Source organism: Notamacropus eugenii, chromosome 6 (genome assembly GCF_028372415.1).
Source record: "Notamacropus eugenii isolate mMacEug1 chromosome 6, mMacEug1.pri_v2, whole genome shotgun sequence".
Taxonomy (NCBI): domain Eukaryota; kingdom Metazoa; phylum Chordata; class Mammalia; order Diprotodontia; family Macropodidae; genus Notamacropus; species Notamacropus eugenii.
This window is the reverse complement of record NC_092877.1, coordinates 3,181,020-3,404,307: the sequence shown is the minus strand read 5'-3', so window position 1 is coordinate 3,404,307 and position 223,288 is coordinate 3,181,020. Positions and strand designations below refer to the sequence as shown.

At 42.8% G+C, this 223,288-nt stretch overlaps 4 protein-coding genes and 3 long non-coding RNA genes across 25 annotated transcripts; 3 read left to right on the top strand and 4 right to left on the bottom strand.

The window, feature by feature from the left end:
- Nucleotides 1-13,894: 13,894 nt before the first annotated feature.
- Nucleotides 13,895-36,227, bottom strand: MTCH2 (mitochondrial carrier 2). 2 transcript variants are annotated; one of them, XM_072617539.1, is made up of 13 exons: nucleotides 35,910-36,227; nucleotides 31,421-31,505; nucleotides 31,146-31,252; nucleotides 24,234-24,260; nucleotides 23,962-24,033; nucleotides 22,409-22,466; nucleotides 22,094-22,145; nucleotides 21,662-21,721; nucleotides 20,250-20,343; nucleotides 18,289-18,336; nucleotides 17,445-17,512; nucleotides 15,563-15,638; nucleotides 13,895-14,107 (listed from the first exon to the last, which is right to left on the bottom strand). In XM_072617539.1, the coding sequence occupies exons 1-13, from the start codon at nucleotides 35,994-35,996 to the stop codon at nucleotides 14,021-14,023; spliced, it is 921 nt and encodes a 306-aa protein (XP_072473640.1). In that variant the 5' UTR covers nucleotides 35,997-36,227; the 3' UTR covers nucleotides 13,895-14,020. The 2 variants fall into 2 exon arrangements, with proteins under 2 accessions (XP_072473640.1, XP_072473641.1); XM_072617540.1 differs by lacking the exon at nucleotides 24,234-24,260 and having other exon boundaries at nucleotides 35,910-36,174.
- A 470-nt stretch (nucleotides 36,228-36,697) lies between these two features.
- On the top strand, nucleotides 36,698-61,918 carry LOC140509723 (uncharacterized). 2 transcript variants are annotated; one of them, XR_011968897.1, is made up of 3 exons: nucleotides 36,698-38,274; nucleotides 49,179-49,228; nucleotides 61,681-61,918. It is a non-coding gene; the product is annotated as an uncharacterized lncRNA (long non-coding RNA). The 2 variants fall into 2 exon arrangements; XR_011968896.1 differs by having other exon boundaries at nucleotides 39,953-49,228.
- On the bottom strand, nucleotides 44,684-118,175 carry AGBL2 (AGBL carboxypeptidase 2). 16 transcript variants are annotated; one of them, XM_072617526.1, is made up of 21 exons: nucleotides 117,688-118,175; nucleotides 116,631-116,740; nucleotides 115,571-115,634; nucleotides 101,491-101,625; nucleotides 99,781-99,879; nucleotides 92,762-92,947; nucleotides 91,606-91,713; nucleotides 88,807-88,957; nucleotides 86,274-87,056; nucleotides 84,985-85,141; nucleotides 83,148-83,274; nucleotides 81,686-81,786; nucleotides 76,222-76,340; nucleotides 73,057-73,123; nucleotides 61,268-61,387; nucleotides 60,493-60,588; nucleotides 57,244-57,316; nucleotides 52,401-52,739; nucleotides 49,057-49,099; nucleotides 47,526-47,606; nucleotides 44,684-45,777 (listed from the first exon to the last, which is right to left on the bottom strand). In XM_072617526.1, exons 2-21 carry the CDS (start codon nucleotides 116,661-116,663, stop codon nucleotides 45,465-45,467), a joined length of 3,195 nt encoding a protein of 1,064 aa, XP_072473627.1. In that variant the 5' UTR covers nucleotides 116,664-116,740; nucleotides 117,688-118,175; the 3' UTR covers nucleotides 44,684-45,464. The 16 variants fall into 16 exon arrangements, 15 of the variants coding, with proteins under 15 accessions (XP_072473627.1, XP_072473624.1, XP_072473626.1 ...); XM_072617523.1 differs by lacking the exon at nucleotides 117,688-118,175 and adding an exon at nucleotides 117,152-117,395; XM_072617525.1 differs by lacking the exon at nucleotides 117,688-118,175 and adding an exon at nucleotides 117,155-117,395 and having other exon boundaries at nucleotides 116,631-116,756.
- Nucleotides 118,176-118,268: 93 nt separating this feature from the next.
- FNBP4 (formin binding protein 4) lies at nucleotides 118,269-143,753 on the bottom strand. 2 transcript variants are annotated; one of them, XM_072617520.1, is made up of 17 exons: nucleotides 143,352-143,753; nucleotides 141,649-141,744; nucleotides 137,481-137,617; nucleotides 137,042-137,228; nucleotides 136,356-136,503; nucleotides 136,115-136,235; nucleotides 134,635-134,973; nucleotides 132,832-133,042; nucleotides 131,546-131,670; nucleotides 130,391-130,495; nucleotides 128,910-129,043; nucleotides 127,745-127,932; nucleotides 122,633-122,940; nucleotides 122,342-122,486; nucleotides 121,260-121,555; nucleotides 120,083-120,240; nucleotides 118,269-119,389 (listed from the first exon to the last, which is right to left on the bottom strand). In XM_072617520.1, exons 1-17 carry the CDS (start codon nucleotides 143,713-143,715, stop codon nucleotides 119,299-119,301), a joined length of 3,153 nt encoding a protein of 1,050 aa, XP_072473621.1. In that variant the 5' UTR covers nucleotides 143,716-143,753; the 3' UTR covers nucleotides 118,269-119,298. The 2 variants fall into 2 exon arrangements, with proteins under 2 accessions (XP_072473621.1, XP_072473622.1); XM_072617521.1 differs by lacking the exon at nucleotides 143,352-143,753 and adding an exon at nucleotides 141,861-141,961.
- Nucleotides 143,754-153,183: 9,430 nt separating this feature from the next.
- Nucleotides 153,184-200,379, bottom strand: NUP160 (nucleoporin 160). Its single transcript, XM_072617519.1, has 36 exons — nucleotides 200,242-200,379; nucleotides 198,450-198,558; nucleotides 194,818-195,028; nucleotides 194,327-194,549; nucleotides 193,478-193,556; nucleotides 192,671-192,785; nucleotides 191,981-192,139; nucleotides 190,975-191,052; nucleotides 190,673-190,770; nucleotides 190,314-190,398; nucleotides 189,157-189,225; nucleotides 181,959-182,042; nucleotides 181,483-181,653; nucleotides 181,181-181,280; nucleotides 180,656-180,821; nucleotides 180,015-180,142; nucleotides 179,749-179,909; nucleotides 178,731-178,864; nucleotides 178,239-178,309; nucleotides 177,947-178,106; nucleotides 176,659-176,728; nucleotides 173,420-173,518; nucleotides 172,966-173,085; nucleotides 168,121-168,216; nucleotides 167,882-167,976; nucleotides 167,709-167,805; nucleotides 167,507-167,612; nucleotides 164,758-164,918; nucleotides 161,982-162,042; nucleotides 161,534-161,644; nucleotides 161,251-161,374; nucleotides 160,804-160,905; nucleotides 159,366-159,507; nucleotides 155,185-155,310; nucleotides 154,406-154,510; nucleotides 153,184-154,195 (listed from the first exon to the last, which is right to left on the bottom strand). Exons 1-36 carry the CDS (start codon nucleotides 200,342-200,344, stop codon nucleotides 154,109-154,111), a joined length of 4,206 nt encoding a protein of 1,401 aa, XP_072473620.1. The 5' UTR covers nucleotides 200,345-200,379; the 3' UTR covers nucleotides 153,184-154,108.
- A 249-nt stretch (nucleotides 200,380-200,628) lies between these two features.
- LOC140509719 (uncharacterized) lies at nucleotides 200,629-203,973 on the top strand. Its single transcript, XR_011968894.1, has 2 exons — nucleotides 200,629-201,004; nucleotides 203,691-203,973. It is a non-coding gene; the product is annotated as an uncharacterized lncRNA (long non-coding RNA).
- Nucleotides 203,974-205,619: 1,646 nt separating this feature from the next.
- Nucleotides 205,620-222,712, top strand: LOC140509718 (uncharacterized). Its single transcript, XR_011968893.1, has 3 exons — nucleotides 205,620-205,692; nucleotides 220,308-220,397; nucleotides 221,817-222,712. It is a non-coding gene; the product is annotated as an uncharacterized lncRNA (long non-coding RNA).
- Nucleotides 222,713-223,288: the final 576 nt, after the last annotated feature.

Genomic DNA, 223,288 nt, shown 5'->3' with positions numbered 1-223,288 from the left:
GCTACAAACAGCAGATGCTCCATAGATGTTTTTTGAATGAATAAACACATAGGTGACCTTGGACAAGTCACTGACTTCAGTGGGCCTTGTCTTGAACCCCAGCAGAGCCGACGTGCCAGACTCTATAAATGTCAAATGCAAGCCAAAAAGCGGGCTGAAAGTCTGTCCGAGAACATGCACAAGGCCATTTGTTGAGCTGCCCAGTGGCCCAAAGGCAGCAGGGAGGAACCAAAGAGGCCACGGGGCCCATTCATTCTTCCTAAAGATAAGGAGCATGTGTGGAGACAAATGGACAAGAAGCGCAGAGGGGCTGGGATTGGCAAAGGCACAGAGATTTCTGGCTAGAGGGGCATCCCAGATCCTTTGAAGGATCTGAGGATGCTTGAAGGCAAGGAGGAACATAGAGAAAGCAGAGGGGCAGCCAGCTAGGGCCCTGGGGGCTTCGGGTTTGGGTTAACTCCTTCATTTCCTGAGGCTGCTGGATCACAGTCTCCCTACAAAGAGCAGCTTTTATTACTCCCATCCCACCCCAGAAACATCCACTCAAGTCTTACTGCAAGGAATGCTGCATTCTCTAATGGAAGGCTGTGCTACTGGGGCATGAGCTCTCTCTGGGCTAGAAAGACTCCCAGTAGTGCTCCGGTGGGGGTCCGAGGACCAGATTACTTCAGGTGAGACCTCCTCTTACTAGGCTGAGCGCAGACTAGGTGATGGATTTTTCAGCCACACCAGCTTTCTTTTAAATTCATAGAAGGGTTGCCATCTGCACTGGTGGATTGAGTGCCCATATATCCCAAACTCAGATTGGAGGTATTGAAATAGTAAGGATATTGAAGACTGGAGTGATGAAATACCTTCCCAAAGTCCCCCCAAAAGGGGACTTTGCTAACACTCAGTTCTGGACTGGAATTGGGTCGCTGAAGGCTCAAGATTTCCATCAGGGGGATGGAGACAACAATGAAGGTGGAAGGTCTGAGAGAATACAGATAAATAAAGGATGAGAGGGTTCCTATGATTACTGCCCAAAGGATCACCATCCCCTCAGTCACCCAGACTCCTAACTTGGGATCATCCTCAACTCCAGATTGCTCTCATGACAGATCCAACATCTTTCCTCTCCATCCCCTTTTCTCCCTGCAGTTGTCACTCTGGCACTGGCCTTTGTAACCTTATGCCCAGACTTTTGCAAGAGCTTTCCAATTGGTCTCTGCCTCAAGCCTCTCTTCCCTTCAATACAACTTCCAAAGGTCTGTCTAAGAGATTTTCCTAAAGCCAAGGCCTGATCATGTCACACACCACTACCCACAACCCTGCACTCAAGAAACTCTAATGGCTCCCTTTTACCTCCTGGATCAAATATAAAGTGCTTGGCACTGAGAGCCCTTCAAATCTGTCCCCTTCCTATCTTTCCAGTCTTAAACTTTTCCTCCTGTCTCTAGTCTACCTAGACTGCTCTTACTGTTCCTTGAACATGGTGCCCCATCTCCTTTCTGACTTATCACTGCCTATCTCATGTGCCTGTAACACTCCTGCTCCTTACCTCCACCTCCTGGCTTCACTGGCTACTTTTAAGATTTGGCTCAAATCTCACTTTCTAGTCTCCTCTCTCTCCCCACACTGCCAGTGCCTTGCCTCTGCCATGCTCTCTTGTTTACATGACACAGATCTAGAATGTACGTTTTTTGGTAAGTTGTCTCCCCAAATTAAAACATGAGCACCTTGAGAGCAGGGACTGTGTTTTTGTCTTTCTTCATGGCTCTAGGGCTTAGCACAGTGCATGGCACATAGGAAGTGATCATCTAATATTTCTTCATCATACATCTGAAGAGGTTGAGACAGTTTAAGATGGGGCAAAAGATAAACTTCTCCACCACATGAAGCAATCATTCTGGATTTCTTCTATCTATGGGTGTGCGTGTGTGTGTGTGTGTGTGTAGAGGGGAGAGAGAGAGAGAGAGAGAGAGAGAGAGAGAGAGAGAGAGAGAGAGAGAGAGAGAGAGAGAGAGAGAGAGAAGACAGAGATACAGACAGACAGAAAGAGAGAGCAGGCCCATTACAAATGGGAAGGAAGGTAGGGGAAGGGACAAGTAGAAAGAGGGATTGAGACAGCTATAGATAGCTGCTGTACAGAAGTTGGATGTAGTAGGGGCTAAGGAAGAAACAAATCACAGAAAGTTTCACTCAGATAATCTCTGTTGGAAAGGATCTTAGAAGTAATTGATTCCAACTTCTCCAGGGCTCCCTGCAGGAAGTCTCTCTGTGGGATACCTGAAAGGAGGGGGTGGTTCCTTAGGCTGTTCCTGAACCCTTTCTTTGATGGGAGCTGAAGGAGATGGTGATGGAGACAAGGGTAAGAAGGGTCAGCACTTGGTGGAAAAGCTGGAGTCCTTCCAGACAGTCTAATTAAATCCCTACAGGAGCCTGCCCTGGGCATCTGAGCCATGTGGTCCTTTCTCTTCTCCATAGCAATGACTCTCCAGGGAGAGGAAACCAGGGCAGAAAGGATGGGTCAAGGGCAAGACAGGAATATATGGGACCTTCCAGAGAGTGAAGGTGCCAGGTCAGGGGAGAGCAGTTTGTAGCCCAAGGAAGGAGTCCTTTTTCAAGGCGGTGGAGCGTGCCCAAACTAGGAGTTATGGTGAGGAGGGATGAGACACTTAGACTTGTCAGACAAAATCTACCTTGTCCTAAAAATCCTGGAGCCTGATGCAAGACCAACATGAGACTAGCCTGGCTGACTCTGGGTCAGGATCTGGATGAAGGTCCCTTGTTAAGCACAGAAAAGCAGCCAAGAATGATTCAAGTCCAATTCCTCCTTATACCCTCTTGCAGAGGACCAGGAAGACGACTGTGACGTTGTAACTTTTTCCTTTGTTATTTTGAACTCAAGGATGTGTCATGGTAGAGGGGTAGGGTTGCCCTATAATGATAACGAACTGACCTTAGAGTGAGAAAGGTTTGGGTTCAGATGCTGCCTCTACCACTTCCACTGCCTATGTATGATTCTGATCAAATCATCTGACCTCTCTTTCAATGTCCCAAGACAAGTAAGACTGTAAATTACAGAGAAGTTATGTTCTATATAGGTTGATTATACAACCTCAACTGGGCCCTCACTGCTGCTAGGCAATCTTACTATACCTCCCTTATCTCTCTTATATCCCACTCTCTTCCAAACCTTCTCCTCTCTCCTCCAACCTCCCTCCAGCCTCTCAGCTGAGAACCTCCCCTCATATTTTACAGGAAAAAAAATGAAGGCCCTCTTCAGGGAGCACCCTCTTCTCCCCTCTTCCTTATTTCCTAGCATTCAAGAGTTCACCTTCTGTCCGTCTCTCCTCCTTCTCTCCTGTTTCACACGATGGTCTTTCTCCTTGCCAAGGCTAAGCCCTCTATCTGCTCAAGGGATACTATTCCATCTTGTCCCTTTCAACACAGTCTCACTTCTCTTCAGTCTCTGTCTACTGAATGTTTCGCTGCTGCTTACAAAGCATGTCACCCCCATCCTCAAAAAACCCTCACTCCATCTTTCCCTGCTAACTATCGTCCTAGATCTGCACTGCCCTTTGTGGCTGAACTCCTTGGAAAGCGTGTCTATGACAAATGCTTCCAATTTCTATCCTCTCCTCTCTTTTTAACTCCTTAAAATCCAACTTCTGGCCTGAACTATCATTCCACCAAAACTGCTCTCTCCAAAACGACCAGTGATCCCTTATTTGACACATCCAATGGCCTTTTCTCGTCTTCATTTTCCTCACTCTCTCTGCAGCTTCTGACACTACTGACCACTCTGTCTTTCTCGATATTCTCCTCCTTCTAGGTTTTCAGGACAACGTTCTCCTGCTTTTCTTCCCTCTCGGACCTTTCCTTCTCTGTCCCCTTTGCTGCATCCTCCTCTAGCTCACTTCCTCTAACCACAGGTGTCCCACAGTTCTGTCCTGAGCCCTCTGCTCTTCTCCCTAGTTGATCTCCTCAGCTCCCATGGATTTAACTGCCATGTCTCTGCTGATGGTTTTCCAAGCCATCTATCCCACCCCAGCCATTCTGTTGACTTCCAGTCTTGCATCTTCCACAGCCTTTTATACATCTCAAACTGGATGTCTGGTAGACATCTTAAACTGTGCATGTACAAAACTGAACTCATTGTCTTTCTAAAGTCTCCCCTGTTTCCTATTACTGTAGAGGGCAACACCCTCCTTCTAGTCCAACAGGCAACCCCCATATCCAAGCTGGTGCCAAGGTCTGTTGATTTCACCTCTGCAACATCTCCCAAGTGTGCTCCCTTCTCTCCTCGGCCCCACCTCTGGTGCAGGCCCTCATCCCTCACACCTGGACTATTGCAATAGCTGTCGATGGTCTACCTGCCTGATCTCTCCCCACTCCAATTCATTCTCCATTCAGCCACTGAAGTGATTTTCCTCTGGAGGAGAAAGTGAGGCTGATGATGTTGCACAGCCCTTCCCCCATCAAATCCAAGTCAATGGCAAGTCATGTCATCCTTCCCTGATGTTGTGGTCCTCTTTGAAAGCAAAGATCAAACACAGCAAGAAGAAATTTTCCTAAATGAATGTCCATTCACTCCACCTCCTCCCAACTCCCATAAATGTTAGTGTGTCCCCATCCCCTCCAGGATCAAACACAGAATCCTCTGGCATCCAAAGCCCTTCTGAACTTGGCCTCCTCCAGCCTTTCCAGTGTTTTTATATCCTGCTCCCCAACCTGAAACACCCAGTGACCCCAGCTTCCTGACATTTCCATAAAGAAGACACTGTCCGCATTCTTGACTCGGTGCGCTTTGTCCGGCTCTCGCCCAGGCCTGGAATGATCCTCCCAGCTCCCCTGGCTTCCTTCAAGTCCCAGCTAACATCCCATCATCTACAGGCAGCCTTTCCTGACACCTCTTATTTCTAGGGCATCCCCTCTTGGAATTATTTCCTATTTATCCTGTATATAGATTGCATGTGTGTGTGTGTGTGTGTGTGTGTGTGTGTGTGTACACACACATGTTTGTTTTTATCCCCCTTATTAGATTGTGAATTCCTCAAAGGTAGTCTGTTGACTTTTCTTGCATCCCTAGTCCATAGCACAGTACCTGGCACACAGTCACAACTTAATTTTTATTTGTTGACTATCCAGTAAAATCACAGGCACATACATTCATACACTCACACACACACACATACACATACACTCTCACACTCACACACACATACATATACACTCACACACACATACTCTCTCTCTCACACACACACATTCTCACACTCACACATACACACACATTCTCACACTCACACACATTCTCACACTCACACACAAACATACACATATACTTTCACACATACAGACACACACACACGCTCACAGCATGGCCTGTATTTGCTGAGAAGTAAGCACACTTACAGCCCTGATTTTAGGCAGCAGGGCCAAAGAAGGGATTTCATTAATGTGTCCTGGACCTCGAAGCCCAGGTCCGGAGAGACAGTGGTAGCAGTGAGAGGCCGATAGGAGGAGCCAATGAGTCAACAGCGGGATTTGCAGGTAGACGGCAAGGAGGAGAGGAGTCTTGGGATCAGAGGTCAGCCTCCATTCCCTTCACCCCATCTGTTGTAACGACATTCCTGCACCTTGGGGGCCTTATGGGAAGTGTGCTGGTCTTAGAGCAAGGAGAGACTGGCTGGAATAGGAGGTCCTAAGGCTTCCTGACACACCTGATTGTTTCTCCATCTGTAACATGGGATGATAACACCTGTCATAGACCCTTGGAAGGTTGGCAGCGAGGCTCAAGAGCCAACGTGTGCAGGGCATTCCAAGAACCTTAGTGCAGCTTTACACTGCAATAAAGTTACTGTGCTAAGACTTTTAGAGCACATTGGGCAAAAGTTCTCTGCAAATGTGAACATGCTGGTATTAGATGTTTTGGGTCTCTGTGGAGAGCAGAGAATCCCTGGCGAGGGTGGCGGAAGTTTCTATGGCAGAGATTCTTCATCTTTTTTTATGTCATGGACCTCTTGGCAGTCTAGAAAAGCCTTTTCTCAGAATAATATTTTAAAATGCATAAAATCAAATACATAGGATTGCAAAGGAAACCAATTATATTGAAACAGTAATGAAAGTATTTTTTAAAGCCCAAAAGAATGGAAACCAAGTCAGACAAGTTAAATGACTTACCCAGGCTCACCTGACTAGTAAGTGTCCAAGGTCAGAGCTGAGCTGTCTTCCTGATTCTGAGCCCAGAGCGCTCTTGCTCTTTTTTGTGCCTCCCAGCTATCTCTGAGATGTGCCCCAAGCCCTGCACGTTAGACCAGCCTCTGACAGTCAGGTGCCTCTTCCGGTGTTCATCCTTCTTCTCCCTTCTTTCACTCAGTGCGATAACTGTCTCTCCCTCTGTTTCTCTGCCAATCTCTCCTCTCTGTCTCTGTCTCTGTCTCTCTATTTCCCACCATGTTTCTGACTCCCATTGATTTTTAAGACTTAAGAGTGGGAAAGACAAAGGTGAGTGAGAGGGCAGAGATGGGGGGTGGGTTGGAATAACTGTCCTCTGATCCTTCTGGATACTTCCAGGAAATGCTTCCCCCTCCCCTGCCTCTTTTCCTCCAGACCCGATCTCAGTTAAAATAGCCAGACTCTCCCTCCCTGGTCTCCCTGGAATGTTGGTGGCTGGTTTCCCTGCTCCTGTCTCTCTGGGATGCCTCCATGGTCTTTGGTCTTTTTCTTGGCTTGGAGTTCCCAGTCTGGCAGTACTGATAAATATTCCTCCTCAGGGATGTAGTAAGTTGATTCCAGGACAGTTGCAACTGAACACAAATTTTAACAAATGCTTATCAGTCCCAGACTGAGATCTGGAGCCAGAGTGTTTGAGAATTGAAACCTAGCAAGGAAAACCACTGCTATTACCATCATCACTACAGGATCCCAACTGCTCCCACCTAGGGACCATGTCCCATGTCCCATAGTTATTATTATTCACCCCAATAATAGAACATTATTATAAAATAGAAAATTACTATATAAAATCACACCCTCTTGTCATCTCCTGTTCTTGCTTGGAGAAAAGCTGGTCAGTTCTGCCTCCAGGCTATGCAGGGTCAAGGTTGCTGATCTGTCATGGCAGTGATTTTCAATCTTTTTTGTGTCATAGGCCCCTCTGGCATGTTATATATACACACTTATGTATCCCTTCTCAGAATAAGGTTTTTAAATGCATAAAATAAAATACTCAGGACGGTAAACCTACTACATTGAAACCAATTATACTGAAATAGTTAACATTAAAAAGAAAAGTTCACAGACTCCTTGTTGAGAATTCTTTTGTGGTGGGAGCACGATCTGAAGCCTTCTCCCCTTCCCCAAGTTGGGCTAGTTTTTCCTTCAAAGGTATTCAAAACTATTCTTGAGATTTAATTGGCTCAGGGGACTAAAGTCTCAGGCTGGTAACATCATGTCTTGGCCACTTGAGAACAAAACAGCCATGAAGAACTCAAGTGGACTCTGATGGCCGGTCAGAAAACAGTGGAGAAGTCAGGCAGAGCGGGTTAGCTCAGCTGTATCAGCTCTTACTGAATGTCCTTCTCCGGCTGTGGCTAAGCAAATCTTTTGTTAACTGTCGAATGATTTAGTGTCTCAGTTCAGTCCGGTGTCTAGCATAAATGACCTGGATGCTAGCTCGAGTCAGGCACAGCCCAAAACAACTCTGCTTACAGGTTAAGATTAAGTTAGTCACTCAATCAAGCAAACCTTTAGTAGGCATCCAGCATGCTCCAGACTTTGTTAGTTACTGAGGATTCAAGGACAAATATGTCACATTATAGGGGGAGACAGCACTACATATAGAAGTACACACAGTGGTTGTCTAGTCATTTCTGACTTGTGACCCCATTTGGGGAGATTTTCTTGGCAAAGATACTGGGGTGGTTTGTCATATCCTTCTCCAGCTCATTTGACAGATGAGGAACTGAACTGAGGCAAACAGGGTTAAAGCATCTGCCCAGGGTCACACAGCTGGTGGCTGAGGCCAGATATGAACTCAGGAAGTTAAGTCTTCCTGCCTTCAGGCCTGGCACTCTATCCACTTTGCCACCTAAAAGGTAGTTTTAGGGAAAAGACATGAGAAGCTGGGGTAGACCGATTAAGGCCTTAAGTAGGAAGTGGCTACATTAATTAAGGTGGCCTTTGAACTGATCTTTGAAGGAAACAAGGAACTTTAAGAGGTCACAGTGCATGGTTTCACACATGGGAGACAGTCTGTTCAAAGGCATGGAGATGGGAGATGGGATGTCATATGTGAGAAAAGCAGAAAAGCTTCCATTTTGGCTAGATAAAAGCTAAAAGGACATAAGGCTATAAAAGTAGACAGGAACCAGGGTAGTAAAGGATTTCCATTTGAAACAGAGGGTTTGAATTTGATTTTAGAGTAGAGGTTCTTAACTTTTATGTGCCGTGGACTGCTCTGGCAAATTAGTAAAGATTTACTACTGGGCCCCTTCTCAGAATATTTTTAAATGTATGCATAAAACAAGATACACAGGATTTCAATTATACTTAAAGTTTTCTAGATCTATATTTGTACATATTTTTAAAAGTTCATTGACTCCAAGTTAAGCACCCTTTATTCTAGAGGTAACAGGAAACCAATGGAGCTTACAAGATGTAAATTGTAAATTGTGCAAGGGAGCGAATCGCCAGGAATGTACTCTAGGAACATGACTGTAGCTGGCTGGAGGACAGAGGGACCAGGGAGAGAATTTGGGGCAGGGAGAATAATCGGGAGGCGACCTAGGACAGAGGCCTTTGTAAGTGGATGGAAGGGCTTGGATACCTTTTAAAGGTTCTTATTGCTATTCTGATTATACCCCCTCAGCACCAGTATCTTTTGACAGGGGCAACTTCTTGGGAGATGGGGGCCCAATCGGAAGTCCAGAAACCATGGAGATTCAAACTCCTGGTCTCCTCACCCTCTGAGGTTCATTGAAAACCTCAGTTACAACAAAGACACACAGGTGATAGAATCATAGCTCCTGTGGGGGCTGTTTTTGGCTTCTCTTCTGGGTGGGCACCCTCTGCCTTTACTCCTAAGCATGAATCCTACAGCTGAGCTGAGAAATCAGGAAACAAGTAGCGGACAGGGTGCAACGTGTATACCTATTGATCTGAGGTTACCAAGATAAGGCCTGTGTTGGGGGCCAAAACAATGAGGTAGAGAATAATCTTTGAGATGGGTAGAGGGATAGTGAGGCATAGGATGGCTAGTTAGGATGAAAAACATCTGGGTAAAAGACCTAGGCAGCTCGGGGGCATGGGAGATAATATATATGTAGCACTACATGCCAGATAGTACACTGCGTTCTACAATATCTGCTCCTTACAACAAGCCTAGCAGGTAAGTGCTATCATACTGCCATTTTACAGATGAGGAAATAAAAGCAAAGAGAGGTTCAATGACTTATCCAAGGTCACACAGTTAGGAAGCCAGATTTGAACTCTGGTCTTCCTGGCCCTAGGCCTAACACACGTTGCAACTAGAGTCAAGAAGACTGGGGCCAAATCCAACCTCAGTTACTTACAAGCTGTGCGATCCTGGGCAAATAACTTAATTTCTATTTGCCTCAGTCTTCTCAATTGTAAAATGAAGTTACGAACACCTCTCAGGGCTGTTGTGAAGATAAAAGCAGGCATCATTGGTGAAGTGTGCCGCGTGTTGGCTATCATCACTGTCACTCTCAGTTGCTATTTTTAAGTTACCATCGTTTATGGAAGGACAAACCATGGCAGACACTGTGTTCTTTGTTCTCTCTTAGGTTTGTTCCTGAAGAAAAAGAATTTTGAAATGTCAATGTCAGGAAGAAAGCTTCCTTCACAGGAAAAAAAACATGGTTCAAACAGTAATTTACCATCTGACTGTAGAGAAAATAAGAGAAAAAGATAGATGAGGAAAAGAAAATTAAAGGAGAAATTACTGTATTAAGTGACTGATCTAAAGTTTCCAAAAACTTCAGGTCATTATTCCTCAAGATCAAAAATTTGATGAAATGGTCAAAGGAGAAGCCAAAATGTTTTAAAGACTTAAGACCTTTTGATGAGGCTGCATTGAAGAATGCAGAGGTGTGGGTAGGAGAGGCGAAGGGGGGAAAAGAGGAAGAGAGTGGGGGACAGAGAGAGAGAGAGAGAGAGAGAGAGAGAGAGAGGGAGAGGGAGAGGGAGAGGGAGAGACGGAGGGGGGAGAAAAAGAGGGAAGTTTTGTGCTATATGCATATATTATCTTTTGTCTTTGAGTTGCTGATAAAAATGTTAAACGTTAAGACGAATACAAACTTCAGCACCCCACTGAAGATCTCCTTTAGACTGACATCAGAACACCAGTGACCATTTGACCAGTTTCAAATTTATACAAATTCTATTATTGTCTAGTTCACATCTTTCTGTTTTTCATAAAGCATGAGATACTTTTATCAAAGGGTTTGCTAAAATCTCAGCAAACTAGATCCACAGCACTGCCCTGATCTGCCATTTCTCTCATCAAAGAGAAAGGAGGTTAATTGGAATCCCCTGTCCTACACTGGCTATTTGTGACTTGGCTCCCTCTTTATACTGAAGTCTAAAATTTTCTCAGCAATTGAAATCACTCTCACTGGCTGGCAGAACCTATGTTCTCTTATAAAAAATTGGGAAAGCATCTGCCCCTTCCCAGCTCTACAGCACTTCTCCTTCTCTGGACCCTTTCAAAGATTGCCAACAATGACCCGGTAATGACATCTGACAGTTCTTTCAGTAGCTGAGGATGCAGTTCAACTGGATCAGGTGACTTGAATTCATCATGGGCATCAAGGTTCCTTGCTCATTTCTATTGGGTATTAACTCCCTGGTGGCCATTTTGGGTTTTGTCCGTTCTGGTCCTAAGGCCATTCTCCTTAGCAGAAGAAAACAGATTAGATTGGTACAGTCCTACTTGTACGGTTGTGACTGTGGTTAATTATTCGGTCTACCTGGTCAGAGAAGTCCTATTCCTTCCTTGAATTTGTCCGTTCCCTCCCCCCTCTCCCCGCCACTTGCGCTTGGCATTCCTTGCCAGGCTGTTTTCTGAGCTCTGGCACCCCTGATGATATTCTAGTGCTCTGCCATTTTTGTATGCATTACCTGTTCTATTTTCTGTACTTCCCTTGAAAATTGAGTCCCTGTGGATTCCTGAGCCTAGCTCCATAAATTCCCGTTTTCTCTATCAGAATTGCTTCCTTTTGCATCTCATTTCATTCTCAAGTTTCCCTCATGGGACTTGAGTCAGTGGAATCCTATCCTTCTTCTGAACCTTTCGCAATCCATGTTCCCCAAATTTAGGGCGCATTTAAGACCTTGCCAGGCATTCTTCTCTATTACAAACACATGGAAGCGAATGTCACCTTCCCTTCAGGCTCTTGGTATTTCCACCCCACCACCCAGTTTTTTTCTTTTTGCATAGAGTTATCTCTTCTTGGTCCTTCTACTTAAAGCCAAAGGCTCTGGCAGCTATATCAATAAATCACGTTTCTAGTTATATATATTATACCATGCCTCTGTGCCAGAACTGGTGTTTCACAAACGCATCTATTTACTCTCCCTGTCCAGGTGGTCTGTAATAGACCATGAAGACGAAGGATTTTTTTTCCCCTCCTTCCACTTCTCTTCACCCAAATGCTCTCCATTTTGCCCTCTGGTTCCAACGTTTCCTCACATGAATATACATTAGTATATTAATGAAATTTTAAGCTTTAACCATTTTGCAAGTGTTTTGTAATACTACCAACTTATAAAAACATTCAAAAGTTCATTTAAAATAGTTCGCTAAAAGTCAACATAACCACCATCTTGTACTCTATGTATCGCTCGTCAATTTTTGCACTTTGTAAAAAACTTTCACTGGCTGCTGCTCAGGGACTTGCCTGACCGTAAGGATTGCCTTTGTGATTCTAGCCTTAGGATCGTGATGAACAGGACATTTTAGAAAAGGTTGGGAATGGAAAAAGCTTTAAGCAGCACTGCCTAGGACAGCTAGCTTCACAGTTATGTTTACCTTAGGCAGGTTTTTTCCTCATTATAATTTCGTAACTGTCACAGCATGTACAGTTGGGCTTTGCTTTCTCGTCTTCTACCTGTGCTGACTCATGATTTCAGAGCACTCATCTGACTCTCCTCCCTAGACAGCCAGCCCAGCAGAGATCAGACAGACCTGGTCTTCTTGAGGACTATTTATTAGTGAAAGCGCTGAACTGATTCGAGGCTAGTTGTGACCTTTGTGGCAGGGCCTGGACTCCCAGATGGAAAGTAGGCTCTAGTTTCATCTGGAATTTAATCTCATGAAACCCTGACACCATTGTCCCCCAGGAATGCAAGCATATTGTATTTGGTTTTCTTTAACTGTCAATCAGTTCTGTACTGAAGATCCCATTACCCTGAAGCAGCAGCATCTAGCAGTTTTCAGCCCTGTACTGCCAATGAAAAACTGTAGCTAACCCCAGAATTTTGCTAGCAGATTCTAGTTTATGGCTCATTATCTCATTCAGATTTATCCATACATGTTGTGCTAAAGTGGTCCGTTATTTTTAGAAAACTGCATTTGCAGGGTAGTTATCAGAACTCATGTTTCCTAAAAGAGTCAGACTTTTTATGGTGCTATCTTGAGGCTTCCTATAACATCAGAGGCTTAGGAAGCTTTTGATTCTGGAGCTAGCTTCATGTAACAGTACATACCTTTCATGTAATCCCATTTAGAATGTTGGGAAATATGACACAGGCAAAATTTTTTCGTAAGAAAGCAAAACCTAGATGCCCTCTGGTGGAAGACAGGCTACAGTTAGACTGCTCCTAGAGCTAAGATCACATGGTTTTTTCTTTTGGTTTGGCAATGACCCATAAATTTTTCAGACATGTGACACCACTGGTAACATCAAATTTTCTTTAGTGAATTTTTCTGGATCTTTTAGATGTATCCAAAACACAGAAAAAAAAAAGAGCTTAAGTTTTTTAGAATTTTATTTTTCCATTTCCTTCTAAAATGTTCTTTGTTCTGTAAATTTCTGTAAGACACTTGGTTGTGGGTCACACCATGCCAGGTTATTGATGTTTTGGCAAAGAAAATCTTGGTAGTGGAGAAAAAAATCTACATTATCAGATTCACTATTACCAAAATCCTTTTTAGAGTGTTTAATTAGGAATTAAAACTAAACCACTCCCACCCGCCTTTAAACAAAATGGTGGAGGAGAGAAAGAAGAAAAAAAAAGATCACGTACAGTTAAAATCAAATCATAATGCACTGTTGGGTACGGCAAGGACAAGCTCGCAGAGGACCACAGACAGCGCTGTAGCGTTTTTCTAATTTGTGTTTTCTACTTTACGGGGTTTGCAGTGGAGCTTACAGGGAAGGAGCTTTATTGTACCTCATTTTGGTTAAAGGAATTTAAAAATAACTTTTGCTCTTGTGAACATGTGTCTCTCAAAACTCACTTCCATTTCCATTGAGTTGTACAGAGCAAGGGGTAGACCCAGAGAAACTCAAGTTATTCAGAGCCATGTACTGGGAAGCAGGCTTTGTAGGGACCTCACCATCTCCTCGGAAAGAGTTCACAAGAGGAGAATAATAATTCATCTCCTACAAAGTTGCTTTATTAATTTTTCTGAAGTTTCACAAGTTGCTCAGAATTCTTGTTCAGAATTTAACGATTCTTTATTCTTAAAAAGTTTAAAATCAAGGCCTATACTCCATAATAACCTGCCTATTCCTCTAGAAAAGGGCCATTTGGCTTTATGTAAATCATATCTAAACCCAAAGCAAAAATCACCCATTTCAGGAAAAAGAATCACTGGGGAATCTCAGCCATAAAGCAGCCTGCACTGGGAAATGAACAAACGAGGCAGACACCAAAAACCTCCATTTTCCCAAGATTAAATGATTATTAAAAAAAAGCGCACCATACTGTATAGAAATCAACATTCTCTCCCATAATTCTGTGCATCTGGGACTACAGAAATGTCATTGCCCTTTCCCCAACATCTTCAAATTAACATCCTCAGGTCACAGCTGTAAGTCTTCCCAAAGGGCACCTTCCGGAAAAACAAGCTATTTCCACGACTCATGTTTCCCTGGAAAAAAATTAAACAGATAAATAAAACTTACAGTGAAGGCCATGAGATCAGTCAATCCAATTGGCAAAATGAGAAAAGATACAATAGACCTCTTGGAAATGCCATTAAATGGTCAGGGTATACAAAGGATCCATTCCCACAGAACAGAAAGCCAAACCCTCTGCCTAATGGTGACAGGTCAGATCACCAAATGCAAATGAAATGCCACTCTAGCTCGCAGAAGAGGTTCTCCCCAGCCTTTATAAAGCTGTTGGTGCTATGGGGGTATGTTTGACTTGTGCATCTTACTATCTGTGCTGGGTCCCTTCCAGCAAGAGGTCAACTAGAGGTGCCCCCTAGGCTCTCCTCACAGGCCTGGCCTTGCATCTTCTTCTGGAGCTGGCTCAATTTCTCAGGTCACTCTGAGGAGGTATAAGGGAACCAAGCCACAGGGAGAACTGAGCACCCCTTCATTTTTACTTTTCTACCTGGGGGCTAGGGGATGACTCGCTAGAGAGAGAGGGGTAATTACAATGATAAACTCTCCCTCCCTAAACTGGAGACAACAGTAACAGTGAGTTTTTTGCCTAATGCAGGGAAGAGGTATGTGATCCCTGAAAACAGGGGGGAAAGTTACTATGAAGGTTTTTTCAGCAAAATATTGTAGACTTCTGTTCTCAGAGGTCAACGGACTTCTCTCCCGGGACATAATCAGTGAGACTTGATGTATCCTACTCATTTTTTACAGACTGATCTCGAGCTTTGTGAACCAAGGCCTGCTCTCACATCTATCACAAGTGAAACAAAATAATGCAACAAAGAACTTTATCTCCTGTCTTCCTAATCTTGTGTCTTATTAACATCTGAGAACTATTATGGTAAGAGAATTCCTTCTTTTTAATAGGCTTGCTGTTCAACAGTGGCCATGGTTACAGCGAGGCCGGAGACCTGAGAAATCACTGCTCTCCCAGCATCCCAATACACCGACTTTGGTTCTCAGAGGTCATCTGGTGCCCTGCGTACTAGACTGTACTTAGAGACAATGCAGCCCAGCTGTCACTGATCTGCTGCAACAAATAAAATGTAACTTCCAGTGCCAGAAATTTCTTACCTGCAATAATACTTAGCCTATAATAACTGTTGGAGAAAGAAAAAAATTCTAAATCTCCATTTGATTCGAAGTGGGAGGGAAACAAGTGCTTAGTGACCAAGATCCTTTCAATAACCTGGGCATCTAATGAACTGACCCCTTATAGGTTAATGTCCTTTTAAATAATATTCTATGGATTATTTCTCCTATCTCTTGTTTGTGATTTCTAAGCATGACATCCACCCCTTCTGCCAGGTCAGACTGAACGCCACTCCAGTTAAACAAATGACAGATTGGTAGCTACAGGTCAAACTTGTGTGAGAAGGAGGGATTGTGTTAAGAATACGGAAACGCTGGTTCCAAAACTGAAAGAGAAAGACTACCTCTTTTTGCAGCATGCACCAACAGTCTAACCAGGAAGAGTAAACTGGGGCATAAGGAGGGCTTCCACCAGCAAGGCTGAAAGAGAGAGAAGCTCAGTTAGCCATCCACGTCTCTGGGGAGCTTGGCACCCTCTAGCCCCTAGCTCTGCTCACAAAGGTACAGAAGGAGATGCCTGTTGTGAGGAAACAAACTTCACTAAAATGGAATAGGTGGACCAAGTCTTTTACAAATGAATCCACAGCTAGCAGACACTTGGCTCATTTCTAGGACCACCTGTGACCCTCTTCCGCAAGAACAGCCCTGTACAAGGGAAGAGAAAAGGGGGAACTTCAGCCCTTGGGAGCTCTGCACGAGGCTCTGAAAACATTTAAGCACAAAAGGCTTAAAAGACCCAGGCGGCCATGCTGTTCACATTCAGACAAGACGCCAGCCCCTTCTGCTTTGGCAGTATCTGGAGGGAACGTTCACAAAGCCTTCCTCACATCTGAGCTACCTTAGACATCACAAAATGGGCTAAAGTCCCTTGAACACCAAGACCCCATTTCCTTGGCTCTCATCCTGTTTGATAAAGGGCATGTTGACAAGGAGAGCTCTGCATTGGGCACAGCACAAGGACAGAATGAAGAATTAATACAGATGCAAATGACGACTAAGTCAGAAATACAAATTCTGGAGGGCCACTTAGCAGGCAAAAGTTGGACATGGAGAAGGCTGGCCACAGGGAGATGAATGCTTCATGGGGGCTAACTGAAAAGGTATAGAGGTTGTCATCTGTGTGCGTGGAGGCACTGTCCATCCAGATCAAATGATGGATCCCTGAAGTAAAGTGATACAATGTAAGGGAAGGAGGAGAAAAGGCAATGAAGATGCTTTTCCCTTCAAACCTAGTCCTTCCACAAAGTTCTGTCTGACTGAGGTTCCAACCTGATACCCACAAAAATAAATCCCCAGCCCTGCTGATCACCCAGCTATCATTCAGAGGGGCGATCCCACCAACTGTGATCCCAAGCAGGCAAGCTGAGTGAGCCGAAGCAGTAGGGCACCGTGTAGGAGAGACAGGAGGCAGTATGTGCCAAGCAAGTCAAACTGGTCCCCATTTCCCTTGGACCTTGATGGACATACACCAAGAACCTTGGGCAGAGTCAAGCTTCCAGGCCCCTGCCTACAGCCATCATCCTGGGAAGCATCCCCTGCAGAGATGCAGATCAGTCACTGCTCCCATAGAATCTACAGCCACACCTGCTGAGGACCCAGAAAAGTTCTGGCTATCAAAAAAGGCTTAACATTAAAAATGGCATCATTTTATCTATGGAAATGACATTAAAGGGTATTAGCACCTGCTTTGCCACTGTACCCGGAGGATCATGGGACCTTTCAATCTGACTTGAAAGCTGAATCATCCCTATGTGCTGTCAGCTCCCCCATGGGAATGGGAGCTCCCCCAAAGCAGGCCTGTCTTGCTACTCTATGGGTATCTCCAGTGTCTGACACACGCAAACTGGCTGATAACCCCCTCCCTCTTTCTCAATCAGAAGGAATATAGCTGTCTTTTGTGTACCTGAATTGATAAGAAAAACAGAAGAATTAGCTTGCCTCCTTTAGAGTGGGAGCTCCTTCAGGGAACAGACCCTATAAACCATTTTACATCATACAGCACCTGGCGTATTGTGAGTGTTAAGAGTTTGCTGAATGTGCTCCTTGTCAAGTCATGCACAGCCATCTCCTAATAACAGCACAAATACCAAATCAGGGACCAGAACTCACAATAGGCTTCAATTACAAAAGGAAGATAATTGCTTAGGGAGGAAAAAACTGTTCTTTCCAAAATTCCCATGAGGACCATGTCCTCTGACTACTTACTTACCCACAGCAGTTACTTACCCACAGTTGTTGACCGCCATCAGGTTGGAGATAAGCACAAAGGGGTAGGTCAGCATACTGGCAAAGAACTAGAACACCAAAGAGGAAGAGGATGGCAAAGCTTTTGGGGCAGCTTTAACTTTCCACCAGCTATTCTGCCTCTGTCCCTACCTCTCAATCAAAGGGCCTGGGGTATGCTACTTGCACTTGGGGTAAACAAGAAAAAACGATTATTCATTCTGAGCATGGGGATGAGAAATATAGGACCTCCTAATGAACGTTCTATCCATCCTTCAAATCCTAGCCATTTGTTAGCAGCAGGAAGTCAGTCCTTGGACCAAATTCTGTATTTCCTCACATAGAGATCTCTGTTGTATGATCAACAGTTTCATATGTAGAAAAATGCTTTGTAACACATGGAGTAAAATGATATACAAATATAATTAGATATCAGTAAAAACTTCAGTCTCTTGGCTAAACACATGAATGACCTTTTTCAGGTCAAAAAGATGCTGGTTTAGTTAGGTGATATTTTAAAGGTACCACACAGATCAAGATAAGGAAAATTCTTCAGCACTGCAGTATCAGGAAGCTGGCTCCCTCAGGCCAGAGGGTCATTCACAGAGCTGTAACACTAGGCTAGCAGAGGTGGACAGGCTGATTTTCTTTAGAAATGGTGTGGATTCAATCATAAGATTTAAGAAATAGAGGTGCCACTATTAACCTGCAAAATATCAACGAATGCAGGAGGAAATTCCCTAACAGACATGTGGTGGATGACTCCTTCAAACACTCTCAACATTGTCTGGATGATAAAAACAACGGTCTGTTTCTAGGCTGCTGAGAGGAAGAGGAACAAACTTACTCCAGTGACAGCCTGGGAATAACTCTTCATTTCATTCATGGTGGAAACCTAAAGAAGGGGAGAACCTTTAGGACAAATGATAACAGGTGACACTGTCATATATCCCACACCTCACTGACTACTACTTTTCTGCAGTCTTCCAAGCAGATTTTAGAGGTAAAGATATTACAAAGCAGCAGTAAGATACGATTATGATTATTCGGATCCATGTAAAACAGCAGACAAACACACGTCAGGTCACAAGTGATTTCGATGTAGAAGAATGAGGACAGAATGTTTAAAAGACGAGCTAACCTTTACCTAGAGGCAACACAGTGACACGGTGGATGGAGCACTGGGCCTGAAGTCACAAGACCTGAGTGCAAATCCAGCCTAAAATAGCTATGTTACCCGAGCAGGTCACTTACTTGCTCTCTGCCTCGGTTCCCTCAACTGTAAAATGGGACAGCACCTGTGTCCAGGGGTGAGGATCAAAGGAGATGTTTGCAAAGTGCTTACGGCTGTGCCTGGCATATAGCAGATACTTGTTCCTTCTCTTTCCTATTGATCAGAATTATAATTTCTCTAATAACAGTATTCATTTTAAGACAAATAGGCCTACCAGAGGCAGATCCATCATATGGGCCTTTTCCTCAAGTGATACACAAATTCAATCCACATCTGATCATGGATTTGCTTTGACATTTTCTCATATACCCATAGGGCATGGGGTAACTGGGCAGTTAGGTGGATAAAGTGCCAGGCCTAGAATGAGGCAGACTCATCTGGCAGAGTTCGAATCTGGCCTCTAGACATCTACTAGCTGTGTGATTCTGAGCAGGTTACTTCCCCGTCTGCTCATGACCTCATCTGTTACATGGACTGGAGAAGGAACCAGCAAACCACTCCCACGTCTATTCCAGGAAAGCCCCAAATGGGGTCATGAAGAGACTGAAATGACTGAACCCAACAACAGAGAAACTGTCACAGCACCATCATGCCATAGAAGGGCACTTTACTTACACTCTGTAAGTGCCTCCTAAAGGAGGAAATGTATGGGAGACGCTAACTCCCCAAACTCCTTCAAGCAGAGTCGGAGTTCTTAACCTGTTCTCCATGGGAAGATTTCAGGGGAACTGAGAACTTGGAACTTTTCATATTGAAGTAACTGTGCCGTCTCAACATAATTGGTTTCCTTATGGCTTTGATTTTACACATTTAAAAATATTCTGCAAAAGGGCCCATGAGTTTCACCATTGCCAAAGGAGGCCACTACCCAAAAGGTTTAGAACCTCTCCTCTTATGTAGAGGTTTTCAAAGAACCCAAGGAAGTGAGAGATTCTTCAGGACTTCTTCAAAATGCACCAGAATCTCAACATATGCTTCAACTGCCTTAATTTTCTCCTTCATATTAAAGGGAAGCTCAGCCTACAAGTGGTTTGGCCAGATTGATAGAATCAAGCTCTTGAAATCCCCTTATTATTCCATCTTCTCCAAAGATTCTTGGCTTCCCCCAGACCCAGTGACTTTCCATAGTGGTTTTTGAAGCAGCCAAGTGGCCTGGTACACTGAGTGTTCTACCTGGAGTCAGAAAAGCTAACATCTGACTTGACACTCACTCTGTGACCTTGGGCAAGTCACTTAGCCTCTGCCTGTCGCAGTTCCCTCAGATGTAAAAATGGGATTAATAACAGTACCTATCTCCAAAGGTCACTGTGAAGCTAAAATGAGGCATGTATAAAGTGCTTTGCAAATCTTAAAAGCGCTACATAAATTCTAGCTATTATTTGCATAATCTTGAACCAGTCCCACATCATAGCAAGTTCTTGGGAATCTTTGGGAATTCTAAGGCCAAGAGCGTAAATTTCTCCATTAGCTCATGGTAGTTCAATGATCATTCTGTTTCTCTTTCACTAACTAGCCATTATCCATACCTAACATCTGGGTCAAGTCATAGTTTATGCAGGTTCTACACAACCTACCCCACTCTCCAGTGCATAGGTATTGACGAGGTAGGCCAATGAATTACAGAGCCACAAGGAAATGATGTCCCCCAAGAGACGAGGAATAAGGCCCCTGCCATAAAAAAAAAAAAAAAACCAAAAACAGGTGACAGTTTAGAATAAAGACCAAAGAATGCAAAAATCTACTAAGTGTAGTCACATTTCAGATAATGTTTTGAATTTTTCAAAATTAGATCCAGAGAAATCAATTAACTTTGTGTAATTTAAAAAATCTGAACCCAAAGAGCAGAAAGCAACCATAAACTGAGCACATCTTCACCTAATTCACCCTTCAGGAAATAGAATAAATAGAGACCAAAATATGGAAGGTTGATTTCCAAAGCCTTAATTCCCTTTTTAAAAATTAGAGGTGAAACAGATTTCCTCATACTCTGCCTGTTGGTCTATCATGTTTATTACTATTAACTACATTTTTTGAGGTAAAAAAAATCTGTTAGAGGCTTAAAAAGGGATCAGATATGGCTTCTGCTCAACACATTTTTCTAAATTTAACATTAGATATGAAAAAGAAAAATCATGAAGAAAAAGAACTTTATGTAAAGAGGGTGACTTTTAAAATGACACCATGAGGGGCCCACATGAACCTAAGTATGTCTTCCTTTAGAAGGTTTTTAAGAAGGAAAATGGTAAATTCTCCAGCAAGGGCTTAAGAGTTGGGCAAAAGGGACCCTTAGAACCTTCTACTTCTTCTGGATAAATAAAAACAAATATTGCTAATAAAGAAGGGCAAATTCCTTCATTTTCCTACCTATAGGACCCCTCACTGGAAAGGCACAAGCTGACATTTACGATGAACTTATTTTAATGCATATTTATTCAGGACCAAAGGATTAATTTTGGGTGAAAAAGCTGAAATCGTGGCCTATTAGGTCAATGGGAATTTGAGTTGGTGTTTGAAGGGTACTTAGAGTAATCTGAATCTTGAGTGTACGTTGCGTAGGCAGAGTGAGACCCAACTTCTCAGAAATGGCCGAGTTGGTTTTGTTCCCTATGTAGACTTGTTATAAGGATTTTCCTTTCAGTTTTTTTGGGGGGGAACTGGAACAAGGAAAAGGGGACTATCAATAGCATTGTAAAAAAAAAACAGAATAGAGAGGTCACTGAGGCATTTAAAACGCACAGAAAGAAGATTAGAAGGAAACATGAGAGTGATAATGCAGTCATCACACCTTAAAAGAAGAAGCAGGCTATAGACTTTCATGGTTTTCAGTACAATCAGAATGTTATTTGGAGTCTCTCCAAAGTTTAAACTTTAAAAAAAAGATTGCATTCCATCAACAGACTAAACTCTCACTGTCCTAAGAGCTCCCTTTTGAGATTCCCCACTCATGCTAAATTACTTCAGCAAAATCCCTTCAGCATCAACTCACGCAAAGAATCCTAGGAAGCCCTCCTCTCGGTAAATGGTTACTATGGAGTCGCACAGTCCGCTGGACGAGGTAAAGAGAGAAAAAAAGCAAAACGTCTTGTTATTTTGGAGACCAGAAGAAAAGCACTTTGGCTGCCGACACTGATAAAGCTGAAACTTCAGGCCTGCTCCACACATCTCGTTCCCTAAGACTCTTACATGCGCTCCTTTAAAAAACCTTGCCTTTCTGGCATACCCACAGAGAAAACAAGCAGCAGGAAAGGCAGCCTCACTCTCCCATGTTGTGGTCCATCATTCACTCAACATTTATTAAGCACTTACTACATACCAGGTCCTACAAAAGGCAAAAGACAGTCCCTGCCCTTGAGGAACTCCTAGTCTAATGTTTATGTGGAACAAGTCACTTTATGAACATGGGGCACAAGGCACTTACCAGTATTTGGTCTCTCTGCCAATGAATTGTACCATAGACCTCAGGGTGATCACTGCAGGACAGAGAAGAAAGACATTGGTAGGAACTTACCCTGAAAAACAGCTTATTCCACCGAGAGAGGCTTAGCTATCTGGGTATTTTGGGGTAAAAAGAAAACCACAATTTCCACCCCCAAACAAAACCACCAATAAATCCTCAGCTGAAGCCACGCAGTAACCCTCCTGAGAGGTCAATTCAGAACAGGAATATTAGTAGAATGTATACCGTTTCCCACGCCAGTAGATTTCTGTGACCACATTATACCAAGAAACATACCATGGAAGGGATGTGTGACGAGGGTAGCGGCAGAACGTGCCATCATCTCGCGAGTCGTCTAGAAAGAATGGACAGACATTTCTGAAACCTAAATTCTGACATTCAAAAGTTGTATGAGATCAAGTGTGGGTGAACACTGTACTATATGAAAAGGCGTGAGGCGAAATAGTGCTCTGGCCCTGGAGCCAGGAGAGGATACAATAGAGTATTCTGTCATTCGAGCATACCTTTCACTCATGGATTTCAATGATCTTTTTTAGTTATTCCTCAAAATATCTCTGCAAGGCCGGTTCCCGTTATTTTCTCAATTTTATAGATGAGAAAAACAAAAGCAAAAAACAGGAAGGGTCACCAGCATGTAATCACAGAGCGAGTCCTGAACTCAGAGCGTGAGCGCATGCTCATTCTGAGTGACTTTCAATCAGTGCAGACACCTCTAGCACGCAGGCATTCTTTTATGAGTCTCCAGGGAGAGATGTAGTAGCTCCCACCAGGGCTGTGCTACAACCCTACAAAACGAAGAAACTTGGAGCTGCTGAATCTGGCTGTCATGTGTAGAGACAGCAAAGAAGAATAAACTCTAATTCCTAGGTAAAAAAAATCCCAGGTTTGGAATATGCTAAGTTTATCTTATAGCTTTTTGCAGAGATGTGTCCTTGGGATTAATAAGAAGACAGTCACTGTGTAAGTCACAATCAGCTGGATGAAAGACTTTTGGAATCACCCAAATATAAGAGGGAATTTATCAGAATAAGATCATACAATATAAAATAGGTCAAGGTTAATGATTTTTTTTTTTGCCAGTAACAGTACTTCTCATTTTAAATAAAATTTTATAAACAAAGTATATGAAAACAGGCCAACCATCTGTTTGATAAACTCCTAAGTTTTACACTTTGGATGTTGAATGCTAAAACCCAACTCCAAGACAGTATCTAATACCCAAACAAAAAGGAGAAGCTCTTTTGGGAGCATGGATAGGCAAAATGGAAATTTCTTTAGGGAGAGAAGGGTAGGAGAATGGGCAGTAGTGAAAGGGAGACCCTAAACTTGTCCAGTGCTACAAAAGCATTTCTAGAGCTATGACAGTTAGCATGTCTAGGGCCTCATACTATCTTTAAACTTTTCTCGAAGATTTTCAGTTCTCTCAGGACAATTTCAGTAGCAATATAATTCTAATAGTTTAGACAAAGTGGTCTCTTTATGGTTAATTTTGGTTGAATGCATCTTTTTTCCTAAAACAAGAAGTATTTTTCCTGGTTCTTTCACAGTTAAGTAGCATTGCTAAGTCAAAACCAAGCTAATGGTTTCATTCTGAAGAGACTAATGAATGACACTGGAGTTACAAACAACCAAGGGCACTTATTCAGGAGGCCTCCCAGGGCCAACTCCTGTTCTAAGCACTGGAAATCCAAAGACCAAGAATGAAACAATTACCCCTTGCAAAGCGAAGCTTGAGGCCTTGAATCAGACACTAATTACATGTCTGAGGGGCTACTGATTGTATAGATATTACAGGAAAGTTTTGTCAAATATCTAGGTTCATCTCCTACCTCCTTGATAACCCTGTCAAAGCTGGATGGAGCATCTTTTTCTGAAGGAGGTGAAAGTCCTTGTTTTAACTCCTGTGAAAAGAGTAAGAGAGTTAGGCTTCTGCTGGCTTTAAACAGAGTCATTCAGACGGGTGTCTACTCCATAGGCCAGCAGTTCACTAAGAACTTAAAGACAGAATTATTGTGCCTTCTCCTAAAGGGAAGGGGCAGGGCAAGCAGCAGTAACAATTTGCAAGGACAGGGTTCATGCATAAAAATCAGCTCCAACATACCTCAGCCTTGTCACAATCCTGGTATCGCTACAGGGGAAAGGGGAAAGAAAAAGAGGATTTGCGTTACTGTAAAATCCTGTGAGAGAAGACACAAACACAAACTGTATTGGTGGTGGCGGGGCTAGCTAAGATGTCATATGTACTCTCCTAACCACATACTGTCCTTGGTCATTCAATCAATGGTTATTGCCAACCAAGTAGCTGGAAACAAACTCTGTGAGACTGACAACACTGCCAAATTTGGTGTATGGGTCTTGGACAGAGACTAGACATACATGCCAAAAGCTGGTGAAATTAGACAACAAAAGTCATTTTTCTCTTCTGGAAAGAAGAGGATGAACACCACAGAGCAAAGCTCTACTCTGGGATAGGAAGAACACCGATTTCCAAAGTCTGATCAGCTGGAATCATGGAGCTAGTGAAACTGCTGTGATGCCTGAAAGTTTCTAAAGAAAGAAAATAACATCTCCACCCAGAACACACAATGATTTCCTTTGATCTTCCAAACAGCCCCACAAGGTCTAGAAGTTCCAAAAGACCAGTCTCAGGTCACATGGCTATTGCCAGCCAATACACGAGCTCTGGTATTCCGAGTTTTGGCTGGTATATAATCCCAGAGAAGGCAGTACAGAAGGACTAGTTTCTCAGATCGTTAAGATTTTAGAAAGATGAATTTAGACATGCCAAAAGAAAAAGGACGTCAGAGGATTCTGGGGAAATGGCAGAGGAGGTCAGAAAACTTTCAGCTCCCCAATTTCCTCCACTGAACAAAGACAAAACATTGCCTCAGAGGGAAAGTAGAGCAAAGCAGTTGTTCTCCTAAAACAAAATAAGAAGACCCCAGGACAGACCTGACCTCCAGGAGCAGTGAAGTACAAACACCTCTAGGACAACTCTGTGGAATCACCAAAAAACAAGCCCTGGGCACAGCTGGGGTTCGGAGGCAGCCTCAGCCTTAGAAACTTTCATCTCACCAACTGTGGGCATATGACCACAGAGAAGATCGAAGGACCTTTTGTGGTTGAGGGATGTGCCAAGCACAGCTGTGCTGATCAGACACATTACTGGGCTGGGCTGTGGCTGTGGGGAGAAGGAGCTAGCACACGCCTGAGGAGTGCAGTAGAGAGGAGTGAGGGGGACCTTGCTGACTGTGGGCCCTGGAGGAGAGCAGAGTCCCTGGTTTCAGTTCCAGGGCAGAGAGAACAGTTGTAGTTTGCAGCCACGTGAGGGACCACAGGGAGTAAGAGGACTGGGTGGGAGGATAGGGGGGCATCTGGTGCTCTCTAGCTCTGGCTTAGGAATGGGAGAGGAGCCCAAGGCTGAGCCTCAAGACAGACCTCAGAAAAGAACAGTAAGAAGGACCTGAGGCTTGGGGCATTACTCCTCATACCTCAGGAATAGAACTTGATCACGCTAATAGGTGCAAAAAATAAAACCAAAGAAATAAATAAAAAGGAGCAAGGAAAGGAAAGAACCCCACCATAGATAACTACTATGAGGACAGAGAAGATAAGGGTTCATATTGAGAGGAAGATAATGGAGGTAAAAAAAAGCCACTCCTTTTTCAGTGAGAAATGTCAAATGGTCTCAATACAAAAATATTGCTTAGAAGCACTTAAAAAAGAACTTTAAAAATCAAGTAAGCAAGATTGAGGGAAAATTAGAAAAAAAATAATCAATCCAAGAAAGTCGAGAAAATTATGAAAACATGTCAATCAACTTGAAATAGAGAACCAAAAACTTAAGGAAGAAAATAATTTCTTGAAAATCAGAATTGGGCAAAGGGAAGTTAATGACATTCTAAAACACAAAGAAATAATACAACAGAATCAAAAGAATGAAAAAATAAAAGAGAGTATGAAACATCTCATCAGAAAAACAACTCATCTGGAAAATAGAAGAAATATCAGTCAGTCTGCCTGAAAGTTATGATAAAATAAAGAATCTTGATACAATATTACAAGAAATAATCAAGGAAAATACCCTGAAGTTCTAGAACAAGGAGGCAAAGCAGAAATAGAAAAAAAAAAAACACAACAAACCACTGATCACCACCTGAAAGAGATCCCAGGACGAAAACTTACAGGAATATCATAGCCAAGTTTCAAAGCTCTTAGGTTAAGGAGAAAATACTGGAAGCAATAAGAAAAACAATTTAAATACCGTAGAGTTACAATAAGGATCATACCAGACCTAACAGCTATTATGCTGAAGGACTGTAGGTCTGGGAACACTATATTTTGTAGAGCAAAAGAGTTGGGGCTATAAACAAGAGTAACTTACCCATCAAAATTAAGGATAATCCTATGGTCATTTAATGAACCAAGACTGTCAGGCATTTGTGACAAAAACAGTAGAAAAAATTCAACATGTAACATCCAGAAAAAATACAAAGTAAACGTTAAGGACCAATTATCAGGAAGTCAATAAGGTAACATTGTTTACTTCTTGTGTACGAAAATATCCTAAGTTCTAATGTAAGTAATTTTTTATTTGGGTGGTTTGAAAGAAAGGCCTTTATGATGGGGTGATTCTTAAAAAACCTGTACAGGGAGAAGATAAAAGGGAGCAAGTATCTTATACAAATGAGGCAAAAAAGGAAAAACTGAAAATGGAGAAAGTAGTAGGATGGGTGGCAGGCAGTGCTGAAACCTTAATCTCACTGTGAATGGGTTAAAGAGGGAATAACATCTATACCCAGAAGGGTATAAAAGCCTTCAATATTCAGGAAGAAATTAGAGGGCAAGGGGATAGGGTGGGAGAGAGGATAAGGGAGGGATTCTTGGAAGGGTGGGTAGATGAAGGAATAGGAGGGCAAGGCAGCGGGTAGAAGGAAACCAGAGCAGTAGTGGGGAAAGACAGAAATAGGATAAGAATGAGAGTCAGGAAAAATAAAAATGGGAAGGAAGAAACATAGACAAGTAATTTCAGCTTAGAAGGTGAATGCGATGAATTTGCCCATAAAATGGAAACCAACAGCAGATTAAAAATCTGAATTCAAGAATATATTGCTTTCAGAAAATGCTATAAAAATGAGAGATACACACAATTAAGAAATAAAGGTCAGCAGCAGAATTTATTATATAAAAAAGCAGGAGTAGTAATCAAGATTTCAGACAAAGTTAAAGCTAAAATAGACTTAATCAAAAGAGAAAGATAAGGAAACTCTGCAATGTGTCAGTCATATTACTCAGTATTTTTTTAGACCATTTAAAATAGCTAGACAGTATGAAATATGAGAGCCTACCTGCCAAAACAGATACAGGAACTATATAACGTAAACATAAAACACCTTTTATACAAATACAGTTAGAGCTAAATAACTGAAGTAATATTTATTGTTAGTGGGCAGGTAAAGCCAATATAATTCTTCAAATGACAATGAGTATGATTATAGATATCTATGTATATGTATGTATGAATGTACGTATATATCTTTGTGTGTGTATATGAATACACATGTCCATCCATCCATCCATCCATCCATCCACCCACCCACCCACCCATCCATCCATCCATCCACCCACCCACCCATCCATCCATCCATCCATCCATCCATCCATCCATCCATCCATCCATCCACCCACCCACCCATACATCCACCCATCCATCCACCCACCCACCCATCCATCCATCCATCCATCCACCCATCCATCCACCCATCCATCCATCCATCCATCCATCCATCCATCCATCCATCCATCCATCCACCCACCCACCCATCCATCCACCCATCCCGGCCCTTCATTGCAGCCTTTCTGGGGAAGGGGGAAAAAGAACAAAGTAAAAAGCACACAGCAGAGAACAGAAGAAAACTTCCTCCCCAGGAAGGTGGCTCTGAACACAACGTGCAGCATCAGTCACACGGGCTTTCCGGAAATGAAAATCAACAGCTGTATATTTCTAATCTTCTCGTACATTCTGCTGTGCATATGGCAATACCTTTTCTCTTCTCTTTTCTACTGAAGTTTTAGTATTTAAGTTTAAAATAAATAAAAAGAAAAAAGTACAACCTACAAAGAGGACGCCAGGAAGGGCCTAGGACTGAGGAGCTGCATCATGGCACCATCAAGTAAGTAATCAAGTCACACTGGACACTGCACTTATTTCTTTACAATCGCCCACTCTCAGCTCTGACAAAGATAGAAAGAGGTAACACATGAATGCAAGGAAGGCAAGTGCAAGGATCCCCGAGGCTCAGGCAGAACAAGGGAAGGCTTCTAGACAGAGGCCTGAATGTGGAATGAGGAAAACGCCAATGCAGTCCTTCGAGATGCTGGGCAAATCACTTCATGTGGGCTCGAGAATCTGCTGCCCCGGGCTGCAGCGAGGAGTCAGTGACGCAGCGCTTAAAGCGCGGCACATCCTAACATGCCACAGAAATGCTAGCGATTACCGCTGTTGTTGTAAAATGATATTGTTGGAAAAATGTTGGAAAAATAGCCCAAGGTCAGCCCTCTTTACCCTCCATCTGAGAGCGGAGGGAGCCAGAGATGAAAGAACAACGTCGAGATGAAATGGAGTTGTGGCTTTCTGTCACACTGCGCTCCCTCCCTTAGATCCTGTCCTAATAGTCTGATTGCCTAAAAACGTCTGTTTACTTCTGGACTTTCCTTTTCTACCAAATATTTATCTGCGTCTTTTACATCGTTCTGGCCCTGTTTCGGTGCGTGCTTGGCCTAGGTATAACACAGTAAAAGCTGAAAGTCACTCGATACCAGAGTCTTTTCTTCCTCTTTGAGGGCAAAGCTGCCTTGGACACTGACCACACTGACACTTCACTGGGCCATCATCTAAGGCATGTGGGTCCCTGTGGCGCTGCATGTTGAATGAGAAAACCACAAACTAACATTATCTGTTTTATTACATTTTTATTCACTTTGTCAAACATTGTAACTACATTTTAATGACATTTTAATCTTTAAACAAAATCCAAGTAAAAAGACTATAGCTCCATGTGTATGCTATGCCCCTCCCATACACACCCACCCACTCACAATAAAAGATTTATGCTACAGGTGAAAAGATGGTTCAATGTTAAGAAAATAACTGGCATAATTAGGTTAGTAATATTAAAAACAAAGTACCTAAAACACACAATTACACCAAGACACAGAAAAAAAGCCTTTGACAAAGTATAACGCTTACTTATGCTAAAATTCCTGCAAAGCATAAGCTATTTTTATGATGATAAAAAGAACCTAAAACCCCAAACTAGTATTATTTGAAGTGGTAAAACATGAATTCCCCAGTGCAATAATGAAGCAAAGATACACCCTTGCTGCACCATTATTCACTTTAGTTCTAGAAATGTGATAAAAGCCAGACAAAAGAAACTAAACATATAAACATAGATGAAGAGTAAATAAAACTATTCTTATCTGCTGATATGATGATTTGCTTCAAAAACTCCAGAAGCATAGAAATTAATTACAGTTAAGAGCTCCAGTAAAGAAACAGAATGCAAAATAAGTCACTAGCATTTCAATATAACAAACTCCAAGAGCAAATTAAAGGAGAAAATTAATATCTACATATACATATCTACAATACACAAAAACATCTGGGAGTTTATGAAGACACACTCCAGATATATAAATACAATTACAAAGCATCCCTCAAAGAAATAAAGAATGATTTGAAGACCTAAAGGGTTAGTCACTGGCCATCAGTGGCCCAGGTCAATATAATAAAAAAGATGGCAGTAAGGGGACAGATTTAGTGCTGTACCAATTACGCTACCAAGACAATAATTTATAAATCTAGACAAAATGATAATAAATTCCATTGGAAGAAACTGCAGTTTGAAGCTGCAGAATCTTGAAGGAAATAATGAAAAAAGTAGGAATGAAGACTTTTGGATCTCAAATTATACCATAAAGAAACAAGCACCACATGGAGTGTGATATTGTGGAGAGAGCAAGCTCTCTTGGAGTCAAGAAAGCCTGAGTTCAAGATCCATTTCTGACACACACTGTGTGACCCTGAACACTTAACCACTCTATGGCCTAGGCAACTCTTTAAGACTAGGAGCTGCAGAGCAGCATTGCTGCTCCGCACTGGCAAAAGGAGTTTCTTCACCTGGGAGGAACAGGCTAGATAAGGAAAAATCAGGAAGAAGTGAATTCAGTAACCCAGTATTTGATAAACCTGAAAATAACTCACCTTTTAACAAGAACTGCTGGGAAATTTGGAAAGTAATTTGGCAGAAATTAGACTTATGCCAACCTATGATGCCACATGCCACAATAAGCCCCAGATACATTCATCATCTGATTATCAAAGAATATACCACAGATAATGGTACAACAGAACAAGGGCTTTGACTAGCATTTGTTCTTACCTAAACAAGAGAAAGATGTGATCACAAAAGACAAAACGCATCATTTTAAATTCAAAGAGATCAAAAAGTTCTTGCACAAACAAGATCAATGATGCAAAGAGACCAGTCTTTCGGGAGGCTGTGCGGAGTAAAGGATAAAGCACTGGTCTGGACATCAGAAAGACTTGGCTTCAAATCTCACCTTACATATTTACTAGCTGTGTGATTCTGGACACATCACTTAACTTGTCTTGTTTCTTCATCTGTAAAACAATGGCTTAAATCTATGTTCCTACAATCTCATTTCTAATGTCCAAGATACGTAGGGAACTTAAAGATGTAAGCAAGGTAGCCATTCTCCAAGGGATAACTATCTTTCAGTCACTGGAGGTGAAAGGAGGAACAGATGTTTCACATAAATGTCAAACATCTATAACAGGTGGAAGGAGAAAAGCGACAGGGGAAAAGGTCATGGTTACAAATGTCCTCAGGGTGTGCACACATAACAATTTCTCCACCTGATCAATACCGCAAGTTATGTAGAAAAGGCTGTTTACATATACGTGAAAGTTGTTTTTGAATTCACTTACCTGCAGAACTTTACTGTGGACCACAGTTCCAATGGCTCCAGAGCACAGTCTGGGAGTTAAGCCTTTAAAGAGCCCGCTTTTCCCATCGATATTCATAATATGTTGAGCTAAGAAAACAAGCCAAATACTTAGATCACAATCTGAAGGAATTTCTACCTATAGACAGAAAAATCCAAAGAAAGGAATCTTCAAGATGGGTTCAGGAATTCTAAATTCTCTTTTGCTCCCTTTCAGGCTGACAGCTATCCATCTCAAAGTGAATAAAACCAACTTACCATAACAAAAGAGACCAGGGAGCTGACAGACTTGCCGCCCAAAAATATTTCTTCCCAAAGTTGGAGGAAGAGGCTCGTATCCCACCTTCAAGAGTTAAAAAAAAATGTTATTATGGCCTTGAAAAGAGAGTAGAATTAAGTTTAAATGTTGCTTTACAACTAAAGATGAGATGTGTTTCTTTAGCCAGTAATGGAAGAAGATTAACATTAAGCAAAACCACAGTGAACAGTCAACTTTAGACTGGAGGGAAAGTAATTTTGTTTCAAGAAAGCTATACAGAACTGCAGAAAATGTGATAAGTAGTCTCCAAAGAAAATCTGGAGTCTTTTATGTTTGGAACAATAACCAAAAAACCAAAACCAAATGAAAAACAGCTGTTAAGTCAACTAGAGAAATGAGAGCAAAAATTTTAAATTCAATTAGCAAGACAGTCAAATTGACTAGATCTGAAGGGCAAATTGTGACTAGAGGTAGAGGAGGTCATTTTAGTGTGGACTGTCGTCTCATTTCTGTAATCTGTTCAGTTCTGAAAAGTGCTAAAAGGATACTACTGGAGACAAACAGACTGTGGGTTATGGGTCTCATTTTCTACTATCATGATTGCTAAATATTTTTGTCTCCCTGAAAGTATAGCCAGGCATCTTTTTTTAGGGTGAATACTATTCCCCAATGGATCAGTAGTCAACAGATAAAAACAAACAATTCTCAAAACAAGAGTTACAAAACCATGAGCAACGATAAGAAAAACTACAAAAACAAGGGAAATGCAAATCAAAATAAGGCTAAGGTTTCATCTCACACCCAGCAAGATGACAAAGGTAACAGTGGATTGTGCAGCTGTGCACTGGTCTAACCATTCTGGAAAGCAATTTTCCCACACACTAAGAAAGTGGCTAAAATGTCCATATCCTTTGACCCATAGATTCCATAGCTGGGCTTTCCCCACCAAGGTCAAAGACAGAAATGAAAGTCTTACCTAAAATAAAAAAATTCTTTGCTTTGTGGAAGCAAAGAAATACAAATAAAACAGAGACCCCCCCAGTCAGGAGCTGGGATAACTTATCTAGTGTGAAGATAATGGACTTTTAGTATACTATAAGGAACAACGAATATGAAGAATTCAGAAAATTCATGAGAAGGAATATAAACCGATGCAAAGAAGTACCCTGAACCAAAGCAACGTATACAAGGACAACAATGGACACAAAAATAAAAACCAAACCAGAACACTGTAATGATTCAAACCAATCTTGTCACAGGAAAGGCTGAGAAAATGTATAATCCTTCCTTTTTTGGGAGTACTATGGGGGTAAAAGACTTGGGTTACGTACTGGCTGGCCTTCCTGAATCTGCTTTATTCTTTCTTTTCCTATTATTTACTATAAGCGATGGCTTGCTAAGTAGGAGAGAAGAATATGTTTGGAAATAAGGATTTAAAAAGAACATCAATAAAATTTAATATTAAAAATAAAGCACATACTGATCATTTAGAATTTCACCAAATTTTTGAGAAAATTGGCAGCACAAATGTTATAAAATCAAGGTTAGTAATGAGTCTTCTACTTCCAGAGGCATGAATGTCAATTAGAAACTATCAACCCTATGGGGCTGCTCTTCATTGAGAGAGGATCCAAGGCTTTTCCATTAGCTCCGCTGCTAACAAATAGACTGTACATTGCTCTCACTTCCACATACGTCCTATCCTGCCATACATGCTCTGTGATTTTGTATATACCCAATTTCAAATACAATGTGGAGTCCAAATCTTTTCTTCTGAATCTACCCTATGGTGCAAATAAACCCTGGCACTGTGGAATCTAAACCCACAAATGTCAGCTTTTGATAGACAACCTGAATTAATTTCAGCTTAAGCCAAAGAATGTTGAAATGTGATTCTCTCCAACATGGAACTCAGGTTCATATTCCCAAGACGTACGACTTGGAAAGCACTTTGTAAACTTTAGTCATGTCAGATCTATTAAGCAAGACATCTTTATTAAGCACCCACCACACGCAGGACACTTCTCTGGCTGCCAGGAAACGTCCCAAGACAGAAGGACCCAGTCCCACTCACCCTCAGGAGTGGACACTCTACACACAGGACAAGAGGCCCAGACAAGTATGCACAAGGGACAAATAGAGTGGACATGAGGTAACCTCGGACGGAAAGCCACTGATGAGCCACTGAGGAAGGCCTTGCTCCCGAAAGGAAGCTGGGGACTCCAACAAGTGGACAAAGAGGGAATGGGGAACAGCTAGTACAAAGGCCCAGACAACGGAGATGAAGTCTCCTGAGTGAGGAACAGCATTCTGGTTAGATCTCCCAGTTGGTCAAAGGGAGTAAAGTGTCAGGAGACTGGAGATTTAGGAAGGGCCACACAGAAGATCTTCAAAGGCCAAACAGGAGGGTCCTCTCTGACCCTAACAGGAACTCATTTCATTTTTTGAACTATGAGGCTTTCTCCCCACTCCCTATTTCCCCCAGCCTGGAAACAAAAGAAAAGCCAAATCCCTACAACGAGTTCAGCCAAGCAGAAGAAGTCTCCAAGTTGCTCCCTGGCCCCGCAGGCTCCCCCTCTCGGCAGGGGGTGCCGATCCAGAACCACCCTGCCAGGTCTTGGCCCGTTGCAGACTCCTTTCCGGACGCCATCTCATTCTCCACGTCCCGCACTGGGGCTTGTTCAGCCCTCCACTCCCAGCTCCTGGCCACCACCAGGGCCGCGGGCAGGGCTGCACTTCCTCGCTGTTCCCCAAAGGCACCCCGCACACGGGCGTCCGAGCCCCCTTCCGAGCTCCCCGACAGCGCCCACCTGCCTGCTTTCCCCGAGCGCTTCGACACTTGGGTCTGAAGCTCGGATCTCTTCTGATTCGCATCTCACCAATCGCTGCCACCCAAGCTTCCGGAGTTGGGGTGTTCGTGGGGGCACGGCACCCCGCAGTACTTCTAGGAGACAGGCGGTGAGGACGGCGGAGATCGGGGAAGTGACCGGAGCTAGGACCTCGGGGGACGGCAAGAACGGGGACCCTCCCGGGGGACGCGAGGAGAAGAGAACGAGCGTTCAGACTGAAGTCAGGCTTGGCTGAGATGTCAGCCGGGGAGAGGGCGCGCCTGGCAGCGGGACCCGACACAGCACACAGCACGGGAGCTGAGATGTCAGCCGGGGAGAGGGCGAGCATGGCAGCGGGACCCGACACAGCACACAGCACGGGAGCTGAGATGTCAGCCGGGGAGAGGGCGAGCATGGCAGCGGGACCCGACACAGCACACAGCACGGGAGCTGAGATGTCAGCCGGGGAGAGGGTGCGCCTGGCAGCGGGACCTGACACAGCACACAGCACGGGAGCTGAGATGTCAGCTGGGGAGAGGGCGCGTCTGGCAGCGGACCCGACACAGCACACAGCACGGGAGCTGAGATGTCAGCTGGGGAGAGGGCGAGCATGGCAGCGGGACCCGACACAGCACACAGCACGGGAGCTGAGATGTCAGCTGGGGAGAGGGCGAGCGTGGCACCGGGACCCGACACAGCACACAGCACGGGAGCTGAGATGTCAGCCGGGGAGAGGGCGAGCGTGGCAGCAGGACCCGACACAGCACGGGAGCTGAGATGTCAGCCGGGGAGAGGGTGCGCCTGGCAGCGGGACCTGACACAGCACACAGCACGGGAGCTGAGATGTCAGCCGGAGAGAGGGCGTGCCTGGCAGCGGGACCCCGGGAGAGGGCGCGCCCCCGGGAGAGGGCACGCCTGGCAGCGGGACCGACACAGCACAGGACTGAGGGGAGAACCAAGGGAACAGTGTCAGTGCCCGCAGCGAGTGCTGGGCAGTACCAGCGAAGGAGAAACTCGGGGGAAAGCTCAAAGTACTCAGCGCTCCAAAGGGGGCAAGCCCGCGCCGGCTCTCGGTGACTTTCTCGAACCCCGGGGCAGTGGGGCGCCCACGGGCTCCCAGGGCAGAGCAGAGAACAGATCCCGGGCACCCGCTGCCATTTCTGAGCGCGCTCCTGGTGCCCACACGGGTGCCTGGCTCCAAAGCCTGCCACGGACCGCAGCAGCCAGAAGGGCGACGGCCCCACGGCCACGGTGGCCCCACGGCCACGGTCACTCGGCGCCGGCAGAGGGGGGAGGGGCCGGGTCTTACGGCGCTTTTACCTCTTTTCATCATTTTCTTTCCGACTGAAAGGAAAAGGGAAGCGGGGGGAGGGTCCCCGTCCGGGCGGTCTCTGAGCTGGGCCGACGGGGAGAACCCATCACACCTTCTGGATCGGGTTCGGAGGCTCCTGGGCCCAGAAGGGGCCGGGCCGGGCCAGGGCCCCGGGCAGGCCGCGCGTCCCTTTCGCAAGGTCCCCTCAGGCCTGACTTTATGGGGCCCAGGGAACCAGGGATGAGGCGCCCCGGGCCTCGGGGCAGGCCGGGGACGGGGACGGCAGGCCGGGGACGGGGACGGCAGGCCGGGGACGGGGACGGCAGGCCCGGCGGCGGCTCCTCCTACCTGTACGAGCACCTTCACGTACATGAGCGGCTGCGAGAGGATAGTGAGGCCCGAGCCCAGCAGCACCTGACTGGCCGCCTCCGCCATGATGGCACCCACGGACTGAGCGACGGACTAGCGGGCTGGCGGACCAAGCCACCGACCGACCGGGTCCCGGATCACGTGCCGGGGCCGGCGGCTTCGCTGACCCGCGGAGCGCGCACGCACGCCCTCTCCCCGCCTTCCGCGAGCGGCGGCGGAGGCGCGCACGCAGGACCCGAAGAAACGGCGGCGCCTCGCGAGCCGAGGGGAGGAGGCGAGGCCTGTGGGGCGGGGTCGCCCCCTGGGCCCGTCCCCGCCCCCTGGGCCCGTCCCCGCCCCCTGGGCCCGTCCCCGCCCCCTGGGCCCGTCCAAGCCCCTGGGCCTGTCCTCGCTTTGGCCCCACGCGGCGGGGCGGAAGGCTACTGCGCTTGCGCGGGGCAGCAAGGGGCGGAGCGAGGCCTGAGGGAAGGAGGAGCCGTAACCGCCATGGCGGGTAGTTCACTTGGCCGCTAACTGCCGGACAGCTGGAAGAAAGCGCTCCCGGCCCTTCCCCCGGAGAATCACGAAGATAACCGCCTTCCTCCGGCGTCAGTCCGTGGGCCTCACTCGAGGATCCCCATTCCTCACCCAGGAGCGGGCGAGGAGCCCTTCTCCTGCTGCCCAGGCCTTCCCGCCCAAGCGGAGGCGAGCCGCGGGGGGCGCTGGGCGGAGCCACGTGAGGGGCCCGGGGGGCCCCCGCCCTTCGCTAGCGAGCGGCCGAGGTGACACTCGAACTCGGGAGTTTGGGCTCCCGAGGGCGGCCGTGGGAGCCAAGGGAGGGCCCCGTGGGGTTGGGAGCGTGGAACGTAACATCACCAAGCCCGTGCCCCGTCGGGGCTGCCCTTGCCCCCCTTGGGCGCCGGGCCGTTAGAGGTCTCAGCGGGGCCCGGGCCTTGAGGCTGCGCCCCCACCTCCGAGCCCGCCCGCGCCTTGCCCTCTGGGTGGGTTTCCGCGGCCCCACGAGCGCCGAGGCCCGGTCAGTGACGCGTGTGTTTGGCCCAAGAGCATCGCGAGGACCCCAGAAAACCAGGAAAAGGGGGCGGTGTGAAGGCCGAGCTCTCCTCAGGAGGCGGGCCTTCCTGCCATGTATTTTGTGCCCCCCTTGCCCGGAACATGTTTCTAAATGTGGAACAAGCGCAGAGCTACGCAGGAAACCAGTCCTATTAAAACATGGTTTCCAAGTGTTGTTTTTCAGAAGTTCGTAGGGCCCGCGTGGAGGGCGAGGGTGCTGAGGCGCGACGTCCCTGACGTCATCCCTTGCCTCTCCTGTTCTGTGCGCAGGCGCGCTTTGCCGCGTATTACACGTGGCTGAATTACTTGGGTCTGCCTTGTGCTGACACGATGCTGTCAGTCTGCCCTCGTCCAGGCAGTGCTCGCGGTGAGTCATCGGCAGTCAGGCTTGTAGCGGTCAAGGCTTTTATCTGAGCAGGAGGATTCCTTTAAAGCTGCGCCGGCAGAGCGCTAGCAGACACGGTGACGTATCTGGGGTGTCTGAGGGGGTGCCCGAGGAGAGATCTGGCGGGCTTCCCAGCCTTGGGGGGTTTTGTGACGGCGGAGACGTTGCCCAGGACAGCCTGCCTGTCCCTGCTTTGCCAGCGCCCCCGTGGAGGACGCCGCCGTGGAGGGTGCCCTCGTGGAGGGTGCCCCCGTGGAGGACGCCCCCGTGGAGGGTGCCCTCGTGGAGGGTGCCCCCGTGGAGGGTGCCCCCGTGGAGGACGCCCCCGTGGAGGGCGCCGTCGTGGAGGGTGCCCCCGTGGAGGGTACCCCCGTGGAGGACGCCCTCCGCCGCACGCTGACCTGGCGCCTGGACATCGGATAGCCAACGTTTTCTCAGTTGCCTTTCCCTTTCTTTTTTTGGTATCAGCAAAGTCTGAGACGTTTTTTCTTTACCTGTTACCTCTCTCTCCTCCAGATGTAGGTGACTGACCCTTCTGCCCCTCAAAGGTGTGTCACTCCAGGGTAGGTCCCTTCAACATCTAAAACCTTCAGGGTTAACGTTTCTCCATCTGCCTTCTCTCCAGAGTCCGAGTGTGGCGGTTCTGCTGTCCGTGGTGCTGACAGCTTGTTACCCAGACTGGGCAGATGCGTCTTTGTTTTCACCTGACCCTCCGTTTTCATCCTCAAATGCCCTTGGGATCACTCTTCACCCAACTTTGTTTTGGGAAGTTTGGATCCCTTTTGGAGCTTACTTTAAATTGATCTCACTTCTCGGTTAAGAGAGAGGTGATACCGCACACAACCTCCCCGCTTCCAGATGTTACAGATGTGCAGGACCGCCTTCGGATGCTAGGTCTCTTCTGGGCAGGTAAGTTGTTTGTTGACTAGGATGCTTTCTAAGGATCTTATTACTTTTTATCATGGAAGTGGGTTTATGTCAGTTAAACTCCTGTCTGAGATTGTTGGGGTCTGGATTTATACCCTTTTTCTGGCTACGCCCCATTTTTCATTGTGAGTAACTCGTTTGAATGGTTTCAGCTGGGTGCCGCTGTCTTTTGGTTTTGGCTTTTCTAGCTTTCTGACAGTTTTGAGGGTCGCTCTGATAAACAGGTGGGCTGATTATATCTAGGTAGCTCATTCAGGTAGGACTTCTATACTAATAATGGCATTTCCTGTCAAGGTAGAATCAACTTCATTTTCTTGGACCTTTTTAGGTGCTTGCCACGCTGTCAAGTGCCTAATGCTTATTTTCTTGAAGTATTCATAATATATAAAGGTGAGGCTTTTGAACAGTCTAATTCTTTTTGACTTCCCTCATTTTTCCTGATGCATGTTTTCCCATATACATTCTCACCTATGCTTCCCTTTGCATTGAAGATACCAAATACCAAAGTATAGATTGATTTGATTAGGAGAAAGGGAAACTTAGTGACTTCTATTAGAATTTCTGCACCATCTGTAAGACAGTGGTACATAAACTGCAGTTTTTCATGGTAGTCTTTTTGCAAAAACTTACGTAACATATCCAGTAAGGTGACAAAATGTTCCATGAGGTGTTATTTTAATTGTCTTTGGATGCAGAATAAAACCAGCTCTTCCAGTTTCCTTACGTGAGAATCTGTGAGCCATTCTCCTATTTAATGACAACTTCTGGTTTTGTTTAGTGAGAACATGAAGATTGATATGTCTAGTTCCTCCAGTAATATGTATACTTGGTATAGCTTCTATTCTCTCATTAGGGTAGCAACAACCAAGTTATAGATCATTTAAATCTGTGACTCTGGATAATCCCCACTTTGTCACCATCTGCTGTTATTGCCGAAGAAAGGGAACTGTTCAGGAATGAGCACAATTTAAAGTGTGTGTGTGTGTGTGTGTGTGTGTGTGTGTGTGTGTGTGTGTGGTTCGCCATTGCCAGTCATCAGTAATCATTTATTAAATGCATACTATGTCCTGACACCGTGATAAGTGCTGTGGAACTATTGCAAGTCACAAAACAGTTCCTGCTTTCAAGGAACTGACATTCTAATGGAGGAGACAACGTGTACCAACATTTAGGTCCATAATCTATGCAGAGACCAGGATGAGGATCTCAAGGTAGAAGTCTGCAGCAGCTGGGAGTACTGAGAAAGGCTTCCTGCAGAAGTAGCGAGAGAAGCCAGGGCAGGGAAGAGGCTGAGCTTACAGGCATGGGACTCAGCTAGGGCCTCTTGGTGATAAACACCCTCAGTACTTAGCTACCACATGCCATCTGTGGCTAGAACTGTACTTGAAACCTTTCCATTGTGACAGAACCTGCCAAAGCTTTGGAAAACCCAGGGTCATGACCTGCATGCCTTAGTGGGGTGTCACAATAGGACTTTTTGGTGAGTGAGCTGTTACTATAAAAATTATGTCTTCCCAGCAACCTTTTCTCAAAAACACAAAAATACTTCTCTTAACACTATACATATATAGTATTATAGCACTATGTAATGTTACTGTTGACCTAAATTAATCTGCACCATTGTTCTCCCATGGCTACAATATACTCCTTCCTTATATAGGACTTTCTGCATCCTTTCATCAAAATTCAGCTCAGGTACCACATCAAGCAATGCTCTTTCATCAAATGTTCCCAGAATATTTTGGACTTCTCTTTTGCCTTCATCCCATTCTATCTTGTATTATCATTTTCTGCATACTTGGCATATCTCACCTCCTCCTGGAGACTTTTAATTTCCTTGAGGACATAGACCATCGCCATTTGGCTTTCTACCTCTTTTTATCTGCGGGGCCTACCACAGTAGTGCCTTGTATACTTAATGTCTGTTGAATTTAATTATTGAGGACAGAGATTGGCTTTAACAAAATATCACTCTTAATCCAGTGTCCTACAAGTTGAGGATGTTATTTGACTCGAGGTCAGGTGATGGAAGGATATTATCATATTTTTTTGAAAACTTAAATCTATGAAGATGGCGGAGTAGAAAGACACACATACGCTAGCTCCGAACCCACAGCCCATAAAATATATGTAAAAAAGAACTCCCAACAAATTCTGGAGCAGTAGAAGCCACAGAACAACGGAGCGGACGAGATTTCTGTTCCAGAGAGCCCTCAAAACGTCTTGCAAAAGGTCCGTCGCGCCCCCCACCCGGAGCCGAGCCCAGCCCTGCCTTGGCCGCGCGGCACTGAGAGGAACAGATCCGAGCAGGCTTCAGGGACAGAATCTCCAGCTGCCTTGCAGGTCCCTCCACCCACGGGCCCCAAAGGTTGGTGAGAGGGTCTTCTCAGCGTGCGGAGAGGGAAGTGGGGTGCCCCCATAACTCAGGCCTCTTTGGAAGGCAGCAGCGGAGGCGGGAGCAGACCAGGGCTCCCCAAGCAGGGAGGAGCCCGGATCCATTGTTGAAGGTCTCTGCATAACCCCCCTGAGGGAACTGAGCCCTGAGGCGGCCCTGCCCGGACCTAACCTGAACACCTGAACTTCATCTCGCACTGAATAGCAGCCCTGCCCCTGCCGAAGCCCTGAGGCTGGGAAGCAGCATTTGAATCTCAGACCCCAGGCACTGGCTAGGCAGATCTGGAGGCAAAGTGGGTGTGAAGAGAATACTCAGAAGTCAAGTCACTGGATGGGAAAATGCCCAGAAAAGGGAAAAAAAATAAGACTACAGAAGGTTACTTTCTTGGTGAACAGATATTTCCTCCCTTCCTTTCTGATGAGGAAGAACAATGCTTACCATCAGGGAAAGACACAGAAGTCAAGGCTTCTGTACCAGCCCACTCAATGGGCTCAGGCCATGGAAGAGCTCAAAAAGGATTTTGAAAATCAAGTTAGAGAGGTGGAGGAAAAACTGGGAAGAGAAATGAGAGACATGCAAGCAAAGCATGAAAAACAAGTAAACACCCTGCTAAAGGAGACCCCAAAAAATGCTGAAGAAAATAACACCTTGAAAAATAGGCTAACTCAATTGGCAAAAGAGGTTCAAAAAGCCAATGAGGAGAAGAATGCTTTCAAAAGCAGAATTAGCCAAATGGAAAAGGAGGTTCAAAAGCTCACTGAAGAAAATAGTTCTTTCAAAATTAGAATGGAACAGATGGAGGCTAATGACTTTATGAGAAACCAAGAAATCACAAAACAAAACCAAAAGAATGAAAAAATGGAAGAGAATGTGAAATATCTCATTGGAAAAACAACTGACCTGGAAAATAGATCCAGGAGAGACAATTTAAAAATTATGGGACTACCTGAAAGCCATGATCAAAAAAAGAGCCTAGACATCATCTTTCATAAAATTATCAAGGAAAACTGCCCTGATATTCTAGAACCAGAGGGCAAAATGAGTATTCAAGGAATCCACCAATCACCGCCTGAAAGAGATCCAAAAAGAGAAACTCCTAGGAACACTGTGGCCAAATTCCAGAGTTCCCAGGTCAAGGAGAAAATATTGCAAGCAGCTAGAAAGAAACAATTCAAGTATTGTGGAAATACAATCAGGATAACACAAGATCTAGCAGCTTCTACATTAAGGGATCAAAGGCCTTGGAATAGGATATTCCAGAAGTCAAAGGAACTAGGACTAAAACCAAGAATCACCTACCCAGGAAAACTGAGTATAATACTTCAGAAAAATTGGTCTTTCAATGAAATAGAGGACTTTCAAGCATTCTTGATGAAAAGACCAGAGCTGAAAAGAAAATTTGACTTTCAAACACAAGAATGAAGAGAAGCATGAAAAGGTAAACAGCAAAGAGAAGTCATAAGGGACTTACAAAAGTTGAACTGTTTACATTCCTACATGGAAAGACAATATTTGTAACTCTTGAAACTATTCAGTATCTGGGTACTTGGTGGGATTACACACACATGCACACGCATGCGCACACACACATAGAGACAGAGTGCACAGAGTGAATTGAAGAGGATGGGATCATATCTTTAAAAAATGAAATCAAGCAGTGAGAGAGAAATATATTGGAAGGAGAAAGGGAGAAATGGAATGGGGCAAATTATCTCTCATAAAAGAGGCAAGCAAAAGACTTATTAGTGGAGGGATAAAGAGGGGAGGTGAGAGAAAAACATGAAGTTTACTCTCATCACATTCCACTAAAGGAAGGAATAAAATGCACACTCATTTTGGTATGAAAACCTATCTTACAATACAGGAAAGTGGGGGAGAAGGGGATAAGCAGGATGGGGGGGATGATGGAAGGGAGGGCATGGGGAGGAGGGAGCAATTTGAGGTCAACACTCATGGGGAGGGACAGGATCAAAAGACAGAATAGAAGTAATGGGGGACAGGAGAGGATGGAGGGAAATATAGTTAGTCTTATACAATACAACTATTATGGAAGTCATTTGCCAAACTACACAGATTTGGCCTATATTGAATTGCTTACCTTCCAAAGGGAAGGGTTGGGGAGGGAGGGAGGAAAAGAAGTTGGAACTCAAAAGTTTTAGAAACAACTGTCGAGTACTGTTCTTGCCACTAGGAAATAAGAAATACAAGTAAAGGGGTATAGAAAGTTATTTGGCCCTACAGGACAAAAGAGAAGATGGAGACAAGGGCAGAGAGGGATGATAGAAGAGAGAGCAGATTAGTGATAGGGGCCATTAGAATGCTTGGTGTTTTGGGGTGGGGGGAGGGGACAAAAGGGGAGAAAATATGGAACCCAAAATTTTGTGAAAATGAATGTTAAAAGTTAAATAAATTAAATAAAATTTTAAAAAAAATTCAAAAAAAAAAAAGAAAAGAAAATTTAAATCTATTTTACCACCCTGGGGCATTCACACGGCAATTTAATACAGTCTGCTTCTATTAAGGAACTTTAAAAAAAATTTATAACAAGTTTCTTTGGCAAAGGTTTCATTTCTCAAATATAGGGAAAACTGCGTCAAATCTGTAAGAATACAAGTTATTCCTCAACTGATAAATCGTCAAAGTGATTTGAACAGGCAGTTTTTAGAAGAAGAAAAAGCTATTTATAGTCATATGAAAAAAGACTCTAAATCACTATTGATTAGAGAAATGCAGCTTAAAACAACTTTGAGGTACTACCTCACACATTGATTGATATGCCAGAAATGTAGAAAAATTGGGACACTAATGCACTGTTGGTGGTGTTGTGAACTGATCCAACCAGTTTGGAGAGAAATTTGGGACTATACCCAAAGGGCTATAAAACCATGCATAGTTTGATCCAGCAATAATAGCACTACTAGATCTGTATCCCAAAGAGGTTTCCCATACGTATAAAAATATAGCAGCTCTTTTTGTGGTGCTAAAGAATTGGACATTTAAGGGATGGCCATCAGTTGGGGAATGACTGAACAAGTTATGGTATATGATTGTGATGGAATACTATTGTGCTACAAGAAATCAGGATTGTTGCAAAGAGAAGGGAGCAGATCCAAGGAATACTGTATACGGTAATGGCAACGTTGTACGGTGATCTGCTGTGAAGGGCTCCAGTATTCTGAGCAATACAGTGATCCAAGACAGTTCCAAAGGTGTTAGGATGAAAAATGCATCTGTCTCTAAAGAAAGAACTGATGAAGTCTGAATATAGATTGAAGCCTACTTTTAAAAGTTTTTTGGTCTGTGTTTTCTTCTGCATCGTGGCTGATATGGAAACATGTTTTGTATGAACCTTCAGTTCAGTCATTTTTCAGTTGTGTTTGACTCTTCATGATCCCATTTGAGATTTTCTTGGCAAAGATACTGGAGTGGTTTGCCATCTTCTTCTCCAACTCATTTTACAGATGAGGAAACTGAGGTGAACAGGACTAAGTGTCTTGTCCAGGGTGACACAGGTAGTGTCTGAGGCCAGATTTGAACTCAGGAAGATGAGTCTTCCTGACTCCAGGCCCAGTGCCACCTAGTGCTCGTATGCACAATCTATATCAAATTGCTTGCTTTCTTAAGGAGGGCAGGAGAGGAAGGAGGGAGAGAATTTGGAACTCAAGATTTTAAAAAGGAATATTAAAAAATTTTATTTACATGTAAAAATTTTTTAAAATTACCCTTTCTCACGGGAAGACCTGAGTTCAAATCCAACCTCAGACACTTACTTACCTGTGTGACCTTGGTTACTTAACCCTGTTTGGCTCAGTTTCCTCATCTGTAAAATGTCAAACCACTCCAGTATTTTTGCCAAGAAAACCCCAAATGGGATCACGAAGAGTCTGACACAAGTGAACAACAAAAATGATTGTTATTTAGCCTTTAGTACATCTTGGTGCCTCATATTAAATAAGAATAATTGGTAGTAAGGAGATTGACATAAAAACAGTATTGTTCAGAAGCAAAACAGGACTTTATTAAAAAAAAAAAAAAAAAGGACAGTTAGAGATGGCTTACTTCCCTAGAGAAACAATTGTATTTCAGTGCAGTGTGATAAGAAAAATACATTTCCTGAACAGAGAGGAAAACAGTGCTTGTCAGAAACACAAAACGATTGAGTCCTGAAATGGAAATGACTTCCTTGGTTGTCTTCAAGCACAATTTGTTGGAGGAATTGGATTTGCCTGGGAATACAGAGGACAGCGTTAATGTAGATTCAATTGATTGTGACATAAGATTCTATTTTCAAATGATCCTTATTTGCTTAGTTGGAAAAATGAAGCTCCTCATGAAGGTACTTGAGAAAAGTCCTACACCCCAAACCCTCACTTTGGGGGAGAAGACACAAACATTGGAGATGTGATTGTTATGAAAAATAATTGAAGGAAAAACAAAAAGCAGAACACTTCAAAATACTTTTCTGGAACGGGCCCACAGATTCCTGCAGAGAAGTCTCTTCCTCATCTTGCCTCCTCCACCTTGAATTTGGAAGTTTTTCAGAATAATTCCACCGTTAGGGGAAGGTTACAAATTGGACCCTCTTTGCTTTTACATTAACCCGAACCTGGTATCTCAAGTGAGAGAAGTTGTCAGCAACTTTTTCCTTTGAAGTTTGTATAAGTGGCGACAGCAACAAGTGAAATTTGCCTTCTTTTCAATATCCTTCATAACTTGCCTTGTGAGTGTGTCTTGTGAACTGAAGCATTCCTCCAGAGGATATTCCTGCATCATGCTGTCAGAATCTGTCCGTAATACAGTCTCCTACTTCGGAGAAGTTCAAGATTTTCAAGCAACTCATTGTTCTTTTGACATCTTTTTTGGATATTACTGGAGATGTGAAGTCATGTTTTCTTTTTGGATTAAGGTTCCCCCTTTTTCCAAGTAGACTGTGCTGATCTTTCTTAGTCAGGCTAGGCCTTCCAGGAAGTTTCCATTTTTTTTTCTTCCTTTTCCTTTTTACAGGATTCTGAGGGATCTTAGGGATCAGAGAGAAAGTTTTACCCAGCAGCATGGACATAGAAGTTACTTTTGGAATCCAGCACAGGGACCTGATAGAAAGGCACAAATAATTGTCCTTCAGCCTCATTCCTCATTTTCACTGTAGCTCCCCCATCTCCCATATAACAAGGAGGCCCCTTCCAAATCTGCCTTTGCATGGGGGTGGGGGTGAGGAGAGGTTTATCTTGATTGGGGAGATGCTAGCCTTCATACTTGAGACCACATGCATTCTCAAGGCCATATAAGGCTTCCCTTCCCCATCACCCCCCTTCCTAGTTCACAGACTGCTCTTGGAAACCTCAAAGATGATCTGATTTGGGCATCTTAACTCTTTGTCACCTGGACACAATTTTATCAGAGCATTTAGAACCAGATAGGGCCTTGGAATTAACCTAGTCCTAGCCTAAACCACTCATTTTCTAGAGGAATAAATTGAGTGAGGAAGAGTAGTAAAGTGGTATCAGACCCCAGATCTCCTAAGTGCAAGTTCAGTACTCTTTCCATTGGACTCTGCTGCCTCATACGCAGTATCCATGTTTCTCCCAAGACCCTGCGTGATAGGTAGATTTCTAAAGTCCCCAGAGATTAGAACAGAAACGAAATTAGCTTCACTAAGGAGGAGCTAGCTCTGTGTCACCCACAACTAGACTTTCATATTGTGAAAAAGTTGAATAAAATCATATTAGCCAATGGAAAATTGTGTTTGTTAGGGCTCACTTTCTTCTGAGGAACTACTGTTTAGTTTTCCCCAAAGTCTTATGGCTAAGAGTGAGGCTGCGGGACAGAGCATTGAAAAGAATGCTGCTGCCTGCTTCCTTCCCTGCTTGGATTCTTAAAGTGCAGACAGATTGGAGGTGGGAGAGGAGGCTGAAGGACTGAGAGGCCAACTTGATCTTTGAAAATACTGGCCAATATCAATCAACCCACTGAAAATGTCTGAATTAGTAAGAGTTGATCCTATGAAACCACAGCCAACTGTTGGGTATTACTGGTAACTAGTGGGTTGAACAATACAGCGTCATACAACCAGGTACCACGCTCCTTATTACTGAGAGCCTTTGGGTGGCACACCATCCCAGCCATGGATGTGTTACATCAATCTCCAGGAAAAGGATAAATCTCCATGGTGTAACTAAGGCAGTCATCTGGATAAAAAATGTCTGCTGTCCTCAAGCCTGTGTTGTAACCCTTTCAGTGGCAGTTACAAGGAGGGCTGTAAGAAGAGAAGGTTGGGGTTAGGGTTCAAGTTATCCTTGGATAATTCATTTTCCCCTATCCAGAACCAGGGGCGGGGTTTTGGGGTAGCATTGCCAGCTAGAAGGAGGGAGGGGAGGTGACCATGCCTTCTAAATGGAAGGCAATGAAAGTATAGAACCCATGAAGATAACGGAGGAACCTCTCATGAACTGTTTGGTTTTTGTTACCTGGTGCAACAAAAGCCTAAGGCCTTAAGTACTGGATCAAGTTACTTTAAATGAGAAAGGAACCTAAAGTAAAACTGACAAATAGCTATGAAAAAAAAATTTCTTGGAGGAAAATTCAGATGTGAAAAAGATCCTGGGGGTCTGAGAGGGAGAGCCACACACACCATTTTCTCTTAACTCATATATTGATATAGGGTTATTTTAATTTTCTTGGAATTATCAAGGGCTTTGAAGCATATAAGACATTTCAATTTAATACTTGAACACATTAAGTAACATGGGTTTTGTATACTAATAATATTTCGACATTCCAAATCCAAAAAGGCTTCTGGAATAAAGTTATTACCATGGAGCCAATGGGAGTTAACACTCACTTTGTTATATTCTTAAACTCCAGGACCCAGGTGCTCCATGAGCCTGCTTTTCCATCTCTGTTACTGGAAGACAAAGGCTTCCTACAGCAAATTAAAAAAAAAAAGAGGGAATGTCTAAAGGACTGGTCTCCTCTGGAAACAAATGTTATGGGTCCACTTGCTATAGAGACTATGTAGAGGGAAGCAAAGAGCAAAGATTCTTATTCCCATTTTATTGTTGAGAAAATGGAAGCACCCAGCGGGAAAATGATTTGTTCAACACTCTGACTGGATTGGTCAAAGAACCCAAACGGAACAAGGGACAGCTGGCTCCAAGGTCAGCCCCCTGTTACCCTCGCTGCTGCCTTTCTGCTCGTGGTATATGCACGTAATGGTTCATACGGGATAATACAGTTAGCTCAAGCCAACTCATTTCATATGTGTATGAGGCTTTGGGAAGTGAGAATAGCTATTCTCAAATCCCACAGATTCCTGAATTCTTGATTCTGGAGTTGAGTGAATTTGTGTAGCAAGTCCCAGGATAGGGAAAAGCCTTTTGAACACAGGTTCTAAAGAATCTGGAAGCAAAGTCATCACAAAATAACTAGCATTTATTGGCTGTCGTACAGAAAATAGTGACTCTTCCCCCACAACCCACTACCCCCAGGACAACTTTTTTTTTTTAACATTTTACTCAACTGCCAGTAATTTAATTTGCCTCATTGAGATTTCTGGCTTCATTTTTCCCTCCTGTCTGTTTGCGACTGGAGTATTCTAACACAGTAAGAATGCCTGATGCTGCAAGTACTGTCTCCCTCCTGCCACACATATCCATTGTCATGATCCACCATTCGGTTTCCTGTCATCTTTGTTAAGTCCCTGGTTAGCATCACATGTTCAGCATCACAAGCTCAGCTCAGGTGGTGCTCAATGCAGTTTTCCCTGTCTCACACGGGTGATATTTGTATTACTGGATGATGCAGGAAAATCCCGAGGCTTGGATGCTGTGGGTCGCAATCCCGTATAATGATTATTAACCAGCAGAGACGGTAATTAGTACCCAGTATACCAACATGTAATTTATAATCTCATAAAAGGACACTGTTAAATAATGGTGGTGACTGATACGTTTCTTCTACACAGTACTTCATATTTTTAAAAGTACTTTCACGTAATCATCAATGCTGACCCTCCTAACCCAGTGGGTAGGGCAGGTACCCGCTTACAGATAAGGAGGCTAAGAGCTAGCTAACACGGCTGCTTTGTGGCCCAGTGGTGATGGGAGCCTCTGCCTCTTTCCACTGTGCCATTGGTGTCAGGCCTGTGCGCATTTGGGCTGCTTAGCAGTCGCTGCTAAGATCAGGAGCCGTATCTGGAATAGTTTCACCTGACTGACTGGGAGCTGCATCACGCCAGGTCAGGCCCAGAGACATGGCAGACATGATAAATGGTAAGTGGAATGAGGTGAAATTGCTTGGGCTGTCTATCCATGGGCAGTAACTACTACTACTATGGAATGCAAGATCAATCTTCCCGCAGAGCTCTGTAGTACCTGGATGTTATCGTAGATGAACTTTGTGATGGTATCCACTTGCCTGGATGGAGTTGGAGAGAGGAGACAGACTCGATTAACATGGAAAAACAAACCAAGACTTTGTATTGCCTCTTCTACAGAATACAGTGCACCATGTGTTCCAGGATCCTTTGGACTATGCATGTGACAGGTGAGAAATTAAGATTCTTCCAATCACAAACATCATAATAGGTTGAAAGAAAAATATTTTATCCTTAGACCTATTCTTTTAGCACCATTCCAAAAGAGACATTCACTCCTTGCCACAGAACTTGTTATACAGTGCTAGGCATACAGTAGATGCTCAATATTTGTTTCATTTGCTAAACAATCATTTATTATGCACCTACTTTATGCAAAGCAGAATGCTAGGCACTGATTGGGTGAATGAGGGAAAAAGGTATAAAATAATCGTCAGGAAATGGTTGCTGTCCTTAGGTTACAGTGAACATCATCCCAGGACTCTAGACTCTGTTTATCTTTAAGGATATAGTTATTTAAGTACTCAGATTTTTTTTTAGCTTCAAGATTAGCAACAGGGCTCATACACCTACATATTCCACCTTAGTGTATGGAGGGGAGAATTGAGCCCATTAATGATTTAGTATCATGGAAGTCTTTATTTCCTATATTTGTAGGGAGAACTGACAAAGTGGCATCTTCCAATGGGTGCCTGATTCAATGAGGTACAGGCCCTAGTGAAGAATGTTAGTGTATCTCTGACATCTGGACCTTTAGTCCAGCACTATTGGACACTGAAATATTCCAGGGTTGGAGGGAGAGGAGAAAGAAGCTTTAAACTGGTATAATACCTTTACTAAGTCCTGTCTTCTCCAAGAACCCTTGAGAATTACCTCCTTACTGTGACGAACCGTAGTCATCACTGGATTTAGAGCTAGAAGGAGCCTTAGAGAACTTGTCTAAACCCTCATTTTAGAGATGAGGAAACAGATCCAGAAAAGTGAAGTGACTTGCCTTTGGTCACACAATTAGGAAGTAAACAGAGGTGGAATTAAAACCCAGGCCTCTCCCTTCTCTGAAGGCCCATAGCACTTAGTGAATGTTTCTGTGTGAGTGGCCTCTCTCCCAATTATATATGATGTGAAATGGCAATGTGATGCCTCCTTTCAGTGTAGATGAGCTATCTTGGGCTTAAATGTCAAAATAAGGATCCTTGAGAATCTCACCCTAGAGGAGACAGAATAGCAGACTAATGCTAAAGCCTGGACCTGAGGTGATGCAGGGCATTAAGCAGGAACCAAACCAAGAGGTGACTCATAAATTGGAGAAAAAGAAACAAGGTTATTAGCATAAACATTTCTAGCCAAGGAAACTAGAAAATAACTTGACTTAGCCAATGCAAACTGACTGAATGTGACCTACTTTGAGGGTCTGGGAAAGAGATTTCTGGTCAGGGAACCCAGGGATTAAGATGCAGCCAGGGCAGATGGCTGTGAAGAAAATCATTTTGACCTGAAATTGGGAGTTTACTCAGAAACGACCTTGTTTTCCTTAAGAACCAAGTAGAAATTTTGAAAAGCTAAAAGGAAAGAATTCAGACTCTGTTAAGCACCAAATCAACCTGGACTCTAATTGTTCTGTGTGAGTTGCCTATCGAGTTTTGATGGTGTGTTTGATCTCAAGAACTGCACACTGTAGTGGTCTGCATGACAAACAGCTATTAGAGAATACAAGGTTCTGAGGGGCATAATGTTGCCACAGAATCTCAGGCTCTTAAGAGTCATAAAAGACCTCAACTCTTTTAGACATCTATCTAGCCCAGGGGAGAGGAACCTGCAGCCTTGAGGCCCTTTAGGTTCTCAAGTATGGCCCTTTGAATCCAAACTTCCCCTGGATTTGTTCTGTGAAGTTTGGATCCAGTCAAAGGGCTGTTTGAGGACCTAGAGGGCCACAGGTTCCCTATCCCTGGTCTAGCCTAATGTTTTCCATACTGACAGCTGATGTTCCACATGCTATAGACAGTTCATGAAAAAGCTGATGCTAAATATGTAATTAGGTGCCTCTCAAAAGAGGAGGAGTCTGGGACCTGGTTGGCCCATTGAAAGACTTGTTAAATGGGAGAAGAGAGGCAAGAAGGAAAGCCAGGGGCTGGCCCAGGCTAGGGTCCTGAGCGCTAAAGGAGATCAAGGTAGCGGAAGCAGGCGCAGAGCCAGGCCTGTATTTGGCATGCGTCCTCGCCAGCCCAACGTGAGAGGGGAACTGGAGGGAGGAAGTCAAGATCAGGGCCTGAGCCACTCTTCCCCTTCTTGCCCCTCAAACAGCCAATGCTACTTCTAACTTCATTTCAGGGTCACTGCAGAGAAGGAGGCCTGTATTGCCTCTGCTTTTCCCTTTAACCTAGCCCTTGGCCCTCTCTTTCCCCCTTGACGAGAGAAGGCAGGGAAGGAGCCTCCTGTGTGTTTACTGCTTTCTTTCCTTCCCTCCCAGTCACACTCCACACAAACCTCGTTTAGAAAGGATTTCCCCCTCCAGCAGAAACAAAGAGCTTACTTGGTGGGGTTCATAGGCCCAGACTATCCCTAAGTTGTAAATCAATCCCTTTGCTTTCTGATAGACTGGCCAGAATGCCCTTGTTTCCAAAAACAGCAGGTGACTTGGTTATGAATATTCCATTTCCCAAAATATACAAGGATCAGGCTCTCAAGGGAAGCCTATGCCCTTTCACTCCAGTATTTATGAAGGCAGTCAATACAGTTCAAACCAAAAAGTTTTATGTAAATTATTTTGAGAAACACTGACCTGGTCCAGCAGTCTCACCGGACAAACTAGGAAACTGGCACCTAACGAAGTGAGGCCACACAGCCAATTAGGGCCAGAACTGAGCCTTACAGATAAGGCAGACAAAAGAGAGCCAAGAAATTCTAGAAGCTTAGCTTTAGAACTGAGAGATCCTTAAAGGTCATCTAGTCCAACTGAAGCTCAGAGACTGAAGCGCTTCATCCATGGTTACACAACTATTTAACAGGATCAGGAGAATGGGAACCCAGGTCTTCCCAGATCCCAGTTCCAACAGTCAATCCATCCATCCCTTATACCTCTGCTGCCTCTCAAGGGCCAAGGCCAATACATTGTCCTCTAAAGAAGAGATCTCTCATTGTTCCTTAGCTGGTGACACTTTCAGCACTTGTCCTGGATGTGGGCAGGCATCTGGTTTCTCTCTGTCCTTGGGGCATCAGATCCTGGGAGAGAGAACTCTTGGTGTGTAGGGGGAGCTTAGATACCCACAACTGTTCCTGACTGACAACTCATCTGCAAGAGTCTGAGAAAGCTGCCCTAGACAAAAGAGAGGTGAAGTAACTCACCTGTAGTCACATTGCTAGCATATGTCACCGAGATCTTGAGGCCAAAGCTTGCTGACTCCAAGGTTGGCCCTTGGTCCACTACGCCACATGCTCTCGTCACTATCATGCCTATGAAATAATTACCTTGCTGAACCAGACTACGAAAAGCTGCCTGTTTCTCACAGCTCTCTTGGCTCAGCTGCAGAAAGAGTGGAGGGGGGTACTGCTTAATCGCTAAAGGAGTCTTGCTTCGTTCTGAAGGTGCCGACGTGATAAGTAGAGGCTGATGATGGGTGATGTCTTGCTGCATTAACAGATAGTTTTGGTATCTGCACATCTTTTCCTTCCAAGGATACGCTGCTAAGAAACAAACAGAAATGTCATCTGTACCATTTACTGCTAATCTGGAACAAAGCCTGGGACATCGAGTTTGTCTTTGTAATTTACAAAATGGCCAAGTCTGTTTGTTCTAAGAGACGTCTCTCACCCAAGGCCAGTCTTTCATGTGCTGAAAAAATGTGTGTCCTTTGACCCAAGACAACCATAATCTAGTGGGATGAGAGAAGCCTGACAAACTCTCCCACTGCAATGCAAGGGCTTCTCAGGTGGTGTGAACCACCCTAGCTCACAACTCCAACCTCTTGAGGAGACAGTTAAAAGCACTGTAACCTGAGCATTCCAGAGCAAACACATGTAGCAGGACTCCACGATTTAAAACCTTTTTTATGAGAGGCAAACTTTGAATTGGAAAAAAAAGACAAAACCTTTGTTTCCTCTAAGAATCTATCTAAATAGGACCACTCAATGTAAAGGTCAGGTCAAAAAGGTTTTCTTTTGTTATTACATTTGCTTCCATCACTTTACACACATGCACACACGAACACATGAGCACGTGCGCATATTTAGGTCTTTGGGCCAACTTTTCTGTTCTCAAGAACAAAAATTGGGCTTTATAGGTGGTAGTGGTGAGGCCATGTGGTCCAAACAGTGAGGCTTCTGCTGGTGGTGTTTCCCTGAGATTCAGAATAGAGGCATGCATTTTCCAGCCCTTTCTAAAAAAAATAACAATAACTCTTTATTAAAAGTGAACTTAAAACAATATTATGAAGTAAGAGACTGAATGACAATATACGTGGACTAAGACAGAAGGGGACACTTTAGCACTTTCCATTCACTCATGCTTGCCTCATTCCTGAAAAGAAACAGTCAGAGGTACAATTTAGTTCTTTTCTCCCTCTGGGGACCTGGAGAAGTTGCTTAACTTTTCTAGGCCTCTGTATTCTCATCAATAAAGGAGGGGTTGAGATCAGAGCTGGGGCTCTGGAACCTTTCTTGTGGCCTGGGTTTCCATGACAGTCTGTGAAGCCTCTGGACTCCTTTTCAGAATCATATTTGTAAACACATAAAATACTAGAACTAGAAAGGAACCCAATTACATTGAAATATACTTATCAAAATAGGAAGAAAACAAGTTCACGAACCCCACATTAAAGAGCCCAAAGCCTCAAGACTAGATGATCCCCACAGGTTACCTCCTAGCTCTAAATTCCATGATTCCATCCATCTTAAACTTCATTCGAGCCAGGGTCTTATTCCTGGACTTGATTAGAAGGCGGGCCACAGTGCACAGAGTGGTGGGCCTAGCATAAGGAAGATCTGAGTTCAAATACAGATGCAGGCACCTGGGCGGGTCAGTTAACCACTGTTTGACTCAGTTTCCTCAGCTGTAAAATGGGGATACAGCACATACCTTACAGGGTTGCTGTGAAGATGAAATGAGAAAATATTTGTTCCAAGTGCTCAGTATAGGATCTGGCTGCGTAAATGTGTATTCCTTTCCTTTCTCCTTTACTGAATCCTTAAAATGGAACCGAGAGCTCTTATCTTTAGTTTATTCTCAGTTTTCAGGCTGTTAGAAATCAAAGTATTTCCAGCTTGTTTTCCATACCTTGAAGTAGCTAACTAAATTTGACTGATTTGCTAGAGTTTATGAGTGAGATTTTTTTTTCTTCAGCTTCTATTTGGGTAAAGTAGAAGATTTCTGGACTAATGATGATCACGATTATTACCCAAATACTGTCGGTGCTCAGGCATTTCAGGCACGTCTGACTCTCTGTGACCCCACTGGGAGTTGCCTTGGCAGAGATTGTGGAGTGGTTTGCCACTTTGTTCTCCACTTCATTTTACAGATGAGGAAACTGAGTTAAATCAGGCTTTCTGACTTCCAGGTCCTGCACTCTATGCACTGTGGTGCCCCCAGCAGCTTCTCTAAAGCAGAGAAAAACACTCTAATCAAGTGTAGGGAGGAGACTGGATTGATGAAGCTTAAGATAGAATCACCAAATTCAGAATTAGATGTAACCTGGGGGATCATCTAGCACTCTCTCCACTGTGCCACCCAGCTGCCCTCAATGATAACAAAGATTTTTGGACCAATAATAATGATAAAAACCCAGCTGTTTTCTATGAGAAATTTCAGAAAAAACAATACAAACTATGCCATATATTACTACAAGCTGCAAAAATTTTACAAGCAGCTACTGAATATCTAAAATGACATGTACTTGGAATACTTGAGAGAATATGCCCAAATGCAAATGGTTTAATCTTTTCAATAGGAATATTATACCAAAGGTAAAACACCAGTTTAAATAGATAGAAAATCTACAAATTTATGTCAACAAACCAAAGACAACTACTAGGTTAGAGAATGAGTAAGCAGAACGTAGAATTTTAATTGAATCATAAAAGCAATTACATTATTTCCCAGGATAACAGAAGCAAAGTTAAAAACTGAATCGTACATGAGTTACTCACTCTCTTGAGAGGTCTACCTTGCTTTAAGCACACCTCTACAGGATAACCAGATCTATGAAAAAGAGGAACTCAAGAAGTGGGCTAAGTATAAACCAGACAGGAGGATTCACCACAGGATTTTTTAAAGTAGCATACTTTCTAAATACATATGTCTTGTTACACAAAAATTTGATTTACACACTACTTTTAGGAACAATTTATTACATAAAGCAAGGCAGACTTCTACTGGAGTTCAGTAAACATTCAATTCAATTCCCAAGAAGGAAATTTTTAAGTACATCATGGTCACATTTAGTCTGATGGAAAATAATCCATAAGATATAATCCTGGGAAATATATAGATGAATTAAAAACAAAATGTAAAATAAGAGCATGGTCAGTTCAGAGCAAGTCCACTGGAATACATAAGCAGAATCCTCCCATGTGTGATGGCAATCAAAATAGGATCTTTTGCTGTTTTGGTTTTAGTATAATCAAGTGCCTCTGATAGTATTTTGCCCTTATCAACCAAGAGTCTTTACAAGGAGCAAAGTACAGAAACAAGAGTTTCTTTAATTAGAAAGTGTATGTATTTGTATTGTTAATTATTTTAATGTAATTCAAGATCTTTCCCACCCATTGATGGGCCTGCCCATTGTGAGAAGCTTGATTAGGGGAGCTATTTTGTAGGAGGGTCTCAAGTACCTTTTGTTTTTTCTGTTGAGGCACTGGGTCAAAGGGCTATGATGCCCTCCGACTCTAAAAAAGGTATAAATACTCTGAGGGTGAGGTTTTACTTTGGGGCTTAGTTTTTGGTAAGAATGTTTGAGTGCCAGAGAAGCGCGCTCCCCCCCAGCTTTAAGAACCCAGATGTTGGGTGCTTCCCTCTCTGCTAGGGTCAGACAGCTGTACCTGTTTGTTTAATTACGGTCAGGCAGATGAAGCCATGTCTGTCGATTACTTTGGGGCTTACTGATGGGAAGTGTGTGTTTGGCCAGATGAGGACTCTGGGAAGATGTAAGGAGCCCTCTTGGCTTTGAGAACCCAGATGTCGTGCTTTTCCCTCTGGTAATTATGGTCAGACGTTGGAACTGTCTGTTGAAGTCAGATAGAGGAATCCATGTCTGTTGATCTTTTGATTTCTCTGTATTTTCTTTTAAATCAGGGTGCTGACTCCCTGAACTAACTGAATGATGTGTGTACTTGGTTAAAGGAATGATACATGTGCTTGATTAAAGTAATCACTTTAACCCCCTTGAAAGTTGCCTTTCCTTTTATGAATGGAGATCTAAGAACCTGTGATAGCAGGCCCCCTGTGTATGGGTGCTTCCTGCTATACCATGTTACATAATGCATCCCAAACCAAACCAGTATAGCTACCAGGAAATAGCCACGGGGTGTTAATTGTAATGCAGAGCCTTAGGGTCTTGGAGGTCTACCTGTGTGGGTGAAAGGAAGTCTGGGACAGAGAGAAGACTTGATGCGTCCGTCCTTAGACCTGATTGGCCTTGATAATGTTTAATATAAAATTTTGGAATAATCTCTTTGTTCTTTCTGAAGCAAACTCAGAGAATGCCTCTTCCTATGTCAACAAAAGCCTGCCAGGGCTGACTTAACATTCCTTAAGAGACCTTTAACCTAAGACACTATCTTGAATAATGGGACGTTTTCCATATCTTAATATTTGTAGACATATACTATGTTATGGCATGTTAATGGTAAAGAAAACACAGACATCTTGGGTCGTAATTTCTACGTGAAACTTTGTCAAACTCTGTTATCTTATTGTATTTACAACCTATGCAATTAAGAAATTCCTTTACTAATGTTCTAGTTAGTCACTTAGGGAGATCATAAATCTGAAGGACACAGAACACTTCTTTGTCCTAAAAACATATTTAAGGCTGCCCAATTCTTTGTATTGGTAGCCAGAACATTTCTGGCTCCATAATGCATTATGTTACCGTTTTCTTTAACAGGGAATTGATTACTTAATTAAGTCATAAAATGTGTGCATTTAGCCTGTTGCCTTTTCTTTAACCAAGTTTTCAGGTCAACAGCCTCATACCTGAAGCTGCCTCGTGACTGCTGGCCAGGTCCTTCCTCCGAGGATCTGGAATTTTAAAACTGGATTTCTTGCCCTGTGTGAACAAAATATTGAAGATTTAATTCACTTTACACTGAAGGTTCTCCCTGTGTTACAGGCTCAGCTCAGGTGTCACTTTCCCCCAATTGAAAGTGAGTTTTCTGCCCCCTCTTCTGCTCCCCAGATTTCTCTTTAGCACTGACTGAACTTCTCTTTCCCAAGATCCCTTGCTCTCCTTTGAATCTAAGGTATCTGTGAGAGTGGAGCCTGTGTCTGTCTCTGGATCCCCAGGGCCTAGCACAGCGTCTCACAGGCAGTAGGTTCTTCATTGATGACTGCTCAATTAAACTCAAATAAGTGGAGCAACTTCTGATGTTACAGCTGGGCCTGGGAAGGGTTAACACGAGTTACTGAGAGGTGTTTGCATTCTTTTTTCAAGTATCTACTGTTCAATATACTTTGTAACATAACTTCAGCCTTGGGATTTCCAGACAAAAGGCACACCAAGAGCTGGCTACTGGGCCCTTCCATAGGTCAGTGGGAAGTCCCGGGTAGAATCCCATTCCCAAGGATCAGAGAAGCCAGGCTTGAGGCAATGGTGTTTAAATGCAGACTGACTTAGCACTGGCTATTAAAATGACAGCAAAGAAGAGAACAGGAAGAATTTTCACCTGTAGAAGGAAAGAGGTTATCCCTTATTTCAGCTGAGCTCCCCTTAAGGCTTTTAATAGTTTAAAGGCACAGATATCTCTTGTGATGGCCTAGTAACTAGAAATTTAAAAAGCCCCACCCCAGTTAGACAAAGACAACATCCCTGCGACAGCATGAGCCCATCCTGTCGCTCCTCAGTGCTTCGGGGCTGCTGCCGATCCCAGAACCCTTTCAGATCTGCAAAGGGCTTCATTTCTGACCTTCCCAGCAGCCCTGTACAGAGGGGCTGCGCATTTTATCATCCTGCAGGAGGCAGTGTGGGGCGTTGGGAAGAGGGCTATATTTGGGGTTAGAGGACTTGGGTTAAAATCTTAGCACTTATTACCTGCATGACCTTGGACAAGTCACTTGTCTTCAGTGAAATTTTCTTTAGCTTCATCGAATGTAAAATATGGAGGCCAGACTAGATGACCTCAAAAATCATTTCTACAAGCTTGTAATTACCCATTTCATAAATGAGGAAACTGAGGCTCAGAGATGTTAAGTGACTTCCCATAGCTAGTAAATGTCAGCAGTGGGTTCAAACCCAGGACTCTGCTGGCTCGAAGCTCAGAATTCTCCCTGCTATACCAAGCTCAACTCTAAAAGGTATGGCATTTCATGGCCTAATTTTGGGTAACACTTCAAGTATCTCTCAAATGACACAGACCAAAACCTCTCTGTCTCTTTATAAACCATCTTCATGCGTTGCTATGGCCACCAAAAATCTGCTTCCTCCTGCCCAGCTCTCTGGAGATATGCCTCCTCATACTTAGGAAGGCTGAGCTTTGCATCTACCAGGGTCCAAGTACGGTCCAGTTCATCCTTGCTGTTCTAACCAGAGCCTCTGCAGCATGGCAGGGCCTGCCAAGGCTTGTGCTTGGCTGACTTAGCCTTTGGAAACCCAGGCTTACCTCCCCAGCAGGATGAGAAATCAGAGCATGGCTGTTGTTAATGTGTGTGTGTGAAAAGGACCATCCCCTCTGAGCCATGTTATGAAAAGCATGGAATGCTAGGGCGTGAGCCAGAAGAGACCTGGCCTTCATCGTGCCTCTGATATTTAACAGGATGACCATGGGCTACTTACTTAAACTCTGTGAGGTACAGTCCATCAGGGCAATAGTGATCATGTACCTGTCAAACCTATTTAACAAGGTTCTTATCAAGACCAAATGAGAAAACATATGTCTTCGATATCAACTACTGGGAATTATCTGTTGCCCCCTTTTCTCACTTTAGGCTGGTTGGCTTCCTACTGCCCCAGAGCATGCTGGGAGGCTATTTTCCATCAGATGCTAAGTGCTTAAAGAGTGCAAATCAACTTGACTGTAACGTAATTTGGAGCATATATCTGGCCCCCATTCCCAAATTTCATTAAAAAGCCAAATGTAAATGAATTTTGGCTTATCCATTCTTTGGGGTGAAGTACCTGTGACTTATCTTTATTCATAATCAGAGAGATGATGGGCAATTTTGGTCAAATGAGGGGGCTATCTTTGTTTCTTCCACTTAACTGCAGTAAAAAAACATAGTATGTAAAAGAAAATAAATTATATGTTCCATTTAATCAAGTGTGATTAGTTTGAAAATAGGCATGTGCCATTTAAAATGCGGATCAATCGTCTGTGATGTAGAACACCATCGAGAGAGTGAGATACAAAAATGTGAAACCAGATGAGAGGTACTCCAGCTATATGTGAAGCCAGCCAGCCTGTCTGGGTCCTTCATAGAATGTGGCTGGGATTCTTAGAGTAGCCTGGAACTTTCTTATGTTGGGTAGAGAGTACAATTCAGCAAAGGACAGTTCATCTTGGATCCTACCAAGAAGGTTTAGTTCTAACAGAAGTATAAAAAGTTAGCTATACCTGGCCCTGGAGAAGAGATGACAAAATGTACCTCCTTCCTTTCTCTGAAGTGGGGGCGTGGAATTATGGGCGCTGAACTCTGCACATAGTGGCAGGCTTAGTTGTTGTGCTGATTAATTTTGCTGAACTGGTTTTTTTTTCTTCTTTACTATAAGGGAGGATTAATGGGGGGAGGAAAGATGGATATATATACACATATATATTGTGTATATATATATGTATACATGAAGATTATGTAAAAATAAAAGCTATCAAGTTTATTTTTTAAAAAAATAAAGGTATCTATTAACTGTAAACTAACGCCATGCCACAGATTCCCAAGAACAGCGTTCAAATGAGGTCCCAGTGTCTTACTGATCCATTTCTGCTTGCCCATACTTCTGTTTCCAGAATACATTAATTTCCTGGCAGTCTTCCCAGCCCAGTGTTTGGGCCCGTCTCCGCTCTGTCCTTCCCTTGCTGGGTAACCTCCTACCCAAGTCAGAGCCTGGGCCTTTTCCTGGGCTAAAGGACCTGTTGGTGTTCATCCACCCTCCTTGCTACCGTGTGATGAGGAAAGCACTTTGTAAGTCTTAAAATCCTAGAGAAATGGGTGGATTCTCAGCAGGGAGCTTTCAAGGTGAACATATTTTGGGGCTGCTGGTCTTGTGGAGAAATATTCTAGACCAAATCTTACCTCATTAAATTTTGAGTTGTCATTTTTCACCCGGGCCTCTGGACCTTTGAAGAAGATGGATTGTTTTTTCTGCATGGTGGTAAATTCCGTTTTTTCCTAGTACAATTGATTGGAAAGAGCCTGTTTTAAATTAACCTAAAACACACACATACACAAATTCCTATCTTTGATATCTGAACCTTTGCAATTTCGGTCATTGAAAAGTGAGATTAAAAAAAGGCCACAGTGACAGGCTCTCTGGGCCTGCCTGTGGAAGGAAGGCCTGTGTTTCCCAGTCCCAGGCCTTATCAGAACACAGCGTCCCTGGGGACCTAGCATGGAGCCAAAGGCCAAACTTGCCACACCTGGGGCCCAGTACAGGCTGAAGTGAAGGGGCTCTAGCTAAGATCTGATCCAGAGGTGCCAGTAGAATCCCCTAAGCAAGGAAAGGCTTCTGATTCTAGACTTGATTTTTTTTTTTTAATGCAAGGAAACCCCTTTATCCAAGTCAACAGCAAAAAACAGGAACTAGAGAAAGTGTTTATTTGATAGTAAGTCTACCAGGCATTGCAGAGTGAAGGAATTCTCCCTTTGGGTGCAAGACAGCTGAACTCAACCAAGAGAGAATCTGAGCTCTCCCCCAAAGGAAAACTCCCTCAAGTCTTTGCTAGAGAAACAAACTGGGGATGGATCAGGATGTGATTCTCAGCTGGACTTCCCTTTAGCATTTCTGCCTATTCTTTCTTTGTAACTCTGAAACTAGGTGGGCCAAGTACCCAGTCTATATTTTTCTTACTTGGCCATCTTCTGTTAACTTGAACTCCTGGATTAACCTGTTTTTCTGATGCTTCTCATTTCTTTGCTTTCTGGTCTCCAGTGGCTTCTTTTTCTTCTTTGGTTTCTTTTTCTGTTCAAGCTACTCCAGAAAAGAAAGAGAAAATCTTCAAACATTTATAATCCTGCAACTAAGTGGGTATTTATGACTTTTTGCTTAGGAGACCCACTCTGACAGGGCTCTGACAACACAAGTGTGTGAACCAACAGAAGAAGTAGTAAAGGGAGATTGAGTAAATATTGTTCTGATGACTTTGCTAAACCCCATGATCTTTTCTTCTTAAAAAATGTGAAGAGCTTTTATTATGTGGTTTTGTTTCTCTTATACATATTTGTTGAGTCTAAATTTATAGTGTTTTTCTTTATTCTAAACAGGAATTATCAACAAAAAAATACAAGAAACTTCAATACACAAGGAAACATTTTAAAAGAATTGAACATGAATCTATGAACTTCATTATTTAGAGATTGTTTTGAAAAATTAATGTAATAAAATTAGTGACAATTTTAAAAATTGTTTTGATGTAAATTAACATTCAACAATAGCATAATTTAACTTGCTTAATAATGAAATGAATTTCAACACACAAAATATAAGAGCTCAGTGCTGTAAGATTCTAGTGTTCTTTGTACATTCTTTGTCATTTCCTTTTCTACATTCAGGTCGTAGTTGGGGATGGCATTCTAATAAAGCTATCCCCAGCCCCAATATTCTAACTTCCTAACCTTCCCGCTGAACAGCAGGTCCACTGCACCTACCTAGCCACTTACGCCACTCCTCCCCTCCGCCCAATATTTTAACTTCTTCATATAGGCCTCACTGCTCACTAGAACAACAGGTGTGTCTGGGAACTTGTACTTCTCACGGAAAGAGCAGGCATGTTCATGGGATGGGATCCCAGCTACTGCCTCTAGCTAGCCATTGCCTCCAGACCCATTCCTCATTTTCCCACAGAAACAGCTAGTGTGTCCATGCACTCAACCACACACACATCCATCTAATCTCAGACAGGACCACAATACTCAGCCAGTCAGAAAGCAGCACCACCAGGATACTCAAGCAGGATGTGAACCCCAAAACAACAGAAGGAACTTTCCCTAAGTAGGCATCTGTGCAGTAATACTAAAAAAGTGACCTAGAGAACTTTGGACCTAGAGAAGCTTGTTATAATATCCTTATCATATATGTGTACCACCCCAAATGAGTTTTTCTGGATGCATTGTGGGTAATTGCATGTGGCTAGGACCCCTCCTCTATTACCTTGTTGTTGTGTTGTGTGTTCGTTTTTCATTTTCAAAGACCATGCCATCAGAGAAATGATGACATGACTTGCACTTGACTTTGTTTAGAGTGAGAGAGGGCTGTGCAGGGTTACTTTCTCCTCCTGAGCCATCTGGATCCAGTGACCAGATATTCCTCAGGATGACTGGAGATGGCCCAGGATGCACTGGGAGACCTTGGCCTTTTTAAGCTAGGCCTTTACACATCCTCACTTAGAAGGAGGTAACACCCATTGAGTGAATAGGCCTCTTTAAGAAGTAGTCAGGGAATGGCCCTTATAATGAGCAAAATAAAAGAAAAAAATAACTAAATCAAACGAATCCTTTAACAAACATTCATAATCTCTATTACATAATTGCATCTTTATCCTATAAAAGTCCATTCTGCTTTTTCTGAAGTTGCTCATCTCAGTCTCAATAAATGCCAAGCTTGGATCAGAGGGGGTTTGACTGAATCCTTGGAGACGGCTCCACCACAACATCTCATGAAACAGCCAGTTCTTGGTGTCCCTGGGTGGGCAGAGCCTAAGCTACAACAGTGGGTGTTTAATCTTTTTGGGTTGCTTTCTTTTTTTTTTGTCCTATTCCATTAAGGGTTTTCTAGAAAATGATGGACGAACACACATACACACACACACACACACACACACACACACACACACACACAGATTTAAAAAACATTTTCATTCTTGTTGGTCTTCATTGCATTATGGTATTCCATTACTTGAATGTTCACAATTTATTTAACGATTCCTCTCTTGGTGGATATTTATCTCACTTCTACCTTTTTCGCAACTAAATTAAAATAATTATTTTTAAAGAGAGTCTAATCAGTTCTCTTTAATAATAACACATGATGCACTGATCCAGAACAGCACTGAACAATACTGACCATTACTCCTTGGAGACCGTGACGCAATGCTCTGACTACCTGAGATCCCACTAGCCTAAGGAGTGTCCGTTGAGCACTTACAGTTAGTACTTACTATGGGTCATTCTCCCATGGTACTGTAGGTTACAATACAGAGATAACTGTTGTTGTTCAGTCATTTCAGTTGTGTCCAACTCTTTGTGCCCCGATTTGGGATTTTCTTCACATAGTTATGTGGTTTGCCATTTCCTTCCCCGGGTCATTTTACAGATAAGGTAACTGAGGCAAACAGGGTGAAATGACTTGCCCAGGAAGTGGGCACATAGCTGGGAAGTGTCTGAGGCCAGATTTGAACTCAGGAAGATTAGTCTTCCTGACTCTAGGCCTGGCCCTCTACCCACTGTTCCACCTAGCTGCCTCTATTACAGAAATAAACTCTATGTTGGGCCATGTCTGTGCCTGGGCAGGCAAATGAGCTGTATAGCTAAAAGAGTTTATTAGTTTGGTACTACAAGATTGTCCTAATAGCACACGAAATACAAGACTAGCATTTCTGGGTCCCTACAATGTGGTGCGGCTATACTGATGAGATGTAGTAAATTTACCAAAACAAATCTTTAGCTTATTAAATTAGATGTCTCAATTTAATAGACAAGGTGGTGCAATGGATAAGAGTGCTAGTGCAAACCCTGTTTGCCTCAGTTTCCTCATCTATAAAATGAGTTGGAGAAGGAAATGGCAAACCACTCCATTATCTCTGCTAAGAAAGCCCCAAATGGTATCATGAAGAGTCAGATAACAACTGAAAAATGACCAAACAACAAAATTTAATTCCTGGAAACTATTCTAGAAAGTTATATTAAAGGGATGGCTAGTGAATCTCTGGAAAAGGAGGCAGTGATTCCCAATGAGTCATGTAAAACTAAAACTCATATATTTTTATTTTGAGTCACCAGACTTAGAGAGTGTGGTATGTTAGCAAAGTGTGATGAATGCTAAAATTCAGAGCTGTCTTTGCAGTCAGGGAGACTTGTGTTTAAGCCCCTGCCTTACACACACTCCTGGCTGGGTGACCTTGGGTAGGTCATTTAACCCATCAATGCCCTGGGCAACTTTCAGAGACAAAGTTACAGAAAAGCCTCCAACCTAGGTTAGAAGAGGGTTTTTCCTCTGCCAGGAATTTCCAGTGTTGTCTCAGGTTCCCTCCCTATTCCTACTAGATCAGGAGATCAGAGCAAGATTGTAGATACAATTTACCAAGATATTAACATGGAATTTGAAAAACATTTCTGATGCTTTTCCTGTGAATATGGAGAGGTATGGACTAGGTGACAGTATTGTTTGGTTGAATCAGGGCTAGTCAGTGATCATGCCCAAAGAGGAGTCATTGGTTTGATGTCAGTTTAGAAAAGGTCTCTAGTGGAGTGCCCTAGAGATCTCTGGCTGGGGGTGTATTCCTAACACAGTGAATTACAGAGGTGAGACCCAAAAAGATCTGATAGGTTAGAATGTTGGCTAAATCTGTTCAGTTATTCAGTTATGTCTAACTCTTTGTGACCTCATGGACCATAGCATGCCAGACCCTTTTATCCTTCTCTTTTTCTTGGTGTCTGTCCAAATTCATGTTTGTTATTTCCATGACATTATCCATCCATCTATATCCTCTGCCGTCCCCTTTTCCTTTTGCCTTAAATGTTTCCCAACATCAGGATGTTTTCAGTGAGTCCTGTCTTTTCATTATGTGGCCAAAGTATCTAAACTTCAGCTTCTGTATTCAACCTTCCAATGAATAGTATGACTTGTTTGAAGTATTGACTGATTTGATTTCCTTGCTGTCCAAGAGATTCTCAAAAGTCTTCTCCCCCATCACAATTCCAAAGCATCAATTCTGAGGTGCTCAGCTTTCCTGACAGTCTTACTCTCAGAGCCATACATTGCTACTGGAAAAACCATAGTTTTGACTAGACAGACCTTTGTTGGCAAGGTAACATCTCTGTCTTATAGATTAGTCATAGCTTTTCTTCTAAGGAGCAAGTGTCTTTTAACTTCATGGCTGCAGCTGTTATCTGCAGTGATCTTTGAGCCCAAGAATATAAAATCTAACCGTGTTTTCATTTCTTCTCCCTCTCTTTGCCAGGAAGTGATGGGACCAGTTGCCAGGATCTTCAATGTTTTGATGTTAAGCTTCAAGCCAGCTTTTACACTCTCCTCTTTCACCCTCATCAAGAGGCTTCTTACTTTCTCTTCACTTTTTGCCATCAGAATAGTATCATCTGCATATTCAGGATTGCTGATATTTCTCCCAGTAACCTTAATTCTGGCTTTTGATTCATCTAGCCTGGCATCTCACATGATGTACTTTGCATGTAAGCTAAATAAATAAGATATATTTATATATCTTATTTATATATCCAGTCTTGTTGTACTCCTTTTTCCAATCTTAAACCAACCAGTTGTTCCATGTTTGGTTCTAACTGCTGCTTTTTGACCCGAATACAAGTTCTTCAGGAGACAAGTAAGATGATCTGGTACACCCATCTCTTTGAGGACTTGATACATTTTGTTGTGATCCACACAGTCAAAGGCTTTAGTGTAGTCAATGAAGCAGAAGTAGATTTTTTTGGGAACTCCCTAGCTTTTTCCATAATCCAGTGAATGCTGGCAATTTGGTCTCTAGTTCCTTTGCCTCTTTAAAAACTGGCCTGCTCTTCTGATAATTCTCAGTTCACATATTGCTGAAGTCTAGCTTGCAGAATTTTAAGTATAACCTTGTTGCCTTGTGAAATGAGTGCATTGTTCAGCAATGTGAACATTCCTTGGCATTGCCCTTCTTTAGAACTGGAACATCAACTTCTCTTTTTCAATCCAGTGGCCATTGTTGAGTTTTCCAAATTTGCTGGGATACTGAGTTCAGCACTTTAACAACATCCTCTTTTAGGATTTTAAACTGCTCAGCTGGAATTCCATCACCTCCACTAGCCTGACTGTTAGCAACACTCCCTAAACACTTGACTTTATTCTCCAGGACTTTCCAATCTGGCTCTAAATCTGTGACCACAAGAAGGTGAAGATCTCTCTTGTAGGGCTTCTTGCCACCTCTTCTTAATCTCTTCTGCATCGGTTAAGTCCCAACCATTTCTATCTTTTATCATGCTCATTTTTGCAGGAAACATTCCCTTGATAACTCTAATTTTCTTCAAGAGATCTCTTCTCTTTTTCTTTCTATTGTTTTCTTCTATGACTTTGCATTCTCATTTAAGAAAGCCTTATCTCTCATCTCTGCTCTGGAATTCTGTGCTCGGCTGGGCAGCCTTTCCCTTTCCTTCCTCCTGCTGTTTGCAAAGCCTCTCAGCTACTTTGCTTTCTTGCTCTTTTTACTTTGGAATATGTTTTGTTGCTGCCCCTCCCGATGCTGTGGACCCCTGTCCGTGGTTCTTCTAACTCTGTCTAACAAATCTAATCCCTTAAGTCTGTTCTTCACTTCATATTCATAAAGGATGTTATTTAGGTCATTCCCATACAGTCTGATGGTTTCCCCTACTTTCTTCAATTCAGTCTAAATTTTGCAATAAGAAACTCACAATTTGGGCCACAGTCAACTCCGGGTTTTATTTTAACTGTAGAATTTCTCTACCATTGGCTGAAAAGTATATAATCAATCTGATTTCTATATTGACCACCCAGCGATGTCTGTATGTAGAGCCACCTTTTGGGTTTTGCTATGACCACTAGGCTTTCTTGACAAAATACTATTAGTCTCCACTCTGCTTCATTTTGTATACTAAGGCCAAATTTGCCTGTTATTCCAATATCTTTTATTTCCCTACTTTAGCATTCCAATTCCCCATGATGAACGTGATGGGCTTTTTGGGTCTTATTTCTAGAAGATGTTGTAGATTGTCATAGAACTGATCAACTCTGGCCTCCTTGGCATCAGTGGTTGGAGCATAGACTTCTATTGTTGTGATACAGAATGATTTGCCTTAGATTTGAACAGATATTCTATCATTTTTGAGATCATGCCCCAGTACTGCTTTCCTCAACTTTTTATTGACAATGAGGGCTACTCCATGCCTCCTAAAGAATTCTTGCCCATAGTAGTATATGTAATGATCATTATCCATTTGGTCCACCGACACCCAAGATATTGCTATTTAATCTTTCCACCTCCAGCTCACCTTGGTTCATAGATTTTATATTCCAGGTTCCTTTGCAGTGTTGATCTTTACAGTCTCTGATGCTGAGTTTCCTTTCAGCTTTGGCCCAGCCCCTTCGTTAGCACTGGAGTTACCTGAGGTTGCCCTTTGCTCTTCCTTAGAAGAGTGTTGGACACCTTCTGATCTGAAGGGTTCATCTTGCAATGTCATCTCTTTTATCATTTTAGTGCTGTCCATGGGATTTTCTTGACAAAGATACTAGAGTGGTTTACTGTGTCCTTCTCCAGTGGCTCATGTTTCATCAGAACTCTCCACTATGACCTGGCCATCTTGGGTAACCCTGCATCACACAGTTCATTGTTTCATTGAGCTTTGCAAGCTCCTCCCGATGATAAGGCAGTGATGGGAGGCAGGGGGGGACCAAACCTATTAAGATTAAATTTGGTAGTGTAGATAGCAGAGAAAGCTAAAGCAAATCCATTTTGTCTGCAGTTCCTCTATCTCATCTCTGATCCTGGTTTGTATGGTAAACCCACTCCCCTTCACTATCCCTGTGGCCTTCCTTACTGCTGAAACAAGGATGGTCCTATCTATTAAGGCAGGATTACATGAGATAGCTAATCTGAAGAAGAATCTTTTCTGCTACTGGTCCAGCAACGGGCCTGTCCAGTTATGGGATAACACATCCCCTATTCCTTCCCCACTAGCCCTCAGTAACAGGCCCTGTCCAAACTTAAGGTCATCCATACCCAGTTCACCTCCTGTCTGAACTAAAACCTATATAAGCTTTGTCCTTTTATTCCATTTGGGAGGCTTTGCCCTGTGGGTGGGGTTCTCTTGTTGGTGAACTCAACAAACCCTTATTGGTCTTGGTTATGGTCTTGGTTTGCGGTTATACTTCTGGTTCTGGTTTGTTGTGACACCAACAATTTTGCCCATGGTAGATACACAGGTAAAGTCTCACAGCTGGCTTCAAAAACTCAATACCACTAGTACAAGATGGTGACAGCATGACTAGATAATTCATCTGAAAAAGATTGGGATTTCAGTGGACTAAACCTCAATATGAGTTAATGGTTTGATGTAGCATTTAAAAAATCAACACAATTTGAGGCTGCATTTCTAGAAGCATAGTGCCCAGGTCTAGGGAGGTGATAGATCCATTGTCCTCCAGCCTCATGACATAGAAGGATCAGGTGATAGAACTAGGGATCCCTAGCTTGGAAAAGAGAAGACTTAGTAGGGATCCACATGATAGCTGAATTTAAATACCTGAAGGGTTATCTCATGGAAGAGGAGCTACAACTTTTTTTGTTTGACCTCAGAGGCCAGAACTCAGAATAGTGGTAGAAGTTATGACAAGGAAGCTTTCAGCTTTATGTCAATGTAGGGAGCAAGATGGATCCAAGTGAGGTTTTGTGAGATGCAGCTGCCCCTTATTGTAGGGAGGAGGAACCAGAAAGGACTGAGTCCTCTCCGCAGCTCCTCTCCCTGGCCTTACAGAAGGAAACAAATTTCTCAGCAGTGACCCCAAAACAGAACATGCTGCCTCCTATTCAGAGACTTCTAACGAAGACTAGATGACAGCTTGTGAAGGGGATTCTCTGCCTGGTACAGGCTGCATGAGATGGCTTCTCAAGTCCCTTCCCACTCTTGAAATTCTCTGATTCTAAGGAGACTACAGGTGAAGACATAAAGGGGTTCTGAGGTAAGGAAAAGGGGAAATGCAGAACTCATGAGAGATGGTCTCAAAATCAGACAAGAAATGAGATAAGAGATGGGGCAGCACCAAAGCTGGGGGCTTGAGGTAGTAAAGGTTTGGAATAGGCTCTTTGGAGATGGTGACAGAGAGTTAATCAGAGAAAAATAGAAAGCTTGCTGGGCCTCCCTCAGGGGCTTTGTTGAAATGGTTAATTTTAGAGTCAAGACTATGAAGGGAGAAAAGGAAGCCCAGAACAGAGGGTATGGTTTGGGAGAAAAGTGAGGGATGTGGTTTGGAGGTCATGGTGATGACAAGAACTAGACAAAGGGAGAGATGGGAAGACACGGGATTGTGATCAGAGAGCTTCTCACAGTCTGAGATGTCAGAGATGGAACAGTTTCAGGAGATAGGGAAATTTAAAGTATGCCCCCTCTGTGCTTAGAGATGAAAGATGGAGATAGAATGATGGGAGTCAAGATGACTGATGACCTCAGAAGCCAGGGTCATCACTCTGAATGCTGAGGTCACTGAGGGGGAGGTAGGGTGGAATAGGCTAATGGAGTCGGGGCAAAGAGGAATATGATGGGCCAGGTATCGAGGAACAAAAAAGAGTGGCATCAAGTCCACAGAGCAGAGCAGGAAAGATCTGGATGAAGCAGTTTAATCAGAGGGTGGGAACTTGCAAGGAACACGGTGTCCAGAGAGAGAGTGGCAGGGGGAGGGGCTGAAAGCAGGCAGTGTGCCCACTTCCACTCCCTGTCTTGGGTATTGGGGAGATGAGTCAGCACCCAGTGGCCAGGGTTGCAGCACCTTCAGGAGAGAGTGAGGTTTCAGGTATGATCAGGAGATTCAAGGCATGGAAGAGCATGAGACTGAGGATGATGGAACATACCAGGTTTTTAGTAAATGCAAGTTGGCTGACAGAACAGTCCAGCAAGGATTCTACATGGCACAATGGAAAGGAGAGGCAGTAGGAGGACAGAGGGCTAAGATGGGCTGAGAATGCCAAGAGGGGAAGATGGAAAAAATGATTTTCACCAAAGCCAACAGCAGCTCTCAACTAGCAGGGGCAGAGGAGCAGGAAGTAGACATTTCCTTGCTACAGGGCAGAGTTGAGGGTCAAAGATGACAAAAGTTGTTCTAATGGGAACATACACACGTGAAGAAGCATCTCCCTGAGTGGCCCAGGCAAGTTTCATGGTCTATTAAATGGAAATAAAACTTCTAGACCTACTTTGCTCAAAAAGAATTTGGAAGAATAAAGTGGCCTGACAGATGGAAGATGTGTTGGAGAAAGGCAGTGCCAGATGACGCATTCCTGGGGCACTGCCCCCAGGGGCAAAGGCCATGAGGCCAAAGAGTGTTTCCGTGTGCTCTTTGCTCTCTGCACAGTGCCTTGCTCATATTGGAGACTTAATAAATGCTTCTTAAATTTAACTTTGTTGAATTTCTTAGCAACCAACAGCTAGAGAAATAGAACCACAGTATTTTAGAATGGAAAGGAGCCTTGAAAGATATCCAGTCCAACACACACTTGAACGAAAATCCCCTCTAAAACTTAATTAACAAATGATCCTTAGATGCCCTCCAGGAAGGTGAAACTTATTACTTCCATGGGTGTCGCCAGTCAACTAGCATTGATTAGGTGCCAGGCACTGTGCTAAATGCTGGGCAGATAAAGAAAAGCAAGAGCTCCCAGTCTAATGGGGAGAAAATGTGCAAACAACATTACCCAGGTAAGATCTAGGTCAGGCGTAGGGAATCTGTGGCCTCGAGGCCACATGTGGCCCTCAAGATCCTCAAATGTGGCCCTCTGACTGAATTCAAACTTCACAGAACAAATCCCCTTAATAAAAAGATTTGTTTGGTAAAACTTGGACCTAGAGGCCTCAAGGCCACAGGCTCCCCACCCCTGATCTAGACTGTGCAAGTTGGAGATAATCACTAGAGGGAAGGTGCTAACGCTGGGGGCCTGGGAAAGGCTTGTATAAAAGGGGGTTTTATCTGAGCCATGTAGGGAAGCCAGGAGGGAAGGTGGGCATTCCAGGCACGGGGGATAGCAGCCAGTGTAAATGCTCATTCCACTTTTGGAAAGTTCTGCTCTTTAGGAAGTTTTTTCTAAATCTTGATACACAGGTCTGCACATCCATTTTTGTAAATGTGGTATTTGTGGTTTTTATAGAAGAGATTAAAATTGCCACATTCTTCTTGTCTGGGGTTTTTTTTACAGCTTACAAAGCTCCAGCAGAATCAGGCTCTGCTTGGCGCCAGTAGGAAGATTTAGGCTGACGTACCAAAAAACCCATTCATGTTGTGCCCCATCCCAGAGTGTGATGGGCTAGCTGATCAGTTGTCAAGCGTATGGTAGAGGGGATGCTTGTTCAGGTACAGACTCGAGCAGGAGACCTTGGAAGGTCTTTTCTGCTCCGCCCTTCTGGGATCTGTTCGGGTTCTACAGCAATGCCTTTAGAGGACTACGTGAAGCATCTCGTGTTAAATATCTGTAGCACATAAATTATAAAACTATTCTGTTGCTCCCAGGTCTCATTTTCCATGTGGGGAAGTACATTAAAAACATTTTTGTAGTTCAAATGAAAATATTAAGTAATAAATATTGCTCAAATTGAAACTCCTCTTCAGACTTTTTTCTCTTTCTCTCAGACTATCTTCTCTCTCTTAGGAAAGTATGACAAATATGACTTTAGAATGTCTTATATTAGAGACATAGCCAAAGACACGAGGGGATTCTACTGTTTTGGACGTCTCTCTTGCTAAGTTAGAAATGGATGGATTTAAACTAATGATAAATTAATATAATTTTATAAAAATTATTTCTAAAATTAGACTTGTGCCTAAATACAGAGTATAGAATCAAGATTTTTTTTCTTCAATATGTAAGAAAATTTAAAGAAAGTCTATGAAAAAGCATAAGTTTGAAAAGACTAAAATCAAGCACTTAAAAATATAGATGGAGTGAAGACTTTTTAAAAAACATCATAAATGTGTCATTTTTTCATGACTCATATCACAAACCAGAATTTCCTACTTTCCCTAAAAATGTCTCCTTGGAGCCATATAAGATCATTGGGAGAATGGGGACTTGGTGAAATCTGCCAATAGCCTGAGTTTGGCGGCAAGGATCCTTGTCCTTGGGGCATGACCCTTCTGGTTCCCCCTGAGACACTGTTCTTTCCTAGGACCCCTCCTACTGAACTGCTCTCCTTTATCATTCATTCCCTTCCCCCCATCCCCCTGTTCTCTTAAGCTCTGCTATCTGGCCTCTTCTCTGGTTCGTGGTCTGATGACCCACCCTTCCATCTGTCCACCTGGTTTTTCTCACTAAGACTTCAGCTCCATATCCCTAACTGCCTGCTGGATGTATCTACTTAGATGTACAAAGGGGTTTAAAATTTGAGATGTTCCAAGTGAAACTCTGAATATTCTGCCCAAACCTGCCTCTCTTCCAAACTTCACTTATTTCTCAAGGAATGAAAGGAAGGAAATGATAAGGCTGGAACTGTCAACCTCGGTGTTCAGTAAGTCTGCATTCCCATTGTGATAGGTGTTGATGGATTCAAATATTGAATCTTGGCCTCTTGGAATGTTTAAAAATAATTATAATGTCCTCTGTTGTAAGTATGCCTTCGGAGCATGAAGGGAAGACCAATCCCAAAAGATCGCCTCCCACTGTCCTAGGCTCTGGCTCTCCTTGGGTTCAAAGCTCCAACGCCATCTCTTACCTTTTCTGTCACATTCAGTAAATGAACAGGAAGCCCATCGGAGAGGGAGCTGTCTGAACCACTTGTGCTGTTTCAGAAAAAAAAGTCACAAATGTTATTTGCCTTCTACTCAGACTTATAACACTTGCATATTCTCTACAGTATTATTTGTTTCTTGTTTGTGGTTACCCCAGAAACACAGCTGACAATTGGGACCTCCCAAGCTCACAGACCACAGAGCTGGACGGCCCCTCAGGAAACACCCAGAGCAGGGGGATCAGCTGCCATAATGCACAACTTCCCTGGTGCTGCCCAAACCAGATTAAAATATCTTCAGGAAAAGCTTTTTAAAAAAATATACAACACAACACAGATAATGCTAGTTTAGTTTTCTGAAGAGAAAGTGCACCCAGGTCCACTGAAGAGAAGTCCCTCAATTTGTAAGTGACAGATCTAGGATTCTAATTAGTCTCTAATTCCAAATGCAAAGCTTTTTCTATTGTGCCACGTCTCTTCATGCACCTATGGATGGACAGACCGGGATCTCGTGCTATGGAGACTACCTAAGGAAGGTGATGTCTAGTGTGGTGGTGTAGCATACTCAGAGGGACTCCTGTGGAGGAAACAAGGTCACAGTATAGCAGAGTATAGGGACCCCAAGGCAGCAAAGCCAGGGAGGGTCTCCTACGGGCCCTGTACCTGCCCCCAACATCTAGGGCGCCATAGTGACTCTATGTACCTGATATAAACCAACCTTGAATTCTCTTCAGGAACCTCTTCTACCATGCTAGGGAATTCTTAGGGTATCCCACTTATCTTTCCCTAAGGCTTTTATCCTTGGGCAGCAGCAGGCTACAGTACCCCCAAGTCTCTACCAGCCCTCCAATCTGGTGTGTCTTTTAGGAATCCTGTGGCCTCAGGGGAATATCTGTAGCCACACAAAAAAGTGTAGTCGTTGAGTAGAAAGATGAAGATGAGGAAGAATGCACATCAACAGCACAAGCATGGCAGGCATTCTTCTCACACGGGCTGTTCCCCCAAATCTCTCCCATCCAGCCCTGGCTGCTCCGTTGGACTGCGGTAACACAGCCTATCGTCCCAACCTCATCAATAGCTGTGTCCAAATTGTATGGTGAAGATGAGAAAAAGGCTTCCTACTGACCTGAAGAAGCCCATTTCTCTGCCTCCTAGATTAAATCTTTGGGGAACGTTCCTTCTGGAAGATGCCTTCTGGGCTAAATACTTTAAATCATCTTAGGATCTGGAAAATGCCTTTTGGAATTTGGGTGGGAGAATGGGAAGCCTGGGAATGGTGGTCTTCTGATAACAGGGGCCTCAAGGGGTGTGGGGACTACATTTCCCAGTAGACTTTGCAGTCTACTCATGATAATATGAAGCATGTCTTAGTGAGCTCTTTTCACCTCAGTCGTTCTCAGGCTTTATTCTTTCCCCCAAAGCTGTTTATCCCAGTTAAAAAAAAAAAAAAAAGAAAAAAGCATTCTGCCTGGAGTCATAGGAGGCCTGGGTTAGAATCCTCTGTTACTATGAGCAAATCACTTAACTTGTTTAAAGCTGTTTCCTCATCCATAAAATGGGTATCCCGATAACCGTACCACCAACCTCACAGGGTTGTTGTGTTTATTGCTGAGCATGGGATTGCAGCAGCACGCACTGAGCTGGGCCATCTACAGCTCTAGGGCCATCTACGGCTCTAGGGCCATGGGTGACCTGGAACCCGGTTTGACTGGAGAGCTCCCAAATGCCACACACACCCTCCAAAGGGAGCAGAAAATCCTCTCAGGGACCAGATAATTCCCAAGAACACTTTTGTAATAATGTCATGACAGTGCTGGCAATTACGGTTGTTCTTTCTGGAGCTGAGGGATCAGGGTCTTCCCTTCTGGATCCTGGGCACACCCAAACCTCTGCATTCTAGCAGGAGAAAACCCTCTTTTCACTGCTCCTCCCTTAAGAAAAAAGACAATTCCTCTCATTCTTGAGCAAGCCCTCAAGGCTTCTTCCATGGTACAATCAGGCTGCTTATTCTCATTACAGAGATAGCACATACAACTTCAACTTATTAATAACTGATCCATATTTGGACCAATTTAAAACCATTTTGGAATATGAATGAGTTCGGACCTAAACATCCCTTCTGATGATTTCCTTTTTACATGCCCATTATGAGTTTTACTGAACTTTCACATATCAAATCTTGCTGTTTCTTGGATTGTGAGTGGATAGAATTGAGAACCCTGTCCAGTGGGCTTCCGACTACTATCTTTAGCATAATTCACATTTCTATGGTATTTGTAAGTTGACTTAACACTTTTCTCTTTTCATCTGACAAGTAAAGAGATAGGCTGTGAGAGATGCCACGTTGGGCCCAGTCTGCTCCCCACTAAGTGTTGGTCTCTACTTCTAATCCTGAGTGTGCTTCTGCCTGCTCAGGCTGATCTGGCTTAGTCTTCATGATGGATTCATGAGATGAGAAGTCTAGCTCTTTCTTGTTTGTAAAAAGGGGCTGGGACAGATGATGTTCAAAGTCTTTCCCAGTTTCACCCTGCTAAGCTTCTATGATTCTCCCTTTCAGTTCCTCAGAAAAGCTATATGAGGAACATGAGAGAAAAAAGCTTTCCAATCACCTTTCTTTCCCCACTGTCCCTGAGATTTGGCACTTTGATCTTTCAGCTGTTGGCTGCCAGTCTGGGCAGCCTTAGTTAATGATTTTCTGTGTGCTTCTAAAAGAGGGAACAGGCAAGTTAACCATTGTGGCATCTTTCAGAGAAAGTCAAGCCACACACTGCAAGCTCTGCTCCAGACAGGTTTGTACCCAGCTGGGTTCTGGAACTGGCACCAGGCTGTTTTGCTGGGGCACAGAGGGGAGACTGTCCTCTCCTTGAATAAATCCATGGAGTAAGCCTTTGCGTGGCAATGGTAGTGGTAGTGGTGGTGGGGCGAGGTTTGAGGGAGTTTTATTGCTGATCTACAGGTTGAGGAACTGGGTTAATGAATTCTTAACTAAGCACCCTGGAATCCTCCAATTATCCTTCCCCAATACATCTGAAATAGCTGCTTAGGATGTTTTCTTGGACTCTAGGGTCCCATTTTGACTAAGAGTTAAGGCAATATAATAGAAATATAAATAATTTATCTTATTTTTTCTCTGACAATGGAAAGTATTACCTAGATTCAATGTCAGACAAGGAGATGTCACTCCAGTTGCCATCCAAGTCCATTTCTTGTCCAAGTTCTGAGAATTTCTTATAGATTTCCTCTTTAAGTTCTGTTAAACATTGCACAAACTATGGGACAGAAGGCAACAAGATTGAATGAGATAACATATGTAAAACTCTTTGCAAACTTCAAAACACTAAATAAATGCTAGTTATGTAAAAAAAAGATTTGTTTTTGGAAACTTGCAAAAATAAGCAATGCTTCAGGAAGAACTTTGGCAAATCCTTTCACAAATTTTTCCTGGAAATAGTCATTGGACCATGGTTATTTGGATACTTATCAAACCAAGAGTACTAATATTATTGAAAAGGTAGAGAGGGCAGGAACAAAGTGAAGAGTGACCATTCCAGATTTCATCAGATGACAAAACTGTCATAACGAATCTTCATTCAATACTTAATTTTGTCAATATTTTTACCAGCACCACTGATAGAGATCACACCCCTGCTTAAACCTGTCCAGATGGTCTTCAAGGGTTTCTATGGACAAATGTTCATTACCTCTGTCTCATCCGTGGTCTTTTTTCATTAACCAGTATCTTAATTTCACTGCTGTGACTCACCTGAGTTTGAGGTGCTACTGATATGTGACAGAAATGAAGCTAAGGGATAGATCAAGTCAGCGTTATTATTATGGTTTACGCTGCGTTTATGTGACGCTTACAGAAGCGGCCAAATGGCGCAATGGATGAAGCACTGAACCAGGAATCAAGAACACTGGAGCTAAAAGTCTGGTCTCCTACTCACTAGCTGCATGACCCTGGGCAATGAGGATGAACACGGCATCAAGGTCAACCACCGTACTGATGAGAAGTTCTTCAATTTGAAAAGTCTACAAGCCAAGACCAAAGTAGAGGGAGTGTTGGTGCATGATTTTCTGTTGGCAGATGATTGTCCACTCAATGCAGCCTCTGAAGCTGAGATGCAACAAAGTGTGGCTCAATTCTCTGCTGCCTGTGCTAATTCTGGTCTGATAATTAACACCAAGAAAACACAGGTGCTCCATCATCTACCACCACACCATCCATACGTGGAGCCATCAGTTATAACAAATGGAGAAGTCTTGAATGCTGTGGATAAGTGCACTTACCTTGGTAGTGTACTTTCCAGGGATGTACACATTGACAATGAGGTTGATGCACTCATTGACAAAGCTAGCTCAGTGTTTGGGAGGCTCTGAAGAAAGGTTTGGGAGAGAAGAGGTATTAGACTGACTACCAAATTGAAAGTCTACAGAGCCATTGTGCTGACCTCATTGTTGGATGCCTGCGGAACATGGATAGTCTACCAGCGCCATGCTAGGAAACCGAATCGCTTCCATTTGAACTGTCTTAGGAAGATTCTGAAGATCACCTGGCAGGATAAGGTACCAGACACTGAAGTCCTTGCCATTCAAACTATGCTTCAGAGAGCACAACTCTGATGGGCTGCTCACGTTGTTCAAATGTAAAATGTACATTCACCAAAAGGACTATTTTATGGAGAACTCACATGAAGTAGACGATCACATGGTGATCAGAAGAAGCGATACAAGGACACTCTCAAGGTCTCTCTCAAGAACTTTGAATTTGATTGTGAGACATGGGGGACACTGGAACGGGACTGCTCGGCATAGTGTGCCCACATCAGAAAAGGTGTTGTGCTGTATGAGCAAAGCAGAATTGAAACTGCACAAAGGAAACAGATTTGGAGTATCCACCCCAAACGTTCAGGAAGACAATCTGTGCCCAATCTGTGGTAGAGCATTCCGAGCTTATGTTGGTCTGATCAGCCACAGTCATACACATTGAAACTTCACTTTATCATGGTGATGTCATTTTGGTCCTCTTCAAGAATGAAGGACAACAACCAACCAACTGATCCCATTACCATGGTGTCCACCTGCCATGGCTTTTCAGGCATGTGGATGATATTTGGAATGTTTCAAGAGGGTGGAGAAGAAGGTGAAAAGAAGGAAACAACATGGACACCTTTAGTAGAAGGGGGCTCAAAATCATGCCATGGTAGCTTGAACATGCTGTTGGTGCAGACCTAAGTGGTATTAATATTCTTTAATAGAAACATCTGGTGGAATCTAAATGGGGTCTGTATTAGCCTTTAGCAGCCCCATGACCATATCGAGTTTACAGCCCTAAAGGGTGGGCTCAAAGTCCTACATTGTCTGGAATGGAAGGTCAGACAATTTTTATATATATGAAATATATGTACAAATATGTACAAATGTATGTACAGATACATATATGTATATATATATATGTACGGGTATGTGTACATGTATATGCATGTATATGCACATATACATATATATAGTACATGTGTATGTGTATACACATGTCCTAATCGGTTCTGTCATGATCAAGTAATTGATGATAATGCTGACCAAAGCTGGATCCAATTCAACTTGGTGCCATTCTGGATCCTCATCTTATCAAAAACTGCAAGACAGAATGTTGGCTTCGATGACCTTCAAGGTCTCTTCAAGCTCATAAATTTGGTGATTATTATATCCTATTATTACAATGAGATCTAAAGTCCTCCCCGCCTTCACTCTGGAGGGTGCTTTATTGTAATCTTTCTTCCTTATCTGTTAAGAGTTAATGATTTCTTTGTGTGTTTGGTTTGGCTTTCCATCTTTAAGGGTAGTGTTTACCATATCATTACTCATTTAGGGAGTATTTGCTGCTAAATGTGGGTGAATGGGAAAGACATACTGGTCACCTCTCTAAGACTGGAATTAGCTCCATGAACCTGGAACACAGTGTGACCGAATTTTAATTATGCAGGTTCTCAGATGCTGAACGTAGAGTCCATTGCTGGGCTCATACTCATAGCCTTTCTAGTTTGATTGTCCCTGGCAGAATTTGTGTACCACTGCCACAGTCTTCAAGAACTTACAGTTACCATGACCATAAAAATGAAGATACTATCAAATTCTACAAACAAAAACCACCCTTCTAAAAATGGTGAGGTTCCTACATTATGCCTGTAACCTTTAAGCTGACTGCACATGCTTTCGCGAACAGGTACTACTCATGGAAGGAACACTGGACTTGGCGTCAAAAAACCTCCGCTCCAATGTGGTTCTCTTGTTTACAAGCTGTGTGACTTCTGGGAGTGTGTCTTCTCCCATCCCTGGGGTTCACTTTCCTCTTTTGTGACCTGAGGGGGTTGAACTTGACCTCTGTGGCCCTTCCCAACTCTAAATGCCAGTGAGCATATAGCAATACAATTATTGTTTTTTGTTCTTTTTCTGCACTCAACAAACATCATTAAACAATCATCTCTACACACGCAGAACGGAAAAAGAGTATTGGACAAGTAGTTGTGACTTTATTCTGACAGCCTACGACTGAAAAAAGAACAGAATACATTCAAGATGTTAGTCTCGAAGTTGTGCTGCTTGCCTCAACGTTACTGTCAACGCTAACCTCTTACTTCCTTCTGGCCATTTTTGATTCGTGTGAGCTCCATGATGCCATTTTTCATTCTCTCCTTTCCTTTTCCTTTTTTTAAAGCATTCCTATTGCTAGTCTCCTTCTCTGAATTCCTGCTATTCCTCCCCAACCGGATTTAGACATAATATGATGGTTTTAATTGCAATTTCTTGAGTTTCCTGTCTCCCCTCCTCCTCCCTCAACAACTCAGGTAAGACGTGAAAGAGTCTGAAGTAAACAGTGACCTTACAGATCACTAGCCTTAGAGTAAGAGGCTCTAAGATAGAATCCCACCTCTACTAATTACTGCCAGAATGAGGAATTTCAGTTTCTTCATCTGTAAAATAAAAATGCTAGACTAAAATATCCAGATCCTAGGGTTTTTCTCATTAAAATTCCCCTGCCTGAGTGCTCCTTCCCTTCCCAACTGATTCAAACCTGTTTGCCTTTCAGCTCCAGGAGAAAGAAAGAAAGAGAAAGAGAGAGAGAGAGAGAGAAAGAGAGACAGACACAGACACAGAGACAGAAAGAGACAGAGAGAGGGAGAGAGAACTTGTCTTAGAATCCCCAGGATCCTCCTCTTTGACACAGGAATACAGTGCAATAGGGCAGCTGGGTGGTGCAGTGGAGAAAGCACCAGTGCAGGAGTCAGCAGGACCTGAGTTCAAATCTCACCTCAGACACTTGACACTCACTAGCTGTGTGACCTTGGGCAAGTCACTTAACCCCAACTGGCTCATCCTGGATCATCTCCAGTCATCCTGATGAGTATCTGGTCACTGGATTCAGATGGCTCTGGAGAAGTGAGGCTGGTGATCTACACAGCCCTCCCTCACTCAAAACAAAGTCAAGTGCAAGTCATGCCATCATTTCTCTGACAGCATGGTCTTCTTCGGCAACGAAGGATGAACACACAGTGCAATAACCAAACCAGGGTGTGACAAGAGTGGCCTCCTTTCACATCTATGGCCTATCTACCATTTGTTTGTGGAGAGACAAGGGGAAGAATGCAGTCAGTCCTTTGAAACGAACACTGGACATGGCACTGACCAGAGTTCTGATGTCCTTCAATGTTGTCTCCTCTATGTGATCTCAGTCATTTGTAAACTGTTCTCTTGCTTCTGTGCTTGAGTCACTCTGTCTCAATTCGTACAAGTCTCCCCAAATTTCCCTGAATTCTTCATAACTGTCTTCTTACAGTGCAATAATATTCCATCATCGTCATACGCTACAACTGGTTCAGCCATTCCCAAATGACGGGCAGCCACTTTGTTTCAAGTTTTTGCTTCTAGAATAGCGCTGCTAACAATATTTCTGAGACTTTTTATTTTGCTTTTGAGCAACTTGGGAGATATATACACATATGCATATACACACACACACACACACATATATATATATACATGTGTGAGTGCATAATACATATATATGTATATTACATATAATGTGTATGTGTGTATGCACATGCATATTTGTATCAAACCACAGTTCTATGCTTGGATAAGCTAATTAAAATGTCTCCTAAGAGAGGTGAAATAATGCATATTATCACAGTTATTAAGTGCCTAGTATGTGCAGTAGCGCTCAGTGCTAGAGGAGGTACAAAGTTGAGATGGCTCTTGCCCTCAATGAACTTAAAGTAATAAGTCATCAGGAGATATGAAAACAACATGGAAACTCTCTCTACTTTAATATCATTGGGTTTGAGTCTCCTGTTACACTCTGAGAATATGTTTTCAGAATCATTTAGTGATTCAACGTTTGGGGTAGGTTTAGAATTACACTTTCTTTGCCCCCCGTCCTGTATGGAGCAGCCTGGGCTTGGCTGCCTCCAAAGCAGGGCAGTGAAGAGGAATGGGATCTCCGTGTCACAGGAACAGAAAGCAGCCTGACCAAATGTTCTCGTAGCTCATCAAGGCCTTTACATTTAGAACTAGAATTCTTTCTTTTTGACTCTATTGAATAAAACAAGCTTTTTACCTTAGTGCGGTCAGGATCACAGAAATCAAGAAGCGTGTCACAGACGTGATAACCGAGGGATTTCAGATCCTCAGTGTTAAAATGAGTATCCCTTTTTCTGCCTGGAGAAAAACCGTGAACATCAGCTTAGGAAGCTAATTTTTGCTGAATAAGCATGATACAGACATAATCCAATAATTCCTCTTTGAAAATCCCCTTCTCCCCAGTTTTCCCACTACCTGTCTAACCATTCCTTCTCAAGTCTCTTTTGCTGATTCACCATCCAGACTGGTAGTGTTAAAATCAACTAGAAACAGGGGCCACTAATCCATACATAAAGATCCCTGTGGGTGGGATAATGACTTAGTTTTAAAGTGTAATATTACCTGTCTTCATCTATTTTGTTAAATATTTCCCAGTTCCATGTTAATCAGTACCATGTCCCCTAAGTGTGGCTGTTGTTTCTCTATGCTCTTTCCTGGGCCCCTGATTCTTCTTCACTCACTCTGCATCAGTCTCTAGCTGATCAACTAGTGCCCCCATGAGTTTCATTATTGTTTCTATGCCAATCACTCTCAAATCGTTACATTCAAGTCAAGTATCTCTCCTGAGTTTTAATCCTATATTACCAATTCCAGTTGCTTAGTTGACATTTCAAACTGGACTTCCTTGGAACATCTTAAAAAAAATACCATCCCTAGATGCCCACCAATTGGGGAATGGTTGAATAAGTCATGGTATATATTTGGTATGTTGTGCTATAAAAAATGGTGAACAGGCAGACTTCAGAAAAACCTGGAAAGACTTCTATGAACTGAGGCTGTGTGAAGCAAGCAGAACCAGGAGAACATTCTACACAGTAAGAGCCACAGTGTGCGAGGGCGGTTTCTGATAGACTTAGCTCTTCTCAGCAATGCAAGGACCTAAAACAATTCCAAAGGACTCAGGCTGGGAAATGCCGCCCACACCCAGAGAAAGAACTGTGGAGACTCAACGCAAGGTGAAGCAGACCATTTCCTTTTTTGTTTTGTTTTTTTTCTTTCTCATGGTTCTTCTATACAATATGACTAATATGAAAACATTTTTAAATAGGAATGTATATGTACAGCCTATATCAGATTGCATACCTTCTCAGGAAGGGAAGAGGGGAGCGAGGGGGAAAAAACTTAAAACTTAGGGGAAGTGAATGTTGAAAACTAAAAATAAATTAACTTAAAAAAAAATACCACCCCTAAGTACAAAATATCGTGTTCTCCTAAAGATACAGTATTCCTTTTTTTTGGGTCAGGCTAAGTATTTCCTAAAATAAAAAGGTTTTATTTCATTATTATTATCAGCGTTAGTTCAAGTCACAGGTGGATGGCCAAGCATTTCTTTAGGTAAATGTAATTTAACAACATTGAAATCATGCACGTCCTTATAAAGTCTCTGGCTTGGCCTGACCTTGTAATGTTGGGGGACTGATGTCCAAAGAAGTTCTTACCTAATGTTGACCCTGCAAAAGTCGACTCCATCGTGTAGCTGTTCAAGATTCCCATCCGCCACATCACAACTCGTCCAGTCCCTTCTTTGCACTTGTGGACTTTAAAATTACAACTCCGGAAGGAGAACTGAAGAGAAATCCCACTCCTTGGTTAGTGGACAACATCAAGAACATGCAACAACAATTGTTTTTGTCTTTACATTTTCAGTTCTGACTTCCTGATGGGAACACAGCCCCTTCTGTGATGTTACACAGATGGATTACCTTATCAGAGATTTGTCATTACTTTTTCTACTTTCATCTTGTGACACCCTTTGCTCCAAAAGCAAGCTCTTTACTAACATTTGACAGTCCCCTAGGGCCCCTAGGGCCCCCTATATCTCCCAAGACATCTAAAGTCACTCCTTCTGTGGCCTCTCTGCCCAGCCCTCTGGCCTACTCAAACCATCCCTGAGGGTGTCTTGTGCATGGCCACCATTTTGAATGAATTCTATCCTTTCCCCCCAGTCTAATGCCATTCCCCGCTCAAGGTCTGGCTCAATTCCAATCCCTTCGGTATCAATGTTCCAGACCACGCCAGACTTTGAGAAGACCTTGTCTGTAAGGTGTTCTATAGAATTAATGTTTTATATTATTAATTCTCTGTATCCCTTGAGTTATTTAGCACAGTGCACAGAATCATAGAATTTTAGCATTTTATAATATGAAGGCACCATAGAAATCACGGTCCTGTACAGAATCATAGAATCCGAGGGACCACAGCAGACACCTAATCCAACCCACACAAGGAAGAAATCTCCACTATAAAATATGGGATAAGCAGACATTTAACCTCTAACTGACGACTTCAAAGAGGGAAAATCTGTCCCACCTTGAAGCGAGCCATTCCTCCTTAGGACCATCTGGATCAGTTTCCCTGACGTCAGTTCTGAATGTACCTTTCTGTAGCATCTACCCATTGCCCTTGGTTCTGCCCTCTGGGGCAAAAAGGAACAAATCTCATCCCTCCTCCATGTGAGCCCCTGCCAGCTTCACAGATGAGGACAGCAAGCATTCCATAAGTTTCACAGTGGTTGGCCATGCTTCACTAGCTCACGTGATGAGATCCTTTTATATAGGAGGTCTGTACCATTCAAAGACATCTTTTATTCTAACCAGTTACATGTCACAGAATCCATTGCCAGACATCTATACCTTTTCAGCCTGGTAGGATCTGCTCAAGTGTGTGGTTCAACTGTGAGGCCTTCTAGAGGGTCACCTCACCAGAATGAAACTTCCAATTAGCTATGTAGTAGAGGCTCAACCTACTGCTTCCTTTTCATTTGATATATATAGTAAAGATCCCCTTGTAGGTTCTTAAAAATTGGATTTTCACTTTCAAATTGTCATATGTTATTTCCATACACATCTCCCTCAGCCACAGAGTTGTTTCTGAAGAGAGCTATAAACGGTTTATTATCTGGAGTCTTTCTTTTCAGTCCCTCAGCGACCTTGTCATGATTTGCCAGACTGAGGCAGGTATAAGGGTGTTTCAGATCATATAACCTTATGAATTTACTGATACCTATCATGTAATCCCTTCCTCTGGGGCCATACAGAGGCTGGGCATAAGTCAGAGCTCTTTACCTACTAAAAGTGTAAGCATTTGTCCCAGGTGAAATGGCTACTTTGATTCTTGGAATCTCACTTGGAAACAATCTTCTAGCCCCTAAGGAAGTTTTTGCTGGGACTTCTACTTCTAAGAGGATAGTCCATGAAATGTAGAAGCAACAAGGTCGGAAACTCATGACAAGACTTCACACTGGGAGGGGCCCCTTCTGGCCCAGCCCACGCTCACCTTGTCTGGGGCATTTTTGCTCAGCATCAGAGGGAAGACTCGCTCGTGCAGCCATTGTCTGCGGCTGGTGCTGTTACAGCCATACAGGAAGATGTTGTTCTTACGACTGTGCCCGTGGAAATCACAATAGAGCAGGACCTCCCGCTCTTCAAGGACTCTGTGGGATGAAGGCTTCATCAGACACAACCCTTGAACTCTGGCCTTTGCCTCATCCCCTTTAATTATTACACTCCATTAAACCGTGTCATCTGCCCAGCTCTGTTAGATTTCCAAAGGTCATCTCCCTCACCTTCCTAGAAACCATCAATGATTCGCATGAATGAATCAATGAAAAAAACATTTATTGAGCAATTACTATGTGCTAGATGCCATACTAAGGGTTATACAACTCGACAAAAAGAGGCCGTTCCTGCCTGGAAGGGGCTCCCAATCTGAGAGGAGGTATGTGTAGGAGAGTGGTGGCCAGGAAGGTGTCACAGAGAGGGTGAGACCCTTTTCAGAAGTAATGATGTTAACTTAAATCCTATGCTCTGAGCTAAAGGTGGGGTAAAGCTGCATCAATAACAAGAAACAGAATAAGTATTTAATGTGTGCAAAGCGTGGTGCTAGGTGCTGAGGGAAGGCCAAGCTCCTGCTCTCATGGAATTTACAATCCAGTCCAGAGGCCTGATCATCGGCACCGATAACCTCAGTATAAAAGGATACACACTAAGCATATTAGGGAGGTGGAGGCAGTCCGGGTCTAGTAATGATGAAGACAGGTAATGCTGACTAACCCTGGCTTATGACCACCACTGAAGGCTGCTCGTACGTCCTGTTCCCTCCGTCTGAAATGCTTGCCCTCTCTGTGCCAATGTGTCCTTTCCATCCTCCTGCTCCACAGCCTCCACAGACCCTGGGCAGGATAAGCAGGCCACCCACCCTGCATGAGGTCCACATTTTCTCCAACCCTTGACTTACAGACAAGTGGATGTTTAAAGGGTCTACAGAATGTGCTCATAGGCATTTTCATTTCATTTGGTCTTGTCTCTGTTTGATAAGATACCCTAAGGGAAGGGCCTTATGGGTATTACTTCCTCAGCAAAACCAGAATTGCCCTGTATGGTATGATCTGTGTACAGCTCAGACAGCCTTGGCTGACTAATCTATCACCCCAGCTGGTGGCTATCAGGGCATAATATGGGATGTGCCAACAGCATTTCAGTGAAGCCAGCTTTCATCAACCAATGAGATCATTTTTACAAACAGAGTATACTGAGAGACCGACAGAAAAAACCTGTCCGCCTCACCTCTTGATCATATTCCTGGTGTGCCAGATACAGGGGAAAGATTCTTTCAGAATGGTCTTGTAGTGCCTGTTCAGGTCCCTGCCTGCCAATGAACAGCGATAATTCCCCACGATCACGCCATCTGGATTAAGCATGGGAACCACCTTAAAAATGAAGATGTCTCTGAGGAGATGGGCATCAGGGGAGTCTCCGAGGATAAAGTCTAGGAATCCTTTCATCATCCAGGAGCCATTGCTCTCCCCAGGATGGACTCGGGCACTCAGAATGACCGCTTTCTTCGCAGCGGCCATTTCCAAGTTCTTGGATGGGTTGGTGATGGTGAGCAGATAGACGGTATTGCCTGCAAGGCTTCTGCACAGAGTTCTGAGCTTGCAGAACTGAGACTGGATGGGATTGTTGGCCACTGTCAGCAAGTAATACTGCAAATCCGTGTACGTATAAGGATAGAAGTGTGCAAAGTAGCAGGTGTCCTGGTCATGTGGAAAGCGAACGGTCCATGTGAGGCAGTAGAAGGTGGGCTGGCCCTCCTCTGCACTCTTTCTGTAGTACTTGATCTCATCTCCTGCTCTCCTCCAGCCAATTCTCTGGGTCCGGGCATCCACCTCAGAGTACAGGAGAGGCTTCATCCCTACGGTGTAAAGGCTCTTGGGTTTTAGCAGATTGACGATGGTGAAGCGATACGTGATTTCTTTTCTGGTGTTCTGGACTCGGAAATAAAACCACTGTGTGTGCTTGCTAGTGTAGAGATCAGTGCGCAGGGTGAGTTCATACTCATAGGTGTCTCTGTGAGGGAGAAAAGCAAAGGAGGTCAGACTCTAAGGAGGGTGAGTGACAACTCTGATTATATACCTAGGAAGTGTCAGGAGGGAGATCCAAGGCCAGTTTTTCCTGATTCTCAGTCCAATTTTCTACTTAGTAGTCAACTACTCCATCCATTGCCCTCCAGGACAGGGACTGCCTCTGCTCTACTTGCTTTTGCATCCTCAGGGCTTGTCCCAGTGCCTGCTCATAGTAGGTGCGCAATAAGTGTTTGACTGACTGACTGCAGACTGTGCCGCCCTTCTTTGGCATTTGCTTTGGTCCTCGGGATGTTTTCATGCAGGTATAACAGTGACAGGTTTTTTTTAAAAAAAGTCTACCCATAATACTGTCTGCCATTTACACAGTGTTTTATATTCAGTATGAGCCCTTTGAGGTCCATTGTACATTTATTGTCTCCATTTTACAGAAGAAACCAAAGCATGGAAAACTTAAGTGACTTGTCCAAGTAGTGCAGCCTGGCGGATCCTGGCCCCTTCTTCCAGGAGAAGAAGGGAGACCAGGGACAGAAACAGCTTAAATAAAGCTCTAGCCCAGTTTATCCTTATCCTCTGCTCCTGAAGGGTACACTGAGGTGCCTGGATCTGCTCACTCTAAGTTGGTGCATTTGTAAAAGGCTCCCTTTAGGCTCCCCTTGTCTACTTCAGTATAAAGCCCCAAAGAACCTAAGCCCCTTGGGTCACTCCAATTAGTCTGAAGTTCTGGGAAGGGCCAACTTCCTGTGTTGCAGCTATGTGTGTGGCTTCATTCTGCAGACACAGAAAAAGGCTGGAACCTGTTGGGCCTGTGGTGAGATAGAAGCACACATCTCCTTATGTAAGATGAGTATGAATATCCCTCCCTCAAGAATTACTGAGAACCTGAACCTTTGGATTAAATCAGTCTATCAAAGACTTTATACCAGGTGTGAAAAGGCCTCAATTGATTGACTGAATTGAGGTGCTTAGGCCTTGAAGTGTTTAACTGAGTGGTCCAGGCACTCTGTAATTCCTGAGGCCCAAGCCCCAACAGACACACACACATGCATGCATGCACACACGCACGCACACACATGCACACCTATCCTTCTTCTGTTTCGGTGATGGTTTGCATGGTATTAGGAAATTTTGTAGTTCCATGAGAGATGAGTGTGCTTCTGTCTCTCCTCAATGAAGCTCTAGCTCAGACTGATTTACCAAGATTACCCAGTACATGGCATGGCCAGGAATCAACCTCGGGCATTTGTCTGGGGACCACATGCAGGGCCCTTTTGCCTGCACCATGGAGCCTCCTTTCAAAACAGCTTCAGAACTTATGAACACGTCATTTACTTTGAAAATTTAAGATTGGTGTTATATAATTTTGATTTCTTAGGGATAAACTGAAAGACTTCATTCCTGGTTTGCTTCTATTTTTGTGAGGACAGATGGGAACATGACTATTGTATGTGGGAGCCTGGAAATAGAATATGAAAAACAGTTGCCCCCAGAGGTGGAAACTAAAATGAAAGAAAAGTGAAACGTCTGAATGTGGTCCGTATCTATAGCTTGGCTGGGGCAGGGAAAGGGAGACTTGCTCTTTTCAATTTTTTGAGAGAAAATGAGGAAGATCAGTAGCATGCGGCTGCCCTTAGGAAATGTGACAAATAACAGCTTTTCCTTTGATTTCTACCTGTCTTTCCACAGCCCTTCCAAGTATCATCCCTCTCCAAAACTTCCTTTTCATTATTACTCACACTCTGATGGCTTTCTGCAAATTCCCACTCTCAAACCTCGACTCAAACAGCAGGGTATCATCTTCTGGTCCTTGCAAATTGACAGAGAGTTGCTTGATCAATCCTCGTTTGCCTCCTACTCTGGAGCTGGTGAAATAGGAACCTGAGGGGGCTGAGAAAATGGACAGACTTAGAAGTTGGGACAAGCCATCTTCTCTACTTACAGAAAAACTTAAGTTGACAGTTATCCAGGTTATGGCTTTTGATCATCAGGGTCAAAGTTCAAAGAGCTGTGATTTTGTTGGGGTGGGTACTCCCTCTGCTGACACAGTTCATGGCCCCTCTATGACTAAGATGGTCTCCAAGAGTTCCTACTCCTGAAAAATTCAGTGGTCTACACTTAAGCTTGGTGATGAGCTAGTCTTATGTTAGTGCGGCTGGTCTTCAAAACAGAGACCAAGTCTGTCACCAGGTACATGCACAACATCTTTCTAGCTTGGTAGAATCTGTGCTCTGCTGGCACAAGCTTTGAGAAGTCAGGCTATCTCTGGGCCATGGGAGCTGGTTTTAGTAATAAGAACACCAAATGTGTCACTAGAAAGTCCTGTATTCATATGAAGCATTTATATTGCAAGAATAAGGAACAGAAGATGGAGGGTTCCTATGAAGTTGAGACTTCATGGGCTACTCCAATTTTTGTACCATTACATGATAGGTTTTACTTAGAAAATCCTAGAGAACCAGCAAAGATTGAGACTACAGCAGCAAAGTTGCCCAGATTCCACAGAATAACAACAAAACACAGGAGGCAATAATCACAAAGAAATTCTCCTTCAAGGTAACTAGTATAAGAAGGACTGATAGACACAGAGCAACTGTGTCAGCTTGTCTGATGCAAATTCCCCAAGTGAGAAAGGCTGGAGACTGTTTCCTGGAAAGTGGTAAGGATGTGTGACAGAAGTATCTTGGACAGACTTGGACATGTGTAGACATTCTATAACTGGTTCCATCCTGTTGTCTATGTAGTTACGAGAAGTCTTTCTTTGATTGGATGTGCAGCTGGACCTGTGTTTTCAGAAAATCACTTTGGTGGCTAAATGGAGGATGGATTGGACTGGAGAGAAACTTGGGGCAGGCAGATACCTCCCACCCTCAGGTGATGAGGGTCAGCACCAGGGTGGGAACAGTGTCGGAGAAGAGAAGGGGGTATATTCAAAAAATGTTTGTAGCATTATCGATTTTATTATGTTGCCATGGCCCAGGCATGAGGACAGAAAATATTCCTCCAGGCATGTGAGTTGTTTTTTATCTCTTTAAGGTGCACTTTGTAATGGTAACTACATAGGTATTATATGTGCTTTGGTGGGTGGGCTCCCAGATACTTTATTCATTTTGTAGTAGGGTGGCACGATGGTTCCCCTCTTAGCCTAAGTTAGCCTTTTTTTCTTTTTTTTTTGCAAGGATCGTGGGCTACCTTACTGTAATGCTATGGACCTTCAAGTCACAGTATAGCCCAATCACAGAAGAACCAAAACCGCAGGTGAGGTAAAGAAGATAAAGACTGACTGACACAGGAGGTGTGGAATGTAGTGTGTTATCCACAATGACACATCTGAGATGTAGCAGGAAAACATCCTCATGGTCAGCAAAGGTGGCGGGTCATTCCTGCTTCCACAGGAGCAGGGGATACTGGACAGATGGGCCAAGTTCTGCTCTGGCAGGCGTGGAATTTTATACAAACTAAAGGGAGGTTGTCAAAGTGTTGTGTAGCGTCGATGGGCTGCCATCAGCAAAGCAAGCAGAAGCAAGCACTGAAGTCTGCCTATATCCTTTGAGTGCTGGATAGGCCCGAAACTCAGGAAGCATCCTGATCTCCCAAGCATCCAAACTGCCATTTCCCAAAAGATCAATGGTGATTCATACTGAATACCTGAGTCAACTGTAAACATGGATAAACATGGATACATCATGGACTAGAGAAGTTGGCGTATCTACTCCATCAATTCTATGTGTGCTTAGGGCTGCTATTAGGCATGAAGACTTGCCCACAAGAGGTGGCAACACCAGGAAATGTCCTCTCCAGCAAAGAAAGACTGAAGAAGGAGGTGAGGTAGTCATGCAGTAAGAGCAAGAGACAAGAGATGGCCAAATCCAGTGCTGGCCATCCAGCATACTAAGTGCCTGAAGAGAAGGCTCTGGCATGTTGGCTACATCCTCTATGGGTTAAAATAGAAGGCCATGCACATGACTGGCACAAGATAGAATGTGGGAGAATGACATGAAATCTGTACCATTAAAGGCAGTAGTCCCAGCATTGAAATCACAGCTCCAATGAGGGACTGATAGATTTTATTTTTGTTTTAAAATATGTATTTTATACATGTTCTCTTAACACAATAATCACTTTTTTTATCATCCCCACCAATTATCTTCCCTTTAAAAATAAGTAAAACCATATTGATGTGTCTTATAAAAACTCACAGACCACTGGAAAGTGAAATACCAAGAGAAGGGAGGGGGAAGGAAGGATGAAAGGTGGTATCCCTGACTGAGCAGAGAGACAGAAAGAGCAGGTTTCCTGAAGACAGTTCCAGTGAGATTACTTCAGAGAGGAGGAAGCCACAATACGGGCTTATAACCAAATAACGACAACAACCACAACAATTTTTTGCAGCATAGTAAAAGTACCAAGGCCGACCTCTCACAGGTATCAGTACTTGTGATCAAGCTGCTCATCCAAAGATTCTTCACTAGCTTTTCATACATGTGATTACAGATTTTTCTGTCATAATGGAGCCCTTTGGAGGAAAATGAGGATACCTGATTCAATGTGATAGACCACTGTGCCTTTTCCCTCTCCAACAATTTCTGGCACCTTCTCATTTCCTGTAGGCTGATAGAAGTGCTCAGGCTTGGGTGGGACCCACTCTGAAAGGAGACATCCAATAGGAACATGCAGTCAGTAACCACCTAAGAGACATTTCACAGCACAAAGAACAGAAGTTATGCAAAACTCGACCAAAATTACTTGGCCCATTTCTGCAAGAACCAAAACAAAGACTTCTTTTCTCTTTCAAAGTATTCCCCTTGGCAGCTCATACACATGGCATTATTTGTTCTTCTGTGAAGGACGCTGGGACAATAAGGCTTTGAAAACTCACTTGTGATAACTGAGGACAGCGGAAATGACTTTTAGAATGGATGCTCAAAGTGCATTTCTCAGGAAGAGTTTAGAATTCATTGGGATTTCTAGAAGGAACCAAGAAGAGAAGACACAGCAGGGACTGAGAGCACCTAGGGGCTACTAATTGGGAAGTCTGCAGAGGTGCAGAATGTGAGGAGTGCTTGAACTTCATAGGGAAATACTGATAAGTACCCAGGTGCAGAGCATCCCACTAGGCCATCCAATCCTCCTTGCTTTCCCTTCCCAGTTGACAAAGCAGCTCTCTGATCACCAGGTCAGTTTCCCGGCTACTTTGGTCCTGGAAAGTGCAAATATTGCAAAGTGAACCCTAACATGAGAGTAGAATAAATTTGTAGTCTGGTTTATTATCAGTTACTTGTAAACTGGAAATAACGTGAATCAATTTGCCAGAATACCAAAAGTATGGGAAAGTGGGCCAAGGATAAGCTTTGGAATCTGGAAGCCCTGGATTCAAGTGCTGCCCTTGATGAATACAGTGTGACCTAGGCAGGTCTCTTGATCTCTCCCTGAGCCAGGCCCCTCCCTAAGACAACACTCTAAGTTACTAGAGCGCTGGCCTTCATCAGGCGAGGGAATTTCCACAGCAGGAGATCCCAACACCAATTAAGTCACAGGACTTGACATACAGATAGGTCACCTCTGGATAAATGATAACCTTGACTTTCTGACCTGTGGTGATCCCTCTAAGTGAGAAGAAATTGCCACTTTTTCCTGTACTTAACAGAAGCCCATTACTGCTAACTCAGGAAGTAGCCATACAAATTAGATTACCAATATGATGAATATTTTCCTTGATGACTTCACATTCTATGGGCCATCGTGGAGCCTGTAGAAACCCATCATTAGAGAAGAAAGCAAAGAGATTTCGGGGTTCTCGGAGACGTGGGTTTCCTTCACCAACCGCATCAAAGAGCAGTTGGTTGCTCTTAAAAAGTGAGGTATCCAACAAAAGGGAACCTGTTAAGAAAAAGGGACAGAGTAAAAAGCTCCCTTCCCAATTCTGAGATATCTAACCCTGAAAATATCAACAGCTTGGTGGCTTTTTTTTTCTATAAAGGATTATGGAAATCTTAGCCCAGGCATGTTTTTCTAGGTCCCTCATTAGAAGGAGTGAGGGGAGTGTAGAGTGACTTACGTGCCAGGGGCTACACTAAAAACTTTTACAAATGTTATCTCATTGGATCCTTACTGGGGGGTAGGTGCTATCCTTATCCTCAATTGACAGTTGAGGAAACTGAGTCAGACAGCAGTTAAGTGACTTGTCCAGGGCCCGAGGCCGATTCTGGATTCAGATCTTCCTGACTTATTCCACTTCTTCTTTAATATTCAGAGGTGGGTCCAAAGTAGATTTTTAGGAAAACATAAATGGGCTGTGTTTGATGTTATACAAATTTCCCACATGTATCCTGCAGTACCTGCAGTAACCAATCATTTTATTGGGACAAAAGAAAATTCACAGAACTCTGAAAAGTTCCCAAGAACTCACCCACTTCTCTTTATTCTATCTAATAGTAGGAGTTTAACAAGAAGGACTGTCTTTGGTCTGGTGTAAGTGGATGCTAAAGGCCTTTGTAATGGTTTAAGCAGCTTTTTTCTTTTGCTAAAAACGTATCTTTTCCTGCCCACACATTCTACTAGATCTCCAAACTCTGGGTCCTGCAGCTGGGGGGAGACCATATATATATATATGTATATGTCATCTATGGAATTGTGAGTCGCACATGTCCATCACTTACGGATGGGGTGTGTCACACTCCTGAGTGGCTAAATGAACTGGAGTGTGTCTGTTGGTCCACAGCTTTTTCATGCAGCAGTCAGCAAGGTGCCCCAAAATTCTTGCAACAAATGTAATTCCTCAGCTATATATTTTAAAAACAAAATGCTAAGCTACAACTAATTTATGAATATCAAAAAGAAGAGTGGGAATTTTTTTCTGTGGAGGAACATACATAAGTAAAAAGCAACTGAATTATTTCTTTAAAAGAGAACTCACTGTCTACCTGCCAAAACAAACTCAGAAACTGTATGAACACAAGTACAAAACACTTCTCACACAAATAGATCTAAATAACCGGAAAAACATTACTTGCTCATGGGTAGGCTGAGCTAATGTAATAAAAATGATAATTCTACCTACATTATTTACTTATTCAGTGCCATATCAAGCTACCAAAAATTATGTTATAAAGCCAGAAAAAAATAATAACAAAATTCATCTGGAAGAACAAAAGGTAAAGAATATCAAGGGAATTAATGAAAAGAAATGTTAGGGAAGGTGGTCTAGCTGTACCAGATTTTAAATTGTATTATAAAGCAGCAATCATAAGAACTACTTGGTACTGGTTAAGAAACAGAGTGGTGGATCAGTGGAATAGGTTAGGTATACAAGACACAATAAGTCAATGTCTATAGTAATCCACTATTTGATAAACCCAAAGACCCCAGTTTCTGGGATAAGAACTCACAAGCTGACAAAAACTGCTGGGAAAACTGGAAAATAGTATGGCAAAAACTGGGCATAGACTAATATCCTACACTGTATACCAAAATAAAGTCAAAATGGGTACATGATTTAGATATAAAGACTGATACCACAAGCAAACTCAGAGAGCAACGAATAGTTTTCCTGTCAGATTTATGAAGAGCAGAAGAATTTTGGACCAAACAAGAGAGAAAGAACATTATGAAATGCAAAATGAATAATTTTGATGACATTTTTACACAAACAAAGCCAATGCAACCAAGATTAAGAAGGAAGCAGAAAACTGGGAAAGCACTTTTGCAACCAGTGTCTCTGATAAAGGCCTCATTTCTGGCATACATAGAGAACTGAGTCAAATGGATAAGAAGACAAGTCATTCCCCAATTGATAAATGGTCAAAGGATATGAACAGGCAGTTTTCAGAGGAAGAAGTTAAAGCTATTTTAGACATACAAATCAAAACAACTCTGAGATACCACATCAGACTTGTCAGATTGGCTAACGTGACAAAACAGAAAAATTATAAATGCTGGAGAAGATGTGGGAAAACTGGAACACTAATGCACTGCTGATGGAGTTGTGAACTGATTCCATCATTCTCCAGAGAAATTTGGAACTATGCCCGAAGGGCTATAAAAATGTGTATACCCTTTGATCCAGCATACCACTTCTAGGTCTGTATCCCCAAAAGATCATAAAAATAGGAAAAGGACCCACATGTACAAAAATATTTATAGCACCTCCTTTTGTGGTGGCCAAGAATTGGAAACTGAGGAGATGCCCACCAATTGGAAGTGGTTGAACAAGTTGTGGTATATGAATGTAATGGAATACTATTGTATTATAAGAAATGATGAACAGGCTGTAATGGCAAGCAAAGTAGTATTTGCTGCTGTTTTTCTGGATTGAGTTTGAGCCAATCAAGTGCCTTTGATTGAATCAAGAGTCTTTGATTGGAAAGAAGCAGAGCTGAGAGAAGCCGGCTAGGGGAACTTGCTTGTGGGGAGGCCTCACAGAAAGAAGGTTTGTGATGTCGCTGCTCTGTCTGTTGGTCTGTGTTAACTCCTCAGACAGAAGCCCTATCTGTTGCTCTTTATGAGTGAATTGAGATGATGGAGCTGGTAATGTGTATAAATATTTTTATAGCCCTGTTAAGTTTTGTTTTCCTAGAAGCAGAAGCTGGGGGCAGTAGCCCCTGGAGCCACAGGAAGAGTTTGAAGTGAACAGTCCCCCTGAGTTGAGACAAGGAGTGGGAGCAGAGCCTGCATGTGAACTCAGGTGAGTGCTGGGAGTTGCCAGCCTGGAAGAGGAGCCTCAAGTCAAGATAAGAGAGGACTACTTGTACATTGGGAATTAATTATAGAGATTGTTCTTACAGTGACCTAGGGATGGATGGTGTGGTGTTCTCTGCTACACCTTAAAGATGCATTGTGCCAGGGAAGATCCTATCAAGGGACCCTCTGACTTTGAGGATTCAACAATATATGCTATGCACCACATGACATACTGAGTGTTATGAAATATACATATATGTATTAGATGATATGTTCTGCTTAAGGATGTCGCTATGAATGTTATGCTTTATTGAACAATGGTTATTTTATTGGTGAATAGAGAATTCATTATACTGTGCGATTAGACCCTTAAGATTATTCATAGCAGCAGTCCTCAGGAACGCCATGATTGGCGTTACGCAGGCTGGCTTCAGAAAAATCTAGAAAGACATATGAACTGAGGTTGAATGAAATGAGCAGTAATGAGAACACTGCACATTGACAGCTACATTGTGTGGTGACTGACTTCGATAAACTTAGCTCTCCTTTTCTTAATGTATTCATTTTATTTATTTTTTATGCTCTACAATCACTACCATAAAACTTACATTTTTTTCCCCCTACCTGCCCCCTGCCCCCCTCCTCCCTCCCCGAGACGGCATGCAATTCTATATAGGCTCTACACATACATTCCTATTGAATACATTTTCATTATATAATGCTGTGTAGAAGAGCTAAAATAAACGGGAGAAATGATATAACAAACCAAAACATAATACACACACACACACACAAATGATCTGCTCCATTCTGTGATTGAATTCCACAGTTCTTTCTCTGAATGTGGAAGGCATTTTGCCTGAGAAGACCATTGGGAATTGTTTTTTTTAATGTCCTTGCATTGCTATGAAAATCCAAGTCTACCAGAAAAAACTCTCGCACACTGTGATCATTGCTATGCACAGTGTTCTCCTGGTTCTGCTCCTTTTTCTCAGCATCAGATCATATAAGTCTTTCCAGGCTTTTCTGAAGTCTTCTTGTTCATCATTTCTTATGGCACAATAATATTCCATTACATTCATATACCATAATTTATTCAGCCATTCCCCAATGGATGGACATCCCCTTGATTTCCAGTTTTTGGCCACTACAAAAAGTGCTGCTATAAATATTTTTGTACATATTGGACCCTTTCCCATTTTTATAATCTCTTGGGGATACAGTCCTAGAAGTGATATTGCTGGGTCAAAGGGTATGCACATTTTTGTAGCCCTTTGGGCATAGTTCCAAACTGCTCTCCAGAATGGTTGTATCAGTTCATAGCTCCACCAACAATGAATTAGTGTTCCAACTCTCCCACATCCTCTCCAACATTTATCATTTTCCTGTTCTGTCATGTTTGCCAATCTAATTGGTGGGATGTGGAACCTCAGAGTTGTTTTGATTTGCATCTCTCTAATCAAAAGTGATTTAGAGTATTTTTTCATATGATTATAGATATCTTTAATTTCTTCCTCTGAAAATTGCCTGTTCATATCCTTTGACCATTTACCAACTGGGGAATGACTTGTATTGTTGTATATTTGACTCAGTTCTCTATATATTCTAGAAATGAGGCCTTTATCCTCAAGATTAGCTATAAAATTTTTTTCCCCAACATACTACATCCCTCCAAATTTTGGTTGCATTGGGTTTGGTTGTACAAAAACTTTTCAGTTTAATGTATTCAAAATTTTCCATCTTGGACTTCATAATGCTTTCTATCTCTTCTTTAGCCAAAAATTCTTCCCTTCTCCATAAATCTGATAAATACACTATCCCTTGCTCCTCCAGTTTGCCCATGATATCAATCTTTATACCTAGATCACGTACCCATTTGGACTTTATTCTTGTGTAGGGTGTCAGGCATGCGTCTATGCCTAGTTTCCAACACATTGTTATCCAGTTTTCCCAGCAATTATTGTCAAACAGTGAGTTCTTATCCCAGAAGCTGGGGTCCTTGGGTTTATCAAACAGGAGATTGCTATATTCATTGCCTACTGTGTCTTGAGTACTTAGCTGATTCCATTTCTCTACCCTTCTGTTTCTTAGCCAATACCAAGTGGTTTTGATAATTGCTGCTTAATAATACAGTCTGAGATCTGGTAGCGCTAAGCCACCTTCCCTAGCATTTCTTTTCATTAGTCTCTTTGATATTCTGGACCTTTTGTTCTTCCAGATGGATTTTGATATGATTTTATCCAGCTCTAGAAAATAATTATCTGATAGTTTCATTGGTATGGCACTAAATAAGTAAATTAATTTAGGTAGAATTGTCATTTTTATTATATTGGCTTGGCCTACCCATGAGCAACTGATGTTTTTCCACTTACTTAGATCTGGCTTTTTTTGTGCAAAAAGTGTCTTGTAATTGTGTTCATATTGGGTTTGTTTTGGCAGGTAAACTTCCAAATATTTTATAGTGTCTACCCTAGCTTTAAATGGGATTTCTCTTTCTATCTCTTGCTGTTGGACTTTGTTGCTAACATATATGAACGCAGAAGATTTGTGCGGGTTTATTTTGTAACCTGCAACTTTGCCAAAGTTATTTATTACTTCAAGTAGTTTTTTACTTGATTCTCTAGGATTCTCTAAGTATATCATCATATCATCTACAAAGAGTGATAACTTAGTTTCTTCTTTGCCTCTTCTTATTCCTTCAATTTGTTTATCTTGTCTAACTGCTACAGCTAACATTTCTAGTATCATATTGAATAACAGTGGTGATAATGGACATCCTTGTTTCACCCCTGATCTTACTGGAAATGCATCTAGCTTATATAATGCATGTAATGCTTGCTGAAGGTTTTAGGTAGATACTGCTTATTATTTTATGGAAAGTTCCCTTTACTCCTATTGTTCTCCAGTGTTTTGTTTTTAATAGGAAGGGGTGTTGTATTTTGTCAAAAAACTTAGCTCTTCTTAGCAATACAAGGATCTAAGACAACTCCAAAAGACTCATGATGGAAAATGCTGTTCACATCCTGGAAAAGCACTTGGGAGTCTGAATGCAGAGAGAAGCAGACTATTTGCTCTTTGTTTTTGTTTTTTATTTCTTGTGGCTTCTCCCATTCATTTTAATTCCTCTTTACAACTTGACTGATGTGAAAATATGTTTAATAAGAATGTACATGTAGAGCTTTTATCAGATTGCACACTGTCTTGGGGAGGGGGAAGGGAGGGAGGGGGAGGAAATTGTAAAATTCAAAAGCTTATGGAAATGAATGTTGAAAATTAAAATTAAATTAGTTAATTTTTAAAAAGAGAACTTATTAATTTAAAAAAGAATCTATATTAAAAATTTCTGCCATTAAAAATATAGCTACCCACTGGACAAGTCACACAGGCCATATCCTATTGTATACTGCCTCTCCTGCCTAAGCAGAGATGAAAGATAAACAAGGTACTGTTCAGTGGAAGGAAGAATGGTTCTGGAGTCAGAGATCTTAGGTTCAAATCTCTCCTCGGATCTCTACTAAAACTGCTTGACCTTAGGCAGGTTACTTAATCTCTCTGGGCCTCAGTTTCCTCTTCTGAAGTGTTAGAATGCTGCGGTCCTAAGGTGAGCCCTCATCAATGCTCGCTATCTTTGGTGACCCCTGCCATTCTCTACTTCTTCCTGTTCTCCTATGTCAGGTGCCCTGGGGTGAGATCCTGTCTCTACCCTAATCTGCCTGGTGGCAGCTTCCTGGAGTTTTAGCTTCCTCTTCTGTAAAATGGGGGTGATGATACCAGCGCCTTCTGCCAGCAGGGGTCACTGGGAGGAAAGTGCCCTGTCTACAGACATGAGGTCAGACCGCCTTCTTTTCTAATCCTTCTAACTGACTTTCTGGCCAATCAAAATAAGAAAAGATAGCAATAACCTCATTTATACTTTCAGCAAAACTTATTCACACTAATGCACATCTTCTTCTCCCCACTAGGAGTTACCTGAATGAATCTAAATATTATAAATTCAAGTTCAAGTTTTCTTCTAGCCAGACTGTTCAACTTACTGTCTTGGGAAAATGAAGATGATCCAGGCTTGAAGAACCATGTATTGGTTGTCTCCATGTGGGACACGAGCCCAGTCGTGGGGGAAGCACATGAGTTCCCTGGCACAGAGGATACAATCAAATTGAACAAGTTTTCAAGGGTTAAAGAAAGGTTATCTAATTCAACAGCCGCTCTAAACCAGCATCCCCTGCCCTTTTTTGAACTAAATGCAGCTCACGTACAGTAAAATTGTGACTGCCCAGGCTAATGGTGGAGAATAATGATAAAGACAACTACGAGCCAATGATGAAGCGATCATTTCACTGTCCTGCTCCCCTCCTTGGGTCTTTCCTTCTTGCTCACTAGTCTGGCATGGCTATTACTTTCAAACCTGTCTGGAATTCTTTTTCCAAGTTGAATTCCAAGGTTGAATTTCCAGGCTGTTGACCAGCACTGGCCTTATCAACTGCTAATCAATCACAAGCACATTATCAGGGCAGCTAGGTGGCGCAGTGGATAGAACACCAAGCCTGCAGTCAGAAAGACCTGAGTTCAAATCCAGCCTCAGACACTTACTAGCTGTGTGACCCTGGGCAAGTGACTTCATCCTGTTTGCCTCAGTTTCCTCATCTGTAAAATGAGCTGGAGGAGGAAATGGCAAACCACTCCAACATCTTTGCCAAGAAAATCCTTTATAGGGGTCATGAAGAGTTGGACACGACTGAAAAACAACTGAATATGTGCTAAGAACTGTGCTAGGCTGTGGGGATATGAAAAAGGACAAAAAAGTCTCTGCCCCCTAAGAGCTCCCATTCTAATGGGGAAAAATAACATGTACATAACATGTGGATACATACAGAAGAGACAGGAGGTAATCTCAGAGGGGAAGGTATGAGAAGCCAGGGGACAGTGAAAGGCCTCCTGTAGAAGGTAGAATTTGGGCCAAGTCTTGAAGGAAGTGCACAGATGTGAGTCAGAAGGGAGAAGGAAGAACCCTCCAAGCCCAGGGCAGAGAGAGCTAAAGTGAAGGGGGAGAGGACATGGAACAGAAAGTAGACCAGTGAAGGTGGAACACATGCTGAATGGAGGGGAACAGTAGAAGACGTCCAAAAATGCTGGCAGGGACCAGGTCGTGAAAATCCTTAAATGTGAAAAAGTCCCCTTCAGCAGCTGAGTGGAGATGGAATGGAGTGGGGAGGTCTGAATAAACTGTAGTATCTGAATATAATTAGGATATTATTTTGCTATAAGAAACGGTAAAATGGCTGGTTTCAGAGAACACTGGAAAGACCTGAATCTCAAACTGATGTAGTCTGAAGTGAAGGAACCCAGGTAAGGAATTTATACAATCATAATAACATTCTCAAGAAAACAATTCTGACTTAAGACACAGAGATGAATTCATATGTAGAATGAGAAACATATTTTTGAACATGGTCAATATGGAAAATTGTTTGCTTCGTAATTTGTAATATAAGTGTTACACTGACATAGTGTTCAAGAAGCTGGCATCACCTCTCTGTGTGGAAGGGCTGGGAGAGATACAAAGATAAACAGCCCTCTCGTAAACCCTGCTCCCCAAATTCTTGACAATGACAACCCAATAAGGGCCACTGCTGGAGCGGCAAGAGCAACTGGTCCTTAGGCCAGTTCTGCAGGCCCCAAAGGATGGTTCAGAGGCCCTCTACCTGCTGAGAGAGGCTTTGGCTCACTCACTCCTTACTACTTACATATTAGCTTCTCCTCTTGCAATGTATCCTGATTCAAATCATTTCTTTTCCGGAGATTCCCGTTGAACAGGCACTGAGGAGGCCTCTCCCACGCATCCTGATGTTTAGTAGCATTTGGTAAGCCATCACCTTGAGCTAAAAGCAAACGTTTAATTAAGGGGGCTGAAACACTCATGACATGACAGACTTAAGCTTAGTACGATGGAAATGGCCCTCCTATTGTTACCAGTAGAATTAAAGTCTTGCCAACATTCCAAATTGCAATCGCAGTCTTCATGGAATCATGTGGCAGAAGAAAAGGGAGCTGACATCTAAAGGTCAATCAACCTCAATTAATTTTTGATGATGGCCCTGTAGGGAGTGGATTAAATTAAAATACGGGTCACAAAAACAGAATGAGGCTCACTCTGTCATTCTAGAACCATAGGGACTTAGAGATCACAGAGATCAAAATTGTCTAACTTCTCCAACGTTGAATTTTCTCTACAATCTACCTGACAAGTGGTACCTACTCTCGTTCCCCACAGCAATTCCTCTTCCCTCACCTCCCTCCCCACTCTTACTCCTCTCAATAGCCATGCCCCTAGCTAAGAAGCCAGCCTCCTCTTCACTGAGGAAACAGCGGCCATTCTAGAGGTGCTTCCCTACTTCTGAATTTCTATGGGTTCAGTCTTTCTGTTCCTTGCCAAGGTTAATTCTTCTATTAGTGCTTTAAGTTCACTTCCTCCAGGGATTTGCTCCAGTAGTGAATCCCTCTCTCCCGGTTCTTCAATCTTTACCCTGTTGGCTCCTTCTCATCTGGGTACAAATGGATTTTCCAACCCTAAAATAAAGAACCTCTTTATCATCCCACCTTTCCTTTTCACTGCCAAATCTGATTCCACCAATTCCTCAATATCACCCACTCCCCAAATCTCTTAAACTCTCTGGCTTTGGGACCCATCATTCTATGAAAACTGCCGTCTCAAAGGGCAGTTACATGCAGATAAGTCAGAAATCTACGTCTGTAGCCCTGTAGAAAAGAATATCCAATTCCATACAGAATCCTTCCACCTGAATCTCCCAGTGGAATTTCCCTGTAGCCAAATCTAAAGGCCTGTTCTCAATCACCTTCCTTGAGCTCTCTTCACAGAGATAACACACTTCGAACAACTCCCCCAGTGTCTTTGGCTGGCTTCTCTTCCTCTTCATGACCAAAGTTTGATCCCTGGTGATCACAACCTTGCCTGTGGTTTCAACTATCATCTCTCTCATAGGAGAACTAAGTCCACAACTACAGCTCATAACCACCTTGCTGTGTTAAAGACCAACACTGCAAACTGCTTACAGGAATGTCCCACTGACACTGAAAATTAAGCATGTCCCAAATGGAACACAATCCTCCCCAAAACCTGTTCTCCTTAATTTTCCAGTTTTGTTAACTGCACCATCACTCCCCATTGCCTATATTCAGAACTTGTTTTCTGTGACGTTTTCACCTTGCCTTCTCCAACCGATTAGTTGTCAGTCCTAAATGTTCTGACTTCATGGTTCATTCTGTTCTCTCCCCCATGTTACCTTCCTCATTATTCAGGGTTTCATCCAGACTATAGGGATGACCATCTATCTGGTCTTGCTGTCCCTAATCCCTTGGCCCTTCAATAAATCCTTCAGACTTCTGCTAGCCTTACCTTCCCCAATGATCCGAGAATGTCAATATTCTGCTTAACACAGTTGAATGGCTCCCTATCATTTATCAAAGGAAGATCAAATTCCTTAGCCTCATACTCAAGACTTTCCAGAATATGATGCCCCTCTACCTTTCTATGCTTGCCTCCCACTACTCCTCTGTACTATGCTAGTCCAGCCAAACTGGACTACTCCTTTATTCCCCCCATCCAGATCTCACCTCTAAGCCTTTGCTTGTTATGTTCTATATACATGAAATGCCCTTACCACCTCTGCCTCTTAAAACCTCACCGATGATTAATAGGACAAATTAGGTACACAACCTAAGGAAGCAAACAAGCATAGTACCATTAAGTTCAATAAGTCTCCCCAAATCTTGAAATAAGGATCTACACTATTTAACAAAAATGTCTGAGAAAACTGAAAAGCAGCCTGGTAGAAATTAGGTACAGACCAGCATCTCACACCAAATACCAAGATAAGCTCCAAAGAGATGTATGACTTAGACATAAAAGGTCACCTCATTAACATAATAAAGAAACAAAGAAGAAAATGACTTTTACAACTATGGATAGGTCCGTGACTAAACAGAGGACAGACAAAATCATAAGATAAAATGAACGATTCTAATTGCCCACAATTAAACATATTTTGCACAAACAAAATCAATGCAGGTAAAATTTGAAGGAAAACAGTTAATTGGGGAAATATATAGGTATGTATGTGTATATCTACATATATTTATCATAGGCATGTGTATATATGTATGTGTGTATATGTGTATGTATGTTTGTATATATATATATATATATATATATATATACACACACACAGACTATACACACACACACACACACATTCAAAAGAAGAAATCCAAATTGTTAACAACCATATAAAAAAATGCTCCAAATCACTAATAATCAACAAAATATAAATGAAAATAATTATGACTTTCAACCTCACAACCATCCAATTGACAAAGATGACAAAAATGGAAAATTACAATTACTGAGGAACTAGGTTGCTTCAAGAAAACGGTGAAGCTGTGACCTGGTACATTCTTTGGAACTGTCATTCTGGAAAGCAATTTGGAATTTAGCAAAATCACTAAAGTATATATATTCTCTGACCCAAGAATACCACTAGTAGGCTTATACCCCAAAAAGACCAAAGGAAAGGGGAAAGGATCCATATGTATAAAAATATGGTAGCTTTTTTTTTTTATAATAGCAAAGAACTGAAAACTAAGAGGGTGACCTTCAACTGAAGAATGGATAAAAAAAATCATGGGTATGAATATAATGAAAAATTACTGTATTGTAAGAAATAATGCAAGAAACCATTTCAGAAAAATCCAGGAAGACCTCGGAGTGAAGTTAGAGACCAAGAAATGTCTACAGTAACAACAATATTGTAAAGAAAAACAACTCTGAAAAGCTTAAGAATTCTGACTAATCAACAGCTAAGCCCAGTCCCGAGCACTGGTGATGACGCACACTGCTCCCCTCCTGAAGGAGAGCAGATGAACTTCAGGTGCAGAATTTTCACACATTTTCAACTAGAGACAATGCTGGAATTTGTTTTTTGATTGCATGTTTGTTACAAAGGCTTTTCTTTTTCTTTTTTTTTTCATAGGAAGAAAGGTAAGAAAGAGGGAGAGTTGGCACAGGAATGCCTCCTGCCCTCAAAGGAAAAAGAAAGAGAATTTAAGTATTTTTTTTTAATGCACAGAAGACACAGAAAGACCAGAGGAATTACAGACAGGAGGACAGCTTGGAAGATAACATGAAATTCCACAGGTAGGTAGATAGGTAAGAGACACAATACACACATATATACACATACATAAGGGTGTAGATAGCTAGCTATTCAGGACAGAGATTTATAGTTGTTATTTCACATGCAGTCTTTTTCCTGTCCTACGATGTACAGGGAAATCTTTCTTTGGTTTGGCTTTTCCTCAGTTGCCAAGTCCTTTAGGGAAACTTATTTGATTCCTTCAGCCAAAGACAACCCTTCCTTCCCACCCTGAATAGCCAAGTCAGCATGCATTATTAAGTGCCTACTGAAAGCCAGGCACTGTGTAAGTGTTGGGGATACAAAGAAAAGCCAAACACAGTCCCAGTTCTCTAGAAGCCCACAGGTCGATGGGCAGGATGCCATGCGCAGACAGCTGTGTGCAACAAGATATGGACAGGTAAAGGTGGGGATAACCTGAGAAGGAAGCACCAAGCTTGAGGGAAAGGCTTCTGGCAGATGCCAAGAGGTGGGGGGAAGAGGAGGAAGAACGTTCTAGACATGGGCATGGCCAGCCAGTGAACATGCACAGGTGCCACGAGACACTGACATGGGTGAGGAGGAGCAAACAGGCCTGGATCGCTGGATCACAGAGTATGTGGAGGGGTGTAAGGTGTAAGAAGACTAGAAAGGTAGCATGTGGCCAGCTAATGAAGGTCTTTAAAAGACTAACAGGATTTTATATTTGACTCTGGAGGTAACTGGGAGCCACTGGAGTTCCATATAGAAACAATATTGGCTATTATAATTGATTGAATAACATTTGGTTTGGGCAGCTGGCTGTGTGACCCTGGGCAAGTCATTTCACCCAGTTTGTCTCAGTTTCCTCATCTGTAAAATAAGCTGAAGAAGGAAATGGCAGAGCACTCCTGTCTCCTTGCCAAGGGGTCACAGAGTCAGACACAACTGAACAACAACAAATTTAGTTTGAAACTCTCTTATGTATTTGTTATGCATCTATCAGTAGAGAGGCAATGTGGGAGAGCACAGAGAACACTGGCTCTGTAATCAGCAAACCTGGGTTCAAATCCTGCCTCATTTACTACCTTTGTGATCTTGGGCCACTCACTTGACATCTGTGCTTATCTGTTTTAAGAGTGGCACCAGTTCAGAGAGGCCTGGAAAGACTTACATGAACTGATGCTGAGCAGAAGGAGAACTTTGTGCACAGCAACAACCACAGTGTGTGATGAATTTTTCTGGTAGACTTAGTACTTCACTGCAATGCAAGGACCTAAAAAATTTCCAATGGACTTTTGAGGCAAAATGCCTTCCACATCCAGAGAAAGAACTTTGGAATTTGATCACAGAATGAAGCAAACCATTTTCTTTTGTAATATGTTTTATTTTGTATTATGATTTCTTCCATTCATTTTAATTCTTCAATGTAGCATGACTAAGGTGAAAATGTACTTAATGGGAATGTATGTGGAGAACCTATGTAAAATTGTATGCTGTCCCTAGGAGGGAGTGGGGAGGGAGGGGGGAAAGAGGGGTGATAACGTTAAATATAAAATTTTGGAATAATCTCTTTGTTCTCTCTGAAGCAAACTCAGAGAGTTTCTCTCCTTTGTCAACAAGGCCAGCCAGGGCCGACTCTGCATTCCTTGAGAGACCTTTGACCTGGGACACTGTCTTGAATAATGGGACATTTTCCATATCTTATGTTAATGGTAAAGAAAACACAGACATCTTAGGTCGTAATTTCTATTGCACTTTGTTTACCCTTTCCTATGTCAGTTATCTGTTTAGGGCAGGAAGCCTGCCACTCACTAGTGGTGGGATTTCCTTCTTTATCACCGAGACACATGTTTACCCAGCTGGAATCCCAAGGCCTGACCAACATTACTTTGTTAATTGTCTTGTCTTTCTAAATTTATGATTTGTTCAACTAGGAGAGCTCCTTTCTCACGGCAAAATGTATATAGGCCAGAAGATTTCTGCACTGGGTAGCCAGAACATTTCTGGCTCCATACTGCATTATGTTACCGTTGTCTTTAATAGGGAATTGATCAATTAATTAATTAAATCATAAAATGTATGCATTTGGCCTATTGCCTTTTCTCTCTAACTAAGTTTTAAGGTCAACAGGGGAAAGGAGGGAAAAAATCTAAGATATGTGGAAGTGATTGTAGAACACTGAAAACAAATAAAATAACTTAATTTAAAAATGTTACAAAGAAAAAAGAAAATGAACAGGAAAACCTGTTCAAGATTTAAAAAAAAGAGTGGCAACTGTTCAGTTGTTTTCAATAATGTCTGACTCTGTGACCCCATTTGGGGTTTTCTTGGCAAAGATACATTTGTCATTTCCCTTTCCAGTTCATTTTACAGGTGAGGAAACTGAGGCAAACAAGGTGAAGTGACTTGCCCAGGGTCACATGGCTAATAAGTGTCTGAGGGCAGATCTGAACTCAAGGAGATGAGTCCTCCTGATTCCAGGTCCACTCTACCCTCTGTGCCACCTGGCTGCTGGAGAGTGGCAGGGGCATCCCCCCAGATGCCATGTCCTGATACATTTATCAGATGAGAATACATCTCAGCTGAGGGCAGGGCCCAGGGTTTTGCCTTTCTCTGCCTCCCCAGGGTCTGGCACACAGTAAACCCTTGTAGATAATGCTGATGATCGCGCTCTAGGCAGGTCCAATGAGAAGTCTGTTTCTATTGGCTCCCGGACTTCGTTACTTCCTCTGGGGCTTGCACAAAGTCAGGAGCACTTTCAGAACGCAGGAAGTCTGAGCTGATGACTAGAGAGAGAACATTCTAGCCAAACCCAAGAAGGAACTGCAAGGGAGGAGGAGGAAGTGGGAAGCAGCACCTAGGCCCCTCCGCCCGCATCTTGGCTGGAGCATGACCTTGGGAACTCTGAAGGGTCCAGAAGATTCTGGACTTCATATCAGAGTTCCAGCAGCCCCCCTGGACCAACTGGCGGCACTGTCTGCATTAGTGGCCAGGGTGGGCCAGACGCAGCTTCAAGGCTCTACAAAGAGCCCAGCAGAAAACAGAAAGGACTTCATATCCAGGAGGAACACCTTGAGGCCTCCAGCCAGGGGCCTTCCAGGAGTCCCATGAGCTCTCCAACCTGGAGCCCGCTTGCCCTGGGGCTCAGGACAGACTTGTGGAAAAGGGTCGAAGATGTGGGAGGGGGATTTTGTCCCAAACTATTGTATTCTACTCTTGCTGAAGCTAAGTCTGACTCCTTCCTAGACCGGGGACAAGGAGCCGCCTGGCTCTGAAGGCCTGGCCTACCTACGGAGTCAGTGTTGGGGAGGGATAGGCCTGCATGCTCTCTGAGGTCCCTTCTAGCTCTATGATCCTATATAGATAGCTGCCTATATGTTATTTCTTTAGGGGGGCACCGTGGATCATGCGCTGGGCCTGAGGTCAGGAAGACCTGAGTTCAAATCCAGTCCTCTAACACTTACTAGCAAGGAAACCCAGAGCAAGTCACTTAACCTGTGTCTGCCTCAACCGTGAGGTGTGGATGAGGATAACAGCCTCACCTACCTCCCACCGTTATTGTGAGGATCAAAGGAGATGATGAGGTGCTTGGGCCCTGGTCTCTGTGGGGGTCTCACACCCTCCTTCCAGCCCTCATCAGAGATATCTGTGAAGTGCCCAACATCGTGCCTGGCACACAGTAGGCATGATATAGTGGCTCAGTCCTTTCCCCTCTTTTCCTCTACATATTGTACTGTAAACTCGATGAGGACAGAGATTGTGTTTCACTCAATGTTTATTCTAATATAATGCTCTACACACAGGAGACATTTAAAAGGATTTGCTGAAGTTAAAAATGGTCATTCAGAACTGTTTGTGCCAGTCTTCATGATGCCAGGGAGCTCAGCACTTCTGAAAGCAGCCTGTTCTATACTGGGATCACACTAAATAGGATGTTTTTCCTTACAGTAAGTAACTGATGAAAGCTGGCTGAGAAAGGGCAAAGTCCTGAGTCCGTAAGCCCATCCCTAGAGACCTATAGCGGACTACAGAACAAATCAAGATACAATACCGAATTGGTCGGTAGTTATGTCTTTCCACAGGTAGAAAGAAAATGATTCACAGGAAATCTCTGTCTCCCCACCTGTCTTTTCTGTCCAACCCTCCCTCTCCCCCTCTTCTTTCTATCCCCAGCCTTTCTTCCTCCTTTTCCTTACTGTCTCCTGCTTGCTTCTCCTTCCCCCTTTCTCTCAGGCCAAATGTCTTTCCCATCTCCATGGTCTGTTAGACACCACCAAATAGGAAACCCCCTATTAAAAAAACTTGAAGCTCTAGGAGGCCCCTCCCCAGATTTTACTCTTTTCAGACAAAACCACTCAAAATTGGGGGCTGAGGGTGAAGTGCAGAAGCCAGAAGCAGAGGAGATGGCTAAGGTCAACCTGGGGTCAGAGGGTCACAGGTGGAGAAAAAGTCTTCTCACACACCAATGAATAAAAGGATGGCGGGCCAGACTGTATTTGATTTTACTTGCCTAGAAAGATTTTTAAGAGTACAGACTTATAGAGAAACATTTTAAACCTTTGGAGGGCATCCTTAAATGCATATAGTCCGTTTATTTACAGTTATTCAATCAATCAAATCAATATAACTAGTCTAAGAAGGAGTCAAGTGGAAAAAATTTTGTGTGAAAGAGGTATGATAAAAATCTGATATGCAAGATCTACGGAGGAGTGACACAGATATATCAGACGTAAGAGCCACTCCCCAAAAGATAAAGTGGTTAAAAGTTTTCAGAATGAATGCAAAACATTGACAGCTAGATGAAAAAATGCTTTAAGTCACTAACATTTAAAATGCTACTTAATCAAGGACATCCTTGGTGAGGAATGAAGGTGGGATATTTCATGTGATATTCCAGATGTTTACAAACATCACAGAATTGAAAGAGATGGAGAACGTAAGATCCCATGGTGCCCACTGTTTGTGGACTCCAAAAAAGCATTTGATTTGGTAAAACAAAATGCTGCCTTAAAGGCTCCCCTTCAACAGGGCATCTTACATACGTCAACGGTATACAAGATTTTGGCAGAAATAACTTGCTTGATGACACTCTGGTCATTAATACAAAAGAATCCTACCCAGTAGAATCAAAGGCTGTTTTACAGGCTCTTTTACAACAGAGTTCCTCATTTGTACAGCAAGATCATTAAAATTACCTCAAAAGATGTAACAACAGAAAAATCTCTACTTAATAACTCTCTGATCATAAACATACGGCAAAGCAGACAACAGGGAGATGTGTATTTGACAAAAGTATCTACCACTGTGATAGAAGAGGGCCAGCGTAAGGCCAAGGTCAAGGAATCCAAGGAAGGTGAGGGCCTCCAAATGCTCCTCATTGTAGAGACAATGTGTTGACTGTATCAAATCTCAAGTGACTGCAGAACCTTCTATTAGAAATCTATTGTCATTCAAAGAATTTTGGCTTGCTCATCCACACAGGAAAGACCATACGGATGAAAAATGTCTATAGCTCAGATACCACTGGTTAGTGCTTGTTCTTTGTACTAGGAGAGGACCAAAATGACGTCACTATGTTGAACACAAACTCAAGAGGCTCTGACACAAGTCAGGCACAAATAGTCTGTCTGAGCATTTGGGATGTCTCTAGATATGCGCATCTCACATTTCTTTTGAGATACTGCAATTGTTTTGCCCATAGAGAATAGTGCCTTCTTTGATTGCGGGCATGCCTTGTTGAGTGGTCCTGTGCCAGTGTCTCCCATGTCTCACAATCAATTTCAGAGTTCTTCAGAGAGACCTTGAAAGTGTCTTAATGCTTCTTCTGGCCTTTGGGTGAGCTCTTGCCTTGTGTGAGTTCTCTATATAATAGTCCTTTAGACCAGCACTTCTTAAACTGTGGGTCGTGACCCCATATAGGGTTGTGAAAAATTTGGCAACGGTAAAAGGTTTCTGAACACACAACCCAAAATTAATGAAAAATCAAATGTGTGAATGAATCTGAGGTGTTTCAGGTGTTTGCCTGTGTTGTATCCTGCAACTTCCCTGCAGCCTTGGTTCTGAATACATAGCATTCACATTTTGCATTTCTCATGCCCTTAGGTCAAGCAATACCAACCAACACTTCCCTAAACCTTAAAAGGGATCACAGGTGGAAAAAGTTTAAGAAGACGTGCCTTAGACAGATATACATTTGGCATTCCAACGAGGACTTCCTAAGACAATTCAAATGGAAGTGATTCAGTTTCCTGGCATGATGCTGGTATACTGTCCAGGTTTCACAGGAATACAACAATGAAGTCAGCACAACAGCTCTAGAAACCTTCTGCTGATAGGTAGCCTAATACGTCTTCTCTCCCACATTTTCTTTCAAAGCCTCCCAAACACTGAGTTAGCTCTGGAAATGTGTATGTCAGCTTCATCATCTATGTCTACATCCCTGGAAGGTATACTGCCAAGGTAAACGAATTTATGCACAGTATTCAAAATTTCTCCATTTGCTGTAACCAATGGTTCCACTTACAGATGGTGTGGTGTTGACTGGGGGAGAACCTCTGTCTTCTTGTTGTTAACTGTTAGGACAAAATTAGTATAAGCAGCAGAGAATCAATCCATACTCTGTTGTATCTCAGCCTCAGAGGCTGCACTGAGTGCACACCAACTCTCCCTCCACTCTAGTCTTGGCTTGTAGCCTTTTCAACTTAAATAATTTACCATCAGTGCAGCAGCTCACCCTGATGTTATTTTCATCCTTGATGAAAGGTATCTGACAACAATGCCGAAAACGTCATACTAAAAAATACGGGACCAAGCACACACCCCTGCTTCACTCCATTGGTCACTGGAGAAGCACAAGTGCATTGTCTGTTATCTACAACCTATGCAAACATGCTGTTAGGAAACTGGCATATGATACTTACTGAAAAACTTCTCTGGGTAACCAGATTTTGCCATGATCTTCCACAAGACCTCACAAAGGCTTCAGTCAGATCGACAAACATGGTATAAAGATTCTAGCTGCTCCTGGACAACCCTGGAGCTGTCGGCAGCAAGCACCACATACACCTTTCCTTGGCCCTTTCTAAAGCCACGCTGGTTCTCTGGTAGGTGATCATCTTCCAGGTGAAGGATCAGCCAATTAAGGACGACTCTGGCAAGAATCTTGCCAGCAAGGTCTAAGAAAGAGGACAACCCCTCACCCCCCAACCCACCCCCCTTGATTATCACAGGACAATCTATTTCTTTTTCTTTTATAGAGATGAACAATGGTGGTGTCCTTGAGCTTCTGGGGGACAGCCTCCTTTTGCCATATAACCCAGAAGATTTCAGTCAGCTTTTCTACAAGCACTGGATCCCTCTGTCTTTAAATTTCAGCTGGACTAGAATCAGCATCAAGCACTTTGCCACACGAGAGGAACCTAACGGCATTCAAAATCTCTTCTGTTGGAAGGTCAGTTAGGGAGGGACTGACTTCAATCTAAGGTTCAACAATGGTTAATGAAGGTTTGTTGAAAAATGCTATGGAAGTGTTCTGTCCATCTCTCCAAGATTGTGTCCTCGTACTAATCAATGTGGTTCCATTGGCTCTGAGTAGTTGAGATGCACTATAGATCTCTGGCCCATAAATAGCCTTTGGGGCATCATAAAAGCACTTTGGATTGTTACTATCTGCATAAAACTGAATTTCATTGGTCTTCTTACTGAGTCACAAATTACATTTTACTTTGGATGGAGTTAAACGCTGCCTTCTTAGAGATGGACAAACTAAACTGCTGGTAAACCCCGTGGAATTCTTGTTTTTCTTTTAGCAGCTTCTGATTTTCCCCATTCATATTTGGGTATATTTGGTACAGACAATACAGAGAGACACTGAACTGGACCTAGAGTCAGAGAGGAGAAGGAGAAGAACAGGTTGGATTGCTTCTGGGCAGCAGTGAAGTCTTGGTACTCACCCCAAGTTCCCTATAATAGCCAAGGCCTATCTTTTCAATACAAACATTTTACTGGTGTTGGTATAAGGTACTAAGACCTTGGATACTGCTGCTCAACACTAGCATCACCCAAAGAGCAACAGGAAGGTACACGGCGGTGAAAGCATGCTGCAATGAGGTGTTCTGAAGGAGGACAGGAGTAAGGATGTGATCAAGGAATAGTATGACAGAAAGATGGGCTGATCACATGGTGAGAGTGAGAAAGCACAGGTGATGTCTGGAGTGCTGCTCTGGCATCCTCTTGATATTGGGAGAAAGGGAAGAAGGCCTCCAGCAACACTGCAAAGAGCCCTTGGGGTGAACTTTTGAGAGGACATATACAGGGAGGAATTCCCTATAGACGGTGAAGTCCTCTAGATATCTGTTTTCAGATAACATTGTGGTGATTCACATAGCTTCAAACAGAGCGTGCTCTCCTGGATGACGTCTACATCTATTCAAACAGTCTGGCCTGACTGTTCACGCTGGAAAACCAAGAATGTCTATTGTCCATATTCCCATCCTCTCTTTAGACTACATGTTACAATATAATAGGAAGACAGTACTTCAGTCTTAATTCTTTGGTCCCATCTAAACAGAAAATCTTGTCAATACTTAATCACTGCCTTAGTCTAAAATACTAAGAGAAGGAAGAAGTCCTTGATTAATTTAGTGAACAGAAGTAGCTAGCCCTTTGGTCAGGTGGTGAGGAGAATTTGCAGTGGAAATAACCAAAAAGAGATTTCTGACTCGTCATCCACTTCAGATGGGTGCCTTGGGACCAGAAGAGGAGAGTCTATCCTAGGAGGAGATCAGGCTGGCTTACATGGAAAAAATCACCAAGTTCTTTTACTGAGTTTAAATTTCTTTGTGAGACAAAAACCCATCATTTGAATAACAATGTTATTACGGTATTATACTAATAACAACGATAGCCTACGTCTCTGAGTCATAGGATATTAAGGTTTCTGACAAAGTGAAAAGAGCTACTACTCAGATGGCAATGGATGGGCACCTACTGGGAACCGAAATGCAAATGGGGAACAATGACGGAGGACAGGAGGAAAGCATGCCATTAGCTAACGGTGTGAGTGAAAAAGACAACTGCTTGGCGAGGATGTACTCCATCAAGATCTTCACTGTGTAAGGGGAAACCAAGGGAGGCCGAATTTGTTAGGTTGGTCAACTGTGACAAATTTATGGGAGAACTTGAACAAGAGTTCCACAGGCTGGGCGCAGGTGTGGGCATGACCACTGGAGAGCACAACCATTCCACGCACTCACAAATCCACCTGAGTATTTGGGTATCTGTATGTAGTGTGCACAGTCTTTCTCCAAAGTCTCACCATGGCATGAAGGTGCTGCCGTGGGAATGAGCATGGCATAGTGCACCGGACACTGGGCTTGGAGTCACAAAGAGCTGGGTTCAAAGTCTCCCTCAAACATTTACTAGCTGTGTCATTCTTCAGGGGCTGAGCTTCTTCATATGTAAAGTGAAGGGATCAGACCGGAGGGCCTTTTGGCTCTTCCATTTCTACATCGATGGACTACTGGGGAAGGCTCTGTCTGAGACAGAGGACAGGCAGAACTGGACAATCCTCTGCCCCCTTCTTTAGGTCACATACCCTCTAACCAGAGGCATCCCACAGGGTTCTGTCTTGGCCCCTCTTCTCTGGTCCCTATATACCAAACCTCACTGGGGGAGCTCATCATCTCCCGCAGCTTTAATTACCATCTCTACGCTGACAATTTCTCCCCAATCCCTCTGCTGGTCTCCAATCTCGCATCTCTAACTGTCTATCAGACTGGATATCCAGTAGACATCTTAAACTTAACATGTCCAAAAATTATCATTTCCTCTAAATCCTACCGCACTTTAAATTTCCCCATTGCTGTTGAGAGCAACACCATCCTCCCAGACCCTCAAGCTCACAACGTAGAAGTCATCCTGTATCCCACTTAAAGTGCATGAGATTTCAATTGAGAAGTTTGGAGATCTTCCAGATGCTCGGGTCCAACCCAGAGAAACCACAGGACACAAAGAGCTCATGGAAAACCTTGGACCGGAGACTTGGTCTCCTGACTTTCCTGTGCTTTTTTCTTCTCTCTGTCAATCAACCAATAAACAAACCAGTCTCTGGCCAGTGAAAAGGTGACATTATTCTAGAATATATCTGAAAGCAATTGTTATTCCCATATTAATCCTCACAACCACATTATCTCATTCATTCCCATCTCATTCATATCCTCTAGAAATGAGCATTTGGTATAGCCTGTGTCCCAGCTTATCAAACTTTTAATGGCTAGTAGGATTTTCTCAAAAGTTGTTAACAAGCAAGGTACTCAAATGTAAGAACATTTGTAAGAATTTATATTTTTGAATACAAAAAGGGTGCGCTATTGGCAGCCCCACTGTCCTACGTATCAGCAGGCATAACAGCAGGCATTGGGCAATTCAACAAATGTTTGAATTGAATTCAATTGAATTTTTGGAGGTGTGTCTTCACTTTTCAACCTTATCTGTGAGTAAGAACCTGTGGCAGCTCCCTTGACCATGCTTTTCTCTCTAGGTGCTGGATGGGACTGCCACCTTTTGGGCATATAATGAATGAATGACAGTGTACAACACTTAGGGATGGTGAGAAGGCTCTGCTCAATGAGCCCTGACAAGCTTTATTTCCTACCTTTGAAGTATCCATAATACTGAAGATGATGGTTCATAAAGGCATCATAAGGATCTTTGAAATTCTAGGAAAGGAAAGGACACCTAGGTCAGGCAGTTTCCTTCTCATGAGGGCAAGTGTTTAAAGAAGTTATGTACGACTAAGGCAGTCGGGGCAATGAACACAGAGAGTCTGGGTCAAAAGATGGGGTCCCTGCTCTCACTCATGATTGTAAGCACCTCCCATCTAGGAAAGGCAGAGGACCTTAGCTGGTGAGGAGATGATAATAGTAAATATTGTTCACAGCACTGCTTGGGGTAGTTGTGAAGATTAAATAATGTCTGTAAAGAGCTTGGGTGGATAGAGGGCTGGGCCTGGAGTCAGGAAGATCTGAGTTCAAATCTGACCACAGACACTTACTAGCTGTATGAACCTGGGCAAGCCACTTAACCTCTGTTTTCCTTAATCCATCGGAGAAGGAAATGGCAAAATGAGCCAGTATCTTTGCCAAGAAAATCCCATGGCAGTCGATTAGAACACACCACTTCATATTTTTCAGGAACCTCCTCTGATCTGCTTTTTGGACTCCGATGTTCATGTAGTATTTCTTTCTCAAAACCTTAAACCCAACTCACTGTGAAGCTCATAGACTGGACCACCATAGGTCCCTGCCCAAGCTCCACTTAATGGCTGTACTTTGGGCTCTCCTGGCTTAGAGCAATGTCAATAAAAACTGTCTCTGGAACAGCAACCCTGAGGGTCTTCCCTTTCCAGATTGATTCTGGAGCGCCCCCCCCCCACTTTTCTTTCTAATTAAAGAGGCTACTCCTTGACTCTTTTTTCTAAAGATGCCTATTCGTTGAATGGGCATTACCTCACTCAACGTGAGAACCTAAAAGGGCCGTGGTCTCCCTTTGCATCCGGAGCCATCTCTCGGTGTCCTGATAAATGGGCCCAGATGGCTCCGCAGCACAAAGTCACGTCATCGTTGGCTGATGTCACCGTCCTCCTCCAGAAGGAAGGACAAACAGGACGGCCGCATCACAGCCAGGACTCCAGTCCCAAGGCTGGGGGCACTCACCTGCTTGACCTCCCTGGCTCTTACTGGATACATGGTATCTTGTCTCCAGCTCCAGACTAGTCACGCCAGGGGATCCGGCCTTCCATCCCAAGCTTCCAAGTAGGCAGCTCCTTGTTATGAAAAGAGCTACAGTGCCGACACATGACAACCCGAACCCACGACTCCCTTTTCTGGCCACCCCTCACCCCCCATTCCTTCTGAGTTTAGGAAAACACGGGGTGCCCCAGGATGCGGCAAGGCTGGGACACCCCCTAACATGGCTGTGGGTGGGGAGGAAAAGCATGCGCCTGCCCCGCTCCCACCAGAGCCCTGAGCCCCCAGTCCATTTCCCCACCTCACCGCTAGGGAAGAGATGGGGGGCGGGGGGCAGGAGGGGATACACGTGATGGGGAGCAGGAAGGGCGGGAGGATGGGAGGAGGCTCCGGATCAAGGGGGCACGCAGTCAGGTTGAAACCGAGACCCCACATCTGGAATCTGGACCCGGGGCCCTGGGTTCGAATCCCGACGCTGCCCCACTTACTACCTGTGTAACCTTGGGCAAGTCCCTGGCCCTCTCTGGGCCTCAGTCTCCCCATCTGTAACATGGGGCAAGCTCTCTGAGCTCCCTCGCAGCCCTAGCCCTTGGGTGGCCCAGGCTCTGCGAGGGCTTCGTGCAGGAGACCCCGGGTTCCGCCCCTGGCACCGGAGGCTCCCGGACCCCAGCGCTGAACCCCGAACCAACACCCAGAATTGCCCGGCAACGGCGCGGCGAGCCCGGAAGCACAAGGCGCAGGCGCGCGCGCCGTTGCCGTGGGAACCCAAGGGAGCGTCCTCCGGGCCCCGCCCCCTCGTGCTGGGATTGGTGAGGGCGGCGGCGGCAGGCCGCCGTGCGCGGGGCACGCCGGGAGATTTGAATGGAGGGGGCGGGCGCGGCGGCCTGAGGCCCGGCTCGTTGGCTCGCCGTGCGTTCACCGAGGCTCCGAGCAGCCCGTAGCGGCCCCCCGCCCCTCCCCGGCCTGGCGCCCGGGCCCGGGCCCTCCCGGGGGCCCCGTGTGCCCCGTGTGCCCGGGCGCTGACCCAGAGGAAAGCGGGAGCGAGAAGTCGGGCTCCGTTGGCGTCTGCCGGGGCGACGTTGGGTGTTGGCTTCCTCCAGCGGACCGCGAGGCATTGAGTGCCGAGGCTTCCTGCACGTGTCCGACGCCACGGCCCACGGGGGCCCACGGGAGCCCACGGGAGCCCACGGGGGCCTCGGACGCCCTCTGCCTCGGTCCGCTCCTTTAGCACATGAGGGAACTGAGGCTGCCCGGCCCTTCCTACGGGGCGCACGGTCCGAGAGGGGCCCCTCCCCCACCCAGGGGGGTCCCTAGGGGCCCTGCCGCCCTATGGCAGGTGAGCAGCGCCCAGCCCCTCCCCAAGTTGTTAATACAGAAGCCCCGTTCTTCACGGCCAGGCCTCTGCGGTTGGCCCGAGCATCCTTCTGTCAACATAGCAACATTGTTTCCACAGGGAAGAGCGCTCCGCATGGAAACAAGTGATTAGCAACTGTTGCACGCTGGGCAAGCCGGGCGAGCTGGGCACTGCTCGTCCTGGGAGCTGATGCCTGACAACAGGCTGGTTACGCAGCAATGGAATTAAGAGAATCACAAGGATCGCTTGCATCAGAAGTATAAAAAGATTTTTATTAGTGCATATATACAAATTTACAAAGTCAAAAACTGGAGAAATACAAACAGCTTTAAAACACAATTTGCTTTTCCTTCAGTTTAAAGACAGTGACTTTTTACCTGATTGTGTGATAAGGATACAAAATAAAGAAAGAACAGGGAACCGCTGTTTAAATACTGGAATCTTTACAGAGAGTAAGTACAACGTAGACAGAAGGAAGGTGCGCTTGAGAACGGGGTAAAATGGAGACACAGACACATTAATCTGGACTCAACTGCTCCTGACATACTCATTCTGCTAAGAGCAAGGGATTAAGAAATCCACCTTTCTTTACCCAAGATGTTACACGGCATTTGTTGCTGCTTGTGTAAAATTCTAAACCCAACCTCCACACAAGTACCTACATGAGATGAGTACATTCAGCTCTAGAATCTCTGTGGACAATAACCACTGGGAAGAGTGTAGATACTTGTCATCATGGAAGAAATATCAGACCAGGGGACTGTGGAACCTGAGTGGCAGGCAGTCTGAGGCTGGCAGCACAGGCCAGAAGCAAGGAACAAGCTTTTTGGAAAAGAGAAGAGAGCTGCTGCCTTCTGCTTAATTGCACTTGTTGGGGACAGATGGGCAAGGGCTCCAAATTGGAAACTATTCCATCTGGATGAACCCTCGGAGCTCTCCACCCTCTCCCCCTCAGCCTGGTGAGCATTTCCTTCCCACCATATGAAGCCTGCGATCAGGAAACTGTTCCTCAGCCTCAAACTGACAAAGGGGCGAGTTAGCCTACACACAAAGCAGAACTGGCCAAGGCAGCGGAGGGAGTCCAAAGGCCTGGCCCTTTAAGTGCAGCCACTATGACTCCAATTCTTTTTAGGGAGGGAAATCTTGGTTTTGCACATGTTCTTTCATCAATCCAGGAAATTCAATGCTCTCTCCCAAAACATTTACAGTTTATTCGACAACAGTAAAACTGGTAAGACTCTTAACTGTACATAAAAATAAAACACAAATGACCCAAATGAATTATGTGTTTGAAGCTGTTTTTCTCCTCTTTAGTCGAGCACGCCAATCCTCGGGAAGGGCCTCAAAATTAGCATTTCTCTCAGCCATGCCACTGTGGAAACAAGAGACAAATTACTTCACCAGAAAGAGAAAAAAGCATGACGCTCTTTTATTCCTGGGCAACGGGAACTTCTCACAGACTTATGTCTGAGAAGATGGAAATAGTAGAAGCCCTGAGAGGTTCCGACCCTTTCAATCCAAGTGGAATCTTGTGCTTGTTCCCTGCCCCACTTCCAGCAACACAGAGATGAGCTTCCTATGTGCCCAACACCAGTGGAGGGGCCGAGGACACAGACAAAAACCAGAAAGACCTTGTCCTCGAGGACATGAGAGTCCATGTGAGGGGAGGGGAGCATCTCTCCTAACTTCTGCTGGAGGAACAAAATCTGTTTATGTCACAGGCTTATTGGGCTTTTCACCTGAAGAATGTTCTTTGCGTGTGATGGCCAAGACTACATTTCAAGATCCTTCTCATTATCCAGTAACAGGTTTTTGTATCATTTCTCCATCTAGCCTTTAAGTGAAGAGGTTAATCCTCTTCACAAGGCATAGTCAAAGCCATTCAAGCAGGTGCCCAAACTTCCAAAAAAGCCCTTTACAAAAATGTCATGTCTACATGGGGCCTTGAACACCAGGAAACACCTTTATATGCAAATCTACTTAGAAGGAAAAGGTAAAATCCAGGGCGGGGCTGCAGCCTGAAAGATCCAACGACAGACAGACAAACAGCGTGCCGGCCCCGCACCTGACTAGCTGCTGCTGCTTCCACTCTTCGATGCGCCTCTGGGATAGCGACTCCCGGTCCTCGTCGCTGGAGCTCGAATTCTCCTCCTCATCCAGCTCCCGCTGGATGCTCTGCCACTTCTTCACCAGAGATGGCATTTTGGTTTTACTCTTCTTTCCCTGGAAGAGTCCAATGGAAAATTTAGGAAAAAAAGCTGTGGGAGGAGAAGATAAAAGCACTGACTTGAAGAATGGGGTTTTCTCCCCTGCTGACAAGGCAAGAAAGCTAAAAACCAAGGAGGAAAATCCACAGACCCTGGTGGCCAACACGGCTGCTGAGCTACAGATCGCTGGTATTGTTCCACTAGACAACAAGAGAGCCCCTGAATTCTACAGAAGACCCAAATGGCTCCAAGAGTACTTGGACATCTAAGACAAAAAATGGGGGATTAATTGGAGACTTGAAAGAGGCCAAAGATCACTGTCTGAATGGGATTAGGACAAGTTTTATCAAGAAAGTCAACTGAGCTTTGCAGGATTTGAAGAATTAAGAGTTGGGGGCACTGACAGATGTAAGTTCTGGTAAGAGTAATAAATAGTTTGCTGAGTGTAGGACAGATGAGCCTGTTCTGAGAAGAAATACAAGGCTTGGTTAGTTTAGCCTTTGTCTACAAAGGTAACTACAACTTATTTTTCTTGAGCTATACTTCAGCCTTTATCATTTAAATAATTAGGATATTCAAGGCAACAAAACAGTATCATCCTAACAAGAAGCACATGAACTTGTGTGCGTGGGCACACCCACCCCCCAAACTTGGTTTTTCACGGAGCTGTAACCCTCCAGAATGAACATCTGTCTTCTGTTTCGGAGCTGGCCATTTCTCTGACTTCCTAACATGGGAACTTATTCCCTCTCCCAAACTGCCCTATGCTGCCTTCATCTCCTCAAAGCTCTTCCCATTCTTCTCTACTGCCTGCTAAATCAAGGTCACATTACTTTACCCAGTGTTCAAGGTCTTTCCCAATTTGGTCTCTTGCTTTGCAGTTTTATACCAGCTCAGCACCTTCCTATTACCTGTAAAGTTCCCACCTACCAAATTCCTAAGTTATACTTTAAATCCGAATTCTATAACACAGTTTTCTAGTCAAAGTAGCCAGATGTCATTTCTATAACCCAGTTTTGAATTCATGTCCTATACCTTGTCCTTTTTCCCCTTTCTGCTTTTTTCTGGGGGTGGCATTTTGGGAGCAGGTGGAGGTGGAGGCTCTACAATGCTAGCAGTGCTCAGCAGGCTTCGAGATGGGACTGGCTGTAACGTGGGAACAGTCATTCTAACTGGTAAAGGACAATCAGGATAAGACACGACAGCAGGAGATGCTGCTAGCCCCAGGTAACTTGACTGTAGGCCTATGCCTGTGGCCTGGTGAGTGGTCCCTGATGTTTGATGAGCGACATCTGAGGCTTGTTGGTGGCTGACATTCACAGTCTGGTGACCTAAGAGAAAAGTATCATAAAAATCACAAACAACAGCACAAGTGATTAAGCAGGGATTCTGAGCTGAACAGAGAGTTCTGGAACAAACCTCTACTTACTCACAGTCTCAGGCTACCCTGTGGGGTACTTAAGAATCAAGTACAGGATGAAAAGAAAAATCTTGTTTCATCTTAACCTTTCTACTGTCCAGTACAATTCAGAATAGCTAACTGATCTCTCCACTTTAAATTAGAAAATCTAGAGAGTCAGTTAATCAACAGTATGGATTGTGTGTGTGTTTGTCCTTCGCTGCTAAAGAAGACCACGCCATCAGAGAAATGATGACATGACTGGCACTTGACTTTGTTCTGAGTGAGGGAGGGCTGTGCAGGTCACCAGCCTCACTTCTCCTCCAGAGCCATCTGAATCCAGCGAGCAGATATTCATCAGGATGATTGGAGATGACCCAGGATGAGGCAATTGGGGTTAAGTGGCTTGCCCAAGGTCACACAGCTAGTGTGTCAAGTGTCCGCCCCATGGATTATATCTACTGCGTGGGAGACGTGGGACAGACAGGGCACAGCATGTATTCAAGCAGTTTTTAGTCTTTTCCCCAGCCATACTGCTGACTGGTGGCAAGGTCAGAACTAACATTGAGGTCTCTCCTGACCTCTGTACTGCTATGCCAAAGCTGCTGATATAGAGAGCCAAGGACTTAAAGTTGATTTAAAAAGTCCTTTTGGATTTGAAAATTCTAAAAGCAGCTCCTCTACCACATCATGAGAGAAGCGCCAAGTTGCTGCTCACTTGTAGTTAGGGCTGGCTGGCTGTAGAGAACTGGAGAGCCACCAATGGTGGCTGATCTTTGGGCCACGCCGGCAGCTGTTTCCGAGGCTTTTCTCTTCACTGCTCTAGTGGTAGTAGAGTTGGAGGTGCTGGAATCAACTGAACTCTAAAAGAGAGAAAAAATTCTGGGAGTTTTAGACATAAGTTAAATAATCTCTTTTAAAAACAAGGTATTTTAAAAAGCTCCAGTTCCTTTAGCAAGAAGCTACCTGACCCCAATTCCTTTCCAAGATCCCCATGGGTGCTGCTCACCTGGCTGCTGACAGCTGGAGTTGATACAGAGGGCTTTAAAGGGGCATCTTCTTCCGTTCCTGGGGCAGGAGGCTCTTCATTTTCCTCATCCTCCATCTCTACCTCCTGAATCTCACCATCTTCTCCAGGAGGAGGTGGGGGTGGGGGAGGAGGTGACTCTGGGGGAGGGGGCGGTGGGGGTGGCATTTCTAAGGGTAATGGAGGCTGAAGCACAGGAACATTGGATTGAAGGAGGGTCCAAAATGGAGTAAGTGGCACGAGTGACGCAGAAGAAACTTGACCAGAAAAGGGCTCTTTACAAAGTGAACCTAAGATAGACAGACACATGTTAGGAGAAAAAAAAAAAGGCCAATCTGGATAGAAAGCTGACTGTTGGCACCACAAATGGAAAAGCAGAGTATAAAGCTGACTTGGACACAGAGAAACACCAGACTTATTGTCCTCTTTTCACCTGAGCAAATTCTGTCTAGATGCCTTACACTCTTGTCCTTTGCACTGACTGGTTTATTGCACTCAAAAATGTTTTGTTTTTTAAATCACCATTACTTCCAATCAGTATAGTAGGATGACATTCAGAAAAAGGTGAGATTTAAAAGGTTCTTTCAGAGGCTACTCTAGCTGAGATCAATTTCTTATTGGAAAACAATGCAACGTGCAAAGGTGGAAGTGGTGGGAAGCCAGAGTTGGTTAACAATGAGTTTTGAACTAAATGAAAGTCTAGGGATAAAAGGAAGCAGTGGGAAGGAAGAAGCAGGCTGGAGTAGTGAGGAATGCTCCCTCACTTGCCCCTTAGCTTTCTAATCATTTTCATTTAGGTGAACAAGTTACTAGCCAAAGGGCACACAGACAGTACAATTCATCAAAGAATGCAAAGTTTTGATTGGGGTGTACCAATTTTTAGAATATGGGGCATCATGAAACCATCATGGAACCCTCAATGGTAGTATCAGAGGGGATCCCAGAAAGTCAATGCGCAGCCTGAAGTCACCAGGGCTTTGGGATGAGGAAGCAGCTGAGGACAGGGCCCATTAAGGGGGGGCAGAAAGGCAACAAAGGCCAAACCGTTCCTACTTTGTCCGGTGCCCTGGCAACAAAACCACCACTGAAAATGTGTTGCCGATGCAAAAGATCTCAGGCCTATTGTGTGGAGCTGAACTTCCCCTAATTCAGTCTCAAATGTCTGAAGTAGTCCTTCTAGCTCAGCAAGATGACCCCCTTCAATTTATCTCCCTCTTCTTCTGAGAAGTAGAGTAAGGAAGGAGGAAAAAGGAAGAGATACACTCATATTTCTCCTCCACTTTCTTTTAAGTATAGGATTTTCCCTATTTCCTGAGAATATTACAAAGGGGGAGGGGGAGCTGCTGTAAAGATTTTCTTCTCTTGAATTTACAGAATGGTGAACCTGGAAGAAATCACCCAGTTAAACATTTATTTGAGCAATGAGGGAAATGAAGCAAGCCTAGGTTTAGCGTTTTACAGCATATTTTCCTAGTTAGCAAATGAAACAAGTCCAGGGACCTAAAAATCTCAGTCAAACAAATCTCACCTCTCACAGAACAGATCCAGCTGCAGCCACCTGTTAACAGTTTCATGGTCAAAAGCAGTGTTAAACATGGACTTACAAGACAACTTTAATGGAATTCAACAGAATATATAGATTGCATAAGCCTAGAAAAATAGGGATACTGTATTTGTAGTTCCATATAACCCAAAGAAAACCATCAGTTAACAGTCCTTAACTTGTAGACCATTGCTATATAGAAGTCAAAGATAGATGGTGATGAGACTGTTTGAAAAGCTGCAAGCTCACAAAAGTATCTGGATATCTCACAGATCCTAAAGCTCCTCATAGTGTGCCACCAAAAGACCATGCAGCTCCCCCAGATTTTGATCTTTAAGATGCTTCACTGATTAGATAAAAGTATCTACTGTATTCCAGGTCAGCACACCACTATTAAAGTGTGGATCAAGGCTCTTCACCAACACATCGTCATTCTGACTTAGCTAAAGCTGCACTATGTTACAGAGTGACCCCTCCTGCAAAAGACATCTGGGTAGGAGTCCAGCCAGGCAGGAATCTAGAGTGATGCCCTCAGGCTTGTCTTAAGACATCAGAACTAGGACAGATCACCAACAGCAGCAGCAGGAGGCTTCTTAAGGATTAGTGACAATTCCATCCCTCCTACCAAAGCAACAACATACACTGGCACTTGCGAAGCACATGGTCAAGGTTGATGGCTGGATAACAGATGAAGAAGTGTGAGTAAATTAGATGTTCAAATGGTAGGCTGGACCTGAGTTCAAGTACTCAGGATATATTAGCACATCCTTAGTTGTGGTGTGTGACATTAAACCTAACTGGAATTTAATCAGCTCTACTTATATTAGTTTGAAACAAAACATTGCCAAATTATAGAAGATACTAAGTACACTAAAGATTACTATTCGTTGGTAATCTACATTTAAATAAGTTAATTCAAAATATGCCATTTAATGATGACAGTCTTCTTGGGCCCAAGACCTGTAAGGTACCTTGATACACTGGCTTGAACTGGGCTTATGTGTTAGAATTTTGATTCTGTAACCAGTTTGAGAGCACATGGACACCAATGGCATAGACTTGTCAGTGCTCTGGTCACAAAGAAATTAAAATGCCACTTTTCCTTCCTTTTTTTTAGTAATCAGGAAAGTCTCCAAGACTGAAGAAGCCCAAGCCTGCCTGCCATAAAGAATGGCACCTCCACAGGAAATCTTATTGAAACGTAACATGGGAAATTCTCTCTTAAAGTTGAGAACAATGTGAATGGAGAGTTCTGCAACCTCCACATTTTTTCTATGCATGTTTATTCACACAAGTACTTTTATTCCCGCCTCGATGTATTCATAGATACCAATTAATGTACTGGTACCATGGCTAAAAACAAAAGGCAGCCAACAATAGTTAGGAATTAAAACTTCAGGTCTGAGGGATTAAAAAAAGGTAACTTTCGGATGCTAAAATCTTGATTACAAGTGATAAAACTTAAATAAGGTCAGGTTTCCAGGTATCCTGAAAAACTGTCCCCTTCAGGAATAAAGGAGCTAAATAAACAAGAGATATTTACAACATAAACTAGAAATCTGCCAGTTCCTTCACTTGAGAGACCACCTTTTTTCCATTAAGTGCTATTAAAGATATTATTTGCACGACTGATACTGACTGCTAAACTTTTCTTCTTCAGCAGGCCTTCAAGTAACATGTGCTATTTTCCACAGCAGATCAAGATCAGCTTGTTTTACCTTACACTGCTCCTGTCTCATGAGGCACCTGGCATGAAGACAGGCTTTACAATCCCCACAGCATGACCTACTTTACCTCTGGGAGGAGACTATGGGAACTACTTTAAAAACATTTCCACTGCATGGAATGAATGCCTTGGGATTTGCTTTCTGGCAGAATCAAGTGGGTGACTAGAAAAAGCAGAGAATAAATGGAGGTGGTATCACCTGTAGTGTTCACGGTGCCATTACTAGCAAGGTTAGTGATGCTAGAGTTCCTCTACGTGAAAAGTTAGGCAAGGCTGAGATCTAAAGGATGTGCCTCCTAAGAATTGCATTACAACTTCATTCAATCACTACGCATTACAAATCACTATGATTAACTTGAGCTTTCTGTTTTACAACTATGACTGCACAGGGAGGGGTCAAAAAGAAAAACTTTGTCATGAATATTCAAGTGAGGAGCTTCAGTTCTGCAAATCTAGGTTAGAATATGATTATAGTTTCATACGGATAGTTACCATGGAGAGCACTGATCAGGAAGGATGCCAGTCTGGGGCCAGAGTTCTAGAAGGTAACACTAGTTTTCACACAGAGCTGTCTTGGATGTAAAGTTTCCACAGCTCTCAGATGAACTTATTTGTTTAGAGGGAGGGCAGATTTCTATCCCATTTAAGAAGTTGCTAGATGTATTTTTCTTCATTTTAAATTCTTCTACTTGGATGTGATGATCGATATTGACCTTGACTAGCCTTCTTGATCAGTAAGAATAAATTCTGTAGTTCACTTGCAAAATATCTCACTAACAGAACTTCAAATAATTAGAGGTCCAAAGGAAAACTGGAACACGTATTCAAAAAAATCACTTGTCTAGAGTCTATCATGTCGAATAGACTTTACCAAGTGCAGAGAGACAAGATAATCAAAAGTTACTGTTTTCTCAGAGAAGTTAGAGTCTCCTGGGTACCAGGGCAAAAGCTTTTTCTACCCCCATGGGCAAATGAAGCAAAACTGCTGTCACCCCAAGTTAGCAGTGCAAAACTAGTCAACGTCACAATGTTCTCATCTTGATCATGTCAAGAATCCATTTCTTCTTCCATTACTAAAAACAGCAGTGGCTAGAAAGTGATTTTCCTTGGTATATAATAAAATAAACAACTCAGTTATTTTTCTGTGACTTTCCAACCACTCTCTGGCACTGTCATTTCTGTATCCCTGAAGGTAAAATGTCATTTTCTCACATGCAGAGAAAACTTCATGGGTATCATGAAGGCATCATGTCCAGACTTCAAGACACACTGAGAAACCAAATGTGCAATGTGAGTATGACTGACCATTTTCAGTAATGACTTTCTTCAGCACTCATGCTCCTAAACCACTGGTTGGTGTACAGCATTGCTTCTTTGCCATGGCTCATCATTATCTCACTTCCATTCTGTACAGAGTGCCAGTCTTGCTATATGGAGTGTCTGTCACCTTCCTGACTGACACGGTTAGGCATGAAAAGTCAGATTACTGTCTTGGTAACATCTAATTACTAGTTGCCCTAATTTAATGCTCCCTTCTTTGTACTGTAACAGGTCACACGGCCTTAAAGCTCATGTAGACTCAGAACTTGGTCCGAGTGATTCAAGTTAATTTTCAAATAAAGTCATTAATGCTCCAGACAGCACAGTGTAACCAGTCTCACCACTCCAGGCACAGGACTACTTGATTTTCAGGGTTAGCTAGGTTTTTCTTAATGTTTTCCCTCTTTTGGGCTAAGCTACTTATTTTCTGGTTAGTAGTTAATATTTTCCTTCTTTTCACAAGTACTCCTTGCCTAATGACTAGACAGCAAACTGCTACCTTTACCTGTGGAATTCTCAGTGGATTCCCCAGAGCTGGCATCAGCGCCACTTTTCTCTTTCAAGATTTGTTTCTGAAGAGTCTCTGCTCTATTTTCCTGGTTTAGTCCATCTTCTTCTTCTTCTTCACCATCTGGGAACTCCCACTGAGACTCGCCCGAGTGTTCGTTTACATAGAAATAACGTCTATGATCCCTAAATCACAAAAAAGAAAACACACGTTTTAAGACCTAATCTCCTGTAGTGACACTTCCACTTGGTCCTGTCCCAGGACAGCAGTCTGCTCTCACAGGGAAGAACCTCTTCTTAATGAACTGCTATTCACAAAGGCAACAAACAGCTTTGAGAATTGAGGAAGGAGAGCCAAGGATGATTCAAAGCTATTTGCACTGCCAGCAGCTCTGTGAATACAGCCCTGAGCCCTCCAACTCCAACAGATGACGGGCTTGCAAAACATCTCATTTTTTGCCAATGCTTAACAGGGTTTCAAGTTTCATTAATGAAGGGACTCAATCGCCTAGAACCCTAATTTCCCTTCCAAAGAAGAGAACAGCGGAGTTTGTGAAAGATGGCTCTTCCCCTCTTGGACCGTGGAATTCACATTTCATACTCTTGATATCAAACACAGTGAAAGCTAAAGAGAGGGAGAGGATCTGGGAGCTGAAAAATAAAAGAGCAAAGATTTCAAATAACGAAAAAAAAAAATCAAGAAAAGCCAAATATAAAAAGAAATATTTTCGTCTGACCTGCTGGCAGAAGATAGTAATGTCGTTCTTCATTCACATCTTCCGCCACGAAGCTTTCCTTAACTTCACCGAGGTTAATCAGGAGTAGTTGCTTCCAGAGGTCCTGTAAAGCGCACAGAGCTCTCGCATGCGCTTAACCCCCAAGCCCGCCCTACTCCGTGAAATTACACTCTGGAGAGTAAAAACCAGCTTTGTCCAATCTTGGAAAAAAATCCGTTACATGGAACACTTTAAACATTGGCTTTTGTTTCTCCAATTTGTGGCTGGCCCAAACTCTGTAAGTGCCGGTGGTGCTCTGCCCGCCAGCACCGCTAACCGCAGCTGCTCGCAGTCTCCAAGAGGACGTCACGTCGTCAGGTGGTGATGATCACAAATCATGTCTGAGATGTCAAAGGTGAAAGGTGAAAAGGGGAGAAGAGTGCGTACCTGTCCCAGTGGCAGGACCAGCCTTTAGGAGTGGCGTTTATTTCATACTGTTTTAGTTGTTCTGCAGCGTCCTGTAGCTTTCGTTTGAGGTAGTTTCCATTGAGAGCTCCTTCTCGCCAGTCTGCAATCCGTGTCTAGCAACAAACAAATTCAATTCATTGTTCTAAGGAGTAATGCAGCCAGCTCCATGGATGCACATTCTGACAGGCAATGGCCTCAAAACCGGCTTGGGGCTCTCCTCTCTGACCAGGAGGGAGAGTCACAGGCCCAAAGCTGGGCCACACTTAGCAGGAAATGGTGATAACACACACTGATCAACTCCTGTGAGGGTATGATTGACATCTTGTGGTTCATGGGGTGGAAGACATCACTGGGATTTGAATCCAAATATTCATCAGTGTAGGAAGTCATCAGGATGGAGATGCCTTCCACTGATGCACATTGTCAACTCACCTTTAACTTATATTCTGAGAGGGCTGCTGGGGCACTGAAAGGTTGGTTAGGTGACCTGCTCAACAACAGAGCTAAAGTGCATCAGAGGAAGGACCTGAATGAACCCAGGTCTTCCTGACTCCCCAGTCAGCTTTCTCTTCTTGTCTATGCCACACTGCTGCAGAGGTTGGCTTGACCAAACAATGACCTCTGGCACTCTAGGGGTGATTCATGTAACATGGGGCTCTAGTGGATTCTTAGGTAGTCTTACTTTGAGAACATCATATGCCACATATCCATTATTATTTGTGAAAATGTAGAAGCAATCCGAGTTACTCAACTTTGGTTTTAAAAGTGTAATGTATAATTTCTTTTTCCAGAAATAGGCCTGTTTGTTGTTGGCTGGTTAAGTTTGCTAAAATATGGCGAGGATCACAGATTTTAATTCCTAGTAGACTCATTTTTTCAGTCACATCTGACAACTGAAATGTTTCTGTCATATAGGAGGCAGGAGTGTGTGGATCCCCACTCGCCGGCCCATTACTGGCACAGCTCCATAAGCATGGGGTGCTACATGGCTATCAGAAATGCTTTCATGCGGTTATAGGACAATATCTCACACTTATATAGAGCTGTTAACACTTGTGAGGCACTTTATTACAAGGGTTAACAGCAGCCAACATTTTTAAGGTCTGGAAAGCATGTTACATGCATTATTTCATTTGATCCTCACAATAACCCTAGGGAAGGTACAATTATGATCTCCATTTTACAGATGAGGAAACTGAGGCAGAGAGAGGGATGCCACAGCTACAAAAGGCTTGAGACAGGCTTTGAACTCAAATGCTCCTCTGTCCAGTACTATTCCATGATGCCACCTAGTGACCATCATAATTATATTTTTGCTTTACTTGTGTTTTCTGAATTGGCAGTTCAGAGATTTACCTCTCAATGAGAGGAAAAAAAATCACTCTTGAATTAAAAAATTTAATGCAATCTACCAAACAGAACTGATGGTATATACAAAATTGGCTAACTGCCGAACTTACCTCGGTCTGTAAGAGTAGCACATGAAAATTGGAGATGGATTGTCTGCTAATTCCGAGGAATTCCAGTTTACTGGTCAGGGTATTTGCCAGTTCTCCAATCTGAAACTGTTCCCCAAAGGAGAAAAAGAACACAAGAAGTCAACGCTCTCTCCACTGACTAACACGGACATCCAAATACGCATCTGGATGATTTTCCTCCTTAGGCAATCTCTTTGCTTCAGAGAAAAAAGTCCGAGAATGAGGATTATCGACATTTTTCATCTGCAGTGAAATGTCTACACACGAACATGTCAACCATGCCAAGTGTCTGTCAAAACCAACTGGATGCTAGGATATACCATCAGAAAACATTTTAAACACACCTTAAAATGATAACTTACTTGACCTAAAGACTCAGAACTATACATTTTAGGATATTTCTAACCTCAATCACTTGTTTCTAAATAACAGGCCTTGTAAGTGGATATATACATGGACGCCTCAAACATGAGCTAGATTCTCTCACTGTCCAATGTTGCTCCAATTCTTTCAGGTAAAAATAAAACAAGTTATTGGCAGAGACCTTCTTCTGCTGGCGGGGTCATCACCACACCAGTTTGTAGGACCATTGTTAGAATAAAATAGATTGCCGGCTATAGCTAGAGAATCAGATTTTCCCCCCTAGGCCAAACAAAGACTATATCAGTTTGACACTGATGTCAATCAAATGGTGGCTCTGGTTTTACCAAATGAGTCTTTACACAATGGATGAGTAACTGATTCCTTTCACCCAGGCCAGTTGTATTTCAGTCCCCAAAAAGACTTTTTGGGAGTCAAACTGTAATAGGAAAAACACATGAATAGTAGTAACTGGAGAAAAAAAAACCTCATGGTACCAGAGGTCTTACAGTCACACTATCTGCTCGCTTACATTAATGACTTCATTGCTATCCAGGTAATACACTCAGCAATTTCTTAACCCTAAGCCCTACTCATGACTAAGCTCATATCCATTGTAAATGACCATGGATGCTTTGCAGAAAGTAAGAATTGTTCATCTTGCTAAATCGCAGTCTTCCTAGTGGCAAAAGGCCGATAAAAAAAAACCAAACCGAGTTAGTCAAAGTTTGAATACAATTCGAATACAGAGAAGGCTGCAGGAATAAACATACATACTTTCAAATCTTGCTCTTCATCCACCTTTGGCACTGTTTGGGACTTTAGTTTTTCTGGAGATTCTTCTGCTTCCAGCTCTTTGTCTGAATTCTCATCTATTTTCTCTGAATTCTCAGTGCCCATTGCTGGAAAAGAAAAACACAACGACCTTGATGACCAGAATTCCAGTTCTCTCTACATGGCCCTTTCCTTCCCTTTGGGTTAATGTCCTGTCATGGCAGGAAAAGACTGGCAACCTTCACCCTCTCACTATTCCTTCGTTCCTGAACAGGTCAAGCTTGTGACCAAAGTGATGGAGGCCTTTTTTGTGCCTTGTTGCTTCGTTTCCATTTTTCTTAGAAAATGTATATTAGAAGACAAGACTTCTCAAAGAAAACAGCTCCACCCCTGAATGACTCCACATCCCCAGTGCCCAGCAGTTCTTTGGACACAGTGGGCACTTAAATGCAGGTTCTCGTTGCCTTCTTGATTTTCAGTGTTAATACTTTCATGGATAATCCACTAGCAATTCTTCCCCAAACTGTGGCTTGTGAATGGTTTTCAAATTGCTCTGCTGATTCTATGAGACTCAGATGCCAATACCTGAAACATGGCATGGATAAGAGGTGCCCAAGAGATGGGCTGTGGGTTTTTTCAATGAATTCTATAAACTAATGCACACTCCTTCCCATAACCTCATTCAGATGTTGCCTCACATCTCTGATGTCAGCGTCCACCAGCACTGGAACTCTGGTGGGGAATGGAAAATGGCACATGTCAACTCTAGGTCCAGTCCACTGGACATCTTTATTTTAGGCTGTACTTTTCAAGCTATTAATTCAAGTCTACTACTATAGCATCTACAGCTATCAATACAGACACAACGCAGACGTCTTAACAAGAAACAATAAAATCCTCCTAGAGGACCTCCAAACTTCTTTTGAACAAAAACCCAACAGCACCTGGACATTTTACTATCCACTTTACTGTAGATCCAAGTAACGACATTTTTCTTTCAATGTACCTCCTTTTCTGCTTTCAAATATCCTACAACCACAAGCCTAATGTTTTCATAAAAAACTTTCATTGTTTGCTACTATATCCCCTCTGCTTTTATGTGTTCTCTATAAAAAGGAATGGATGAACTTTATCCAAAACGTCCCATCTATTAATTTATAATTCATGAGGATATTATAGACAATGGATATTAAGGATGTGATAAATAAATTTGCACTTTATGGTGTCATTAGAGGAAAGTAATAACCTAGAAGGTTCCTTCCAAAATGCTAAGAAAATCCTTGAATTACCAATTTCTCCATTTTCTGGGGTCTCACGGCCAGTTTTGCTAGAACTCCGGCTGGTAGATTCTGGACTGGTAGCTCGGATAAACATCTTCCATTTCCCTCTTTTAGACATAAGTCGACGCATTCCATCTTGAGATGCTGATTGACTGATATCAGAACGTGGACTAGACCCTGACACACTACCATCTCCTTCCTCCAATGCCCGTAGTTCTGCCTAGAAAAAAATCCAACAATAAAGTTAGTTAATCAACTGTTCATTTTGAGAGTTGAAGTAAGTGCCCAGAATACAGTACATGCTCTTTAAATGCAAAATACATCTGCTTGCTCTCTTTATAGCTCTACAACTTAGTATTAATGTGCTGAGATCTGCAGAACAGACTCAAGAGTGTTGATGATGACTCCAGTTAATGTTCAGAAAAATACACATCACTTTCCCTATGTGCAAGGATAATATCTAAAGATCTCAGAATAGAGAAGCTCTTCAGAAGCTGTTCCTCATACAAAATGGTTTCAAGAGGTGCCTTTCCTTCTAAGCTCTCTCCCTATAGGAGAAATTCTCAATTACGGGTCCTCCAATACTTGCTTAACTCCCTTTGAAGAAGATGAAATATGTCCCACACATCAGTAACTTCTGCTGGCACTAACAGGCAGAAATGGCACCAGGAAGCCACAAGTTCAAATTAAAAACCTAAATCCTAATAGATTATTGCCATAACTCTTTATTCTGGCTTTTTTTGGGGGCGGCCCAAGATTTTCCCTGCTCGTGAGATCCTATCCCTGCCTATTCATTCATTCAGCCAACAAGCAAAAGTTATAAAGTGCCTACTGTACGCCATGCACTAGGGATACAAGGAGAAGCAAGACAGTCTGCATTCTTAAGGAACAACAGTCTAATGTACAGAGGGAAGGCAGCAGCATGAAGGTGGTGGGAGGGGAGCAGGAAGAGACTGGGAAAGGTTTCCTGTAGAAAGTGAGATTTTTAGCTGGGACTTGAAGGAAAGTTAGGAGGCAGAAATAAGGGGGAAGAGCCTTTCAGATATGGGGGAGAGGCAGAGAAAATGCTCAGAGAGGGATGATGGAATGTGTTGTTTGAGGGAGTAGGTCTGTGCCACTGGATCTTGGGGGAAGGTGGGGTGGGGAGTAGGAAGAGAAAGTGTTAGGTATAAGAAGAATGGAAAGGTAAGGGAAGTTATAAAGGGTTCTAAACACCAAAGTGGATCTTACAGTTAATCCTGGAGGTGATAGGAATTCACTGGGGGGTGGGGGGAGAAAGAGAAGGTACATGAGGAGGGAAAGTGAGTGTGTGAGAGAGAGAGTGTGTGTGTGAGTGCGCGTGTGCGTGAATGTGTGTGTGTGTGTGCACGCATGTGCGTGTGTGTGCATATGTATGGTCCATACAAATGATGCTGTGAAGGTGAAATGGACAGGTCTTGGCAACAGACTGGTAATGGAGGGGTGAGACAGAGTAATGTAAGTGAGGCTTTGGCTGTGCGCCTGGAGGGCTGGGTGTGGTATTGCCTCCTATAGTAATTGGGAAGGGTTTGGGTGAAAGGGATACCGAGTTTCATGTCAGACATATTGAGTTTAAGGAGAACCCCAAAGAATCCCTTAAGAAAAAACCCCAAAAGCAAATGACCATTTTAAATGTAGTACCAAAATTAAATGAATGTTGGGGGTAGTAAAGCAAATATTCCTCAAGTTACTCTTGTCAGAAACTAGGAATTGGCCTCCTCAGTCCATTACTGACATAACATGGGTCACGTTAACAGTCCTGTACGCTTGCCAGGGCTACTGCAGGGCACTGACCTTTTTTCTCTCCAATACGAGCTCTAGTTCCAGGGTGTCTTGTTCCTCCTCCTCCTCGCTTTCTCCAGACTGTACAACGCTACAAAGCTCTTCCTGGGAGTTGTCTTCTGGGTTCTCTCCCATAGCTTCTTGAGCTTTTCTTGTCCCTGACAATTCCTCTGCGGCCGCCATCTCCTTTACCTCTGCTAGCGGGTCAACTTCGTGACAGATCACTTTTCTCCTCCATCGTTCCTCTTCCTCTTTCACGCCCTCAGGCAGTAAGGGGGCCAGCAGAGCAGCTGCCACCCCCTTCTTTTCTTCTTCACTGTTTGAAAGAGCTTGGATTCCTTCATTTACCTCCTGTAACGATATGGGAAATATCCTCAGGGATCCATTTTACTTCTTAGACACAATTCTGCTTTTAGAGTCAAGAAGTCCTAACAACGTCAGTCAGGGTAAATGATGTCTGTTCCCTTTCAGCCACCTGAACAATGCTAATAAACTTCTGTAGTCAGGGTCCCATCCGAAGAGGATAACCACATATCCTTTGTTCACCTCAAGTATCACTACTGGGAACAATCTATGAATGTTTTGGTTCTCATAAAGTCAAGATGACTACAACTTGTGTTCCTTCTCAAGGTTACCTTTATTCTGAGTATAATAAGCAAAACTAGTAGAAGGCATTAGTAGTCAGGGAAAAAAAGGTCAAAGTATTTTACTTCGACATTCTATTAACTCAGTGAGTAACAACTTTAGACAAGCCCTGAGTTCAATTCCATTTCTGTAAAATAAGCACCTTGCAGGGATGCTGTGAAAGTAACTTATAAAGAATTATTGTCCTAACTTCACCATGAAGTTGTCAGGAGGCCCAAATATAAAGAATGGATTGTACCACGCCTGTCTGGTTTGCTAACAATGCATTATCCTCATTGCAAAGCCACCAGTGTGTAGGTAACTTGGTATCCTCCAAGGTCATACCCAAGAGTACAAATCTGGATAGAAAACTTCCATAAGCAGGCAGCGTCTGTTGGTTAAAGCCAGCTTCACTAGATTCAAGCTCATTGACAAAAGGAAGGCTAGGTAAAGAGGACCTAAAAAGTACATCTGTTGAAGCTGTGCCGATAAAAACAATGGACGCTTCAAAAGTTAAGTCAACTCAAGGTACACTGTCTCCAAAAGACATCACCTCCAGCAGTACAGCACAAGGTAATAACGTAAAACTTCCAAGTTCTCTTACAAGCCAAGAGCAAAAAAACACCTCAGTACAAAAGGAGCGTGTGGGCATTAATTTTGAGTGTCCAGAGTGAGACAAAAATACTTTTAATGATTTCAACAGAAATTTGGGAGAAGAAATTGATCACAGAGAACCCTTACAAAAGATGCACATGCAAAAATGAGTTAACAGTTCAAAATTAGAACCAATATCACATTTATAAAAAAACCTAACATTTCAATCCCATGATTAATGTGAAGAAGTACTACCTACGCTGCTGGCACTGACCTTTTTAACTTCTCGCTTAACCAAGAGTGCCCCACTCTTATTAGTGGCAACAGAAAGAGCCTTTTCTTTGGAATACATATCTGCTGGTACCAGGAAACTTGTCTCAGCACCTGTTACAGAACTAAAAGGGAATATTCTTAGCAGGTAGACTAGAGAAGAAGCTATATAGGCAAGAAGAGAGTCTTGCCACTTTATAATGAATTTTCAATTGGGGGAAAAACATTCCAAAGACCATTCTCACCTTTGCTGGTAATGCTGCACTCCCTGTACCTGGGTAGCCAAGTACTGTGGCAGTTCCCAAGTCACTTCATTTGTCTGTGTGTTCCAATAGTAATAGCATCCTGTGTTTTCATCCCAAACTTCTTGCCAGTCTCCCATCTCAATTCCCACTACAAGGAAACATGCAGATTTTAATAAACACAATTTTGTCATTAGCCTTTTAGCCACTCAGCTCCCAGACCAGACTTCAAACCATAAACTGCCCTCTTCAGTAGCTCCTGAAGAACCAGCCCTACAACTACCAAGCGTGATTTAAAGAAAGACAAAAAGAACAAACTTCACTGGTCCAACTATCTGTACCTTTGACCTCCAAAGCATAGAGTTAAAAGTAATGCCTTCTTACTCACCTAGCAGAGATACTTACTGGTCCTAATGAGACAGCATATAGGCATCTATTAGGGTAGATCTCAATAGTAAATAGCCATCTTTACAAAACAAACATCCCATCCACCTACCTTCCAAAAATATTTCAAAGCCCACAATCTTAAGGGTTGATAGCAAATAATTACATCTTCAACCTTTGGAACTACCAACTAAAAGAATTTAAAATCATTTATAATTAACTTGATTATGAAAATAATGAACAATATAATATAATTTCTATTTTTCCTATGAGTGACTTCAAAGACGCTACAGAACCAAGCTCACCTCCTGCCAAGGAACACTGGGTGTCATACTGCCACCCTGATGCTTGGGCTGAGTCGGCTCCATTTGCAGATGAAGAGGAAAGGGAGGCTGTTCCAGACTCCTTGGGCTCTGGTCGAGGTGGAGTTGGAGGTGGGGCAGAAGTGCTAGTAGCTGACACAGGCTGGGGAGCTGTTATGGCATCAATTTCCTTTAAAAAGAAGTAATGACAAATGTGTTACATTTACAATCAATAAAGCTGGAGAAAATATAGTCACCATTTAAAAAAATTCAACTGTGTTCAATCATGTTCCTAACCTCTTTTCCAAGAAATGCAACTACTAAATCTTAAAAATCTTGGTAATTTTTTTTTTTACAGACTTAGATGCTTAATAAATGCTTGGTTTGTTTGAGAATAAACTGTTTTAGTGGCTATTGCCACTAAAACTGAACTATTACTAACCGCTAGGAAGCTGGCCAATGTGCTGTCAATGTCGGTGGATTGATTTCCATTTGCCTCCTTAGACAAGGCTGGTTTCTCAGGTATATCACCCTCGTCATCATCACTGTCTGCATAGGCACCAAGCAAACACAAGCCCCCTGGGAACCAAACAAAAAGAAACCAAATTAGCAGGAATAAATGAGAACATTTTAGGAAAGATGTCTTATGTAAGATTACAATAATCTTAATAATCGCTATGTTTTATTTTGTAAACTTAGCCCCAGAGCTGAACTTCACATTGTCACTTAGCAGATAAAGAATGAATTTTTTCTCCAATTAGTTACTAAGCCAAAGCAGTCAACATCTGTTTCGGGCTCTCTTGAAAATATCAACAGACAAAAAATAATGCTAAAAGCATCCCGCTATGCTACAGTTTCTGTAGTTTGGAGACTATGAGTGATATGGCAATATCACTAAAACCGGGTAACAGAGCCTCTGAGTGATCACTGGCTACAACGTAACAACCAAGCAATACATTTTTATACTAGGTACACAAAATACGAAAGGAAACTAGATATTTTCAGGGTTAGCCTTTCCAAGTATCTATTGCTTGAGTAACCAAGTATTAAAATGTGTAATAATACTTGGAATTTGCTAATGGTAGTAATCATTAATAGAATTCACTCAATTCAAGTTAATCAGGTTCTTCTGTGCCACTTATTGTCACAATTAAGATACTTAAAAAGCATTTTTTAATCTGTCAAGTCGTTTCTAGTTTTTTATGACACATATCTGAACAGCCAATCTGAAGCTAGCTTGTTTCTGGACCCTATCTTCACAGCACTGATTAGGCATTTGCAAATGCCTTAGAGTAAACTTATGTCAATAGTTCTAGACACTTGTGTTGGAAATGTAGTTCCTCCAAAGGGTGATATCATTCTGTCTTGTGCCTGCGTCTCCCTGAGGCCCAGGCTGGAAGTACAGCAGCCTCTCACAGCCCACCTCCAGCAGTGACAGGCACAGAGCTTCTCTTGCTCCATTTCTGACACAGGCTGGGTCACCCTCTTCAGACAGCCTGGGGGGAGGAGCTCACCAGATGGGTGCTGGGCTTAGTGCTCAGCTTACAGCAGATACCAAAGTGGCTTTAGTCCAATGTCAGCTCAGAGCTTCTGCAACTCACATTATCTACCAGTGGCATAATTTTCAAAAATTCTACTTTTTTCTTAGATTGCTTTCCACCACATCAAGTCAGCATTTGTTTGACTAACAAGAACAACTCAATATCTCTAAAAGTGTTTTAAAGCTTATGAAGCACCTTCCTCACCAAATGGAGGATTACAAATTCTGGCAGTTTTCATTTTTCCTTCAATAACTTTTCATTGCTGCTTGTTGTTCCTCTAAGGATTTTGGTAAACTGAAATTAAAAATCTAACTCCTTTGAAATTTCTGAATCTTAAGAGAGAAAATCCTCCTACACAATTAAAATTCAAAAGGGAAATAATTAAGGATATTGGCTTACAAAATGTCTTTAGTATAGAATATTAACTTTCTCTTTTCAGTAATATTTACATTAATACTGTTCCCCCCCCCCCCAGAAATGGAAACAATCTTACATATACATAACAGTCAAGCCACTTAACACTGGATACATTTTTTTAAAGTGCGGAAAACTTAAACCTTTTTTATTCCTAAATTTATCAAAAACAAAAATACTTAATTGGATACAATTCCAAATGTAAAACATTAATAACTAGGTCATCAAGAAAATAAGACTGATTAGTAAAGAATAATTTTTAAGTATATCTAATGAGGACTGATAAACTATTTTACAGTCTATTATATTTAAAAATGTATACTAGTAAATGACAGTGGTCCATATTCTAAATGGCTATATGTGCTCTGATTGAGAGAAAGATAAAGAGAGAAAGAGAGAGGAGAAGCAGAAGAGAGAGAAAGACGGAAAAGAAGGGGGGGAGGGAAGAACTGAGAGAAGATAGGCATAGAAAATTAAAACAAAATGAATTGGACTGACAGCCTAATTTTAATCATTAAAGAGATGTGTAGTTAACGCTAATACACACATGTACACATGCATTTTTACTTATGGATTAGTGAAAAAAATCTTTCAATAGAATGCCAGATCACCTAAAATAGATGAGTAAGGAGCTATTTTTTCCCTAGAAAAAACTCTTAAACTTATAACTCTTATATGAAACTCTTATAACTCTTAAATGAAAAGACTCATTTAAACTTTTAAAATGTTTCTGTACCACTTTAATGCTAAGTACTAATGCTTCATTCTGGGAGGTCCAGACCTAAGTTCATTAGTGTAAGAAACTCTCATCTCCCCACAAACACATTGTTTGAAAAATTTGTGTGTCAACCAAGAAACTGCTGAGCCCACTGTCATATAGCTAGTTGCCATCAGCGGTATAAATACGTAACTTGCGTTCCAGGTCAGCCTTCTCTACTAAGATCCCTCCATTTCCTCTCCTTACCAGACTGTCTGGGAGACAGTCAGGATGTTAATTTCAACTAAGTGCCCCAATTTGAGCCCTGGCCTGTGGATACCATTTTTCCCTTACAGATTTGAACTATGTGAGACTGTTATAATCAAATGTCAATTGTCCACTGTGCAATCTATGAGGGTACATACAAAAAAATGGGACAGAACCATCAGAAAAAAGCTACTAAATGTGATTAAATGGCCACTGAAAGAGCGAGAAAGAAGAGTACTCTGGGCTCTTGGATCAAGGAGCCCTTCAGGGACTCTGAAGACCAGGCAGGACTTAGAAAAGCAGAGAAGAAAGGGCTTATTCTGGGCAAAGCAAATATAGAAAAGTCATGATATGAACAGCAGACTCAAATTTGGCTATAAGAAAAAAAGTGTAAGTTAAAGAATAGGACTTAAGCTTGGAGGGGTAGGCTGCAGATACAGTAAGGACCCTCAATTCTAGATTAAGGAATGGGAACTTCATGCTTTTGGCACCTGGGAACAATATCTGCAAACCGTAATTCAGCCATGGTCCATCCAATGGATTGGAGTGGGGAGAAGCTGGAGATAATGTGATTACTTAAGAGATAGCTGTAATAGTTCAGGTAAGGAACAATCAAAGATTGTACTGGGCTAGCATAAAGCTAGAGGCTTGCGGTCTTAAGAGACCTGGGAACAAAATCCACCTGATATTTAGTGAGCAAGCCACTTGAGCTCTATGACCATCAGTTTCTTCACCCCCATATGAAATGGGCTATCTGTAGCACCTACCTTAGGGGAGGATGAAATGAGATAATAGATGTAAAGATCTTTATGAATGTCAACAATTAAGGGTGGTAGCAAGTACTCCAGATTACAATTCTTCTTGCTAACATTTCTAGGAATGGGTTAGACCATTCTCCATCATCAGTAATAATTATGCCTACTTGGCACACACCCGGCCTCATACAGCTAGTTACCTTCTGAATCACAACATTATCAATCCTTTCAAGACAGGGATCACATCTGTGTCTTCTCTACAGCATTAAACACAGAACAGAGTTTGTGCTCAGTAAATGCCTGCTAAGCAAAGCCATCTTCATGATATAGGACACTGCTATGATCTCATTCCAAAGATAATTCTACCATGTTTTTATCAAAGTATTATTGAGTTCATTTTTTTCGGGATACCCTTTTTTAAAATACACAAGCCCTGTAAACCTTTTTTTAGCAGTGGATGAAATTTAGTAAATGAATAAAACATTAGGTTTGAACATCCCATTATACTTCAACACTGTACCTCTGCTTCAGGGTGAAGTCTTATCCCTAAACTACTTACAATACATGCTTCAATTTTATGGGACCGGAATTATAATCCCAGCTCATTAGCAGTACAACAAAAATGGAGATTTGTAAGCATAATTTTCTAAAGTATATTTAGACAGCACTACCATGCTTTCTGGCAGCTGAATTTTAGATAATTATCAAATGAAATGAAATATTTAATTATTGGGGGAGTTCTCTCAACATTAAATTTGCCTCAGACTGGGTGAGTGTACAAGCCAGGAACAAGTCAGAAAGAAAGCAAAGATTTGTGAATTTTTATTGCTAAGTAGTAGTAGTAAATCAGTGAGACAACTATAATCAATTAAAGTTTATTAATTCTAATTATTCTAGAAAGATAGAAAGGAAAAAACCAAAGAGTCAAATCCATACCTGTTGCTTTGACAGTGGTAGGTCTGGTCGGCATGATGGGTTTAGGGGGATTCTGAGCAATGACTTTGGGAACTTCGGGAACAACTTCCTGTTCATCTGAAAGGAATGGTAAAGAAAACTCAAACTACAAATGATAACATCTAAAAACTTTGCCCCAAACCAAACAAGCCACTCAAATAACATAACTTAGGGCATAAAAATTAGTTCCTTACTTTTAAAAACTGTTTTAAATTTTGATCGTTATTGTTTTGACATCACCCTCATTTCTGAAGGTGTCCCTCTTCTCTCTCCTACCCAGCAAGTCATCCCTTGCTAAAACTAAAAGAGGAAAATAAAGGAGTTATCAACAAAGTCGGACAGTATATGGCATGTTCCACACCCACAGGCCCAGCACAGCTTCTGGAAGCAATTAGAGTTCCTTACACTCATCATATAACTTAGGAATTTCCAAATATGAATAAAAAAGTATTGCAAATTTTTTATCCAAACCTGTTATCTCATTGTCTGGATGCCCTAGAATGCACAATTCCTCCCCAGACGCAGATCTCAAGCTGGCCATAACTTACAGTCTCAGAGAGCTGCCTGGAGTAGTGACAGATCAAGGGATCGCTCGATCAACACAACTAGCATATGTCAAGAGGCAAGACTTGAATCCAGAATTTTCTGACTGGCTCTTTTCCCCTCTCCTCCCCTATAGGCCAAGCTGCTTCTCATTTAAAAATTATGACATTCAAAAATCGAAAAACTTAACTTTCAAACAATTACTCTCAATAACGGGCTATTTCATCTGAAAAGTAATATAATGCAGTATTTCTATTTCTGAGTCATACACACCAAATCCAGAATCAGAGGAACCTCCGGTTTGAACCTCTGCTCCACTACATACAGTGAACTAGACAAGCCACCTAACTCCTTGTCTATAAAATAAGTGGGTTAGACTAAAGGACTTCTGAAGTCTCTTTCCAGCCCTAAATCTACTCTTTTATAATTCTGTTTTCTAAGTAGCATGGGAGTATTTCCCCGCAACAAAGCTCATTAGTCATCTAATAACTTCTAAGGGGATGGGATACAATGCTGCTGGCTCACATCTGGAAATAAATTCCACTTCTCTAGGAACGTGCTATTTTCGACACTGCTGCCCAGCAGGCTTTTCCTGGGGGCAGCCAGGCCCAAGCGCCAAACAAAGACCGGCGGGGCGACACCGCGGTCCTCCCCTGCTGCACAGTCATGACCATGTGCGGGGCAGCCCGCGGGGTGACCTTGGCCCAGTCACTTCCCTCCGCCAAACGAGGCTCGGCCTAGCTCCCTCCCTAGCTAGGAGCCGCGGGTTCCGAGGCGCCGCTGGGGGCGGTCGGCTGTTGATCCGGTGCTCGCGCCCCCGCAGGGCTCCCGGCGAGTGGCCGCGCTCCTTCCCGGGCCGTGATGGCGGCCTCGGCCTCGGCGTCATCCAGCGAGTCCTTCGGGAAAGGCTCCTCCCTGGCCCGAGGCCAGTCGCGGGGCGGCGGCTGCGGCCGCTTCTCCCTGCCCGCCCGGGGTCCCAGACGCCTTTCTCTCCCCCCCTCCCTCCAGGCCCAACCCTGGAGCTCCGGGCCGGACTAGGCCCCAAGCCCCGGGCTCGAATTTGGGGGGTTTACGGTGGCAGCGCGCTCGAAGCGGGCCGTGACTTCTAATCGGGGCCGAGGCTCTGCGCGGCCTTTCCTTACCTTCCGAGGGCGAGTCCTCCAGGGAGGTCGCCACAGTGGCCACCGTCGCTGCCGCCGCCGGGGCCGGGGTCGGAGCCGGAGCGGGGGCCGGGGCCGGAGCCGGAGCGGGGGCCGGGGCCGGAGCCGGAGCGGGAGCCGGGGCCGGAGCCGGAGCGGGGACCGGGGCCGGAACCGGGGGCAGGGCCGGGGCGGGAGCCGGGGCCGGGGTCGGGGTCGCGGTCGGAGCCGGGGCAGAAACCGCTCCGTCAGCCTCCACCTCGGCTTCGGGCTCCGCGTCGCGCCCCGCGGCGCCGCTCCGAGGTCCCGGCGGGGAGAGCTGCAGGATGGGCCTCCGGCCGGGGACCGCCCGCGACTTCTTCCCCATCGCGAGCCTCCGCGCGAGCCGCCACTCGCGTCCAGGCAGCCAGCAGGGGGAGGGCGGGCGGCGTCGGCACGTCCGCACGCGATCAATATTCATGAGCCACGCCCCGCTCCCGAGGCCCGCCGCGCCTAACCGGCGCCCCAGCGCGCACGCGCCAGCTCCGGTGGGCGGGGCCTGCTCTAGCCGAGCGGGCCATTGGCCGCTGGAGCCGACCCGTGGAGCCCCGCGGTCTGTTACGTAATAGTCTCTCCTGGGGCGGGACTGGGGGGGTCCGCTACGGCGCGTTCCTGGTGTGTCTTCGTTTGTGCGCGAGCTCGTGGAAGGGGCTGCTGCTGTTAGCGCCCCGCAGCAGGCCTCGCTCGCCCGTCTGTGTGCCGCGACCCTGGCGTTGCTCCTGGACTCTTGGCCTGCCCCCCTGGCATCCGGCGGATGACCACCCGACAGGCGCAGGACCGGCGGGGCCGCCATTGTCCGTCCCTTGGTAGGGATGGAGGAGGGCGGCGGCTTCCGTGGGAGCGGGGACCCTCCCGCCGGGCAGAGGCGGCACCAGCCGCCTGGGAAGCCCGGCCACACGGATTGGCTTCGGCCCGAGGGTCTCCGCAGGATCGATGAGGTTCCGCCAGGCCCACCAGAGCTCCCCTGAGCTTCCTAGAGCCTGGGCAGGCGCTTCATCCTGCGTGGCGCCGTTTCCCCAGCTGTAAGATGGTCCAGAGAAGGACGTGGCAAGCTTCCAGTACCCTGGCCAAGAAGACCCCCAGTAGGGTCAGGAAGAGTCGGACAGGGCTGAAGTGACCACGCTGGAGCGTTAGAAGCGAGCCCCCAGCAGGGAGAAGCGTGCGGGCCTTCGGCGAAGAATGATGCCAGTGGTGAAGTCCTCCCACCCGCCCCCGTGGACGGGCAGCCTCCTCCAGGGAGGTTACGGGGAGACCCCAGAACCTGGAGGGAGAGGAGGCTGCTCACGCTGGTTCCTGCGGACAGTCCCCTGGCCGGGTGGCTCCGTGTCCTCTTCTCGGACAGGCGCTTCCTCACACACTTCCGTGGGCCTGCGCGTCAGTCTCCTACCTCTAACCTGTCCGTGCTGGGTCACAACCCCTGTCGCCTAGGACTGCGGACAACAGAACTTGACTTCCCACGCCGAGGAGCATGGTGAAGAAAAGAGAGTCAGTCTCGGAATCAGGAAGGCCTTAGTTCGAGGCCTGTCTTGGACTCTGTCCAAGCATTCCCAGCACCGTGGGCAACCCTCTAAGATGATAAATTTCAGATTCACAGTTCATCTGCAATGGGTAGAGGGCGTGCCTCCCCTAACCCAAGGAAATCATAGGTCTGGTGCCACTAAAAGAAAATTCTACCGGAGAAAACTGAGTCTGGGAGATGAAGAGTATTGCCCCTAGTCACAGAGCATCAGAGACGACAGAAAACATCAGGCAGTAGATAAGAGATGGCATCAGAGAGGGAACCTGAACAAAAGTCAGAGCTAGCATTTAGGTAGGGTTTTATTTAAGGTTTGCAAAGTGCTTTACAAGTGTTATCTCTTGGTTTTTAGAACGTGGTTATTGTTGATCATGCTGGAAGGGGACCAAAATGATATCCCGATGTTGGGGTCAGGTTCAGTGTATCCCACTGTGGCTGATTAGACCTGATCAGAGCTCAGAAGGCTCTGCCACAGGTCAAGCACACATAGTCTGAGAATTTGGGATGCAGCTGTCTCTAGATATGTGCACCTCACATTTCCTTGAGCTACTGTGATTTTGTTTTGCTCCTAGAGCACTATGCCTTCTCTGATGCAGGCATGCCGTGCTGGGTGGTCCTGTGCCAGTGTCTCCCATATCTCACAATCGATTTCATAGTTTTCACAGAGACCTTGAGAGTGTCCTATTGCTTTTTCTGACCTCTGTTTGAGCTTGCCTTGGGTGAATTCTCTGTAAAATGGTCTTTTAGGTAAACAAATGTTTGACATTTGGGCTGGTTATTCGGGCCATCAGAGTTGCAGTCTCCTCAGTAGAGTTGAGTGCCTGGCACTTCAGCTAGAGATAGAACCTGTGTCTGGAACCCTCTCAGGCTAGGTGATCTTCAGAATCTTCCTAAGAATTCAAATGAAAGTGACTCAGTTTCCTGGCATGGTGCTGGTACACTGTCCATGTTTCACAGGCATACGATGAGATCAGCACAGTGGCTTTGTAGACCTTTAGTTTGGTAGAAAGTCTAATAGCTCTTCTCTCCCACACCTTCCTTCAGAGACTCGCAAACTCTGAGTGAGCTCTGGAAATTCAAGAGTCAACCTCATCATCTGTGTATGCATGCATACATGCAAGGCCCCTGTGAGGAAAGTGCTGTTATTATTATCCCCATTTTACTGAGGAGAAAATGAGGTAGACAGCTAGTGTCTGAACTAAGATTTAAATTCAGGTCTCCAAGTCCAACACTCTCTCCACTTGACCATTTAGGAATCCAATTAACCACTCCATCAGCATTTATTTTTAATTAATTTATTTTTAGTTTTCAACATACATTTCCACAAGATTTTGAGTTCCAATTTTTTCCCCATCTCTCCCCTTCCCCATCCCAAGACACCATAAATTCTGATTACCCCTTCCCCCAATCTGCCTTCCTTTCTATCACACCCCTCCCTTCCCTCATCCCCATTTCTATTTTCTTGTAGGGCAAGATAGATTTCTATACTCCATTACCAGTATTTCTTTTTTCTCAGTTGCATGTAAAAACAATTTTTAACATTCATTTTGAAAACTTTGGGTTCCAACTTCTCTCCCTTCCTCCCTCCCCACCCATCCCCACTGAGAAGGCAAGCAATTCAGCATAGGCTATATATGTGTAGTTTTGCAAAAGACTTCCATAATAGTCATGTTGTGTAAGACTAACTATATTTCCCTCCATCCTATCCTGCCCCCATTTATCCTGTTCTCTCTTTTGACCTTGTCCATTCCAAAAAGTGTTTTCTTCTAATTACTCCATCCTCCCATTTGTCCTCCCTTCTATCATCCCCCCACACATTCCATTCATCCCCTTCTCCCCTACTTTCCTGTAGTGTAAGATAGATTTTCATACCAAATTAAATGTGCATGTTATTCCCTTCTTAAGCCAAATGTGATGAGAGTAAGCTTCAAATTTTCCCTCAGCTTCCCCCTCTTTCCCTCCATTGCAAAAGCTTTTTCTTGCCTCTTTTATGAGAGATAATTTGCCCCATTCCATTTCTCCCTTTCTCCTTCCAATATATTCCTCTCTCACCCCTTAATTTTTTAGATATCATCCCTTCCTATTCAGCTCACCCTGTGCCCTTGGTCTATATGTATATAATCCCTCCAACTACCCCAATACTGAGAAAAGTCTCAAGAGTTACAAATATTACCTTTCCATGTAGGAATGTAAACAGTTCAACTTTAGTAAGTCCCTTGTGATTTCTCTTTCCTGTTTACCTTTTCATGTTTCTCTTGATTCTTGTGTTTCAAAGTTAAATTTTCTATTCAGCTCTGGTCTTTTCATCAAGAATGCTTGAAAGTCCTCAATTTCATTGAATGACCATTTTTTTCCCCTGAAGTATTATACTCAGTTTTGCTGGGTAGGTGATTCTTGGTTTTAATCCTAGTTCTTTTGACTTCTGGAATATCCTATTCCAAGGCCTTCAATCCCTTAATGTAGAAGCTGCTAGATCTTGTGTTATCCTGACAGCATTTTCACAATACTCAAATTGTTCCTTTCTAGCTGCTCGCAATACTTTCTTCTTGACCTGGGAACTCTGTAATTTGGCTACAATATTCCTAGGAGTTTTTCTTTTTGGATCTCTTTCAGGTGTTGTTCAGTGGATTCTTTCACTATTTATTTTACCCTCTGGTTCTAGAATATCAGGGCAGTTTTCCTTGATAATTTCAAGAAAGATGATGTCCAGGCTCTTTTTGATCATGGCTTTCAGGTGGTCCCATTATTTTTAAATTGTCTCTCCTTGGTCTATTTTCCAGGTCAGTTGTTTTTCCCATGAGATATTTCATGTCTGCTTTCTTTTCATTCTTTTGGTTTTGTTTTATAATTTCTTGATTTTTCATAGTCATTAGCTTCCATCTGCTCCATTCTGATCTTTAAGGAATTATTTTCTTCAGTGAGCTTTTGGATCTCTTTTTCCATTTGGTCAATTGTGCTTTTTAGGGCATTCTTCTCCTCATTGGTTTTTTGGCTCTTTTGCCATTTGGGTTAGTCTGGTTTTTAGTGTTATTTTCTTCAGCATTTTTTTGAGTCTCCTTTAGCAAGGAGTTGACTTGTTTTTCATGATTTTTTTGCACCACTCTCATTTCTCTTCCCAATTTTTGCTCTACTTCTCCTTTTTGAGCTCTCCATGACCTGAGACCAATTCATATTTTTCTTGGAGGCTTTGGATGGAGGAGCTTTGACTTTGTTTTCTTTTGTTTGCATGCTATGGTCTTCTTTGTCACCAGAGTAAGATTCTAGTCTAATTCTTTTTCTGATTTTTGCTCATTTCCCCAGTCACTTACTTAACTTTTGATTCTTTGTCAAGGTAGTTCTCTGCTTCCAGTGGGGGTAAGGGGTATACTATCAGCTACTTGATCCCCCCATAATCTGTGGGTCTAGAGCTCCAGAAACAGTGGCTGGAGCTGCCCTTGCTGTTGCTGTGGTTTCCTCCATCACTTCCCCGCTCTGCTGCCTTGGGGTTGGGACCAGACCACTCCACCTTCCTGCACTGATCCCAAAGGCTTCCCTCACTGACCTTCCAATTTATTCTCAGCATTTTTGGGTCATGAAGTCTGGAAACTACTACAAGTGGTAGAGATTCAGTTCCCCCAAGGCCTGCTCAGGTCCCCTCTGTGTACTTGTGGTCCACACTGGACTGCGCTATGCTGCCAGTGTGGCATCATAGACACTTTCTGTTTACCTTCCAGACTGTCATGGGCTGGAGATTTGCTTCACTCCATCATTCTGCGGGTTCTGCTGCTCCAGAATTTGTTTAGGGCCATTTTTTATAGGTATTTGGCTGGGCTTGGTGGGAGCGCTCTAGAAAGTCCATGCCATCTTGGCTCTGGCCCTCTCCATCAGCATTTATTAAGTACCTGTTATGTTTAAGGCATGAGGCTAGGCCCAGGAAATAAAAAAAACCAAGTCTCCATCTCAAAGTGTTGATGCAGCTTAATTCCAGGGTGGAGGTCGCATTTGTACTTGTGAAGATCAGTGTAGGCTTCATGTTAGGAGGTGGTGTTTGAGCTGGACTTTGTAGGAATCTTAGCATTCAAGGACAAGAAGAGTCATAGCTGAATACCAGCCCCTTCAAACCATCATTTACAAGGGTCAAACTGATATGTTTAGAAGAGAGATGAGACCACATCACTGCTTGGCACATGTTGGATCTATCCAATAGAATGGAAGCTCCTTTGAGGCAGTAATTAGGACTGCTTGGCACATAAGCAGGAATTTAGAAATATTTGTTGAACTTAGACCATGGCAAATGAAGAGTTGAAGTCATTGGGGATATTTTTTTAAAATTTATTTATTTAACTTTTAACATTCATTTTCACAAAATTTTGGGTTCCAAATTTTCTCCCCATTTGTCCCCTCCCCCCAAAACACCGAGCATTCTAATGCCCCTATCACCAATCTGCCATCTCTTCTATCATTCCTCCCTTCCTTTGTCCACATCTTCTCTTTTGTCCTGTAGGGCCAGATAACTTTCTATACCCCATTACTTGTATTTCTTTTTTCCTAATAGCAAGAAAAGTACTTGACAGTTGTTCCTAAAACTTTGAGTTCCAACTTCTCTTCATCCCTCCCTCCCCACCCATTCCCTTTGGGAAGTTAAGCAATTCAATTTAGGCCATGTCGGTATAGTTTTGCAAATGACTTCCGTAATAGCCGTGTTGTGGAAGACTATATTTCCCTCCATCCTATCCTGCCCCCTATTGCTTCTGTTTTCTCTTTTGATCCTGTCCCTCCCCAAGAGTGTTGCCTTCAAACTGCTCCCTCCTCCCACTGCCCTCCCTTCCATCATCCCCCCCACCCTGCTTGTCTCCTTCTCCCCCACTTTCCTGTATTGTAAGATAGGTTTTCATACCAAAATGAGTGTGCATTTTATTCCTTCCTTTAGTCGAATGTGATGAGAGTAAACTTCATATTTTTCTCTCACCTCCCCTCTTTTCCCCTCCACTAAAAAGTCTTTTGCTTGCCTCTTTTATGAGAAATAATTTGCCCCATTCCATTTCTCCCTTTCTCCTCCCAATATTTCTCTCTCACCACTTAATTTCATTTTTTTAAGGTATGATCCCACCCTATTCAATTCATTCTGTGCTCTCTGTCTCTATGTGTGTGTGTGTGTGTGTTATCCCACCAACTACCCAGACACTGAAAAGTTTCAAGAGTTACAAATATTGTCTTTCCATGTAGGAATGTAAACAGTTCAACTTTAGTAAGTCCCTTATGACTTCTCTTTACTGTTTACCTTTTCATGCTTCTCTTCATTCTTGTGTTTGAAAGTCAAATTTTCTTTTCAGCTCTGGTCTTTTCATCAAGAATGCTTCAAAGTCCTCGATTTCATTGAATGACCATTTTTTCCCTGAAGTATTATACTCAGATTTGCTGGGTAGGTGATTCTTGGTTTTAGTCCTAGTTCCTTTGACTTCTGGAATATCCTATTCCAAGGCCTTTGATCCCTTAATGTAGAAGCTGCTAGATCTTGTGTTATCCTGATTGTATTTCCACAATACTTGAATTGTTTCTTTCTAGCTGCTTGCAATATTTTCTCCTTGACCAGGGAACTCTGGAATTTGGCCACAATGTTCCTAGGAGTTTCTCTTTTTGGATCTCTTTCAGGTGGTGATCGGTGGATTCCTTGAATATTTATTTTGCCCTCTGGTTCTAGAATATCAGGGCAGTTTTCCTTGATAATTTCATGAAAGATGATGTCTAGGCTCTTTTTTTGATCATGGCTTTCAGGTAGTCCCATAATTTTTAAATTGTCTCTCCTGGATCTATTTTCCAGGTCAATTGTTTTTCCAATGAGATATTTCATATTATCTTCCATTTTTTCATTCTTTTTGTTTTGTTTTGTGATTTCTTGGTTTCTCATAAAGTCATTGGCCTCCATCTGTTCCATTCTAATTTTGAAAGAACTATTTTCTTCAGTGAGCTTTTGAACCTCCTTTTCCATTTGGCTAATTCTGTTTTTTAAAGCATTCTTCTCCTCATTGGCTTTTTGAACCTCTTTTGCCAATTGAGTTAGCCTATTTTTAAAGGTGTGATTTTCTTCAGCATTTTTTTGGGTCTCCTTTAGCAAGGTGTTGACCTGCTTTTCATGCTTCTCTCTCATTTCTCTTCCCAGTTTTTCCTCCACCTCTCTAACTTGATTTCAAAATCCTTTTTGAGCTCTTCCATGGCCTGAGCCCATTGAGTGGGCTGGGATACAGAAGCCTTGACTTCTGTGTCTTTCCCTGATGGTAAGCATTGTTCTTCCTCATCTGAAAGGATGGGAGGAGATATCTGTTCACCAAGAAAGTAACCTTCTATGGCCTTATTTTTTTCCCCTTTTCTGGGCATTTTCCCAGCCAGTGACTTGACTTCTGAGTTTCCTCTCCACACCCACCTTGCCTCCAGATCTGCCCAGCTAGGGCTTAGGGGCTGAGATTCAAATGCTGCTTCCCAGCCTCAGGGGTTTGGGGGGGGGGGGGTGCGGCGGCAGTTCTGCTATTGAGTGTGAGATTAAGTTCAGGTGCTCAGGTGGGGGCAGGGCCACCACTCGGGGCTCAGTTCCCTCAGGGAGCTTATGCAGAGACCTTCAATAATGGATTCAAGCTCCTGCCTGCTTTGGGAGTCCCTGTCCCCTACTGCCTCTGCTGCTGCCTCCCAAGGGGGCCTTAGTTATGGAGACACCCCACTCCCCTCTCGGCAAGCTGAAAAGACCCTCTCACTGACCTTTGACACCTGTGGGTGGAGGGACCTGGGTGGCCGCTGGAGAGTCTGTACCTGAAGCCTGCTTGAATCTGCTCCTCTTGGTGCTGATTGGCCGAGGCAGGGCTGGGCTCTGCTCTGGGTCCGGTGCGCGACAGACCTTTCCTATTGGTTTTTCAGGGCTCTCTGGAACAGAAATCTCCTCTGCTCCATTGTTCTGTGGCTTCTGCTGCTCCTGCATTTGTTGGGAGTTCTTCTTCACAGGTATTTTAAGGGCTATGAGTTGGGAGCTAGCATGTGTATCTTTCTACACTGCCATCTTGGCTCCTCCCACATTGGGGATATTTTTTATTCAGTTAAGTCAGATTGTTCCTGACCCCATTGGGAATTTTCTTGGCAAAGCTACTGGAGTGGTTTGCCACTTCCTTCTCCAGCTCATTTTATAGAAGAGGAAACTTGTGGTCAAGCTTTTTGAGAAAATCTTGAGGCCAGATTTGACCTTAGGAAGATGAGTCCCTGACTCCAGGCCTAGCACTCTGTCCACTGCTTGAAGAAAAGACCTGAGGAGTGCACTTATAAGAATATATGAAGGGCTGTCATGTGGAAAAGGGATTAATCTCTTCCTCGGTGGCCTTTGTGATAGGACCAGCAGCATGGGGAGGCTTTTCCCAGATTGGCCTCCGGCTTCCCTGACACAACTTCCTGGTCATCCAATGGAATAAAAAGCCCTGGCCTTGGGGGGCTAGGCCCCTCACAAGTAGTGGATTTCAGAAGACCATGAGTCTCCCCATCTTTCACTCTACCTAGCCCTGACAGTCACTCGTTTTCATACGGAGATGCAGAATGCTGTGTTGAGAAGCTATTGCCAATGAAGCTTTGTGGCACATTCTTCCCATGTTAGGACAACTCAAACTTTGCTTTTGTTAATTATCTAATGATTCCCAATTATCTTGCTCTGTCCCAATACTGAATGGCAGCCAAGAGAGTGCTGATCTGCTCCTTCCCACATCTCCTGACAGTCAGGAATAATGGGTGGATGTTATTGAGCCAGTTTCTTCAGCTGTAAAATAAGGGAGGTATTTTTCTAGATGAAAATCCTATGACTGGAGTTCCCCAGCTTCAGGGCCCAGATACTCTCCCCTTCCCCCCATTCCCTGCAGCTCCCTTTTCTGGGTGACCTCCTCTGTTAGGGTAGAAGCTGCTAGAGGGCAGGGGCTTTTGTATTTGTATTGTTTGGCACACTGTGTTAACAAATGCAGTCTGTCTGTCCCTGTCTCTCTAGGCACAAACCATCTCCTGAACTGAGGTTTCTGTGCTGACTGAACCCTAACTCTAAATGCCTTTCACTCCCACCATTGGAAAGGGAAGATCACAAGTACTGATACCTAATTGATAAACACATCACTAACATGTAACCCATCATTTAATCAATGAGTGCCAATGTCTGAGAACCTTTCTGACTTCTTACCCAAAACAGAATGAAAGTGGCTTTGATCATGGCCCTGAATGCAGATCTTACAGCAAAGTCAAAGAAAACTCTACAATATGCACAGTAACCAAAGTATACGCAACTGGTTTCTTACAAGATGATCAATAAATTTTAATATACAGAATAAAATCACAGAAGACTTTCCTATCTTCTTCTTCTTTCAAAATCTTGAGGCATGAAAGCCTCTGACCAGGGAGGTTTACATTTTGGTCCAGCCCTTAGTAAGCCTTGAACTGAATCAATCAATCAATGACTCACACCCAACCTAGACTGAGACAGTCCATTGTGACAGACAGAACTGATATTTCTATGTAAGCTGGACTTTGAAACTTGCAACATTTTCATCAATATAAAATCAAGAGTTTTTTCCAATCTGGCTTCAGCATCAAGATTGGAACGCGTCTTCTTCTAACGCCTGCTTCGTAGTTTGGTTTTGGCTTGGGCAAGATGTTTTACATTTTACTGAAGGTCATACAAAAACAACAATAACACAATCCCACAATAAACGAAGGACCAAGACAGGGAACGATCTTTTCAGGCTATTTTTTTTTGTATGGAAAATACATGTCAGGTCTGGTTCAAAATGATTTTGCTGAACTACAAAATGTGACGGGGAATGACAGGGTTTGCAGTGGCTGACTTTGGTTGTTCACTACAACAAATCGCCAGCCTGTTTTCTTGGTTGAAGGTAAGTTTTAATTTGCAGATAAACAATGTCTTCAGTAATTTAAAAAAATATAAACTCTACAAAAGCTCCTGAATCATATACAAAAGCAGCTGCTTCAGACCAATATTGAAAACCAGAAATTGTGTATTAGCACCACCAGCCAAGTGAGTACATGGACTCCTGCATCACTTCTGCCTTCCTGGCCTCTAGTTGAATTCAGCCTTAACGCTGTACATATCATTTACAGTTTGCAGAAATCAGCCTTGAGTGCAGGGTTCCTGGAGAGTAAAGTCTCATGCCCTACGAGGCACCAAGAGGTTGCAAAGGTTAGAAGGTCCATGATACTAGTGTCGGCGATACAGAACATCCCGTGTTGCCCGATCGACTTTTTCCTGGTAGTCATTCAATTTGTCAAGTATTTTCTGGTGAAGCTGCAAGAGAGGAAAAAAAGTATCAGATGCTCATGAGGCAGTTCAGGAGTCTAAGAAAAGAATCAAGCTTATTCCTGGCATCAGTTAGAACCCAGATTACTAATGAAGTTGCCAGAACCTTCCCTTCTTTTACGCTCAATTTTAAGCTCCAGGAAGTGAAGGGCAAAAAAGTAAGGAGCAAGTTGGCTCCCAATGAAGAGCGTCACTCACGGCAAGGTTGTGTGTGTTGGCACTGTTTTCTCCCAGCGACTGAAGAAGCTGGTCAATGGCAGAGTATGGAAGCCACACCATTGGAGAGGTTGCCGACAGTGGAAACTAAAAGGAAAGCATAACTTTTGTAAACTGAACTAAATTACTTGAAACACTCTGAGATTTCCCCTCTACTCTAACCCTTCAAGAGAGCGCATACATTCATGTTTTTCTTCAAAGCTTTTTAAAAAATAACAAAAGAGTGTGAAAGCTGCACGTACAGAACACGGGTGTTTTCTGATCTCACTTTCCTCCTTGATTTAAATGCTTTTAGGCACACCATTTTTTCCCCTTAAGTAAAGAAGCAAATTCTGGTTTCATTTAGCATTAAATTTTCCTTGGGAAGTCCAATCTCTTCCAAGGGACTAATACTGCAACCATTTCTGTAACCACAATACCAGCAGAAACTGTGACTTAAATTAATAGAAAGAAACAGTGCTACTATGTGGAATTTCTTTGTATTTTGCTATTTACGAGAGAAAAATAGCTGTGCCCATCTATATAGTACCTTTCTTTTTTTTAATGGAGGACAATTCTGACCACAACCTCTTAAGGTAGGAAAATGAGATGTTTTTTATCATTCCTATTTCACAAATGGAAAAATAGAGGTACTAAACACTTATACTTTAGGGGGAAAAATCAGTGATGTAATTAATTAGAACCAGAATGGTACTAACACCCAAAGAGAAGTTTAATTCCAGAACCTGGCCTAATCAGAAAAAATGTCAACTTGTGCCCACCTCAATTCCAAAGTATTGGTGTCCTTTCCCCAGTACAGCATCAACATACTCAGAAACCAGATCCACAGCTTCTTCTAAAAGGTCATAGTTTAAGTACAGACGAAGTAATTCAGCAGCATCAACCTTCTGCAAAAGGGAAGGATGGCAAAGTACAGGATTTTGGAGAGATTTCAGTGAGTTAAAGTGTAAGTACCGTCTAAGGTCATGGAGCTTAACTCATTCTGCAGAAACTTTGATTTTTTGGGGGAAGGAGGAAAGGGTATTTCTTAGGGATGGTGTCATCTAAAGACTATGGTTATTCTTGGAAAATCTGAAATAGGCCATTTCCCAAAAGAGAACTGGTCTTAACGGTGATTGTGTTGCCAGTTAGCTTGATAAATAAAGAAGGGCATCTGCAGATCAATTAAGAAAAAATAGGATGTTTCAAATCTAACCTCACATATACAGGAGCCTTTTTTCTTTTTCCATTTGAATAGTTGTTTGAGAAAGTACTTAAGTGATCTTAAATACTTTAAAATCAGTCAATCAATGAGCATATATCAAGTACTCATAATGTACAAACATGCAATGTAATTAGAATGAGAGATTTGAGGCAGAAAGTCTAATCAGAAGGCTGCTCTCATAGTCTAGGACCTAGACTCTACCTAGACTCTAGGTAATAGGTGAGAAGGGTCTGTGGCTATGTGACTGGAGAGAAGGGGGCATATATGAGAGGTGTTATGAAGATGTGACAAAATTTGGCAACAGGATGGATGTGTAGGGTGAGAGGAGGGTTGTGAGACTGGGTTGGGTAGGAAGATGCTGGTTCCCTTGACAGTAATAGCAAAGCTCGGAAGAGAAGAGGGTTTTTTGCTTTGTTTGTTTTTTTGGGGGGAAGGGAGGCAGGGAAGATAATGATTTCTGATTTAGACATGTTGAGTTTGAAATGCTAGTAGGACAACCAATTCAACATGTCTAAAAGGCAGCTGGTAATGTGGGACTGGAGCCCAGGGCTGGCTATACAGATTTGGAGCTTACTGACCCCATAAGAACTGGTAGGGTGGCCAAGTGAGACAGTACAGAGTGAAAAGATGCTGGGAAAAGGGCTGTGGAGGACACCCAGGAGTGGGCATGACTCAGGTGAAGCAGCAGCAAAAGAGACTTACTCATTCTGAGTAAGGACAAGAACTAGGAGACAGCAGTGTCACAAAAACCCATCGAGGAGAGAGGATCCACAAGGAGATAATCTACAGTGCTAAATGCTGCAAAGATCAAGGATGGTAACTGAGAAAAGGCCACTGGATTTGGTAGTTAAGAAATTAACTTTGGAGAGGGCAGATTCAGTTAAACGATGGGTTTGGAGGAGAGGAAGAGAAGGCTCCTCTTATGGATGGCTTCATTTAGGAGTTCAGACATGAAGGGGAGGAGAATTTGGGATGGCAGCATCAAGTAAGGATTTTTTTTTTTTTATAAAGGAAAGGGTTTTTTTTTAAGGAAAAGGGAAGACATTAACATTTATAGAAAGCAAGAAGCCAGCCAGTTCTCTATGAAGGTCAGAAGATGGAACAGGAGTGAGAAAGTAAGAAGTTTAAGATGAAAGATGTTTATTCATTAAGGAATAGGTACTCCAAAAAGCCACGGATTAAGATCTAGGAGGGCCACCTTTTGAGGGCTGTACTGAGTTGGATAGGCCTGAAAATAGGCAAGTTGGCAATCTTAAAAAACAGTAACAGTATCAAGCAAAGGGAATGCATTCTGCTCTTGAGTGTACTTGCTATGTGACAAATGGCAAACTTTAACCTGCCTGTCTCTGTTTACGTACCTGAAGGTTGGTTGGGAATAGGCAGAGGCAGTCAGCCAGTATTTCCCAGAATGGTAGGTAAATAACAGCAGTATTTATAAGTAAATACCCCAAGGAACAGAATGAAAGTGTAACTAAAGCTCCACATCATCAAGGAAAAAGGCAAGGAGTTTAAGAGTCAGAAAACTCGAGTTTGAATGCTGGCTCTGCTCCTTATTGGCTTAGGTGACTGGGGTCTAGTTCCTTCTCTAAGCAAAGGGTGCTGAATTAGCTGATTCCCAAGGTCCCTTCCACTCTAAAAGGCTCAACTAGATTTGTACCTGAAAACCTTTCCCAATTAATCAGATAGATATAGAGCTGGAAGGGAAATCAAATGCCATCTAGGCCAAGTCCCTTATTTTACAGAGGAGTTTCCCTGACTTGTTCTAGGCCCTACAGAAAATCAGATGCAGGGCCAGGATTCAAACCAAGTCCTGACTGCCAAGTCAGCCTTCTTTCCACTCTTCCTCAACTGTGTCTGCTGCAATTCCATCCTATTTCAGCTCAATTTATTAGCTCCTAAATTTTTGGTTAATCATTTTTTTTCTCTTTTAAGCTCTGAATTTTACCTTCTCTCTCAACAATCAAACCTCCCTTCTGTTACGTGTCACATGTCTTTTCCCCCCTCTCTCCCTACGTGTGCACCCAAATAAACTACAAAACCCTCAGTCTTTCACATGACCCACAGCATCTGGAAACAGCTGGTTAATGGCTATCAGCAAGAGTTGGGTGTCCCTAAGACATAACCAGAAAATGTCAGATTTTCTGAAAAAAATGTTTTCTTCTTCTCTGCCTAATATAATCCCCTTTCCTATGAATTTCATTTGTAATGAAGGCTGTCCCAGGTCCTCTTTGATATTCCATTGCGTAGGATGGAATAAATAGGAGAAACCTGGGTTCAACTCTGTTAGCTGTGTAACTCTGGACATGTCTCTTCACCGCTCCCTCTCAAGTTTTTCATCTCTACAAGAGGGATATTACCATATTACCAATCTCTCAGGGCTTCTGTGGGGAAAATGCTTGATAAACTTTTAGGGCTACAGAAGCCCTAAAAGCTTGGAAGCCAATGAGAGTCTCATTATAGTATCACTGGACATTTTATTTTTGGGGGGAGAGAGGAGTTTACCTTATGTCTATATACACAGAATGGGAAATTATCAAATTAAATATGATGGCAAGCACATTCTACAGAAATGTTTGCTGAATGTGTGTTCATCCTTTGCTGCCGAAGAAGACCACGCCATCAGAGAAATGATGACATGACTTGCACTTGACTTTGTTTTGAGTGAAGGAGGGCTGTGCAGGTCACCAGCCTCACTTCTCCTCCTGAGCCATCTGAATCTGGTGACCAGATATTCCTCAGGATGACTGGAGATGACTCAGGATGAGGCAATTGGGGTTATGTGACTTGCCCAAGGTCACACAGCTAGTGAGTGTCAAGTGTCTGAGGTGAGATTTGAATTCAGGTTCTCCTGACACTGCACTGGTGCTCTACCCACTATACCACCTAGCTGCCCAATAATTTGCTGAATAATCAATGAAAGGAGCCCTGGTGTGGGAACTAAAGCCCAGTCCCACAACTTCCAGGGTGCCTTTCATGGGCTTCCCTTCTTCACCTGCAGAAGCCAGAAAAGCCAAGAAGCTGCATGTGCTGAGCAGCCAAGGGTCCTGAGCCAGAGCACTTGGGCTGTACTCTACGCCTGCAGGCACCAGTGGAAGTGCTGGTCCAGTCGGGCACCATATTCTGAGAAGGTCAATAAAAAATGGCAGGAGAAGGGCAGCCGGGAGGATGAAGAAGATGCCTGAGATCATGTAATATGAGGATGGCTGGTGTATGGGCATATTTAACTGGGAGGAGAGGAGACTCTGGAGGCCATGAGAGGTATGTCTGAAAAGCTATCATGGGGAAGAGGGTTAGACTCTCTTGGCTGCTCTCAAGAAGCAGAGTTAGGTTTAATAAAAGGGCAAAGTTTGGCTTTATGTCATCAAGAACTTCCTGAGAATCAGAGCCATCCCAAAGCAGATTGGGCAGGAGGTCACCTTGTCCAGGGGATCCTAGTTAGGGCATGGGCTGGATTGTGAGAGCTCTTCCAACTCTAGGATGGAGGGAAAGGAAAGAACAATATTTACACTACCTACTTAGAAGGCTGTGGTGAGGACAGCATTTTGTACACTGAAAGAGTTATTGAAATTCTATGTGACATAGGATGGATTTTTCCCTAGCAAACTCTGTACCCAAAGGCAACAAGGTTACCCACAGAACTAGAGACTTTCCTATCGCTTTTCTTCCAAATCACCGTGGCCTCCTCTTGCCACTTCTAGCCAGGATGGAGAGCTTTTCTGAGAGAGAAGGACTACTTACCTTGTAACTGTTTATAAGCCAGTTGGGTAGAGGAACCCCATGGGACAATAGCTTGTTGATTACACAATGGTGATACAAGTTATTTTGGCATTTGTATTTTTCCAAGTAAGACGACAACAACCGCCAAGCTTCATCAGTAGCACTGAAAAAAATGATTAATTTTCAGATTCCTTAATAGCCTATGCCAGTAGAGTTTAAAATATTTATTTAGAAGGAAAATCCATCTTCACACACCGTCCCCCCCCCCCCCCCCCCACGAAGTATGTCCATAAACCCTGGTTTGCTCTGTTCAGACAAAAAGCCAATATAAGAGGTGTATTCAGAAAATGCCCATGGTGGGTCTGTGCTTTTATGTTATTTGTGGGCTCTGGTCAAGAAGAAAGAAGAAAAGCTGAGGTGAAGGGTTTTCACACACCTGCCCAGAATTACAATTTATGACACAGGAGCAAAAACCAAAGAAAAGAGATGAATGACAATTAAAAACTAAATAATCTCACTGAACTGAAAATAAACTGATTTCTAAGAAAACATTTGCAATAAAAGATTCTGTAACATGTGTACATTAAACTTCCCCAAACTATAATTATGCTAGCCTCTGGGGGTGTCTAGAAGTAGAAGACTTGGATGCCATCCGTGTCCCCCTCCCCCCAAGTTGAGACCCTTTGTTCATTAAAGTAAGATAAAACAATTAGGAAAGCTACAGAGGCAACAGTGTAGGGGAGAAAGAGGTGGACTGGAAGCCCACAGAGCCGTTTTTTTGGACTGGTTTTGGTCCTGATCAGCTGTACAAACACAAGCCACTTCATTCCAAATAACTCTAATTCTACTATGCGCTAGATTGTATGACAAAGACTAGACCAGGAGTGAAAGGTCACCATGAGCTAAGTTACGGACAGCAGGACCTGATCTGAGACTCAGAAATATTTGACTTTATTGCTGTTGAAGGGGAATGCTTAAAGGGAGAAATCAAAGCCTTAAACAGCTGCTCCAGGAAGGAAGTAAGCCCAGGAGAAGGGAAACAAGTCAAACAGAAGGGCCGTTAAACAACAACCAGAACGAACTGGCAGTTGGACATCATGAGGTCATATGTGATATCTGGATGGAAGATCTTGGTTTTTAGGGGTGGGGGGAAAGGGATGCCATACTGTAAATATATTAAATATAGACTTCCAACTAATCCCAACTCATATTTTTACAGTTCTTGGGATTACAAAAGCCTTCCGGCTGAATGGTTTAAGAATTTTTTCATGGGTGTGGGGGAGGGGAAAGGCATTGTAGAGATGCTGTTATATATTTCAGTTTCATAGAACATCTAACCCCCCAAAGCAAGGTAGCTTCCTACATATAAGCAATCTCCACAATTCAATCACCAAAGTCAGCTCCTGTACTGAGATGCGTCAATCCAAAACACATGCCAGAATTAATGCCGGTAAGGTACCTGGATTCCTTGGTGGTGATGACGGATGAAAGCTGATTGGCTGCTAGCCAAGCCCACGCCCCTGCCTGCGCTGCCTCACCACCAAACTGCAACTTGATGCACCTGTGATGCCAAGTAAGCATTCAAAGAGTCACTAACTTTATCTTCCCACTCAATTTCCAATAAAAGTTCTAAAGTATTTTCAAACTGAGACATTCAATTAGCCAATAAATAAAGACAGGAATTTAATTATAGCTACAAGTGCCAGTTATCAACTATAAATTTAAAAGTTTTTTTAAACAGTCAATACACGTAAACTTTACATGTTAAAACATTTCCATTATAAATGAGGCTTTTTCAGAAAGCAGTGAAATTGTGCTTACATAACATACACTAATAAAACTGCAGTACAATGAGCTTGTAATTCAAACATGTCTTATAATAATAAGCAGATAACTGGATACATACTTGAAAGCGAGTCCCTCAAAGACTGGTGTTAGGGAGAGTTTAAAAGTCTGGCAGAGTGAGATGGCCGTATCAAAAAGGCCAGCCTGCACCAAGAGAGTGACCATTTCCTCGGCCGACGAGCTTCCTGTGTAGGTGAGAAATATATTGAGTTCTAGTCCCATACTTAAGGGTTTCATAGAAAAAGGGATTTCATAGTCTCTAGCTTGTGTACATGACCCAAAAGAATGCCCATGCAGAGCTTCTGATGGTGTTTGAGAAGAAATGTGGAGTAGTGAATTCCTACCTGCAATAGCAACGGCTGTTGGGTCATGCTGAGCCAGAGTGAGGCGAATTCGGGCTAAGGAACATTCCCTCTCTAGGTCTTCTAGCTCCAAGATTTCAACCTGTCGGCTCGCTATAAAACCACAAAGAGAGAGAGAGAGAGAGAGAGAGACTCTAAAATCGCTAGAGAAATCAGGGCCAGGCAGACTACAGAACTTGTCAATCCTCTGCTGGCCATTAAATCAAACCTTCCAATTTCTAAAGGCATGAAGAGGGTGGAGAGCAGTTGGTCTTCCAAAAGGCCAAATGCCTGACCTTAAAAAATCAAAGTCACATTACTACTTCAATTAGCTCTCAGACTGTGCAGATCTGAGTCAAAAAGAAGATTACGAAATAAGAATTAAGTAGCTACTAAGGTTAAGGTTTAAACGGTTACCAGGCAAGAAACACTTAGCTGAAAGTTCTCTTACTTGGGACAGCTGTGCACTCTCCATCATGATTCCTTTTTGGGGAGGCTCCTGGGCGTTCATACTAATAGATTAAAAAAGAAAAGTGATTAGCTGGGTGATGGAAATTTTAATTTGAAATAATCAACTATATCAATATAGTAAAAATGATAATATCAATTTTGATTTAGGTATTTAATGCTACGTCAATATCATTAAAGAGCTGAACAATATAACGTTTAGATGTCTGGTCATTTTTCAGTCATATCTGACGCTTCGTGACCCATTTTGGGCTTTTCTTGGCAGAGATAATGGAATGGTTTGTCATTTCCTTCTCTAACCCATTTTTACAGATGAAGAAACTGAGGCAAACAGGGTTAAGTGACTTGCCCAGGGTCACACAGGTAGTAGTAAGTGTCTGGGGCCACATTTGAACTCAGGACTTCCTGACTCCAGGCCCAGCACTCCACTCACTGTGCCATCTAGCTGCCTAATAGATAACATAATAGCAAAGTTCATTTGGAAGGGAAAAGGATCTAGACTATCAAAAGAAATAATGAAAAAAGGTAGGAATGGTGACTGAGGAGACCTCAACTTAATATAAAACAGAAGCCACCAAAGACATTTGGTATTGGTTAAATAGAAAGGAAACAAGACCAAAGGAACTGACAGCATAAGGAAGAATCAGAAACAATGGACCTCAAAGCCTGAAAAACCCAGAAACACACATTACTTAGGAAAAAACTTCCTATTACATAAAAATGGCTGCAGAAATTAGGCTTCCATCACTATCTTAGATTATAGCGTAATAATAAATCAAAATGAACGCATGGCCTGAGTGTGAAGGACTACGCTGTAAAAAAGTCAGAAGCAGATCACATACCTTCCACAGCTAGGAGTAGGAGCAAGTTTTTAACCAAACGCAGCAGGATAATTAGGAAAGATAATTTGATTACATGAAGTTGGAAGGTTTTTGCACAATAAGAAGGGAAGCAGTCTTTCTGTCAAATATCTCTAATGACAATTTGGAATCTGAGACATACAGACAACCAGCAGACCCGGGGATTCCCAAGAGATGAATGGATAAAAGACAAAAAGTGAAAAAAACCCACTCTCAATAACCATATAAAAGAGCACTTTGTTACCAAAATAAGGAAAATGCAAATGGAAAAAGCCCGTGATGATGGGGCCTGGGGAGATGAGCCTGGAGGAGGGCACCGTGGCCACTAGAAATGATGACAGCTAGGTGCGTGTGCCAAGGAGCAGATCCAACAGCCACAGGAGCACCTGGTGACTGTAAAGAACTGGAAGCAATGCCCATCGACAAGGAGAACAGGGACACACCATGGCACCTGAAGGTAATGGAATACAATGGGGCTGCACGAACTGATGCAAGCGAAGAGAACAAAAGCAGGGACGAACCCATGACCAGATGTAGAGCCAAAGACAACGGAGTCGTACAATCTAAGGGGCAAGAAACCACAATCAATCAATCAAATGTGAAGGCTGAAAAATTACAAAGAACAAGCAGAGGCACAAAGAAGGGATACGATGCCACCTCCCATTCAGTTGCAGAGGTGGTGGTGGTGATTAGGATGGTAGAATGCGGATATTTTAAGATATTTTTTCCCTACATATTAATGAATTTTGCTGACATTTTTCTTCCCTTCTATAGCTTTTTCTTTAAGAAAAAATTATGTGTTTTTATGAAATGGCTCTTTGGAAAGGGGAAATGGAAGACTATGGGGAAATTTAGTCAATGTAAAAACAAAAGATAGCAATAAAAATTATTAAAAAAAAAAAAAAGAAAGAAAATGAATACCATGAAACTAGAAGGAGTCAGTTTGGTCCCATAGAAGAGATAGAAGAAAACCCTACCCCGACCCCCTTCCCCTCACCCCACCCTGGCAGAGATGGGAGGCCACAGATGTGGAATATCACATATGCCACACTGGTCAGTATACTGATCTTTGTGGAACTGTTTTCTCTTCTTCCTTTTAAAAAAGATTTCTTCTAAGGGATGGTTGGGGTGGTACAGAGTGAAATCTAGGCAATGTCAGAACAAAAGGTAATAAAAATCTGTTTGTTTCTGAAAAAAACCATCACTTTTCCCTGCTGCGTTATGCATTAGAGCTGTTAGCATATACTCTCCGGTGTAATGGGCACCATTTACTTGCACAGGTGTTCTAAGAATGAGGACCAAATAAAAGTGGGCTTGGTTTTCTCACATGGCTGGTTAGAGCACAGTGTTCAGGAGTCCTGGTTTGGATCTGATCTCGTATAGTACAGTTAGCTTTGCTTACCTCTAGGGCCATGTACTTCACTGCATTTGCAAGACAGTTGGCAAGAATTAGGAGTAGGGTATTCACGCCTTTGGCCATAGTAGGAATTGAGCAAAGAATGGGATGGATCTAAGCAAATTCATCACTATGAAAGGAAAACTTTAAGTGCATGTATTATGAGGAGGAAGGTTCTATCATTAATTTTGTGAACATAAATGTGATGGAGGCAGAATTATTATTATCAATAAACTTTTTTCACCTTTTTGCTAATGTTGTATCAGGAAAAATGGTTGCTCAGTGACAGCTGGATAGTTAAAATCATCATGAAAAGGTGAATTAATAGGTTAATAACATGTTAATAACAACTGTAATGCCATTAAATAAGAAAAGTCCAAAGACAGAAAGTTTAGATAAAATAAAACGAGATAATAGATGTGGCTGTATTACACACAAAAGGACGTTACTACTGCTGTATTAGTGAAACAATACAAAATTTCAAAAAGAGAACATTTCCGTACCACTGCCCCAGCTGCTGGCTGCACAATCCACGCATATTCTGGACGGATCAGGCGCAGGCAGTTGATGGCTGCCAGGTAACAGTTGCCTTGTTTCTCAAGTCCCCGGAGAGTGCGTACTTCTCTGCCCAGACGCATGCCGTACTCAAACATCACTGTGCCAGCTGTGGAACAAGGACGGATGAGACTTCACAATGACAACTACTGCTTCCCACCTACGCTGCACTGCCACTTTCCTGAGGCCAAAACAAATAAGCTCAATAATCACAATGGAGTCTATGTTTTCTAACTTTTCAAGCATCAACCAGTTTCCCCTCCTGAGAAAGAGTCTTGAAACCCAGGATGGAAAACTGCGGTCAGAGGAAGAGATGTCTGAACTGAAAGAATTCAGTCTTATTACAGAGATCTTTGCTATACTGAAGGAGAACAACTGAAAAATTCTTGTTAAGATGCCAGAGAATGACTGCTTCCAGACTGACAATACGGAATTTTCAAGTTAAAAAGCATTTAATAATCATTTAATTTCAATCCTTCCTGGAAAGAGTCTGATTTTCAATCAAGAAGAACAATTCTTTTTTCAGGGGGACACTAAAGGCAGCGTGGTTTGGTAGAGAGAGCAGTAAATCTGGAGACATCATGACTGACCCCACTTCTAACCCTCACTAGCACCTCAGTTATCAGACCTCATGGCACCTTTATTCCTTAGCTGTAAAATGGAATAATCATATTTCTGGCAGAAGTGCACTTGAACCAAGATCATTCTGATTCCAGGGTCTGCTGCCTAATAACTCCTATGCGTAACGTGCTCTCATTTAGAGATAACAAAGTGTTTCTAAACATGATGATTCAGAACGCTCTTTTTAAAGGCATTTTGGGGGTTCTTTGACAAGTTATCTTTTATGCTGAAAGAAATCTATTTGACTGAAAAAAACAAACCAAACTTATAGGCAGCCATTTCCCCCAATGAAACTGAAGGCTGAGCCAAAGAGGTTTCCATTTCTTCCCAGACAAAAAGAATTCTTCAAGTAGAAGCAGAATAAAATCACTCCCAAGGAAGAGACAGAACTATAGTTTGTCAAAAATTATTCAAAATAGAGGCATCCACTTCTCTTTTCCTTGGAATGACTTCTGAAATTTTAAAGAACTCAGTAAGCCACAAGTGGCTTTTTTTTGGCAAATACCAAACCTGAAACTGACTTCATATTAAGAATTTGGCATGTAACTGAGGGGAGATGAAAAGTCTATCCTATCTTTCTAATGAGAAAGTATTCCTCACAGGAATTTAAAAAGCCTTGGATGACTCAACATTTGATGAGACTGGAAACCACAGTATTTGCTCAGAACAAGAGAAACTGGAAGGATGACGTTATGGTGCTGAAATGGTATAGGAATTCACAAACCATCCAAAACAACCTGAATCTTCACACAGTCTGAATTAAGCTAAGACTGCCCCAAGTAAAGTTATCTGAATTAAAAAGTTAATACTGAACAGAGTATACATGTAAGAAACCATGGTTACTTCTCAGGAGTACCTTTTAACTGGTTCACATCATCTAATGAACATAATGAGAAAGTGCAAAGAGCTCCAGATCTAAAGTCATAGGACTTGGTTTCAACTCAGCACTAACATTTACTACCTCTGTGACTTATGCTAACTCTGAGCATTTCTGGGTCTCAATTTACAGCTAAGTAAAATGAGGCATCTGGACTAAATTTTTCAGCTCTAAACTCTATTCCTATAGTACGCTCAAAGTCAAGAGTTAAAGGATATAAAATTTGAGCCTTTACCTATAATTAGTCACAACTTTCCCAAGCAAAATAACATTTCCAGTAGTAAAATGAAAGCACAAGTGGTATGTATGCAAAACTTTTGTAACTTCAGTCACAGAGCTGCCCAAGCTCTGCCCATTAGGGACCCTGATTTTTACTAAGCAAAGTCACCATTTCCTCTGCTATAAAATGAGGGGGTACTGGATAAGATGACCTCTTGTAATGTTAATGGAACTTAACGATCTTCCCTGCCCATTCATAGGCCTCACCAGGAGCCCACTGGGGGAGGAACTGGTTTAAAGGGAAAGTTTGCTTATGGGAAGCTTTGCTTTCTTAAAGGTTTTCATATCTTTTGGTAATTGGGCACTGAAGCAGGATGGTTGCGATGCCTTTTGGCTCTGGAAAGTCTATATATACTTTAAGGTGAGGTTTTACTTTGAGGCTTACTCTTTGGAAGAACATTCACATGCCAGATGAGACTCTGGATAGCTCCCTCTTCCCTGCCACGAAAATTCAGATGCTGGTGCTTCTCTCTCCGGTAACTACGTATGTATGTAATGGTCAGATCTGTGATGTATGTATTGCTTACGGTCGGACAGTTAGAAACCCTATCTGTTGGTCTTTATTTCCTCTGCTTGTATTTTTTTTGTATTTTCTCTGTTGGTGAATATAATTAAAGTACACTGTTGACCCCTCAAAAGCAGCTTTCCTTTTAGAAAAGCAGATCCAAGAACCTGTGCCAACAGACCTTCCTGGGTATGCTAGGGTGCTTGCTGTTACACCTTTGAGCTCCCTTCCTGTTCTATGACCCTAATCCCTTGAGCTGATACACTCTTCTATCCAAAGCCTAATCCTAGCATCCTCTCTCCCCAGCAGCATCACCTTGGGTGAGTTTACTTCCATTAAACCAAAATAACTTCAACTAGATGGCTTCTGCCAGGTCCGACATCCTATGATATTTAGTTTTACCCTAAGGCCTCACCCTTGCGGTAGTTGTGACGATAGATGTGGAAGGCATACAGGAGCTCATAGTAATTATGAGTCATCAGATCTACTGCTCGGGCACGTGACTCAATTATCCCCACAACCTAGGGGACAGAAACAAAAGGCTAAGTGAGTAAGTTTGCAGTGGCTGACAAAGTCACCAAAGTTCTTCCCATGTGCCCCCAGGCAGGTTAAATTACCTCATTATGCAGGTTCACATATGGGAACTCAACCAGATCCTGGAGCTGTGAACGTTCACAGAGAACCACCACCAATTGTCGCAAGCAATCGAGCTGCCTAGAACAAAAAGGAGGATGTCAGGTAAGCTTCCTTTTGTGTGACAAGAAGCAATGGTGAATGGTTCGCTATCTACCTGCTGGGGTCTGGATTCTGAGTTAAGGCCTCATATGCTTCACTATTGTGTCCTAAATCCAAATGATGCTTGAAAATGCAAGTCCTCAAAGTAGCCTAGAAATCAAACAAAGAAAAGGAGAAGGGTATAAAGACCTTAATTACAGTACAAAGTTTTAGGCAAAAAAAATTCCAGCAAACTGTGATTATGTGAAAAAAGAGCAATAAAAATTAAGACAAACCAAAAATTTCTCTTCTCACCTGGCTTTTCCAGTCATCACCTGCTTCAGTTATTGCTAACGTAGCCAACTGAATCACCAGTTCAGGCAAACCAATCACATCCAGTAATCGCAAAACCTAAGGAAAAAGGAGGAATTTTTGTCATCACAAACGTGCTTGTAAGCAGTGAATAATGAAACTAAAATAGAACTAGGCACTTGGTTCTAAAACCAATTAGAAAAATGAAAGAGATGTATGAAAAGTTTAAGCTACGAGGTGCTGCAAGGCTGACCCAGACACTTGGCTCTCTACGACTCCTGCATGTTCCTCAGTTTCTACAGTTACCACATAATATTGAGTTTTAAACTCCCTCCACTTCTCACAGATTATAAAAATGATGTTATCTACATGCTGCTAAACTGATTATTTGTGACAGTCTAAAACAAGGATAGTATTGGTTAAAAAAAAAAAAATCTAAGGAATCAGTTGATTTTTTGACCCAGCAATACCACTTCTAGGGCTGTATCCCAGAGATCATAAAAGTGGGAAAAGGACCCACCTGTACAAAAATATTGATAACAACTCTTTATGTGGTGGCCAAGAACTGGAAATTGAGGGGATGCTCATCAACTGGGGAATGACTGAACAAGTTGTGGCATATGAATATAATGGAATACTATTGTGCTATAAGAAATGATGAACAGGCACACTTCAGAAAAAATTGGAAAAACCTATATGAACTGATGTGGGCAGAGCCAGAACATTATACGCAGTAACAGCCACAGTGTGTGAGGACTGATTTTGACAGACTAAGCCCTTCTCAGCAATGCAAGGACCTAAAATAATTCCAAAGGACTCATGATGGAAAATGCCATTCACATTCTGAGAAAGAAGTATGGAGCTGGAATGCAGACTGTGAGTGTATGTGTAGAGTCTATATTAGACTGCATGCTGTCTTGGGGAGGGAAGGAGGAAGTAGGAGGAGAAAATTTAAAACTTATGGAAGTGAATATTGAAAACTAAAAATAAATAAACGAATAAAAAAAAGAATTGATTTTGAGCTCAATCTTCTTCATTCCTTTCATGGATGTATTAGAGAACAATGAAACCACTAAAGGTTAATGTCAGAAGTGAGGGACCTGGACATAAACGTCCTCTTAGAGAATTAGATCAGCCTTTTCCTTTTATCGGTTATTTCAGTTAGAATTTTTGCAGTAACACTCATGAGCGTTGTTGTTGCAGTTTTCAAATTAATACCATATGCGTCTTGCGGAAGGAGCTGGGGAACTTACTCCTTTTTTTCCCCTTCTGCTTTGAAGCAGTTATTGTAGTATAGAAGTGAAGACTGTGAATCCATAGAGTGTGGTGTATTACTATGGAGTGGTTCTTCAGGGGCCTGGTGGATTTTTCACACACACACTTATATATATATTTCAGCATCACATTATCTTTTTCCATCTCTTTTAATACACTTTCTAGTGAGAATTCAATTTTTTACAATGCCATTAATGTCTTTTAAGCGTTTCTGTGTTCTGACAGTGGCATGATAAAATATTAGCTCACCCTTTCATTTTGAGTCTACTCAGATTTTTTTTCATAAAAACACTTTTTTTAAGAATCATATTGTTACTGCGGGCCTTTTAATCCAATCTGGCGCTCCTGTTCATTTTACGAAGCCGCTTGGTCCATTTGTATTTAGCATTATCATGAAATTTGCTTGGTTTTTCAGTAAGTCTACAGAAAAGGAATACAAGCTTTTGGATTCAAGTTAAGTGACTTGCGCAGGGTCACAAGCTAATAAATATCAAGTGTCTGAAGCCAGATTCAACCTTAGGTCCCTCTACTTCAGGGCCAGTGGAAGCTTTTTGATTTTTACACAGCTTCTCTTCTTAGTCAAATTGAAGAAAATCACACTGAACAAAATGGCCTCTTGTTTTAGCTCATTTTAACTCAGACTCCCTTTTCGCTGAGAGATTTCTCTTTGGGATCTCTCTCCAAACACTCATCCTCTCAAATATTCTTCTCTCCCTTTCCTGTTACTCCAAGCTACTTTTCTGAAACCTTTCTTCCTTTTGTCTTTTGATTCATGCGTAAATTGGATTTAAGTGAGGCAGAGTTGCAAGAAGTCATCAGCCTCACTCTCTCCTCCTGAATCATCACAGTCCAGCGGCAGGACAGAGTCAAGACAGCTAACAATGGCTCAGGATGCAGTGGATGACCTTGGCGTCTTTAGTGTCTAACCAAGCTCTAAGTGCTCCACATTGTCTACTCATCTGCCTTCATGGCCGTTGGAGCAAATTGTTCTCATCCGCCCATTCCACCAGAGGAAGTCTTCACATGTTTGGGGTAGACACCCCCCTAATTCACCAATGGGTTTGAGAACGCTTGGTTACCCTCAACCTGGTTTGGCCCATCTGCCAAAACGGTTTACCAGGTTGTGGCCACTGCTCATGCTGCAGCTTCTTGGAGCCACCGGTGAATTAGGTGGATCAGGTGGAAACCAAAGGTGGAAAGAGCCCCGAAAAGGGCTCAGCAGCCATCATACCAAAGGTACTGATTCTCTGAAACCTTTAGTGATTTAGCCAATAATAAAACACATTTGTATGCAACTGTTTTAGATGGGTTTAAACACTTACCTTGTTGGACATGAGCCTCATCTGGGGTTGTTTGAAGATTCAAAAGAATGGGCCTCTAGGTTTGCTTTCTTTTCAAACAACCATCTCCAGCCTTGCTATTACATGCTGAGTTTTGTGAATTCGTTCACATTCCATGATTCTATACACACTGCATTTCAATTTCTGTGATCTTTCCTGGATCTCTTTGACCATTCCACTTGGTCTCCAAGCTATCCTTTCTTAGGAAGTGATTTAGGTACTTTTGGTAACATATATTTTTCCCCCTCATTACTGTACTGTTGTAATTTAATTATGATACTGCCTATGTACATGGACACTTGAGTTTTTCCTTGTGCTTTGCTGGTTCTTTTTGCCAATTTTGAGTAATCTGCTTTGATGGTTTCCTCACATTTGGCGTCTAGATTTTTTGTTTGTCTAAGATCTCTGGTATGTCAGTGATAACTATGTCTTTTCCAACAGACTGAACAATATATCCAACTTATATCTAGCTTTGAAATAAATGTAGCTCAAATATTTAAGGAACCAAGGCAAATTTATGAAAATGAAAGAGTCAATAAATGGTCAAGGAATAAGAACAGGAAGTTTTCAGAAGAAATCAAAGCTATCACTAGTCACATGAACACATGCTCTAAATCACTACTGCTTAGAGAAATACACATTAAAACAACTCCAAGGTACCAATCAGATTGGCTAACATGGCAGAAAAGGAAGATGACAAATCCTGAAGGGGACGTGGAAAAATCAGGACACTAAGGCCCTGTTGGTGGAGTTGTGAACTCTCCTGACCTTTCTAGAGAGCAGTCTGGAACTACACCCAAAAAACTATCCAAGTGTGTAGACCCTTTGACCCAGCAATAGCACTACTAGGTCTGTATCCCAAAGGGATCAAAGAAAAGGGGAAAGGATCTATGTGTACAGAAATATTTACAACAGCTCTTTTTGTGGTTGCAAAGAACTGGAAACTGAGGGGATGCTCACCTCTTGAGGATTGGATGAACAAGTTGTGGTATATGACTGTGATGGAATGCTAATATATTATAGAAAATGATGAAAGGATGGTTTCAGAAAAACCCAGGGAACCTTCTATGAACTCAGGAAAGTGAAGTGAGCAGAACCAGGAGAAAGCAGTACTGGGACAGGGTTTTCTGATTAAGGCAATTCCAACGGACCCATTTTGAAAAAAGCTTGCTGTCTCAACGGATGGAGGAGGGGCAGGAAAGAGGGAGAGAATTTGGAACTCAAAATGTTAAAAAATGCAAGTCAAAAATTTTTTTACATGTCATTGGAAAATACGTAACAAAGTAAATAAAAAGTGTTTAAAAAAGATAAATGCAGCATTCCTTGGAACATAAACCCACTATGAGAAAACTTCAGAGGTGAGGCAAGCTGTGCACGAAGTTGGTGGTGAAGTGGGTTTTTTCCTTGAGCTTGTGTCATCTTTCCTTTCTTCGAGTTCTCTTGCTTGACACTGATTTTTTGGAATTGCAAGTTTCTGCTTCACTTCTTCAACTGTGCCGCCTAGTGGAGGGCACCTCTCAGAACTTCTACTGCTTCCTTTCTTGGGTCTCCCTAGGACCCGAGCTGCCTTTGGAGATCATGCCTTTTCAGCGTGTTGGCATCTCAGGTTTGCTTGTGTTACATGTGTCTGCTTGTCACTGGTTTCCGGGTAGGGTCTGGTCTGTGAGCATTCTAACACCTTAGCCAAGTCTTTCCATTTTCATCCAGGTTCACAAAAATAATTCTACAGATCGTTAGCACAGATGAAGCTGATGGATGATTTATGTTGGATGTTTTATCAAGTCAGAGGCTGTAAACTCTTTGAATTTATTAGCAGTTGAATAATTTTGCACTGAATTTCAATTTGTGATGAACAAATAAGTTTGGTTTCTTTTTGGTGCCATCCACCTTTATCAATGAGGAAACACAGTAGAATTCTGGAGATGGCTAACATCCACTTGGGATGGAGGACTGAGAGGTGTCGGCTTTTTCTCCATAGCTACCTTCAATCTCTATCTACCTACTGGGAAACAGTGAAACTGCTTTGAGAATGTCACTGAGTCTTTGACAACTCAGTAACAAACATCGTAACACCTGCGTTTTCCCTTGGCAATTCATTCTTTTCACGTGGAGGTTTTGTGAGTAACAATGTAACAAGATATGCATTTACGCAGTACTTCCCCTACTTGACACAGCAATACAATTACACACGTGCCAGGAACCTGACAGAATGACCTTTCGTAAGATTTAATACCTTATCATAATACTGTAGACGAGGAGTAGAAACTATCTCCCCATCCTCTGTACGGATCAATCGATCTAAGAATTCTTCTCTGCCCACTTCAGATGCAGCTTGGCAAAAACATTCCAGAGCCTAAGGAAATAAAGGAATGTTACAGGCATTACAAGGAGGGGAACAGGAAGGGAACTGGCAGTCATTAAGGACTTTCTTGTGCTAGGCACCGCACTAAGGCTTTACAAATATTCTCACAACAACAAAACGAGGGTTTGAATTCTGAGGGTGAAAGGCTACAGCAAATGAAAGCCGGCACTTGAGTGACTGGGACCTGAACAAGTACAAGGAGACAATCCAATGATTCTTCACAGCAGTATCTTTCTTAAAGTTTCTTAGAGTTTCCAGTAAAGTTTCTTACAGTTACCAGATCCTCCCCCATGAAATCAAGCAGAAAGAATAAGAATAAATTTACCTTATGTCCTTCTCCCATAACCAGGTAGCACCGGCCCATCATAAAGCGGCAGGAGCCAACACTCACTTGACACCAAGGCTGTAGCAGGCGAATGTATTCCTTAAAGACAAGAAGAATTCTCGTATTAGAAAAGGTAAAAAGCAAAGCAAGAACTAAGGGAGCCAGGTAGAATGGAAAGTGAATTAAAAGTCAGGAGACTTGTTCGAGGAGTGCCTTCATCTCACATCTCAACAAACTGTTCTGTAGAAGAGAGATAATACTTGCAGTATCTATCTTGAGAAGAGAGCATAGCATGAATGTGATTATCATGAGTCTGAGTTCTGACCCCACAACGCTTACAAAATATCTAATTATGGATAAGTCACAACTTCTTTTAACCATTCAATTTCTACTTATTTTTAACATCCATTTAAAAAATTTTTGAGTTCCAAATCCTCTCCCTCCTTCCTGCCCCTCCTCCATCTGTTGAGAGGGGAAGCTATACGATATCAGTTATACATGTTAAGTCATACAAAACATTTCCATATTAGCCATGCTGCTAAAAAAAAACACAGACCAAAAAGGAGAAAAATGAAGAAAGGAAAAAAAGAATGCTTCAGTCTGCACTCAGAATTCATCAGTTCTCTCTCTGGAGGTGGATAGCATTCTTCAAAATGGGCCCACTGGAATTGCCTTAATCAGAACAACTAAACCTTTGACAGTCGGTCCCTGTCCCAGTACTGCTTTCTCCTGGTTCTGCTCACTTCACTTTCCTGAGTTCATAGAAGGTTCCCTAGGTTTTCCTGAAACCATCCTTTCATCATTTTCTATAATATATTAGCATTCCATCACAGTCATATACCACAACTTGTTCATCCAATCCTCAAGAGGTGAGCATCCCCTCAGTTTCCAGTTCTTTGCAACCACAAAAAGAGCTGTTGTAAATATTTCTGTACACATAGATCCTTTCCCCTTTTCTCTGATCCCTTTGGGATACAGACCTAGTAGTGCTATTGCTGGGTCAAAGGGTCTACACACTTGGATAGTTTTTTGGGTGTAGTTCCAGACTGCTCTCTAGAAAGGTCAGGAGAGTTCACAACTCCACCAACAGGGCCTTAGTGTCCTGATTTTTCCACGTCCCCTTCAGGATTTGTCATCTTCCTTTTCTGCCATGTTAGCCAATCTGATTGGTACCTTGGAGTTGTTTTAATGTGTATTTCTCTAAGCAGTAGTGATTTAGAGCATGTGTTCATGTGACTAGTGATAGTTTTGATTTCTTCTGAAAACTTCCTGTTCTCATCCTTTGATCATTTATTGACTCTCAGGAATGGCTTTTATTTTCATAAATTTGCCTTAGCTCCCTATATATTTGAGAAATAAGGTCTTTATCTGAGAAACTTGCTACAAATTTCTTCCCCTTCCCGTTTTCTGCTTTCGTTCCCATTTTAGCTACACTGATTTTGTGAAGTGACAACCTTTTGAGAGGCTGTTTCTCATCTAGGTAGTTGGTGGTATGGTGGATAGAGGCCTGTGACACACATCACCTGTATGGCCCTGGGCAATCACTTAACCTCCATCTTCCTTGGTTTCCTCAACCAGAAAAATGGGATAATAACAGCACCTACCTCACAAGGTCATTGTGAAGATAAAAATGAGACCATGTTTGTAAGGTGCTTTGCACAGTGCCTGGCACATAGTGTTTAACAAATAAGTGTTACCTTCCCTGCCACCTGTAAAATGGGACCGGTAATGTTTGCTACTACTTTGTAGAGTTGTTGTAAGGAAAGTACTTTGTAAGTTGTCAAGTATCATTTAAGTGTGTGCTAGTATAACTCCTATCCTGGGCCTAGAGATGGAAAAAATACTGAACTTAAAGCAAGCACAAATTTCTATTTCTTCGTATCATTGGTATTTTTCCTCATATCTAGTGACTCAATTTTGACCCTATTATTTGGATTTTCCAGTTGCTTCAAAAAAGCTAGTCACAATTCACACAGTAAGTGGTTAAAGGACATGCATAAGTTTCAAAAGAAAAAAAGGAAATTAATAACCATATGAAAAAATGCTCCTAATGAAATTAAAATTAAAACAACTCTGGGTTCTACTTCAACCCCATCACATTAGCAAAAACAAGAGATATAAATTGTCCGTGATGGAAGAGCTGTGTGGAGAAAGGCACATTAATATACTTCTGGTAGAGCTGAGAAAGGCCTCATAGTTTGAGAAAACAATTCAAAATTAAGCAAGTAAAGTCATTCAACTGTCTGCACATTTTGAATGTTTGTACATTCCTACTACTACTAAACATATACCCCACGGTTAAGGACAGAAAACACGATCCTATATGTGCTTCGCTGTAGCAATGAACTGGACCAAAAGTGGAAAATTCCAATCAATTGAGGAATGGCTGAATAAATTTGTAGACAGATGTAATGGGATATTAGTGTACCAGACGTGACACAAATAGGAAGTCAGAGAAACACAGGACAACTTGTATTAAGAGGTAAGTAGTGAAGAAAGTTCTGGAGAAAACTATACACAATTACTACAAGAATGCAAATAGAAACAAGGCTAAAAAATAGATGAATGCAAATGAAATGCGATCACTGATCCTTGTTCTGGAGGGTGAGGACAATGTTCTGTCTACAGAACACTGTATACGCCAGCATGCAAGGTTGCTCTCCCTCCCAGTTTTTTCTGTTACAGGGAAGGGTGCAGGATAAGGGATATATTAGAAATGATTATGCTGTCAAAAGAAATCAAATTTTTTTTTTCCAAATCAGGGAAGACTGAAGAAAGTAAACCACATTTCCCTCACAAAAAATCCAGCAAGTTTCCAAATTTTGGTGTTCATTGTTGTATGAAGTTTTTTAAAAAGAGGATTTTAAGGCTTCATAATGATTGTCTGTATTCATATGCTAGAACGTTTGTTATTTTAAATGTATGACTGCTTCCCATGTGAGAGGAGAGACCAGTAAAAGGAACTAGGGAAAAAGATAAGGTAAGATAGGGAAAGGCTAACTCCTTGAGAATGATGTTCTAAAGAAAAAGAAAGGAATTGTTTTTGGGGGCGAGTTTTGGCCAACCTCCAGGAAATCCTGTAATATGCCTCAATGAAGACAGTAACAGGGAGCTATCTGTATGACTAAAGGGGATGTATAAGATATAGTTTTGGACAAGAAAGGTAATTGTCTCCAAACATATGATTTGGAAAATGACCTGGCGAACTCAAATGAACAAATGTGAAACACAAAACTTACCTGTAACTGTGTGTATTGACAGCTTCCCATCAAACACTCCGGGAAGATGCATCCAGGATTGCTGGGCCACCTAATCATTAGCTAAGGAAGAGGTCTTTTCTCCTTTATTGGAAGAACTAAATGTACACTATAGAATAAGCCACATCCCAGAAGCTTTTGAAAAAACACTACAAAAAATGAGATGGAGGGAAGGAGAGAGCTACAAATTGCTTAATACTTTGAAAAAAGCTTTACATCTACTCTCATTTCATCCTGACAAGACAACAGGTGTTACAAGTATGCCCATTTTACAGACGAGGATACTGAGGTTCAGAGAAGAGAAGCGGCTTGCCAAGAGTAACACAGCTTGGTGGGATTTGAATCGAGCTCTTCCTGACTCCAAGTCCAGTGCTCTAACCACTATGTCACCCTGACTCTCTGAGATACATGTTCTCTTCAGAAATAAGAGATATGAACAGTAGATTACATCAAATAATTACATTAAGAAGGTAAACGTGAAGTGTTCCGCCATCTGTATAGCCTGTCCATAATGTCTGGCTCAGCTGGTTAGTAAATCATGTTTCAATCTAGCCCCAACTCGTCCCTCCAGCTTCAGCACACCATATGCCAACACTTGCCGAATGGGCTCTGAGCTGCTTCCTGAGTTTGTTGCTACCTTCCTCCCTCCACACACAGAATGTGCTGGCCAGTTGGGTGGGAGTCATTCCTTATCCCCTCATGGCCCCACTTAGCCATTAACAGCAAGCCTTTCCTGATTCCCTCCAATTGTTCGTGCTTCTTCTCTTCTCAAAGGGCCCTCTATTGTCTTATCCCTTTGCATGCTGTCTCTATTACACCCCCATTCCATTCCTTGAGCGCTAGGCCCATTTCATTTTTAACCCTGGCAGCCCCTCACAGGGACTTGCTCATGGCTGATTATAAACCTAATGAGCATTTGATGGACTGAATTAGGCCAATGTCATTCATGTTTGCGGAGAGTCTTTTTGCCTCTTTTCTAGTCTAGTGTCACTGACAATGCCCTGATGCCATGGAAGACAGATATTCTCAGTGGTAAAGGGAATCCAGATAAAGGAAGATGGATGAACCAGTGGAAAAAAAAAAATCTAAGTACATGCTTTATGCCCTAATGATGGCAGATCAGAAGTAACATCTTTATATATAAATGATAGTATTGTACGTTTCCCTCCAATTTAAAACAACGAATTCATTAAAAACGTATATTATGAAACATAATATTCTTGAGGTAGGAAGAGAAAAATTTCCCAGAAATTTTAGAATAAAAGGATACAAAAGCTGTAAGAAATAACTGGTAATTGTTGTAACTAGCTGAGGCCAATTCACATCAGTTTGAGTGAGAGGTGCCTTTGGTTGGGAGAAAAGATGAGACAGGATGTGTTTTCTGGCCACTTCTTGGAAAAATAGCTCCACTATTGTCTGAGGGTTGGATACTAAAAAACAAAAGGTTGCAGATGCCATGAGTCTCTGGGAGATGACTGTCACAATGATACAGGATCACTTTAAAGCCTAAGTAGCCAATATTGAAAGTGAAGTAGAAAGGGCTACACGATAACAGCTCTTACCAAGTTTATGTGATGTCAAAGTGTTGGAGTCTGTCAGCTCTAATACTGATAAATGCTGCAGATTGGACTCCCTGGAGGAGGAGAAAGGCTTGTTTAGCACATTTTTATTTATTTTAAATTTTCACATGAGTCATGTTGTAAAGAAGACTCAGAAGCAATGAGAGGACCCACGCTCGATGTGGATGGCACTCTCCAGCAGTCTTTCGGAGTTGCCTGAGATCCTTGTGTTGCTGAGATCAGTACATCTTTTAAGCCAAGATAGCTGAACTGTCAACATAACCTCTCTAAATCACAGGAGAAGAGCAGAAGCTCTGCATCCCCAGCATAAGGAGAAGCCGACAGAACATGAACAAAGGAAGCTGCAACGCTGGAATCAAGTCCTAATAACATCAAAAGCATTTAGAGACCTCGAATGCTGCGAGCTATTAATCACAATCACAAGTCCTCTAATGGAATCTCTACCAACTAACAAACTTAACAGAAACGACTCACAGTGTATCAACCGGAACCTCTGACGCCAAGCACTCGCTTCCCCACTTGATGAGGTAATATGACAATAGCAAGGGGGCTGTCCGATGGAGAAGGTCTTGCTGAGACTGGAACAGCTGATTCCCTCCCAAAAGCACCTAAGAAAAGGTGGTGAATTTTAAAATGACAACAGGTTTTAAGAGGGGACACAATGTCAGAAAAGCAACATGCTGATGGCTCCCTGACAGAATGGATACCAAAAAGCCTATCAGCTAAGAGACATGACGTAAAGCATAAGTGCAGTCCCTTGATAAGGGCCTCTAAATTACCAAGCTCTTACTCCTTAGAAAATCAGGTCAACATATTTTAGTCCTGATGCACTTCATGTGATGATGGGTACTGGGCACAAGGCTGAAGAGACAATATAATGTTGTTTTTATACAAGGTTGAGGTCACTTGCTGTCTGCTTTAACGGCTAGGGTCAAAATTCAATTTATTGCTACATTTTGGGAATTTAAAATTGTCACTGGCATGATGAAGACACTTGCCATCACAGCACGCTTGAAACTTCTGAGGTGGTATTCATCTCATGTACATGGAACTCAGAATATCTAGAGACATCTCAGATCTTTGTAAGACTGCTGAGAAGTGGAAGGACTATGATTTTGGTTTCACACATGAGCGGCAGGTGGGGTGGTGGAAAGAGCCCTGGTTCCCAGTCCTGGCTCTGCTCCAAGTTGTCTAACTTCAGGAAGATCCCTTCTTTTAGGGCCTCCGCAGAGGCTGTCCAGGAGGACTCCAGTCCTAACAGAACAGGGTACTTTTATGACATGGAGGTAAAAGACATCTAAGTTAAGATGGGAATACCATCTTGTGAAGTCCCTTCCCTAAGGCACCTGCTCTAGATTTCCTTGCTACCTTACAAACAGCAGCAACATCCTAATATAAATGGACAAAGGTGATCTGTATGGCACCCACACTTCTCATACAACTAGTGACTGTGTCATGGGTACCTGCCCCAATTTCCTAAAGTAATACTTACAGCATCTCCCAGCCTCATCAAGAGCTGCTGCAGGATCAACAGGTCTCGGCAGATAAGGAAGCGAGTACTAGCAATTTTACAGACACCTCTGCAAATAACATTCCCTGTTGTACCACTGCCATAAAGCTGAGCGAGGTTCATGCGAACATTAAGAGGCTGAGCTGCAACAAAGCAAATAGAAACATGTACAATAATGGAGCTGCAGTGGCATTAAATGTGACTTTTTTTTTAAGTTGAAGGAAAACGCTTGTTCTTGTGTCACTTACTGGGATTGAGCCCTTTTTCCATTTCCATCTCCGTCTCATAGTCCATTTCCCGTATAAGGAGTCCAATGGCATGGACTGGATTCCTGATCTCCTGAAGTTTACTGCAGATGTCCTCCATCATATTTTCTCTGTGTGGACAGAAAGAGAACCCTGATGACTGATGACAACGTGGTAGTAAAACACTTCAAACAAAGCATCCTAAGAGACAGGTGAGCCATCCAAAGATGACTCTTACCTTTTTAATGACTTAAAGCAAAGTCATTAAGCAAAGACAACTTTTCAAGCTTTTAACAAAGCTTTAAAAAGAGTTAAGACTGCCCTCTGTCACAATGTGTCAAGAAACTGTCTCCTTTGGCTTCTCAGAAATGCCAAGATCCACCACAGGAGAAGAGAACATTTTTCTTATGGTTCAGATGCCACTGAAATGAATGACTAACATGTGGGTTATGTTTCACATGTCTATTTCCATATATGTAAAATCATTTGCCAGTTTGCCCATGCATAAATTAGCTCACCTACTTAACAATACTGACTCACTTTACACAGTACCCATTTGAAATGTATTTCTACTACGTTACTTTAGCACCAAAGATCACAAAATCTCCATTATGAAGCAGACTTTACCCTAAGTTCTCCCTTACACGTCATTTGCGATCATGTCTTCCAGAATCTGTTCTGCTGCCCTCTCTGGAGACTGAAGGTGGTGGCAAGCCATTTCCATCATGAATGACATTTCCATAGAAATGGATTCCCCGATCAACCGGAGGCATTTGACAAGACATATGACATCACGTGCAATGTCTAAATCTATAAGGAAAAAAATGTCAACTATAAAGATGTGAATATTAATTGACGGTACTTTTTAAATAGGCAGAGCTGACAATTTTCATGAGCATGAAGGTTGAAAACACTTGTGCCCAATCAGTTTTGCTCGAATACCTCGGGTGAAAGTGACCACGTCATCTTGAAGTTTGTATCAGTGAGGAAAGGAAACACGGGGCAAAACTGGACACTAATTCATTCGATAAATATTTACAGAGAGCCTACTAGGTGCAAGGAAGGCCTCAGAGAATGTCATGGTGGCAAGTTTCTTCTATCTGAAATAAGGATAGTGACTAAAAGGCTGAAGAAAGGCATTCAAAAAGGGAAAAATTAATCACTGTTACCATCAGAAATGGTGGTCTCATCCTCTGTCAGAAGATTCTCATCAGGCAAAAGATAGAGATGATCCACTAGAGCACAGGGCACAAGAAAAGACAGGAACCCCTGGAAATGGGAATCTTCTGGTTAATTTTAAAATGTTCAAAGAAAAATGGGGAATAATCTCTAATTCCAAAGGAACTGCATTTCTACAGGAAGATCAGATGATTACTATGTGGCTAGAGAGGAATTACAAGGTAGCAGATGAGCATTCAGAAGAGTCCAATGAAGAGGAGAAAGAAGTCCTTGGGCATGCTGCCTTCCTTACTTTTTTTAACAGGCACATCATGTTTGCATGAGGATTCATATGCAATGCCAGAGGGCGGGACAATGCTTCTTGGTACTGGAGACAGCAGGCATAGAACTTGGACCAGAACTCAACTTGTAACTGTCGAAACTCTTCCTGCGAGAATTCATACTCTGTTACACTTGCCTGGAGCTGGCGGCAGAATGAATAAGATAAAAATATTAGTGCAGCTCCTGACTTTTTTCCCCAAAATAATACTTCTCTCTCATTAAAAGAGGTTCTACACAAAGACAGTTCAAATGGAGCTACAGATAAGAATGACTTCATGGTCTCACTTTTTCCTGCACTGAAGAAGTATATATTTACCTATGAATCTCTAATTTAAAAGTTCACATATTCATGTTTCTCACTAATAAAACTAAAGTTACTTTCTTACTAATGTTGATGAAAAATATGTAAGGCTATATGAAATTTTAATTTTGCTGCTCAAACCTCACCTCATTTTCAACAGCTAAAGTAACTTCTTTCTTTAGCTCACTCCAGGAAAGATCCAAATTTCTCTCTGTTCCTCGACGGAAAATCTAAACAAACAGTAAAAATGACATTTTAGTGTATCATGCAATACTCCAAACCTAATCAAAACATTCTGATTCAGATGGCATTATAACACTGCATGAAAATGTGCAGTAGAGAAGGTCTACTTTACTTTCTACAAGAAATATTTTCCTGAAAAGTTGCGTAAATAACATTTTTCTAAAATGAATTGGTTTGTTTACACCTGATTTCTATGTATCCAGGTGGAAAAGGATGAATATTAAAGTGTCAAAACCACTTAGGTTAGGATAAAAGTAGAACCAGAAGCAATACTGTAGTGACATACTACAGAACACCCAGCCAGATGGAGGATAAGGATAATGTCTTCCTCATATAGATTCCAAAAATGGCATAGAGGCAAGCTACAGTAGTAACAGAAGAATTCAACAATCTTGACATCTGCTGGAATTCTAATTCTGCTAAAAGTAGAGCATCTAACATTCTTGACTTGCCTTGTTGACAATTTCATCTCTCAGAAGGCAGAGGAAGCAACGAGGAATACTTCTATTCTAGACTTAATTCTGACCAACGACTGGTTGGCGATGTGGAAGTGACAGGAACCTTGAGAGAAAGTGACCATGTCATCTTGAAGTTTGTATCAGTGAGGAAAGGAAACACGGGGCAAAACTGGACACTAATTCATTCAATAAATATTTACAGAGTACCTACTAGGTGCAAGGAAGGCCCTATGCTAATGCTGCAGAGGTTGGGAAGGTAAAAAAGAACCAGTCCCTGTCTTAACTAGCTAACAAGAAAGGGCAATGAAATAAAAACATAAATAACAACTTTAAGATAAAGGAAAATACACCTCAGGCTCCAAACAGTTTAGTGAAAAAATACTGCTGTCATCTCAAGACTAAAAAGAAATACTGTTCATAATGATCAGAATACACTAAAAAAAAAAAAAAAAAAGGAACCCTAGCTACACAATTCTTAATAAATCTAATTAAGAAAAAAGGGAACCAGTTTAATTGGAAAGGACTTTAGAAGCCAGCTTCCTAGTCTCTCTAAATGATTTCAAGAAATGTTTATCTGCTTGAACACCTCCAATAACAGGCAACTTATTATCTAAGGCCGTCTACTCTACCTTGAGATCTACATTTTAGATTTTTTAATACCTTAATGCCAAGCTGAAATGTGCATTCTTCTATTTGCCATCACTGAGTACTTCTATCAGTTCTCTGAAAACATTTAGAACCAGTCCAAGTCCTCTTCCTGTGTAAGTCCTTCATACATCTGAATTTCACTTTGTCAGTCATCAAAGCTGACTACATATAATGCACTATATGCTAGGTACTGAGCACTACAAACTTACGAAGAGATACAAAAGTCCCCTTTGCCTTTCTCCTCCAGGTTTAACATTCTGAACAATCAAGAAATTCTCAGAAAGACACAGTTGTGAGTATCCTGATTCTTTTGGCTATGCTAGAGATTTTTAATATTCTTTTACAATTACCCTCCTGGAGGTTAGGTGTGTGTCACTCCTATGGGTATGGAACACTGCACACACTGTCAGACTCAGCTGATGTGCTGATTAATTTTACTGAACTCTTTTCCCTCTTTTCCCATTATTTGTCATAGGAGGTGATTGCTTGGTTAGAGGTGGAGAGAGGGTTAGGGCTATTATTTGGAAGTGAAGGTGATGTAAAAATAAAAAATCTGAATGCATGAATAAAGTGGGGTGCCCAGAGTGAAACACGGTTAATTCTGATGTGGTCTAACATACAATGTGGCTAGCTTGTAACTTTACTTGTTGTGAGTATTGTCTGTTAATGGTGCTCAAGACCACACCAGTGTCTCTAGGAGATGGGTCATACATACTATTGATTCACAGGAAGTTTGTATTCAATTAATACCTCTAAGCCTTTTGCGTTGAAACTGCTGTTAAGCATCTTGTACTCAATTTTCTGAATCTCAGAATTGGGCTTTATTCTTACTAAACATCATCATGCTGGATTCAGCTCTTTATTCCAACATGTTGACGTCATATGGATGTTAATTTGGTCGCAACCCTTGGCTTCATGAGGTCTGTAAACTGGATAAATATACTTTCTTCCAAGTCACTGATAAAAATGTTTGACAGCATAAGGCCATGGAGAGACCTCCATTTAGGTTGCTATCACTCCATTAAGAATTAGGGTATTGTCAAGCCACAAAGTACAAATCCACCTCATACCATCATTGGATCTACACTTCTCTACCTAGCCTACAAGGATGAGAGGCTTTGTCAAGTGTATGGCTGGAATCCAGGGATGCTCTGTCTATACACTTTTCTGAATGTTCAGCCTCGCACAGAGTGGTAACAACCTATCTAGTGAACTGAATTTCAGAGTCAGAATTCAAAATCTGACCACCAGGCAAAAGCCTAATCTTTCTACTACATCGTACTTCGAGGGGACAGAGCAGACGACAACAACACTGGTCTCCCCTCCTACGTCCATTTTCAGTTAAAAACCCTCCTGATCAGACTGGTGAATATACAGGCAAATTAACTCTTCCTAGCTGATATGAGAAGGATTCCATCCATCATTCTAGTAATTTAAGCCAGTAGTCAGGATAATTCTAGAAAAGGCCTTAGTACGGGTCCTTTCCTTAGGTCTGTGAACTTTTTTTTAAACCAATATTTTGATAACAACATTTTCATATAATTTTTTGGCGATCCTATGTATTTTATGTTTGTACATTTAAAAAAACATTATTCTATGAAGATTCCATAGGTGTCATCAGAGTGCTAACGGGGTCCTGGAAACAAAAAACATTAAGAGTGCCTGCTTCACAAGGTACTTTTCCAATGATCTCAGATTTTAAAGGTGTCAGAACTCTAGAGCTGAAAAGGCTATCAGAGACCATCTATACCAAATTCTTCATTTTAGTTCATATCAAAGGATCATAAACATAATGATGTCAATAAATGTCAAGAAAACCAAGTTTGCATAGTACCATTGAAATTAACTTCAATACTTAAACTCTCAGAACTTTTTAGTCACTAGCCTCTGGGGTCTGTAACAGAGTGCTCTGTTTCTTTTCTTTCTCACTCACTTTTCCATGTTTGCGGGCAGTTAATGTATATTCTGTTCTTCTGGGGTTTTCTTTTTTTTTTGGCAGGGGAGATGGTACATATTTCATAAAAGTCTTTCTGGATGTATTTTTTATGTCAGTCTTAGCTGCATTATAGTGTTTGATTACACACATGTACCACAATTTATTTAACCATGCCCATAGTATTAGATAGCGTAGCTGTTTCCAGTTTGTTTTTAAATAATTGCAAATAACGCTGCCATGAACATTTGAACTTTAGAGTTCATTTGGTTCTGTTTTGGCCAACGTTCTGGACATGCTCCTCACACTGTTAGATCAAAGGGGATGATCACTCTTCTCATTTGTACTGGGTTCTGTCAGACCGCTCTCCAAAAAGATTCTACTTTTGAGTTTGTAATTCCACCTGAACGAGTAGAAGGAAATACAGTTATCAAAATATTGTTTTAAAAAAAATCTCTCAGACCTAAGAAGCCCTAGTAAGAACTCTTCTAGAGTTAAACAAATTATTGGAATGATGAGATGGAATCTCACATGATTCCACTTTTGAGTTTGCAATTCCAGCTGAATGAGAATGAAGGCAATGGATGGGTGCACCTATTTCTTCACAACTCCACCAACACTGAGTTTCACTGCTTTTAATTATTTTTGCTTATCTGACCTGGGCGAGGTGCCTGACCTTAAAAGCAATCCCTCATTTTGAAGATAAAGTAAAAGCTCAATGAAATGGAATGACCTGAGGCCACATAGTGAACAAGAGTGAGAATGAGGAGCAGAACCCAAGTTTTCTGATTTTCAGTCAACTACTCTCTACACAAATTATGCTACTTCTCATGTGTATACACAAAAGATTAGAGGAGGGAGGGGGCAGAATAAAGGAAAAATTATGGAGGATGAGAAAGATGCTAATGATAAGATAAGCCAAGTAACACTTCTTTTTAAGAGGACAGAGATGAACTCTGTAGATATCAATAGGCTTGGTGGCAATCACTGGCAAACTTCTAAAATAATTATTAGAAAGTTGTCATCTTTTTAGCAAAGAACAAGGTGAATCATTAGAAAAAAGTAATGCCAAACACTGTTGATGAAATTAGGAATTGACTCAACCATTTTGGGAAAGAAATCTGACTTATGTGAGATAAAATAATTATACTTTGACTCAGTAATTTTAATAGTAGGAACATACCCCCAAGCCATTAAAAGGTAGAAAGATCCAGCATACATCTCACAATGTTCACAGAAACACTTTTGCGGAAAAAGGAACTGGACACAAAAGTAGCTACCCACGGGCTGGAGAACAGCTAACAAACATGCCTAAAATGCCGAAGAACAATTCAGAGAAATGGGAGAAGATCTGTGTGACTTGAAGCAGAGCTGGAAGAACAAGAAATATACACTGACTACAAAAATACAAAAAAATAAGTAAGAGGTTTAACAATGGAAAAAATGAGTTATGGAATAGATACTAAAACCTATCTTCCTCCTTTCAGCAGAGAGGAGGGAAACAACAGTGGCAGAATTCTGCCTACACTGTCCAATGCAAGCACTCTGTTATCAGCTGCTTTGGCTTACTTATTTTTCTTTCTTATAAGGGAGAAATCAATTCCAAGGGTGTGGTGGGGAGGCAAAGGACATCCAGAAATAACAAAACATATGTTTAAAAAAAGAAATGAATAATTCACGCAAAACTATGTTTCTTTATAAAACATGTTAAAGATAGGAAAGAATAAGTCAAATAAAACTATTTCCTTTTCTGAGAAAGGAAATAGTAGGTTGTTACTACTGACAAATATCTAGACTGGCAAATCCATGAGCTGTCACAGCCTTGACCTTAGCATCATTAACTGACAAAGACCTCCACGGAATCCTTGTAAAACAGATGGAAAAATAAGGGCTAAATGATAGGATTTTTAGGTGGAGTTTCAATTCATTAGGTAACTGTACTTACAGACTAATTAAAAGAGTCATGCAGCGTTAAACTGGAGGGAAATAGTTAATAGCCCTGTCCTGGACATTGCCTCATTTTAACATTTTTATCAACATCTTTCATGAAGATGTATTTAAAAATATTAAAATATTTAAAAATAAAAAAATATTTAACTATTTTGCAAATGATATAAAGTTGAGAAAGACAAGGAATAAATGAGGTGACAGAATACTGATTCAAACACCCCGAGGGGCTGAAATGCTGGGCTCAAATCAATGAGATGAAATTGAATAGGAAGAAAAATCAAGTTCTATTCAGGTTCAAAAAAAAAAAATCAACTGCACCTGCATATACCTGCAGAGACTGGGGGAGACGTGGAAGGGGAGCAAGCAGGTTACATGAAATAAGATCTGAGCTGCCAAGTTTAATGAGCTCATGGCATGATGGGGCTGCTTAAGAAGTCACTGTAACCCTAGGCTTCCTTAGCAGAGGTTTCACATCTTGAGGATTGTGTTCAATGGCAGGGGTCACGTTTTAGGAGGGACAAATGCACCCAGGGGGATCGGCCTGAAATGGCCACAAATAATGGGTGGTGGGAAGTGAAGAGAAAGTTACAGCAGCTCGCTTTGGAGAGTCAAGGCTTTCATGGGAAAAAGCAGACTTGCTCTGTGTTGCTGTCCAGTGGCTAGAAGATGTAAGGATGGCGAGATTCACCTAAATACAAGAAAACAAAGTCTTAACCACTTCAGCTTTGTGATCTATATTAACTTGTGATCTTTTCCTGTCCTGAGAGAGGCAATGGCACATCCACAGGACGGCCCCCTAATGAGATGGTTCAGAAGAGACTTCTGCTTTTCGGAGGAAATTAGACCTGCTATTCTCTAAGGCTGTTTCCAATGCAAATATTCATGATTCTTCCTCAAATCTACCAGGAAAACTTATTTTCTGATGAAACATCTTAGGGTGAAGAAGCCTTTTGTAAAAAATAATTCTTTGTGCCTAAGATTTTCTTAAACCTCAGGAAATTCACATTCCTTCTATTCTGGCCAGACACTACTAACTAAAAACCAGCTCAGGTTGTACCAGTACCTTCCAAGGGCAGAAATTCTATGGAATGACCTCAGCAGTTGTTATTTACGCTTAAGTGAGATGTCTCATGGCCACACAGCTAGGAAACAATGATAGGAACTTGGGGAGTATGACTCATAAGGAATCCCTTCACCAAGAAGCGAGAGGTTTTACTCTTTAATAATACTTCTTCCCCTGCCCCCTCTACCACTCAATTGTTAAGGCTGCAGTCCTATGCAGTTCTTCCTTGCCTTCTGTAGCCAGAGTTACCAGGCCTAACTGATCCTGCCTCCAAAGCATCTCCCGCATCCTTTCCACTCATACAGACACACATACTACCCTAATCTAGGTCCTCATAACTCCTCTCTTGGCCTTCAGCAATAGCCTCCTAACTGGGCTATCTGCATCCAGTCTCTCCCTTCTCCACCTCATCTACACAAAAGCAAAGGTCTGGACCATGTCAATCACCTCCTCAAAAACATCCCTACTACCTCTAGGAAAAATTACAAACTTCTCAGTTTGGTGCTGAAATCCCTGTGTGTACAACCTGGCTCTAAGATTCTAGATTCATTTCACACCACTCTCTATCACTGCTTGCTCTGTCCCAGCCAAACTGGTCTAGCTGTTTCTGGAACTCAACATTTTCTCTCTTCCCTCTGCACAAACTGTCCCCCATAACTAAATGCAATGCTTCCCCATATCTAGCTCTTAGAATCCTTGGCTGCCTTCAAGGGGTTTCCTCTATGCTTTTCCTGATCCCCTAGTTATTAATGGTCTCTCCCTTCTCAAATTACCTTGTACTTATTTATTCATTTACATGTTCTATCCCCTGGTAGAGTGCAAGTTCCTTTAGGACAGGCACTGCTTACTGACCTTGTCTTTGTATTCTCAAGGCCTTGAACATATGAGGTGCTTAATAAATGTTTGCTGGATTGAATTGAAAAAGTAATTGTCCTTTACTGTGATGGTTAGCATATCCCTCCACATGGGTGCACTGTAATTAACACATGCAAAGGTCTTGCATCAAAATGAAAACATTAGTAGCAAATATAGATTAACTTCTTGCTAACCTGTAAAGCTTTGAAAATAGCGGCATTGGTGAATCGTCCAGGCGTGAAAAGACTCTCTAGATAGGTCTCCTGTAGGAATGTACAGCAAAGTCAGCAAAGCCAAATGAAAGGGACTGAAACCACAACCCAAGAAACCTCTTTATTTAAAAAAAAAAAGAGAGCCCAAATTCCTATATTTTCATTCACATTAGATAGTGTGGAAACTGTTTCTACATCTGCCTAGAACAGGAATTCTTAAATCTCTACAAAACGAAATGACACACATGAGCAATTCCTTCTACCAGATAAGGCTGATCTTGTTCTTTGCTGGAAGAAACGAGAAGCGTCACGTCAGAACCCTGGCGGTGGGAGTTCAGAACATCAGTACGAGAGGCTTTCCACGTTGCAGTGATGAATATTTTACCAAACAATCACTTCAAAGTACTATATGAACGTTAGCCATAATTAACTGCCACCACTTACATGTAAAATGGTGGTAATGGCCTATGGCAAACCTATCCCACAGGGCTGATCTAAGAATAAAATAAGAACGGTTAAATAATCCACATAAAATCCTTTGAAAACCTTGAGGAGTGATAGAAAAATGGATTTTTCTAGTTGAGCCAAAGTGGATTTCCAGTAGAGTTGAAGTGCCATTTAAGTGGGCAGAACAGTTTCCCACTCCATCCTCATCAGCCAAAGTCAGTTTAAATTGGAACCTGAGTATCTACACTCTTCCAGCGAAGAAATGGAATCAGACAGGGGTTTTGACTGAAATTCTGGGGCCCCCAGTTAAATCAGGCAGGATTCCTCCTTTTTTCCAGCCTAGAATCTTTTGGATTCACTTCCCTTTCACACCACCAATAATAAAAACACCAGTAACTTCCATGAATCCCACCCGGGTTTGCAAACTGCTTTTCTGACCCTCATTTGATCCTGAGGATTAGGCAGGGTGAGCACTTCTACTCCCATCTGACAGGTGAGGGTCTGCTGAACCCAATGTCCAACAGCCTGGAAGTACTAAGCCAGGTCTCCTGACTAGCTCCGTTCGAGGGTCCTCTCTGAGCTCCTCAGCACCAAAGTGGTTAGCTGAGTGGGATTTCCCTCTGTGAAAGCCAGTGTGCAAAGGCAGTCACCTCCTACTCCTTAGGACCTGACTTTAGTTGGGCGCCACTTACTCTTGGGTCCTGGTCATCTCTGGTAGTGATGTCTTCCTCTGGCAGAGACTGCATGAAAACCGGGTTCCACTGCCCTGCGACATTACTGAAGAAGAACATATCTGTCAGGCTAGCAGCAATGATAACCCAGAAACAGGATGGTGAAACATGGCCTCCACACCTAACTCTCCACAGAATTTAACCTGAAGCTCACGCTCTCAGTAAGTTTCCAGCATGCTCAGTTCCAAACAGCCTCTTCCAATACCTGGACAAACACTCTCACTCCTAATAAAACCATAGTTACAAATCACAAGCTATCCTGTTTTTCAAGGATGGGTATGTTTTGAGTAGGGCAGGGTCATAAAGAGGGAAATTCTTACTGTTCAAAATTGATGTATTTCACAATTGTTTGGTTCTCAACATCATGCCACAGTGCCCAGATATCAGTGGATGTTAAGGTAAAGTCAATCAGTGTCTCCTAACAGAAAGGAAAAGAAAATGTAAATGCATCAAAAACTAGAAGGACATTACCACACTGAACCGCGGTGGAATTAAGATAAGGGTTTCATTCACAAGTGCAGTGAAATCTGATTTGATAGCTTGAAGTCTCTTAAACCATACACTGCTTTGTGGTCTTGACTACTATGGCTTATAAAAGGGGATTTTTACCACGGGAACCTACCTGAGATGTGAATAATGAAGAAATGTGATCTAGACTGTAGCGGTTACTTTCAGTGCTCACCAACTGGAAAACGCAGAACTGTTGAAATATAAATTTTTAAGCAGGATGATCAAACAGTGCTTTAAACCGAACAATCAGCATAACCAACAATAGCTTAATTGTTTTGAACCACAAAGCAGTATTGAAAACAACTTGAAATTTCACTGCAAATCACTGGAATGTCAGTGTTATTTTCTTTAAAATGAAGAAAACAAGGGGGCATTCATCCAGTCACTTATCCCAACCCGCTTTACACCTCGTGTTCTGAGCACGGTACTCAAATCAACTGTTTTTGGAAAATGTGACTAAATGATTTTATGGATCAACTCACTGTGCTAATGACTCTCCAGACCAACTCTCCCTTCCCTGGCCCCCATTTCCCTCTATGCTATCTCCCCCTTCTAGAATGAATGGTTGTTGAGGGGAAGGCCGATCTCCCTTGTATTTGCATCTCTGGCACTTAATGCAGTCTCTCGTATGTTACCAACTAACAAATGCTTCTTCGTTTATTTGAGCAAAGACTTAACGAGAATGACTTGTAAAAAGAAACGTTCTTGTTGAGAAATCCGCTTTGGACTCAGTGTAGAACACACCCCAAGCACCCACACATCTTCCTCTGCACAACGACCATGCCTGGGCTCCTCTCAGACGCCCATTTTGAAGGCATGGCTTTTCTGATGGATGGGGGCAGGTGACCACTCTTGCCTTCTGAGCCGGCTAACTCCCCCATGGTCCATTAAAAGCAGAGCCTCCTCCACCAGCTCCATTTTTCTACCTCTACTCTTCAAAATCATCCATTTCCATGTCCCCACAGTACTTGCTGGCATCTCACAAACGACAATTAGTTTACGCATGTTTAGTAAGCTAAATTAACAAGATTAGACTTTTAAAAGACAAAAGGATTCACTTGATAAAGTGGCTCCAAAATACTCATGTAAAGCTGAGGAAAATGCCAATCACTGTATACCTGCCCCTGTTTTGGCGCATGCATGTAGACACCCAGGCAGAGGCCCATGGAAGGGGAATAGGCGAGGCGCAATTTGTGGCCAGTCCCAGCTGCCAGTCTCAGGTCTTTATTTACAGGCACATATTCTAGCATGTCAGCTACCATCAGGCACATTTGGTCCTGCGTTAGGTGGAAAGATAACAAGAGACATTAAAAAAAAAGTTGTTAAAGACACCTCCCCTTTTCCCTCTAATCATCAGAAATGTTCAGTCCAAGTATACTAGCACAAAAATCATTATCAGCGTTTATTTGAACAACTTGATAGATTTTACTTATATAAAAGGGTACGGTGAAACATTTCTCTTCAATTGGCAGATCCTAAAAAGGAAACTGGTATCACTGCTGCTATTTTTATGATGATGCGTTTTTAGATTTTTTAGTTTATAAAGTTCTATTTTACCAAAATATAGATCTGTTTCTGTTGTGTTTTAGAAATTCTAAGTGCAAACCAAATATAAAGTTCTATTTTACCAAAATATAGATCTGTTTCTGTTGTGTTTTAGAAATTCTAAGTGCAAACCAAAATGTACGAAAACAAATTCCTTGACGATATCAGGATTTCTAAGATTCCTGATCTGATTGTTTTTCAGAACAACACAATCAGCTTCATCCAGCCTTCAACTTTAAGATTAAGAAAGAATGGGCCTTTACCTTGTAAGACCACATCCGGAGCTTGTGATCCTGGCAAAGAGCAAAGATGAAGGCATCATGATCCACACAGTGAACAGAGAGACTTACAGGGCGGTCAGAAGGGCTCTGGTCACCCCTAAAAATATAAGCATACAGAGCTGTAGCAAAGCCAGAGAGCAGTCATTCAAGAGATCCAGGCAAGATGGAGTTTTTGAGGTTTTCATGTCTTTTTGATCAACAGTAGCAGCAGCAGCAGCATTAGTTTACTGCCTGTGGAAACACTTTGAATTATGGGATAGGATTATTATCAGTTACATAGGTTAACTATGGACTCATATTAAGTCTGCATTGTATGTCTGGATTTGACCCAAATCGATGTAATAATTTATAATAGAAAAAAGTTCCATTCTAACAGAATTGTTTCTCTCATATGCTAATCTCCTCTAAGAAACAGGCAATTTCTGGTAATTATTCTAGATGCAGCTGGATTTAGAAAATTAACTACATATACATGTAAGCATGTGCTTGCGTATATGCTCCCATTCCATGAAAGGTATTGGACAGAATCAATGCTGTGGAAAATGTATCAGAAATTCCTAAATGAACCATGGCTCTCTGGTGTTTACTTTCATCACATACGATGTTACAAACTATTCCTCCCTAGAATGTTATTTAATATCATCAATTACAAAACACTTAAATACTTTTGAATTAGTGTGACATTATCAAATCCTATAAATGCTTTTGTGCGCCTTTTAAAAAAATTTAGGCCAAGGTATAAATCAGATCAATACAGGTCTTCTGATTTCTTTACAAGCTACTACTAACCTGATAGCTGTGGGCATCCAGCCTGTAAGCAAACGTTGCATTACTGAGCTCTGTTTCAACTCTACAACTGACATAGTACCTACAAAACAAAGAAGGAATTATATGTAAGGTTCCCCTTACATTGCGGTCAGTAACAAAACAAAACAGGGTAAAAGATTCAAACAGTGAAGAGAGAAACTTGGGTTATATTTTCACCTGAGGAGAATACATTAAAAAATATTTCTCAAGATGACTGACAAAAACATGTGCTTAAAGTTCAACAAGATGACCTGCTGAAAGGAAAAAAAAAAGCACTTTACTTCTTCCTGGGAGCAGAAATCAAATTCATTTCTAATCACATTAATCTTTCTATTTAATAGTAAATCGTTCTAAATGTTAGTTTCTGACCTCTGGATAGGAGTTTATGTTTTAGTCTTATCATCTAAAATAATGCACTGTACAATTTGAGGATTCAATCTCAATTTTCCTACTCTTTTATAGGTTTCATTGCTCCTGTTACACTATGGAATCCATGAGTAATATATGTATCAGACCTGCACACACATAAAAAAACGGCCTCATTCAATTCAACCCAACATCAAGTATCTAATATGTATGTGTAGATCTCAAGACTTCCAGTCTAGCAGGGAGGTAAGTTAAAATTCGGAGATCAAGTAATATTGACTATGGATTCAATGCTTTAAAATATGAGAAGATGGAAGTATATGAGCCATGCCAGTGAAATCCTGTTAGGAATGTTGGAGAAGGGGTTCCTTACCTCGAGGAAGGAGGCAGGATGAGATGATGTGGAACCCCCTCCTCCCCTTTACATGACACAGTTATAGAATGGATGCCAGGTCCCCATCTTACCAGGTATATCATGAGGAGGTAGTTTCAGGACAAATAATCCCCCGGAAGCTGAAGGCAGAGCAAACATTGCTTCCCCTTCACTGCTAAGCCAGGCTACTGAAGTGGTAGAATTGGGTGCCAGTCCAGGAACTGTAGGAATTAACTGGCAGTTGCAAGGATCCCTAAAATCAACTTTCCCAATATCAGTGAATACTGACTGCATTTGACTTTCAGTTACCAACTCCTGCAAAATAACAAGCCATTTATAAATTTAAAATAATCATTCTTTTATACCACTACCAACCCTTTCAAAGTAAAAATGGGTTATCTAGAAAGAAAAAAGCTCCTGCGTGAGATCTTTAAATCTTCAGTTTGATGCAGAGTTGGTAATTACAGCTCTAGTACAGAAATCAAGTTTGGTCATGAGACAAGGGATAATATTTTAAGGGATAACCATGGGGGGTTATGAGTTAATAAGTCATAGTCATTCTGGAAACTTCATTTAAACTTACACTCCTATACATCCGGGAAGGGTGAGGCAGTATTACTCTGTGTATTGTGTGATTGGTTAAAATCAAAATGATCACATGGTTATGAGTCTCCGAGACATGAACGCCTCCAGGTAAGACATTACAGTTTTGGAATCTGAGGCGGATGGCATTATTCAGAAGATTTATGTCCAGAGATTCCTCCACTAGCTCTAAAGTATCGCCTGAGGTGACCCTGTTGAGAGAGAGAAAAAGAGACTTCTTGGTGGTTATCAAATTTATATTTTTCTGTTACTGGACAGGATGACAAATATTATATGCAAATATCCCCCATTTGAGAATTTGGATAAAAGACACCTTAGACCAATGTTGCATATACAATGCTATCCAAGAGCCCCAAATCACAAAATTATATCTGAATTTATAATACAGAGAATAATATAAAATCTAATATTAAAAATATCCCCACAAAATGAAAACAATTCCAAGTTTCATTTATTTGAAGAAATTCAATTCAATAAGCATTTTAAAAAACCTCTTAGGCATCTAAGTAGAGTAATAGGTAGAACACTGGACCTGAAATCAGGAAAAGCTGAGTTTAAATCCTGTCTCAGACATTTACTAACTGTGGGACAAGTCACTAAACCTGTTTGCCTCAGTTTCCTCATTTGTAAAATGGGGATAATAAAAACACTCACCTCCCAGGGTTGTTGCGAAAATAAAACAAGATAATATTTATAAAGCCCCTTGCAAACCTTAAAGCGCTATGTAAATGTTAGCTATGATAAAACACTTGAGAACAAATCTAACACAAGAAATTTACATTCCAGTGGAGGTAGAATAATCAGAATGCAAATATGCAGGTACAAAATAAACACAAAGGAATTCTGGGAGTGAGGTAGGTTGCTAAGAACTGGGGAGATCAGGAAATGCCTAGTGTAGGAAGTGACCCTGGAGGTGAGAGCCTTAAAAGAAGCCAGAACAAGAGATAAAATTTATTATGATGGGAGAAGTGAAGTTTGTTTTCATGATATTGGTCATGTGAACAGATCAATATAATACCAAGCAAAGGCAACTCCCACAAGTCTGGGTGACCCACTGCTAATCCCTGTGGCTGATGGTAGGGCTTAACCAAGAATGAGTACCTGGACCGAGGTCATGCACTGTCGTCCTCATGTTCATCTTTGCACACCATTTCTATAGTCAGTAGTTAAATGGAACATACTAGCCTTTCAACATGTTTGATGAGGCCGTTTGGTTTTCTCTTGCTACTTCTAAAACAGGGCTTGTACATCAGTAGGCAAAGAGATTCCAAACTTTAAGAAGGGCACTAAAAAGAAAAATTTTCAAATTCATCACCTAAACACTTCCTACTAAGAAAGAACCCTTTGGTCAAAGGCTAACTGCACAAGTAGGTTTAGCCTTCATTGAAAATCCTGACAACCATCTCCATATTCATGTTTTCCCCAACGCAACAGGTAAACTATATTACCTTTCTCCTTACTTTTGATGTATCAAATTTATTTGCCAATTCTGACTCATCACTGCTAGCTAGTTGCCTTTGTTTCTCTAGAGTCCTAATTCTCTTGTCTGTTTCCTAACCCTGATCTTTGCCATAGCCTCCACTCAGGCCATCGTTGTCTTCCTGGAATGCTGCAACCCTGGTGCTTTTCTAAAATGACCTTCTCCACACCTCACGATCTTAGCCAATTCCCCCGCCCAAATCCCTAAAACCCCCTGTTTCTATAAAACGTTCCTTAAAGAGAAGAAAGGTAAGAATAATCCTCTTACTTTATTCTATCTAAAACAAGCCACTCTAAGGCACACAGTGCAAAATGAAGACTATTGGTTAGACCTGAACACTCCATAGTTGGCACCTACATTCTTTGAACTAGTTCCATCTGTACTTAAAAAAAGAATTATTCTATTTATAACTAATTAACAGAATTCCTGGAGGAAAATGCTATGGAAGTCTGAAGCTGCTACAGAAATTATAATTACTGATGATGAAACATCATCTTTCTCTTTTTCCCCGCTGTCTACATTTGATTGATAAAGAAACCACGTTTTACTCAAAAATGACTCCCATGAGACTGACAGCAAAGTGCCTAGCGAATGGGGAAAGGCTAGATGAACAGTGGCGTCTGAATGTCATGAAATATTATTGTACCCCACGTAACAAAAAAGAGAATTCAAAGAAATACGAGAATTCTTGTATGAAGGGAGACAGCAGCATAAAGAGAGCAGATCCAAAAGAACATGCACATTGAGTACAACTATGTAAGTGAAAGAATTAAACAGCAAACTCAGGCTGTCCATAATGATGCTGGTTCTACCCTGTTAAACTGAAAGCAGACAACTCCCCTCTGGTCTGACAAGTAGAAAATTACAAAAGTGCATGGCTGCTTCAACTAGCAGTCACAAGCTGCAGTCACCTGTTTGTGTTGAAAAGATTTTGCTTTGTAGTTTGTGTGTTTGCACTTACTGATGGAGTGGATACAAAATTTATACATCAACAAAAAGGAAGTACTCTGCATTCAGGGCAGATTCTGTGCACATTATAGCAAAGCCAGAACTAAAGTATGCTCATGGGTTTCCCAGGGCTCCACTCAGGCCACCTTTCCTCTGCATCTAAAAGCTGACCTATACAATAGACCTGCTCACAAATCTTTCATGGCTTCATAGTTCAAAGTTTGCTGCCCGACATTCAAGGCCCTCCACAGACTTTCCAGTTTCCTATAATACCCATCCCCTTCCCCAGCCAGACTTTTAATTTTTATTCTATCTCCAAGCACAAGTTTTCATACCTTAATGGCTTTATAGGCTATTCCCCAAATTGCTATGTTTTTCCTCTCCTTTATCTGCTGCATTTCCGCCCACCCCTTACAGCTCCACCTGATGACTTCCTTGAGGAAGTCTTCCCTGATCAAGACCTGGTACAGAATGATTGTCACCTTCACATCTCACTTGGAACTTCTCAGAGCAGAGCTAATGCACCTACCATGGAAGACTGTATTCTAAGGTGTCTTTCTTAGGTTCCTACTAGACCAGACTGCACAACTTGGCAGTAGGTAGGGGCCAAAATTAAAATAGGCTCAACTTCTTCTAGTCACAGATAGGTTCATACTAGAGACAGATCCATGATGGTTGGTTGCTGCGAGTCATACGACAAACAGGAGAGTGTGCAGTGACAATTCTACATTTTTCGAGGGCTGCCTGAAATCTTTTGATGGACTGCAAACAGACCTATATTAGACTGTAAACTTTGTGAGGAAAGATTAATATCTTAACTATGGATATTTTCCCCAGAACCTATCACCATGTTCTATGTTACTGTAGAGTACAACATATTTAATGTCGGTCATTTTTATTTCCTACTGCCTGGGACCATAACTTTATGGTGAGAAAGGTCATTCATTAGAGATTATATAGTCCAACACCCTCATTTTACAGATGTGGAAACTGAGTTCCAGAGATGTTAAATAATGGGACCAAAATCCAGAATTTCTTGTTGTTACATTTGTTCTCCATATAACCTAGAAATCAGATTTTTTTAAAGTCTCTTCCTATTCTCACAAACCATTATTCCCTTAGGTACGATCATCCCCTCATACTAGAGTACATGGCCCAGACCTCCTTCCTTCTGTAACACTCACCAATGAATGAACCTGTTTCTGGTGACGGAGAACAACTTGCTGCTTTCCAAGTAGTAGAAGCCGCCCGCGCTCTCCACATACTTCACAGCTCCGGACAAACCCACGAGTTCTGCAAAGGGAACATCGGGGCAGTTCAGCACATGTCAGAGCTGGAAGGGACTCTGAAGCACTGAGTGTCAGGTGACCTTAGAGCCTAGAACATCAGAGCTGGAGAGGGCTTTGGAACGCAGAATGTTAGAGCTGGAAGGGACTCTGAAGCACTGAATGTCAGGCGACTTTAGAGCCTAGAACATCAGAGCTGGAGAGGGCTTCAGAACGCAGAATGTTAGAGCTGGAAGGGACTCTGAAGCACTGAATGTCAGGCGACTTTAGAGCCTAGAACATCAGAGCTGGAGAGGGCTTCAGAACGCAGAATGTTAGAGCTGAAGGGACTCTGAAGCACTGAATGTCAGGCGACTTTAGAGCCTAGAACATCAGAGCTGGAGAGGGCTTCAGAACGCAGAATGTTAGAGCTGGAAGGGACTCTGAAGCACTGAATGTCAGGCGACTTTAGAGCCTAGAACATCAGAGCTGGAGAGGGCTTCAGAACGCAGAATGTTAGAGCTGGAAGGGACTCTGAAGCACTGAATGTCAGGCGACTTTAGAGCCTAGAACATCAGAGCTGGAGAGGGCTTCAGAACGCAGAATGTTAGAGCTGGAAGGGACTCTGAAGCACTGAATGTCAGGCGACTTTAGAGCCTAGAACATCAGAGCTGGAGAGGGCTTCAGAACGCAGAATGTTAGAGCTGGAAGGGACTCTGAAGCACTGAATGTCAGGCGACTTTAGAGCCTAGAACATCAGAGCTGGAGAGGGCTTCGGAACGCAGAATGTTAGAGCTGGAAGGGACTCTGAAGCACTGAATGTCAGGCGACTTTAGAGCCTAGAACATCAGAGCTGGAGAGGGCTTCAGAACGCAGAATGTTAGAGCTGGAAGGTTTCTTGGAATATCGAATGTCACGGTAGGGGAAACTTTAGAACGTGGACTGAAGGAGCTGGAGATTTAGAACGCAGCCCCTGAGGGGTGGGAGAGGACTGGAGCACTGGCCCCTAGGGGCTGGAGGGCCTTAGAACATAGAAGGTGAGGGGCAGGGGGGCCCTAAAACGCGGCCCCTGAGGAGCGGGGGGGGGGGGGGGGGGGGGGGGCCCTTAGAACGCAGCCCCTGAGGGGCGGGGGGGGGGGGGGCCTAGAACGCGGCCCCTGAGGGGTGGGGGGGGGCCTTAGAACGCAGCCCCTGAGGAGCGCGGGGGGGGGGGGCCTTAGAACGCGGCCCCTGAGGGGTGGGGGGGGCCTTAGAACGCAGCCCCTGAGGAGCGCGGGGGGGGGGGGGGCCTTAGAACGCGGCCCCTGAGGGGCGCGGGGGGGCCTTAGAACGCGGCCCCCCAGCGGCGCGGGGGGGGGGCCTAGAACGCGGCCCCTGAGGGGCGCGGGGGGGGGGGCCTTAGAACGCGGCCCCTGAGGGGTGGGGGGGGCCTAGAACGCGGCCCCTGAGGGGTGGGGGGGGCCTTAGAACGCAGCCCCTGAGGAGCGCGGGGGGGGGGGCCTTAGAACGCGGCCCCTGAGGGGCGCGGGGGGGGGGGGGGGCCTAGAACGCGGCCCCCCAGCGGCGCGGGGCCTCAGCACAGCCGGTCCAGGCCTCTCACAGCCCGGGCTGTCACAGCGCGGCCCGCTCCGGTGCCTGGGCCCAAGCCCCCCGGCACGCACGGGGACACTGAGGCACGGAGAGGGCCGGGGTCCCGGGGCTCGCCCAGTACCGGAGCCGCAGACGGTGAAGTCCCGGAAGCGCCGCTGTGTCTCCCGCTCGGCGCCGCACAGCTCCACGAAACTCTTCTCTAACGCTCCCGCCGCCGCCATCATCCCGCCGCCGCAAGGCCCGACGGGACGCGCGGGCCCACCCCTCGGCCTGGCGTCACTTCCGGCGGCGCCGCGAGGCCCTGCGAAGCCTCGAGCTCGGCCAGACTCGGCGCCTGGCGGGCCCGGCGGGGCGCAGGAAAGGATGGAGCTTCGCGTCCCCGGCCAGAGCCTCTCTCGAGGCCATTTCCGCCGGCCTCCCCAGGGGGCGGGGCCGGAGCTGGGGCATTTCCTTGCGCAGGCGCAGAACTGATGGGGGTGGTGCTGCGTCTTGGTAGGGCGGGAGGGCAGGAAGCTGAGGCGCATTATGGCAGACTTAGAGCTACCCGGACCCGACAGGCCGCGTAGCCGCCGCAGTCTCACTTTACAGATGCAGAAGCTCAGGGCCAGCGAAGTTAAGTGACTTGCCCACGGTCCCACACGTGCTTAGCCCCAGCGGTGGGAGGTGAATCCGGGCGCCGCCGGCGGGCCCAGGGCATAGCGCCCTCCTGGAGTCGGGAGGACCTGAGTTCCAGTTCCGCTTCAGACGATTAGCTGCGTGACCCTGGGCGAGTCGCTTCACCCTGCTTGCCTCAGTTTCCCAGCTGTCCAATGAGCTGGAGAAGAAAATGGCCAACCCCTGCAGAATCTCTCAGGAAAACCCCAAATGAGGTCGCAAGGAGTGGGGTATGACTGAGCACGAACGGCAGACGCTCCCCAGGGGGGCGTCCTGGAGGAAGTGGGGCCGGCCAGAGAAAATGCTGGGTCTTGTCTGGTCTCTGGATGGAGGAGGAAGGTGTGGGAAGATTGACTGTCTCTGACCTTTGTATCCTCAGGGCTTAGCACCTCGTAGGCTCTTCATAAATGCTTCTTGACTTCTTGAGAGAAAATTGGAAAGTGATCATTTTTTAGGGGTTCTTTTCAGACTTCATAATTTTCTTCTCTGTGCATTCTCTTGGTCTTTATGGCTACTTTTTACACGTGTGTCTGTTTTAGGGGCTTTCCTTGGGTGCTCGGTATTATTCTGAAACAGACGTTTATGGAATGCCAGCTGTATGCAGAGCACTCTACGGGGCCAGGGGAGGTGCTATGCTATACACTATGTAAATCAAAGCTGTTTGGTTGTAACCTTAGTCAGGTTACAATGTATCCAAATGTGTCTGATCAGACTCATATGAGCTCCGAATGCCCTAGCGCAGGTGGGACACACATAGGAACATTTGGACTGGGTTCTTGAGTTTGCATCTCCAGTTTCTTTTGGGCTGCTTCAATTCTGCTTTGCTCAAAGTGCCTAGAACCTCTGATGAGGGCACACCATGCTGGGTGGTCCTGTGTCAGCATCTCGTAGTCATATAAGCAATTCCAAAGTTCTTCAGAGACATCTTGAGAGCGTCCTTCTGACCTCCGTGTAAGAGCTTGCCCTGTGTGAGTTCTCTGTAAAATAGAATTTTGGCATTTGAACAACGTGGTCAGTCCATCATAGTTGTGCTCTCTGCGGTACATTTGAATCTTTGGTAGTTTAGTTTGAAAAAGGACCTTGGTGTCTGGTACCTTATCCCACCGAGGTGATCTTCAGAACCTAAGACAATTCAAATCGAAGCAATTCAGTTTCCTGGCATGGCACTGGTATAATGGCTCTGTAGACCTTCAGTCTGATCTACAATGAATACTTCTCCTCTCTCACACTTTCCTTTGGAGCCCCTGTAAGAGCAAGCAAAGTAGGATTTTTGTTGTTTTCTTTTTGGAGTTCAGTTTCCTAGGCTCAGGCTAAATTGAGAACATCTGAATGCTCAATCTCCTTTGAACCCCTCTAGTTCACAGCTGTGCTGAGTTACATGGGTTGTGATGCCTGCTGGCTCTGAGCTTATTAGTTGAAAACTATATAAACTGGGAGGTTGGTATTTTTGTGGGGGGGGGGGGTTAGTTTATAGAAGGACCTTTGGATTCTTTGGACGGGACTGAGTAGCTGTTTGTTAAGAACCCATGGACTACTCAAAGGTTTGTGTTCACCCATCTGGTGGTGTATGTAGGTGGTTGTCTTACTTTGTTCAGACAGAGAGAACTGTGTCTGTTGAATCTTTGTGCTAATTCTCTGCTTATACTTACTCTGTATTTTCTCCACATTCAGGGTGCTAACCTTTCCCCTGAACTAGTGAATGACATATATGCTTAATTAAAGAAAGATTGTTAAAGCTGTCTTTCCTGTATAAAGCATATCAAAGAACCTGTGCTAGCAGGTCATTCTGGATATGCTAGGGTGCTTGGTAATACAGCCTTTCGAACTCTGAGCTAGCTCTGGCAATGGGTGTGTCAACTTCAGTGTCAATGTGTACATCCCTAGAAAGTATATTGACAAGGTAATCAAACTTATTTATCCACATCATTCAAAACTCCATTTGCTGTAGCCGATGATTCCACCTATGGGTGGTATGGTGCTGGCTGATGGAGTACTTGTGTTTTCTTGGTGTTGGTTGTTAGGCCAAAATTAGCACAAGGAGCAAAAGCACACATTACCAGAGCTAGCTCAGTGTTTGGGAGGTTCCAGAGTACTGGTGGAACCATTGCTCATTTATGATATGTAGAATATTGTATAGTAAGTACAGTGCTTGTGAGGTCTGGAGGGGAAGGTGGTTAGTGAAAGAAGGATAAGCCTCCATGGAAGGAAATAAGCTCCTTAGTAAGATTTTACAATACACTCCACTGGGGCAGGGATTTTTTAAACTTGTTATTTCTCTCAGCCCAGCAAAGTGTAGACAACAGGAGCTTAATGCAAGCTTCTTTTGAATTTAATTCCTCTGTGGTAATGAAATGAATACAGGACTTTGGGTTCCTTGAATTGTAGATGGTTAGTAATAGCATTTCTTTAACATTTGATCCGATCCATTTTGAGGTTTTTGATCAATTGGTATTTATGACCCTCCTTCTAAATATCAGGCACTACACTAAGAGCTGAGGATACAAAGAAGTCAAAGACAATGCCTACCCACAGAAAGCTTAGTCTAATGGGACAGACAACAAACGTACAAACAGGCTGTATAGAGAATCTCTATCCCAAAACAATTTGAAGTAACGAGTTTTGAACAAGGAAAAGCTCATAATACTTGGTGTCCCAAAATCTTAGTACACTTTTAAGCTATTAAAGTTATATGTTAAACATCCTGCATGATAGAATACAGTTTGGGGATCAACATCATAGAACAGGGGTGGGGAACCCTGTCCTAGAACAATAGGATTTTATTGTCTATTTATTAAAACTGCTTGTATTCCTCCCCTAGCCATCCAAAGGCCAAAAGGCTTCTTTCCTCTAACCAGTCCCCTAATAATTACACTGGATTAGCAAAATCACTTATGAAGCCCATTATTGATGTGCTAGGGACTACGCTGGGAAGGCAAACACAAGCCGAAACAGTCAGAAAGTTAATCACCTGCTGCATGCCAGGCGCCTTGCTAAGTGCTGGGAATTCGAAGAAAGACAAGACAGCCCCTGCTCATGATGGGATGCCAACTGCTATGTGGAAATAAGCTCCATATAGGATGAATGAAAGATGGGGGAGCGGAAAAGCGGGGCTTTTACTTTTTCACACTTTTTAATTTATGGAATAAAAAGCATTTATGTAACACAGCATAATAAAAAGATGATTGCCCATGAAACTGCAGCTCTGTTATGCATGGCTTGTTGTTCCTTTTAAATTTAGAATAAAGTTAGGTAAATTTCTTTTTTCTTCTTTTCCTTCCCTCCCTCCCTCTTTGCCCTAAGGATGGCTACCATTAGACACAAATAGGTATATATGTATATATACATATACATATATGTAAAATTTTTCTATACATACTTTTATTTATCAGTTCTTTCTCTGGATGTAGATAGTATCTTTCTTCATGTATCCTCTAGCGCTAATTTGGATATTTATCACAGTCAAGATGACTTATTCACTTAAAGCTGTTCTTAAAACAATGTTGCTTTTCCTATAGACAATATCCTCTTGGTTCTACTCCTTTCACTTTCCATTATTTTATGCAAGTCTTTCCATGTTTTTCTAAGATCATTGAGCTCCTTCTTTCTTGTAGCACAGTAATAGTCCATCACAATCATAAACCACAACTTGTTCAGCCAGTTCCCAGTTGGTAGGTATCCCTGCAGTTTCCAGTTAGCTGGTACTTAAGAAAGCCAGGGAAACAAAGAGGTAGAGATGAGGAGGGAGAGCATCCCATGCATATGGGAAATTGAGGGAAAATGCCAACAGGGGGGAAATGGAGTTTCTGTACAAGGTGGAGAAGTTGTCCAGAGAGTCTGAGGCTGCTTGAGAGCGTGGCTGGTGTGAACACTTCCTCAGATGGAGGTTTTGGGGAGAAATCCTTTCAGAATGCGGAAGAAACTGTCCTTAGAGGATTCTTAGCACCGATCCATGTATGTGATGGGGAACCAATGATCATAACTAGACAGGAGGTACTTTTTATTCTAAGTTTCATTCTCACTCTCAATCCATTTCCTCAAGGGTTTTGGGCTGGAGAAGTATTTACTTCATAATATTTTCCATTGATCTTAAAGAGGACCTTTAAAATATACTTTTGAATCAGTGAGAAGGTCCCTTAGTACTAGAGATTGCCATTGATATTGTCAACCTGAATTTAAGGCTAATATTGCAAAGTAGAAGTCTTTAATCAGAGTGAGCTGCAGCCCAGGATGCCACACAGCAAGTGCTGGGATACCCAAGGAGAGGGCTAAGGCTGAGGGATTGGCCAAAGTGCAAAGGTGGGAGGGATTAGGGGAGGGCTTACAGTTTCACCTGGTAAACTATTTTTCATAACAAGTGAAAGTCCTTAGAGAAAACTTGGGAATCTCTGGAGGGAAGAGTTTGGGACATTTACACAATCAGTCTGGGAACGGGGACAAGGTCAGATTCTGTCAGTTGAGTTTGACTTAAGTAACAGAATGTAAATTCTAATGGCTGAAATTTTTTTGATTTTGTTTTTTCTTAACCACCAAATCACTCTGGCTCTTGTTGATTGGCTAACAATGGATCCCAGGCCAAACCCTACTTGGTCACTGTTTGGGCTCTGATTGGCTCTGAATGAATGTAAAGAACAATTGTTTCTGTCACATCCCAGATCTTTTTTTTTTTTTTAAAGAGGTCATTCTTTGCCTCATTTCTTATTAAGTCTTAATCACCAGATAGGCTTTGCCTCAGTCATCTCCATTTGTCCTGATCTATATCTGACCATTGGACCCAGAGGCTCCACAGGAGAAAGTGAGGCTGGTGACTTTGCACAGTCCTCCCTTACTTAAATCCCATTCATTTGCAGGTCACAGCATCACCTCCCTGACAACATGGTCCTCTTTGAGAACGAAGGACAAACAGCGGCAATGGATCTAAGTAAGTCTGTTATTAAGTTAGAAATTGTTTTATCAACATAGTGACGTTGATATGTAAAGTGATGTGAATCACTGATAGTGAACACTAGACATTGCTAGCACTGAAGCTCACAAAAAAATATAATTGAGTTCTGTTTTTACAAATAGGAAACATTGAACTAGACTGCAAGCTCCTCTGAAGGCAGACTTGCACTTTGGCCTTTGAATTTCCAGTTCTTAGAGTGATAGCTGGCTCATAGTAGGAACCTTATAGGGCAGCTAGCTGGTGCAGTAGATAGAGTATGGGGCCTGGAGTCAGGAAGAATCATCTTCTTGAGTTCAAATATGACCTCATACACTAGCTGTGTGACCCTGGGCAAGTCATTTAACCCAGTTTGCCTCAGTCTCCTCATCTGTAAAATGAACTGGAGAAGGAAAGAGCAAACACTCTGATATCTTTGCCAAGAAAACCCCAAATTAGGGTCATGAAGACACAGACACTGAACCGTAATTGGCACCTTATAAATTCCTGCTGACTTGATTGGATCAACTTCTGACTTCCACGGTAAGAGGAGGATGAGGAGAGGACCCTCAGGGTTCCCTTTGGTACTTGAATGGCCCCACTATAGTTTGTCCTAGAGACACCACATCTGGGCTGCTTGTATATACCAGATGTTGCGTTTTAAGAAGGGAGTCTACCAAAAGGAGCCACAGTAGAAAAGATGTACAAGATGGTGAGTGACCTAGACACTCTGCTGTGCGCTACCTAGTATGTTTAACCTGAACAGGAGACTTGGAGGCGAGGGGCTAGCTGTCTTCAAATATTTGGATGGTTGTCCTGTGGGAAAGAGATTAGATTTCCTCTATTTACCCCAGTGGGCAGAACTAGGAGGAATGGGTGGAGACATTTTGTCAGCAAAATGTCAGTAACAACTTCTCAATCATTAAAGTTGTGCAAAGTGGAGTGGCCTGCCTTGGAAGATCATGAGTCCTCTCTTTTAGCAGAAAGAAATTCTCTCCAGGGAAAGGTTTGACTCATTACCCTCTAAGATGTCCCTCTCCTGCCTCACCCAACTTTGAGATTCAATGCATCTCTCCCTGTGGACATCACTGTGATTAGGAATATTAGAGCTCAGCAAGAATTTGAGTGATCAACTTAAATAATACATGAGATGATGCTGCCATCTAGTGGTGCGTTACCAAAGCAAGCTGTTGACTTCACTCGTCCAAATGAATACTTGTTTTCTGAGAAATCTACTCTTTTTCATCTTTTGTGTCCTCCGTGGTATCCATTATAGTGCTAGGTACACGACAGTTTAATAAATATTGGTTGGTAGCCGTTGGGGCATATAGGCGACACAGTGGATAAAGTCCTGGACCTGGAGTTTCTGAGTTCTAATCCAGCCTCAGACACTTACTATCTGTGGGACGCTTGACCCTGTTTGGCTATGTTTCCTTATTTGTGAAATGAATTGGAGGAGGAAATGGCAAACAACTCCAGTATCTCTGCCAAGAAAACCCCGAATGGGGTCGTAGACAGTCGGACATGACTGAGCACCACCACCATGTAATTTCTAGTTCTTTTTTTGAACAGGCTTTGTAAATATGAATGAAGGCCCATTCATGCCTATCCATGACTCTTGTCTGTGACTCTTGTCTGTCTCCTTAGGATTTTAGATCTGGAGCTGGAAGGGGCTTTGGAGGCCATTGAGAATAAACCGTTTATTTTACATATGAGGAAACTGAGACACAGAGATTAAAATGACTTGCCTAGTGTCATCTGTTGTCGAATTCAACAAGTCAATGAGCATCTATTAAGCACCCACTATGTGCCAGGCATGTGCTAAGCGAGGGGGATATAAAGAAGGGAAAAGGAATCTCTACCTTCCAGGAGAATCCCATTCTAATGGGGAAGACCTCACACAAACAGCTGTGTCTAAACAAGATATATACAGGATAAATGAGAGATAATCCCAGGGGAAGGCACTGGCATTGAAGGCAACTGGGAGATGCTTCTTGCAGAAGATGGGATTTTAGCCAAGACTTGCTGGGAGGAGGAGATGAGGCCAGGGAGAGTTCCAGGCTTGGGGAATGCGGTGTCTTGTGAAAGGAATGCTAAGGAGGCCAGTGCCAGTGCATTGTAGAGTATGTGGAGGGCAGTCGGGTAGAAGACAGGACACTTCAGGCTTTCCTCATTCCAAGTCTAGGACTCGATTCATTGAACACAACATTCTGCTCCTGTCCTCAGTTTCCCACAAGGAGTTCCTACCAATATTCTGGGGGTTGCCATCACTTTCTCTTGACTTTGTGAAGCTATCCATGGAGCATGTGTGATTGCATTGGTCATTCTTTGCTGTTACCATGTGACTAGCCCATCTTTCTGGTTTATATGTATTTTTTGGAGTGGGCCATTTCCCGTCATCCTGACCTATGTCTTGCTGCTGGACTCCAGTGACTGGAGGAAAAAGTGAGTCTGGGGACTTGGCACAGCTCTGCCTCCCTTAAATCCGATTCACATGCAATCACGACATCACCCTCCTGATGTCACCAGCCCTCTCTGAGAACAGAGGGTGAACCACAACAAGTTTTTGGAGTACCGCCCCAGGGTTGGATGCATTTGCTTTCTGAGGACCGCTCCGCTGGGAGAAGCTCAAGCCCAGCAGACTTGCCACAAACAGACAGACACAAAATGGCCCTCATCCCTGTGTGACCACCACCAAGACTTTCCCTAAACATGAACTTCTTTAGGAAACTAACACTAAATATGGAACCCTGTCCTTTAAGAACCCTCCGGGTGGACTGACATTTGTCCCGATGGATGGGTTAAGTACTAAATTGGAAACAGATAAGGGAGATGATTTTCTGAGAGGAAAGAGTCCTCAGCGATGCACAAGGATGAGAAGGAAAATTGAAAAGAAGTCTAGAGAGAGAGGATCAAGGTAAAAGATGACTATGGAATGGAAGAGGAGGAGGGGACAAAAAGAATCAATACTGAAAGAAGCATGTCCTAAGGGTGCCTTGTGTCGTATTAATGGTTGTTGTTCAGCTAGTCAGTCAGTGCCTGAGGCAGGAACCATAATCTGGGGCCGTAACTGAACAAGAGGAGGAGAGGAGCACATTGGAAGGCCTTTGTTGACCAGTTTCAGTCGTGGCTGACTCTCTGTGACCCCATTGGGGATTTTCTTGGCAGAGTTACTGGTTTGTCATTTCCTTCTCCAGCTCATTTTACAGATGAGGAAACTGAGGCAAACAAGGTTAAGTAACTTGCCCAGGGTCACGCAGCTAGAACATGTCTGAGCCCAGATTTGAATTCATGAAGATGAGTTTTCCTGATTCTAGGACTGGTATTTGTTCTATACTCTGTGCCACTTAATTATAGTTAAGCTTTATATAAGACTTTCAGGTTTATAAAAGGTAGCTAGGTGGTGAAGTGGATACAGTACTGGAGTCAGGAAGACCTGAGTTCAAATTCTGATTCAGAGGTTATCTAGTTCAACTCCCTCATTTTACAGTTGATGAAACTGAGGCCCAGAGAGATTAAGTAATTTGCCCAAGGTCACACAGGGCAAAGTAGTCTTTATAAATGATCTAGTTCCCCAATTGATAAATGGTCAAAGGATATGAACAGGCAGTTTTCAGAAGAAGAAATTAAAAATATCTATAATCATATGAAAAAATACTCTAAATCACTTTTGATTAGAGAGATGCAAATCAAAACAACTCTGAGGTACATCACACCTATCAGATAGGCAAACATGACAGAACAGGAAAATGATAAATGTTGGAGAGGATGTGGGAGAGTTGGAACACTAATTCATGGTTGGTGGAGTTGTGAGCTCATCCAACCATTCTGGAGAGTGATTTGGAACTATGACCAAAGGGCTACAAAAATGTGTATACCCTTTGATCCAGCAATATCACTTCTAGGACTGTATCCCTAAGAGATCGTAAAAATGGGAAAGGGTCCCACATGTACAAAAATATTTATGGCAGCTCTCTTTGCAGTGACTAAGAACTGGAAATCAAGGGGATGCTCATCCATTGGGGAATGGCTGAATAAATTATGGTATACGAATGTAATGGAATACTATTGTGCTATAAGAAATGATGAACAGGAAGACTTCAGAGAGGCCTGGAAGGACTTATATGACCTGATGCTGAGTGAAAGGAGCAGAACCAGGAGAACTTTGCACACAGCAACAACCACAGTGTGGGAGAGTTTTTTTCTGGTAGACTTGGATTTTCATAGCAATGCAAGGACATTAAAAAAAAAAATTCCCAATGGTCTTCTCAGGCAAAATGCCTTCCACACTCAGAGAAAGAACTGTGGAATTCAGTCTCAGAATGGAGCAGATCATTTTTTTGTGTGTATTTAATGTTTTGCTTTGTTACATGATTTCTCCCATTCATTTTAGTTCTTCTGCACAGTAGGACTACAGTGAAAATGTATTCAGTAGGAATGTATGTGTAGATCCTATATAGAATTGTATGCCGTCTCGGGGAGGGGAGTGGTAGGGGGTAGGCAAGGGGAAAAATAAGAAATCGAAGTTTTATGATAGTGATTATAGAACACTAAAAATAGATAAAATTAATGTAAAAAAAACCCCAAGCCCCAAATGATCCAGTTTAACCTGCTGCTTTTTCATAGTAGAAAACAGGGGCCAAGACAAATGAAGTGACTTTTCTAAGGTTAAAAAGGTAATAAGTAAGAAAGCCAGAGTTAGAACACATGACCTCTGAACACAAACCTGTTCTTTCTCCGTCGCACCCAGGCTGTCTTCTGATGCCCATCAATCCCTGCCTGCTCTGTTTTTTACCCCTCTATAAAATATCCTCTCAACTAAATGCTGGTTCAAATGAACGTGCTTACTTTATGTTAGAATATCCATGACTGGAATGGCTGCTGTTGTACCTCCCAAATGTATTTGCATTTTTAATACGTAATGCTTTCATCCAAAGGAGTGAATCCGCCCTTGTCATCTTAGTCATTAAGCACTGGCCATTTGGTGATATATTTTTTAGCTAGGAAAACCATAGAATAATAGGTTTAGAACTAGGAAGAGACCTAAGAGGACGCCACCTATTCTACTTATGGGTAAGACTGAGCCCGAGAAGAGGAAAAATCATTTGTTCTTTCAGCACATTATGAACAGTGATAAGTACCTGAAATGCAGAGCGGAGTTTGAGGGACAGAATCTGGCTCCGGAGGCTCTTATCAAACAGCAGGATTTGATTTGATTTTTTAATAAGTTGATTTCTTTTCAGTTTCCAGCATTCACTTTTATAAGATTTTGAGTTCCAGTTTTTCCCCTCTCTCTCCTTTTCCTCCTCCCCAAGATGGTGTGAAATCTGGTATAGGCTCTACATGGACACCGTATTAAACGTATTTCCACATTAGTCATGTTGGGAAAGAAGAATCAAAACCAAAGGGAAAACTACAAGAAAGAAAAAAGCAACAAAAGAAGAGAAAATAGTGTGCTGCAATCTGCATTCAGACTCAGTTCTTTTTCTGGACGTGAGTTTCTTGGAATTGTCTTGGATCATCACATTGTTGAGAAGAGAAGTCTATCAGAACTGGTTAGCGCACAGTGTGGCTGTTACAGTGCACAATGTTCTCCTGGTTCTGCTCCCTTCACTCAACGTCAGTTCATATTTTTCTAGGTTTTTCTGAAATCTGCCTGCTCATCATTTCTTACAGCACAATAGTATTCCATCACATTCATATACCGTAACTCATCCAGCCATTCCCTAATGGATGGCCATCCATCAATTTCCTTAATTTCCACTTCTTTGCCACCACAAAAAGAGCTGCTATCAAGACTTTTGTACATGTGGGTTCTTTTCCCTTTTTTATGATCTCTTCGGGATCCAGACCTAGCAGTGCTGTTATTGGATCAAGGGGTATGCAGTTTTAGAGCCTTTTGGGCATAGTTCCAAGTTGCTTTTCAGAATGATTAGATCAGTTCACAACTCTACCAACAATGTATTAGTGTTCCAATTTTCTCATATCTTCTCTTATCATTTTCCTTTTTTTGTTTTATTAGCCAATCTGATAGGTGTGAGGTGGTACTTCAGAGTTCCAATTTACAGCAGGTCTTTAAAGAGCTGAGGCTCTATAGGTATTTGAATTTAGCTCCTGATCAGGGTCCCCTTCTGAGGGCTCCTTTCCTCTTTATCGTTCTTCATCTTCCTTGAACCCTCAGGACTTTGATTAGGCCTGTGCTGTGAGATTCGTGGGATGTTACTGAGCCTCTCTGCCCCATGAGATCAAGATGCTAGAAGCGCACACTGATCAGTCAGGACACTGACCTGCTATTGCTCAGCAGAGAGACATCACACCGTTTTCTTATTGGATCTGCTCTTTCCTCACCTTTACTGTCTCTCTCTCCTCCTTCACTTATCAGTGCTCCCCTAACCCCCCAATTTACTTTGTTGTGTTTACTGTCATTCACTCATTTCACTGGTGTTTGACTCTTCATGGCTCCACTTGGAGTTTTCTTGGTAAAGATACTGGAGTGGTTTGCCACTTGCGTCTCCAGGTAATTTTACAGATGAGGAAACTGAGGCAACAGGGTGAAGTGACCTGCCAGTAAGTGTATGAGGCCAGATGGGAAGTCAGGAAAATGAGTCTCCCTGATTCCAAGCCCAGTGGTCCATCCACCACTTGCACCACTTAGCTGTCCCTTACTTTGTATAGTTTGTCCCCAAAGTCTTAGTGCAGTTTGAGACCTCAATAGTTTCAAGCTAAGTTTCTAAGACTTCTGGGACACCTTGTATTTATTTTTAATATATAACAAGACCCCCTGGCCAAGGCCTTTAACTCTGGATCCACATAGACTAGATGAGTCCTTGAGAAGCCTAGTCTCTAAAGAAAAGGGTTAGGCTTTGTTGTCGCTGGTTTGTTACATCTCTGCCCAGAGTAGAACTCTAAGGACAATCTCTCAAAACATGAGTTTGGTTCCCATTGAGTCTCTCCTCCCAAAGAATTATGTCAAGTTGGCCAAGTGTTTATTGTCTGTTATGTAGCAAGGCACCGTGCTAAAATTGTCATCCACTCATTCTCTGTCTTTCTTTTGGACTTGCCCAAGGTCACACAGCTAGTAACTGTCAAGTGTCTGAGGCTGAATTTGAACTCAAGTCCTCCTGACTCCATGCCTGGTGCTCTATTCATGGAGCCACCTAGCTGCCCCTTGTCCTTTGTTCTCCAAGTGGACCAGTGACATTGGGAGAGGGATGTCTTGACTTACAAGTGAATTGGATTTAAGTGAGGCAGGGCTGTGCAAGGTCTTCAGCTTCACTCGCTTCTCCAGAGCCATCGGAGTCCAGTGGCAAGACATAGGTCAGGATGACTGAGGATGACCCCGGATGCAATGGGAGATCTTGGCCTTTTCAAGTCAAGGTCTCAGTTTGTCTGGGACAACACCCATTCAGTAATTAAAAGCCAGGTAAGAATTGAGAGAGAAGATGGCTAAGCTCTGAGGAGGCAAAAGAAGGTAAAGCATCCCCTCTCCCCCCACACACCTCAGTCCTGTTCTCAAGGAGAGTCTAATGAGGAAGCAATATGCAAACTCTGGATTGTACAAGCCAGTTATATTCAGGATGAATTGGAGATAATCTCCTGGAAATTGGGAGAGGGCCACAATTAAAAATAGGAAGAGTTGTGTTCCTCCTTCACTTTCTCTTCTAGTTTGCCAAAAGGACCAAAAGGAATTAAGTATTCCAAAGAAAAAAGTCATTTCTAGGTCTCAGGTCTCTTGTTGTTCTATGCTCGGATCAAGGGCAAGGCCTTGATTAAAAGGACTGATCCAGGGGTCCAGCTCTCCCTGTGTCCGGTACTTTGGGTCTATTGGATCTCTCCTTTGGTGTTGGCCAAATACTGAGCTATCACTGGAGATTACGTATGTCCCCAGCACAGCCACCAACCAGAACCTGACAAAGCTTCTTTAGGCGACCACAAGGCCACGCCTGGACACCATTTATATTTCTTTTGCTTCCTCTACAGATCCTGGTTATACACCAGTAACAGTAAAGTTCTTTCTTTGTCTGCATGGGACCGTCTCAGCTACAACCCTGACAATGTCTGTTCTAGAATTGTTTGTTTTTGAATCTCAGCCAAGGAGAGCAACAATTCTCTTTTCCTTTCCATTGCCTCTTCTTTCTTACCGATGCCAAGTCTGGGACCCTTGTCAAGAAGCCATCCAGACAAGGAAATGCTGTTTCTTGGGATGTGACAGACCTTTTAACAAAAAATTTGACCTTTGGCCCAGTACAAAATCCTTCCTTAAATGGTGTTTCTCTGTAAGGCTTCTCCAGGATTTTTTTTTAAAAAAAAGACATACCCACGGAGGCTTGTTGATTCTTTCAACATTCATTTTGGAGAACTAGGATTAGTAGGTATTGGGACTCTGATTTTACAGAACATGAAACTGAGGCACAGCCCGGTAAAATGATTGACTTAGGAGGTCTTTGTGTGGTTTAACAATTCAATTATTTAATTACCTTTTACTTTATCTAAGTCTTTTAAAAATTATTTTTCTCCTAAAAACAGCACAGAAAGAAGCAAAGCACGTGTTTCCTTCACTTAAAGACAGTCGAAGTATGATGGTAACGGGCTTATACGTAGTGATTTAAGGGTTAAAAAGTACTTTGCATACATTATCTCCTTTGATCTTCATAGCAGCCCTGTGACATTTTAGAACAGATTTCTTCTTCTTCTTCTTCTTCTTCTTCTTCTTCTTCTTCTTCTTCTTCTTCTTCTCCTTTTCCTCCTTGTCTTTTCTCTTTCCTTACTCCTCCTTCTCCTCCCTATCTTGCCCAGCCTAGAAGTATAGCAGCCACTTACAGACTTGATCTCAATTTGGGATTAAGCCTGGAAGCTTTAACCTGTTTCATTTTTTCCAACCTGGGACCATTAGCTCCTCTTTAGGCAACTTGGTAACCCTCTGCTCCTGGGGGCTCACCCTATTGGTGCAGGACTGAGTGGGAACACCCTGTCGGCTTTTGTCCTATTGTAGTTTAGAATTCCTGAAATCAATCAGACCATCAACCTCAGCTTCTCCAAGAGCACCAACTAGAAATGTGGGTCACCATTCCTAGCCTTTCCCCCATTTTACAGATGAGAAAAATGAGGCTTAGAGAAGTCAAAAGCTTACCTATGATTTCATAATGAAAAAATGTCAAGTGGAGGGTTTGAATTCATTGATTTATCCATGGTCAGTATAAGAGGGCTGGTAAGCATAGAGGCAGGATTTGAAGTCAAGACTTCTGACTTCAAGCCCAGCAATACATTATGCTCTTCCTTCCTTCCTTCCTTCCTTCCTTCCTTCCTTCCTTCCTTCCTTCCTTCCTTCCTTCCTTCCTTCCTTCCTTCCTTCCTTCCTTCCTTCCTTCCTTCTGTCAGTCCATCACGCAGCTAGTGTAGAAGGCCAGATTTGGGTCAGGTCCTTATGACTCCAGGGCTGGTTCTCTATTCACTGCACCACCTAGCTATCCCTCATTATGCTGTTTCTAGGTCTACTTACTCATCTGGTAATACATTATGTTGTTGCTAAAGGTCTAATTATTTGTATCTGCCTAGGCAACACAGAGACAATTCCCTTATTTTGTAAAGGAGGAAATTGAGGACCAGAAAGGTGATAAGTGATTTGCTGATGGCTAATTGTCACATGGGTAACAAACAGGGGAGCCAGGTTTCCAACCCAAGTCCCATGAGCTCAAACTGCCTCTCTCTGTGGGCAGGAGATGTACATTTTATATAACCTCATGGGAAATGAAAGAAATGACACATCAAGGCAAGTGAGTCAAGTCAACAAGCATTTGTTAAGTTGCTATTATGTGCTGAGTACTGTGCAAAATACTGGGAATACAAAGAAAGGCAAAAACAGCCCTCATTTTCAAAAACTCATAGTCTAATATATAGGCATTCGATTCCCGTATTTCAACAAGGTATTTGACAAAGCCACACATTCTATCCTTTTGGACAAAATGAGGAGATGTGGGCTGGGTGATAGTATAATTTGGTTGATTCAGAATTGTTTAAAATGACTAAACTCAAAGAATTGTGCTTAAAGAATTGGTTGGATGTCTTGGAGATATCTAGGTAGGGTAAGAGAAGGTTGAAGGGCATGAGCCACTGGGTAGAGGAGGAGCTTTCCCTTACTGGAGGTCTTCAGGTCAATGCATGACTTCTCGAAGATATCCTGAAGGAGATCCTTGCTCAGGGATTGAGTCCAAATCTTCTAAACTCTCATCTCATTCTGAGATTCCATGATTCTCTTTTTCCATGTTTCTGTGGATTCTAGGAAAGAAGCTGTCCTGGTTTTCTCCAAGTCCCCGCTAAAATCCCACCACCTGCAGGAAGCCTTCCCCGAGGTCCCTTAATGCTGGCTCCTTTCCTCAGTTGATAATCTAAATTTGTCCTCTGTATATCTTGTTTGCACTTAGTTGCTCCATCCATTGGACTACAGCAAAGTCTTTTATCTTGAGGGCAGGGAATGTTTATACCTTTCCTTGGGTCCTTACCTCTTAGCTCAGGGTCTAGCTGGACCCTTAATAAATGCTTGTTGACTTCAATTAGTGGGAACTCTAGGCTAGAGCCCTGGGTTCCAATGTACTAGTTATGTGACCTTGGGTTAAGCGCCTCATCTCTCTAGGCTTTGGAGCAAAGGCATAGGACTACATTATCTCTGATGCCTTCCACTTTTAACATTTTGTAGTTTTTATGATTTTGGATGCTCTGAAATGATGTAAATTTTAGAAAGCCTTCAGAAGTTTGAGGGGGCATCGTAGCAACTGAGTTATTTAGCTACATGTCAGCATCTGTAATGGAACTGAAATCAGCGATGCAGGGAATAGAGGGTGTTGTCTCCAACTTCCTCAGTATCTAGGAAATAGGGTACAGTGGGCACCATCTGTTACCGATCGATGATCCTCCAGGGGTGGGGAATCTGTGGCCTCAGGGCCACACATGGTTCTCTAGGTGCTCAAGTGTGGCCCTTTGAATCCAAACTTCATGGAACAAATTCTTTTAATGACTGAACCAAATCGGAATTCCAAGGTTATAGCTTGGTTACACTTAGAGTGAATTGTTCAGACTTACAAAAATGCCCAGGGTGTTGCTGTGTTCGTTGTTTTATCTTTAGCATTTTTTTCCTCCAAGGCTCCAAATGTTTGAAACGTATTTAATGACTGTTGTTCCATTGTCAGTCTTTTTACCTGGGAAGCTCCTTCTTTCTTCTCTATTCTGTAAATGTTCTTCTGTCTAGACATGTCAGTCTTTCCTCTTTCCGAGTCTGTGCTTGTGGTTTTCTTAATGCCCCTTAGCATCCTAGCTCCTTACAGCACTTTCCCCGTGCAATACTTGCTTGTGAGGTCCTACAGTTTCTTTTCTTTTTAAATTTTAAAATGCAGCATTTCTTTTTCCAATAATCAAAGTTTTGAGGATCAAATATTTTCTCCTCTGTCTTTTAAAGGCAGAGATGAAGGACATGTATTTTCTTTCACATGTGAAGTATTGTTATGCCTATTAACCATTCCAGGGGACTCACGCATACCCCTTTTGCTTTGAATGTTCTCCATCTGAAAGGATTTAACTCATTAAACTGAAGACCACAGATGATTTGGCACCATTTTTCTCCAGTGTGGGTGGAAGTCTTGTTTTCTCCAGAGGATTCATTTAGCAAATATCAGGGGTCAGTTATTTGGGGAAAATCTAGTTTTGGAGTTTTTTCTTCCCTTTCTACTTGCATAGCTTCAGTTACTGCAAGCTTTATCCAACTGCATTTTTTTAGGCAGCTGCAGAAGATATAATGGAGAGGGAGCTGTCCTATAGTAGACAAAGGAGAATGATGGTAGCTAATATTGTTAGGTGGCTCAGTGGATAGAGCACTGGGCTTGGAATCAGGAAAACTCATCTTTAGGAGGTCAAATCTGGACTCAGACACTTACTAGCTGTGTGACCCTGGGCAAGTCACTTCACCCTATTTGCCTCAGTTTCTCATCTGTAAAATGAGCTGGAGAAGGAAATGGCAAACAGCTCCAGTATCTTTGCCAAGAAAGCCCTAATGGGGTCATGAAAAGTCAGACATGGCTAAAAAAACAACTGAATCGAAGCATTTATATAGCACCTTAGGGTTTACAAAATGCTTTGCAGATAGGAAGTCAGGTCTTCCTGATTCCAGGTCCAGAGCTCTGTCCGCTTTGCTACCTGTTGTCTACAAAAAACAGCACACCTCCCTGAGCTCTAATGAGAACCAGGTGGTATGCAGAGCACACACTGCTTGAGAGGAAAGCATTAATATTTGTCTTCTTCAGCATTTCCAGTTTCTAATGATTTACATTCATGTACCTAAACATCCATCACATTTCCAGATTTGCTTCCTCATACTTTTTACCTCCAGGCGTAACACATGACATTGACCCTTGCTGGAAATCCCTGGAATCCGTAAGAACTTTGCTGTTCATCTAAGCCAATGTGCCCTCATATAGATCCAGAGCCCTCCCCACAATGTGCTTTACAAGTTCAGCCTTTGCTTGAAAAACATTAGTGACAAGTCACTGTCTTGGGGAGACCATGCAACTTATGGAAAGCTAATTATAATGACTGGAGTTCTGCCCTCTGGGCCAAGCACAACAAATCCCAAATTCTCTTCCGTGTGATGGGTCTTTAAATGCTGGAAGAGAGCAATATTTCTCTCCCCCAAACCTCCAGTCTCCTTCTCCAGGTTTAGACAATCCCCGATTCCTTCAGATGATTCCCATAAAGTGTGATCTGAAGGCCCTTGTTGTCCTTCTATAGATTCTTTCGGTTGTATCGAAGTCTTTTTATAAACGTGTTACACAAGACTGAATACTTTAGATGTGGTGTGACCAGGATAGAGTGTAGAAGGACTTGTAACAACCATATTGTTGCTGTAGTTGCTGCGTTGTGTCCAGCTCTTTGTGACCCCTTTGGGGGTTTTCTTGGCACTTTTCTGGAGTGGCTGGCCATTTCCTTCTCTAGCTCATTTTACAGATGAGGAAACTGAGGCAAACAGGGTTAAGTGACTTGCCCAGGGTCACCCAGCTAGTAATCATCTGAGGAGAGATTTGAACTCAGGTCTTCTTGATTCCAGGCCTGGTGCTCTATGAACTGCACAACCTAGCTACCCTACTAATAGTGAAAAATAATAAGATATAATAATAAATATAATACAAATAAATGTAATAATAATAAATTAAGTACTATAACTGTTAATGTATTATTATTTTATGCTAACGTATTGGGAACAACAGTAATACCTGGTACTTACATGGCACTTGTAGGTTTGCAAAGTGTCTTATACATATCACTTTGTTCTTCAGCTCTGGGAGGTGTAAACCATTATTATCCCCATTTTATAGATGAGGAAGCTGAGGCAGACAGAAGTTGCCTAGCTGGTGTTTGAGGTCATATTTGAGCTCAGGTCTTCTTGACTCTACAGGTGGCACTCTAGATGCTGAGCTCCCTGGACTGTTTGCCTCTCAATGTGACCTAAAGTTCATTAGATTTGTTGTCTGCCGTGTTTCACTTTTGATTCAGATGCAGTTTTCAGTTACAGAATTATAGAGCTGGAAGGAACCTCAAAAGCCATTTCTTCAGCTTCCTCATTTTATATTTAAGGAAACTGAAGCTTGGGAAGGTGGTGACTCATGGGAGATCACAAGAGTCCTTTGGTTCCCAGACCAGTGTTCTTTCCATGTGCTGTTCTACCTTCCCCCCAATCTTTACATCTTTTCCAGACAACCTGCTGCCTAGCCCAGCCTTTCCCATTGTGGAGTTTATTTTTGGAATCCATGCGGAAGGCTTTACAGAGATCTCACTCACATTTCATCTCATTTAGACTTGGCCTGATGTTTTAGTCTGTCAAGATACTTGGGCTCCTGGGTCGGTTATCCAACAACCTGATTTCTCTTCCTAGCTTCGTGTCATCTGCAAATTTGATCCCAAGGCTCTCTGTCCAAGACTTTGATAAAAATGTGAAACAGTCCAGGGCCAGGCACAAATTCCCAGGGCATTTCACTGGAAATGCCCTTCTGAATGAACATCAAACCATTTTTGACAACTCTTAGAATCTAACCAATCAGTTGTGACATCACTAGTGAAACTATTACCTAGAGCAGTGGTCAAGCTAGAGTAGGAAGTCAACCATTAAATGTACGTAAGTATCCCTGTGGGTGCAGATTGACTTAGAAGACCGCATCTTTACGCTAATTATGTCTTGCTGTACTTTTACTTATTTTGTGAAATATTTCCCAATTACATTGGTAGCCCTGTGCTCACTCTTCTGACGTAGACCATATGTCTCTACCTTGTCCATAAGAAAAATGGGAAAGACTGTCAAATGCTTAGATATAACCTAGTCAAACTACATCCACTGCGTTCCCCTGATTTAGCAGTTCAGTAACCCTGTCAAGAGAAAAATGAGGTTAGTCTGGCATGACCTATTCTTGTCCAAGTCAGACTGGCTCGTTGTAGTTGCCACTTCCTTTTTTCTAGATGTCCCCAATGACCTCTTTAATAGGACAATCTAGAATTTTGCCAAGAAATGAAGCCTATCTCCCCGGTTTAGAGTTTGCTGTGTTTCCATCTTGCAAACTGGGACATTTTTCTTTCTCCAGTCTTGTATCATCTTGCCCGTTGGCCACAGTCTTTCACAGATCATTGGTAACAAAAGGCCCAGGATTCGTGTCTGTCAGGTCTCCAGTTCTGTAAGTACTTTGGGGCACAGTTCCTATGGATCTGATAACTAGAATTTACCAAGGTAACCAGGGTGCTTTCTTACTCTTTCCCTAATGATTTGGGGATTTAATAGTTATTAGCTATTTTTGTTCTGCCCTGTGTAATCCAAAGACCATGCTCCTTGGCTACTAAAATGAGGCACAAAAGGAGCTGAGTAGTTTGGCTTTCTATCATCACTGACCACTGGCTCTTCTATCTATGGGTGATTTCTTTCTTTTATTTCTCTCATGTCCACTCCATAGGGAAATAATGACCGTAAATAATAAGAATGGAGTTCTTTGAACTTTCAATACACTCTCGCTAATATAATTATCTAAATAGCTATTTAAAAATAGGTCTTCCTGCCCCAGACCACACTGGGAGCACCTGGAGGGCCACAGCTAGAACTAGTACCCTGTGTGATCCCACTTCCCCGCTCCCTCCCCCCCCAAGGACTCCAGGGCCTTGCCATCAGCAAGGACACGACTGAAACAATCAAACAGCATTAGAGATGAGATTTGAACTCATATCCACAGACTCCAGAATGAAGACTACTTCCACTGTACTATGCTGCTGCCCTCTGGGGCAATGTTTTTCTTTGCAGCAATCATGCTCCATACAAAGCTGGTCCTAACCAAAGACAATGGGGGTGAAATTCCAATGATCAATTAAATAAAATAATTCATTTCCATTGAGTAGTGGGAAGAGCAGTGGATTTGGAGACAGAAATCCTAGCTTTGCTACTTATTACCTGTGTGAACTTGAGAAAGTCACTTTAACAATAGTGTTAATAATAGCTGATATTTTTATAGCAGTTGCAGAAGGTTCTACATACATTATCTCATTTGGGCCTTACAAAACCTTTTTGAGGTATTACAGATGTTATCACTACCATTTTACAGATGAGAAAATTGAGTCTCAAAAAGGTTAAGTGACTTGCTCATGGTCACAAAGCTAGTAAATGTCAGAGAAGAGATTTAGATCCAAGTCTTTTTGATTCCAAGTCCAGCATTTTATCCATTAACCTCACTCAGTCTCAGTTTCCTAATTTGTGAATGAATAGATTGGATTGCCCTAGAGAGTCTCTAAGAACCTTTCTAGCTCTAAATCTTACAATTCCATCATAAACTTGGTGGCCTTAGTATGATTTGGGTGCAAGTCCCAAAGGGTAGCATTTTTAAACTGATATAATGATAGATCCAATAGAGGGAGAGGTCTTTGGAGTCAGGAAGATAGAACTCTGACACATACTAGCGGTATGACTTTGGTTAAGTCTCTTGGATGATGTTACCCAACAAGTGCTTTTCTGCATAGGTAGGAGTTCTGCACACCAATGGAATTACAAGTTTGTTTTTTAGAGAATCAAGACACACTTGTTTAAAAAAGTATTTTCGTTTTGGTTTTGACAGAATATTCCATTCCTTCTTGGAGGAAAGCAGACCATAGTCGTTTGAGGCTGAAGACAGAGGCCAAGGAGGAAGTATATAGATTTATAACTGGAAGAGACTTTAGAAGTCATCTACTCCAACCCCCTTGTTGGGTCACATTGGCATTGAATGACTTGCCCAAAGTCACGCAGTGACTGAACAGAAGACCCATGATTTTAGTGCAAGTCTTTTGACTTGGGAGCTAGGGAGCACCGTAGTGGTTGGAGCACTGAGCTTGGAATCAGGAAGACTCATCTTCATGAATCCAAATCTGGGCTCAGATGTACTAGCTGTGTGACCTTGGGCAAGTCACTTGACTCTGTCTGCCTCAGTTTCCTTTTCTGTGAACCAAGCTGGAGAAGGAAATGGCAAACCACTCCAGTATCTTTGCCAAGAAAACTGAAAAGGGGACACAAAGAGTCGGACGTGACTGAATTGACTGAACAACCTCTAATTCCAGAGCTTAGTATTCTTTCCATGACATCTCACTCATGGCACTGAAAATAGAAAACATCAAAAAGAAATAAGTATTTCTCCAATGATACAAGAACTTATTGGTGTATACGAAACTCTATCCAAGCCAAGGTCACAGACTTCCAGAAAAGTGGCTAGAACCTCTGCTGATGAATTGAAGGAAATTTGCAGTGAGGAAAAATACACCCAACTGAAAAGAAACTCAGTTCACAAGGTCAGTCAAGCCCAAAACAACACCAGGGAATGAGAACTTCTTTCTCTGAACAATACCAATCTTGGGCCCATGGCAGGCCGACTCATTAATTTTTAAAGTGCACCAATGTTCACATCTATTTTTATGCTCACAATTCTATGGGAATCTTGGGGGAAAGTGCTGGAACAATTACAAGTCCCTGAAATCTTGACTTCATTTTTTGGTATGATTGCGGCAGGATGTGTGGTGTATTTCTTTTTCACTGTTGCAATGATTGATTGATACTCTGAATGTCTATCCAACTAAATTACTCAGAAAGCAGTGACGGGCAAAACCATTACTGCATTCACCCAGATCCTTGAGAAGGTCAGGTGGCAGTGTCATTTTATCTTTAAAGACTAGCAAATGCTCTCTTAAACTCTCACAAAACCTAATAATGATTACTCATATTTCTATAATGCTTTAAGATTTGCAAAATATCTTCCCCACCAAGGCCATGTGAAGAAAAGGAGGCCATAGATTCTTATATCCATTTCTATCGCTGGGATTTTAGATTTTAGATGGGCTGGGTGACTGCTGAAGTCCCTTTTGACTCTAAATCAGGAGTCCTGCAGGAACCATCTGGTTCCACTCCATTACTTTACAACTGAGAAAAAATGAATCCTAGAGAGGAGAGCTGACTTGCTGTGGGTCATATAGTATTGAGTAACACAAATGGGACTTGAACCCAGTTCCTCTGGCTCTAAATCCAGTGGTCTTTCTATTGAGACTTAGAAATGTATGTGTG

Coding starts and splice junctions, on each gene's coding strand:
- MTCH2 (XM_072617539.1), bottom strand. CDS start 35,996: ATGGCGGAGGCGGCCAGTCAGGTGCTGCTGGGCTCGGGCCTCACTATC. Junction 22,467..23,961: donor TTGACAGGGTTATCAAGGAG/GTAGGAGATGAA, acceptor CATTCTTTCTAG/ACGACTCGCGAGATGATGGC. Junction 14,108..15,562: donor GGTGCATGCTGCAAAAAGAG/GTAGTCTTTCTC, acceptor ATTTTTTTCCAG/GGAAACATGAGTCGTGGAAA.
- AGBL2 (XM_072617526.1), bottom strand. CDS start 116,663: ATGTATCCAGTAAGAGCCAGGGAGGTCAAGCAG. Junction 88,958..91,605: donor GGTCTATCACATTGAATCAG/GTATCCTCATTT, acceptor CCATTTTCTCAG/CCCCCTCAGGTTCCTATTTC. Junction 49,100..52,400: donor TGCTAGCAATGTGACTACAG/GTGAGTTACTTC, acceptor AACTCCATCCAG/GCAAGTGGATACCATCACAA.
- FNBP4 (XM_072617520.1), bottom strand. CDS start 143,715: ATGGGGAAGAAGTCGCGGGCGGTCCCCGGCCGGAGGCCCATCCTGCAG. Junction 141,745..143,351: donor GGAGGACTCGCCCTCGGAAG/GTAAGGAAAGGC, acceptor CATTCCTTTCAG/ATGAACAGGAAGTTGTTCCC. Junction 121,556..122,341: donor CCAGCCAGCCCTAACTACAA/GTGAGCAGCAAC, acceptor CTTTTCTCTTAG/GTCACCAGACTGTGAATGTC.
- NUP160 (XM_072617519.1), bottom strand. CDS start 200,344: ATGATGGCGGCGGCGGGAGCGTTAGAGAAGAGTTTCGTGGAGCTGTGC. Junction 192,786..193,477: donor TGGATGCCCACAGCTATCAG/GTTAGTAGTAGC, acceptor TTATATTTTTAG/GGGTGACCAGAGCCCTTCTG. Junction 182,043..189,156: donor CTATTTTCAAAGCTTTACAG/GTTAGCAAGAAG, acceptor CTGTTTGTTTAG/ATTTTCCGTCGAGGAACAGA.